The sequence below is a fragment of the Ursus americanus genome, chromosome 13 (genome assembly GCF_024610735.1).
Source record: "Ursus americanus isolate L20-20 chromosome 13, mUrsAme1.1.p, whole genome shotgun sequence".
NCBI classification, from domain to species: domain Eukaryota; kingdom Metazoa; phylum Chordata; class Mammalia; order Carnivora; family Ursidae; genus Ursus; species Ursus americanus.
In genome coordinates, this window is record NC_142139.1 from 39559558 (window position 1) to 39803350 (window position 243793).

At 39.9% G+C, this 243793-nt stretch overlaps 5 protein-coding genes, 2 non-coding genes and 2 pseudogenes across 10 annotated transcripts in view; 6 read left to right on the forward strand and 3 right to left on the reverse strand.

Annotated features, from left to right (window-relative positions):
- Window positions 1–5112, reverse strand: part of LOC148109079 (uncharacterized) — a 17575-nt pseudogene extending 12463 nt beyond the window's left edge.
- LRBA (LPS responsive beige-like anchor protein) overlaps window positions 1–53365 on the reverse strand; it is a 791030-nt gene extending 737665 nt beyond the window's left edge. The window contains exons 1-2 of the mRNA XM_087866503.1: window positions 53230–53365; window positions 52601–52699 (exon numbers count right to left, since the gene is read on the reverse strand). The gene's annotated coding sequence lies outside the window, so the exon portion shown is untranslated. The remainder of the gene's footprint in view (window positions 1–52600; window positions 52700–53229) is intronic.
- A 71-nt stretch (window positions 53366–53436) lies between these two features.
- On the forward strand, window positions 53437–57489 carry RPS3A (ribosomal protein S3A). Its single transcript, XM_045798845.2, has 6 exons — window positions 53437–53594; window positions 54246–54349; window positions 54707–54894; window positions 56229–56437; window positions 57027–57136; window positions 57315–57489. Exons 1-6 carry the CDS (start codon window positions 53533–53535, stop codon window positions 57434–57436), a joined length of 795 nt encoding a protein of 264 aa, XP_045654801.1. The 5' UTR covers window positions 53437–53532; the 3' UTR covers window positions 57437–57489.
- On the forward strand, window positions 55454–55526 carry LOC123793432 (small nucleolar RNA SNORD73). The gene has a single exon (XR_006779965.1). It is a non-coding gene; the product is annotated as a small nucleolar RNA SNORD73 (small nucleolar RNA).
- On the forward strand, window positions 56741–56809 carry LOC123793433 (small nucleolar RNA SNORD73). Its single transcript, XR_006779966.1, has one exon. It is a non-coding gene; the product is annotated as a small nucleolar RNA SNORD73 (small nucleolar RNA).
- A 14522-nt stretch (window positions 57490–72011) lies between the features above and the next one.
- On the reverse strand, window positions 72012–240505 carry SH3D19 (SH3 domain containing 19). 4 transcript variants are annotated; one of them, XM_045798842.2, is made up of 22 exons: window positions 157779–157971; window positions 155981–156020; window positions 123284–123324; window positions 118759–118799; window positions 117230–117272; window positions 115212–115350; window positions 114918–115080; window positions 113196–114197; window positions 104284–104391; window positions 100160–100272; window positions 95227–95288; window positions 93590–93854; window positions 91325–91393; window positions 90987–91127; window positions 87027–87099; window positions 84930–85060; window positions 83056–83114; window positions 81007–81209; window positions 80256–80311; window positions 77549–77735; window positions 77058–77155; window positions 72012–73949 (listed from the first exon to the last, which is right to left on the reverse strand). In XM_045798842.2, the coding sequence occupies exons 4-22, from the start codon at window positions 118772–118774 to the stop codon at window positions 73833–73835; spliced, it is 3045 nt and encodes a 1014-aa protein (XP_045654798.2). In that variant the 5' UTR covers window positions 118775–118799; window positions 123284–123324; window positions 155981–156020; window positions 157779–157971; the 3' UTR covers window positions 72012–73832. The 4 variants fall into 4 exon arrangements, with proteins under 4 accessions (XP_045654798.2, XP_045654799.2, XP_045654795.2 ...); XM_045798843.2 differs by lacking the exon at window positions 157779–157971 and adding an exon at window positions 156103–156407; XM_045798839.2 differs by lacking the exons at window positions 118759–118799; window positions 157779–157971 and adding an exon at window positions 240248–240505.
- On the forward strand, window positions 146049–146316 carry LOC123793221 (NADH dehydrogenase [ubiquinone] 1 alpha subcomplex subunit 3-like; annotated as a pseudogene).
- LOC148109080 (serine protease 27-like) lies at window positions 186105–189757 on the forward strand. Its single transcript, XM_087866506.1, has 6 exons — window positions 186105–186156; window positions 186300–186338; window positions 186503–186662; window positions 188070–188344; window positions 189152–189315; window positions 189512–189757. Exons 1-6 carry the CDS (start codon window positions 186105–186107, stop codon window positions 189755–189757), a joined length of 936 nt encoding a protein of 311 aa, XP_087722632.1.
- On the forward strand, window positions 205719–211307 carry LOC123793190 (serine protease 48). Its single transcript, XM_045798754.1, has 4 exons — window positions 205719–205906; window positions 207557–207822; window positions 208496–208665; window positions 211032–211307. The coding sequence occupies exons 1-4, from the start codon at window positions 205719–205721 to the stop codon at window positions 211305–211307; spliced, it is 900 nt and encodes a 299-aa protein (XP_045654710.1).
- Window positions 240506–243793: the final 3288 nt, after the last annotated feature.

Sequence of the window (243793 nt, forward strand, 5' to 3'; positions counted from 1 at the left end):
CATGTAAGTGAACTCATGGTATTTGTCTTACTCTAATTTATTTCACCTGGCATTATACCCTCTAGGTTCATCCATGCTGTTGTAAATGGCAGGATTTCATTCTTTTTTATGGCTGAGTAATATTCTATTGTGTGTGTATCATATCTTCTTTATCCATTCATCTGTTGATCAACACTTGAGTTACTTCCATATCTTAGTTATTGTGAATAATGCTGCAATGAACATAGGGGTTCATATATCTTTAAAAAAAAGAAATAGCTGGAAGAAATTATGTTGTATAATAAAATTAGAAGTCTTTATTCCTCTGCTAAACCCAACTTCTCTTAATCGAAGTTTGTTAGACAGTTAAACTTTGTGTTTAAGCTTTAAAAGAACAAAACATGTTTTGCTTATATCAATTTTAACCAGGTGAGAAAAATCTAATAGAGAAAGTAGCACATGGCAGTGCTGATCTAGTTCTAGTTCCATGAGTCATAGCTGTAGAAACTTAGAAGGCCAAAAAAAAAAAAAGCAGCAGCTATTCAATGAATTGAAGGTTTGGAAAAATGAGGTAAGACTAACTTAAGTGGAAACGAGTTTGGTAAGCCACCCCAGACTACAATACATATTTATTTCAGCATTTCTGTTTTGATCTTTACAGATGGATGAGAATCAAGAATAGGATATAATTTTCCTTTTTCTCAGTTCTCCCTGAACCATTGTTAACCAAGGTGGTAGTGTACAAAGTGAACAGAACAAATGAGCAATTTTTTTTTTTAGGTTCCCAAATATTTAACTGCTAGGAAACCACCAAAGTGAATGCATTTTTTGTACTATTAAATTAATTCTTAATTGTGATAATTCACACAAGCTAGGTAAATCTTAACTTTTCAGTAAAGAAAAAAAAAGAAAGAAAGAAAGAAAGAAAGAAAGAAAGAAAGAAAGAAAGAAAGACGAGAGCCACATCTTTTGATTTCTCAATTTCAAATTCAGAGATTAGTACGACTGGCTGGTGTGAAGAATGGACGATGGCCAAACAAAAATAAAAGCAAAGAGATAATTTAGGATAACAAATAGCCTAAGCAAAATGGAGCCTGAGTAGGGAAAGAAAAGGACTTAAGCTATACTTCGAAAATCGAACCAACAGGATTTGCTGAAATACTGTACGTGAAGGGGTAAAGATGAGGAAAAGGGAGCAATGAAAAATGCCGTCCAGATTTTTGACTTGAGCAATTGGTGGATATGCTATTAACTGAGGTGGAAATAACTGGTGTTGAGCTAGGGGAAGAGTTGGCAGTGACATCAAGGATTTACTTCACTCACTTGTTTATGGCTGAGCTCCTGAAGGCATTTTAATGTGTGTGTGTGTGTGTGTGTGTGTGTGTGTGTGTGTGTGTGTTTATTTTTTTTCCCCTCTGAAATGGGTGGTGAAGAGGAGACCTAAGGCCAGGTCTAGAGTTCTTTGAAATGAAGGGGAGGTGAGGAGAGGAGAAGGAACTAGCAAAGGAGATTGAAAAAGGGAAGCCAATGAGGTAGATGGAAAATAGGAGCAGGCAGTCACTGAAGCCAAGGGAGGAAAGCAATTCAAGAAGGAGGAAAATGATTAGGATATGATTGTGCTTACTCATGACCCTGGTTAATACGGTATCAGCTAATGGAAAATTATGAGATATATCTGCACTTGTGGCTGCACCTATGACAGAGCATGCACTTATGTCACAGCAACATTCAATATGTTCAGTTCTCCCCACCCTTCTTTCCCCACAAAATTTCCGTTATCTGTCATAAAACTGATGATGGTATTCCTCTTACTAATTTCTCTCTTCTACCTGAAATAACAATGAAGGGTCTTACAGATTTAAAAAGTAATGTACGTTAATTGTAGAGAGCTTGGAAAATGTAGACAAGTTCAAAAGCGAAAAAAAAAAACCCATAATTGCAACACTCAGAGATACCATCTCTAACATTTGGTGTAGGTAAGAATTCCAATTAAATAAACGTGTATTACAAAATTGATCTCACATTAAATATAGTGCTTGTAATCTGTTTTCTTTAACTTAGAAATATATTATTAACATTTTTCATGTCACCAAATAGTCTTTTAAGTACCACTTTAATAACTGTATTATTACATTATTGACTAGACCATAATTTAACCAATCTTCTATTGTTTAAATTCAAGTTTTTTCCCACTGTTTTGCTACTATAAACATCGTAAAATTGCTACTGGTTAACGGTATAGACTTTGACACCTAACACATCTGGTTTAAATTCTATTTCCATGGCTCACTAGCTGTGTGCCCTTGAGAAATTATTCAACGAATTAGTTTTCAGTTTCCTCATCTATAAAATGATTATAATAATAGTATCCATTTTAAGGATTACAGGTAAAGTACTTAACATATTACCCCCCAAAGCAATTAATGCTTAATAAATGTAAATTATTGCAATAATTATAGCATATGTTGTTAAATTACTATCTTTTAAATTTTTTGAAAAAAATTATAAAAGCTTTTCTGATCAATTTAGCTATTTACCATTCTGTTTACCAGCTAGTCTGGTTAGCATTTGGGAGATCATATAATCTTTGATTCAGTCACAGATTCCATTAATTTCTTGGACCAAAAGAGGTAACTCTTTTTTTTTAATTTTATAATTTTAATACAATTCAAATCAGTGTGCAAGGTTCCTATCAGCTCCTTCACTGCCAACCCTGGGGGCAGGGACTACTTCAGGTTTCTTGCCTTCTCTTTGTCTGCGATGACCAAGGTATAAAGGTATCTGCTGCATCGAACTTTAATCTATATTATTTTTATTTTTCTTGATCATGACGGATTTGGCTTCCTTTCCCCCGGCTGTAAGCAGAAAAACGTGATTTATTCAATTTTGAGAGGCATGGCTAGGAGGGATGCAGGGGAGCACAAAACCTGCACAGCAAGCAGGAAGAAGGGAGGACGGAAAAGCCAAAAGAGGTAACTCTTGACAATGGGTTCTTCTTTGCTCATCCAGACCATTAGGAATCCATGAAGCAAAACGATTTAATTGCTTTTTTTCAGATTCAGGAACTCAGAATCAATTCTTCCAGATCACATAAAATACCAAAAACTATCTGGGACTGAATACAAGAAACTGGTACAAACTCCTGCTCTGCCTGCTCAGCTCCCAGTGTTGCCTACTTCTTCTCCGCCACTTTTTTTTTTTAATTTATTTGAGAGAGAGAGAGAGAACGAGCAAGGGGGAGGAGCAGACTCCACGCTGAGCAGGAAGCCTGACATGGGGCTCAATCCCAGGACATTGAGATCATGACCTGAACCGAAGGCAGACGCTTACTGACTGAGCCACCCAGGCACCCCCATCTATTTGGGTTTTTTTTTAAAAAGTGAAAAAAACCTGTGGGTACACACGTATAATAAGCTTATATATATTCATAAAAGATCTATAGAAAGATTATAAGAAAGTCAGTACTACTTGATCCTCTAGGAGAGAACCAGGTAGCTGGGGGACAGACATGAAAGGAAACTTACTGTTGTATATACCCCCATTATACCTGCTGAATGTTTGTGCTCTGTGTATGTTATCACCTTTCTGAAAAAAGTCTGCCACTTTTTTTTAAAGATTTTATGTATTTATTAATTTATTTATTTGAGAGAGAGAGAGAGAGCTCAAGCAGGGGGAGGAGCAGAGGGAGAAGGACAAGCAGGCTCCACTCTGAGTGCAGGCCTGAGGCGGGGTTCGATTCCACAACCCTCGAGATTGTGACCTGAGCTGAAATCAAGAGTTGGATGCCCAACCGACTGAGCCCGCCAGGTGCCCTGACACTTTTTGGAGGTGGTGAAAGAAGAGAAGGCTAAGCAAAGGTCATGTGGTATCCAGGAACAAGTATAGAGGTATTGAATTCCATCCTGCCTACTACGACACCTCCACCATCCCGGACTGTCCTCTAGCACTCCCCCAACTGCTCGTAGACTACAAACTGCACCAGGTTTCCAACCCCACCAGATCCTTTTGCTTATGTGTCAACAAAGAATTATTTTGACTTCCTTCGTAGTGAACGGAGTTGTCACTTATGTCTTGGTCACTTTTTTATTACCGAAAATTCTTCAGGGTTCCTAACATGTGAGCTACTTGAATCAAAAGTTTTGGCCAGGTGATTATTTTTGCACAAAAGCAGGAGCAGCCACACAAAATTTCCACTCCACTCCCACCTCCCAAACCATCTCTATTTTGTGGCTTGTGGGTCGTCTACTGTGGTCTTTTTCTGCTAGGTTCCTAGTGTGTCATGGAACCTAGGGAAAGTACAGGTACTATGTTTACACAGCCTTCATTTCTATTTACAAAATCTCTTCTGTGGAGTTTGTAAAGTTTTTTTTTTTTTTCTTTTTCACTGCAGCACCTGTTGCTCCAGCTCTGACCATTAGCCAATGAGCACTAAGGTCTGAAGCCAGTTTCTGATGGGGGAAGTAGGGAGGGTACCCATCAAACTGGTTTTACTGCCTGAAGATGACTGATTACCCCAGTTTTAAAAAGACATGGAACATACAAAATAACACCAGTCCTTGGATTTCCCAATGCTGAAACTGAGTGGAGGGCTGCAAGCAACTACTAATACGCTTCTGTTTTTAACTGCCCTGTAGACCCAGCTTTAGAGAGCTGCATTGTTCTCACCAATACTGCAGACTGAATTGTACCCATTTGGATTGAAAGAGTTGTTACGTCCGCAGGCACCTAACTGATGGCAGGGTCATTCTGACAACAAAGACAATGAATGTCCTGGGTTAAATCTTGAGGCCCGTGAGTCTACTCAGTTTAAGCGCTGGCATTTAACTTCTCAACTTGTAAAAACCACTGCATTTAGTTCCCAAAAAAATTCATTTCAAATAATGAGGAAAAGAGTTTAATTCTATTTGAAGCCAGTTTCCTACATTCCTATTTAACTCGGAGCTCTGAATCTCACCTGCTTCATCTGTAAAAAAGGGCTAATGATACCTACCAAATAAGATTGTTCTAAGGATCAAGTGAGAAAGGGATTACCACTAGATATAGTAATCACCTTAAAAAGGAAGTTTTAATATTTGTAATATAATGAACCAATAATGCAGGAGGAAAAACAATTTTTCTTTAAGAATCACACAAATATATATGACTTAATTTTTTTCTTAACCAATGCAGCATTGGCAATAAATGCCCTCATACTTGCAAAGGTATGAATAATTCTCTTATTTTTTATTTTTAAAAGATTTTATTTATTTATTTATTTGTGTATTTGAGAGAGAGAGAGAGAATGCATGCATGCTTGGGGTGGGAGGGAGGTACAGAGGGGGAGGGAGAGGGAGAGAATCTCTAGGAAACTCCATGCTGAGTGCAGAGTGGAAGCAGGTTTGATCTCACAAACCTGAGATCACAACCTGAACCTAAAACCAAGAGTCAGGAGCTTAGCTGACTGAGTCACCCAAGTGCCACTAATTCTTTTTTTTTTTTTTAAGATTTTATTTTTAAGTAATCTCTACACCCAACGTGGGGCTCAAACCCGCAACCCTGAGATTGAGAGTCCCACACTCTACCAACCGAGCCAGCCAGGCACTCCAGATATGAATAATTCTTACCTTCAAGATCATTTTTAATTGCCCCTCTTTTTACATCCACAGAATGCTGCTTCTGCTTATCAACCCTTATCTTTTTCTGCTTTGAGTTTTAATTCCTTGCTTATCAATCTCTTTCCCCCACAGGATTGGACATTCCAGGGGTTTTTCCACTCTTACAATATCTGGCACGGTGGCTTGTATGCAGCATGTTTTCCATAAAAGTTTGTGTTAAAACGAAGGAAGTTGAAAGCTGAATTTGTTACAGGACCTCACTGTTTCCCATTGACAGGGGTGTCCTGATTGGAGCCCACTTTTGTTATCTGTCAACAGAAAAGGGACCAGAGAAAGGGATATAGATATTATCAGAATGAGTTACAGAGGAAGAGGTTTCAGTAGAGAAAGAAGATGAAATTGTTGAATGCCACATTTAGGTAGGGAAGGAGGAGGGTGATCAAAGTCCATTGTTTTTTCTGGCGGTTAGGGGTGACCTTCAATAGAACTGTCTCATTAAGAGATAGTAAAAGCCAGATCACTGTAAGCTTGACAGTGAGTGAGTGGTGACAAATGGCTGGAAGAGAGTATAGACCCTGTTTCTGGGAAATGAATTCCTTTAGGGTTGAGCTCCAGTTCACCACGACATGTAAGCAACCTCCACAGTTCTACACTCCAGCCATGCCGACCATATCACAGTTTCCTCTTCACACACAGTGATTTCCCATCTCCAGGATTTGTTCTTGGTTTCCCATATGATCTGAGAATCCAGTGCCAACGACTCTGAAACCCTGAGGTCTTTTCCCAGTTGCTCCTGCTTAATGTGTTCTGTTCTGCCCTAAAGCTAGTAAGATGTAAGTTTTAACTTTCTTAAGTCACTTAACACATTCAGCCTGGGATTACTGTTAGGCAAATACATGATTTCTAAACTAAAACCACTTTTTATAATAAGATACTACCTATTAAATTGGATAACTAGTAGTAATGTAGATCCAGACAAAGAATTTTAAGACAAAAAAATTAAATCAGGGGCACCTGGGTGGCTCAGTCGTTAAGCGTCTGCCTTTGGCTCAGGTCATGATCCCAGGGTCCTGGGATGGAGCCCCGCATTGGGGTCCCTGCTCAGCGGGAAGCCTGCTTCTCCCTCTCCCACTCCCCCTGCTGGTGTTCCCTCTCTTGCTGTGTCTCTCTCTCTGTTAAATAAATAAATAAAATCTTTAAAAAAAAAAAAAGAAGAAAAAGAAAAATTAAATCAAGAGACTTTAGAGTTCCATCTGGCCAAAAAACATGTATTAAATGCCTTCTATGTGCAAAACACTGTGCCCTCAAGGAATTTAAGATTGAATGCAGAGGTCAGCAAACATTTTTTATAAACAGCCAGTAAATATTTCAGGTTTTGTGAACAACACAGTCTCTGTCATATCTACTCACTTCTGCCATTGTAGCAGGAAAACGGCCATTGACACTACCTAAACTAATGAGGTGGGCTGTGTTCCAATAAAACTTCACTTATGGACACTGAAATTTCAATTTCATTTAATTTTCACATGTCATGATACATTATTTTTCTTTTGATTTTTTTCAATGATCTAGAAACATAAAAACCCATTATTTAGCTTGTGGCCCATACAAAAATAAGTGGCAGACCAGATTTGGCCCATGGGCCATAGTTTGCTGACCCCTGATCCAGCGAATGGACAGAAAGACAGTTCACTCAGAAGCACTTTGAAGTTCCAGACCTAACACCAAAATAATCCACCATGTTGCTGCCATTTTGACAAGATTTGTGATTGACTTATCATATACAACATAGATTTCACTTATTCACCAATATTTATTCAGTGCCTGCCTTATTCTGAGCACAGTGCCAAGCACTGGGGATATAGTTGTGAAGAGGTCAGAAAGATGGTTATCATTAGAAAGACCACTATTTTTCAACCACCACTGTAAAATAATTATCAAAGGATGCTAAAACCAAAGGGTGAAAGATTATTGAAGAACTAAATATTCACATATTCTTGAAATATCAAATTAACTATCAAGGGGGAAAGGTATTTTTACAATGAAGCAATCTGATAGACCCTGTCTTAATCAAGTGATTACTATGAAATCCATATCCTAGTGGGAAAGCCAGGCAATGTACCACTAAAAATATGTAATATAAAACCATTGAAAGATTGTAAATCCAGTGAAGAAATAAGTATGGTGATATGACAGAAAGTAGATGGGTAGATGGGAGGGCTATTTTGGATACTGTATTCAGGAAAAACTTCTCTGCAGAGGTGTCATTTCAGCTGAGACCCTCAAGATGAGCTAGCCATGTTAAATGCAAGTAGAAAAAGTATTCCCGGGTAAGGAAATAACAATTGCAAAAGCAAATGTGTCATGAAATAATTGGAGAGAGGCAGACAGGAGCCAGACTATACAAAGCTATAGGCCATTGTTAAGACTTAAGATTTTATTTAAAATCTAGTGAGATAGAGAACAAACTGATGGTTACCAGAAAGGAGTTGGGTGGGGGAGATGGGTGAAATCGGTGATGGGGATGAAGAAGGGCACTTGCTGTGATAAGTACCAGGTATTGTAGGAAGCGTTGAATCACTATATCGTACACCTAAATAATACACTGTATGTTAACTAACTGGAATTGATATCAACTTAAAAAAATAATAAAAACATAATAGAAAAATAAAATCCAATGAGAGATGTTTGCATAACTTTGTAAACAGTACTCATCAAAAAGAGTTTATGGGGAACCTGGGTAGCTCAGTCAGTCAAGTGTCCAACTCTTGATCTCAGGGTTGTGAGTTCAAGCCCCATGTTGGGTTCCACAGTGGGCATGGAGCCTACTTAAAAAATAAGTAAATAAATAAAATAAAAAGTGAATTTACAAAGATATGGTCAACTAATTGACAAAGCAAGAAAGAATATCCAATGGAAAAAAGACAGTCTCTTCAACAAATGGTGCTGGGAAAACTAGACAGCAACATGTAGAATAATGAAACTGGACTACTTTTTTACACCATACACAAAAATAAATTCAAAATGGGGATGCCTGGGTGGCTCAGTTGGTTAAATGTCTGCCTTTGGCTCAGGTCATGATCCCAGGGTCCTGGGATCAAGTTCCCCATCAGGTTCCCTGTTCGGTGGGAGGCTGCCTTTCCCTCAGCTGCTGATCCCCCTGCTTTGTTCTCTCTCTCTCTCTCTGACAAATAAATAAATAAAATATTAAAAAAAAATTCCAAATGGATGAAAGACCTAAATGTGAGACAAGAAATCATCAAAATCCTAGAGGAAAACACAGGCAACATCCTCTTCGACCTCAGCTGGAGCAACTTCTTACTAGAAACATTACCAGAGGCAAGGGAAACAAAAGCAAAAATGAACTATTAGGACTTTATCAACATAAAAAGCTTCTGAACAACAAAGGAAACAATCAACAAAACTAACCAGCAGCCTATGGAATGGGAGAAAATATTTGCGAATGACATATCTGATAAAGGGTTAGTATCCAAAATCTATAAAGAACTTGTCCAACTCAACACCCAAAAAACAAATAATCCAGAAATGGGCAGAAGATATGAATAGACATTTTTCCAAAGAAGACATCCAGCTGGCTAACAGGCACATGAAAAGATGCTCAACATCACTCATCATCAGGAAATACAAATCAAAACCATGATGAGATACCATTTCACACCTGTGAGAATGGCTAAAATTAACAACACAAGAAACAACAGGTGTTGGCAAGGATGAGGAGAAAGAGGAAACCTCTTGCAGTGTTGGTGGGAAAGCAAACTGGTGCAACCACTGTGAAAACAGTATGGAGGGTCCTCAAAAAGTTAAAAGTAGAACTATCCTGGGGTGCCTGGGTGGCTCAGTCAGTTGAGCATCCAACTCTTGGTTTTGGCTCAGGTCATGATCTGGAAATGGAGGCCCAGGTGGGGCTCCTCGTTCATCAGGGAGTCTGCCTCCCCTCTCTCCCTCTCTCTTTGTCCATCCCCCTCCGTCTTTCTCAAATAAATAAATAAATAAATAAATAAATAAACCTTTAAAAAAAAAATAGAACTTCCCTACAATCCATCAATTGTATCACTAGGTATTTACCCCGAGGATACAAAAATACAGATTTGAAGGGGTATATGCACCCCGATGTTTATAGCAGCATTATCAAGGATAGCCAAACTACGGTAAGAGCCCAAATGTCTATCAACCAATGACTGGATAAAGAAGATGTGGTACATATATACAATGGAATATTACTCAGCCATCAAAAAGAATGAAATCTTGCCATTTGCAATGACATGGATGGAGCTAGAGTGTATTATGCTAAGTGAAATAAGTCAGTCAGAGAAAGACAAATACCATACGATTTCACTCCTATGTGGAATTTAAGAAACAAAACAGATAAACATATGGGGGGGGAGAAAAAAGAGAGAGGGAAACAAACCATAAGGGACTCTTAAAGATAGAGAACACACTGAGGATTGATGGAGGGAGGTGGGTGGGGGATGGGCTAGATGGTGATGGATATTAAGGAGGGCACTTGTGATGAGCGCTGGGTGTTGTATGTAAGTGATGAGTCACTGAATTCTACTCCTGAAACCAATATTACACTGTATGTTAACTAACTAGAATTTAAATTAAAAATTCAAAAAGAAATAAAATAAAATAAAAAGTGAATTTATGGTATGTGAATTATATCCCAATAAACTATCTAATTAAAATAAAAATAAATTTGAGAATCCATTAAAGATTTTAAACAGGAACATGACATGACTTAATTCACCTTTAAAAAGTACACTCTGGTGAACGGCAGCTTTCTTGAGTCACGTATCCTTAGTGGGTTGTATTAAGGTTCTAAACATGTCTGATCTCCCCAATAATCTATAAGTGGTTGAGTCATGGAAGTGGTGTCCAATTTACCTTTCTATTCTGCAGAGTGTCAAGCCCAGTGTCTTACTCATGTTTTATGTTCAGAAAATATTTGCTAAATGAAATAATTAACAACCTCCTCTAGACATACACACACACACACACACACACACACATATCTCAATGATAACTACATATTCTGTATCTTTTACACAATTTTCACTTTTTGGAATCAAGAAATCAGTGCCTAAACATATATTCAATATGGTTCATCATCAATTTTAAATATCATTTTTTAAAGATTTTTTAAAAGATTTTATTTATTTATTTATTTATTTATTTATTTGACAGAGAGAGAACATGAGCGGGAGAGGCAGAGGGAGGGGGGAGAGAGAATCTTAAGCCTGGAGGCCAATGTGGGGCTCAATCTCACGACCCTGATAGAATGACCTGAGCCAAAATCAGGAGTCAGACACTTAACTGAGCCACAAGGCACCCCCAAATCCCACTGATATAAAACACCCCTAGATAGTTCCATTCAGTCATGGGATTGTTTGTGGATAACTTTAGTTTTATTTTTGAGGATTTATTTATTTATTTTAGAAAGAGAGGAGGGGGGTAGGGGCAGAAGGAGAGGGAGAGAGAATCTCAAGTGGACTCCCCAGTGAGCATGGAGCCCGATGCAGGGTTCAATCCCAGGGCACTGAGATCATGACCTGAGCTGAAATCAAGAGTCAGATACTTAACTGACTGAGCCACCAGGAGTCCCTAATTTTATTTTTGTATATTTTGCTACATTTTTCAAGTTTCCTACAAATGAACTTGTAATACTTTCATAATCAGAGCAAGTGGCTTAAGACCTTGAAATGTTTATCTCTTCTAGACTATTAAAAAATGAAAAAAAATTAAGATGGCTGATTTTAAAAACTGAGTACACATAATCCAAGAATGATTTCTGCCCAAATTTCAGCGTCTGCAGCACTCTTCCTCACCCAGGTAAGGCCACTCATTCGTTCGTTTATTTATTCATCAATAAAATACTATCAGGCCAGGGCTGATAATTCTACAGCTCTGGGGCAAGTGGGGAGGGGGCTGGGGGAACCATACATTCACTTAGAATACGGTGTGAATGGCACCCTCTGGAATTGTGTAACACTTAGGTACTTAGCAGGTACTGGTCCAGGCACTTTGTAAGCCCTAGAGGTAAAAGAGTAAACAAAGCAGTTCTCACATTGTGTTATAATTACCTGTTTAATTATCTGCCTTCCCTAGAGTGATGTAAACCCTGTGAGGCCAGGAACCACAAATATAGAAGATAAATCAGATTTCTGCAGGAGGTGATGACTAAGATTTAGGAGTTTAGCAAGCAGAGAAGGGGCAGAGTCAAGGAAGAAGATTCCTATCAGAAAAAAACAGTATGTGGGAAGGCAAGAGAAAATTGTGTTTGACAAATTACGTTTGGTTAGGAAAGAGATCAACAGTAAGGAAGTTGAGAGAGACCCACCTTGGAGGGATTTGTGAGTCACAATAAAGAATTTAGACTTAATCCTAAAGCCGAGGAGAACCCATAAAGAGTTTTAAGGAGGGAAATGGCTGGATCACATTTATGCATCCCCGAATCATATGCTGGATTAGAGACAAGATCTAACTAAAGGCAGGGTACTTTGTTTAGAAGCGAAACAGCCTAAAAAACAGGGATTCATAAATCGGAGTCTATTGTAAATTGAACTTGAATAAGAAAAAAAATACATCTTTTTTTTAAACAAGAGGGAAACAAACAGAAGTGTATTAAAATGTATATGTCAGGTATAGATGGAAGATACCAGGGGAAACTGAATAACTAAAAAAAAAAAAAATCCTTATCTTTACTGATCCCTAATTGAAATTTAGGAATTCTTCTAGTTATCAATGTAAGCACTAAACCACAGTACTATTAACAATGTCTGTGGGGCACCTGGGTGGAGCAATTGGTTAAGCATTGGACTCTTGATTTCGGCTCAGGTTGTACTCTCAAGGTCATGAGACTGATCCCCACATCAGGCTCCTTGCTCAGTGCAGAGTCTCCTTGAGACTCCCTCTCCCTCTGCCCCTCCCCACTGCTCTCTCTCTCTCTTTCGAATAAATAAATAAACCTTTAAAAAAATGTCTGTGACTTTTTGATCAATAGAAATCAGATATTTCCTTTTTTTTTTAAGATTGTATTTATCTATTTATTTAGAGAGAGTGCCCAAGAGTTGGGGGAGGGGCAGAAGGAGAGGGAAAGAGAGAAAAGCAGACCCCCAGCTGAGTGCAAAGCCCAATGTGGGGCTTAACCCCATAACCCTGAGAACATGACCTGAGCTGAAATCAAGAGTGGGAGGCAGAACTGACTGAGCCACCCAGGCGTCCTGAAATCAGATATTTTCATAATATATTCCAGTGTTTGCAGATATCTTAAAACACTGTTTATTCTCATTGCTACTGTGAAATTCTAGTTGTTATTATACCCACTCCTGGACCTTATTACTATGGATTAATAAAGAAATATATGTATTGCAGGGCACCAGGTGGCTCAGTTGGTTAAGCATCAGACTCTTGATTTCGGCTCAGGTCCTGATCTCAGGGTTGTGGGATCAAGCCCCACGATGGTCTCCGTGCTAGGTGTGGAGCCTGCTTAAGATTCTCCCTCTACCTCTTCCTGCCCTCCCTCTTTCTGAAAGAAAGAAGGAAGGAAAGAAAGAAAGAAAGAAAGAAAGAAAGAAAGAAAGAAAGAAAGAAAGAAAGAAAGAAAGAAAGAAAGAAAGAAAGAAAGAAAGAAAAGAAGAAGGAGAAGAGAAGAAATACATGTATTGCATTGATATCTTAAATATTGGGAAAACTGCACTGAAATATAATAGTTTCCAACTTTATACATTTAAAAACTTTACTCTGAGAAGGGTCCATTGCCTTTACCAAATGGGCAAAGTGGGCTGTGACACAAAAAAGGCTTAAAATCCCCGCTCAGGCTCCAGTTATACTGCAATACCTAGGACTCCTCTAAAACACCAGGCTCCCTTCTTTGGCCTCCGCCTACCTCCCCAATCTCTTCTGCTTTAAATACCAGCTCTTTTCTACATCATCAGACTAACTCCTTCAGACCTCACCTCAGGATTCCCTTTCCCACTCAGGTGTCCTTTCTGTATATCTTCATGACAACCTGTTTTTACTCCAAACATAGTACTTACCACATGGACCTGGCATCCCACAATTTAACATTTGAGGTTTTAAATATCACAAGTGGCCCTGAAACTCTCGGACATGTAGTAATTTGTCAGTGTGCTGAGGCATGAAATAGGATTGCTATTGCTGACATGGAGTCGCTGAGCAGTCAGGAGCCTGACTGCCCAGAGTCCATGCTGCTACATGATGTTATTTAATGTGCACAACAAAGGTATAAAGGAAGTCATATTATCCCCATTTTACAGATGAATAATGTGATGAAATCACAAATTAGAGTAGAATTAGTGGATCTGGAGATTTTCAAAGGTTGTCAGTTACAACTCTTAGACTACCGCTCTGTTTCTAACTTGATCATAAGGAATTGAGCAAACTAAAGGCAAGGACTATGTTTTGAATCTTGACACCCCCAGGGCACAGACTGGGCCTGGTATTAGTAGGTTTTCAGTAGAGGGTCTCCTGATTAGTAAGAGGAGGAATCCTAAGAATTCTGCCTTCTCTCACCAAAAAGAAATTTCCTGGATATCCTGGCCTTCATTTAATCCCACCTAATTCCCAGCTCCTAGAAGAGTGCCTCGCTCATAAAAACTAGAAGTATTTATTAATCGACTGCTTGTCTAACTTTAATTTGTGTTTGACACCTTCTTTTATTGAGATAATTCTATAAATGCCTTTGAACTGCAAAATATGGTACAAAAGTATAAATAAGACCAATTTTATAGGTAACTAGTAACTCCAGCTTTCAACATTTCTATTCTTTGGAATAACTTGAACATCAGTCTCCTCAGTTATTACAGGAAATTTTTACTTATAAACTATGAGGAGAGATATCTATGTTTTGCTTTGGCTATTGATCATTAGCACACATTCAACTGGTACACACAGGTTAAGTGTACTTTTATATAATCATATTTTTCCTTAGATTCAAATAAAGTAAAAATAATAATATGTAATTTCTTAGTTTTTTCAGACTAATACTTTATCTCACAGAATGAAAAAAAAATCAAGGCTAAAATAATCAGGAGAAAGACTTAATTAAAACTTTTATTATGTTAAACTGAAGAGTAAGATTTTTTTTAAGATTATTTATTTATTTAGTTATTTGACAGAGAGAGAGACAGCCAGCGAGAGAGGGAACACAAGCAGGGGGAGTGGGAGAGGAAGAAGCAGGCTCCCAGGGGAGGAGCCCGATGGGGGGCTCGATCCCAGAGCACCGGGATCATGCCCTGAGCCGAAGGCAGATGCTTAACGACTGAGCCACCCAGGCGCCCTGTAAGACTTGTTTTTGAGAGGGTTGAAATTTTATGGTAGCATTAGGTCAAAGAAAGAAGGGTACTTCTTTTTTCTGTGTCTAGAATGTATTAAGTATAAAAAGTGTCCTATCTCAAAATGCTTCCCTTCCTGACTGATCCAGAAATAGACACATAAAATCCAAATGTGAAATGTGCAAATTTCTACTTTACAGCTCCTTGCCCTTTTCTCTCATTAGCTTCATTGGAACTGAACTTGCTTAGATAGTCACTAATAACTATGTACTCCATGTACATTTAGAAGCCACCTTGCAGAGGCATTTGTCTTTGCCTCTAATGTACAGTTTAAATAAGCATTTCAGTTACTGTTTCTCACAGATCACAAAAGCCCCAGCTTTGTAAAATTAGTCACTTTCATTTTTAAAAAAATAATGAATTTTCATGCAGTAAGGGATGACAAAAGCATTTAGTACTATTTCTTTATATGTTATGCAATAAAAGTAAATTTACTAATGTTTTTTAAGTAATTTATACAAAGATAGGGATAAGCTATAAAAAGAAAAACAATTTCAGTTCTTCCTTGTGAAATCTAGGGATACATTGACAAATAGGAATGTTTCAGTGAGACTGAATATATCCTGAGCCTACACATAAATGGTGTGATATAATGGGACCAAAATCATTTCCCCATCAGTGTTCTACCACACCTAAAAAGTCAACAATGGGATTAATCATTAAAGGTTTTCTTAGCACACAAACATTTTAACTGTAAGTCACTCTGTTAGTTTTACCGTGAATTCATTACTGCTCATGTCATCTAGAGGACACTGTGGCCACAAAGAAGTGATATATATAACAGGTAATGGAGAAAAAAACTGCTAGAGAAGAAGCGTCACCTCTTAATATACATAGTAGGGACCCAGTATAGCCAGGAATTAACACTTCACCATCTTTTTTTACAAAGATGATTCCGATCAATAAAGAGTGACTTTGAGTTGGGAAATAGGTAAAGAAATTTAGCAAACAGTATCAGTTAAACCTCACACGTGTCTTGCTAAGTGATGATTCTAAAAGACAAATCTCTAAACTTCCCACACTTCCCTCTACAGCACAAAAGAGGCAAAGATTTAGTTCAAATATAAAATATACTATAATCTAGGGACACCTGGGTGGCTTAGTTGGTTAAGTGTCCAACTCTTGGTTTGGGTTCAGGTCATGATCTCAGGGTTTTGAGATTGGGCCCTGCATGGGGCTGGGCATGGAGCCTGCTTAAGAGTCTCTCTCTCTCTCTCTCTCTCTCTCTCTCCCTCTGCACCTCCTCCCCCCTCCCCAGCCACTTGCATGTTTTCTTGCTCTCTAAAATAAATAAATAAAGTATACTATAATCTTATAGCTAAATGAGATTAAGTGAATTAAGAAAACATTTTCTGGGGCACCTGCTGGCTCAGTTGGAGGAGAATGCAACTCTTGATCTTGGGGTTGTGAGTTCGAGCCCCATGAAGGGTGTAGAGATTATTAAAGAATAAATGAATAAACTTAAAAAAAAAAAAAGGAAGAAACCATTTCCTAAATTTCTGAGTTAGGATGGCAGGTCAAACAGAGGCATTCCTTCCTTCCCAAATACCACCAAAACTAAGGAAGTACAGGAAAAAAAGCAGTATCAAAATTTTGGAAGCTGAAAACATAAGAGGCCATGGTAATTGACTTAGATCCAAGCAACCTGACTCCCAAGACATCAGTAGGGAAATTGAAAACCTCAATTTATTCTACAGGATCTTCAAAAGACATGGGAAGTGGTGGCAACAGGAACTTCTGGGACTTGCAGTTAGGAAGACTAGAGTAAAAGCAGTTTGATCTCCCCTTTTCAATGAAGGAGCAATTGCTCTTTTTCAAGTGTGGGATAGATCAGACATTTATTCTCTGAAAAAAGTAAAACTTAACATCTCTAGACTATGAAAGTGCCTGGTGAAGTTGAAGGGATAGGTCTTGTACCCAAACAGATGGACTTACCAAATATTCATACTGATTGCTCATTGCAGAGAACAACGCCAACCCCTCCCTTACTTAGTGTCCAGAATGTTAGCAACGAGGCACTTACCTCCTTAGCAGGATATTGGACATAACTTTCCTGGTGAATCTAACCCAAGGGTTAACTTTGCCCACCCAAGTCACCCGATAGTAAAGTGTAGTCCCTAAGCCCCATATTCAGCACATCCAATGAGCTTTTTAGTCCCTCATGCTTAATCATGGGGTCATGTAGTGAAGGATTACCAGTCATTGAGGGAAGTTTCTAATGTGAAAGATATGGTGTACAAATACAAATGGAAAGGGGGGGCACCTGGGTGGCTCAGTCGGTTGAATATCTGACTCTTGATTTCGGCTCAGGTCATGATCTCATGGGTTGTGGAATTGAGCCCCATGTTGGGCTCCTCGCTCAGTGCAGAGTCTGCTCCAGATTCTCTCTCCCTCCCCTTCTGCCCCCTCCCCCCCCAAATAAATAAATAAAATCTTTTTAAAAAAGAAAAAAAGCAATAAGGGAGAAGCAAACTTTAAAAGGAAAAAAGTCATTAATATCTTCAGAGTTATTTTTTAAAAAGCATACAGCATCCATGAAACAAGAATAGGACAGCTCAGAGAATAAAAATGAGTCATTGGGAATTAAAAGCTTGATAGAGGGATGCCTGGATGGCTCAGTCAGTGAAGCATCTGTCTTCGGCTCAGGTTATGATCCCAGGGTCCTGGGATTGAGTCCTGCATCGGGCTCTTTGCTCAGCAAGGACTCAAGAAGCTCCTTGCTTCTCCCTCTGCCTGCTGCTCCCCCTGCTTGTGTTCTCTCTCTCCGACAAATAAATAAATTAAATCTTTAAAAAAAAAAAAAAGCTTGATAGAAAAAAACCAAAAGCACAAAAACCCTAAAAGATGGATTAAAAGATAAAGTTGAAGAAAGCACTTCTGGAAGTAGAGCAGAAAAAACAGATATGGGAAATAGGAGAAAAAGATAAGAAAACTGAAGAAAAAGAAAAAGTAGAACAAAGGAAATCATCAAAATAATTCAAGAGTTTAAAGTCTTGGTTTCCAGATTTAGAAAACCCACCAAGTGTCAAGGAAGGCAGATGTAGACAGATTCGTAACAAGTAACCCATTGTGAAATTTCAGGAAACCGGGGCAGAGAAATGATTCCACCAGCTTTCAGGAGCAAAAGTAAACAGGTTACACACAAAGGATAAAGAAACATAACAGATTTGGACTTCCCTACAATAGACTGGAAGCAAGATAATAGGCTTTCAAAAAGCAAGAGAAATACATTCAAAATCCTGAACAAAATAATCTCCAACCATAATCCTGTCCTCAGAAACTCTCAATCGAGAATGAGGATTAAACAAAAATATTTTCAGACATTCAAGTTCTCAATTTATTTCTCATGTATCTTTTCTTAAGAAGCTACTAGAGGATGTGCTTCATCAATATGAGAGAATAAACCAGAAAGAGGAAGACATGAAATACAGAGTGTACACGAGGGAGAGGGAATCTCCAATGACAACCATGCCCCACACATGGGAGTAACCAGGTCAGGTGGGGAAGTATCACTAAAGAATCAGACATGATCAACACTGTCCTCATCAAAGTCCTCTGCCATTATACCCCCTTTTAGTTTGATGATAGAGTACTTGGGTGAGCCTGACCCATGTTCTTTCCTGGGTTTGGCTTGTCTTGACCATGTGTTGATGATGTTTCTGCTCTCCTTTTCATCTGAGGACCATCATTTCACCTCAAAAGCATTTGGGCTTGACTTAGTGCTAAGACCTAGAGGGAGGCCATAGGAGTTAAAAGTAGAAACTACAGAGCAGCGCTCTCTGATCAAGCTTCAGCTGTGTGACCAGTATCTGCTCCACGCTACATCCGTATCAGATGGGTGGATCCTAATAAGTTCTGTATCCCAGGAGTCCCTGCAGAAAGAGGACATTTCTTGTAAACTCTCAGAGGAGTTGAAACCACACTATGACCCAGAGACTACATTCAGTTTATTTTCTCCTGATAGCCTTCAACAAATGATGATAATATTGCCTTTTCCTTATACAACTAGGTTTGTGATTGCTATTACAGTTTTCAAAACTAAATAGTATATTCTTTAGTGATATATATACACAGATGGTCGGACAAAGCAAAGGAATAATGGACACAAAATCAAAATAATAGTTGCCTCTGGGGAGAAAGAGGAAGATGTTATGGGAAGGAGCACACAGTAATGCCATTTCTTCATCCAGGTAGTGGGTATATGGATTCATCATGATTATTTAAAACTATGCATATGTGCATATGTGGCTTATATGTTGTTCCATTTAAATGATAATTTTACAATAAAACATCTAAAAAAACAAAAAAATTAGACATTTTATTAAAGTATTTAACTGCATTTTATGAAAAGATGCTCCTATTTTACACCAACTTTGATTTCAGATATTAACCAAATTTAAAGTGTTTATAAAACTTAGTCTCCCCTAGTACAACTGATTCAAATAAAAACATTTAGACAAAACAAAAACAAAACAAAAACCAAAAAAACCTCATATGTCCTATACTCATATAACATTCCAATCAAAAGGAAATCAAATGAGGGGCACCTGGCTGGCTCAGTTGGTTAAGTGTCTGCCTTTGGCTCAGGTCATGATCCCAGAGTCCTGGGATGGAGCCCCGCATCAGGCTCCTTGTTCCTCCAGGAGCCTGCTTCTCCCTCTGTCTGCCGCTCCCCTTCCTTGTGCTCTCTCTCTCTCTCTCTCTCAGTCTCTCTCTCTGTCCAATAAATAAAGTCTTAAGAAAAAAAAAGGAAACCATGTGATATAATACTGCTGCTATGTACAAAAAAGAAAGCAATTTCCTCTCAAATAAGCATAATGAAACATATTTTTGCATTATGTAAGTTTTCTTTTCCCCTGACTGGCAATACACTTGGTTATACTCTAAATATATACAATTAGGGACGCCTAGGTGGTGCAGTCGGTTGAGTGCCTGACTCTTGGTTTCTGGTTGGGTCATGATCCCAGGGTCTTGAGATCGAGACCCACCTTGAGCTCCATGATCAGTGGGAAGTCTGCTTGTCCTTCTCCCTCTCTCTCTGCCCCTCCCTCTGCTCATGCTCTCTCTGTCTCTCTCTCAAATAAATAAAATCTTTTAAAAAGTTTTAAATATACATATATAAATTAAAAATATTTGCTCTATATGAATATAGAATTCATAGTTCTATAAGGTATTCCATAAGCTATTCAAATAAACATCAGATATATTAGTAACATCACTTACTTAGGTAATTTATTAAAAGTATATTAAAAATCAGAAGATCTAGTGTTGTCACTAATTTACCAATCTCAAGTATTATTTACTTTCTAAAACACTGAAGTATAGTAGAGCATGCAACTTTTGATCTAGGGGTTGTGAATTCAAGCCCCGTGTTGAGTGTAGAAATTACTTAAAAATAAAATCTTAAAAAAGATAAAAATAAACACTGAAGTATAGGGGCATGCTGGCTCAGTTGGGGGAGCGTGCAGCTCTTGATTTCCAGATTGTGAAGAGGGGGACAGAGAGAGAGGGGGGAGAGAGAGCCCCTTGAGCGGTTGGATCTCACAACCCTGAGATCATGACCTGAGCTGAATCAGGAATCGGATGCTTAACTGACAGAGCTACCCAGGCGCCCCTCAATTGTAGCAGTCTTAAGTAAATCTGCTTACCTTTTACTTTGAGACTAGTTGATGAAATAGTGATTTCTTTAAAAAAGATTTATTTATTTTAAGAGAGAGAGAGCATGAGCAGGGGAAGAAGGAGAGAGAGACTACCCAAGCAGATTCCAAGCTGAGTACAGAGCCTGACTCAGGACTTGATCCCAGAACCCTGAGATCATGACCTGAGCAGAAATCAAGAGCTGGCCATTCAACTGACTGAGCCACCCAGGCACCCTGAAATACAGTAATATTTTGATGTCCTGTTTTGCATTTTGGTTTGTTTTATTTTTAATCCCTGAATCATTGCTAAGGTGAGGCAAAGCAATGTTATAAAGGTTCATAAAACACAAATATTTTTCTAGCTTGACTAAATATAAGCTATAGTTAAGAAAATTTTAATTTTCCTCTGGACACACTGCCTCAGGCAAATATGTACTTCTACCTATGCCCAGGGGTTGTCTGATTCATCACTCACTGAAACTGCAATTCACCTTATACCTGAAAAATGCTAATTATATCTACTTTTTCTAATATGTGCTGCAATTGCAAAGCAAGTGTCAATCTAAAACTAAAAATAAGTCATTTGCTCTAGTTATCAATAGCACAAGTGCTTTCTGTATAAAAGTCTTTACTATAGGGGCGCCTGGGTGGCGCAGTCGTTAAGAATCTGCCTTGGGCTCAGGTCGTGATCCTGGCGTTCCAGAATCGAGTCCCACATCAGGCTCCTCCGCTGGGAGCCTGCTTCTTCCTCTCCTACTCCCCTGCTGTGTTCCCTCTCTCGCTGGCTGTCTCTCTGTCAAATAAATAAATAAAATATTAAAAAAAAAAAAAGTCTTTACTATAAAAAGTGAAACCTTGCTAATTAACTAATTACAATTTTATTGAGTACCTGTATGTGCCAAGCACTGAAGTAACTGCTTTTGACACATCCATGTATGTATAAAACAGACAAAAATCCCTGATTTCATAGACCTTACATCCTAATGAGGGGAAAGATGATTTTAAAAATATATAGGTACATTATATAGCATGTAAAAAGGAAAGAAGAAATGTGGAGGAAAATATAGTAGGCCAGAAATGTGTATGTCATGACAGTTGTGATTTTAAATAGGGTAGTAAAGGGAGGCCTCACTGAGAAAGTGGTATGGGCGAAGAGTTAAGGCGGTAAAGACGTGAGACCTGAAGCTATCTGGGACAAGGCATTTTAGACAGAGAGAAGAGCAAGTGCAAAAGTCTTGACATGGGAGTTTGCCTGGTATGTTTGTGGAAAAATAAGGCCAATGTGACCACAGTGAAATGAATGAAGATTGTTGCAGGTGAGATCACAAAATTAAGGGGCTAGATCATGGGTGGCCTTGCAGGCCATTGTGAGGAATGCAATGGAAAGCCATCGTAGGTCTTGAGCAGAAGAGAGACATGGCTGGCGTATATTTTTAAAGAGCTGCTCTGGCTGCTGGATTGACAATAGGTTGAAGGTGGGGCAAAAGCCAAAGTGCAAAGGCCAGTTAGAAGACTCCAGACAAGGGATGGTAACAGCTTTGACCGGGAGAGTAGCAGTGTAAGTGGTAAGATGTGATCTGATTCTGGGACGCCTGGGTGGCTCTGTTGGTCGAGTGTCCTCCTTCAGCTCAGGTCATGATCCTGAGGTCCTGGGATCGAGTCCTGCATCAGGCTCCTTGCTTGGCGATGGGGAGCCTTCTGCCTGCTGTTCCCCCTGCTTGTACTCTCTCTCTGACAAATAAATAAATAAAGTCTTTAAAAAAAAGTGGTCAGATTCTGAATATATTTTGAAGATAGAGCTGATACGTTTCAGATGAGGAATATGACAAAAAGAAAGGACATGAGGATAAGTCTAAAGCAGACTATTGGAAGAATTCAGTTGCCATTAATTAGATGGGGAAGGCCACATTCTATCATGAGTATAAGACTCTGGGTTGATAAATGTTCTGAATTTATTTCTAAATAATGTTTTACTACTTATCAAAGTATTTTATGGGTGAGAGATATTTATAACTAATAAGCCAGTTGAATCAGAGTGTAACTTTTTTATTTCTGAGGATCTGATAAATGAAAAAAACATTCATGATTGTTGTTTAAAACAGCACTTCTTTTTTTTTTAAAGATTTTATTTATTTATTTGACATAGAGACAGCCAGCGAGACAGTGAACACAAGCAGGGTGAGTGGGAGAGGAAGAAGCAGGCTCCCAGCGGGGGAGCCTGATGCGAGGCTCTATCCCAGAACGCTGGGACCACGCCCTGAGCCAAAGGCAGACGCTTAACGACTGCGCTACCCAGACGCCCCTAAAACAGCACTTCTTATATAACTGTTAAGTGTAACTTACCATCCTTGTTCTAGTTGAACTGCTTAGGTCCTTTTCTTATGGTGGGTGTTCAAGTGCTGGTGACACAGGCTGGTGCTGTCTATACAGCACTTTAATTGTAGGAATTATCTCTTAGCCTACCCATCTCCTGATTTTTAATTATCTTTAGAGAAATTATACATGGAAGTTCCACAATGATTACCCACCATCCTACGCTAGTATGTCCTAAACCTGTTCATTATGATGTAAAGAGGACAAGGATATGTTCTCCGCTCCACCTCCTAAGGTATATTTCACTGTAGTGGCCCTTTCCATTTCTACAAATAATCCAAATCTAAAAAGGCATGCTTTTGTGTCTTGAAAGATAAAATTCTTTGTTTTCACAGCTTTACTCTTATTTTGGCAATGATTTCTGTGCCTGCATTTTATTCTGGTATTCTTTTTTTTCTAATTGAAATCCAGTTGACATACAATATTATATTAGTTTCAGGTATACAGCATAGTGACTTGAGAACTATATACATTATGAAATGCTCACCGCAGTAAGTGTAGTTACGATTTGTCACCATACGATGTTATGACAATATGATTGGCTATGTTCACTATGCTGTGCTTTTCATTATTCTGGTATTCGCTCATGGAAATGTATTGCTTATTTCTATGAGGTAAGTTTTGCTTTTAAGATTCTATAATTCTGTTTTTACTGCCATAGTAAATACTTGTCTGTTTATAGTCTTTTAAACCTTAAAATTAATATGGAAGCACATATTAGACTTGGTTGGAAACTTGGAAGTAATCTGATTCAACTCAATATCTAATTAAGCAGATACCCAGGTCGTTAATTTTAACCACACACAGTCTAAGGGAGCCCACTACACCACATAGCAGTCATCACATTCTTAAAGGGCTCCAGTTGCTAGAAAGGTTTTCTTCACAAAGAATTAAAGTTGGCCTTTTTATAGCTTTTATCCATAAATCCCTGAAACTACAAAAGTGCAACTGCCTTTGATTCAGACATCCAAAGTTACATTATCAGGTCAACCAGTAACTAGCCATGTGACACTGTCAGAATCATAACTACTTTGAGTCTCACCTTTTTTTTTTAATATTTATTTATTTGAGAGAGAGAGTGCAGGGGGGAGGGGCAGAGGAAGAGGGAAAGAGAATCTTAAGCAGACTCCACACTAAGCATGGAGCCCGATGCAGGGCTCAACTCGGGGCTCATCTCATCACCCCAAGAACACAACCTGAGCCAAAACCAAGAGTTGGATGCTCAACTAACTGCATCGCCCAGGCACCGTGAGTCTCACCTTTCTGATTTATAAAATGAGGGACTGGACCATTGAATATCTCTTATAGCTCTTAAGTTCCATGTTTCTAGTAGGTCTTTCATAGGATCTTCTGATGCCTGAGTGTAGCTATCATATTCCTCCCTAATGTCTTGAGTTCATTCAAGGATTCCTTTTGTGACATGGTTTCTAGCTCCTTCACAGTCCTTACTGCACTTCCCTGATACATTCCAGATTGTTAACATGCTTAAAGACAGTCCTCAGAACTGGGGGAAATAAATGTTCTAGATGTGGTCTGGGTACTGCGTTCCATGTTCTAGTCCTCCATTTTCCTTGTATTAATTATCTATACCAGTGTAACAAATTATCCCCAAATTTGACAACTTAAAACAGCAATAAACATTTTATTAACTCATAATTCTGTGAGTCAAGAATTTGGAAAGGATTTGGCAAAGTGAATCTGATTTGAATTTCTCATCAGGTTGCAGTTAGGTCATTGACCAGGGCTGTAGTCATCTCAAGACTTAACTGGGGCTGAAAGATCTCTTTTAAACTCACTCACGTGGTTGCTAGCAGGCTGAACTTTTTCATGGGCCCTTGACTTGAGGGCCTTAATTTCTCATCATACCATGTGAGTCTCTTCTGTAAGACTAGTTACATCATGGTGCATCATGACAGCTTGCTCACTCTATAGCAAGTGAGCCCAGAGAGGGAAGGAGGGAGCAAGAGAGAGAGAGAGAGAGCAAAACCAGTGTCCTTATAATATAATTTCAGAAGGAATATCCCATCACTTCTGCCAGGTCCAGCTTGCAGGGTTATACCTAGACATTGAACATCAGGAGGCAAGAGGCATTGGAGGCTATCTTAGAGGCTGCCTACTTCAGTTGTGAATATCACCTTTCTATAAATGCAGCTGAAGATTACGTAATAGTTTTATGCCAATGGTTCATGTTGAGCTTCTGGTTAATAAAAACACAAAAAGATTCTATTTGTTTTATAAAGCAATTGATTTTGCACTTAGTTCTTTGAATCTAAAGGCGAGTATTATCTCTGACATTTTATTTCATTTGTTGTTAGTGCATTTTTAAAAAAATTACCTCCTACATCTTATAATTTAAACCCCTATTGAGAGAATAGAGAGTCTGCTAAAACAGTTTCAGATGTTTACCAATTTACTTTAAGTAATTCCTGTGAGAGGAGGATTAAAGTAGCCTTATGAGTAAACACAATATCTTATTAAGCCTTCAAGATCTCTTATAAAACTTGATAAACATTCTTCATTAAATTAATTAAAGATAATTATAAATAAACTATTATATCTGTGTTGGTCTCTATCGGCCCTTTCAATCTCTGAGTACCTAACCCTTGCAGAAACTAAACAGCAGTTAATGTCTTTGTATTTCTTTGAGTTACTTAAAGTCACTGTTTTTTGTATTAAAAAAATCTTCTTTTCCTAACCTAGCTGAAATAAAATTAATATTAGATATGGTCTCTACTTGAGAGATTAATCCTCTACTTGTTTGCTTTCTTAAAAAACTTTAGTCTATAAATAGAAATTAAAATAACATAATGAATAATTTTTAGGCAAAGAGGCACAAAATCCATTATATTTTAAAAATCTACAATATAAAAAAACGTGTTTAGTGTTATAAATCTTGTCTACTTTGGTTTCTAAATAATTCTTTTTCCTTTTATGGAGAAAAGATAACAAAAATATGAACAAAATGACATCTCTAAATGTTATAGCTGTGTTAAAAATGTTGTAGCTGTGTTGTATTGTTTGCAAAATATGAAATAAATATCTTTTGAATGGCTGTTTTTAGTGGCATCATAAGTTATATACTGTAAATTAAGAAAGTGCATTCCGAGTTAAGAATCACTGATCTGACTTAGAAATCCAGTCAAATAAAACTGTATAGGTTTTTGATACTTGGGAGAAAAAGAGGTTTCAAATTGTTTTTTCTCCTGTCAACAGGAAGAACCGTTTTATTCGTTCTCAAAAGACCTGGGCTCTGTACATGGTACTGTCTGTATGGTATGATCTTAGACCAGCCTTCAATTCCTCTTTATCTTGGTTACTGGTCTGTAAAAGGATGTGGTTGGACCAAGGTTTCTTTCAGATTTCAAAGTTTCTGTTTTTATGAATTTCTTATTATTCTCACCCTCTTCCCTGAATATTTCAACCTAAAATGGAAGGAATTATAGAGAAGGGAAGCATAGGCAAAATTAAATGTGTGTCTGAGTCTTGGTTCACTGCTATACTTGGGAATTTTCGTTCATCTTTTTTTAAAAAACTTGTTTAGAGCAATTTTAGGTTTACAATACCATTCAAAGGAAGGTACAGATATTTCCCATAAACCCTCTACCCTCACACATGCACAGCCTCCCTCATTATCAACATCACTCACCAGAGCGGTACATTTCTTTTGTTTAATCAAGGATGAACGTACATTGACAGATCATAATAACCTAAAGTCCGTAGTTTACCTTTGGATTCACTCTTGGTTTTGCATTCTAAGGGTTTTGTCCAAAACTTTTGGAAGAAAGTATAATGCCATGTATTCATCATTATAATATTATATAGTGTATTTTCACTGCCCTAAAGTCACTAATCTTTAAAGATTTTATTTATTTATTTATTTATTTATTTATTTATTTATTTATTTATTTATTTATGAGAGAGAGTGCCCGTGCTTGTGCACACAGCATGCTTTAGGGTGGGGGAGGGAGGAGGCAGAGGGAGAGGGACAAGCCGACTTTGCACTAAGAAAGCCCAAAGCAGGGCTGATCTCATGACCCTGAGATCATGACCTGAGATACCTAAGCCGAAATAAAGTGTGGGATGTTTAACCGACTGAGGCACCACTAAAGTCACACTAATCTTTAAAAAAAAAAAAAGGCAAATATTATTTTTTGGATTATAAAACATATAATCTTTACCAGAAATTCAAATATTTAAAAATTATAATTTAGAAAATAAAAGTCTACCATAAGCACTCCTAGCAGTAATTTGATAGATTTTAAATGCACATTTTAACCTGCATATTAATTCTAACCTAACCTAAATATTAATGAGCACCTATTATGTACTCAGTTTATGTAAAATCATATAAATATTAATTTTGCAGAAATGCAATCACATTATTCTTCCAATACATACTATTTAAGCCACTTTCTTTTTCACTTAAAGAATAATCTTAGACTACTGCATGGTATTATGTTGCCCGATTTATGGATTATTAGGTTGTTTCCAATTTTCATTATTATGAATAAATCTGCAGTGACTATTCTTATGCTTATGTCTTCACACACTAGTAAAAATATTTCTCCAAAATAGATTCTTTGAAATGGAATCGCTGAGTCAAAGGATATACATATGTATTTAAAATTGACATTACAAATTACCATCCAAAACAATCATATCTTTATATTCTCTTATCATCAGTAGAATGGGAGTGATTATTTCAAAACACTCTCTTCCACACTGAATATTATCAATCTTTTAAATCTTTCCCAATCTGGAAGGAGTAAAATGATTTCTCATTGTATAATTCCTTAATTTTTGGTTAGTTAGGTTGAATATATTTCATAGAGTCATTTGTACTTCTACCATGATTCATCATCTATGGGATTTTCATATATACTTACTAAAGAGTGGTGACAAATTTAATAAATGGAAAATTTAATTGGAGCCTAAAGCTCCAAACTTGTCTCCCTTTTTAAAAAGAATTTTTAAAAAGAGTGTCTCCCTTCTTAAGGGGTGCCTGGCTAGCTCAGTCGGTAGAACATGCGACTCTTGATCTCGAGGTCATGAGTTTCAGCCCTGTATTGAGGGTAGAGATCACTTAAAAATATATATCATGTATCATATAACATATATACATACACATACATATATGTACAGACATATGTATGTATCTTATATATGCATATATGTATGTATATGATATGTGATATATTTTTATGTATATATGATATATGTATATCATATATAAAGTTCTACTTTAAAAAAGAGACAGAGATTGCATTCTCTGAATGATAACTTACACTTGAAATGGTTTGGAAACAAATTGGCTAGAGCAGATAAATATGAGTACTAATTTTGACTTTACCCTGAGTCAGTGGCAATAGATGGGCTATTACTTTAATTGTACCCTTTACCTCGTCAAAGACATTTTAAGAGGTCTCTAGAGGTAGTTGTTATTTCAGTGCAGAGAGTGGTACTTCAGGGGAAACAAATGTTTTTGTAAATCATGGGGAAAATATTTGACAGAGTATAATATAAATTTGGATATGACTAATCATTGTTGACTACTGATGTTTTTCTATATACTTCTTACCTTGATTCTGAATATATTTGTGAAGTTAAAGTTTTCTTATAATAATAGGACCTAAATAGGTTAAAAAATTGAATGACTTTTTTTATTGAGTTATAACTCACATATCACACAATTCACCCTTTTATAGTGTGCAATTCAGTAATTTTTAGTACATTCAGAGTAAATCACCATCACCATTATCTAATATTAGAACATTTTCATCCCCCAAAGAAACCCCATATTCATTATTCCTTTGTCTCCGTGCAGCTCCTGGCAACCATTAATCCATTTTTCAACTCTATGAATTTGCCTATCCTGGAAATTTCATATAAATAGAATCAGACAGGGCTCCTGAGTGGCTCAGTCAGTTGGGTGACTGCCTTCAGCTCAGGTCATGGTCCTAGGGTCTTGGAATGAAGCCCCGCATTGGGTTCCTTGCTCAGTCCCACATCATGGTTCCCTCTGCCGCTCCCCCTGCTTGTGCTCTCCCAAATAAATAAAATCTTTTTAAAATAAATAAATAAATAAATAAAATCATACATGTGGACTTTTGTGTCTGGCTTCTTTTCCCGAATATAATGTTTTCAAGCTTTATCCCTGTGTAGCATGCATCAGTACTTCATTACTTTTTATGATCTGCCTTAGTCAGCTTGGGGTGCTATACAAAATGCCATAGATTTGGTGACTTAAACAACAGACATTTATGTCTTATATTTCTGGAGGCTGTGAAGTCCAAGATCAAGATGTCTGCTAGATTTGATTCTTGGTGAGGGCCCTCTTCCTAGGTTGCAGTTGGCCACCTTCTCACTGTATCTTTATATGATGGAGAAAGGAAGCTCCAGTGTCTCTTCCTTTTCTTTTTTCTTTTTTTTAAGATTGTATTTATTTACTTGGGGGGGGGCAAGCGGGGGGGCAGAGGGAGAGGGACAAGCAAACTCCCCACTGAGTGTGGATCCTGATACCAGGCTTGATCCCAGGACCCCATGACCCCAGCTGAACTCACAACTCCAAGATCAAGAGCACCCCCCCCTTGAACCAGCCAACCACCCCTATTTAAAATCTTTAAAAAAATTTTTCCATATAAATTAATGGTAATTGCTTCTTTGTTTTATGATGTTTTGCCTTACTGACGATTTCATAGGAACGCTTTCCTTTCAGATAGCCTGGGAAACCTGTATATTTTCTTTGGAGAAATGTTTATTTGAATCCTTTGCCCATTTTTAATTGGGTTATTTGCCTTTTTATTATTGAGTGTACAGATTCTTTATATATTCTGGATATAAGTCCCTTATCAATATATGATTTGCAAATATTTTCTCCCATTCTTTCGGTTGTCTTTTTACTTTCTTGATACTATTCTTAGAAAAAACTTTTTTAATTTTGATGATAAATTGCTTTTTAAAAAAGCCTTTCAAGATCTAATTCCAGAATAATGTTTTCCTAACACATAATGAATAGTTTCATAGAATTTTATAGCAGGTAGGAAAGTAATTCAGGAGTGTATTACAAGAAGAACATGAGAGCCTAACTGATACTTAAAACAAAAAATATCTTGATGAGTAGGAAACCAAATTTCACACAGTAAATATATAAGAGTAGAGGGTCTGTGATATATGTAGACGTCTTTTCATATGTGCAAATGCACATAAAGCAGATTGCAAGACGTTATTTTATAAGTGCAAGCCAAAGAAAACTCTGGGCTTACCCCTAAACCTGACTAAGTGGACCTGAAGGGAAAACAGAGGTGATCACTCAGGTTAATGGACTGATGTCTATAAATGACAAGAGGCTATATTAAAGAAGTCATTAACTTTATATATTGAACTGTTACTAATGATATTTTAATAAAAGTTGCTCTTGAAGTAAACCTTTCTGGCTAATTTCTCTTCTCTCTTTGGAATCTTTGGTAGTTAAAAAAAAAAACCACTAAATTCAATACACATCTGCAACTTTTACAGCAGTTCATGTGGAGCATACAAAATTAACAGCTTATAAATTCTCCTTAACTCAAAAAAGAAAACGGGCATAAAGACACTATGAACCACTGTTGTGGTGACTCCTGTTAAAATACTTCTCCAATATACTTTGGACTACTCATTTCCTTCTTGTAAATACATTTTACCATCCTCTAAATAAACATGAAGACACCAAAAGTCAGAGAAGGAATGTAATAGGAATTTGGGAAGCAGATGAGGCTTAAATAACAAGGGAGCTCTTTCAGGTAAGCTTGGAGGAAATCTAACTTGTGTCAGTCACACAGGGGAGAAAGGCCAAATGAAGGCAGAAATCCATTCCAAGCCGTCTAGTTAGAAGAGTTCAGAACTTAAGCAGAGTTGAAGCAACAGATACAGGCAACTGCAGAAAGCAGGATTTTAACACCTTTCATATGCTTTATATTAAGGAAAGAACTTTTCTGTGCTTCCTGTTAAGGATCCTCAAACCTGGCCTGGGTGTGCAGTGGAAGTCAGTGGGGTGCCTGGCTGAAAGGAAGTGAATAGCAGCTTTTGACAGAAACGAATCCTGACAAGACATTGAGGGATGGGTGTCTGGGAGAGTTTCTAGAATTCTGGAGCCATGTATATTCTCCGGAGCATTCTCGAACTACACTGGAAAATACAGGATAAGTTGAAGAAAGCATTTTACCAGCATCTGAGGGAAAATCAATGTTACCAAGTGGCACTAACATTCAGTAGATCGGTTGAAATGCTTTGACTATAAATAATGGCTAAACCCCATTCATCCTGTGACTGATACCCAAACAATAAGGAAATGTATCATGTCAAATCACAAGGGAATTCATAGGTAGGGTCAGAGATAGATGCAGTTGCATAACAATGTTGGAAAAGACCCAGGGTTCTTCCATCTCTTTACTTCATCATCTGTCAGGTAAGAGCTTCACCTTTTAGGTATCGGCTTCATCCTCAGGCAACAGAGAGATGGTATCAGAAATTCTTGGCATCACAACCTACACATGCCAACATCCAAAGAAAAGAAGACCACTCTTAGGGGGAAGTATTTCCATGAACACTGGCACAGTCGGTCAGCTGAGAATTTGGAATGAATTCTCAGTAAGGCAATAGAATAAACTATGACTGGTGTAGACTAGTCATCTGGGGTGGATTAAGTTTCAGAGTCAATTATTTATACTATCTATTTATACAGATTTTTGCTTTTGTTGGGATTTCCTTAGTTTCTCCTTAAATTGTCTACATGTTATTATAAGTTAAAATTTTTGAATGGTATAACTAAAGAGGTATCAGTTAATCTTTTTGCTCATCTGTTTCAGTAAAGAGCTCTTTTTCTCCCCGCCGAGCCATGAAGCTATAACTGAGGTGCTACTGTCCTTTGAAAACATGTAAGGAAATGGATATTTGATTACCTGGCTTGTAAAACAACATATAAAATGATGAAAAATGTCTAGGAGATAAATAGATTCACATGAACTATGGCATACCCATAGGAAACAGTTTAGTCACATTTAATTCAGGATGATTAAGGTTCAGAATTAATGCTATAAATACATACTATTGAACTCAAGGCAGCAGGGGTATGAGAGGAGCATTGTGACCTTCTCTTGATTCCAGAAAGACAGACAGTAAAATTATACAGTGTCACTTGAGCTTATCTAGTATCACAATAAAGACTACAGGGACCAGGCAGTGAGGGGTTATGAGGAGTAGTTCATTGTCTCTGAGATTACAAATGGCAGTCTTTCAGGTGAAGAGTCACACTGTCCCGGTCCAGCAGCAGGCCTGGGTGAATCGTGCCGCAGATGCAACAGGGGAAGGCCTAAACCTTTCACTCTTAAAAGAAGTAAAGAGGTTAAAGAAGTTCAAGTCCCACCAAAGATCATGATTTCCAGGCACCTGAACTCATTTGTATCTTCATTCCTGGCACACCAAACAAAGGTGTTGACAGAGCTGGGAACTACTAAACAGTGCCTAATTCCTGAATGAAAGCACCCAGAAGAATTTTTTAAGGGGAGTATTTTTTTACATGTGTTAAAGGGAAACATCTTTGCGTGTACAAGTTCTAAAGTAAAAGAAAAATACAGTGAATTGGAAGGACCCCATTTTTACCCATTGATTAATGGATTTTGTTAGATGTATACTTGTTGCAGTGGCTTTTAACCTTTTCTGATCATAACCCACAGTGAGATCTACATTTTACATGGACACACACACACACACACACACACACACACTTCATATTTTCTAAATTGAAACAATAACACATGAAACAATAGTTAAGCCTTCCAAGTACATGATAGGTTTTTTCCATTTCATTTAAAAATAAGTGCTGATTGACACCCAGTAATTGATTTCATGACCTACTAATGGGTCCGACCTGAACTTTGAAAAACATTTTCCTAAGCTAAATGGATAAAGAATGTTCTGACTCCCTTAATACAAATCATACCTCTGCTCCTCCTTAACAGGTGGGAGAGGGAAGGAGACTATCCCATAGACAACGGTGAGAAGTGGCTAGGCTGCTTAACCCCCAACGGTGACGTCCTGAGTTTTACCTTCCCTTTGGGAGCTCACAATGCTACTACCACCAAGCTGGCCTCAAGGGGACCTACTCCTCCCTTTTAGCCTCTGGTCTAAAGGGGACAGAACTCTTAACTCCCTGCGGCCTAGTTAAATCAGGTTGAAACATTTAAATAAGACTTCACCAATGGCTGAGGGGATAACAAGAGGCGAATGCACAAAAAGAGTAACATGAAGTGAGATAATCTTCTATTAAGATAAGGCTCATTCATCTTCAGCTTTAGTGCCTAGGCTTGTCTGCCTCTGGGGTGCAGAGGTCAACTTTTTCTTTTCCTTCTAGGAGGGCCTTGAAATGAATTCTCAAGAAAACGACCGAGTGGCTCCCAGCCAAATACCTGCAGTTTCCCCTCCTGACTCTCTAGTTTTTGGTTTCCTGTTTCAGTTCCCACCTCTGCTCTGGTACTCAGCACAGTAAAAGCCCAAATCTTTGGTTGAGACCTTCACACCCAACCTCAGGAGTGTGACCTTGTGGCTCTTTATCCTCACACTGTAAGGCAATAGCTTTACATTCTTAGAAGAGATGTATATAAACTCTTTTTTTGTGAGTCCTCAAAGGACTAATAAAAAAAAAAGTTTGAACTTCCAGAAAGTGAATAAATATACCCTGATTCTTCTGAAATACGATAAACTAAGATGGAAGATGGAAGAGACATAATTAGAGCAACAAAAACACCATACTTCTCAATTTTAGCTCCCCACCCCCTGCCTTTTTCCTTCTTAAGAGCACAGACTTTGGAGTCAAGTGTGAAGTCCAAGTTTCCTTACCCTAAAGGGCAAGCTTCTTATTCTCTCTGAACCCCTATTCCCTCATCCATAAGATGGACAAAATAGTACTCACTTCCCAGGGCTGTAAAAAAGAATTAAATGAGCAAATCCACAAATATGTGTAATTCACTTAGCAAAGATCAGTAAATAATAGCTGTTGCTTATCTCGGCCCGTTGGAGACAGATGAAGAAAGCAAACATTGTCAACTCGTTGCTTAACAATAAAGTCATTTCAGACTGTCTATTTCCTGGTCTGATGTTTTCCTTGGAGAAGCTGTAGGTTTGCCTATACCTAGAAGGATATTTGTCTGGTCTGCTAACTCCTGCTACACCAGAAATTGGGTGGTAAGTGCAGTAGATACAAAAGAAGACAAAAGGGCAAAAACAGGCATTCATATGTTTCTTTCTATTCCTACCAGGCTCACCTTAGAGCCTCAAGAGTCTCTGACCATTACAACAAGTCTGTGTCTCCAGTCCATCCCCCACCAATCAACCGTGGGATGCCAGATGGATTTCCTAAAGCACAGTTCTGATTGTGTCACTTCACTGCTCAATAAATTTACTTGGCTTCCTACGAGTGACCAAAGGAACTCTGAACTGTATATTTTGGCATTTGGGTGCACTATATGAAGTAAAAGGCTCTAATTTCTTTTTGTTTAAAAAAAAATTTAAAAACCCATTTTTATTGTTGAAGTCAGTTTGCTTCTTCGTATTTGACGTTTTTTTCTTTTTTTTTTTTAAAGATTTTTATTTATGTATTCGACAGAGATAGAGACAGCCAGCGAGAGAGGGAACACAAGCAGGGGGAGTGGGAGAGAAGAAGCAGGCTCATAGCAGAGGAGCCTGATGTGGGGCTCGATCCCAGAACGCCGGGATCACGCCCTGAGCCGAAGGCAGACGCTTAACCGCTGTGCCACCCAGGCGCCCCCGTATTTGACGTTTTTCTTAAACTGGATGATAGGTATATGGGTTTTGTCTTTTTATAATTATTATTGTGGCAAGCAACTACTCCTCAGTTCCCCTACTCACCCTCGCTCTCCCCGCCCTGGGGAACCACTAATCTGTTTTCTGTCTTTAAGGATTTGGAAGTGCTGGTTATTTCAATAAATGGAATCATATAATACGTGGCTTTTTGTGTCTGAATTCCTTCACTTAGAATAATGTTTATAAGGTCCGTGTGTGTTGTAGCATGCACCATTCTTTTATATGGCTGAATAATATTCCACTGTATGGATCTACCAATGGATATACCACCTTTTGTTTATCTACTTATCTGTTGATAGACAAGTCTTTAGGTTATTTACACCTTTTGGCTATTGTGATTAGTGGGGCTATGAATACTTGTGAGCAAGCTTTTGTTTGAACCCCTGCTTTAAATGACACACCCAGGAATGGAATTGCCAGGTCATATGGAAATTCTTTATCTAACATTTTGGAAAATTGCCAATCTGTCTTGCAAAGTCATTACACCATTTTACATTCCCACCAACAGTGTATAAATGTTCTGATTTCTTAACATCTTCATCGACATTTGTGATTACCTGACTTTTTGATTATAGCCATCAGAGTGGGTGAGAGATCTTGCTTTACATTTCCCTAGTGATTACTGATGTCACTGAGTTTTACATATATTTTTTTAGCCATTTGTATATCTTTTTTAGAGAAATGTCTGCTCAGATCTTTTGCCCATTTTTAATCAGATTATTTGTCTTTTAGTATTGACTTGATTAGCATTCTTTATATATTCTAGATACAAATCCCATATCAAATATATGATTTGCAAATACTTTCTCTCATTCTGGGGATTATCTTTTAACTTTATTGATTGATAGTGTTATTTGAAGCAGAAAGGTTTTTGATTTTGAAGAAGCCAAATTTATCTTTTTTTTTTCTTTTTTTGCTTGTACTTTTGGTGTCACAGCTAAGAATCAACTGACAAATTGGAGGTCAAGAAGACTTACCTTTATTTTTTTCTAAGTGTTTTACAAGTGTTTTTCTAAGTGTTAAATTTAGGTCTTTGGTCCATTTTGAGTAGTTTTAAAAATTTTTATTTTAAGTAGGCTCCACACCCAATGTGGAGCTTGACCTCACAACCCTGAGGTCAAGAGTCGCATGCTCTTCCAACTGAGCCATCCAGGCACCCCTTTGAATTAGTTTTTATATATGGTATCATGTAGGCTCGAACTTCATTCTTTCACATGTGGCTATCCAGCTGTCCCAACGTCCTTTGTTGAAAAGACAAATGGTCTATCCAGCTAAAGTTTGTCAGGTTTTTGTCTTTTTGCTTTTTGGGTTTTTTTTTTTGTTTAGGAAAATATAGTTATTTCTATTAAAAATATATTAGCCATGGGGCACCTAGGTGGCTCAGTCAGTTAAGAGTCTGCCTTCAGCTTAAGCCCTGCATCTGGCTCCCTGCGCAGCAGGGGGTCTGCTTCTCCCTCTCCCTTTGCCCCTCCCTCTCTGAAGCTCTGTCTCTTGCTTTCTCTCTCTCAAATAAAGAAATAAAATCTTAAAAAAAATACATTAGCCACGTTAACATTCAATGGCTTTACTATTTTTCTTTCATGACGAAGTAATGAATATTTTTATTTTTCTGTTTCAGTTCTCATATGGTGAATATCAATATCAATAGATATAGCCCATATCAATTAAGACTCTTTGGGGTCTTCACTAATTTTTAAGAATATGATGAGCCTCCAGGATCAAAGAGTTTGTGAAGCACTAAGTTCTCATCAACTTAGTTTTATAGTGAAAGGTGGAACCTTTGGTCTACCTAGATCTATTCATCAATTTCAATCACAAGAAAGTCAAGATGTTGAAGGAATCTTTGAGGAATTCTGGAAAGGTTTCCACATCAGTGTGTCAGTCAAGCTCTGAGCTTAATCCCTTGACCAAAGGCTCTTCCAGGGACTCCACCAAGTATGGATAGTGGGACAAAGACAGTCTTACTAACCCTTCTCCTTTTTCTCTTTTAGTGTTGCCTGTGTTTTATTATTTTTATTTAAATTGAATTAATTAACATGTAGTGTATTATTGGTTTCAAACATAGAGTTTAGTGATTCATCAGTCTTATATAATACCCAGTGCTCATTACATCATGTGCCCTCCTTAATGTCCATCATCCAGTTATACCACCCCTCCACTTCCCCTCCCCTCCAGCAACCCTCTGTTTGTTTCCTATGATTTAAAGTCTCTTATGGTTTATCTCCCTTTCTAATTTCATCTTGTTTTATTTTTCCCTCCCTTCCCCTATGATCCTCTATTTTGTTTCTTAAATTCCACATATGAGTGAGATCATACAATAATTTTCTTTCTCTGATTGACTTATTTCACTGAGCATAATACCCCCTAGTTCTACCCATGTCGTTGCAAATGGCAAGAGTTCTTTTTTGTTTTTGGGGTTTTTTTTTTTTTGGTGGCTGAGCTGTATTCCATTATATATCTATATATACATATATATATATACATATATATATATCACATATATATATATATCACATCTTCTTTATCCATTCATCTGTTGATGGACTTCTGGACTCTTTTCATAGTTTAGCTATTGTGGACATTGCTGCTATAAACATTGGGGTGCAGGTGCCCTTTCAGATCACTACATTTGTATCTTTGGGGTATATACCTAGTAGTGCAATTGCTGGGTTGTAGGGCAGCTCCATTTTCAACTTTCTGAGGAACCCCTATACTGTTTTCCAGAGTGGCTGCACCAGCTTGCATTCCCACCAACAGTGTAAGAGGGTTCCCCTTTCTCTACATTCTCACCAACATCAGTCATTTCCTGACTTGTTAATTTTAGCCATTCTGACTGGTGTGAGGTAGTATCTCATTGTGGTTTTGATTTGTATTTCCCCGATGGCAAGTGATGTGGAGCATTTTTTCATGTGTCTGTTGGCTATTTGGATTTCTTCTTTGGAGAAATGTCTGTTCATGTCTTCTGCCCCTTTCTTGATTGGATTATTTGTTCTTTGGGTGTTGAGTTTGACAAGTTCTTTATAGATTTTGGATACTAGCTGTGAGGGTTTTTTAAAAGATGTATGTATGTATTTATTTATTTGAGAAGGGGAGGGGGTTAAGGGAGGGGGAGAAAGAAACCTCAAGCCAACTCTCCTTGAGCATAGAGCCCAATGTGGGGCTCAATCACAGGACCCTGAGATCATGACCTGAGCAGAAATCAAGATTGGGATGCTTAACTGACTGAACCACCCAGGAGCCCCAAGGTTTGTCAGTTTTTGATCTTGTTAAAGGACCAGCTTTCGTTTTGTTTTTATTTTTATTGTTTTTCTATTCTCTATTTCATTCACCTCCTCTCTAATGTTTATTACTTCCATTCATCTGCTTGCTTACTATTTAGTTTGCTCTTCTTTTGCCAATGTCTTAAGGTGGAAGCTTAAGTTACTGATTAAGATTTTTCTTCTTTAATATAGGCATTTTCAGCTATAAATTATCTTTTAAGCACTGCTTTAGCTGCATCCCATAAGTTTCATCTGTTTTCGTTTTCATTAATCTCAAAGTATTTTCTTTCCCTTTCTTTCTTTCTTTCTTTCTTTCTTTCTTTTCTTTCTTTTCTTTCTTTTCTTTCTTTTCTTTCTTTCTTTCTTTCTTAAGTAGGCTCCATGCCCAATGTGGGGCTTGAACTCACAACCCTGAGATCAAGAGTTGGATGTTCTACCCACTGAGCCAACCAGGCTCACCTCAAGTATTTTTTAATTTCCCTTTTGCTTTCTTCTTTAACCCTTTGGGTATTTAGGAGTGTGTTGTTTAATTTCAACATACTCACGAGTTTCCCCAAATTCTTTCTGTTACTGATTTCCAATTTCATTCCATTCTTGTTGGAAAACATACTTTGTATTATTTCTATCCTCTTCAATGTATTTGTTTGTTTTTATGGCTTAGCATATGGTCTATTCTGGAAAATTTCTCAGTGCACTTGAAAAGATTGCATATTCTGCTATTGTTGGGTGGAGGGCTCTATAGATGTCCATTAGACCTAACTGGTTTATAGCATTGTTCAAGTCTTCTATTTTGTGGCTGGCCTTCTATCCAATCTTTCTACCCATTTTTGAAAACAGAGTATTGAAGGCTCCATCTATTATTGTACAACTAACTCTCCTTTCATTTCTGTAAGTTTTTGCTTAATGTATTTGGTAATCTGTTGTTAGATGTATGTATGGTTACAATTGTTATAGCTGCCTGGCGTTCATTATAAAATGTTCCTCTTAGGCTACATTCTGTTTAATTCCAACTATATGACAGTCTGGGAAAGGCAAAACTATGGAAACAATAAAAAGATCAGTGATCGCCAGAGGTTAGTAGGGGGGCAGGAATGAATCAATGGAGCATAGGGGATTGTTTTTGGGCAGTGAAACTACTCTGTATGCTAATGTAATGGTGGATAAGCGTCATCATATATTTGTTCAAACCTACAGAATATACAACACTGAGAGTAAACCCTAATGTAAACTATGGACTTTGAGTTGTTATGATGTGTCAGTGTAGGTTCATCAATGATAACAAGTGTACCACTCTGGTGAGGGATAACAGGGGAGGCTATGCCTGAGTGGGGATATATGGGAAATCTCCGTACCTTCCACTCAATTTTGCTGTGAACATAACAGTTCTCTAAAAAATAAAGTCTATTTTTAAAATAAAAAGTAAAGGAAGGTCAAAAAAATAAAATAAAGTGTCCCTCTTAATCTCTAAAAACATTTTTTGTTAATAGACTTTTAAATCTCTTCTGTCTGACATTAGTAAAAATCACTCCAACTTTCTTTTGTTGTTTGCATGATATACCCTTTTTCATTCTTTTACTTTCTATTTGTATCTAAATCTAAGGTGTGTCTCCTGTTGACAGTATATGGTTGGATTTTTTTAATCCAGTCTGACAATGTCTGCCTTTTAACTGGATTGGTTATTCCATTCACATGTAATATTATTGGATTGGATTTACACTTGTCATTTTAATTTTCTTTTCTATATGCTTTGTGTGGTTTTGTTCCTCTAACTTGTTTTTTACTGTGTTTCAAAAGGGGTAACCTGAGTTGCTCCCTAGCCAGTATATCCTGGTTTTCCAATCCTATACTGAATTTAGCATTACAGATACTAGGTGATAAATACATCAGAGTGTTGCCCAGTGGTTCTTAAAACATGGACTCCAGACCAGCAGAATCAAATGCACTTGGGAATTTGTTAGAGGAAAAAAGTTAATCTGAGTGATCAAACTTGGGTTTGAATCCCAGCTCTACAACGGCTGATTTGGGGCAAGTCACTAAACCACAGAGTCGTATTTCCTCAAGTATAATCTTATCCTACAGTATTGTGAGGACTAAGAGAGGTTAGTGAGATAAAGTAAATAATTCTACTCCTAGATCAGGACTTTCCTAACATTAATTTTCTCTCCCATCACCATAATAAAAGAAAAGCATCTACTGTTTTCTCAGTATTTTCAGTATAACTACCAGGGGCTTAAATTATTTTTAAACCACTTCACATTTCAGCAAGTATTAGGAAGGAAAAATGCAGAAATAGGAATAAGAATAGAAAACATGAGGTTGTGTGGTAGTTCAACAGAGAAAAAGAGAAATCCAGCCTGAGCTCATCTTTCAAAGTGCTCAGAAAAATTAGATGGCAATTTAAATACCACCCTGCGTACTGGTATATGCTCAAGGCCTAGAATTATAGCAATTAGAAAAAATCACTGTTCTATGTATTTTTTACTTTTACTGAGAGCATGGTAATAATCCTGTGTGGTGGATAGGGCAGGCATTACTAGCTCCATTTTACAGAGACTTAAAACTCCGAGGGATTAAGTGCCTTGTCTGTGATTACATGACTAGTTGGTGGGGAAGCTGGGATTGAAGGCATGTCAATTAATTGCAAATATCGTGGTATCATAATTTTTGAGAAGGCCTCAAAATAAAGAACCTACTGAAAGGATAAAGGTCACTATGTAGCTAGAAAATACTATTGCATAAATAAATATCTGATTTACAAGTAAAAATTTTGTTGCAGTGAATACCACTGCAAACACCCTATTTAAGAGGATCTCCATGCTATTTAAGAGGAGACTCTATGCTATTTGCAATACTGATTTTGGGAGTAGAAGGTAGGAAGTGTGTATGTGGATATCCATTTTGACCAAAACTTTAAACAACATGCACAATGTTTTTGAAGGCTTTGTAATTTGACTTGACTACACATGCATTTTATGGTAATATGCACAATGCTGTTGTACTGTACCATTTGAAGGTGTCGCTGAGTAGAATACATACATAGATTAGATACTATGCAAGTATACAGGCCTACATTATTCAATCGCCATAGCATACTATGATTTTTGAGGGCAGATCCTACGTTTCTTCCCCCTGATTTCACTGTGCCTGCCACTGATGAGTGAATAAACACATAAATGAGTAAATGAATACATTTTCTTTAAAATCATCCTTTGTTTATTTCCCATTTAAGCATCCTTCTCTACTTCTGACCTTTGCAGTCACCATTCTCCCTTGTTAGTCAAAATACTTCCATCCAGGCCCAGATTCAATTCTCTCCAGAACCAAGATCCTTTCTTCCCCAGACCACTGATTTATCTCCTACCTGACAAATCGAAGTCATTGTGGTAGTAATTTGGATCCTATCTTGGGGTCCCCTGAGCTGCTCACATGAATTTGCTTATCAACATTTCCATTATTCTACTCATTTCTTATGAACCAAGCTTCTAATCAAAATCAGCACATTCAAGATGCTTTCTGGTGCTTCCCTTTACCAAGTCTGCTATTTTTGCAACAGCTTTCACACATTCATTACAGTGTTCCACATTTTATTATTATTTTATTTTTAAAAGTTTATTTTTTTTAGTTTTCTCTACACCCCAAGGTGGGGCTCAAACTCATGACCCTGAGATGAAGAGTTGAATGCTCTTTCAACTGAGCCAGGCAGGCACCCCACAGTGTTCCACATTTTAATAGAGAGCTGAACTTTGTGATTAGCCAGTTAAGAAAAAAAATGCAGTCTACACAATCTTTTAAAAAGATTTTATTTATTTATTTGAGAGACAGAGAGAGAGAGCATGCGAATGAGTGGGGGAAGGGAGAGGGAGAGGAAGAAGCAGACTCCACTCTGAGCGGGGAGCCTGACGCGGGGCTCAATCTCACGACCTGGAGATTATGATCTGAGTCGAAGGCAGATGCTGAACTGATTGAACCACCAAGGTGCCCCTATACAATTTTTCTTAAAGATTGTATTTAGGGGCGCTTGGGTAGCTCAGTCAGTTCAGCATCTGCCTTCAGCTCAGGTCATGATCCCAGGGTTCTGAGATTGAGCCCCACATCTGGCTCCCTGCTCAGCGGGGAGCCTGCTTCTCCCTCTCCTCCCCACCTGTGTTGGCTCTCGTTGTCTCTCGCTCTCAAATAAATAAAATCTTTTTAAAAAAAAAGGTTTTATTTATTTGACAGAGAGAGCACAAGCAGGAGAAGCAGCAGGCAGAGGGAGAGGGAGAAGCAGGCTCTGTGCTGAGCAAGGAGCTCAATGTGGGGCTTGACCACAGGACCCTAGGATCACGACCCGAGCCGAAGGCAGACATCTAACAACTGAGCCACCCAGGTCCCCCAATTTTTTTTTAAAGTAAGCTCTATGTCCAATGTGGGACTTGAACTAAAGACCTCAAGATCAAGAGTCACATGCTCTACTGACTGAGCCAGCCAGGCACTCCTATTCAATGCCATTTGTTGTGTTACAAATGTATTGCCAATGAATGGCTGTTGGAAATAATTTCCCTTTTTGGATAAGATGGTGAGAGGAATGAGAAAAAAAAGGAAAAACTTTCTTGAGCATCCAATTTGTATCAGGTGTGTATTTAATTTTCACAAATGCTTTACAAGCAAGGCAGACAGAAACTAGCTGTTCCTAAATATCCATTCTTCCATTCTTGAAAAGTAATAAAATTTTTGGTAGGCACGTGGCTGTACTGCTAAGGTTTCTATTTCCAAGCCTCTCTTGCAGCTACGGACAACAATGTGACAGGAACAGAATGGAGGTGTAGAACTTGTAGATGGTATTCTGCAAGGTAAGAAACGTGCACTCCTCCTTGCTTTTCCCTCTCCCTACTGGAATAAATGTTGATTTTTTTGTCTTGGGCCACATGGATGAGAGTAGCACATTATGGTCAGTATAGCAATAAGATTGATCAGACCAGTGAAATCTAAGTTCCCAACACTATGGAGCCTGGGCATCAGCCCTGGACTGTACACATTGGGACATTCTTGTAAGTAAGAAATCATTTCTACCTCGTTTACACCATTATTATTTAAGCCTTTGTTATGGTTTCTGAACCAAGTAGTTGCTTAACTCCCTGTTCAATCTCTGTGAGTGGTGCTCCCTACAGTTGTACAACACGGTGGCCTTGAACTGAACTTCCAACTAACAGAGTAAGGAGGAAACAAATTTGGAAAGATTAAAAACTTCTCTGAAGTTAAACTACTGTATGATAGAGTGAGCATGAACCCAAGTCTACATGATACCAAATAGCGACAATAATAGATTCTAGCCCTTGATTTTCACTTTGTGAAATGCTGTTGACTAGAAGGAAAGTTCTACCACTTGTACTCTTACAGTGTAAGGAAAGTGGTTTCAATTTTCACTTGAAATAGCAACAATAATGGTTGTGTGGGTATCAAAAAAAAGTGAGTATCCTCTGGCTGTGTGGCTCTTCTTAGTGGTAGCAATAGTCGTAAGGAATCTAGTTTGATTGTACCGTAATTGTAATGACATTAATATTACTGTGTACAGATTTATTTATTTTTAAAGATTTTATTTATTTGACACAGAGAGAATGAAATAGCCAGAGAGAAAGCACAAGCAGGGGGAGCAGCAGAGAAAGAGAGGGAGAAGCAGGCTCCCCACTAAGCAGCAGGCTCCATGTGGGGTTCGATCCCTGCACCCTGGGATCATGACCTGAGCTGAAGGTGAAAGCAGACGCCTTAACCAACTGAGCCACCCAGGCTTCCCCTGTGTACAGATTTAATCTGTTTTGCTTCTCAGTTCTCTTGCTCTGCTTCCTGGAGCAAGTTCCTTCCTTGTATAAGCCATCCACAACAAACCATGCAAACCACGTGAGCAGGGGAAAGGACTCTAACAAGAACACTCTTGAAATTTAACAAGGTTAACGATAGAGAGGTGTTGACAAGAGTGTGACTGGGCAGCTGATAACTTGTTTTGGAAAGAGAGAAAAGGAGAGTTCATAGTTACTGAGTGCCTCCTACACGCTAAGCCACGTGCTAGGTTTCTAATGTATACTGTGTTCCTTAAACCGTGCAGTAACCACGGGGAGGTAAGTATTATTTCCACTTGCCTGTGACAAAACAAGGACAATATAAAGTCACATGGCAGGTGACAGAGCAATGATTTGAAACCAGGTCTGAGTACAAAATCCATGTTCTTTCCACTATATCTTGCTGCCTTTAAACGTTTTAAAATCCTTTCAAAAACAATTCTCTCATTTTCAAATACATCATCCCCACTATATAACTCTGCAGATTATTTTGGGACTTTAAGAAATTTACCAGGCCTCTACTATGTTTGGTATGTCCAATAAAATATTCTATAGCATTCAGAAAATCTGCTGGTCCTTTGTTGTAGTGTAACAAAAGGTGCCAGTTGGCAGCAAGATAAGGAACTTAAGCCAGAATGCAAATCAGCATACTACTTCCTTAATAGACGAAGTTTTACTATGGAAAAAAAAACGCCAGCTGAATAGTGTGTTCAGTGACAATTGACTTCATTCTGTCAAAAACTCCTTATCTCATTGCCAACTGATAATAGTTTGTTGACTGGTAATCATTCTGATGACTGTATTTGGGGAAGCACCGGTTTAGGGGACATTTTAATAATCCCGTCTAGAATACAATGAAACCTCATTGTACAATACTTTCACTTTGTACATAGAAAAGCAAGGAAAAAGCTATTTTCTCAAAGAAAACAGGTAATCTGCTCTAATATAAAAATGTTAATCAGGATTCGTCCATTAATTGAGCCATTCATTCATTCATTCATTCATTTGTTCATTCATTCATTCAAGACTAATATACAAAGAAAGGTATTTAGGACAGAGTCTGCCTTCTGCTCAGAGGGGGTAGGACAGGTAAGCACCAATGTAAAAAAAATCATTATTATACAATGTGATTATCCTTGTTCCCTCTTTTTATTCTCACACAATTCATCAGCAAATTCTGTTGGTTCTTATCTTCAAAATATAACCAGAATTTTCAGGGCATCCCTCTACCCAGGGCTACTGCGTTTCACTACTCTAGAGGATGTCATTTGCGTGTTAATCTCCTTGAATGATGTCCTCTTTCCACCACTCTCCACCCTCTGCACTTCCTCCTCTATCTCCCTAAACCAAGCTACCATCATCTCTTTTAACTTCATAATTCTATTCTTGCTCTATTACATTGTATTTTCCACACAAGAGCTGCAGTGTCACTCCACTGCTCAAAAACCCCCAATGGCTTTTCGGTCTATACAGAAAAACATCCAGAGTCCTTGCTGTAGCCTGCAAGCTCCACATGATCTCAAGCAGGCAGCAAACTTATTTTCTAAAAATGACAGGGGCTAGGACTGAATTCGGGATGGGAAGGTCAGGGTGAGGACTGGAATGGTTAGACACTTTGAGAGGTAGGAGAAGGTGGCTGACAGGTAAAAGGACTGACAGGGACCCCAAGAACCCAGGTGAGATGTGATACAATGAATTTCTTATAGTTCCAGCCTCAAATGTGCAGTTTTCCCTAATCATGCTATGAAGGTAAGGGTAAATGTACGGTTAGAGAAAATGCATGTTATTTTGGCTGCAAAACAAATTCTCTCAACACTCCCTGACTTAAAACAACAATTATTTATTGTTTATTTCACTGTAAATGTCAGCAAGGTGGTTCTTTTGTTCCAGGCTCACTAGGTTGGACTAAATGGTCTAGGATGGACTTATTCGAATGCCTGATGATTGGCAGAATAATTGTTCTGGAGAGACCTCAACTGGGGCTACTTATTTCTACTTTAAAAGATCTCTCATTCTCTAGCCGGCTAACTCAGGCTTCTTAGTGAACTAAGAAGTGTTCTACAGAGCAGATAGCAAGCTCCATATGTGCCAGCATTTTTTTTTCCCAAAAGGGAGAGAGAGCATGAGGGAGCAGGGTAGCAGAGCAGGGTAGCGGAGCAGAGGGAGAGGAAGAGAGAGAATCTAGAATCCTAAGCAGGCTCCACACCCAGAGGGAACTCAATCTGATAACCCTGAGATCATGACCTGAGCCAAAAACAAGAGTCAGGCACTTAACTGACTGAGCCACCCAGGTGCCCCAATGCCAGCATTTTTTAAGCCACTGGCTTGAGTCATAATTGCTAATGTCCCTTGACCAAAGCAAGTCACATAATCAAGCGGTTAGTGTAGGAAGGGCTGAACGAGGTCAACACAGGGAGGAATGAAAAAACTGGGACCTATATAATTACAAAGGCAGACTGCACACTGAACTAGACTTCAGGTTTTCTGGGCAGGGTCAGACAAGGATAAGACTACAAGGAAGTATAGAGTTTTGGTGAGAAAGTTTGTTGGTCAGATGAGCAACCATGGGCTGCAGCTCAGAGGAAAAGGAAATGGGATCAGGAGGTGTTTACAGACTGGGAGAAAATGATGTTAAATGATCCTGGAACCCATAGGTGAGGTTCATTCCCACATCAACAAGCAATTCTCAAACACCGGCTGGATGTGCTACAATCCAACTCATTCTGACATTACCTACCCATAGATGGCATAGATCCCACAGGTAAAGTACTCCATCCTCTGAGACTGCCACCCCCCCCCCCCACCTCAGACACCAATCACGAGTCCAGGTTATCACCTGTTTCTGACTGGCTATGGATCTGAGGTCCCAGTAACCCCCTCCTTGGGTTAGATTGATTTGCTAGAGTGGCTCACAGAGCTCTGAGAAACATTTTACTTACTTAACTAAGTTAGTAACTTAGCTTTTAGTTTACTTACTAGTTTACTAAATTAGTAAGTTAACTTCACTTACATTTAGATTACTAATTTATTATAAAAGGACAGAACTCAGGAATATCCAGATGGAGGAGATGCATAGGGCAGGGTACGGGAAAAGGGTGCAAAACTTCCAAGTTCTCTCCAAACACACCAGCCTCCCCACATTTCCATGTGTTCACCAACCTAGAAGCTCTCTGAACCCTGCCATCTTGGGTTTTTATTTTTCTTTTTTTAAAGATTCATTTATTTATTTCAGAGAGAGAGAAAGTGCACGCAAGCGAGCAGGGGGAGGGGCAGAGGGAGAGAGAGGCAGACTCTCCATTGAACATAGAGCTCGATCCCAGGACCCTGAGATCATGACCCCAGTTGAAACCAAGAGTTTGGAGGCTTAACCAACTGAGCCACACAGGCACTCCCTTGCCATTTTGGATTTTTAAAGAGGCCTCATTACATGGGCCTTATCAACTACTGACCTGGTGATTGAATGGGTGATTGAACTCAACCTCCAGCCCAACTCCCTACAGGGAGGTCAAGGGGGGGTGGGACAGAAAATTCCAACCCTATAATCATAGGGTTGGTTCTTCTGGCAACCAGCCCCATCCTCAGGTGCATCCAAATCTATTAACATAACAAGAGACACCTTTACTGATCTCATCACTTAGGAAATTCCAAGGGTTTTTGGAGCTCTGTACCAGCAACCCAGATGAAGACGGAAATATATATATTTCTTATTATAAATCACAGTATCACAGATGTAGTAAAGAGAATGAAAGTCTCCATGAGAAAGAGGACAGCTGTGCTGGTAGCAGTGGGGAGAGAGCTGGGAGGACCAAAGACAGAATGAGATTTAATCATAAGACTACAGGATTGGCAAATTAAATATTTTAAAAAGCTCAAACACTGGGATATTTCATAAATCATATTCACTTTAGAAATTATGTTTTTAATTTTTTAACAATAGCTTTTTCAGATATAACTCTCATACCATAAAATTCCCCTTTTAAGGTACACAAGTAAATGTTTTTAGTATATTGAGAGTTGCACAACCATCACCAATGTTATTTTTATATTAATTTTCAATTATTCATTTTATACTTAATGTCACAGGAAACTTAACAAGACCGGAAGAGAAAAGGAATGCCATTCTAGTACAACTATGCTGATTTCCTCTGAGCCCCATATAGATGGGCTCACCAAATAACCTGAGAGATTTTAAATTGTTAAGTTTCTTGTACTTTTTTTTTAAGATTTTATTTATTCATCTGTCAGAGAGAGAGAGCACACAAGTAGGGGGAGCAGCAGGCAGAGGAAGAAGCAGGCTTCCTGCTGAGCAAGGAGCCAGACACAGGACTCGATCCCAGGACTCCCGGATCATGATCTCAGCCTAAGGCAGACGCTTAACTGACTGAGTCACCCAGGCACCCCCAAGTTTCTTGTATTTGATATCTTTTTTTTTCCACTGCCTTTTGCCTTTTATATAGTTATAATGAAGATGTATATAAATTTTGTATCCTGCATTGATCACTTTATCATAACCATTTTCTATTTGTCTAAACAACGTTCATACTCATGATTTATAATGGCTGCATAATGGTATACCAAATGGATGTGTCATAATTTACTTAACCATTTCTTTATTTTATTATTGTTTTTTAAATTTAAGAATCATCTTTTTGCTATTTATTTATTTCTAAGATTTATTTTTGGGGGAGAGAGAGAGAGAGAGAGTGTGTGTGTATGTGTATGTGAGTGGGGGGTTGGGTTTGGGAGAGGGAGAGGGAGAAACAGTCTTAAGCAGATTCTGGACTAAGCTTGGAGCCCAATGCAGGGCTCATCTTCTGACCCCAAGGGCATGACCTGAGAAGAAACCAAGAGTGGAGGCTCAACCGACTGCACCACCCAGGCATCCCTTCCATTTCCTTATTTTAAAGCATTTAGGTTATTTCTCATCTTCTAATTTTATGATTAAGGCTGAATAATATCTTTACACATACAGGTTTTTCCCAATTTTGATTTATTTCCTTATGATATATTTGCAGGACACTGATGGTTTTTGAATCACATGGACAAATTACTTTTCAAATGGCTTATCATTGTAAAATACTAACAAGTAGGAATGAGAGAGCACTAGTTTCACTGCAATCTGGTAGGATTTAGTAATATCTTTTAAGCATTTAAGATGATGTCATCAGTAAGAAGACACATAAATTTCCATTTATCAGGATAATGAACAGAATGCATAATTTAAAAATTTAAGATAACAAGGCAAGATTTCCTCAAATTTCTCCATTTATGGAAGAAATTTTTTTTTTTTAAGATTTTATTTATTTGTAAGTGAGAGAGAGAGTGCACAAGCACGGGGAGTAGCAGGCAGAGGGAGAGGGAGAAGCAGGTTCCCTGCTGAGCAAGGAGTCTGATGTGGGACTTGATCCCAGGACCCTGAGATCATGACCTGAGCCAAAGGTAGACACTTAACTGACTGAGCCACCCAGGCATCAGAAATGGAAGAAATTTGGAAGAAATTTCATATGGAAGAGATTTCTAAACATCAGTTAAATAAATGATCTATTGTTCCCCATGCTTCCAAACCAAAACTCTACTTAAAATGCTATTCTTGGGGCACTGTGCTGCCTCAGTCCGTAGACCATGAAACTCCTGAGCTTGGGGTTGTAAGTTCAAGCCTCACATTGGGTGTAGAGATCTTAAAAATAAAATCTTAAAAAAAAATAAAATGTATTCTTTTTAGTAAGGAATTACTTGTCCAAAACAGGAGGGGGGGAGGAATAAACAAGATAAACAAATACCAAACTACTTTTGCCCTAAGTGTATTTCTTGGTTCCAGATAATTGGAACACTGACTTGGTTAGCTACTCTAGGTGACAGGGACATAAATCCAATCCCAAGGTCCATAAGAGGTGTGAAGTCTAATAGGAGATCCTCCCCTCAGCAAACTGACCTCGAAGGGTTACACCATTAAGAGGTGAATCTAGAGTAGGACACCTACAAGGAATTATAGCTGGATTTGAACCTTCTGGGTTGCCCAGGAAGCTTAAAGCCAAAAAAGCTGGTTTAAATGCTTGCAGGACTCTGGCAGAAGGATATGCATATCATATCTGAAAGAGGGTATCTTCATCATAGGCCTCAAATTATTCCCACAAATATTAGTTTTCCCTTTAAAAAAAAAGATTTTATTTATTTGAGAGAGAGAGAAAGAGTGTGTGTGTGTGTGTGTGTGAGAGAGAGAGAGAGAGAGAGAGAGAGAGAGATAGATCATGAGCAGGGGGGAGAATAGAGGGAGAAGCAGACTCCCTGGCTGAGCAGGTAGCCTGACATGGGGTTCGATCCCAGAACTCTGGGATCATGACCTGAGACGAAGGCAGATGCTTAACTGACTGAGCCACCCAGGTGCCCCAAATATTAGTTTTCAAACGCAATGACCAGTACACAAAGATAACTAGAAACTAGACTCCACTCAGAGAGCTGGCACAAAAATAGACAATAGAAACAGACTGACAGAAAAATGCAGATACTGGAATTATCATACAGTGACTATAAAACAATTACCCTTACTGGCTTAAATCTATATGGAAAATGCCTTCAAAGAATAAGAAACTACAAAGTGACATAAATTGAAAAAGAACTAAATTAACCTTTTATAAATAAAAGACATGGTAATCAAAATTTAAAAATCACTAGATCAATTTAAGAGTTTAGTCACAGTTGAAAAGAAAATCAATAAAACAATTGGACACTTTACTAGGTTTGATGCAGTCTGACATTTGTCTGTTCCATTTTATTTGATCTGAGTTTTGAAATTCTCAGATGGTTGAGACCCAATAACCTGATTTCACATGCCCTGTGCTGTCTTTCATTCAACATAATTAAATTAAAACAGATAATTGCACCATTTAATGTAACAGTGTCAAGGAACATAATTCTTCTAAAAAAGCTTTTATTACAAAACAGAGGATTCAAATATGTACCTCTGACAAATCCCTTAGGTGCTGGTTTTGCTAGAAGAAACTAGATGCAACTGACTTCATTACTGCCTCCTCTGTGGCTTTTCTACTCTTGGGCAGAAAGAGGAATCAGACTGGGAAGAAGACAAGTTTGGTTTTTATTCTGGAATAGGTAGACTTGGGGTCTATAATATTTTCCACTGGGAAGATTTTAAACTAGTGAACTGCCGCCTATGAAGTAAACTTAGGTCAAAGTTACTATAAGTATAGAATTAATAAAGAGAGTTTATTAGACTCAATATTATATTTAGAAGGACTCACTGATTTCCACTGGTCACTAGTTTTCACCAGTCTGCAGTGAGGCAAGAAAAATAGGGTGTAAGGAGGTTTTCATAAAGTTGATTTATTTATTTACAAGGACTGACTTTTTAGAGGATATGTTCTTTATTTTTATTTTGGGGTCAAAATATAATTTAAAAATGAAGTGATGCAGATAGTAAATGGCAGTTGTCTATTGTTTTTTTATAGGTTGGTAAAACTTAAAAATTGCAGTTCTATTGGTTCCAATATTATTTGGAAAATCTGGATTGATCCACGAAGTCCAAAAGACGGGGAACACCAATGATGTCATCTATCTCTTACTTGCTAATCCAACAAATATTTTGAGGGCCTATGATGTGCTAAGAGAAGAGGGTACAAAATAAGAAAATGACTGCATGGTCACTTCTGCTCACAGTAAGAAAGGAGCAGGTTTAATCCATAGTTACGAAGAAGTTAAGCAGTTCTAGGCCTCTGGGAACAGGTCTGAGGGAAAGCCTATTTTTCTGGGTACTCGATCTCTTAATGAAAGAAGGAATGAGGCTGAGCGGTCTTGAATACGCACAGGTATTTGCTTGCTGCTGAGGGAAAAGGAATGAAAGAGAAGAGAAAACCATTTAGGGTAGGGAATTTTATTTTACTTATTAATTCTTAAGGTTTTATTTATTTGAGAGAGAGAGCACAAGGGGATGGGGCAGAAGGAGAAGCCGACTCCTCACTGAGCAGGGAGTCCCTCGATCCCAGGATCCTGGGATCATGACCCGAGCAGAAGGCAGATGTTTAACTGACTGAGCCACACAGGTACACCAAGGGCAGGGAATTTTGAACAGGAGTTGGGGGACCTGGTAAAGGACAAGATGTAGTAATGATGAAGAGATGAGGAGGGCCAGATAAAAGAGTTTTTGTTGGCTTGGCTACGGACTTTATTTTTTTTTTGTTAAAACTGTGGTAAAAAACAAACAAACGAAAAATCAAACCATGGGGTACCTGAGTGGCTCAGTCAGTTAAACGTCTGCCTTCAGCTCAGGTCATGATCTCTGGGTTCTGGGATGGAGCTCCTGCTCAGCAGGAGTCTGCTTGTTTGCCCACCCCCCATGTTTGCTTGCTCTCTCTCGCAAATAAATAAAATCTTAAAAAAAAAAAACCCAAACCATAAAATTTACCATCTTTACCATTCTTAAGTGCACAGTTCAGTAGTGTTAAGTATATTCGTACTGTTATGAAATAAGGACTTTATGCTATAAGCACCTTAGATTAATGGGGAAAGATTTCAGGATAGGACTGGAGATTTAGGAAGACTGGATAGTGGGAGTAGTAGGAGGTAGGGGATGGAGGTTAGGAGGACTGAAAGGGATTACAGGGTTAAATGTTTGTGGGGCCTTGTGAGTGGGAACTGGTTTCTGGCTTGGTCACAGGGTTTTTGCCAGAGGGGAAGTTTAGAGACCAGAACTCAACATACCTTTGGCTGAGTACCAGACCTGTATGGGCCAGCTTTCCAGGGGCTGCACCACTTGAAGCTTATGAGCCACAGCTAACCAGGATGTACTTTGTTAAACCCCTAAAATTAAAAAGATTTTTTTTTCCATCAGTTGCAAAAAGTGAAAAGTTTGGCAATCTCCAACTTTTCTTGAAAAATTAAAATATATGGGACAGTGGAATCATAAGTCCCTCAAGGAAACAATCATAATTCATATCAATGTATAATAAACCTATAGGAAAGTACACAAGTATGTAACTTGACGTTCACAAGTGAACATTCCCCACTAACCAGCAATCCTATCAACATGCAGAACATTACTAGTATCTCCAAAGTTATTTAATACTGCTTATTTAAATCCTACTAACTTATTCAATCCTACTAATTTATTTATCCTACTAACAATCTTATGAGGCAGATTATATTACTATCGCCTTTTTAAATACGAAGAAACCGAAGCATAGATAAGTCACCAGGCTAAATATTGAAACTAGCATTTGAAATTGGATCTGCTGTCTGATTCCGAATCCCATACTCTCCAGAAAAAACAGTGACTTGGTAAGTTCGCTTTTAACAACGTGGAGAGGCTGCCTCCCGCCACGGAAACTTACTTCCGGGCGTCAGAGCCACGGAAAGCACCGACCGCCAGGGGTTCGCAGCTTCTGCCTTCCGCGCCAGCGACCGCCCCTCCCGAGCGCAGCATCCAGGAGAGCCGCCCGCGGCGTGCTGCGCAGTCTCCACACACGTGAGGGCGCTGTCGCAGCTACAATCGGAGTGCCTCTTTCTGTTGTCGCGATATTCTAGAGGCCGGAAAAACGCAAGATTGAAGGTCACGTAGATGGCACGCCTCGCCCCGTACGCCTAAGTTCTCGCGTGAGTTTTACTTCCGCCCTTTTGGCTCCCTGAGCAGCGCAATGGCGGTCGGCAAGAACAAGCGCCTTACGAAAGGCGGCAAAAAGGGAGCCAAGAAGAAAGTGTAAGTGTCTCCTGTCTTGGCCCCCAGCTTTTTGAGGTCATGTTGGGCTCGGCAGGCGGGTTCTGGATGGCGGTGTGGGCCGGATGGTGAGGATATCAGTTGGATTGCGAGGGCCGTGCCGGGTTGGTAAACTGAGAACGGTGGCTTGGCGGGTACGGGTACTGCATCTCCACGGGCCGGCTTCTTTCCTTCGGCCTTCTGGGCCTTGTGGGCTCCCTGGCCTTGTAAGTTTATTCCATTCCCGTCCTCTCTTTGGGCCAGGTGGGACGCGTGGAGTTCCTAATGAGCTTGTTTGAGTCCCTGAAGAGCCAGGGTTACCAGTACGTGTCTTCATATACCAGTAGAGTTCAAGAGACGTGCGTGTTATTTGGAGGCAAGGCTCCTTGTGTAGCCGAAGAACCGATGGGTTGGGGAGCGTGTACGTTTATGGTATAATTTTACAAAGTGTCCGGTCTGTGTACAATGAAGCTGATACCTATCGTAGGGAAGAGCTAGGTTTGCACCCCTCATCTCACTGAAGGGAGTAGTTACTTAGACTCCAGTTGCTTACATGCCAGTTAGCCCTTTAAAATCATCAGAATGAGGAAAGTTTTAAAAATTCAGTAAGAATTACGTGATCTGCGATAAAACTTATGTGTTTTTAAAATACAGGGTTGATCCATTTTCTAAGAAAGATTGGTATGATGTCAAAGCACCAGCTATGTTCAACATAAGAAATATTGGGAAAACACTAGTCACAAGAACTCAAGGAACCAGTGAGTATTTTATTGTTTTGTTTTTTAAATCAAGGTTTACTGGTGGTTGTATGGTGGGAGAATTAGGGAAATAGCTCTCGGTTGCAGCTCTGGCCACGGTGGTGCTTTTTTGGTACAACATTTGTAGAAGAAAGGTGGTGCTTTGAGAATTACTAAGAAAATGTGCCTAGGTACTTCTGAGTTTCGAGTAAGCACTGGCCTTATGTCATTGGTTGCCACATGGATTTGGTTAACAAAAGTTAAGTTCTTTATACTTTACCATTAACTCTCTAAGTTCAGCTTTATGCATGAATGTTCTTTGTTGGCTTGACTTTTGTGTGGTTCCTAATGTTAGTAAGACAATTTCTTGTTTTATAGAAATTGCATCTGATGGCCTCAAGGGTCGTGTTTTTGAAGTGAGCCTGGCTGATCTGCAGAATGATGAAGTTGCATTTAGAAAATTCAAGCTAATTACTGAGGATGTTCAGGGCAAAAACTGCCTGACCAATTTCCATGGCATGGATCTTACCCGTGACAAAATGTGCTCCATGGTCAAAAAATGGCAGGTGAGAACAAAAGTTTCTTAGAGTGCGTGGTGCTTTGGCGTTCATGGCCAGGGATACCCTGTTACGAAAAGGAGCAGCAAATGTGACTGAAGTAGATTTCATTTCAAATCCTTGATGTTTTCTAGCTTTTATTGAGTGCTGACTCTGGGATTGGCACTCTTGAACTTGAATAAAGGGGTAAGCAAGCCATGATCCTCCTATTTAAGTGGAGTTCAAGATTTATTTGTTTTTTTCCAAGTTTTAAAATTGGGTTTATCAGAGTTGCTAAGAGTGGCAGAGACTGGTGTGAGGTTGGAATCTTTACTCCATTTCCCAGTTGTGTTCTCTTTGGCAAGTAACTTAAAGCTTGCTAAGCTTTGATTCCTTTATCTAAAATGGTAGGCAGGTAAGATCATCACTTCTTGGAGTTATGAAGATGAAATAAAAGAGCCATGTGAAGATGCTTTAAGGACAGAACTTGACACAGAGCATTTAGAAAGCATTGTTACTACAGGAAATAATTATATTGGTTCAGATGTGTCTGGCTAACCATTCAGTTTTGGGCTGTTTTGTATATGGGAATGAATGATGACAAAATGTTTCGGTCCCAGATGATACATATTGATTATACTGTTACATTTATTTCTGACATTCCCTGCAGATTTTATGGCTGAGTTTCTGGAAATGTTCTAAGGTCCTTTTGCCATAAGGGTATTGCTCATTTCTTCAGTATACAATTTACAAAATGCAAAGGAGGTATTTCAGTTTTTCTTGCTACCTAAGGTAGTTTTCGTTTTTTAACTGGAGGCAAAAATATGAGTAGTTAGTGGATTTTTTAATACATTTTAGCTGTGAAACTGAATATTTAATCGTCATCAGGCTTTAGTTTGGATCATGAAGGACATTTAAAAATATATGCATTTAGTGTTATAGCAGTATTTCACCTATTCAGACACATTTTCCTAAAAAGGAATAAGTGTAGACTGGAGTCTATAGAACTGGTTTTCTTATCACGCAGAGGTGTACAGTTGGTTGGTGGGAAGGGTAGGCTGTTGAAGGCTGGCATGTGAAAGATGTGGGGCGGTGCTGTGCTATTGAGATGGGGATAGAAGTGTTACCTAGGGAATAGAGCTGAGAGGACTTGGTATTTATTTAATTAGATATGAAGGATAGTAAGATTTGGAGTAACTGGGTAAGTTCACTTCAAGGAAGTTAATTCTGTAAATTAGGCATGTAGTTTCTGTTACTTTATATTGTATGAGTACTTGGTTTTTCTAGCGTTTTTATGTTAGAATTGGAGGGCTAAAAATTGGTAACATTAAGACGTACATCTGATAATATCTTTTTTTCACTAGACCATGATTGAAGCTCATGTTGATGTCAAGACTACCGATGGGTATTTGCTTCGTCTGTTTTGTGTTGGTTTTACTAAAAAACGAAATAATCAGATTCGGAAGACCTCTTATGCTCAGCACCAGCAGGTCCGCCAGATTCGGAAAAAGATGATGGAGATCATGACCCGAGAGGTGCAGACAAATGACTTGAAAGAAGTGGTCAATAAATTGTAAGTGTTTCTTTTCCTCACACCACATAACCCTGAATTTCTGCTTATCCCTCAGATGAAGGAAAGCATATGAAACAAGGTGGAGTCAGACCTGTGTTTAAATCCTGTCTGAAACTGTCTGGTTGTATCCCTTAAAATGAGAACATGTTAAGTGCTCAGTAAATGTGATTTGGTTTCTTTATCCTTATTTGAATGAAGCAGTCTCATGGCAGATACTGAGACTTGAAGCATAGGAAATGCTTTTGTCTTAATTAGAAAATACACTGTATGGGCAAAACTTCTCCACAGTCAGTAATGTATGGGAATAGATGATGACAAGATGTTTCGGTCCCAGATGATGTGCACTGATTTTGTTAACATCTTTCTGATGTTCCCGTGCAGTTGGCTAGGAGGGTGGAATAGAAAAGGCAGAAAGCTCACATGCTAACTTTCCTGCTAACTACTTGTATAATTCGAATCGTTTAACCTCCACCTGTAAAGGGGCAGTAGTAGACTGTGTCGACTGTCTTACATGAGGTTTTGAGTGGATTAAATGACGTGGGTATTAGTATGTATAAATTTATCCATTTCTGTCTTTACTGGTTTGTAGGATTCCAGACAGCATCGGAAAAGACATAGAAAAAGCTTGTCAGTCTATTTATCCACTCCATGATGTCTTCGTTAGAAAAGTAAAAATGCTGAAGAAGCCCAAGTTTGAATGTAAGTGGAAAATCATAGGATTCCTGAGAAAAATAATGTGTGGCCAGATACATTGATGTCTTGTTTTTTTTTTTAAGTCCAGATTATGGTTTTTTTTTTTTCTGTCATGCCTATGTAATATTGAAGATCATTGTTTTAAGATAATGGTGTACTATAACATTTTCTTTCTTTCTTTTAGTGGGAAAGCTCATGGAGCTTCATGGTGAAGGTAGTAGTTCTGGAAAAGCTACTGGGGACGAGACCGGTGCTAAAGTTGAACGAGCTGATGGATATGAGCCACCAGTCCAAGAATCTGTTTAAAAATCAGACATTTAATGGTGACAAATAAAAAAAATCTTATTTGTGATGTTTAATTTTCTGATGTTTCTTTTTAAATATTGTAGGCTTGGTGAATCAGATATTCTGAACTGAAGGTGATGTGAACTGTTGTATGGAGTTTATCCATTGCTCTGCATTACTGAATAGCTGCAAAAGGGTAGTGATCCACTTTAAGCTGTAGTGATCTGGATGGAAGTACTACAGAGGGTTAGTAAAAGGGAATCTTTTTTAACATGCTGTATGTTTTTAAATGCTTTTTTTTTTAAGTTTATTTGACAGAGAATACAGGCAGAGGGTGAAGCAGGCTCCCGACATGGGACTCGATCCCAGGACTCTGGGATCATGACCTGAGCCGACACTGAACCAACTGAGACACCCAGGTATCCCTTAAATGGTTCTTGAACCATCTGGAAGGCTTGTTAAAATATGGCAGGGCCCTGCCCCCAGAGTTTCATTCAGTAGTTGTAGGGTGAGCCCTGAAAACTTTTTTTTTTTAAACTTGCATTTAAACAGTTTCCAGGTTATGGTGATGGCCAGGACCACAGTTGGAGAACCACTGTGCTGGACTGATTAATGGGAAAAGCCTGTTAAATTTTTAGGGTTTTTTTTTTTTTTTAAATCCAAGTGTTCTTTTCCCTATAGCAGCAAAATGCCACACCGCACCAGTACTGTGAAGTTGAACTTGGCTAGAGAAATTGGTTATTGATCACCTGTTAATAAGTGGGTATTTGATGCCGCCCACTAGCCAGTATTTCCTCCTCTAGTCATTCACCCATTCTGTAGTCCTCCTCACCTCCAACTTTTTCATTTTTGATCAGCTGATGACCTTAAAATCATTAGAAAAGTTTAAAGTAGATGAAAGAACTTAACAAATTCCTACCCTGCCATGTATGTATATATTAGCATTTTTGCCTTCCCTCTTGCCTAATCAAATTCATGGCTCTAGCAGTTTTCACCTTTATTGATATTTATTCAACCAGTCCCTTCCACCAGCATACAAACTGAAATCTGCCCTTCCAGGTAACACCTTACTCAAACCCCTTATATTGCAAAGCTCAAAAAAGTTGACTGTGTATCTTGGACAATGAGCAGTTTTTGTTTGATGTTGAGTAAACCATTTTCTTTGTACCTAATTTTACTTTTAAATTAGAAGTTGGACACCTCCCACAAGCTGTTGTATGAAGGTTGCCAGTGACTTTGTCGCTAAGTTTAAATGGCCTGTTAATGACATTTTATTTGCCTCAAGTGACATCTGACAGTTGAATCTTAAAAAGATTTCCTCCCATGTCAATAGCCACTGTTTACTAGTTCATCTCAGACATTAGTGTTGGAGAGGCCTGGGGCTTAGTCCTTGGACGTTTATCAATTATCTCCCTAGATACTCTTATTCAGTATATTAAACCGACTTCCAGATTTTTTATTTCTAGCCTGTACCTTTCTTTGAACTATAGGTTTGTCTATCCAACTGCTTACTTAGCATCTTTACTTGGATATAAAATAGGCATTTCACCATTTGACAGGTCTAAAATGGTATTCTGGATACTAACAGTTTAACCCGCCCTTCCTGTTTTAGGCCAAAATCATCTGGTCATCCTTGACAATTCAGTTTATTCAAAATGTATCTGGAATCACCATTTCTTAACTCTGTTGCGATCACTTTTGCCTGGATTGTTACTGCCTACCTGGTCTCTGTAGGTCCACTCTTGAGGATGGTCTGTTCACTCAAGGCCCAAACTGATCTTGCCCCTCACCTCTTAACTACCTCTTAGAAATGCCCCTAACGTTTTTTAGCCAGACTGCCCTCACTATTCCTGGATGGGCTAGGTACATTTTTACCTTAGGGCTTTGGCACTTTTTCCCCCTGTGCTTGGAATAATCTCCTTAAATGCCACAGAGCTTGCTCCTTTACCTCTACGTCTCAGTAGACCCTGATGATGGGCTTGGCCTGTTAAAAATTGTGCCCTAACCTCCACAATCTCTTATTTTTTCTGTAGTTTTTACTTGTGTCTACTAGAGTATTTCATGAGGATTGCTTTTTTTGGGTCTTGTTCACCACTACATCTCCAGTGCCTAGAAGTCCAGTGTTTGTTGAATAAAGGAATAAATGACATTCCCTATTGATACCCCATAGTGAAGAAGCAAAGTTTTCAGTAAAAAACATTAGTTGTACATTTCGATCTCAAATGACAGGGGCTTCCTTTGCAGGGCAGACAAAAGTTGGGTCTAAAAAGCGGTCATTGAGGGTAGAGTCCAGGAACTGAGTTTTTATCTTGGTTTTGGACATTATCTAGTGATACAGTCAAGCTCCAATTAATTTGCTGCATCTGTATAGGGCTTGGCATAGCTCTGTTTTATCTTACAAGGGTTCATTTGAAAATGGTTCCAGGAGGAGTATGTGATTGAATTATTTAAATGATTTGGCTTGCTTGGTGACGGGTTTAAGTTATCTTCTGGCCAGCTTGAAGGTGGGTAACTTCCAACCAGTGGAAAATACTTCAAAGGGTAACTCCGTTCCCTATTTCCCATTTAAGTATCTTATATAAGCTTAAACATGCAAGAATTCAGAAAATAATGCCATGAGAACTTCCTGAGGAATTGACCAGAGAACAAGCTTCAAACAAATTAACTACAGAGCTATCAATGCAATAACACATAGATCCTAAGTATTCACATGTGGCTTTTCTCTACTTGACTCTTCATTGGAACAATTTTACTTTGGTCTTTCACTGGGAAACAACAGGGATACAGGAATCTCCAAAAACAAGCTACTGAAGACCTTTGTGTTCAGGCATGATTGGATTAGGCAGCAAAACAGTTGATCTGAAACTGGCTTTTGTTTTTGTTTTCTGTTTTTTGTTTTTCAAAGTGGCTTTTGCTTCTTGAATGTGTACAGTTGAGTGATATCCGAAAGTGTGTACAAATGGGAAGTAAAGTGCTCAGGAGAGTATCCTAGATAATATGGGTGCACGTTATGTAATTACACAGGTTTTTAACTGGAAAAATAAGGCAGAAGAGATTGGGATAATGCAGTGTGAGGATTTTGCTTGATGTTACTAGGTTTGGTGGAGGAGGAGGGCCATGGGCCAAGGGAGGTGGGTGGCCTCTAAAAGCTGGCACAAATGGGGAGAGGGGCAGAGAAGGGAAAGGGAGAATCTGAAGCAGACTCAGCACTGAGCTCACAGCTGGACACAGGGCTCAATCTCACCACCGTGAGTTCATCACCTGAGCCAGAACCAGAAGTCAAACACTTTACCTGATGGAGCCACCAAGGCGCCCTGGCCCACTACATTTTTATAGCTGTACTGTTAACATTGCTTGAGCACCCAGCCATTACTTACATTCTCCCTCTGAGGCCTTATGCAGTCTCATTGCTACAAGTCTCTACGTCCTTATGCCCACTTGCAGTCCCTGCATTGATAGCTCTGTAGTTAGATCTGTGTGGACCTTGTTCTCTGGTCAATGCCTCAGGAAGTTCTCATGGCATTATTTTCTGAATTCTTGCATGTTTAGTACAGTTTGTCAGTGTGCTTTATACGTGAAAGTCACTTTTATTGGATATAACATCCTTGGCTTTTTCTTTGTGCATCTTAAATATGCTACCACATTTTCTTCTGCCATAAAACATTGCTAATGAAGGTCTGATGATAATTTTTCTAATTTTCTTTCCCTTATTAGTCACTTTGTTTTGGTTAGAAGCCCAATTAATTTTTTTTAATCCAGTGAGTTTATAAAATATAACTTGGTAGATCTGATTGAGTAGTCTCAGGTATGCAGTATACTCTGTGAATATGGAATTTCAACTCTTTTTTTGAGGCATTGTTTTCATAAATTAAGGTTTTTAACATTTGTTCTGTTCCCTTGATTTGGTTTCCTTTACTGGGGACTTCCTTGCCTGTGATCTCCTGGCAGCTGTTGTAGTCCCTGACTATCCATGTGATGAACTCCGTGGGTTGTACTTGTAGGAGGTGCCGGCTAATTACCGTCCACGGGCTTAGTCTGGCCAGTGTCTGTTTCTGGATGGCCCACAAGCTTACAAATGGCTTTTCCGTTTTCATATGGCTGAAAAAAAATAGTTCATCACATGTGAGCTTATATGAAATTCAAATCTCAGTTTACCCAAAGTGTGACTGGAGCATAGCTACACACTCAGCTTCACGTATGCCAGTCAGTGCCTCTGGCACCGCAGCGGCAGAGCTGAGTAGCTGTGACAGACCATCTGCGGCACACGCGTCACTGCACACTAAGCGGCAGCACATGCACACTGCGGCGACACAGGAAGAATGCGATGTTTCCTATCGCCTCTCCGAAAAGACCCCTTCAGAGACACGGTACGTAAAACCTCATTACAAATCCGCATTACGGTGAACATTTGCAGTCGATGATGGAGATTGCTGACTTGAACACTAAGGGAAACGTCACCCCCAAGCCCAAAAGAGAGACTTCCATTATTTTTAAAAAATTACTCAACTGTTACAGTTTCGACTTAATAAAAATTTTGTGGAGATTTTGTTTCTGCTCATTATGCCTGCACGGTATCCTCAATTTTGCCCCTTGGGTCTTTACAGAAAAAGCTTACTGACACCTGCTATGAATAAGGAAATAAAGCATTCAAATTAACTGATAGGGTCTGGGCAACCTTGCAATGGAGAAAAAAAATTATACTTTCTGAATAAATTTGTGCTTGTGTGTGTGCCTGTGCACACACACGCCTCTGGGTCAGTCCAGTGTGCTGTTGTATATTCTGCTGCTAAGCCCGAGGCTGACGCATACAAGCTTGTGCTGTAAATGCCTGTGAAGTTTCAGACAATCTACTTTTAGAAAAGTGTTAAAAGGACAAACTCCCCCGCCATTCACCACCAGTGGTTGTGCCAGTATTTAACCCAAGGGCCTCTACCCTTTGAGGTCCAGTATTTTCACTAGATAGATGTCCTGTAGTTGGTAAGTCAGAACCCTTAATCTCATAGGCCTTGACTGGTTTTTATCACCCTTCCAACAGGGGTGTTTGATAAACTCCAATAAAATTCAGGGGCCTGCTCCCCAAGTAGTTTCTTGGGACTGTGTGGGTGGATTTAGAATATTTAATCCCTTAGTAATCAAGGCAAGTCTCTGACCTGCCACAAAAGGAGACCCAACTCCGTGGATGCTTTGGGTACCGGAGACAGCATGGTCTCAGTAAACGGGCCTTCCTGGTTAAGTAAAAACTGCAGCAGCTTTGGCATCTTCATTTTGCGTGAAGTGGTGCCAGTTACTCTTCAGAAACCATGTCTCCCACCCCATTGTCTGAAGCACAGCTGCTGGCTCATGGCGGCCCTCACTTCATAGAGAGCCCCTAAACACACGATGTGAATCACCGGTGGCTCAGCTAAGTTGAAAGCTGATGGTAGTCATTATGCTACGCAGAACTAGAGTGAGTGGTCACCGCCCAGTGAGCTGAATTCAAGGCGGTTCACATAGATCTGCTAATACCTCCCTTGATGAACAGTCCCCTTTGCTGACTCTTTGCCCATGGCCTAGCCATCTGGTCTGCCACTTGAAAGACTATATTCAGGCAGATTAAAAACATCCCTTTTTTAGAGCTGTCAATTGTGGGAACAAATTGTGGCTATTGATTGGGCCACCTGGTAAAGGCCAACTCTGACGTGACCCAGTAGAATCAAACTACCGATCAAGCCCGCACCACCGGACTGCCCCCACACATGGCAACACATTCACCATTAAGGGCTGTGCACACAGGAAAGAACTCTTTCTCACGCATGCCAGATGGGTGACTCCTGCCAAAAGTTGGCCCACGTGTCCCGAGGCGAACGACTGACTAGTGACAGTCTGACGCCGCTGGACTATGTTGCCACCACGCAGGGTAACGGCTCGTGCCTCAGCACTGCCGATACATTTTTAGGTTATGATGTTGCTGTTCCAGTCTGATCAACTGACCACACAACTGTAGCCCCTGAAACTCATATCGTTTGTGCCATGTTTAGTTTTCCAGACCACTTGCAACCTGACGTTGGGGCACTTTTTGTCACAAGGGCCACTTAGCAGAGTATCTGAAGGGTATTTCATGGCTTTCTACCACTCACAGATATCTAGAATTGCTGGGCATCGAGAACAGGTTTCTGGTTCTACGTAGCACCCTCACTTCCTCCTGTTCTACATACCTGAGTGAGGTAGTTGGGGGTCACAGAGTATGTCAATCCCCAGAAAAGAATCAGCTCTTGGCTGCCTCCTGGGTGATAATCAGGACAAAAGGTCTCGGTGAAAGTGGGATGATTGGAGAAAAGATGAAATTATAAATATCTCCCCTGGCATCGGAGAAAACAGCCCAGATCCTAGGAGGGAGGACAGGGCAGCACTTACTGTATTGTTACTTAGATCATTCTCAGTCTTGGCACTATTAATATTTTCGGCTGGATAATTCCATGTTGTGAGGGGCTGTTTTGTGCTAGCACCTTTTCCCCGGCTGTAACAAAATGGTCTGTAGACATTGCCAAATGTCTCCTGGCGACAAAAACTGCTCCCAGTTGAGACAGCTAACCTTAATCCTAAATCACGCGGCAGTTGCAGTGAAGTCTGAGCTGCGACTGCGTTTGTCATGTGTCCACGTGCTATGAAAACAAGAAAACTCATAACAGACCTGGTCGGTCTCGAACTATTCTGCTATGCCTGATGCCATCAACCGCAGCTCCTAAATGCAAATGTGTACAAACTGGCAGATCAACACAACCTGATTCAATCTGGCCGATCACATGCTTTTGATGTCTGAGCGGCTTTGGGCAATGCCAAAAACGGCAACTGGAGCTGCAACTATGTGGTGGCACTGTCCATGTGCCTTAATCAAACCAAAGTGATGGTAATCCAGATCGGGCTTCACAACAAATTCTGAAGTGACCTTTGCCCTTTTGATTGTATTTCCGGATGGGAAAAAAATGGGTCACGAGATGGCTCTCCACTGGGGACAGGAGTTGCTTTTTTGCCCATCTACTGTTCCTCTAATTATTGACAATGACATCAAAGATTAGCAGATCAGCTGCAACTCACTTGCACGGTTCATAATGAAAAATGGCCTGGCCTTAGAATACCTCATGGCTACCTCAAACAAGAGCTACTCTTAGCCTCTTGGGCTTATTCACAGTTGGCTAAGTGTGGAGAGAATGAGATCAATACCACACGTTGGCTTCATCCATCGCTTCAAGTCTTACTGATGATAGTCTGTCAAACGTGCTGTGGGATTCTAACCTTTGCAATCAGAGTGGCTGATGGAGGAGCATATTCGTGTAAAAATTCTAATTTGGGTAAGAGCGTGTCACACTGAGGAGTGAATTGTGAGAAGCAATCTGCTATAGAGCCCAAGTGTCCCTGCATGTTCTCATTGAGTATGCCAAGAATGTAATTATTTGCCTGCTCTCTACCTGGGCCATTTCTCAGGTTTGTGTTTGCATCCTTGTGAGCAATCTTGAGGGATGAGGTAATGTCTCCCCCTGGAAAAAGAGCAGGCCTGCTTCCACTTACTACACAAGTGCTAAAGCTTAGTGTTCCTCATTTGTAATGCAACCCACTACATGATGGGCCCTTTGCATTACCTCTGTAGGATTTGAGGGGCATGGGAAACTGGAACTAATGAACATGAAGCTTTGGCTATTGGTTTGCTAGGAGTAATAAAATCCTTTTATTTCTGACCCAGGAGTCTCATGTCTTTTGCCAGCATCCATGAAACTGACAGGCTAACTTTTCAGCTTTAAGCTGGGTAGAAAGTCAAACACTGCACAGTTCCTGACACTTTCTCCTCAATTATTTTGAAGCAAATTTCAGGTATTAAACATAAATATTTCCGCATGTATCTCTAAAACAATTCCTTAAAAAGAAAACAACCACAATCCTATTAACACACTTCTAAACTTCAGTAATTCCTTAATAGTATTAAATACCCAGTTACACCAGTTTAATTGATGATGTTGGATATAATACTGTGATAGGCAATGCAAGTGTGAAAGCAAGGGTAGTGAACTTCCATTTGCTAAGACCATTCATGAAGTCAAGGTTAAGAAATTGCAGGTATCATTAGCTTTAAGTCTGTTTGTGGAACTGTAATTGTTTTGTTCAAAAGAAAATACAATCCACTACAGTGGCAGAAACCGACAATACCATTAGACTGTTAAAACCAAACGCTGGGGTAGGAACACCTGGGTGGCTCAGATGGTTAAGCGTCTGCCTTTGGCCCAGGTCATGATCCTGGGGTCCTGAGATCGAGCCCTGTGTCAGGTTCCCTGCTCGGTGGGGTGTCTGCTTCTCCCTCTCCCTCTGCTCTTCCCCCCCCCCCCACTTGTGCTCTCTCTCTTGCTCTCTCAAAATAAATAAAATCTTAAAAAAAAAAAAAAAAAAAGAACACACCAAATGCTGGTAAGGAGTGGAGTAACAGGAACTCTCAAATATCACTAATGGAGTGTAAAATGGTACAACACTTTGGAAAACAGGCAGCCTTATTTTTTTTTAAAAGATTTATTTATTTTAGAGACAGCGAGCGAGTGAGCGTGAGCGGAGGGAGGGGCAGAGAATCTCAGACTCTCCCCTGAGCTGGGAGCCTAACACAGGGCTTGATCCTAGGACCCTGAGATCATGACCTGAGCTGAAATCAAGAGTGAGCCACTTAACCTTAAACTGAGCCACCCAGGTGCCCTAAAGAGACAGTTTTTTAATAAAATATTTCACTCCTTAACAATTTTACTCCTACATATTTATCCAAGAGAAATAAAATCCTATGTGCACAAAAAGACTAAGAATGTTAATACTAGTCAATGATAAAGCTGGGGGGGAATGTACATACCAGCTTTATTCATAATAGCTAAAAACTAGAAAAAAATCAATAGGATAGATAAATTGTGGTATATGCATATGATGAAATACTACTAAAAAATAAAAGGGAACAAATTATATTACAACATGGAGGACTCTCAAAATTATGTTGAGCAAAAGAAGCCAGAAGAGTAGATACTGCGTTATTTCATTTTTATGACATTCTAGAACAGGAAAAATGAATCTTTGGTGATAGAAATCAGAACGGTGATTGCCTCTGCAGGGGGAAAGGGGTAGGGGAAGAGAGCAGGATGTGATGACTGACTGGAAAGGGGCATGAGAAACTTTCTGTGGTGATGGAAATGTTCTATATATTTATTGATGGTTATGAGTGTACAGAATTGTCAAAACTCACAGAAGTGTATACTTAATATCTGCATTTTATGCAAATTATGCTCCCATTTAAAAAAAAAATGGATCTAACCAGCTAGGTCTTGGACTGGCTGCATTTTAGCGTCTGTCCCATTCTGGGATATGCTTTCCACACTATAAACTTACTCCTTCACACCTACTTAGGTCTGGAACCAAACCTAAATACACTTCGTCAAGTGCTTCTTGGCTGCCATGAGAATCAGGACCTTGGCTCCACATACGGCTCTGCATGGTAGCTTGGGGCATCACCTCCAGGCATCACGCTACATCTGGTCATAATGCTCAACATTCCAGTGGTTATGGTTATTAGTGCCATCTATGGCCTGATGGCAGTGGTCCTTAGTACCAAATCCTAAGTAAGAAAATCTTACTTTGTGCAGTTGGACACCATCTTGAGTGATTTGGCTGCTGGCTTCGTGGGGATCATCAGTATGCAGGGTCTGCTCGGCAGCCCTCTTTGTGAGTGTAATTCTGATTCTCATCTTTCCAGAAGTACTCAGTTTCTTTGGGCTCATCGTTTGCCCTTATTCTCTTTATAAAGTAGTTCTTCCTTATGTCCATTGAACAGAATGTGCTGTAGCGGCCATGCAGCCCGATCCAGCAGAACAGCCTGACACACTTGCACAGGGGCAATCACCCCACTTAGCAGTTCGTCTTCTGGATGCAGGGTGCTTTAGCGCCCTATATTCTGTTGCTCTCTGACTTTGCCCCGAACTGTCTCACTGTAGTGGACAACTAAGCCTTCCCATAGCCCAGCTAGGCCCCTCTGACCAGCAAAGATGCAGGCCTCCTTCTGCTCACCAAGATTCATCTCTCCCTCGAGTGCTCTGTACATATAAATAAATTGGATAGTTTTTTTCATCACTGTATATTTATTTTTTAATAGCTCTGACATTTCTTATGTCTAGAGAGAAGACGCCACTGTCTCTCCTTAGTACAGGCACAGCTCATTTTATTGTACTTCATTGCACTATGCAGACGCTGTGGTTTTTTGTTTTTGTTTTTTACAAATTGAAGGTCTGTGACAACCCTGCACTGGGCAAGCCTTTTGGTGCCACTGTTCCAACAGCATCTGCTCACTTTGTGTCTCTGTGCCACATTTTGGTAATTCGTGCAGTATTTCAAACTTTTTCATTATTATTACATTTATAATGCTGATCTGTGATCAGTGATCTTTGATATTACTATAATATTATTTCCTGAGACCCAGCAATGTTGAAATTAGGCCAATTAATAACCCTACAATGGCCTCTAAATGTTCAAGTGAAAGGAAGAGTTGCATGTTTCTCACTTTAAATCAAAAGCTAGAAATGATTATGTTTACTGAGGAAGGCACGTCGAAAGCTGGGATGGGCCAAAAGACAAGCTTCTTGCATGAAAGTTAGCCGAACTGTGAATTCAAAGGTAAAGTTTTCAAAGGAAATTCAAAGTGCTACTCCAGTGAACACACAAATGATAAGGGAAATAGCCTCGTTGCTGATATGGAGAAAGTCTGAGTGGTCTGAAGATCCAAACCAGCCACAACATTCCCTTAAGCCAAAGCCTAATCCAGAGTAAGGCCCCAACTCTCTTCAATTCTGTGAGGGCTGAAAGGGTGAGGAAGCTGCAGAAGAAAGGTCTGGAGCTAGCAGAAGCTGGGTCATGAGGGTTAAGGTAAGAAGCTGTCTCCGTAACATCAAAGTGCAGGGTGAAGCAGCAAGCGCTGATGGAGAAGCTGCAGCAAGTTCTCCAGAGGATCCAGCTCAGATCATTCATGAAGGCGGCCACATGAACAACGCATTTTCGACGTAGATGAAACAGCTGTATATTGAAGAAAACGCCATCCAGAACTTTCATAGCTAGAGAGGAGAAGTCAATGCCTGCCTTCAAAACTACAAAGCACGGGATGACTCCCCTGATGGGGACAAATGCAGCTGGTGACTTTAAGCTGAAGCCAAAGTTCATTTACCATTCCCCGGATCCTAGGGCCCTTATGAGTTATGGTAAATCTACTCCACCTGTGCCCTATCAGTGGAACAACAAAGCCTGGATGACAGCACATCTGTTTACAACATGGTTTACTGAATATTTGAAGCCCACTGTTGAGACCTACTGCTCAGAGGAGAAGACTCCTTTCCAAATATGACTGCTCACTGACAACGCACCTGGGCACCCAAGAGCTCTGATGGAGATGGACAACATCCATGTCATCATGCCTGCTGACACACATCCATTCTGTGGCCCACGGATCAAGGAGTAATTTCAACTTTTGAGTGTTCTCATTTAGGAAATACATTTCATAAGGTTATAGCTGCCACAGATACTACTTCCTCTAACAGATCTGGGCAAAGCAAATTGAAAACCTGAAAGGATTCAGCATTCTAGATGACATGAAGAACAGTTGTGATTCATGAGATGTCAGAATACCAGCATGAACAGAAGTTTAGAAGAAGTTGATTCCAACTCTCCTGGATGACTTTGGGGACAGAAGACTTCCGCAGAGGAAGTAACTGCAGATGTGGTGGGCATAGCGAGAGAACCATTATTAGAATGAGACCTAACTGCTGCATCTCATGATCAAACTTGAAGGGATGAGAAGTTGCTTCTTACGGCTGAGCAAAGAAACCGGTTTCTTCAGAGGAAATCTACCCCTGGTGAGGATGCTGTGAAGACTGTTGAAATGACAACAAAGGATTTAGAATATTCTGTAAATTTAGTCTGAGAGGACTGACTCCAATTTTGAAAGTTGTTCTACTGTGGGTAAAATGCTATCAAGCAGCATCACATGCTACAGAGAAACGGTTCATGAAAGGAAGAGTCAATTAAAGTGGCAAACTTCACTGTTATCCTGTTTTAAGAAATTGCCACAGCCACCCCAGCCTTCAGCAGCCACCACCCCGGTCAGTCAGCAACCATCAGCACTGCGGCCAGACCCTCCACCAGCAAAAAGATTACAACTTGCTGAGAGCTCAGACATGGCTAGCATTTTTTAGCAATACAGTATTTTTAAATTAAGGTATGTACATTGTTTTTTAAACATAATGCTAATGCACATTTAATAGACTATGGTATAGTGTAAACGTAACTTCGACATGCACTGGGAAACCAAAATATTCATTTCACTTGCTTTATTGTGATATTCACTTGATTGCAGTGGTCTGGAACTGAACCCCCAATATCACTGAGGTATGTCTGTATAGTGCAATCTTAGGTAGAGTACTGAATTGAAGGGTCAGTTACAGGCTCTGACGCTCTTTGGAAGTAACAAATCTGCTCTTCAGCTGTTGGCTACTTGGGATGGGGAGAACAATGTGGTGGGCCTCAGTGGTCCTCTGAGTCAGGGCTCTATTGAATAAACAAACTTAAATATGACTGGAGAAATAAATGTCGCTGTCCACTTTATTTTAACCGTAAAGAAGAACTAAATATGGATATTTTGGTATTAAGACTGTCAGTTCATTTCTGTTAAAAGAGGATAGACAACCAATAGGTAATTCTCCTTCCTAAATTTCCTTTCCTTTCTAAATTGTAAAGGAATCTGAGTCACTACTTCTCCTGAAAAATATTTCAATGAGTTATTGCCTAATTTATAGTATTTGAAGATACCTAAGCAATCCATGGCTTACACACAATTAAGATTCCTTAAAAAAAAAAAAGTCCAGAATGTAACCCAGACTCTGAAATATAAATTTATTAGCTTAACAGTGCCTAAGTTAATCTATTAGACTCCAAAATACTGTAACAGTTTCTGAACTACATGTATATGAAAACCTAGGTTTAGGGACTTTTGATCTTACCGAGAGCATACCCCTACAGAAACACCTTTTCATGATCTGATGTTTCAAGCATTCATAAATCCCTTAGTAAGCCAAAAAGGAATCCCCATTAATGGATCAATTGATGTTTGAGTTTTTAGATAACATCAATAATGTCTACATAAAACTGAGAAGCTAAGCAGGAATTTTTTTTCTTGAAGAGAAATAAATTTAAGACTTTATTCTCTGCAACTCATTCTAATCATACATATTATGCCTGAGAGGTTATGTTTACGAACAATAAAACAGATCAAATCTCCTTCTTTAATTGCCAAAGAGAAATGTATCATTTTAGCACAACAATGGGAATCAGTGGAGCTAGCTGGGTCTTGCTGTAGGCTCTGCCATACCTGTATGACCTTGGGCAAATCATTCAACCCCTGCAGGTTGAGCTCTGGTCTGCAGACTCTTCAGTGGTTTAACAGGATGAGCTTGCAATTAGCAGAGAGGCCCCTAGATGGTGCTGTTGTTCTGACTTAGGCTTTGTACTTTTTTCTATAATTAACAGTGAAGTAAAAAGGCATAGGTTAGAAAATGACTTCCTTTTAGTTCTGAAAAAATTCACTGTTAAGTATTCAAAATGGCTTGAATTATGAATCATATGGCCCATGTGCATCTGGCATTAATTAAAAGGAATTAACCATAAAAGGAATAAACCATTAATGATTATAACGAATATCTCCTATTACAATTAGCTCAAATATCCATTGCTATTTCTCTAGGTGTATGTATCTAAGCCTAAGAAACTGAATAAAAACCAAAAAATTATTGTTAAGAGTTGATGTATAAAAAATGCTATAGAAAAATATTTTGTTTTTTTTCAAATGCTTGTTCTAACAATAAATCCTGATAAATGCACTGATTGTTTTTCACTACGAATGCTTCAGGCTATATTTCCATGAGCACAATGTGATTCCATGAGCACAATGACAGATATATTACATTACCCCCCTGGCTATGTAAACAAGGACATCTTTTTTAAAAAATCTACTTTCTTTAAGTATTTCAAAAGGATGAGAATAATGTATTAAATGACCTCTCTACTTGCAACCCACTAAAGACAAAGGATCTGAAGATTCTAGTTTGAGTAGGCTTGGATGTATGATACCAGGTTTCCCCTAAAATTATGGAAAGGAAAAAGAATACATTCCTAGTGCCCCCCACAATAAATTCACTGAGTATAAAAATTACATTCAATGAATATAGAGAACAAGGAGGTACCTGTGAAAACCCATCCTGAGCAACATCTTGGCTTTTTGTCAGTTGAGTGGGTAATACGTGTCAAGCAAAAAAAGTGCCACGAAGGAGTGAAATGATACAAAACTGTGAATTTTGTTTCAATGAAGATTTTTGTCAACAAGTTAAAGAGGAAAGATACTGGATCTTGGTGTATCCAAGACAGTACTGCCATGTGTGAAAGCTTTCCATCCATCCAACCATCCATCCAACCAACCAACCTTTACTGAGCCCTGTATGGTGCAAAGGGCTGGGGATATAAAGCTACCATCTCCATTCTCAAAAAACTCAGTGTAGTAGGAGAAAAGGACTTTGAAAAGTTCAGTTCAGTTTATTATAGTGTCAAGTAGATTTACAACTATTGCACTTATCATTCTGCTAACACAAGGCCAAAATTTAAAGAGGGATATTTTTCTCCAATAAAGCTAGGCTTTCACAATCTTTGATATATGACGTCAAAATTACACAGGCAAAATAACATACCTCATGTCCTATTCCAGACACATCCCCCACTTCCTGCTGTTGTGCACCTTGCTGCAAATAAGAATTTAGTTGAGATAATGCTCTAAGTCACTAATTTCTCACGAAATTACTCTTAAGTGAGATTTGATAAGAGTTTTTTTATACTGTCCTCTTTAACCAAAATGTAAGAAAAACAGCTCCCATACTCCAAGATCAATTGTAACCATGTAACTGGAAGATGAAGTTCCATCAAAGACAAAGTAAACATCTCCTCCCTTACAGAACCCCACATGGTGTTCACATAATTGCTGACAACTGGCAGCCTAACTTTTGGGACAGTGGGAAACAATGACAATAGCTAAAAAGTGGCCAAGCACATGAAACTCTTCTCAAAAATGGAAGAAAACAGTGAAGGTTGTCGGGGAAGTGTTTTACATTTTCAATGAAATTCTATTCCATTGATCTGTTTGGAAGATTGTCTTCGACCTATTTGGCTTAAGCCCATAAACTGTAATTGATTCAGTCACATAAAGAACCACTTTTATCTTAAGTCTGGAATGCATAACAAATGGATAGCAGGAAAGTGGTTTTTTATTTACTCTAATAATTTGTGCAGGAATAAGCTGGGGGAAAAAACCCAAAGAAATATCAGCCTAGGGTCTTCTTAAATTATTTTTCATTCTGATTATAGTGGGAAGAAATGAGCTGCGGCGGTTTGGTGTTTTCTGACTTTATAGTTGCTCTGTATTCTGAGATATATGTGATTCATAATGTACCACTATAACAAGACACAGTTTTTATGTATTACTGGGGTAACACAAAGAAAATGAATTTTTCTTTGTGTGGCACCAGTAATTGTCAAAAGAATGATTGCTGATTCAGAAAATGTGCTTTATAATAACCCTGTTAGCATGAAGTATACATGGAAGAAAGAAGGTATGGCAGGTACGTGGAAGGGTTAGTTGTATTAGCAAGGCATTTCAGGATGGTTTTGGTTCTTTTGATAAGATACATCAAATTTTAACGCCCTTTAGATCCTTGGACAAAGGGAAAATATTTAGTAACACAAGGAGCATTTGATGAGCACGAGCTGATGCACCAAGTGCTTACAAAGGCTCCAGCTAGTTAATAAACTGCCCCACCTGAAGTAAAGATTTGCCCTGGTAATAAGGATAATGCGCTTAAATCGTTAGAATTAATCTGAATGTCAAAAATGAAATTTAGATTACCAACCATGTCCTGATAGTTACAGCACGGAGAATATCAAATGTCCTCTTTTTAAACTAAAGTAAAAAATGAAGAAGCACGGTTAATTTCCTTGCGCTGATGCAAAGATGTCCAAGTGCAACTTCTGCTGGTAAGCCTCCCCACGCTGCCACGTCACCCGACGCTTTCCCTGGGGAAGTGTGTACCTGCCTTGCTAACCCTGCCTGATGTCCTCCTTGGTAGGATACCAGGGGTGGTTCATGGGTTTCCACGTGCACGTTTCTAGCGTGAATGAAAGCGGACTACAAAACCTAGACATATTCTGCTTTCAGAAAATTCTAGTGTACCACGTACAGCATAGATATTTTTCAGTTTAAAAAAATAGTGCAAACATGTATCTGATAGTCAAAGTGATAGTTCAAGTGAGTTCTTGTGCCAAAGAACACAGTCAAGCTTCACCTTCAGCTGACTTGTAAAAACTGAACGTAGTTTTTGGGAAAAATTCCAGATTTTCCCATTAGTTCTCCACTCATCCAGTCATCATCTACAGATTCCAGCTCTGTTATGATGTCCCCAGCCTGTAAGAAGACACAAATTGGAAATAATGATTATCTTCTGTTGAGAATAAGCATGGTTACGCAGCTTCCTTGGAGAGGCATGCTTAATCTTCTCTTGATGTCACTATCTTGATTTGCCCAGTGGATTAAATGACAACGCCACACAGATGACTAGACCTTACGACACCATTTGTTTGTATGCCTCTTCTCAGAGCCCGTTCCTTCACCGTTATCACCCTCACTGCACGTTTAGTTTTCCTGCTTGCATTCTGTGCCCCCCAAATTCACTGCTCCTAATCTAAAATTCTTCTTTAAGAACAGTAAGTACTACATGTCATATATGTTATATACATTCTTTTCATGTAACAATTATTTATTGTGCACCCAATATGTGTCACACACTCTTCTGAGTATTAGGGATACAGCAAAGAATAAAGACCTCATTTTAGAGGAGGGAAGCAAGTAAATAAGCCAGCCCTGGAGGACAGAAAGTGTGGGGTTGCTATCTCATTAGCTCCAGCCAGGGAATGGCCCACTGAAGGTGATATTTAAGCAAAGACTTAAAGGTAAGAGACTCCACGTGCTTACCACACGTAGTCCTAGTCTAGGCACTCTACAGGGATTAACTCACTTAAACAACACTGCAGGCCTAGCGGTGGGTACTGTTATTTTGCCGTTTTAGAGGAGTATTTTTATAGACTTCTTTATTTTACTTTAAAGAGGAGGAGACTGAAGCTCAGAGAGATTCACAGCTTCCTTGGGGCTGCATGTCTACTTGGTGGTAGGAACAGGATTCCAATCTAGTGTGATTTCAGGGCCGGTGTTGCGAACCTTTGGGTAACACGGCCACCATGTTTTACAGTGGACTTTTTACTTAGAAAGGCTCTTACCATAACTGCCTTTTCTGAACATCCTGAGAATTTTGCACTGTACATTTATCCTTCCACATAATGGTGTCCTCCTCTACCATTTGGTTTATTCCGTGCTTCTCTGGCCTCACCATCAAACTTACATTCAGTCCTGTCTTTAGAGCTTCTCCCTGACTCAGAATATCTGATTTACCCTCATCAAGTTAGTCAAAGGGACTGTGTGTCTTATTCATGTATGAACTGTAATTCCTCAACAGATGAAGACATTTTTGAAATTATCTCCTGAAACCATTTTGTTCTTTATGGATTCTAACTATTTCTTAGAATCTGGGTTTAAGATTCTATAATGGTTCGGGATGACCCTGGCTACTTTTAAGAATATCTTTATCAGGCTAAATGGATTTTATTTATAGCACTAGTACATTGCCCTCTGGAAAAATGGTTTGATTTAAGGCCTTTCTTTATGGAAAATGGAAAGGAAAAATGCTGACTATCAAATGTCATTAATTTACTTTACTCTGCCAAAATCTGTAAAAATTCTGGCTGTTCATAGTTTCTATTATAATTAAGTTCCTTCTGGTTCCTAAATTATAACATAATAGTTAAAGGAAACTTTTTTTGGGGGGGGGGGCTCTGGTCCTTATGTACATACCATGTGAGTTTTAATGGCTAGGACAATTTCTTTTTGAAAAAAGTTCTAATATTCTGTGTATTTAATAAAATAGTAATGATTAACAATACTGATAGCAGTGCAGAATCCCTTAACTAAAAAACTGTAGAACTACCTTGTTTACGGTCAGTCATTTATAAAATGAAGACAACCTATTTTCTGGAGAATACTGTGAATTCTGTTATTATTTACACTGATATAACGTAAACAAAGGCCAAAATAACATCCAAAAAGTCTGAATCCGGATTGTTCACTTGCAGTAACACTTTATGTAAAGATTAAAAGAATGAAGTTTGAGCCACCGATTCCCATGACTGAGAAAGACTAGAACAACAGTTTCCAAACATTTGGATTTTGAGAACCAAGAAATTAAGGGTGCGGGGAGGGGGTGGGGACTGATATAAGGTTACCAAATTATAATTCTGCATAAGAAATATTTACTAACAGCATTTTCTAAGAGAAATGACATTTTACTATGAAAAGGAAGAAATTCCCAGAAGAATGGAAAACTCCTAACAAAATAGGGAAGTTAGCAACTTTATAATGATTTATCTCTGTATGCCCCTTACTCTGTGACTTCCCAATGTCACCTTCGTTTCCTTCGTTTTGTTTTAGACAGGTGGTGGGGCAACGGCTGTTTTAAGTCTCCTCTTCTCCAATCACTCCCTGATGCTTTAATTCTTTCTATGGCATTCATGCCTCTGGCTGAGTATCCGATGATGGGAGAATTTCCCAGAATCTGACGCAGGCTGTTCTGATGGCAACTGCTGCTAACCCCACCCTCCTTCCTCTTGGAACAGTCACAAAGTACTGTCCTGAGTGCCTTTCTCTGACCATGGTCCAACTGTAGGCTGGGGAAACAGGATCATGGAAATATTCTTTTTACTCTTTAAAAAACAATCAAAAAAGAAGAGGAACTTCTTCGGTAAAGTACTATTAAATTTTAGGCCGCTAAAAAAAAACAACAAACCTTTGTAGGGTCAGCTGGCTGACTCAGAAGAGCATGTGACTCTTTATCTCGGGGTCATGAGTTCAAGCCCCACGCTGGGTGTGGAGATGACATACATACATATATACATACATACATAAATAGGCCTTTGCATAGGAGCTTAACCTTTTGGGATCATTTCCCCAAAGTCCAGTCAGTATCTTTGTGGACAAGACTCCAGTGTCTTATGAAGACTGCTGCAGTGGCCAACTATAGTAGGTACCATCTGATTTCTCCACTGATTTCAAAGACATGACAGCCGCAGGCTGCAAAGGCCATGGAGAGAATTATGCTTCACTAGGGCTACCAGTGAAAACCTCAGTATTGTTGAGATCAGATGTTACAAGGTCTAGGAATAAGGAATTCATTTGGGGATTATGGGGCTATCAAGCCAGTAAGGTTTTTAAGTTCTTAAATGCCTTGCTGATAATTTAAATGTGCCCTATTCACTTTCTCTAATCCCGTCCATTAGAGTTAGGGTCCGAGAGCTGTTCATTCCTGGCTAATGACCAATACTCCACCCAAATGTTCCACTCTTCAGTGGAAGACACTTCAAAATTTATAGCTATTTAATGCAGTTACCAAAAAATACACATTCTGACCTTGAAGGAAAGCTCATCTTCATTCTCCCCATGGAAATCATATAAGGCTTTGGCCTTTTTCCCCTTCAGTGCTAAAGCAGACATACTTTTTGCCTCAGCTGTGAAGACACCAAAAATTCAAACATATTTAGAAAGACATTGGACTAAGACACAAATCAAACATTTCAAGAAGCCCCCCTTCTCATTCCTGGGACAGAATAATTTCAATTAATTTTGAATTTACTTAACTTGCAAAAAGAGGATGTTTTCTTAACAGGAAAAAAACTATACAGCATACATTTAGTAGACAAAATTAGCCACTATGAAGTGAAGGCATTTTTGTCTTTATTTTCCCCCATAACGCCGACAAAGTATATGAAGACAGTCTGCATACATTTATGAATCAACTCTTTCAAATGCAGGCAAACAAGTTACATCGAGCATGGCCAGAGGGAAGAGGAATATCTATCGCTCCCCTCCAAGAGTAGCAGTCATTTCTGCACTTGTCATACCTGGGCAGGGCCGCACAAAGACTGCTGGGAAGATCCCCTCCCTGTCACGCAGTCTGCCCTTGTACCAGTCAGAGTCCACGTGCTCAAGGATCAGGATCCGGTCTCCCCTCTTGAAGGATAAGTCATCACTAGTCTCTGCTGTAAAACTGTGAAGGGCTTCACACCATTCTCCAGAAAGACTACCATCCTGTTACAAACCAGAAGTTTGGTAAGAAATGTGAGATTTTGTTTGACATTAATTTCTACAAAGCTTAAAAAAGTAGTGTGGGGGGGAAGCTAAAGGGGTCAAAGATTTCAAAGCTTGAAGGCTTCTTTAAATCACCCAACACTTTATGTTTGCTACCAACTTTCAGAAATAAAAGGGTTTTTTTGTTTTGTTTTTTTTAAAGATTTTATTTATTTATTTGACAGAGAGAGCCAGCGAGAGAGGGAACACAAGCAGGGGGAGTGGGAGAGGAAGAAGCAGGCCCCTAGCAGAGGAGCCTGATGTGGGGCTCGATCCCAGAATGCCGGGATCACGCCCTGAGCCAAAGGCAGACACTTAACGACTGCGCCATCCAGGCGCCCCCAGAAATAAAAGTTTTCAATCACTTTTTTCTTAAAATAGAATTCCAAATGACAGGTATGATGAGATTTGTAGCTTTTCTGCTTTTAAGGTATATACAATGCTTAAGCAAAAACTTTTTTCTAATTGCGATCTTAACATCTATAACATGAGTTATATTAAAAATATTAGGTAAAACATACAGTATTTATGTATAGTATTTATGACACTATGAAAAAATTCTGGTGAAGCATATAATTTTCAGTGAAGCTCTTCTTTACCTAAATTAGGAAGGATCAGAATGGGCAATCTATTAATTTCAGGTCTTTACCTGATTCAGGGGCTATCAGATTCCACTGCATGGGACTTCATTAACTCACACTTTTAATTTTATGAGGTATAGTTAGCTCCAAGGCTGGCACGGTAATGACCCAAACGTGGTGGGCTAGTATGATGAAATGCTCCAACAGGAATGCTTTAACCACCACCCACCCCCCACACCAGAGGAAGGTTTTGCTCTGCAAAAAGGCATCTCTGCCACGCCAGGATGGGAACCCCATGTTTGAGGAGCCCAAACAGGGAAGAGAGGAAAATGTGAAGGCAAAGGCTTGGAGCCAGACAGGCCTGGGTGCTAGACTGAGCCTCAGATTCATCTTAGTGCTAAGTATTGTTGCGAGGACTGAATGAGATAATGCACGGTGCACACCTGGCAGAGCACCTAGCATATCTGAAGTTCACCACAACAGATGAGTTGCAACACAAAAACAAAAAAAATAAGCAAACAAAAACCCCTCTTGCTCCTGCACTTGAGTAACCAATCTTCAAAAATGGTACTTTCAACTCCCAAGAAATGCAGGCACTAATGTGAACATTTCCTTCTGGAGAACTGTAGTCACCTTCTTTCCTATTTGGCTTTATCAGTGGGCAGGGATCAAAGAATTTAGAGACACATAGCCCAATTACCATTGACATTTTGGTAAACATGACCCCATCAGGCTCACTCTTCTAAAACAGGTCATAAAAACAATGGAAATCATCCGCATTCCTATTCCATTTAAACACTTTTGAAGTCATGCTATACAGCGTAAAATTTTTAATCCATTTTTTTCTCTTTCCCATTATAAAAATAATACAAATGTTCCCAAACATTTGGCAAGCTGGAAAATGTATGAAGAAGTGGGGAAAAGACCCACCCCTATAGTCTTACTACATTATAAAAATAATTATAAATTTTATAAAAATAAAATTTTTATAAAAATAATACAAATGTTCCCAAACATTTGGCAAGCTGGAAAATGTATGAAGAAGTGGGGAAAAGACCCACCCCTATAGTCTTACTACATTATAAAAATAATTATAAATTTTATAAAAATAAAATTTTTATAAAAATAATACAAATGTTCCCAAACATTTGGCAAGCTGGAAAATGTATGAAGAAGTGGGGAAAAGACCCACCCCCCTACAGTCTTACTACCTAAAGACAACTGCATGTTAGCAACTTAAGTATATTCCTTCTGGTCTTTTTATGCTATATATTCAATTTCCCTATAACATATGTTTTCCTCCCATGACATTTGCCTTGTAAATCTAGTATTCATGGCCTCAGAACATTCTCCTGATAATGGTCATATTTAGGTTGCTTCCAATTTTTTCCTATTATAAAAACACCACTATGACCATCTTTGTGACTAAAATCTTTTTTTTTTTTTTTTCAGATGTGGAGGGAGCAGGCGAAGGGGCAGAGGGAGAGAACCTCCAGCAGACTCTGCTGAGCACAGAGCCCCACGTGGGGTTTGATCCTACGACCTTAAGATCACGACCTGAGCTAAAAGAAACCACGAGTTGGATGCTCAACCAACTAAGCCACCCAGGCGCCCTTTAAAAGTTTTTTTTAATATCAGTCCCTTACAGTATCTCTTTTATGAATATTCCAATCATGTCTCTTTCCTTGTTTTCTATCAGGGTTTGCAAGTCCTTCTAACGCATTTGTATGAGCTCTATTATACACAATAAAGATAGTAACCATCTAACCATTTGTTTCAAACATTTGCTCCATGAATTGAAAAATGGTTTATAACATTTTCTCTTGGTAACTATGATTTTAATATTCCTCCCAGAGTTGAAACCTGGTTTTCATTACAGTTGCCTATTCAAGCAGCCTACCTGAGAATTTGCACCAGAATCTTCTTTTTTGGTCTTGGGTGGTGGTACCTTTGTGCCTATGTTAAAGGAAAAAAAAAAAAAAAAAAGTTCAAACTTTAGATGTGAAGACCATGTACCAGTTCTGGAGAAAAACTGCAGAGAGAGAATAAAAAGTATGGGACTCTAAATCAGTCTCTTCATGTACTGGCTGACTCTGACCAGCGCCACCCTCTCTGGGCTTGTTTCCTTTACTGCAAAGTGAAGGACAATACACATTAGTTATACTAGATAGTCTGCTTCTGTTTAAAAGTCTATGATTCTTTGCCATTTCTGATATGAAGCTATTGCTAATTACCTGAACACCAAAACCAGATCTTTGAGATTACAATGGTTATCCCAGTAATGACTATTATTACCATTTATTTTTTTTAATTTTTTTAATTTTTTTTAAGATTTTATTTATTTATTCGACAGAGATAGAGACAGCCAGCGAGAGAGGGAACACAAGCAGGGGGAGTGGGAGAGGAAGAAGCAGGCTCATAGCAGAGGAGCCTGATGTGGGGCTCGATCCCATAACGCCAGTATCACACCCTGAGCCGAAGGCAGACGCTTAACCGCTGTGCCACCCAGGCGCCCCTATTATTACCATTTAAAAATAATTTCTTTCTACTTTTAAAAATATGAATTATTAAGCAGCTTAAGTATTATCCTATTATTTGGTTTAGCTGAATTAGGAAAGAACAAAATAAAAAATCATATTCTCTATACTCACTTGCAACATTTGCACCAGAGGTGGGATGACCCTCCACGAGTTCTACAAAGTTGAGGGGGAAAATCCCAGTTCTATCTCGAAGTTCTCCTCTGGCCCATTCTTCATTCACATACTCTTTAAGAATAATAATTTCTCCCTCTGAGAAGCTTAACTCATCCTTCTGGTCTCCGATATATTCAAACCGAGCGACACATCTTGGGCCTCTGAACAAAAAAGATCATGGTTATAGGTTAAACTAGAGAGTACTAACTTTTAAGATGCTTTAAAACCTTCATTCGGTCTTTCAATAAATATTTACCCTGTGTTTACTATGGAACAAGATACACTAGGTAGAATTGAAAATTTTCCATGAAAAAGAATAAGCTACATTTCTAAATGATAGTCCTTACTTTTTAGGTATGAACCTATTCGCTCAAAAAGGCTAAAGGAAAAAAAAAAAGGCTAACGTTAAGGTCACAGAGTTCATGCAGAATTCCAAACGAGTGCCTGGGTGGCCAGTCTACACTGGCCCATCTTTTGATCACCTTTACTTCACTGCATGTGTCTCTGTATGCTTGGGCCACAGAAATCCATTGCTGAACCCGACCCTCTCAACTGTTAACTGCACCGAGTTCAGGAGTGCCAACCCTGAGAATCTCAGGGCAGACACGACACTTCCATGGCAGAATGCCATGGGCATCAGCTAGAAGGGGAGATGCTCAATGTATGTTGAATCATCAGTGAGTTGTCTATATACACGGTCTTCACAACTAGAAAGTTTGAAGAAAACAGAAACTTGGCCAATTGTAACAGTCTTAAACTTAATACTGTTGTTTTAAAGATTTCTATAATCACCTTTAAAAAGGCTTCGCTTCTGAGAATGAGGACAATCCTTTAATGATCTGCAAATGTGACTGAAAATGAAAGTAGAGATAAAACTGTGTCTCCAGAAGGCATGATTTAATACCAAACCTTCACTTTAAGGCTTGAGAAAGGAAGTCTCAGAAGCAACAGTCGAAGGAGATGCAATTGCCTGAAGAGAAAAGGCTGGTCCTGGCACCAATCAAAGTCTGAATGATCAATGGCTGTGAAAGCCCGCTTTCAATTCAACCTGCTGACACAGTAAACACTGCTTAAGAATAGGAGAAGAATTGAACCTGAAATAGAATTCAACTACTGTGACATCAGAAATTTTCTTATTTGCAGTAACCTTTGCATTTATTTTCTGAAGTCCTCGGAGAGCATCTCCTTATGTCTGACCTATTCAAAGACAGGTTTACAGTCTTCAGCAGGTAGTGAATTCTACTAATTTGCTCATCTAACTGGAATATAAAGTTGCATCGTGCCACTGTTTTAAGTCACAAAGGAGTTACACTGGTGCATAAAAGGGTACATAAATTCATGGAAAGGTCTTCAGACATAAAGGAAGACCCTCCAATTTAACTTCCTTTTCTCTCTTCTCATTCCTCTTAAAAACAAAACAAGACAAAATGTCTAGCAGTTTTTGTAGGGTTCCTATTTCTATAAGGTTAAAATATTTTCTGTGACAAAAAGAGCTGAATCTTCTCAATAATCTGTCAGTAGATCAACACCAGAAGCCCAAAGAAAATGCATCGGATAACAAAACTGTCTCTGCTCCAGTTCAGGCCAGGCTGTGTGGGGGCTGCTGCAGGAGTTAGTCTGTGGCTGTCTGTATGTCCCGTATGACGTGGAGTGTTGCTCCTGCCAGCTTCTATCAGCAGGTTGCATTTCTCAGAATCTTAATTCACAAAGGCTTTTTATTTTTATCTATTCATTTATTTTTTAAAAAGATTATATTTTTAAGTAATCTTTACACTTAACATGGGGCTTGAACTTACAACCCTGATATCAGGAGTCTCATGCTCTTCTAACTGAGCCAGTCAGGCGCCCCCCACGAAGGCTTTTTAAACAAGTTTTCCTCATAATTACAAAGACACACCGAGCAGGTGAATAATGACACATCTGAGGTGTTTTAAGTTTGGTAATTCTTTATGATATAAATGCTTGCCTCCTTCGCATTTCGTGCAAAAGAACACATATAGAACTTACTTAACACAACGAGATGAAATGGATTCTCTTTTCCCATTTGCTCCTTCTGGAACATCAATCTGTAAAGACAATGTCAAAGAAACAATTTCATGTTTTCAGATTTTAGTAAGGTAAATTTAAGGCTAATTAGGAAATAATATGTGATTGAAATGAGCCAGTTTACATAGGTATTAAGCTGATGAAGCAGTATCGTAGGTGCTAAAAGGGAGGAAATCCAGAATTTGGGTTTTGGAAAAAAGGATGTAACCTGGGTAACAGCCTTTCTTGAATAGCCAATCAATCCTCTTATTTGCTGGAATAAGCACACTGATAGCGTTCTACCCTGGACTGAGTTTTCTCTCTCCCACATCCTCTAAGTTGAAAGCTTCTGATGAGGAGGACTCAAGACAGAAACCAGGCAGCAGGCACTCGTGCACCACTCCACCTATTTCAAAGCGTTGGTAGAATTTTGCAATACTTTCCTGACCCCCAAATAAAACCTTTCAATCAAACTCGTGGATTCTGTTTTCCTTACTCTGGAACCTTTTCTCTTCCTTCAGTGTGACTAGGGAAGGAAGAAAGGAATGAGTACTCAGTGAGTGTCTATGAAGTGGCAGGCACTTTATAGAATACCTTATTTACAAGGCTCAGTAGAGCTGGGTTGTCATAAAATATTTGACCATGATGCACTAAGGCTGAAAACTACTAAGGTTTTGAGGTTTATGTGAAATAAATCAGCACCCTTCCTGATAAATTCTAAAAGTCTTAAAACAATTTTTTAAACTTGTAGGCTTAGAAGTGGCATTTATACCAATAATGTGGCAGATTGGGTGTGATTGATTTCAGCGTGGTCACTGTGCTTTTGAAAGTACTGCTACATTGGGCAGAAGAAAAATGAGGAAGAATACTAAAACTTACATTATTCTTAATATTAATTTAGAGAATGCGGTTAGATTTCTCCAAAGAATCAGGGCATATATATACTGGACAATTTTTAAGACCCTCATTTTAGAATTCAAGAGACTCAAACTCATTTATATTTGAAAAATACAGGTTTTCTATTGTTTTGTTTCCTAGATTTCTGATGTAATGGAAGATCCTTGGCTTTTTCCCCTTCAAATAAGCTGTTAATGCTCAACAATTTAAGCTAGCTTTATTGATATCTTCCAGTATCAATAAGTTAAAACAGGGACTGAGTTATACTCTTCCTACTGATATAAATGTTCAAGTGGCAATCTGATTTTCTCTTGGTGTTTCACAGACACCCGGGGTTAGCACTGAGGGCCCTACAATATGGACTCACATATTGTAGACTGTGAGGGTGTAAAAAATTCTGATACTTTAATATAATTTTTTCCAATCAGAATCAAAGTTATTATGTGAAAAACCATGAATGGACCACTACCTCCAATGAAAGTACTTTAGTATTACCAAATCTTTTTTTTTTTTTCATGATGGAAATAAATGGGAATGGAAAGGATGAAAGAAACCAAAAGTGAAATGTATGTGGTACCATAACCTCAGGGAACATTCCTTTGGGACTATCTGGTACTATTTAATTGTTGTTTACTAAAGGTTTCAAAGAGTTAATATTTATTGTTTAGTGCCTACCCACACCTCCGAGTTGGTTTGCTAGGTGACCTGCAGTCATTTTCCACCTTAGGGTTTCAGACGCATTTAGGCATTAAGTTCTAATACTCCATATAATATAATAATTATTAATCATTATCTAGTTGAACAAACTTTCATTTTTTGAATTTTCCAAATACCAGATGCATCAATGGAAGAGCGTGAACTAGAATATAAGAAACTAGGCTTCTGTTTTCTTCCCGAATTGCAAGTTACACAGAACCCACAGAAAATACGACAAATTTAAACCAGCACTACCCACTTACAATTACTTTGACGTAGTTGGCAGGAAATATGCCAGTCTGGTTTCTACATTTCCCTCTATACCAATCTGGGTCTATTTTTTCCAGAAGATAAACAATTTCTCCAGAAGTGAGGTGCAAATCATCAGCTTGCTCTGTAACATAAAATTGTAATTATGTATATGATGAATTCTCTTGGTTGCTGATTTGATTAAAGCAGAGCACAAAGTAACATTTACTTCTGTCCACTGAGGCAGTATGTTCTACTGATTCTGAGAACAGATTACCCCAATCAAATTGACTTAAAAAATATATTCTTTTTGGGGGGATATTGTTATTACGAGCTTCCTCTTTAAAGACCAAATCAGATGCATTTACCATGTATTGATAGATAGGAAATGGTTAAAAAAAAATTGTGCTGGCCAATGGTTCCTACTGGGCCGATATAAACCCTTTGCTGAATACGTATTGAACAATGAAAGATTTTATAGACATGGTATAATATTCTTATTATTCTCAATCATGCTTAAAAATCATTTTAATCTCAAAATATTAACTAAGGGACTACTACAGCTCTTTAGCAAGCAAATGTACTCACACTAAAATAAAAATCAGTCTACCGAGTAGATGAAAAGAGGTATTAAATCAGGAGTTTATTTGTAGTTTTGTAATCTTGGATATAAAAGGTATTTAAAAAGAGGCAGCCCACGGAATGGGAGAATATATTTGCAAATGATACTACAGATAAAAGACTGGTATCCAAGATCTACAAAGAACTTCTCAAACTCAATACACAAGAAACAAATAAACAAATCATAAAATGGGCAGAAGATATGTCCAACGATGACATACAAATGGCTAACAGACACATGAAAAAATGTTCAAAATCATTAGCCATCAGGGAAATTCAAATCATAACCACATTGAAATACCACCTTACGCCAGTTAGAATGGCAAAAATTGACAAGGCAAGAAACAACAATTGTTGGAGAGGATGTGGAGAAAGGCGATCCCTCCTACATTGTTGGTGGGAATGCAAGTTGGTACAGCCACTCTGGAAAACAGTGTGGAGGTCCCTTAAAAAGTTAAAAATTGAGCTACCCTATGATCCAGCCATTGCACTACTGGGTATTTACCCCAACTATACAGACGTAGTGAAGAGAAGGGCCATATGCACCCCAATGTTCATAGCTGCATTGTCCACAATAGCTAAATCGTGGAAGGAGCCGAGATGCCCTGCAACAGATGACTGGATTAAGAAGTTGTGGTCCATATATACAATGGAATATTACTCAGCTATCAGAAAGAACGAGTTCTCGACATTTGCTGCAACATGGACGGCACTGGAGGAGATAATGCTAAGTGAAATAAGTCAAGCAGAGAAAGACAATTATCATATGGTTTCTCTCATCTATGGAACATAAGAACTAGGAAGATCGGTAGGAGAAGAAAGGGATAAAGAAAGGGGGGTAATCAGAAGGGGGAATGAAACATGAGAGACTATGGACTCTAAGAAACAAACTGAGGGCTTCAGGGGGGAGGGGGGTGGTGGAATGGGATAGTCTGGTGATGGGTAGTAAGGAGGGCACGTATTGCATGGTGCACTGGGTGTTACACGCAACTAATGAATCATCGAACTTTACATCAAAAAAAAATTAAAAAAATAAAAATTGATTATAAAAAATGTGTATTTTCATCTCGTAAGTAATAGCTAAGCTATGTATGCAGGTTTTGCAACTCTTAGGAGAAAATCATTTCACTTATTAAATTAGAATTAATTTCATTATTAACTGTTAATTGGTATGCACTGTTTTTAAAGAGTAAAAAGTTTACAATTGGTAGGCAATTTGCTATTTGTTCGTTGTAAGGGCTTCTCCCCCTCTCTCTGCCTCCCCTCACTCTCTCTCACAGGGAGTTTCAAAGGCAAGGGAATGCAGCTAAGCTCTCTGGAATGGTTGGGTACGATCGACCCTTCCTGAAGGCAGGGTGATAGATAAGATGACCTTTCCAATCCAGAAATCTGTTGGCACAGAAAATGAAGATGTCCTTGAGAGGTTAACTCGGGGAAGATGACTGCCTGGGGATTCTAAGGCTCTAGCACTTGATTATTTATGTGCTTACCTGCTGGAAAATCATGAAGGACAACAGCATGAGGGGCACTACTGTCAACAGGCTTCTGAACATGGTTTGGATCCTGAGGGGGAAAACAGGGCTGTGAATGAAGTGTGCAGGATGGATGCTGGATTTGCTATTCACTCTGAGACCATTTTCTTTTCTCATTAGAATCCTCTTGACACAATTACATTCTGAGTACAAGATGCAAACCACACAGTTGAGCCAAACAAGGGAATTATTATCAAGTTGAAAAGGCATGTGTCCTTGCCAAGGGAGGACAGAAATAACTACTGTAATATCCCCCAGCATTTTTTTGAAACCAAGAGAGTAAAAAATAAAAGGGAATTAACTTTTTATTTTATTTTTTAAAAAACTGGTACCATTCTACTCTGAAGTGTGGTTTTTGATCTGTGTACCTTGCCAAGGTCGCTTTTTCCTTAAATTACGGTCAGTACTAAATCTCAAGAACAGAGCCTTAAAAGTTGAGTCTTCATTAAAATGGTAAAAGAAGAAAACTCTGCAATTTATACTCTTGCCTTTCATAATGAAAAGAGCTAATGACTTCCACAAAAGTGTAATTCACAAAAAGTAAAATCTATTTCATTTATTACCACTTAACTGAATGCTTTCTCTAACTTGAAGGCCAATGACACTACCTCCCATGCCTCACCCGGATTTTCTATTAATCTAAATGGTTTATTCAACAGTAATTCTAAGTAAATTAGCAAAGAGAATTCAGTATTCTCTACCCACGTAGCCAACTTCTTAGATTGGCTAGGGGAGTGAGTAAAGTTGAAGAGCGACCTTTTCTCATTGACAAGCGGCTCTTATTCTTAGTTTAATATGAACAGTCAGGCTTATCATCATCATCATCTAATCTGACTAAATGGTATTATTTGGAGTTCTAACTTTAAACTCTTTAACACTCACAAACCTGTGAACTGAATGAAGGCAGACTGATCACCTCATCTTTTAACCAAAATGCCCCCTGGAGGGGCATGCTGTATCCTCTCAAGCTAGGTAAACAGAAATACTAATTTAGGCCAAGACGCAGTGGTCAATGGCAGCTCACTACACTAGCTTACCAAAGTAACCCTGATACTTTCTTGGAAGCTGCTCAGTGCTTTTCTCTAAATAAATGAGCATGATGGGAATTTTAGGAATTATGGAAAGGAACTGTGAGGTATTTGCAGTCTGGAGGGGCTTTAAAAAATTATTACGTGTGTATGGGTGGTTTTCTTTTTTTTTTTTTATTTATGTCTGTGGCAAAGGAATTCAGTAAATGATGTCATTCATATAATGAATTCATCATTCAGTAAATGATGTCATTCAGTAAATGATGTCAGGCTACAATGGCTATCCATTTGGAAAAAATCAAGCCAGAGGCTTATCCCACACCAAACACAAACAGAATCTTCAAAGGGCCCAACAATCTGAACATAACCAAGCCTGGGAGGGTAGAAGACGGGGGACAGTAACTTGAACCTCCCAATTAGTTTCCCTTGTCCGTCTTCAATGCAAAGACTTCCCCAGCAATGCTGCTATCAACCTGGCCTGGCAGCTGAGGGCCAAGACAAGCCGCTCCAGAGGGTCGGCCACAAGGGGTCAGTACGACTCAGACCACACCATCAGGGTGGGTGTCTGGCAGGTAAATCGAATATGTTCCAAAGCTCTAACAGGACTATAATTGCTGCTACCAATGAGTAATAAAAAATGCTAATATTCAGTATTTACTCACGATGCACCACTCACCAGGTTAAACACCTTCCTTATATGTGTTAATTAGCTCTTCTAAGTCCTTAAACATCTTTGAGATAGCATTCACAGACCATAAAATCCACCCACTTACAGTGTACCTAGTTTTTGCAAATTCACAGAATTGTGCAACTCTCACCAAATCTAAGTTTAGACCATTTTTATCACTCCCTAAAGAAACCCCTCCCCATTAGCAGTCACTCCCCCTGCTCCCTCCCCGTGGTCCCAGGCAGCCACTACACTACCTTCCAGATTTACCTCTTGTGCACTTTTATATAAATGGAATCATACAATAAATCAATTCTAAAAAAAACTCTGTGGAGTTATCGTAACTATTTCTCACATTAAAAAAAATGGAAGTTTAGAGAGGTTAAAGAACCACCTGGGGTGATGTATGGTGAACTGAAACCCAGCTCCCTGGGACATAATCTGTGCTCACAATGAGGCACTAGGTAACCATCTCCCACTCTCCCCATGATCTGAGACGTTCAGCCTCAAAGGCTAATGACCACGATGTTCTGTTTACTAAGGGAGGGGAGAGCGGAACTCATTTTTCGAAATCCTTACCCTAAACCTACGCTTACAAATAGGTAAGTTTTATTTTTCTAAAAAATGGAATGCTAACCATGAACCCAGAGTCTAAAGGGGGCTTCATTTTGGTATTACCAGTAGTTGGCCGATGGAGGCCAGGTGTCTTTAAGTCTACGGTAGAAGGGAAAGGAAGGTAATGTTTATTTTATTTTATTTTATTTTTTAAAGATTTTATTTATTTATTTGACAGAGAGAGACAGCCAGAGAGAGGGAACACAAGCAGGGGGAGTGGGAGAGGAAGCAGCAGGCTCCTAGCGGAGGAGCCCGATGTGGGTCTTGATCCCAGAACGCTGGAATCACGCCCTGAGCTGAAGGCAGACACTTAACGACTGCGCCACCCAGGCGCCCTGGAAGGTAATGTTTAAAATGGAAGAAACTGGGGCTCCTGGGTGGCTGAGTCAGTTGAGCGTGGGCTGTGATCCTAGGGTCGAGCCCCGCGTTGGGCTCCCTGCTCAACGGGGAGCCTGCTTCTCCCTCTCCCCGCCCTGCTCTTGCTCTCTCTTGCTATCTCTCTTAAATAAATCAATATTAAAAAAATAAAGTGGAAAAAACTTTGGACTGTTATAAAAGAATAACTTCTCATTTTTTTTAGCTTCTGTTTTATCAAGGAAAGTTTTTGGCAGTACGACTCGCACTATTACCCACCAGTGTGTTCTCAGAGAGGAAGGACAGCTGTGACAGATGGATACTGCTACACCAAAACTAAGAGAAAATGAGCAACAGGGGAACTTTCCCCGTGTGGACTGGACTAAAGTTGGAATTTCAGTATCCCAGGTGTGATGAGTTTAACACCTATCTTCTCTGCTCTCCAAAATACCAATTTTTACGTTTCTTAGCAAACTTCAAGAGATAAACTGCCCTCTAAGAAGAAAGAACTGGACTAGATTTTGAAAACTAGGACAAACGACAAACCAGATACTTGCCTTGCGTTAGATGACAGGTGGCCACTATTTTTCATGTGTGCCACATTAACTAACAGACAGTGAATATCTAACCGGATAACCCAAGAAGCTCTTTTACAAAGACACCTCTATAAACCATGCAGCGCTATTTCTCCTGCTGAACACACGACCTTCGACAACCACTGCCTTCTCCCAGGCTCCACAAGAGGCCTACACTTGGACTTGGGGTTGTTGGGTTACATTTCATTGCATTATCTTGAGCTATGATCAGAGAAATGAGGTTTATGCTAAGCTTAAATTTTAAAGGGAAGTGCTTCTTAATGTCAGACTCAGCATTTAAAGGGCCCCCTTAAAAATAATTATCCATTCTGGTAGAAAACTAATCTCTGGCACTTTGGTAAACATGTTTACATTATTTCAAAAATAAACAGCTCTCACGGTTGAAAATTAACGACTGAGTGCTGCGCTTGCTGCACGTCAGCATGAGACGAAGAAGGCGCAACACATGGTAGTCATTCTGTGCAGCAAAGTGATTAGCGTGGCGCTGGCAAGTCTTTCAGAAGTAATTTATCCTTAAAATGAAATAAAACGCTACCGTAATTTCTACTCTGGTTAAAATAAACGTGCTCATAAAAACCGGAGGATGAGACATAATTAATAGTTCTATGAAATGTGCTGCCACGTGTCGAAGGAGAGCTGTACACTATTAATTCCTTACGTCTGGTCTGCTTCTAAGATGCTCATCAAGTGGGGTGATAATCTTTATCTGAGACAGGTGAACTCTGCCAGTATCTTCTCCCTTCTGGCATTCCAAGTAATTACTCTCGGCCTGCTTCAGCATCACAAGTACGTCCCCACGCTGTAAGGCACAATACCACACTCTGAGGCAATTATTATTTAATAAAACATTATTACTTTTTTCGCATTTTAATCTTTGGAGCCTAAAGCATTTAATAATGTGTAAAGCAGTAATAGAGGCCAGTGGTTTTTTTTTGTTTTTTTTTTGTTTTTTTTTTTTTTTTTACATTAGTCAGTAAAGAAAGAGCTCTACTTTACCTTACAGGAGAGTTCTCCAGGGTTCTGGGAGACAATGTCTTCATTGGCAATTCCGTGAGGCACAGACAGCTTAAACACAAACCCATAAAAGGATTATTCGCAATCAAATAACCTCCTCTAAGCTGTTGATTAAATGTAGCGATTTCGCATGTATGCCTAAAGCACAACTTCCCTAGCAGTTCGACTCTGCTTGGCTTCCTCAAGCTCTCCATCTGGTGGGGCCTGCCATTTCTCATGGGTCCTCACAGTCCTTGTGAGCCCACAGGACGATGGCTTTAACCACCACACCCTGGAAGTTCTGTTCCATAGGACAAGGCCCACCAAGTCTCCTGAGCATCTGGATCAATGCTCAGCACCCGACCTCACAGTCTGTCGGGACAGGTCTTTCATACAGGGTCCTCAATGGCCGTCTTCTGAAGGTTGATGGGGCACTGGAGCCTCCTCTGTAGTGCTTCACCCACTGCTACCATTTGCCTTGAATCTCATTTTCTCCTAGTCTCTCTGGAACCAGGTGTCCAGTTAAACCTAGGTCACTGCCTGACCCCAGTCACCTCCTGGTCGACTCAGCTATCTGATCTTAGGGCAGCTCTTATGTCTGCACCCCACCCTGGCTAGAGGACTCTGTCCCCAGCCTTGGTAAATTCTGGCTGATGAGTGCAGGTCAGAGGGCCCATAAAATATAAAAAGTATACCCAGGAAATGTGAGCACACAGGCTTACTTCCATCAAGTAAAGGGAGGCTGCCTGAGCCCTTTGCTCACTCAGGAGCAAAGACTCAGAGTGCAAGGATGCGTGGCCCTGGAAGGCTGGGTTGGGTGCTACTGATTCCCAGGCTCTCAAAGTAACAAGATTCCTGACTAGCAATTTAATGAAAGGATGGCCATGGAAAAAATGATATATTTGAATAATTATTTCATAACGAGACTTACTACTCTAACAGACTATTATTTTGAATTTTTTAATTTGAGCTATCCAAAGGTTTTATTGACATTATACAGCTATGCTAAGAACCATACGCAAAATACGGCTCTTCCTGAATGAGACTTTTAGCATGGAATGTCCAAAGTAGAGACTTTACAGCTAGTAACACTACTCTTATAGTACGGCTTAATGGCTGAGAGCATGGGCTCAGAGCCAGCTGACCCATGTTCGAATCTCAGCTCTACCATTCAGGCTTTGTGACCCTGAACAAATGCCTTAACCTTCCTGTGTCTTATTTTCCTCATTTGTATAATAGAGATCATTAACAGTATTTACTTCACAGGGTTGGTGTGAGGAATAAATGAGTTATTTAATACACATAAAGCATTTTGAACAGTATCTAGCTCATAGTAAGGACTCAATACATCAGCCACTGTTCTTATTATTTTAAAGTCAAAGAACACCCCTGGGTTTTAGCAGTTAGAATTTCATCAGCTTAAATGAAAATGAAAATGGGTATACTACCTCTTTCTTACCTGTCTATACCCTTCACTTAGGAGGATTAGAAACTAAGTGACTTAAGGTGGAAACAGTTTCCCCACATAGTTATGGAAATGTAGAACATCAAATTATTAATTGCTGTCCTTGTTAAAAGCCACTGTCATATAATTGTTTAAAAAGTGCAAACAGTTCTGTTCTCCTTATTTTCATTTGTTTTGCATTTTATCAGGCTAACCTGACCAAAGTAGAGACAGCACATTAGCTCTGTTTTCAAGTATGGGAAATGGACACATGTTTAAAGTCACATGATGAAGGAAAAAAAAAATTCAAAGAGAAAAAATTAATACCTCAACGATCTTGATTATTGATTAAAAACTTCTAACTGGTGACTATTAAATGGGCCGTGGTGATTAGGTTTACAAAAGGGGAAAGTGAGGGAAAAACCATCCATTCTAATGAGGCATTCCCTTCTGCACTTTAAATTTTAGTCTGCGGGCAAGGTAGCTGTAAGATACAAACTGTATCAAGTTACGAACTATAGTATCTGTCAGAGCTCCTCCCATCAGTGTAACCCACTGGGTCAGGTTTTTCAGTTTCTGTTTGGTCAAGCCAGACAGCAGGTTACAATCCCTGTCTGCCCTACTTCCACTTCCTATACTTCTTCTAATAACGAAACCCTGCTTTAAAGACCTAGGTCTCACTCTGGCCTACTTATCCAAACCCTTCTTGGTGTCAAGGGTCAATTCCACATTTGTCTCATCATCTTTTTCTAAGGAATAACAGGTCTTTTATATACTTTAGGACAAACCGTTTGACCAGAGACATTTTTAAAAGCTCCATTTACCATGTATTTCCTGTAGAGAGGGTGTCCTGGTTTGGGTCGCGGGGGCAGCACCGGATCTTGAGTTTTAAAGACTTGACTCTTGGCTTTCGAGAGTCCAGATGCCAAGTTACTTTGCTTTTTCTGAAGATCCATGTCAGAAGAAGACCGATTAAAAGGCAGTTTTTTATTGGATGCTCTGGTTGCAGAAAGTTTGGGGGGAGGTGGTCTCTCGGGGGCTCCCTTGGGAGGAGGTTGGCGAGCTGGTGGAACTTTTCCATTTACAGGTCTGAAAGTCGACATGGTAGTTGTGAGTCTGTGTTTGATCGGTATTAGGGTCCTGTTTTATTCTTACACACACACACACACACACACACACACAGCTTTCTGCTGGTGTAACATAATTTACTAAAACATGCAGGGTATGCTATTTTTGAGCAAATGGCTGCTGCATTAAACACTATATTATTAGAGGAAATGCCATGATGCTCCAGCTTCCTCTTATCTTGCACGAGAGATTCATTGGTTTCAGACAAACAAGCATTTACTATCATGAGCTCTCTAAGGCCCCATTTACTCTGAAACACGCCATGACTACTTCAGGAGACTAAGCACTTTCTACCAAAGTCTCAGATGAGAAGCTAGTAAGAAGGTATCAGGTATATCTGATAGGGTCTTATACATAATTAGAAAAGGAACATCAGATTCCCCCAATATTCGTGTTATAGGAATTATTATTAAAACCTTAATTTAGATTAATATAAAGAAAGCTAGTTCTGAAAATGGGATAAGACAACTATTATTTTGAAAGCTGTCCCTCAATCCCTATGATAATTTCCAACATAGTATCATATTCCAATAGCATCACAGCTTTTTGTTCAAACAGCCCTGGAACTCAGGAGGGCAGGTAACCTCTGAGCTCACAAAACCTGTCTCCCTTTGGAGATACTTCCAAAATCCAGGCTGGTTTCTCGTAACAGGGAGCGTGTGTGCACGTGTGTGTGAATGTACACATTCCAGAAGTGGAGTTGCTTTAGGTTCAGAAAGGAGTCTTGTTCATTTAATTGAAGTAAAGTAATAAAGATCCATGTTTGTGTTCTGTGGGTTGTTGGACTGTGTTAAAAGGAAGAGCAGGGACTCCTACAACCTGCTGTGGGAAGCAGACTATGCTAGTTAGTGGTCTGGGTGAATTTGTGAGTTCATGCATCTCCAAAAGGTCTAAGACCAACAACGCTCAGTTCGGTTTTGTTTGTTTTTAAAGATTTTATTTATTTATTAGAGACAGAGAGAGAGAACATTGTGGGGGGAGAGGCAGAGGGAGAAGCAAGCTCCCTGCTGAGCAGTGAGCCTGACACAGGGTTCAATCCTAGGACCCCGAGATCATGACCTGAGCCAAAGGCAGACACTTAACCGAATAGCCACCCAGGCATCCCAACACTCAGTTTTGATGACAGAAAAGAGAGTCCAGTCTCTGAATCATTAGTTTTTCTCTAATTTACCCTTTTTAAAAAAAGAAAAAAAAGCTTATTTATTAATTTTTTTTAGTAATGTCTGTGGGGCTCGAACTCACGACCCCGAGATCAAAGTCACATGCTCTTCTGACTGAGGAGCCAGGCAGCCCTTTTATTTACTTTTTATAAAGTTTCCTACACTTCACTTACCTTGGTGGCAACCTTGGGGGTCCTCGCACGGAACCTCCTGTGTGACCCGTGTGGTCAGAGTCCTACAATTATCAGAGAATGCTTGAGTTAAGGTTAATCTGAAACAGGAGCTTGTCAAAAGGAATTGTGGACAGCTTTCTGGCTAGATCTCTAAGGGGAAATGTAGCCGAGTTACAGAGAGCAGCTTCGGAGTTTTTAGTCTCAATCAAGAGTAACTCATTACTTGCTCCAGTGAAAGCAGGAGACCGGGGGTCTGCTGGTGTGGACCGCAGCCCAAACGACTGTACTGCATGGTTATGCAGCCAGCAGGCTCACAAGGTACGAAGGATGCTGCTGAGATCATGATGTTTAAATCACATATGGTAGCAATTTAAGCAGACACTGTGGGGAATTAAAAAAATATATGGCCTTTATTTATCCCATGACAACACATAAGATATGCACTGCTCCTCGGTTTAAACATATAATAAGTGAGGTGGTGATTAGTTTGTTTTGCTTCGAACAGGCAGCTCTCTCATCACTGGGTGGTTTATACTTTGAGCGGTGGCTCTTGAACCAGGAGGAGGTAAAACATAAAAGAAGCTTAAGGGATGGTCTGAAAAGATGGTATGTGAAGAGGAATAGAAAAGGCCCAGGAAAGCAGAAAGGGTAAAGGGGGATAACTCGAAAAAGAAAAGACAGGCAGAGCAGGAATGTATGAGCCTAAGAGCAGAGGGGGAAAATTCGAAGTGTGGAGAACAACAGGAAGATTCCTTTAGGGGAAAGCAATCGAACTGTGCTGTTTTAACAGGTTCCTCAAGCATGGTGTAGCCCAAGGATTAGGAAATGAGTACAATACATGGGAAATGCTAGCCCTTTAAACGCACACTGCCTTTTTTTTTTTTTAAGGGAGACTGAACTGTTGCTTGGGGTTCTTTGGGCTAATTTAGACTGTTTTCCTCCTTTTCACCTTATAAATGAGTTAAAACTCACTTCCACGGTGCTTTAATTCAAACTGAATATTAACTTTTCCTTAAGTACCAAATGATTAATTGCCAATAACTGCGATCATTTAAGTATGTTTCAAAATTCCATTTTTAAAAACAAATTAAGCTTGCCCTTAAAACTTGGTTTCACTAATGAGTTCAGTTAATGTAGCGAGGCAAGTCACCAGCGCATAAACCCTGTAATATTCCACAGTCTAATTCATGCCTTATAAATACACTGCTGCCCATACTCCCCCCACTGACAAATACTGCTATGATGTTGAAAAACTCCCATCTTTGGCCATTTTTAAGATTAACAAACAAACAAAAACAATCTAGTAGATACGCAGGAACTCTTAATGGTTTTCTCAAAATTACAGTTGTTAGATAACAATGAAGGGAAGGGCAAATTAAAAAATATAGATGTAGAAATTTGACAAAGTTATAGGTGATGTAGTTTAACAACTACACACCATATAATCCTAATCTTGCATCAAATACTAGCTGTAGTTTTCTCAGTAGTGTTATTTTTATGGAGGATCTTAAGTATCTTTTTAGTTTCTCAGGTTTTCTAAATGAGAAAATTTTAAATCAGGAAAAAAAAGGCGGGGGGGACATCAGGCATGCAGTGAAGGCACTGCTGCGTCCTGCACAAGTAAATACTCAGAAGAGGGGACTGGCTCCTGCAAGGGCCACCGTCCTCATGTTTGCTTAAGTCTAGCTTTGTGTCCGGGTTCCGACAACAGTCTTTGGAAGATTACTGATTAGAGATTTCCTCCTCTTCAATATTCCACACCTAACTAGAGCCTCTCTGCATCTGCTTGTTGCAGTTTTTCTGGAGCTCCGACATCTCTGAACTTTGGCTTTGATGTGTCTGGATAAGCACTCTAGTTCCTGGCAAAGCCGCTCTTTCTGCTCGTACTGCCCCTGCAGATGCCATCTTTTTTGTTCATCTGCTTCGGAATGGCTTCTTACATTCTAACCTCAAAATGATTCCCCTGTTTGCTGCTGAATTTCTAAAGACAGGAGGTACTCTTGTCTGCTGAATTACTGAGCAGCTTTCATAGATGTTCCTTCTCTTCCTTCTCCAGGAACGGCGGCCACCTCTTCGGCCCTGGATTCACCGGCCAGTCTGCACTACCGCCTGGGTTCCTTACGCACACCAGGTGGCGTCTCCTGACTTTCCTCCTGCACTGGCTGGTGGCCTCCTTGGGGGAAGGTCTGGAAGCCCTGAGTTCCCACCGTGAGAACAGGGTACAGAGATGCATCTGTTCCTGCTCCTGGGGCTCCTAATATTCCTTACCCTAGAATCCCTTGTGAGATTTTGTAACACAGTCATCTTTTCCTAGGATGGAAAGCTCCCTGGCTCTCAGGGCAGGAGAAATAGTAGAGAGGTTTTTTTGGTCCTGTGCCTCATCAGAAGACACATTTGGCAACGACCAGGCCTCTCCTCATAGGTAATGACACTGCTGAAATAATCACTCTAGAGACCCTCCCCGACACCTGAAGGCTTTATGGTCTCTGGTCTAATATTCATTCAGTAATTGTAATTCTCAAACAAAAGGAATTTCTCAGGCATAGATTTGACTTCCTGGCCCTGGAAATCTATATGGTGACTTTAGCCAACTCGTTCCACTTGTGGTCTGTTTCTTATCTCTTCTTGCTTTCGGACCCAGTATGACAACACAGAATGCTTTGGCCCTCCTACGTAAACAGTGCAGGACAGGATTTTCCTGTTCATGTGAGGTACAATTATGATTACAGTACTTCTCCAGATGGTTTAGTTTATTCTAACTTCCTTTTGTTGTTTTTCTAAAATGTGGGAGTTGCTTTGTGATCTGCTTAACACCAAATACAATACTACCTAATACTTTAATAGAGCTTTATGGTTTACAAAAGCCCACGACATACCTCATGAAGGATATATATGCCTGCCCATCATCCCCTCACTCTCCTTTACAACCCTTTAGAGCAGAAGCCAGTAACCTTCTCAAGTAAATTTTCCTCCATGGAAATCTGGGATTTTCTATTCAACAACAGTATTGTAGGGACCCTATCATCCCCTTTTGGGCTTTCTTGGCCCAGTTTTAATAAAAATTTATTACCAAGTACTTTGAAAATGCAAATGATCACTAAATTTTAGTTCAGCCTACAGGAAAATCTCATTAACTTGATATTGGCTAATTCAATTTAATGTCTCCTTCAAAGAAATATCTTTTCACTAGATGATTAGATGGGTTTGCGTGTATAATAAGCATAGTTAATGCACAGTGTAAAACAATGATGAAATTTGAACTGAAAATTTGGTTCAAAGATATTAAGAATTTGTTCCTTAAAATTTTTTCATTTTGTTCTTTAATTTTTATTTTTTATTGAATAATTAACATATAATATTGTATTAGTTTCAGGTGTACAACATAGTGATTTGATATTTATATACATTATAAAACAGGCACTACAGTAAGTCTAGTTCCCATCTGTCACCATACAAAATTGTAACAGTATTACTGACCATATATTCCCTATGCTGCATATTACACCCCCACAAGTTATTTATTTTATAACTGGGAGACTGTACCTCCTATACCTCCTCGCCTATTTCACTCATTGCCCCCCCCCCCCCCGCCCGGGCAACCATCAGTTTGTCCTCTGTATCTATGAGTCTGTTCCTATTTTGTTGTTTTGGTTTTTAGATCCCACATATAAGTGAAGTCATGTAGTAATTGTCTTTCTCTGCCTGACTTATTTCACTTAGCTTAATACCTTCTAGGTTCATCCATGTTGTCACAAATGGAAAGATTTCATCTTTTTTTGTGGTTGAGTGATATTTCATCGTACATATATAGCACATCTTCCTTACCCATTAATCTACTGATGGACACTTAGGTTGCTTCCCTATCTTGGCTACTGGAAACAATGCTGTGCTGAACACAGGGGTGCATATGTCTTTCTGAATTAGTGTCTTCATTTTTTTTTTTTAGATAAGTACCTAGAAGTGAAATTGCTGGATCATATGGTAGTTCTGTTTTTAATTTTTTGGGGAACCTCCACACCGTTTTCCACAGTGGCTGCACAAGTTTACATTCCCAGCAATAGCACAAGAGGGTTACCTTTTCCCCACATCCTTGCCAACACTTGTTAAGAACTGGTCTCTTTTTAAACAAATCTTAAAAGATTATCTAGCATATGGGAATTACAAACAGTATGGGGAAATGGCATTGAGGTTGGAAAAAATATATATATACACATATTTAAAACTTGCTGACTACCACTGTTAACAAGTACATGGTGAAGTACTATTTATTTAAGAAATAACTTCTCCTTTAATTTCAGATTAACAAATTCTTAGGGTAATTATCTTAAAATTATGATGTCCCTAGTTGGATATTTTAAATAAAAACTGATAACTAGACTATTTCCACAAATATTAAAGATTTTTTTTAAAGGATGATTCCCAGATCCATTTTTTTTAAAAGATTTTATTTATTCATTTGACAGAGATAGAGACAGCCAGCGAGAGAGGGAACACAAGCAGGGGGAGTGGGAGAGGAAGAAGCAGGCTCCCAGGAGAGGAGCCTGATGTGGGGCTCGATCCCAGAACGCTGGGATCACGCCCTGAGCCGAAGGCAGACGCTTAACGACTGAGCCACCCAGGCGCCCCACAAATATTAAAGATTTTTAGAGATTTTCAATAACTTCCTCATCATTAGTGCCATTTAAAAGATAATGTCATTATGTTAGTATAGGACAAATTATTTTATGATGAAGTACAATGAATTGGCCTAATTCTTTTGTTCTACAGGAATTTTAAAAATATTGAACATCACATTAAGTATATGGGGCTTAAAACCAGTTTGCAACAGAAGTCTTTATGTGACCAGTAGTAAAATAATTCAGACGTCAGCTGAGTATTTAAAATTAGCTCATAGCTTGGTCTTCTAGCTAAGACAATTTTAAGGACCACTTACCAAGTTCCTAGTTCTGTCAACAATACTGAGTTTTCCAGATACCATACTGTAAGTGTTTCCAATAGGTTTTTCAGTAGGGAGAGGAGGTGGGCTTTGTGGATCCTCATGTAAACCTGGAAAAAAACAGAAGTAATTCATCAATAATTTCTGGCCTTGGGGATTCTGAAGGATGGAACGATTGCAGGTTGGTTCCTTAGGAAAATGGCTATCATAAAAGATCCGCACAAGGAACGGACAGCCAAGTAAATGAGAAAGAGCTAGGAAACCTCAGAAAACTGAGAGGTGAGTAGACGTCAGTTAGTTTTACTGAATGTTGTATAGAGTAAAAATAATACTAAATAATTATCATAGCAGCCAGCGTTTTTGAGAACCAGGCACTAAGTTAAGGCATTTTGTTGCTATACATTTCTCCAACCAAGGTCTACCTATGCGCTAGATCTGCACAGCTCACTAGCTAGTCGTCACGTGTGGTGACTTAAACTTAAATCTTACACAAAATTAAAAATTCAGTTCCTCGGCTGCACGAGCTACATTTCAAGTGCTCAGGAGCCACATATGGCTAGTGGTTACCATAATGGACAGCACCGTTACGGAACATTTCCATCTCTGCAGAAAGTCCTACTGGACAGCACTATGCTAGATAATAACTTACGCATTTTACAGATGGAGAAACCAACGCTGAGGAGAAAATACCTAAGCTATCCAAGGTCTTAATGCTAGTAACTGTCAGATCCGGGGTTTTGAACCCTGAAGCCTGTGCTCACTGTAATACGGCATGCTGCTTCCTACTAAGTCATGTATCCAGACTTCACCCACCCAAATAATTAAATGTGTTTTCTAATTCATTAGCTCCAGATTAATGGACTTAATTGCCTTCTTTTTAACAAACAATATCTTTATATCCAAACTACATCCTGAACTCAGTGATAGTATACTCCCCAACATATTTTAGATCAGATTTAATTAGTGACAGCTAATTACAATCTGTGTGCAAAAATACCTGGAGAGAGGATGGCTGTAACATACTAAAGGAGGTGAAAGCCACCTTTTACACAGATTTAGGCACTTAAAGGAGATGGGATTTTTTTTCATTCGTTCAAATGAACATTCTCTGCTCTCATCTCACATCAAACACCCATTAAACAAGAGGATGATTTGTCAGGTTCCTATTTTACCCACAGGCAGGAAAACACTCTCTAAAGGAGGAAAATACCCAGGCCAGTTACTAGGAAAACAATGATGTAGTGACAGGCAAGCATTCTTAGCAAGACGCAAGGCTTCTCTGGAAATGAAGACACACCAGAACATTTCAACTCAGTTGCCATCTTGAAGACTCTCACTCTGGTAGATTTCTTATTAAGGAAATGATGAATCACTTAGGATATTGTATTGATGTGACGAACAATTAAGGGTACAAAGTAGTAATAATATGAAAGTAGAGAGGAGATACCTTACTGGCAGGATGGGACATAGGGGTTATCAGGTATGAGTGTGTGGGGTAGGTGGAGATTTCCAATTTCAAATCATGTGGTCAGTGGAGGTCTCAATGAGAAAAATGCCATTTGAGTAAAGGCCCGAAGGAATGGTGAAGGAGGGAGCCATGCGCCTCTCTGGCAAAAGGACATCCTAGTCAGAAGAAACAAGCCCCGAGAAGAAAGAGCTGACAGGCTCACAGAAGACCAAGGAGTGTTGCACCACAAAGCTGTTCCTTTCTTCGCCTGACCATTCCAAGTTCTTCCAAAAACAAGGAACTTTTTTTCCCTCCACAGCACATATGAATTGCTTAATAACTGCAATAGTACAGTGCTGGGGAACTGGTTTTTATATAAATAGATAATGCTCTAGAAACTGGTACTTCAGTTCTTTCATAGACAGCAGTTAGAATCCAACTTTCTAACAGTTCCTGGAACTTCGTCAGAATAATAAATAAAGGTGTTTCCTCAATATATCCTTACAGGACTATTAATCCAATTTATAAGTATGCCGACAAGAATAAACATAGCAGGCCTGAGACTGCTTATCCTTAGAAAGGCCTGCTTCTAGGGTTGGTCCTGGCTGGCATCTGGGAACCCGGGACTTGGGGAAGGTTCCCACCATCCCCAGAACTGCTAAAACGAAAGAATAGGGTTTATGCTGAATACCTGCTTTCCTTCTGGGAATATGGAATTATGGAATGTGCCAAAATTCCTAGAGGTGCCTACATGACCAACCTCTAATAAAAACCCTGGGTACTGAGTGTCTAATGAGCTTCCTTGGTTGACAACATTTCACCTGTGTTGTCACAACTGGTTCCTGAGGGAGTTAAATATAGCCTTTGGGATTCCCCTGGGAGAGAACACCTAGAAGCCTGTGCCAGGTTTCCTCCAGACTTTGCCCGATGCACTGTTTCCCACTGCTGATGCTGTTTTGTATACTTTTGCTGTAATAAATCACAGCGGTGAACATAACTAAATGCTAAGTCTTGCGAGTCCTTCTAGGGATCATCAAAGCCGGGGGTTCTTAGGGACCCTGATACAACTGGAGAATAAATCTAAACGTAAAAATTGTATTACTTAAAATCTACATGAGCTTCAGGCAATATTTATTATCATCATATTTCACTATGCCTGTTAAAATCCAGAATACATTTTAACAAGGTAACAGCAAGCAGGCAACCCAATGAACTATCATCTGGGATACTTACATAGCCCACTGATTTGTGGGCTATATAATGCTGTCAAAAGAAATATACCACCAGTTCTTTAATCTACCATATAACCTCCTAAGAAGCGAGAACCCACCAGAATTTGGTACCCTTGACATTTTCTCCTCCTCATTCTTCATAGTAACTCAGTTTAATCTTCTATGTGGCTTGGAGCCATCAATTAATAACAAAACACTCAAAAGACCAAAACCAGTATGATCCTGCTGGATAGTTTTTTATAGAAAAACCAAACCCCTGAACTAAAGGGGTTTCATGGCATTCCAGGGTATGCCTGCGAAACACCCTGGCGATGCTACAGACAGGTGAAGGGCTGGGACACTTGATCTGCTACTAGGAGGACCGGAGTGGCAACATCTCCTGTTAGATAAAGGCAAGGAGGCATCTGGACTATGCAAAGGCACTGGATGAAATGAAGTGACAGCAGAAGCTGATGGCAAAGGCCGTGTCATCACTCCGAGCAATGCCACGAACTGCTCTGGAACCCACTGTACAAGCACGTGTGTGCACACGTACACACACTTTTATACCTTTTAATCATCTCCAGGGTCTAAAATAAACAGGCCTGGCCTGCTTGGCTTCTGTCTTACAGTATTATCAATTTCTTTGCAGCCCTTATAAAAAGCTCAGATGAAATTTCATTTATTGTACCGTTAAAAAAAATCAAGTAAGGAATAAATATCAAAATGGAGTGTTACACTAATTTTAAAAATTTTTATAATTATGTTTTTATAATTCTTGGTTACTGCTCTTCACATAATTCATACATATACTTAGATTATGCTCTATCCAGACACACACATACACCTTTATTTGCTATCAGTTTCAATTAGAGTTGATATCTCAACAACATGGCGGTTAGAGGTGCTGACACCCCGGCACAGCCGAAAATCCACATGTAACTTCTGACTCTCCCAAAACTTAACTATTAATACCCTACTGATACCATAAATAGTTGATGAACACAGACTTTGTACGTTATATATATTACATACCGTATTCTTACAATACCATAAGCTAAAGAAAACATTATTAAGAAAATACATTTCTAGTACCGTACTTTAAAAAATCTGCATATAAATGGACCCACACAATTCATGCCTGTGTTGTTCAAGGGTCAACTGTACTTTCCCACTATCTTTACCCGAGGCACTAACAGGAGACTACAATTGTTCTAAGTTTCAGTCTCCCTTTATTCTCTCTGCCTAGAGACAACGGTATAGACAAATGAAATCCATATTTACTGTATCAATTGTCTGAAGAACTGTGAAAAAAAAAAGAACTTGTTTTTAAATGTCCTCTGACTATAAATAATAATAAATGGCCGATTACACATAATTTCAAAAGCAGACATTGACAAATTAGTATATATTTCTCCCAGGCTCTTGGGAGAAGCAAAGAAAGAAGGCCGATTAGTGCTTACATTTTCCTGGTTTGGCTGGAATTCGAATCACAGTGGGCTTCCTGGTGGGTGCTGGTTGAACTGCTCGTTCTTTTGTTGGTTCTGTTTTTATGGGGAGCTGAAAGGGATCTAATGAAAAACACAGTTTATTTTGCATGTTTTAGTTAACACGGACTCAAACAAAAAACCTCATTCATAATTAAAGAGCCATATTTTCATGCCCCAGGGAAAACTATTCATGGATAAACAAAATCTCAGTTCACAAAGACACAAATAAAGTCGGAGCTCATGAAAGGAAATAACTTGGTGCTCTGTAAATAATTCATGTGGCTTTTCTTCCTCTCTGATGAGAGATATCCAGGACAATCTTGAATTATGTAGAAGCTATCTTTCACTGGAGTACAATCATTTCATAAGTGTCGCCTGAAAATGAGGGGCAATTGAAACGAGGAGCCAATTTCCCTCCTATTGTGAGGCCTCCCAGATCCCCTAGGAAAGAAGGTCTTTTCTCCCCTACACTCCTGTACCTGGCTCGGAAACGGACGCACAAGGTTCACTAAGGGCCCTCATCCTACCCAGCATCGTGCCTGGCACAGGGCAGGTGCCCAGCAGAGCGCCAGTCGTTTAGTAAAGCCACACTTCAGTTAACATGAAAATGCAAAGTGTTTTATCCTGGAAATAAAATAAGACATCTTCCTTCAAATATTTAATCTGGGAAAAGGGCACAGGGCTTGGCATTTCTCCATCTTAACTGATTCATTTAAAACTGACAATATATGCTCAGAGTAAGTATTTTAAACAAAGACATAATTACCCAATTTTTTTCTTTCTTTTTTTTTTTTACTGAAAGAAACAGTCTTTTTTTTTTTTCTTTAATGCAAATATTCTTTTCAGTACTTTGGGAAAATGACCATACAATTTTTTAAAGCTGAGTAATCTAAAAATAGATTAGCAAACATAAAATAAATGCTGTATAAAGGATACTCTCTGTAGTACACAGGCTCTCCTGAGACCTCCTTCACCTAATTCTACAAGAGGCAGAATGAGTATATGCTGAAATTCTGCACCTGTTGTACAGCTCTTAATTATAGGGAGATACTCCCTGTAAGAACAATGTACAGCATAGCTCCTGTGACGAACAGCACTCATATTCTGCCGATTATGAGCTGTAGTTCAATAAGCATCATGTGCTGACCGGCTATTTTTCAGGACACGCGAAGAGCTGACCTAAGGATAAGAAGGCTGTTCAGCCCTGATACCTGACCTTCCCTTCCCCCCAGCTCCCAGGCAACCCTGCCATCATACATGCCACCAAAGGCATTCTCACTCACTCACTCACGAGCCACTTGCTCTCTTATGTACGTCTACCATATGCCAGTAACAGTGGTAGGTGGGGTGATATGGTGGTAAAGTATGATCCCATTTTATTACCTACCACCTAGGAATGGCCCTCAGGTGGCGTACCAGGTAGAACAATTATTACCAGGCTATTGAGAAAACAAAATATATTAGATGACCCTTTTATGGAAACTTGTCTATTAGCTCACAAGTGAGGCAAGTCTTGTCTAAGTTCAGAAAACCAACTCAGGATTATTAAAACCAATATCAATCTTGAAGTAAAGGGTTTTGTAATAATATAGCTTTCTCCCACTGTAACCCACGTCCTCACAAAACACAGTTCCTTCTTTTAGATCTAACCAAATTTTTAAATCCTATATTTTGTTATAGCATTTTTTACTTCAAAAGTAGTATTTATTTTAAAAATGGGAAACATTAAAAAATCTATGCTGCAAAGTCTCCTGTAATCCCATCCCTCCAGTAATAATGAAAATCTGGTTTATCTGCCTATAGTTTTATAATATTACATGTATTATTATGTAGGTATTTTGATAAACAAGAAAAACAGGATTTTATATCTTGTCTTGTAATTTGCTTTTTCGCTCACTCAAAACTGACTGGCTGTCTGCTACAAATCAAAAACTACTCTAGGTACTGGGACTACTTCAGCGATCCAAGCAAAGAACACTGCTCTCACGGACTTTCACTGCAGTGGGGAGATGGAGATACTAAAAAAGTTAAGTGTAACAGGAGGTGGTTCGTGTGGTGTATCACAGGAGAAGTACTACTGGGAAAGGAAAAAGCAGCGCATAGGGAGAGAGACGTCGGGTGTGGGCAGAACGGGAGCAGGCAGCAGCATAAAACAAGAGTGCAAGGGGTGAGGTAGGGGAGCTCTCGACTTTCCAACAACTGCATTTTACATATTCTACTAGTTCTTCCAACTTGAAAAATACGCCCCTGGTCTCTGGGAAGCAGCAGTGCCAATGGATAAAAAGGGGTATGTACACTTGTATTAAAGCCCATTCCTGCAATTATTACCTGAATGTGAACTCCCTGAAGGTTCATCTATTCTGAGTGATACTAGCTAAAGTGAAAGAATTTGAAGACCCTATGTAATCCTGGTATGCATTTTATTCAAACACAGAAACAGTTATCTTTCCTTTGTGTTTATCTTTCCTTTCTATTCATCTCTCCCTCTGCTCTGCCTCCTTGGCCCTTGTTGGACTGACTTCCAAGGACCCACCTTCCTTCCCCCCAGCTGCGGTAGACAATTGACTGTCCTCCCTCCCCTGTCTTGGTTGTCACACCCCATTCTTTCGGGGCTCTGTTTTCTGTTGGGAAAAGGACCAAAAATTCAAGAAAAGGATTAAGGCTGGTGACTGTTCACTGCGTTCTACATTTCAAGTGGCATTTCTGCTTTAATAGCTGCTTCTGGTACCTATAATCTTTTGGTTATTAGTATAGGCTTTTAGTTAATGTCTTTTTGGGTGGGTGTGGAGAGGGAAGAAAATCTTGAGCATGGGATGACTTCAATTACTTCCCAACTCATATTATATTCTGAGCCAGAATACCACTTACACCCTCTCACATTCCAGGAGGGAGGGCATGAATAAGGCAGGCAGGGAAAGGAGAAAAGACACCAATCAATGTCTTGAGGGGCCAAGCACAGGGGTATCCAAATTATTCTTGGCCTCAAGACACCCACCCCAAATCCTGCACACTGTGCAGACCTCACCTATTACATGGAAGGGTCCAGTTATTATTTTTTAACCTAAAGGATTTAAATTGAAGTAGTATAGATACAATTTACATAACAAAGTTATTCAAAGTGTCCTAGTTTACCCACTCTCTCTTTCTTGGTCTTTATTTTTAATATCACTAGCTACTCTTTAATAATTGGTACTCAGATCATGTAAAATTATTCTACTACACATGTCTCTGGGAAAAAAAAATTTCTTTCTCAATACAGTGAAACAAGGAAATCTTAGTGTTCTAGGATGGCGGGCTGTTTGGCAGGAGTGGGTCTGTTTAATGACCTGCCCCAGCTGTGCTCACTGAGTCAGTGAGCTCAGCATCTGCCTCTCTGTCTGCGTGCCGTCCAGGGCTATAATCCAGACGAGGTGTGCAGATTAGTGGGGAGGCCAAATAGCATCACTTCAATAAGAAGGTGGAACCGGAGGCCTGTTTTTCATCTTGATGATGGTGTGCAAATCTCTTTAGCTACACAGTGTGAAGTTTACTTTTTATGTCTGTTCATGAGCAGGGTATTTTTTCTAAAAGAAATGTAAGTGGGCAACATATAAAACAAGAATGGCATCTCATGTTTGGGAACTCCAGGCATTGCCGAGCGGGAAACTGGATTGCTGGTATTATGAAAATGTTTAAAGTTCTAACCTTTGACCCCAGTAGTCTCACTTCTGGAAATTTGTTCTTCAGAAATAAGAGCACTAGTAGAAATGGCAATGTTTATAAGAGTGTTTCCTACAGCATTTTCTGTAGAGGAAAAAGAAATCCAAAAAATTAAAAGCAATGCCCATGGATGGGGAAATGCTGAATCAACTGTGATACACTCACACTAAGAAATATTAGGCAGGTATAAAGAAACAAGGAGTTAGACCCACTGGACGAAAAAGAAGTCCATAAATCTCACTGTTAAATTAAAAAAAAAAAAGCAAGGTACAGTATGATAAAAAATGTTTGTGAAAAGTAGGAAAAAGTACATGTATGTATGTTTGTAAGCTTCGGTTTGAAATGTCCAAAGGCACGGAGGCTACATACAGCATTGTTCACACTGGTTACTCTTGAGGATATGGATGGACTAGAGGGAGATAATTTTTTTTTTCTTTTACTAATGTTTGTATTGTTTAACTTGTTACAGCAAATATGTGTTAATTTGTAACTGAAAAAATCCAATAAAATAAATTCAATCACAAGAAAAAAGTTAGAAGATGAAGCTAAAATAACTCCCCTGCCGAACAAACCAAACCAAAAACCACTTAAAAATAAGGGGGAAAAAAGAGAAAATTCTAGTCCTTTTAGTTGCTTTTGACAGGCAATAATGGCCATAAAATTTTCCATAAGGTAACTAGAAAATTTAAAACTATTTGGAAAATTAAAACTCTTTTTTGATTCTATTTAATAGGATTTAATGCACACGTTTTTTAATGTCTCATTTACACGTATGTAGTTCAAAACAATTAGCTTTTATTTATAATCTTGAGTAACACAGCAATTTAGAAAAATCATATACTATTATTTTTAAAATTTCTACTCATCACAAGACAAAGGATCAATGTGGGAAGCAGCTCTCTCCCTGTGGCCAAGATGACAAGAGCTAACTCCCCCAGTTTTTCATCCTAATTCTGCTTATGGTCAGCTATTTGAAAACCAGGTTCCCCATCCTCTCCCGCCAACCCGGTTCCCTCATAAAGACAACCTTTGTTACCGGCTTTTTATACACCTTTCCAATGATACTACATACGTGTGTGTGTGTGTGTGTGTGTGTGTGTGTGTGTGTGTGTGTGTTAACACAAGCAATAGCTAAAACACCATGAATACTAACTATACCTTGCGTTTTTCACCTAATAATATCTTGGGGATTGGTCCATAGTAGGAAGGACTTCCTTTTTAATTAGCACACAATCCTCCATTGTGTGGATGTACCACTATTTACTTAAGCAATCCACTGGAGGTTGTTGCAAAGTTCTGTAGAAGTCCTTCATCTGGGGTCTAAGAACAGGCCCTCGAAGCTCTGGAAACTGCATACATGAGCTAAAGGGCTATTTTCAAGAGAGATAAAAGATTCACAGGACAATCAGATTCTCGTAGATTCCCAGAAGGGGTTAAGAACCACAGTGCCACGACCCTATCACAGAGTTTGCTCTTGCCTCTACAGAAAAAACACAGAGCATCTCAAAAAAACAAAACAAAAAACCAAAAACCAAAAACCAAAAAACAGAAAACAAAAAAACTCCTATCCAAATCTAAGGGAAGTCCATGGCATTTTTCTCTACCTTTATTTGCAGTAGTTCTTCTGCCCTCCTTCCAGCCCCTCACACCAAACCAATCACTCCACGCCTGCTGCCAAACAAGCAGGCCCCTTTACACCTCTACCCGCACGGTCTTCATTACTGGGCTGAGAAAAACACTGATGGTAATGCAGTTTTCTGCCCATTACCTGTCCCTCGTAATATGCTTGTCATCATAATTAGTTTCACCATCCTTGGCTTGCTCCTCTGTCATTTCTTTCCCTTGAGTTCTGTTAATAGCAGAAATTGGCTGCTAAACTATTATTCTGGTCTGTGTAATGGGGCTGACAGCAGAGGCATTCTGCTTTTTTTTTTTTTTTTCCTGACAACTGGGTATGATTTGTAAAGGTGTGAAGAGGAATTGCTAATACTTCTCAGCTCCATTACATTAACCTGGAAGGCATTCTACCCAAGAAATGAATCCAATATTAAATTGCTTATTTTATGAGTTTCCCTTTAATAATTTTTCTAATCTTTACAATGTTTTCACAGCTTCAGTATTTTCTGATCTCTATTTCCTGAGATTAATATGGCAACTTCATTTTATGAAAACCACTTTATTAGATTTTCTTTATTTTTGAGGGAAGGAAAAGGAGGAAGGACATATTTGTGAGTTCCTTCTTCTTGTGTCCCTCTCTCAGTTTCTGGCTAATGCCAGGATGATTAAGTAAGGTTTCACTAAGAGACCATGATCCTTTATTTACAAAGACAATGTTATTGATACACCATCAAAAAGTCACAAAGCCCCAAATCAAGAAGCAAACGAAAACCTCTCTTACATGCTGAGGAATTCAGAGATGATCCCAAGGGCCTCTGGAGGACGTTAAGCAGGGAAGCAACAAGGTCCAAAGTACATTCTAGAAAAATCCCTGGGTATGGGTTTGAGGCAGAAGCAGGGGCTCAATCTAGGAGGCCACTGCAGTAATCTGGCATAAAGGCCTAACGTGGGGCAGTACAGGGGGATGGAAATGAGAGGAGGACTCAAGAACTACTTCGAAGGTTAAACCAGCAGGAGTTGGTAACTAATTGGATGTGAAGGGCAAGAAGTAACAATAATTACTACTTAATGAGCACTTACCATGTTTCAGACAATGGGACAGGGCTTTCCAGCATAATCACATTTAATTCTCGCACTGCCTCCATGAGGAGTATTATTACCATGTTTTATAGATGAGGAAACCGAGGCACAGTGGGGTTAGGTAAACTGCCCAAAATCACATAGCAATTAAGTGGCAGACTCTGGCCTGACTCCAACTCCAAACAAACAGCCATGGTGTGACACGTAGGAAAACTCGAAGATGATCTCTAGGATTCTCTAAGGAAGGCTGGGTATGTGATGGCATTTATTAAGCGAGGTACAGAAAACAGGAAGAGGCGCAGATTTACAAAGATGACAAGGTAAGCCTTCAGTTTAACTCCACAGCTGAGAGCAATGGTTAAAGTCAGGTAGGGCAAGCAAATTACACATTTTGCTAAGAGACTGCCTACATAATTAAATATTGCGCAACGAAGTGGTAGAAATCCAGGAACAGAAAACGCTGAGTATGAGGCATGAGACTATATTCATGTTGAATGTATACTGTTGACCTTCTTTTGGAAGATGACTGTAATTATCTGTTTGATGACAGGGAATAAATTCTCAGCAGTTATTAACCAAGTTGCCATCCCCAAAGAATCCAGCAGTTTCTACAAAAGGCGGTATTTCTTTGGCTTGTGCTCTTGTTGGATTTACTATCCCTATCCCGCCCTGAACCTTGTAACACCAAAAAGGTTTAAATTAAAAAAATGACGTAACAAAGACTTGAAGTGTTACCCGGCTTAAGGATTCATACAAATGTTGGGCAGCAAGGTAATATAATGAAAAATACGCTAGACCTAGAATAAAAGAATGGAGTTTGACTCATGCCTTGGAAGCTGTCAGTGTTACGACACTGGGCAAGCTACCCATTGATTTCTCTCAGTCTCATTTTCTTCTTCTGAAAACTGAGGCCAACAATACCTTGCAGAAGGTTACTCTAAGAATTTTTTTTTTAAAAGATTTTATTTATTTATTTGACAGAGAGAGAGACAGCCAGCGAGAGAGGGAACACAAGCAGGGGGAGTGGGAGAGGAAGAAGCAGGCTCCTAGAGGAGGAGCCTGATGTGGGGCTCGATCCCGTAACGCCAGGATCACACCCTGAGCCAAAGGCAGACGCTTAACCGCTGTGCCACCCAGGCGCCCCAACTCTAAGTATTAAATGATGTAGGTCTGGGTATCTAGCAGAAGGTTTGGAACACTGCAGAAGCTCGGTATATTCTAAATATACTCTAGTCTATAGTATATAGGCAAGAAGCATGCTGTAGCTACTTACATGTTGTGTGCATGATAAATTTTAATAAGTATGTTTACCATTTAAAATACACCTGTGGTGTGCAGAATTTGGTTTCAAATCACAGAGCTCATAACATTTTGATGCATGTTAAACATTTATAAGATGACAGCTAACCTTTTGAAAATACTATTAAGCTTATATGTTCACAAGTGGTACCCAAATAAGTAAACAGCAGTAAAAGGAATCATCAATGACAAGTAAAGCAGCTTACTTTGACAAATCAAAGATAAGCTCTACCATCAGACCCTCCATCTGAACAGTGTGAGGAAAACATACTGAATTTCCTCTTGAGAAATTTGTCCTGATCCTGGCAGGAAATGTACAGCTGTTGTATTTTATTTACAAAACTTTGCATTCCCCAGGGAAAATGCTCTGTGCAGATTAGCGAAAAAATTTTTGCTACATATGGCTGGGTCCTCATTCCCGGTTTTGCTCTTGCCAGTGTCCTCCAGGGGCCGGCGCTTCTCCTGGCACTCCCAGTGGGGCCGGCTCAATCTGAGGAGCCCTTCTGGGGCCACCACGTGACTTAGCAGCTATGAGAAGTTTCCCCTGCGTCCCCCTAATGCTTGACTCTCCACCTGCCAGAGTAAGGAAGCCAGCCTCACACCTAGTTTAGTCTCTAGACCCAGTCTGCTTATGCTGGCTCACGTAGTAGTCATCAACTACTAGAAAATGCGACTGAGAGAAATCAATGGGTAGCTTGCCCAGTGTCGTAACACTGACAGCTTCCAAGGCATGAGTCAAACTCCATCTTTTTATTCTAGGTCTAGCGTATTTTTCATTATATTACCTTGCTGCCCAACGTTTGTATGAATCCTTAAGCCAGGTAACACTTCAAGTCTTTGTTACGTCATTTTTTTAATTTAAACCTTTTTGGTGTTACAAGGTTCAGGGCGGGATAGGGATAGTAAATCCAACAAGAGCACAAGCCAAAGAAATACCGCCTTTTGTAGAAACTGCTTTCCCTATCTCCATCTCCCCCATTCTAGATGTTCCTGTCCCTCTCTGTCTCCATCGCCTACCCAGCTCCATGTTTCTTAATCTGTGTTTCTGTCTCTGTACACACACATGCATGTGCATACACACATACACACACACCCTCCAGAAATTATGTCCTAGAAACTAAAACAGCAAGTGCCATTCAAGATGCCCTCTGATGAGCTTACACTCCCTTCCACTTCTCCTTTTTACTCACCCAGAACCATCTCTGAACCAACAGATTCTTCAACCAGGTTCCCAGCTGGGGTGGGTAAAACATCATCATCAAAACTGATGAGGTCAATGTCCCCGGTGGGCTTGCTTTGCAGAGCTGGAGCTGGGGAGTTGGCCGGGATTCCTTCTCCCAGTGACCTGAATGCTTTGGCCTGTGACGCCACTGAGAGTCGGGGAGGAACGGTGACTGGTTTCAGCAAAGCTGCAGAGTTGGGGTTTTCTAAGGAAACCGATTTCTTCGGCAACAGAGGCCGAGGAGCAGGAGTTGGGACTTTCTTCCCACCGTCAGGGCTCTCAGCCACGGGCCCTCCTCCCAGAATCTCAGGATTAACACTTCGTGTAAGGCCAGCATTTGGTTTCTTTGGCAATTCTGGTTTGGTTACTGGGATGCTCCCTACTTCTTGCAGTGGAGACTGCGGGGTGAGCCCTTCCCTAGAGGCCACCTTGAGTCTGGTTTCAGTCCAGGAGTCCCACTCTCCAGAAGCTCTGTTGGCAGCTGGCTTGGGAGCCACTGAGGGTTTCCCTGAGGGAACAGCAGGCCTGGGGGGGAATGTGCGGGGAGCAATTTCTGGTTTCGAGGGCAGTCCCGAGGTTTCTTTATTTGTCTGACCTTCAAATGCTTTGATTCTTGAAACGACACTATTTTGGCTTCGTTCTGTGTTCATAATGTTCATCACTGCCTGACTATCCAGGTCGATGGTACTGTCCAACAAAGACTGAGGCTGGCTCAGCGAGGACTCCTTCTCTGTGACCACGGGACTGGTTTTCTGGCGATTTTGCTCTTTAATATGACTGTCTCTGGCTACTGGTCTGAGGTTGGCTTTTGATCTTGGCCTTGGCACTGGACATCTTGTAGCGCTGGAGTTCTCTGGACAATTCTGTTCTTCAGAAATATCAAAGACTATTAAAGGTGCCACATTTGTTGGAAGATCACTGGCTGAGACCGCCGGGGAAGGCTGGAGAGGCTTGAGAGGTGCCTGTAGTGCTGACAAGACCAAAACCCACAGACAGAAGTTGCGACATTGTAATTTAAAAGAAAAAAAAATAGAAGATACACAGACTGTTAAAATATACATGTAGAATATCAAGAGATCTTGGTTTCCTTAATTAGTAAAAAGTAATTCCAAAATCAATGGGGAAATGTTTACTCTCAGCTTCTCACAGGAGTGTTCTTCAAGTTGTGTTTATTCATAAGAGAAATATTCATTACATAATATTTTTAAAACACCATTAAATTCTTGAGTCCCAGCAGACTTAGCACAAGAACCCTTTCCCGCTCGTCAGAATTCCAACACTGCTCGCTTTACTTTTCCAAAGTAACTTACTCTCATCTCTGTTATGTGAAAAAAATGCTTTTTTAAAAGCCTAACAGAACCACCACCTTTTACACTCTATCAAGTTTAAGTTGCTAAATATAACATCCTTCTCCATGGGAATAAAGGGGATTGGCAGTAATACAACCATGGTTAAAAGGATGATGGTTTTGCGATATGAACTGGGGTGAGCCCCAGAACGGGGGTTGCAGCTCATGAGAATGACTTATTGTAATAATCACAGCAAACCAAAATAAAGGAAGCGCACAGTGATCACACTGACTGGGAAGCTGAGCTCAATGAATTATGCACAAGTCGCAAATTATTTTAAAGGCTAGAAGCCTACTGATTACTTCCCCAGAACTAGGTCAGAATTAGGGGAGACAAATTACTTGCACCACTTTGAGGCAGATGGTTGGCTATTTCTTCTGTAAAGTCAGTCTGAGTTGCAGAAGTAATTGTGTGCCTTGGAGTGGCAGCAGCATTATTATTATTCGTAGTATTAACTTGAACTTGGTTGATTTCTTTTATGACTTGTTCATAAGATGGTGGGAGCTGCAAAATAAAGAATGAAGATTTTAGACATCTATAGACAAGAGCCGAAGTATTAACAGTCTCGCTCTTCTTACCTTTGAACTTACCTTCTAAAAATAAAATGCAAAGAGATAATATAGATATTTATTTACCTCAGCAGGAACCAGCTCACTGGGCCTCCAAGGGCCTGCTGCAGAAGATGGGGGAAATCCCAGTCCCGGGGGCGGGGCTCCTGGAAACCACGAGGAGGGCCTCAGGGGCTCAGCTGCCACGATGGTGATCTCTGGGCGCCTAGCAGACAAGACCTCAAGTGAGGGTTTGCAGGTTGGTAACAAGCTATCGTCTATCTGCAAACGTTCGAAGATTTGTGAAAACCACCACTGCCCCAAAAAAGTTACGTGAGAACTGCCCTAGTCCTAGAAATGACCTGTCTGGCCTAGGCTATCTGGGGAGCAAATGACAGTCATCTTCCAGGACTCTGGGGCTCAAAGTTAGAGATGGACCTCGAGCACACTTAAGCCCTGCCTTGGTTGATAAGGGTAAGGGCTAAGTAAGGCCCACACAATCTCTTCATTCCAGGGCTCTGCTATCCAGCCTGTACCACCACCATAAATAATACACGGTAAGGCAGAAAGTATACTAGTCAAATACAACTGTTTCGTTGTCTGCCATTATAAATGATATACTCTGACATGATACCATGTAAGAATATCCTCTTCCTCCTCACCCAACCCCCGCCCCAATTCAAAGTCATCTCTAAGTGTTTAGAGTTTGCATGTTCACTTCTAGACCCTGGTATGTGTGTCTGTGCTCCTGGTCAGTGCAGTATAGGAATTCGATAATTAACCTTTAATATAGAGGAGCCACAGTGATTCAGGCACGGCTCCTTTCATCATTTTCTTAATTTGATTCTACATTCTCATGTTTAGACTTTATATTTAACCTCATTTCCTAACAAACACCAACCGTGTGACCCTGAGCAAACAATCAGCCTCTCTGAGCCTCAGTTTTCCCATCTAACAAACAGGGATGATGACATTCACCCTGCCCTTCTCTAGCACTCTCCAGAAAATAAAAATAAAAAAGCACTGCTATTTTCAAACCTGGGCATATTCACGCATTCTCGTGCTAGCTCATGAAACAGTACAACCTGCTTATTGATTGCATCTGAATTGCATTACCTAAAAACCTCTGCTTAAAGCTTTTGTCTAAAAAGTAAGAGTTACTAGCTAATAAATATTAAGCACTATGCATGCAGTAATCCTTATGACAGCCTTGAGATAGGTATGACTGGCAACATTTTTCTTTAAAGATTTTATTTTTAGGTCATCTCTGTACCCAACATGGGGCTCAAACTTACAACCCCGAGATCAAGAGTCGCATGCTGTACCAACTGAGCCAGCCATGGCCCCCGATTAGCAACATTTTAAAGATGGGGATACAGAAGCTAAGAGAAGGTTAAGCAGCTTGCCCAAGGCCACACAGTGAGAAGGCAGTGAAGTGAAAATTTGAACTCAGGTATGTTTTGACTCTAAAATCCTCGTTCTTCATTATTCTATACTACCCTGTAAGAAATATGAAAGCAGGGACCATGTCTTATAAAAATCCATCTATCTATTTATCCACCTATCCATGATTCTATCCACTCTACCATCTGTCTGTCTGTCTACTGGTTCTTATCTATCCAGTGACTCTCCCCTCCCTCCACCGTCCTTCCCTCCAACCAGCCATCCAGCCATTTATCCATTCAGCTATCCATCCATCCCAGCTCATTTTCCTCTCCTTACTCTTCCATGCAATTTTCTTTCTTGTCATCCATTTATCTATGCAACATTTACTAAGCAGCTAGGAGGTACAAAGCATTTCTTTGAGCAATTCCTTGAAGCAGTTGCAACAATGCTTTACATATAGCAGTTGCTTCATAAACATTTAAAAAACTAACTTAAGTAAATAATTATTGCCAAAAGAACATTTTGAGGCTTGTATTGCTTCTTCTCCCTCCAAAATTTTCATCATTCAAACTTACAGATTAATTCAGGAAATGTACTGATGAGGCAGACCACTGCTTATGTAATACACTGCTTATAAAAGAGAAATATTTAACTTGGTAACTGATAGCACACTTTGGTTTCATTATTAGCAGAATATATGACCTCTGTTATAACCATACCTCCTTTCTCGATGAAGCTCGCTCTGAAAAGAAGTCCGAGAAGCTACAGGAGAAAGAATAAACTGGTATAATACAAAATCAGTACATTCAATAAAGGTTTAAATTTACAGGGTACATTATTGGAAAAAGTTAGCTTATACTTGAAATCACAGAGGATGTATGAATTTTAACATCCGTAAGTAGAAAAGCAAATCAAACTGATCTTTTTACATGGCATAAAATTAATTTTAGTTATATATTTGAATTGCATAAGAGAACATAGATTTCAAAAACTCCCCAAAGCACATTTCCATGGTTCTGAAAATAATTTGAAGAATGAAAAGAGAAAAGAAGACAACTATTAAATACAAATTGCCTGGTAAGAGCATTACAACAATGACATGAAATTACAATGGGCAGAACAAAATTAAATATCTGTTCTAATCCATATGACTGTACTTTTGCAATGTTTGTTTAGAAAGTGAAAGGGGTCCAATTTTCATCTATTTTCTAATTTTTCTGGAATTTTGCAACCTTTAAGTTCTTTTATTAAATTCAAGGATAATAAATGCAAAAACTGTTCACAACACTCTTATCAACATGTTTATAGCACATATTACTGTATATACAGCACCGACTTTTCCTTCAAGCCTCAAACTCAAGAGGCTAGATGGTTCAAACTTCTTCCAAATTTGTAGTCATATGATCTGGAAAATGTCACATATGGTGTCACATATTACATACATGTAAATGGAGAATATTATTCCTATTTTCAAGAAGCACATTCTAACAATTCCTTTAAGAGTATCTTCAAGATATGCATACAAAGGGGGCGCCTGGGTGGCACAGCGGTTAAGCGTCTGCCTTCGGCTCAGGGCGTGATCCCCGCGTTATGGGATCGAGCCCCACATCAGGCTCCTCCCTGTGAGCCTGCTTCTTCCTCTCCCACTCCCCCTGCTTGTGTTCCCTCTCTCACTGGCTGTCTCTATCTCTGTTGAATAAATAAAATCTTTAAAAAAAAAAAAAAAGATATTCATACAAAGGGGAATTTGTTTCGGATACAAACTATTTCTACCAGTCGCCTTCACCTCTCTCTAGTACTCTACTTTTTCAATCCTTCTGGCCTGAGAAGGCCGACAGTATGAATCTTTTCTTTCTTCCTACTATTAATTTCGGATTCTCTCCGAATACGGAGGCCGCCAAAGCTGGGATGCCGGCGTGGAGGCGGGAGGTGGCAATGAAACCCAGGCTGGAGCTGGAGCGGTGGGAGCTGAACCTACGCTGGGTTGGTCTACCAGGAGTCCTGTATTCATACTGTTAGCCGACTGGACTGTAACGTTTTTATCGAGAGCTAAACCAAGCTGAGGTGCATTGTGTCTCCTGGAATAAAAGAGGACAGAGAGGCTCAAGCTGTGAGTGGTGCATCTGATTCGTAAGAATGGTCTCATTAAGTCAGAGAAAGGCTACAATCACGTCACCGCCATCACAACAGCCAGAATCAGCAGACACAACACTGTTAAAAAGATATCATGTCATTGCCACAAACATACCTCTTCCACGGGGCATTTTTGCTGTGCACTATTCATGAGTGCTAAGGGAAAAAAAGAAGGGGTTATAGAAGAGGAAAGGGAGAAAAAAAAAGAGCGAACCAGCTGCCTATGTTTTAAAAGGAATTCAGGAACAAGACTGCCCTGCCATGCCGCTGTTCTTGCCCAATCTGCACACGTCGACAGAAAAGGAAAGTCGATACAGCACAGTTTCAGAGAGTAAAGAAATCAGCTGTGGCAAGGATACACCTGTACAGACCGGGACATTCACCCACGTAACCCCAGTAAAAACAAATTCAACTACAGTTTTTAACAACGTTGCAAAAAAAAAAAAAAAATCCCCCAAAACCTAAAAACTATTTTGCAAAATCACTTTGCTACTTCAATAGGGATTAATTTTGAAGTATGAATACAGTACTTAAAAGGGAATCCGGTAGTCAATATACATTCTCGTAAATCAGCAGCTTTTCACTCAATCCTGCCCCTTCACACCGGAGGTCGTTAGCAGCAGGAGCGCCTGGTCAGCAAAGGCGTACTGCCGTCCTGGAGGCAGCAAAAGAGGGGGAGAAGGTCTCCCAACCTGACTTGTGGATCTCCTCCACGTCCTTTGAGAATCACTGCTTTCCTGTCTCCTGCTTTGAATCTTTCTTCCTTCACATTTACTCATCTATGAAAAAATCTCTTCTCTCTCTTGATCCTTATAGAACGACCGGCTCTTTTTTGTCAGTGTTGAACAAGTTTAGTAGCGAGAAATACATGAGATCTTCATACAGCATCTCACACTCCTCTAATTTCTCAACTGTCCACTTCCTCTCATTCTCACTTTCCCAGATCAAACAGATTTGGTGTAGTTGTTGCCAAGACGATCGAATTTGCCACCGATACTCATACAGACCAACATGTTCCTTTTATTAACCCCCGTCACAAATTGCTAGCTAGTCTTTTGTGCATTTTGGATTAAGGCCACAGTTAGAAGTTATCCTATCATTCCACAGAATTATTTTCAAACTTGTCTAGTTCATACGGTTAAATTCTAAATACAAAATAAATTCATATTCAGCTGTTTATAAAAGACCAAGATCTGGATTTGCAATATTAGCACAAATAAAGAATCCTCCTAAATTCCAACAGGATCATAAGCACGGAAGGATGCTCGGTGATCGTCCTACTCCAACCTTACAGATGACTTGGATGGGACACAGAGACATTAAATGAATTATCCCAAGTCATACAGCCTATTTTCCTTGAAGCAGTTTAACTCCTCGTGCAGCCAAGAGAGCTGGATACTAATCCTGATTCTAAATAATTCAAAATGATTGATTAAATGATCAGATGAAATAAACACACAGAAGGATTATTATAAGCATCCTTGCTATAGTACCACTTTGCCAATGAAAATCACAATAATAAAAATAACCCACTAACATTTGCTTGAGACGGGATAGGAGTTAGATGTGTTGGACATGATAACAAGAACATCTGTGGGGTTGAAAGCACAATGACCTTGTAGTCACGCAGTCTAGATTCACATTTCAGATCTACCTTGTGAAGCCATTTCATCTTTCTGAGACTCAGTGCCCCTACCATCTGTAAAATGGGGTTAACATCTACTATGCAGAGCACTGTCTTATACCGTATGTGAGCCTTTCCTGACTCACCGTAGGCAATGAATAATAGCTAAAACTGAATTTCAGAGAATAATTTTCTCTTAAAAAGTTAATGAAAGGAAAAGCATGAAATTCCAGATATATCCAATTATAATACCGTCAAGATCTTTACCCATAATATTTAAGGCTCACAAGAATGCAAAAAGAAGGACCTCAAGGCTTGACTGGAACCAGTATCATTATGGAAGAATTTAAAATATAACCAGTAAAGGAATATTGCTTAAAAAAATGTGATGAAGTCTTTCTCCTTGACAGAGAAAGATGACTAAGTATGGGACAGTAAAACAAACATTTCACTGGGTTGGGTAGGCCAAAAATTGTTTACAACTTTTTCTTACAGAATGGGCAAAAAGCGCAAAAGAGAAGGGGAGGACACAATTATTCTTCATTCTGTAGTTACACACGGCATCACATGAGGATGTCTAGCCTTGTTGCCTAAACATCCAGGAATAATACAACTCACAAATACTTCTCTGAGTGTATGCAAAATAACTGATAAATAAAAATTAAAAGACTACTGAGTTAGTTTTTGTTTTTTTAAAAAGGATACCTCAAAGCAAGTTTTCCCGTTGTTTCATCTCCTTCCTCTCTGCTAGGGCCCTACTTCATCAAATTCCCCTTCTCATGGACCAGTCTGATCTCGCCACGAATTCCTTCCCCACTGCCTACAAATGTCTCCAAGCTTCTTCATCATGAACAGTCATGTTCCAATCTCCTCTCTGTCTGATACTTCTCAGCCCTTCCTTCTTCTGTTTACCACCAAATATCATAGAAAAGTAGCCTACCCCAGCTGTCCCGACTTCCACATACTCCATTCATTATCGAAATTGAAGTGTGGCTTCCAATGTCAATGTTCTACTGAAACTGCTCTCTCAGGTCACCGCTGGCCTCCTAAGGACCACATACGATGACTTATTTTCAGCCACTTTGGCTTGTCCTTGCTGCAGCATTAAGAGCTACTTGTGGTTCACTTATTCTTTCAAAAAACCTTCCCCCCTTAACCTCTAACGCACAGCTGTCTCCTGGTTTTTCCAGTTTTCTGATCATTATTTTTCAGCCTTTTTTGGCCCACTCCACCTTAGCTGCCTTCTCCTAAAGCCTTGCCTGGCGCAAGGGCCTCCAGGTAAAAGGAAGATCCATCCTAGAGGATCTACGGGAAGTCAGGTACAAATTACAGTCCCCAACAAAGAGGTCCTAAAACCCAAGACGTAGTCAGCCAACAGGACTCAGTCTCTCCTCCACAGGGCCGAATTCTTTGGGTCATTCACCTTTTGCCCTACGGCACCCTAAAGGCAGAGCCTGGCCTCAGACAGCAGTACTTCCCAAGATTCTGTCCTTTGTCATCTTCTCTGGCCTCCATGTTTTCTCTTTAAGAGTTTAGCTACTCACAGGTTTTGCCTATAACCATGACCACCTTGACTACCCCAAATTATACCTCCAGCAAAAAATTCTTGCCTAAATTGCAGCCCTACTTTTCTTTTTTAAATTCTGTCCCATCTTCTCCACACTCCACCCTCAAAGGGCTCTAAGGCATCGATTTTTCATTTTCATACCTGAACTCCCTTCAGCACATACTACAGCAGTCCCACATCTTTATAAACCACCACCAACAAAAATAAGATGTGGGAAATGTGGACTATCCGTCTGTATTGCCACCTTACAAAATTTCCATTGTCATGGTGCAAATGCATGCTCTTCACAATCTGTGGATATCCTAAATTTATACTAAATATTACAAACTAGGTTTCTAAAAATAGGATGTAGTCTCCTCAGGGTGGAGACCTCAGCTCAAATAATGCAAAGAACATCTAAAATCCCTCCCTTATCAGAAACCTCATTTCGAATGGAGTTGTGAGGCTGGCAGGGGGAGCTCTCATGCTCTACCACGCGTCCCCAGTTGCAAATCCAACGGGAAGAGATGGAGTTCAGCAGACACTACCTTACTATGCCTTCAGGAGGAAGAAGGGATTTCCTTCTCCCCCAGCAAAATCCCAGCCAATGAGAGACTGTCACAACTCAGCCGGTGAGAAGCCACTATATTCTGAACTCCCCTGTTTACTCCAACGGGCTTTTTGTTTGTAACAAGTCTTCCCACTCCCCCTTTTCTTTCTAAAAGAATGTTCCTCTCTTCTGTTCTGCAGACTTGCCTCTGGTTTTGGTATAGCTTGCTTGTCCCAGATTGCAATTCTCTGCTATTCTTGAACAAATTCATTTTGCTGGCTTAAAAAAAAAAATCCCCTCCTTATCTTTGTTTAAAACAGGTAATCCATGTTCTGTTTAGTTTCCCTAAAACTGAAGGGAACTTGGCAGACTTTTGTTAAAAACAATGTTAAAATTCTGCACCAAGAGCAAGTTCTCACCAAGAGGCTTGGTAAAACTTTAACCAAGAGGTAAGGCTGAAAGTATGAATGCACCATTTTCGACAGGATTCTATTATGGCACTTGTATATGGAAGTGAGCCAATCTCCACAGGTGTTTATACAGTTAAATAAAAACACGGTGGAAACAAATGAATCAAAAAGGACAGGGTTTGATATTTTTTTACACCCATCAGATGTCTCCACCTATAGAAAATGGTAAATTTATATTAGATCATAAAAATTGACCAGATAATCCACATTTTTAAAAATAGTTCTGTAACAGAAAAACATTCTGAGCAATGGGCTTATCAATAAATGAAAGTTGAAAAGAAAGCTGAAAACCTAACTACTTGTCTGAAACAGTTTATTATTCCTTAGGAGAAGAGAGAAGCTTTTGTTGGATTCTTTGTAAGATTCATCAAATACAATCACTTGCTGGAAACCTAAACCATCATTTAAAATATCACAGAGGAAATACAGAGCAGGAAAAAACAAACTTACATCTCTTGATTACCGCTCTAATGGATGACAAGGGTCCTTGGCTAGAAAAAGAAAGAAAGAAAACATTACTGTATTCATTAGTCCTTTTGAAGAAGAATCTCTCATAATGCCAGGTCATTTCTGGGACTCAATATGGCACCAAGGAGCAAGTTTGACATGTTAGTTACTGGCTTATCCTCCTCACAAACATATATTTAAAAAAGTTTTTAAATTACCTTTGATATAAAATGTTTTATGGGAAGTGAGAAGGCTGGTGAAGTGTATCTGCAGTGCAAATAAAAATCTGCCTTAAAATTGCTTTCACAGCTACCTACACACTGCATCTTCCAGTTGTTTTGGACAGAACTTGAAATCAGGCAGCAATTACATGGTAATCAAAAGAATTCTGACCCCTCTGTATCTCTTTTGTGTTTGACATGGGAACTCCTGTCTTCTTACATCAGATCAAAATAGATCATTTTTATAGTTAATTTGACCTAAGGACTAACAGCATTTCTTCCTAAGATTAGAACTTAAAACATCACCACCTAAAAATGAAAGTCTTGGTTGCTTTGAGTTTTGTTCAATGGCTGGTTGGCCCTGGGTGTCTCTTACTGTGTGAGCTTGGGCAAGTCACAGATATGCTTCTGAGCCTCTGTTCACTCACTGGTCAAACCATCTAGCTGCAAAGGTTTATAATCATTAGTTTGTAAGGCTTTTTGTTTTTTTTAATCTTTATTCAAACCAGCTGGGCTGTTTTTGGAATCATTTAGAAAAAATATACAAACCTAAAACTTTAACGGTATGTTTTTTTTTTTTAAGGAAAAAAAAGGCTTCTTGTTTATAAAATTCTTCACTTTTTTTCCTGAATGCTCTTAAAATTTAAATTATTTTTGATCTTATTAAATTTACGCTTGTGGCAATCGGTATAAATCCTCTTGCTGTTTCTTAGGTAGAGAAGATAAAACTTTGGGAAGATGTGGTAACAGATCAGTTCATTTTATGGGAGGGACACTTTAAGAATATACTATTTTGACAGACCAAACAAAAACAACACTACAGGAGGTCTCCAAGGGCATGAAACTAGGACTGTAATATAAAAATGTGTTTTCAGCAATACTGATTTTATGTTATCTTAGATTTTAAAAAATTCAAGTATGATCAACAGTTACAGTAACAGGTGTACAACATAATGATACATACTCAGTGCTCATCAGTGTACTCTACCCCTTCACCTACTTCATCCATCCTCTCACCCACCTCCCTTCTGGCAGCCACCAGTTTGTTCTCGGTATTTAAGATCTCTCTCTCTTTTTTTTTTTTATCTCTAATTTATTTGTTTTGTTTCTTCAGTTCCACATATGAGTGTAACATCAGTATTTGTCTTTTCTCTGACTTATTTCACTTAGCATTATACCCTCTAGCTCTATCCATGTTGGCTAGATAAGCAATGCTCATTTTTATTTTTATTTTAAGTTTATTTACTTTTGAGTAATCTCTACACTCAATGTGGGACTCAAACTTACAACTACGAGATCTAGAGTTGCATGCTCTGCCAACTGAGCCAGCCAGGTGCCCCAACAATGCTCTTCTTATTTTTTTTTTAAGATTTTATTTATTTATTTTAGAGAGAGAAGGAGAGACAGCACAAGTAGGAGGGGCTGAGGGAGGGAAGGAGAGAGCCTGATGCAGGGCTTTGATCACAGGACCCCGAGATCATGACCTGAGATGAAACCAAGAGTTGAACATTTAACCAACTACACCACCCAGGCACCCCTTCCCCAAGCAATGCTCATTGTTAAAAACAGTTCTTGAAGGTTTTCTGTAAACAATTACTTGGGGGGAAAAATCACTGTAAGGTCATGTAGAAGAGTAACCGTACTAAAATATAAATAGGTTGACTGAAAGTTGTAGGAGAAACTTCTGGGTGCAGAAGTGGAGAGACTCTGCATGTTAATATTGTGTCTGTTGATTCAGGTACAGTAATTAATAGAATCAAAATCACTACGTACAGGCAGGGCCAAAAAAAGCCAAAATTTCATGCATATGTCCAGGCAGAACATATGGATTGTTACTGAATGTCTATGTCATTATCTCCTTGCTTATTACCCCTGATTTGGTGGGATGTTATTATTTACAAAGCTGTGGTTGAAGGAGGAAGGTGAACTGATTGGGATAGAACATGGGGGTGTCTGAGTCAAAATGTCCCCCTCCCCAAAAAGATATGTTGAAATCCTAACCCCAGTACCTCAGAATCTGACCTTTTTTTGGAAACAGGGTCATTACAGATATAATTAGTTAAGATGAAGTCATACTGGAGTAGGGTGGTCCTAATCCAATGACTGGTGTCCTCAGAAGAAAACCATGTGAAGACAGACGCACAGAGAAAAGGCACCAGGTGACAATGAAGCAGAGACTGGAATGATGCAGCTACAACCCAAGCAACGCCAAAGACTGTCCACCAACCACCAGGAGCTAGCAAGAAGCAAGGAAGGACTCCCCTATGGATTTCAGAGAGAGAGTCCCCTATGACACCTTGCTTTCAGACTTGTAGCCTCCAGAGCTGAGAGACAATAAATTTCTGTTGTTTTAAGTCACCTAATGTGTGGCACTTTGATAGGGCAGCCCTGGGAAACACGTGTGGGGTCTTCTGGGCGCTGATTTGATGTGATAATTCATTGAGCTGTTTACTTTGTACATATATGCTACACTTCAATAGAAAGCTGGGGCAGGGGACATGAGAGGGTGGTAGAAACCTTTGCACAAAACAGAATTCTGACTGAGGTCTGCCCAGGTTCTACAATTCTCAAGATTTACAGCATCACGTTTAGGCTAGCTCTATAAACCAACCAACCAGCCCACCAACCAACCAACCAACTAATCAGTATCTTACGTCTAAAACAGCATTTTTCCAAACTCTGAAGTTCTCCTTTCTAGGTTAACAGGTTCTGTAGTAGGGAAAATAAAAAAGGAGGCAAAAAATGGCTCTTTTTTTCTCCATTTGCATGCAGAGCAAAAGCTATAGGTGAAGGTTCCACTCTATTTTTTTTTTTTAAGTAAGATTTTATTTATTTATTTATCTGAGAGAGAAAGAGACAGAGCATGAGCGGGACTGGGGGCGAGGGGAGGAGGCAGAGGGTAGAGGGAGAAGCAGACTGTCCACTGAGCAGGGAGCCTGACTTGGGGCTCGATTCCAGGACCCTGAGATCATGACCTGAGCCAATGCAGATGCTTAACCGACTGAGCCACCCAGGCGCCCCTCCATCTGTGTTAGTCTTAAGAGAAACCCTCAGGGGAGTTCTCCCTCAGCACGAGCTCAGGTTCATGTCTTAGCTGGGAACCTCCAGGAAGATGGCCACTGTGGGACAGTAGACATGGCCACAGAACCACTGATCAGAAGTGCAAGCAGCAGAGCCTGGTGGTTCAGAGAGTTGGTTCTAAAGTCCAACTGTTCATACGTACTCCTGCTGCCTCCACACGCTAGCTGGTGTGATTTCGTGCAAATTACTTAGCTTTTCTTCTCATTTCCTCATGTATAAAATCAGTAATAACTTAACTCTGTCATGAGGTTGTTGTGAAGAGTAAGAGGGAAAATCCATTAAAGCATCTTACACTGGGCCTGGAACAAAGTGTGTGTTCAGTACACACTATTGTTATTGCAGCTTTATCACTGTTGATGTCTGTAATCTTTAGAGACATCACAAAGCATCTGACAACACACACAACCCTTGACAGGTTCTCACGTTGGGGTGTGATATCACACAGCAGGCCTAACCGTTTATATTTTTAAAGATTATTTTCTTTGAGATTTACTCTGCTCTCCTCTGGTTTCTGTTGTTCTGATGGAGCCTGAGCCTAGGCCGCCAGGCAAAACAAAGGACTGCCAAAGTGCGTCTTCACTCCCTTCTACACGTATGAAGCTATGTCCTGGCCCTCGGCAGAGCTGGTCTGGAGCTTCTGCCTTCTGCTCTTCAAGTACCGCTGCCCTTTCTTCTTGGTGGGACAGATAAAACCACTCCTGCCATGTGACGAAGACCCTTGCAGGAGAGAAGTGAAGGGTCAGGGGACGCAGCTTTCAGATTCTGAGAAGAACCAAAAGCTGTGGTCAAGACAGGATAGTGTCAGGTCTAAGTCCTGATGACTTATCTTCCTCCAGGCCTCTGGGGGTGCCCCCTAGCTGTTCAGAGTCCCCTTCTATCCTTTCTTCCCACTCTTCTAAAATAAGCCCTTTTTAGGCTGTGCTGTAGGGTCACTGTCTACTACCGTGTTTGCACACAGCCTTAGTGTTATGGTGTTTTTAAGAAAGAAAATTGCATCTTAAGAGAGCTTAACCTAACGAAATGAATTTCTAGTAAGATTTCAGCAATGAAGATAATGATGAAAACTGTTTATTATTACATGTGCCAAACACACGATCTTTTTTTTACAAATGGAAAAAAAAAAAGGCGTAGAGGTTAGGTGTTCTGTCTGCAGTCACATAACTGTGGTAAGTGGCAGAACCAGATGTGAATTTACTACCATCTGACTACAGTCCAGAAGTCTATAATTCATGCTTGAGTGGATGGGGAAAAGTTTCTAAATGCTTGACAAAGTTCAAGAGGTAGGCAGGTACCCTCAAGAATAAAGTGAATCCAAAAAATTTCACATTGGAGTCGCCTCCAGACTCTGCAGATGCGGGAGAAAACAAAACAAAAGTTGCTAGGTATGACATTTTGATATTGTCAAAACCAGCAAAGCAAACCATAATGGTCACTCTTAATTTCACCTAAGAAAATTCAATTGGATCATGTTTTATTTATCATAATGAAACAGAGTCTAAAAAAATTTATTTATTCATTATTCATCCATCCATCCATCCATCCATTTATTTATTTATAAATATTTTATTTATTTGTCAGAGAGAGAGAGACAGAGCACAAGCAGGGGGAGCAGCAGGCAGAGGGAGAGGGAGAAGCAGGCTCCCGGCCAACCAAGGAGCCCGAGCGAGACTTGATCCCAGGACTCTGGGATCATGACCTGAGCCAAAGGTAGACACTCAACCGACTGAGTCACCAAGGCGTCCCCTAAAACATATTTATACAACTTTCAAAGCAACAGCTTATTTCCAAGTTTTAAATAATTTCCCCTGCCCCCTCTCTTTGATGAGGAAAACTGTTTCCACAAACCAGTACATGAAGTTGTTGGATTTGGCTAGTTTGGTACACAAATCAGAATAACACCTGCAAGTGTCCATCATGATTATCCCATCTGGTTCTGGAGCTCCTTCTCTGTGCAGAAGCAACAGAATATACAGTTAAAAATACATTCTTTGTAAAAACAGCTGAACGTGGTTTGAGCACAGCATATAAAGAAGCCATGGTACGATATAAGGGACTGGAAGTCAAATGCCGTGTCAAAGTGAGAACATGCTATAAAGGTAAGTGCTGATGCCAGGCACCACCAGCCAGGTTAAACACCAAGAATCTATGGGTCAAGGATATGACAGCAAAGTGTCTCAAAAGCAAGTAAGAATTTATCGGGGACATCTCCCCACACAAGCATTGCTGACCGCAGCTGGTCTTTATGTACCAACCATGGTATTTGTGCCATGCCTGACTTTAAAAAAGCATTTATGAATAAACCCTGGAGTGCCAGTATTCATTCATTCTTTCTCTCTCTCTCTCTCTCTTTCTTTCTTTCTTAGATTTTATGTATTTATTTGACAGAGAGAGAGAGACAGCCAGCGAAAGAGGGAACACAAGCAGGGGGACTGCGAGAGGAAGAAGCAGGCTCCCAGCGAAGGAGCCCAATGTGGAGCTCGATCCCAGGACTCTGGGATCACGCCCTGAGCCTAAGGCAGATGCTTAATGACTGAGCCACCCAAGCGCCCTGCCAGTATTCTTTCTTAAGACTGTGCGCTGATCCACATGTTTAGGAACAAAATATATTGATGATATAACTGACACTAATATTTGATGAGATAAATAATGAGTGGAGGTGGGGAAGATAGAGGTGAGCAAGAGGAGGTTTCTGGAAGTACCAGGAAGGCAATGGAGAAGTCTGGGGTGTCTTAGTTATGCATGCAATTATTCATCTATGGAGCTCTCACTGTGTACCTGGCATTATACCACAAACTGGGGACAACGAAATGAATTAGCAACTTCTGCCCTCAGGAAGAATGCAGTCATGTTGGTAAGATCAATAAATAAAAGATTAAACAAACATGAAAAAAAGGTTATACAAGGTATTGTAAGAGCTTGGAAGAGGGATGTCTAAATTTAGCTCCAGGAGAGTTGAAGAAAACAGAGCTGATGCTTGAATAGAGCTACTGCAATGTCTCATCCTTGGCGCTACTGGCATCTGTTAAGGATGAGGGGTTGTCCTAGTTATGACAGGATGATTGGCAGCATCCCTGGCCTCTACCTACTGGATACCAAAGGCGTACTTCCTCCCACTCACTGCCAGCTCTGACTATCCAAAATGTCTCCAGACATTGCCAAATGTCCTCTGGGCGGGTAGTGGGGACGGGAGAATCACTCTCACTTGAGAACCACTAAGTTAGTGGCAACAAACCAGAGTGATAGGATTAATATGGATGCAAAGGAAGCTGTCATTAATGGTTGCCAAGTTGATGGTGGCAGTAGTGGGATAAAACTGGGGCTGAATGTGAAAGAACAGGACAAAGGCAATGAGAAGGTGAGAAGAAAAAAGTAAAAGGAATTTCTAGCACCAAGAACAGTTTTAGAAGGGTGGTACTCTGGTTAAACCAGGTGAAAAAAATGAGTCTTTCTCTGACGGAACATGGAAGCACAGTCATTTTATGAAGAAAAAAAAAAAAGAAAAAGAAAAAAAAAACCCTTTCTAAGTCAGATGTTTATAAATCAAGGATTGCCTGCACTTAAAAAAAAGAAAAAAGAAAAAAGATATTTTAGGACTGCAGTAAGCAAAAGTCCTTGACTTGCTCCATTTCAAAAAACAAAACCCCAAACCCAAAATACCTTACACATATTTTTATAAACAAAGCCTTGGGACAACCCTGATTTACTTCTCAGAACAGAAAGCAATAATGTTACATCATAACAAACCCCATGTTTTCATCTTGTGTATCAAACTTTTATCATCTTATGTTACCTGCTAGGATAAGGTAATATTGTGTAATGGGAGAAGAAACTATGAGTTAGTAAATAATATTGTGCTACTGAGACAAATATAGAGCTATAATGCCATTTTAATAATGTCTAAATTAATATCATCATCATAATCTGATAAAATGGAAAAGAATAGTGTATTACTTGAAACTAATGAACACAAATTAACCTACTAGTTCTAAAACTCTGATGAACCCCCCCAGTTTGAAGACTGGGTATATAGCAAGGGGGTGAATTCCTTCTTAAGAATTAGAGAATAAAGATTAGTAAAGAAAAATAATTGAGATCCAACCAGAATGGCTTTTGCTAAAGCTAAAAACTGTAACAAAACTACAAAATATTTCTATTAATACTCTGAAAAGCTTTAGGGAAAAAGTTATAGAGTTCTGATTTCACTTTTTTATCACCACTGACAGCTCAATTATAGTAATTAAGTTCTATGATACAACACCAAGTTACACCAGGAATTTTTCTACTTAGTCTTAAGACAAGCAAATCATATGTGCAACCTTTATTTACACAGTTTCAGAACAAATAAAGCCAATACATATTAAAGTGAGCTTTCATTAACACACTTTACAGATTATAAATTTGTAAAATGAGTTTTTTGGGTTTTTTTTTTTTTTAAGATTTATTTAGGGGCGTCTGGGTGGCTCAGTCGGTTAAGTGTTTGCCTTTGGCTCAGGTCATGATCCTGGGGTCCTAGAATCGAGTCCCCATCAGGGGTCCTTGCTCAGTGGGGAGCCTACTTCTCCTCTGCCTGCCGTGCCCCCTGTTTTTTCTAAAGAAAGATTTATTTATTTGAGAGAAAGAGAGAGAAGAGGGAGCAGAGGGAGACAGACTCCCCACTAAGTGGGGAGCCCAATGCAGAGCTCGATCCCAGGACCCTAAGATCATGACCTGAGCCGAAATCAAGAGGCAGATGCTTAACCAACCGAGCCACCCAGGCACCCCTGTAAAAGGAATTCGATTAATAATCATATCTGTCAGCATAAAGAATATGGAGGCGGACAGAGAAAAAGCAAACAGGATACATGATGTACCTACTGGGGCATCATGACTGTAGTGGGAAGAATACAGAACTTGAAGCCAGCCAGAGACCTGCTTTCATATTTCCAATTTACTTATTTGCTGGAATTGTTTTATCTGTAATATGAAGATATGTCTATCTTTTGACTTGTTACTAAGATTGAATTAAAACACTGTATAAAATACACAGCACAGTGCTTGGCACGTATTACTGTCTCAAAAAATGTTACTTGTATTTCCTACCCTATTTTCCAATACACAATTTTGTCTAGTCCATAATTATATAAAGCCCAAATCTGGGGGGCTATCCTGCCAACACCAGTTGAGTTACCCTATAGTTATCATAACACTACCTTATAAATTCAAATAACTGACCATTTGCATTTCAGTTGCAATTATTATTTACTACCTACAACCCTTCTGAGATTCACAATGCATACTTCTCATAAACCTATTTCCTACCAAGCCGAAGCAGTAACAAAGCCAAGAGAACAAAACAGACAAGCTTTTATGAGCACTGTATTATCCTTACTGAAAACACAGATCTCTATTTCTTTCCCTCACCCCTTCCATGATGGTTTTCACAAAATGGACATGGTGATCAGTAAGTAGCTCTAAAGAGCTTCGTATTTCTTTAGCTCTATTAAACAAAAAAAAAAAAAATCCCACAAGTGTTCAAAGATCCTGGAAGAAGCTTTCAAGTCTACTATTAATAACTACGGTACATTTAAAATTAGAATATGTTGCCCTGTCCTTCCCAATTCTTTGTTTTCTCTGTTTTTCCCCCCTACACACAAATGTCTTGTCTTCCTAATTAGACTGCCAACTTCTCAAAGGGAGAGACTCTCTCTTACTTATTTTTATAGTGCAAGTCAGTGGAACTGTATCATGTGTTCACTAAACTCATATGAACTCAATACTACTCACAGAGAGAAATAAATATAATTTGAATAGTACAGGCAATCCCACCTACACTTTACTTAATAAGCAAATTCCAAATAATTTTGCGGCTGGTTTTGTTCTGTTGGTCTTTATCCCCAGTTACATCTTGTTGTATGCTCACTTTGCTAAGAGTGTCTGGGTCTAATATTTAACAATAGGTATTTTTCATGCAAATATCACCTTGATGAGCATCTGGTACTCACTAGATGGAAAAGTGGCCAGGTTTGCCTTAAGAAATGGTACATTAGACTCCAACATGGCACCTAATTTGGCCACAAACATTGTACTTCAAGTGTCGATTAATGGAATTTCAGGGGTCAATCTGCCTAATCACACCTTTTCATTGTACTCTTTCTTTAGAACCTGTCTCTTTATTATTTAAACTCCTGGTAATTCCCAACTAATAAGCAGCACCAAATCTTCACTGGTGTGCTAAATTTAATACCATGTATAATACACAATAACATACAGTGATATTAATCAGGAAAAACTTATCTGAGTAGGTTACCGTGTATGACGGAGAACACATACGAATTATTTCGAAAGCATATATAGGGCATGTTTACTCGGTACCGAAGAAAGGCGGTATTTACTGTAACACGCGACAACAGAATCTTTAACCTCGTCAAATGTGAACACAAAAAAAGGGTGAAAACTAATGATCTGAAGTGTGACTGTGTTCAATAAACATCTACTGAATAAACCAAGGTATTAATAACCAAAATGTATTTTTTCTAGGGTTATAGACTTCCTCCACAGCCTACCTAAAGTGATCTGTAGAGAGAGTTTAACAGAAAACCTAGAAAGACAAAAAGAGCTAAAACCTAATCCTCTCTTTTCTGGATATACAGCATAAAATTTATTTATAAATTTTATGATTAGAAGTTATTTGTTAGTAAAAGGCAAAAAGAGATAGCATAGTTTTTTTTTTTTTTAAGATTTTATTTATTTGTTACAGAGTGCACACACGCACAAGCAGGGGGAGCGGCAGGAAGAGGGAGAAGCAGGCTCCCTCCTGAGCAAGGAGACGGAGGGAGGTGGGACTTGATCCCAGAACCCCAAGATCATGACCTGAGCCAAAGGCAGACGCTTAACCGACTGAGCCACCCAGGCGTCCCGGGAGAGCATAGTTCTAAAAGGGGATCCATTATATGCCAGGAAAAAGAGAGGAGAATAAGAAAATATTACACAAATATAAGGCAGCTGCAGTTTGAAACACCCCAATAATATTCAGAGACTGATTTTTCAAATTTTGTTTCATTAGCTGGTTACTTCTGTATTTTTGGCCAAACACAGCATTCACTTAACTGTTAAGAGTAAATATTAATTTTCAGGAAATTTAATGCTTACGCTATTCCAGGTATTATGCTAAGTACCAAAGAAACAAGATCAACTAGGACATGGACCCTGCCCATAAGATGTTCATAGTCTAATCAGAAGCCTACAGACAAGAGCTTGCGATCTGCGTTTCGGTTTTTCTTAAAATCAGGACTTTCATACACTTTTTACCTTTTAGTAAGTATTCTGGTGTGTTATTTCCTCTACTAGACTATAGAGTCCTTCTTAGGCAATGCACATATTGCAATGTTGTTAAACCTTAAATTAAAAAAAAATTATGGCAAATTTTAAAAATTATAGCAATTTTTAAAGTCCTTTCGGCATGTTCAGATTCTGTGCCATATAATATTTTAGATCATATGTAAAGAACAAGTCTTCTAAAAACAACTGACTCATCCAATTATACCCTATTTAACAATGACTTTTAAAGAATGTAAAGAGACGTTCTTAAAAAAAAAAAAAAGAATAGAATAGAATAGAAAACCCACACCCTTGTCTAAAACCTGTCATCCTGGTTTCCAAAACTATATGCATCGGAGCTTCCACCTAAAAAGGTTGACACATCCCTTTGGACACTTCCTTAATGGACGTTCAAGGAAAACCTGGTATCAAGTCCTGTGACAGACATGAGACTGGCATGGGACCCTACCTGGCAAGAGAAATCAGAACATGGAAAGTCTGGCAGAAACCCAAAGGGTCACTGGTCATACTACAGAAGGAAAAATTAAAAGCAGATGCTCCCTACATTACAGTCCATATACAGAGTCCTAACACCTATGTAGTAAGAAACAAACATAAGTAAAAAAGCCCGCTGTCCAAAGATGAAAGAATACTCAAGGAGAAAAGAAAGGAAAAAGTTTCTCAAAACCTACTAGTTTATCTGTCACCCACCTGGAAACATCTGCTTTATGGTGTTTGTTTTTTACTAAATATATATAAATATTCCAATACGTTGGTTTGCATCAAAACACATAATCTACTTTTGTTTTCCCTTGGTTCTATGATGCAAAATGATAGAAGATAGTGGGATGTAGAAAGTGTAATGACACCGCCTCCCACACTTGCTGCTGTAAACTCAGAGGCATACCTGGTAACACTCTCGATGTGAGAGTTAGAGAAGAGCTCTTAATTCTTACATTTCTGGCTATAACTTTTAGTTATCTTTTTACTTCCCTAATGCATGAACAAATCTAATACTTAAAAATTACCTGAGATTAACTGTCCTTATAAGGACACTGAAAATCAAAGAAACATATAAATGGGTAAGAAAATGACAATACCTGATTAATAAATTATTTTAACTTTAGGTCATGTAAAGGATACAGGAAAGGGCAGGAAGGATGGAAAGATGAAAAGTGGAATTAGACTCCATATACAACCTGATAAATCTATTGAAGTAAAAGTGGGGGGATTAATTATTTAGTGGAGATACAATTAGTATAGACCAGTATTTCCGGGTTTTGTTTTGACATCATTCCTGACCCATTCTGAATTGTTCAGTACTGAAACCTAGAAGACATAACCGCATAGCACAGGTACCTGGTATTTCTTGATGATGCGCAATCAAAATCAGCACTAAAACTCAAAAGTTTTAGAAGCAGCTGATATTTGGACATGAGTTAGCAACAAAATATGTTAAAAACAAAGATGTGTGCATGTATATGAATATTTGGAAAGATGTCTTAACCTTAGCATTCCAATGAGACCAAATTCATCTCAATTAAAACTGAGCATCTTATGGGCAGGGTCCATGCCCCAGTATAATATTCTCTTATAAAAAATAAAACCTTACTATGTAAAAACATATGAAAAATCAGAGGGTTTAGTAGAAGGCAGCAGAGAAATAAAAAAGGTGAGACACATGATTCTGTGTTTCTACATTCTTTATGGGATTAAAATAACACTGCCTCAAGGGATGATAGTTTGCTGTTTTTCATTGCAAAAACAAATACATAATTTAAGCATCTGAAACTGATCAAAATATTAACTAAGTGATGCTTCCAACAAGTTAGAAAGAAATTAGGTCAGTTTGAAACCCTGACTTTAAAATCTAAAAATGGTATTACTTCTTCAATGTTAGCTCTATTTTTATTTACAATATTGAAGCAGATAGTTTTAAAAAGCCAGATTTAAATGTTATTAATAAAAATAATAAAAATTATTAAGGTTATAGGATGCTACAAGATTTTTCTAACACTAACAACTTTTTTCAGTATCTTTTAAAGGAGAGTGCCGTAGCCACCCATCTCTTATCTTTGTAATCTCCTGATCAAGGTATTATGTTGGCTAAGCCCTTCCTTTTGCCCTTTACAAAATGCATTACATTTCTATCTTTTCATCAAATCTTGGTAATATCTAAAGCAGAATCGACTTAATCAATGGTGGAGGAATTAACAATGAAGCAATAAACATACATAAAACAGCAAAACCTAACCAATGTAATTTCATACATTAAAGACCTTAAAGAAGGCCTTTATTTTACTAAAACAAGTAATTTTTTGAAGTTTTTATTCAAATTCCAGTTAGTTCATCTACAGTGTAGTAGTAGTTTCAAGTGTACAATATAGTGATTCAGCATTTCCATACATCACCCTGTGCTCATCACAACAAGCATACTCCTTAACCCCCATCACCTATTTCACCCATCCCCTGCTCACCTTCCCTCTGGTCACCATCAGTGTGTTCTCTGTAGTTAAGAGTCAGTTTCTTGATTTGCCTCTCTGTTTCCCTCTTTGCTAGTTTGTTTTCTTTCTTAAATTCCACATATGAATGAAATCACACGGTATTTTTGTCTTTCTCTGATGACTTACTGAACTTGGCATAATACTCTTTAGCTCCATCCATTTCATTGCAAACGGCAAGATCTCATTTTTTTATGGTTGAGTAATATTCCATTGCACGTATACACCACATCTTTTTGCTGTCTCAGATCTAGGGTTAGTATTAGGGCTTAGAGCCAAGGTTGGATTAGGGTTAGGTTTAAGAGTTAGAGGTTAGCAGGGTTCTGGTTTGTGCCTGGCATCCTGCAATCCAGAGACCTCTTCAGTGAGTAAAACCAGGCTTTGCTGGCAGCGAAGAATAGACATGGCAGAGATCTACTTAGCTGAAGCAAGGAGGGGCTTGGGGCTCTAAATACTCTTCTTTAAATAGAAGCAAATTTTTAAAAATTCATTTAACCGAGTCCTTCAAAAAGAGGCAGTTCTTAAAAGAGTTTCTGTTAAAGCCAAAGGCTTTGACCAAGAATGTAAGACAGAACACAAACAGCTGAGTTCATTCTAACAACACATGGATTTGTTCTCTGGTAATTCGAACAGAAATTTCAACAGTGAGTAGGCATGAAAACTTTTACTGCAAATATTCAATAACTTCTCCATTATATAAGGAGTGCAAGCAGTGTGCACATCAGCAAATATCTATTTTTTGCAAAGCCACTGGAAAACTTTACCACTGGATAGCAACAATATATGTGGTAGCTAAAGGACCTTAAAGTCTTTTAAAATTATGACTATACATAATTATATGAAATTCCCCAACAGGTACAGCAATAGACCGGTACAGGCTGGGGAGCAGAGGAGCAGATTTTAGGATACATATTATGTACTTGAGGATATACCTTCATTTAAGGGTACGACTGCATTAAGACTGTTGGCACTAAGTCCACCTGCCCTCAAACACGTCGTTCTATATTTACAGGATTCAAAAAGACTCACAGAGTACAGTGTGCCTCCTGTAAGCGTCAGGAGGAGGCAGAAAGGAGGGGAACAAGAAGATGACAGAAGAGGATGTAGGACAGAACCGCAGGAATGGGGTCCAGCTGAACAAAAGAGGGAGCACTGCATGTGGACGAGGGAAACAAGGCTTCCAAACACTCTCCAGATAAGGACTCTGCCTGAGGAAGGATGAAGCCCACACTGGCGCCACATTCTGAAATACACCACGTGCCACACGGGAGATTTATGCCGCCCCTGTTCTCACTCATTCTCTCCTCCTGCGCTTACACTGGAGACGAGAGGCATTTTATTGAGCTGCTCTCACCAGTCCCGCTGAAACGGCTCTGCAGTCTGTGGCAGAGACACAACTGGTATGAGAATTTACTTCTGTAAGATAGATATACAGATCCCCAAACCGAATATTTAGTATGAGCCCATTATTTTTAAAAAAGTGATTAAAAATGCCTTCTTTTAAAAATCTTTAAAAAACCTTAAATGTGTGTGTATACATACACATATATGTACACACATATACACATACAAATATGTACTCTATATATGTATTTTTTATTTTCTACTATGTAAGAAAAATGAGAACCTATCTACCCAGTGCTGTGAAGCCAGCTCATACTGGCTTATGAGAGCTGACAAATTTTCAGAAATTTTGCAGGCCAATTGTTAGACATAGCCATTATTAAAAACTGTATAAACGTACATACATTATAGGCACTTAACAATTCACGAGTCACACAAAAACAAACGTAATAAATACTCAAAACTTATTTCCTAATTATTTTACATTTTACTGTTCTCTATGCTCTTGAGGTTATTTATACCTATTACGTCTGTATGGTGGAAATACTATATAACGAGGTGCTACGGAGCAACTCTTTCTAATTCACCGTAAGTGGTGTCATATCCGTAGCTTGAAATTGTCTACGGCTGGGGTGTTTACAAACAAAAATTGGCAAACCAGCGCTTATCATTTTACTGATTGTTTAGATTTAAGAAAGTGATGGAGAAAATGTTAATGCAGATCCAACATAAAAGCATGTTTTGTTTGTAGAGGTTACATTATGAATAGCAGAAACACTGAGGAAACATTCTTCCAATATTTGAATACTATGATCTGAATCCGCAAAGAAGTTGCTCAGGTCATCAACCAAACAAGCGGAAATTCTGACATATGTTTCGGTTGTCTCACTTTCATCTTACTCATTAACATAAACAAAAGTATCAACCAACATTCATACTGGGAATTACACTCAAAGAGCTGCTTGTCAGGCATTCAGCAGCACACCACCGCATATGCCCAAAATGTTAACAACTATAGTCATTTCTCAAAGGCACAGAATTATGATTTGCTATCTACCTATTTTTCTGTATTTTCCAAGTTTTATGTAATAGACATTATTGTTTTTATAAGTTATCTTTAAAAAAAGATTTGCTGTAGCAAAAAACAAAACAAAAAGTAATAGATTCATGGGATGCCTGGCTGGCTCAGTCAGTGGAGCATACAACTCCTCATCTCGGGATTGTGGGTTTGAGCCCCACACTGGGTGTAGACACTACTTAAGAAAATTAGATTTAAAAGGTTCATGTCAAATTTATGACTTTTGAATAATTAAGCTGCATGCAAACCATCACATAATCAATCACCTTCTGGAAATAGTAGGAGGAGATGAAATCAAGACGCCATCGTCCCAGCGTCCTAGCACAAACAGTAGCATGCCTGTAACTTCAAAACAACTTACAAAAAGAAAACCATATTTCATAGATCTCTAGTGGTTCCAGCATGAAATAAAAAACTAAGGAGTTAATAATCAAATTAAGTGAACATAAACATTTAGAATTTAAAAATCACTGATCTTACTATTATTCTCTTAGTATATTCTATGTTCCAGGGATTCTCCTAGGTTCCAGGGAACTGGAGTAAAAAAGATGAGCCCCGGGTCTAGTTAAGCGGAGAAAACAGGAAAGTAAACAGGTAGTCTGTCTTTAAGTGGATAATTTTAATACAGATTAGGAAATGTGGAAACACCCAAGGATATCTGGAATCTTTAAAATACATGTCACGGATATAGAATCATGAATGTCAATTCAAATGAAATACAACTGACAGAGTAAAAATATAACCAAGTTTTTAAAAATAATAAAATAGATTCTCAGTGGCAAGACAGTGCAGATACAAATAGTAACATTTATCTCCTTGCAGCACCCAAGCCAAAGTCACTCCTCAAATCTCACAGCCTGTCCAGTGTTGGCATTTTCAGAACTGGCTTGGCATGATGGTCCAGACTTAGATCAAACTTCTAGTGGCACTCAAGATCATTCTGCTCACACCTACAACCAATGGCTGTCACCTTAAGAATGTCTGTAAGATGCCCAACAACTTGGGCAGTTGTTTCCGGGCCATGGCCCTTCCTGTTGTGAGAATTCCCAACAAACGAAATCAACTGAAATGAATGTGTATATGGGTAGATGGATGGGCAGGTAAGCAGGTTTGTCGGACAAACAGGCAGATGAATAGATGGATAAACCTTTTACTTAACAACCTTACTTTAGAAAAAGAAGATACATTATTTAGTCATTTGTACTATCTGTAGGTCCCACCTATCTAGGTAGCAAACATCCTTCCTATTTTATTAATGAAGTGGCAGGGAGAAGACAGCCTTTCCAAACACCTGAAGCTGGTGTCATAAAGTTACACACTTTGCTTCCAGACAGATACTCTGTTAAAACTGGGGCCACAATTTCCCTAGGAGACATATACAGCTGTTCTGGGCTGAGGTGAACCCAGTCAGATGATATCTGGGATTCTCTGTGGAATTTGGAAGCAAGAGAAGATGGAAACAAAAGAGGAAAGAGAAATGTAGCTGTTGGTGGTAGGCTTAGCATCTAAGACATTCTTCCAAACTCTACTTCAAATACTACCTCATTCCCACAAGCCACAACCCTGACACCAAGGGTCTCAGAAAGAATGGGTGGAATTCCCCTGAAGGGACAGTCAACAACAGCAGCAACCATTCCCCCATCACTGCCACCAGGATGTGGAACAATCCTGGGAAGGAGGGTAGGGTAGCAGAGCTACCAGATGATTTCAGCAGCCTGAGAAGACAACAGTGTGTGAAGATAACCAACACACGAATACAAATCAGAGAGGTTTTCTCTGGCTCATTTATTTATTTATTTTTGCAAGTAGCCTCAAAAAGGAATACAGTTCTTGAGCTCCTCAGATTTCTAAATGTTTCTAGTCCTCCTGTCAAATCAAGAAACATTAACTCCTCATCTGTTCTGTATCAAACCTGGAGATACAAAAATGAACATAAGCCTTCTGGTGGGGAGCCAGACTTATAAACATATAAACTATAACACAAGATGATTTTTGCACCAGCTAGAGTTATGCTGAAGTAATTAGGAAGGGATCATCAGTGTGTTCATTTTATTCCTGTGATATCAAAATGTTTCAAATAGTAACTTCGGTCCTGATTTAAAAGTTTAGCATAGGGGCGCCTGGGTGGCACAGCGGTTAAGCGTCTGCCTTTGGCTCAGGGCGTGATCCCGGCGTTATGGGATCGAGCCCCACATCGGGCTCCTCCACTGTGAGCCTGCTTCTTCCTCTCCCACTCCCCCTGCTTGTGTTGCCTCTCTCGCTGGCTGTCTCTATCTCTGTCAAATACATAAATAAAATCTTTAAAAAAAAAAGTTTAGCATAAAGATTGTACTTGTATTTCCTTTAACTCTAACATTTCAAAAGTGTTTGGTTTCAAACTAGGACTTTCTATAGGAACAGTGACCTTCACCTCACTGAAGTAATTCAGCCTCGATCAGTTCATCTTATACACCTGGTGAAGCAGAATGAAAGATGCTCACTCGGCTAATATTGAATTGCTGCAACTTATTTTGTCACAGTAATTTTGTATGTATGTTTTTGGGGGAGGATCTTTTTTAAAATTGTAAAATTTTGTAATAGTTTAAAATTTATGGAAATGTTGAGTTTCCTTATACCCCACACCTACTTTCCCCTACTGTTCACATCTTACACTAATATGTGACATCTGTCACAATTACATATGTGTTTTTAAACACTCTGATCATGTAAACTCTACTTCTCCATGTTTTATTTGTGAGAGATTATAGAAGGTACTAGAAAAGATCTCCTACAGGAATTGGTGGAGCACTGAACTATAAACACCAAATGCCAGCATTGTTCCTCAGAACAACAAAAACACTGTCAAAACCCACACAATTCTTCTCAAGGCAAAGTCATGTCCAAACTGAGGTAAGGTCAAGCAGGCCTATTGATGGGACTTGCCACTTTGACTAGTTCCACATAAAGAAAGAATACTTGGGGTGGTATTTTATAAAGAAGAGAATTTGCTAGTAAAGGAAGACAAATTCAGGAGACATGAAGACTGCTATCCTTAATAGAGTTTAAGTAAATCAGGATGGGGTGAAATTTCTGTAGACTTATTTTTTAGGGTTCCAATTCCCCAGAGTTAGTATAAACTATCTCAGTGCCTAGCAAAGTGCTTATCACACACAAATATTTGTTGAATATAAGTGAATCCCACTTTCAAGTATGTCATTGTACAGAAACCCCCGATACATCAGTTTGAGATCAAATCTGCATTCCTCTAAGACAGGACTCTTCCAACATCAGGCCTAACATAAATGCAAGTTGTGGTTTTGCCTGAGGCTTAAGAAGAGCAAATCTATGGGAGATCTGAAGGCTATATTCTCAACAATCACTATTTAAAAGTATAAAAGGTAAGTATTTCATTTAAATACTGAGATCAAGTCTCTTTTTTATGCAAGTAGAAGGCCAGGGAGAAGAGGGGAAAGGTGAAAGCATCTGTTAGGTTAAGGCTACAAGTAAATTCATGAAGAATGAAGGACTTAGGACCAAGGATCCCTTTGATAGTCGTCAGACACAGCGAGTGGACTGTGTGAGGAGTTCAGAGGCATGAGGTCTAGTCTCAGCCCTGCCACTACTCACTTGGGAGCATAATCGCATCACTTGATGCAAACTTCCTCATCTCTAATATGACATTATTGGACTGGATGATCTCTTCTACCCACTACACTAAAATTTTTTAATATCAAACTTAAAAAAACCCTCCAAGATCCCAATTTCAATTCTACTTAGTAAGAATCAATCACTTAATCCAACTGGAGTGAAGGGAGTTGGACTTGGTAACAGATCCATTCTGATAATAACAACAGCCAACCTAACCTCAGCACTGTTTTTTGTTGTTTTTTTAAAGATTTTATTTATTTATTTGACAGAGAGAAAGACAACAAGAGAGGGAACACAAGCCAGGGGAGTAGGAGAGGGAGAAGCAGGCCTCCTGCTGAGCAGGGAGCCCAATGAGGGGCCGCTCCCAGGACCCCGGGATCATGACCTGAGCCTAACGACTGAGCCACCCAGGCGCCCCAAATGAGCACTGTTCTAATACCTCATATCTTTCAACTCACTTGATTCACACATCCACCCCTAGAAGTAGGTACTTTTATATCCCAAATTTACAGGTTGGAAAAAAGGTTTTATGTAATTTAAATGACCAAGGTCTCACAACTTGTGAATGATGAAGCCAAGATCTGATTTGAACTTGGACAGTCTGGCTCCAGAGCCGGAGTTCTTAGCTACTATGCTTCACTATCTCACAAAAAGGTCACCTACAACCAAATGCTGAGGCAAAATCACACACACACATACAAACACTTATGTAAGTGAGAATTGGGGATTAGTTAGTTACCAAGAAACCTTGAGAACTTGGCCTTCTTTCACCGAGTGTCCCATGGCTGGAAGATTTAAATCAGAAGCAACAGTGGAGGAAGGGAGAAGGTGTCTTGAAACATATTAGAAAACGAATTAAGACTTTCATCACTTCTGGGATTTACTCATAATATATAACATGTCAAGGAGCATATGCAAACAAATGTCTGGAAATTCACGGATCTGGATGTATTTTGTGTTGTTTTAGGAGATCCCGTATTAGAGAGTTTTATCCTTTGTTTTTCCTTTTGCTGGTGGAAGAAGACAAAAATGGTAGAGACCTCTGTTACTCACTAAGGCACAGATAGGGTGTCAGTTTTCATAAGACAAGCAATACATTTCCCTCTTCACACAACATATTATGTGGGATTTGGTGTGTACATAAATACTTTAAAGCACTACTGTGCTCTGTTTTTTAAATATATTCATGGTACCCTAACCTATATGGAAATAAATCCTAAAATCAAGGCTATCATCTGGGATAGTCCTAAAGCCAAATGTATGCTAAGGAGGTAATTTCCGTTTCTTAGTTACAATATTGTTATTGTTATTTCTTCTAACGGTATTAGATTATCCTGTGAGATTAAAAGAAACTGAACTGCCTTTAAACTCAAATTAAATAAAAGAGGTTTTAACCATGAGGACACAAGTATCTTGGGAATTCCCACAAACAGGAAATAGAGCTGAACTTCACACAACACTAGAAACAAGGCAGTTTTCTTGCACAAGCTCTCATTTTTCCTTACTTTCTCTCTTGAGACCACACCATGTCTGCTTTACTCTTCAAATCTCCTGCTACAGTTGGACACTCACTGCTTGTTCATCAGCATACATGCCAGTATTCATCAGTATGTATGTCCCACCAAGCCCAAATCTAAGTCATTTTCAAGGTCCAGAAATCCTGGCTCTCAGCTGTGTCTTTAGTCTAAAATTTCAGGAGAAACAACTTGATTATCACAGCATATAGGTCAGAAGTCCAACAGCTATGGCCAAATAGGGTGGGGCCATGTGGAAACACGCTCACAGGTGTGTACCCCTCATCTGCGAGGCAGTGCTCAGAGGGGCCGGCGCACGCCGGTAGAACTGTAAACACACTACATTATCTACACCGCATTATCACCCCATGGTGTCAAGAGCAGATACTGTCCAGGTCAGGGTATCTATGCAGGTATCAGTTATGTTCCTGGGTAGAATCCTGCCATGACTAGACACCCCCCAGTAGAAAGAATCATAGGATCCTAAAAATGCAACTGCACAGTTACTTAGGACAAAACAGATCAAACAGATCCATCAGAAAGAAATTCTGCGTTAGAGACACTTGAAGAGCACTGATCTTGAAAAGCAGAAAGAAAAATGAAACTCCTATCCAAGTGGGTTTCTTCTGCTTAACTGAGGTCCAAAGCAACTGCGATGGCCAATTTTATGTGTCAGCTAGGCTAGGCTAGAGACCCCAATTATTCAAACATTAATTTACGTGTTGTGGTGTAGGTATTGTGGAGAATGTGGTTGCAGTTCATAATCAGTTGACTCTAAGTATGGGGAGATGATCCTAGATAATCTGAGTAGGCCTGATTCAGCTGAGCGGCCTTCAGAGCAAACTGCAGCCTTCTCTAAAGAAAAGCTCCTGCTTATGGATAGCAGCTTCAGTCTTATGCACCTAAGTTCCAGCCTGCCCTTCGAAATCTACTCTGTGGATTTCTGACTTGCCTAGCCAGCCTCCACAATCACACAAGCCAATTATCTGCAATTAATCTCTCAATACACATCTCCTACTGGTTCTGTTTCTTTGCGTAAACCCCAACTGTTATAGCAACTAAATAATCATTGTAATAACCCCAGAAAACAGGTATTATTATTAGACCCATGAAGAGATGAGGAAACTGAAGTACAGAAAAATAAGAAACTGCCCAAGGGACCTAGGTGGGGACGCTGGATTCTAATTCAGGCGAAACCTGTGAACCCAAACATGTTATCTTCTATTTCACAGCCTTTCTGAATGATTCTACCAGTATGAACAGAGCCTAAACAGCTAAAAAAGTATACTTAAAAGTTCATTTGGAGTACCCTAAAAGAGTCCCCAAACTTGAACACATTCCCAATTTCAAATGCAAGCTCAACGGATATGAACACTGATGTCTATACCTCAAATCCAGGTAACCTGAGTCTGGAATGTCCTTGGATGAGCCTCTGAAAGGCTCTGGGTAAGGGGATCTCCAGAGGCTGAGGATTAGTACAAGACTCCTTTGGAAAGTATTGTTTTGGGCCTAAAATAAAGCTTACAGAAATAGGTCATGGTTAACAAAGCTGAGTATCCTAACAGAAAAATGAGTTAAATTGAAAGAAGCAAAATTCTTATTGGTTATTTTCTTCTGATTCATATACAACAATGCAGGGCCAGAGAAGACCTTTAACTCTGGTGAGAATCAACCTTTTTCTGAGCAATTCGGTAGTACATGTGAAAAATCTTGAAATGTTTTTTGATCGATTAATTTTGATCTCTTAATTCCACTGCTAGGAACTGATCACAAGGGGTTAAGCAGTGATGGTTCACAAAAATGCAGGTTTAAGAGTCTTACCACAGCATTGTTCATAATAGTAAGAAATTAGTTAGAACCAAAATATCTCACAAAAGGAAATGCCTACCTGATGGAATACCATTAAAAATCATATCCTAGGAAAATTTTTGTAAACTATTGTTTTGTGACAATAGTATGTACAGTATTATTACATTCATATACATTTTTTTAAAAAATCACATATGCACAGAAAAAAAGACTGAACCACCAATTTACCAAGTTAGCATTCAGTGGTTGGACTATGAGTAATTTTAATTTTTTTTAAATAAACTCTCTAGCTGCCGCCGCCGCGACCAAGATGGCCGGTAGACTCGCCACCTTCCTCAAGGATGCCTGGGCCAAGGAGCCAGTGCTGGTCGCGTCCTTCACCATCGGGGGCCTCGCTGTAATTCTGCCCACCCTCAGCCCCTTCACCAAATACACCACCATGATCAACCAGGCCACGCCCTACAACTATCCAGTGCCCCTCCGAGACGATGGGAACATGCCCAACGTGCCCAGCCACCCCCAGGACCCCTAGGGCCCAAGCATGGAGTGGCTAAAGAAACTGTGAGCACCCCCGGTGACATGGAGGCGGCCCCTCCCCTGCAACCAATAAAATTCGAAAAGCGAAAATAAATAAATAAATAAATAAATAAATAAACTTTCTAAAATAAAAATGTATTACTTTGTAGTACAAGTTTTTAATCATAATTTATAAGTTTAGTGAAATGGGAAATTTTCATGATATAATGTTCATTAAAAATAATTTTATGGAACACTGTATTCATGAGCCTCTATGTTAAAATTATAGTATCTGTTTGAAAAGATACACACCAGAAAAAGTATAACAAAATGTAATAGTGATTAACTATGAGGTGGGATTATAGATGATTTTCTTCTTTTATATACTTATTTTTTCCCAAATTTTCTGTTATGAACATATTCTGCTTTATAATCAAAACAAATGAATACAATTTCATTGGGGGGGGGGGAAGAACGGTGTTAAAGACTGGAATTCACCATATGGAAAAATTCTGAAGAGTACAGTTCAGCTGATAAGGATTTTTTCTCCTTGAACTTCTAAAGAGAGTCTTTAACCAAAGAGAAACTACGGGGCAATAGAGAGGGATAAACTTTTAAGTCCTGCTTGTCATCCCTAGCTCGCAACCCTGGATAAGGCACTGTGCCAGGGACAAGATTATCTACAGGAAACCAGTTTACAATGGAGGGCATGTTAATGCTACTCTGAAGCATTCAGACAATCAGATAACCAACACTTGACTTTTATTTTTTTATTTTCTTAATTTCCAAAGGGTACTGATTCTCAACAATCCTCCTTTCCTAAAGGAGAGAGAGAGAGAGAGAGAGAGAGAGAGACACGTGTGAGTCCTTCTTGGGCACGCCTGCCTTCTTTTGGCTGCATTTCGTTAGAAGTACTGCACAAGGGTGGGCAAGCTCACTCTGCCTCTTCGCAGAGCTCCTCTACAGCTGGAACAAGATTCGAAGTGACAAAAACTTATTACCTGATTTATAATCTAGAGGAGAACGTAAACAAAAAGGAAGCCCCCAACCTTGAAATTTCATTTTCTGGACAAGGCCTGATTTCTGGTTTGAGAAGGGTTTTATGTAGAAGGACAAGAATGAATTTTGATCAACAGAAGTTAACTGTTAATGAGACAGGAGGTGACCGGGCTACTGAGTGGCTGTTGAGCAACTTTGTGTACACTAAAATTCTACCAGGAATTAACTTACTTAGTACACTTTCGTGGTTTATAGTCCTCATCAATGCTCTTGAAAAATGTGATACATGCTGTGCCACTAAGGGAAAACATTTCAATTAAAAACTGAAGTCCAACTATATGAGGATATTTATTAGCTGGGGTAAAACCATAACCTAGGAACAGACTGAGATCCACAAGGACGTATATGAAGTTCATTCAACTAAAGGCCATTTATTATAGATGTTGTAGAACTATGTAAATAACGCCTTCTAAATTACACTGCAGAAAAACAAAGAACGAATATAAAATATAACTAACCCAAGGGAAAGAGAGAAATGAATTAGGATGAAAAATTTAAAGGTTGGGCATTTCATACGCTCCTTGGAGTGCTGAGAAATGGGTGGCCACGCATGCCCATTCTGAGAAAAAGTAAATGAATACAGGACCAGCAGCTGTTCCAAAGTTAACTGCCTGCTGATAGTTTAATTTGAAACAACCTCAGAGAAGCCCCCGCACTAAGTACTATGGCAGTGGTAGGCCAGCTGATAAAACTTCTCAATTACCCAACTGATAAACCACATAAATGCTTCATTTTCATGCTCATCACACTGGGGGCAAATGCTAACGTCACATTTCTTAAAACCACAACAACATAATAAATATACATTCTCTGTAGAATGATATAAAATGTTAATAATCCTTTCAACATTTCTCATTGCAAAAGGACATTTCCCCCCACAAAACCTGCATATGCTTTGATTTTTCACCTCGTTTATAGCATTACAGATGCTACAGCAAAAGTAATGCTTCTCTTATAGCTTAGAAAACATAATGCCACAAAGTAATTACACACAAGCTATAGTTTATAGACGTACAGGAATTAAAACATATGGGCAAGGAAATGCTACAGAATTATAGTAGTTAAGCTAAGCCCAGCAGAGCGTGACATTTTAACAAACATTTCAGAAAGGAGAAGATCAAAAGCAAGTTAAATCTTTTGCTTCTAATCTATCCATAATGTGATGATGGTAAAGTGTCAAATAAAATCTTCAGCATCTTTGTAGGACCAACAGGGTACCAATGCAGAGAACCAACACTCTTTCAAATTCTTAGTAACAAAGGGGTTGCTGATTTTTAACATCATCAATTATGAATTCTGCATGTACTGACCTGTGTGCTACAAATACACTGCATGGTGAGTTTGAGTCCCTCCTTGTGTGGGGTGACATTTCCAGCCATATCATGTGGAAATGAGCCCTACTGAACCTGGAGTGACACCAAACCATCATGAAGCAATCTGAGATTAGGGAAGAAAACAGAAATGTAGGGTATGCAACATTTTAAAACTTAAGATAATTATGAAAAAGAGTTCAACAGAAACTTGAAGAAAAAAATCTACCTTAGGGCACCTGGGTGGCTCAGTCAGTTAAGCGTCTGCCTTCAGCTCAGGTAACGATCCCAGGGTCCTGGGATCCCGGCTCAGTGGGGAGCCTGCTTCTCCCTGCCCCTCCCCCCTACTCTCTCTCAAATAAATAAATAAAATCTAAAAAAAAAAGATGTTTATTACAGCAGCACTTCTGCTGTGCTATTGATAAACAACTCAAATGCTATCAATAAAGGACTGGTTAAATAAATAATAATATAATTACATCAGAAAATTCTATGTAGCAGTTTAAAAAAATAATGAAGTGGAAAGTGACATGATAAAACTTCCTAAAATATAAGCAAAAAGGGTAAGTTTGCATATATATGTATATATTTTTATATATATTCATATATATGAATATATATATTCATATATATATAGAATATATATATATATACTATACACAGACACCCCAGTTTATTCTAAATAAAATTTGAATATATACTATACATACATGCATAGAAAGCAGACTAGGATAGACATTGAACCACTAGACTCTTTAAAAAAAAAAAAAGATTTATTTATTTATTTGAGAGAGAGAGAGTGTGCGCATGCATAGTGGGGGGAGGCTTGGAATCCCACACGGAACTCAATCCCATGACCTTGAGATCATGACCTGCACCTAAATCAGGAGCCAGATGCTCCACCAAACTGTACCACCCAGGTGCCCCTGAACCACTAGACTCTTAATAATAGCTGCCTATGGAATAAAGGCAGATACCACGTTTCTCTACTACTAAAAAATGTTTTCATGTATTACTTCTAGAACTCTTAAGTAACAAAATTAGATAAAAATCCACAAAGCAATAAATGAGGCTTCAAGTAAAAGAGCTATAGGAGGATACCTGGGTGGCTCAGTTGGTTAAGCATCTGCCTTCAGCTCAGATCATGATCCCCGGGTCCTGGGATTGAGCCCCAAATCGGGATCCTCGCTTAGCAGGGAGCCTGCTTCTCCCTTTCTCTCCCTCTCCCTCTGCCCCTCCCCACTGCTCATTTAAGCTCGCACATAGTTAAATTTAACAATCTTCTTTGTGGTATTTGTTGAACCTTGTTTAAGAATTCATTCCCTAGGGGCGCCTGGGTGGCACAGCGGTTGAGCGTCTGCCTTCGGCTCAGGGCGTGATCCTGGCGTTATGGGATCGAGCCCCACATCAGGCTCCTCCGCTATGAGCCTGCTTCTTCCTCTCCCACTCCCCCTGCTTGTGTTCCCTCTCTCGCTGGCTGTCTCTATCTCTGTCAAATAAATAAATAAAATCTTTAAAAAAAAAAAAAAAAAAAGAATTCATTCCCTACCCCAAAGTCATAAAGATATTCTCATATATTTCTTTAAAATGTTTCAGTTTCAATTTTGGACTTCTACATATTAAGATTCTACCTCGTATGATAAAACAAATTCCATCTGCATTTTTAAAAATATGGACTGTCAGTTGTTGCTAGACCATTTGCGGACATGTCCACCCCGCCCCCTCACCCCCAATCTGAATGCTGCCTCTAGAAAGGTATGTATCCACCTATGTCTGTTGTGGACTCTCTTCTGTTTCCTTGACCTGTTCTTATGTTTGCTGACAAAACACTGTCTTAATTACTTGCAGGGGTCCACCTTCCCCTCTGAACTTCAAAAGTGCCTTGGTTATTCTTGGTGTTCCTTATAAATTTCAGAGTCATTTTGTTGAGTTCCAACAATTTTTTTGTGATTTTTCCTGAAATTTCATTGAATTTTATTAATAGGTTTCAAAGGGGATTGTAACAGGTGGTTTTCAGAGGCTTTAAGAAGACAAAGATTCAAGTGATAATTTTTAATAAGTAGATTTAGGGTTCTCATTTCAATACTTTTTTTTTTTTTTTTTTTTTTTTTTTTTTTGGCTGCTGTAAATTATTTCCCTGTGGTAGGTAAAACATTTAAGACAAAGTAGCGGGTTTCTCAGCCCCCATAAGTCATTGGGATCTACTATTCAGAGCTGGTAGGGTGCAAAAAGAGCTCCTAATTCTCCATTCCTGGCACTGACAGCCACAGGGCTTAACTTTCTTTATTATCTTTAGCTCCTACTTCCCTCTCAATTAGTTTCCCAAACTGTCATTTCATAGCACATTTTCCTAGATGTTATTAACAGCTGTGTGTCTGGGAAAGGAAGTTACAATTAAAAAAAATTTTTTTAAATCCTGTATAGTAAATCTCTCACTTGGAGTTTTATAATGCACTTTTGTGTATCAAAGACTCTTAATGGAATCCCAGCAAAGAAATATGTCTAATTTTGTTTTAAATCACCATTTCACAGACTTTTTTGCGCATGAGTACTTACTTCTTGTATACTGATTAACATCCTACCTAAGAATGTTCCATGGGATGTCAATTTGGTAAATGGTGTATTTAAACTAACAAGGCAAAGACAAGAATTCAGTATTTTTTGACTTCAAAAGAGCTCAATCAGCAATAAGCAAATTTTTAAATGCCAACATCAAAACAAACAACCAAAAAGCACCCAGCAAACCTCTTACAGACGCTTAAGCAATATTTTTTAGCCTGAGGTCTTAGTGTTGACCTATACCTGATAAAACTCCTCCTTTAACTTGACAAGAGTTATGCTTTCCTTCTTTAGGCATGAAATGAAAAGCATACATCCGAGATTTATTCACTTCTCACTGGGAAAGCTATAGGAGCGTCTGGCCTTATAAAAATACAAACAAAAGAAATGCATCTGTCTCATCCTTGCTGGGCGTTCAGCCCATCATTCTTGCTGCCGAGTGAGTGGCCTGAGGAGAACCAACAAAAATACCAAAATTAAGTGACTTTTGTTTATCTCCTCTTCTTTCCATTCGGTGGATGCAGCAGGTATTAATCGGCCTGACGCACTGCAGGCCTGGTGAGGTATCCCCGCTCGGCTGAGAATGGCACCGGGAGAACAGGTCACTGCCAATCTCAGCAGACACCCTGCCCAGAAAACAATGGCCTTTCCTGCAAAAACATTTCTCCTTTCTTATTAGGGCATTACTCCTTGCTATACTTAAACAGTCAATAACAGCTACAGGCTAGCTTTTGAGAGTCAGATCCCTCCCAATTTGCAAAAGAAGAACACTGGCATTTCCTTTCTCTCTTTGAACTATAACTGGCATTTATTCAACATTTAGTTATTAAGTGCTTATCATGGACCAGGCACTATACTTAGTGCTAAGGTTACCAAGACTAGTAGCACAGTCCTTGAGAATCTGATGGTATAAAATAGAGGTCAAAGATAAAATACTTTCCAAATAACCTCAAGAGTACCACAAGAATTGCCCGAAGTACAACGATGGAGACTGGGAGCCTGCCTTTACAGTAAACAGGTTCTGTGAGATTGGGAGTATCCAGACTACGGGCGCTCTATGCTCCATCCTGCTGGAGACATTTTCTTGTTTTCTATGGTACCGCAAGCCCAGATGAGGGCCTCTCCACAAACACCCATTAGCTGCTGAATGAGCAAGGGGCTGGAACCATCTAGAATAGTAATTAGCAATGTGTGAATCTTTCTATTCCCAGCACTAGCTTATCTAGCTTTTTTCTTGGCAATGCTCCGTCACAGAGTAACCCGCTCCATCTTTGACCAGCTATGTTAGGCAATCCTTCCTCACATTGTGCAGAAATACAACCCCTCAACTTCCGCCCACGGACGCACATTCCGCCCTCTGGGACTCAACGGAACACAGAACAGTCGCTTCCACGGCTACTTTTTATTTTGCAATTTCAGGTCTATAGAGGGAACAGCACAATTAACACCCATATGCTTTTCATCTATTCACCAATTATTAATATTTTCCCCTACTTGCGGCTTTACCTCTTGCTTTTTTTTCCCTCAGGAATCATTTGAGGATTATTTAGCAAACATAAGACTGCATCACCTCGGGGCGCCTGGGTGGCTCAGTAGTTAAGTGTCTGCCTTTGGCTCAGGTCATGATCCCAGGGTCCTGGGATCAGCCCCGAGTCAGGCTCCCTGCTCAGCGGGAAGCCTGCTTCTCCCTCTCCCACTTCCCCTGCCTGTGTTCCCTCTTTTGCTGTGTCTCTGCCCAATAAATAAAATCTTTTAAAAAAAAAAGAAAAAAAAAAGACTGCATCACCTCTATTACTTTTGTGTGTATCTCCTAAGAGTAAGAATATTTTCACACATAACAGCATTTCTATTACATACCTAAGAAAAGTTTTATTAATAAGATATTATCCAAAATAAAATTCATATTTAAATTTCATAATTATCCCCAAAGCACCTTTTTAAAAATCTGGATTTTAAAATTCCAGATTAAAGAAAAATTCAGTCTCTTTTATTCTAGAATTTTTTTAAGCCTTTTGGTATTTTTATTACATTATCTGTTTCTGTCGGGACTAGTACTACATAAGTGATACCTGTATGTACTGCTAATGCACTATGTGGAGACACCTGCTGTCAGGATATCTCACTAGTGATGATATATTAGTTGACCACCTGATTAAGAATGAGATCCCCAGATCTATTCACTGAAAAGTTACATTTCCCCCTTTGTAATTAAAAATAATTTTAAGGCAGTGTGAATATTTGTCCAACAACTTTTTGTAGCCACTCGATGATCCTTGCCTGAATCAACTATTATACTAAGAATTATAAAATGATGACTTTCTGATTCTATGAGCTCTTCTGCATGGATTTTTAAAACTCCCATGTGTTAGAATCGATTATCATTTGAAAATTTTTTTGATACTCAAATTGTCCCAGATTTGGCCAGTAGGAGGTTCCTGAAACTGCCTCCTAGGCCTTTTTGATACAACCCATTAGTTGAACATTTCCCATCTTTCTGTCACAGCATGAGTCCAGGCCCACGTGTATCTTCCCCTCCCCAGAGCTGCAATTAGCCATTCCTGCAGGGATCCCTGGTTTCTGGTGGTGGAGACTAGCCTTTAGGGGGAACAAGTTTGCTAATGTCTTCTACATACTAGCCTTCAGGGCCTCAAAGCCAGTTACTTCTGTCCCATATACCTCCCCAAACTTCCACACCTAGGCTAAATTCACCAAACCCCTTACATTAAGTCTTCCTGTGATTTAACTTTGATTTCCACCCTACTTTTCTCTTTCATATTCCCTGTCCCAACTCAGCTGCTGTCTTCTATTCCACTGGTTCCCAACCTGGCTATACATCGGAATCACTGAGGGACTTCTTTACTATACAGATTCCCAGGACCCACTCACCCTATACTTACTGAATAAGAATCTCTGGAGTGGAGCATGGGACTCTGTTTTTGATTTTGTTAAGTTCCTCAAGTGATATCAATATATATCAAGTGCATACTTCAATTTTTCAAGGCCTTGTGGATCCAAAATTGGATACAATATCAAAAAGTATGGTCTAGAGCTATTACTTTTCTTTTATTGGACATTCTATTTCTTTTAGTATAATTAAACTGATGCTGACATTTTGGGGGGAGGTGGAGGCAATGACACAAAATTTTTGATTTATGACAAATTTACAAAGAACTAAATCCTCAAGACTTTTTCAAACATACTGTTAAGTTACAACTCCCTTACCTCCTTATGTTCCATTGGTCTTTCAGACCTAAGTGTAAGGATTTACATTTGTTCCAATTAAAACTTATATTGCCTGATTTACCAAACCTTCAGTGTCTTATGGATACTGATTTTATCACACAAAGTGTTTTTTTACCATTCCAACTTTATGCCATTCACAGTTAAAGTCTTGTCTATTACACTGCCTTTTTTTCTATTATTATTTTTAAGTATTAAAAAATCAGTCTTACAGAGGCGCCTGGGTGGCACAGCGGTTAAGCGTCTGCCTTCGGCTCAGGGCGTGATCCCGGCGTTATGGGATCGAGCCCCACATCAGGCTCCCCCGCTATGAGCCTGCTTCTTCCTCTCCCACTCCCCCTGCTTGTGTTCCCTCTCTCGCTGGCTGTCTCTCTCTCTGTCAAATAAATAAATAAAATCTTAAAAAAAAACATCAGTCTTACAGACTTTTCTGATTGTGGTGATGGTTACATAACTATATTTGTCAACACTCATAGAAACATACACCAAGAGTGAATTTTAATGTATGTGAATTACACCCGGAAAAAAAAAATCAGCCTTACATTCCAAATATTCCACTGTATTTTTCTCCCAGATTAGGCCTCACTGACTTATTTTGATTGACAAATGGAGTTTTCATAGACTTTGTATTTTTATTCATTTGAGGTCAATGTATACTGGGTTTGATACCTTGAAAAAGCATCAGGGTTTGGTTTTCCAACCCAGTGAATGCATTATTACCATTTTATCGGTTCCCACAACACAAAATGCAAAGTAAAAGGGGTGGACTGTGAAATAAGGTGAAAATAATATTAAAGGAATTATGGTCCTTCACAGAACTAGGCAAAAAAAAAAAAAAAAAAAAATCGAACACAGGCCTATCATTCTTGCATAGGAGTAGAAGTCAGATTATTTTCCACCTGTAAGTTTGACAAGTATTTTAAAAAATATTCTTCAGTGCTGGTGAAGGTCCAGTAAAATACATGCTCAGACAGTGTGAGTGAGGGGCTTAAGTGAAACAGCCTTCCTGGCCTTTGAATCTATTTAACAAGAACTTAAAGAATTCGACTGGAATACATATATACTGAGAAAAACTAGAACAATTACATCAAACTTTAGCGGTAACCAGCCATCTCTAGCTAATGGAAGACAGGCTGTTTTGCTTTGTTTTTTAATGCTTTATATTAAAAAAATATTTAAAATATTTCTACAGTGAGCCCATGTGAGTTTTATGATTAGGAAAAAAGAAATACATATTTATAAAAATATCGGTCAAAGAAAGGGGAAGAAAACCACCAAAGGAAGGAAATAGGGATTTTCTTTTTTTTGGTAAAGATTTAGCTGTCACTGATAGGAATTCACAAGGAAGATATGTCTTTCAGGTCGTCAATAATTTCATAAAGAATTTTTGTTCAGAAAATAAACAGTATTTCCCTTGTGAAGCTTTTCTGAATGCCACAGAAGATTCAAATATACAGCAACTCTATAAGGGATATTTGCACTGCCTCCAAATATTTTCCAAATGAGAAGTGTTACACAGAATTATTAAAAACCATAAACTCATACCTTGAAGAACGATGCTCTGGTTTATTTCGTTCGTTGCGATCTGTAAAGAAAGGAGACAGCTACATGTCAAAATACTCTTCAGAAGCGCTGGAAAAGAACTTCTTAAATACCAGCTGCCATACCATAGATTTCACAAAGGACTGTTCAAAGGTTGCTGTGTCTTCCCCTGTATGAGGCTCTTCATCAGAGTTGAAAGGATTTGTCTGACAGAAGAGGTACAAAGGATATACAAAAAGACCGGCACGGAAAGTTTTTACGGTTTGTTACAATCATCTACTTGGAAAGTATATCATTACACACATTATTTCATTTTCAAAGATCTTTGCTGTTTTAAACACTATGCTAAAACCCAAACAAATTTAGCTAAGGAAAGAAGTAAGGAAACTGAAAAGCCACAGATTACTCAGCTCAAAAAAATCATTCCATGAATCATGGCTGGCAAAAGCTTCCAACAGGATAGGGAGGGGGGAAAAAATGAGCAGTCAGCTACAGCAACATCTGCAAACACCCTAAGACCCATACAGCCTCATCCTTAACTCTCTATTGCCCAGAATTTTTCAGAAGTTGGATTTCAACGTTTCACCGATAATTAGGTCTAATGTGCTACATAGAGGGAGGTGGTTCTTGACCAGGAGCAATTTTACTCCCCCTTCCCCAGGGGACACTTGACAATGCCTGGAGACATTTTTGATTGTCACAACTGGGGAAGAAGGAGCTACTGGTATCTAGTAGCTACAGAGACCAGTGATGCTGTTAAACGTCCTACAATGCAGCCTACAACAAAGAATTATGTCACTCAAAACATCAATACTGCTGACGTTGAGAAATTCTGCCATAGGGTAAGAGACAAGGGCAGGGCTGCTTGAAGTTTTCACATGTGCCTCTTTGGAGGCTGCTGTAAAATGCTGTTATCAACCTGAAGACTATTATATATAAGAGAAAGAACTACAAAGTCCCTAGGTTGTCTTTTTTTTTTCTATTCCAAATAATTTTTTCAGTACATGCTTAAGAATAAAAAAAGTGAAAAGGTCTCAATGTTACGGAAAAACTAACAACAGAAAGCAATGTGTAAGCCACAATAAAATCCTACGCAATGACTTTTTAAAAATACTATGCAGTGTTAATAAAATACAGTTTTCTAAAGTATCTTCTGAATTAATACTAATAATACAGAATTTAATGGCAAAACAAAGATTGGCCAGGAATTCTTTTTTTTTTTTTTTTGCCCCTTAATTTTATTGCTCGTGGAGCAGCATAAAGATACTAAAAACATACTATAAAACTTCTGGGGAGAATTATGGAAGAAAAGGCATAGGATTTACACAGTTAAATATTTATTATCAGTTCTTTTTGAATAGATTCATAATGAAAAATAAATGTTTTCTGAAACCAAGGAGTTAGTACACAGGAAGTATGTTTTCTGAAAGACGAAAAAGGAGGAAGATTCATAATAAAACATGTTTGTTTAGATACACTGCTCTCTGAAATGCACAATGTTAATATGCTTCTGGTTCCTGTTTCTCCCCACAGTGACCTAGTATTACTGCCCCTTTTCAAGCTTTTGTTTTAATTTAACTTCGTTTTACACTCCCTCAAATAAAACATCATGGTTTCTCACTTGTGGAGCACTAAAAGTTTAAAGTCATAGCAAGACAGCGCACATTTTAATCACTTTTTTCTAACGTTCCTCTTCAGCTTTAGGCTGCTAGTTTTGCTCATGAGAAGAAAATACCTCAAAACAAGGCTGGAAACTGGATGCAGATCAGCTATCCTCATAGAACAAAGCAACAACTCTTACCTGTGGCTAAAGATGAGCTAAAAATCTGTCCGGGATACCATTTGATGTGGCTGGGATCCTAGTTTCGTAGACTTTACTTAGGCATGTAATAGCGAATTCCCCCACAAATCTCCCTAGTGGTACAACACACAGGAGGAGGGGAGAAACAGAGTCACGATGCATGTAAACAAGACTCAGCATCTGAGGGCTTCCCTCCGGGGCCTGTTCTGATTGGCAGATGTGCTATGACCAGTCTGCACAGCTGGAATGTGTCCACTCAGGAAGTGAATGGCTCATAGCTCTCTCTCATTCTTGGTTAAAACAGGAAATTCTACAGTCATTTCATACTTTGTGCTCTAAGGAGATATAAATGCCTCCCCACGGTACTTCTCTATCGAACTAGTTGATAATCTGTTGGAAGACATTTTAAACATTCCCTCCCAAATTCCCTCAGTGTTATATTCCTATGCAAATATACACTTTGCAACACTCCTAAGACCCATATATTTGATAATCTGGGGAGAAGGGTAAATTATCCGTTACTCGCAATATCCCCCACATCCAGGCTCTTGACAATGGAAAACAAATTAAAACACATATTCTTGTCTTAATATTTTTTTCTCGAAGTGTAGAAACAACAGGGTTTCACATTTTCCCATAAGCTATCTTTTAGCTTAAATACATACATAAGTAGTACGTGTCTGTTGTGTACGTGTGTATCTGTCTACACTAATTTTTCTATACTTATTTTAAGCAAAGTAATTTTCATGACAGCCAAGACGATTGTGCAATTGTGAAGAAATAACACGAGTCGGGATGCAGAATTTCTGGCAAATTAATAAATGGTTATTATTTTGATCCAAAATCCAAGACTGAACAAAACAAAGCACTGAGGGCAGATTCGGGATCTGGATCTTGCCAACAATAATAAAACATTTGGACAGAACTCTCTTAAGAAAAATGAGAACAGATCCATAGCAAATATGGAAATTTCATCTTGACTACATATAGTGCTTTAAGCATATGGATTTTATTTATTTCAAATCAAACACTCTTTGGCATATACCCCCCATTTTTTTTCAGAGTTTCTAATTTTTAAATAATTCAGAAAGAATGTACTTGCAAAGGCTTCCTGAACTTTTACATACTTAGGAATCATACGAATAACCTACGAGACCAAAATCACACCATTTGTATGAAAAAAAGTTATTAAAAAGTAAGAATGCTCTAACTCTAAAATTTAGTTGCCAAATAGTGCATTAGCCACAACAAATGGGCAGCAACTCCAGGGGCGCCCACCATGCAGTGCATGATGGTGTCAGTCACTCAAAGATCAGCAGGACACTCTCATTGTGAAGGTCAGCATGGCTGGAGAGCTATGTAAACGTCTGCTGGTTCTGTAGGTGTATGTCTCTCATACACTCATACACACACACACACACACACACACACACACACACACACACACAGAAAGGCAGGAGAAAGAAAAAGAAAACATGCTTGCATTCCCTGTTCCTACTCATCCGTGTGTCCTGGTTAATAAAGCCAGTTGAGGAAATGGAAGAATACCCCACAAACAGAACAAAAGCAGAACATGAGGCAGAACTGGTGCCGGGGTGCTGCTGGCATGTGAGCGTAAATGTTACTGGGAGATGTAAAGGAGGAAATGGGGGAACCCAGGACACATCAAGGGGACTGAGATCAGGAGAGTGAGAGGAAGCTATCATGGGTTGGTGACTCTGTAGGAGAACTCCAGTTTACCCCAAATTTCCTGCCATGATGACTTCTGGTTCTCAGTAATCTGGACATACATGAATCCAATGTTTATGTATTTAGGTGATATTCCATTGAGGTAGAAATGGGCCCCTGTTCTGGCAGGGACAGCTTTTCGGGAATAACTAGGCAGAGTCTACTGATGTGTAACCATTCAGGGTGATTCTGAATCTAATAATACGACAAACACTTTGAAACGAAGATGACAAAAATGCAAATGTCATCCTTTGCTTTGATTAAAACTGTGAAGAATGGCCAACTTAGAACTTATTAGAATCCACGGTAAGACATTCAGGCTTTGAGGATTTGGCTTTGATCACTTAACTGGACAGAAAATCAAACCACATTGGGTAGGGAACTTAGACTACTAACTCAAGTCGGCAGTGAAAAGCCCTAAATCATTCTTTGAAATCAGTGGGAAGACTCAAGTCTACATGAATGAATACACACAGACATATGCACAATAGAGTAGGAAGTGGTATAATGGAATCTGCCTTGTACCTCATATTGGAGTATTAAAATGAGATATTATCTTTAAAATTAGTATCACCTATGAAGGGATTCTGTACCATACTTCCAAGCATTACCATCAAATTCCAGCTTGGGAGTATATAGTATATGTTACTTTTTAAAAATGGATCAATCCTACATAAATGCGTTGTGCCATTCAGTATTTTTTTAAAAGATTTTATTTATTTATTTGACAGAGAGAGCAAGAGAGCACAAGCAGGGGGAATAGTAAAGGGAAAGGGAGAAGCAGGCTCCCTGTGGGGCTCAATCCCAGGACCCTCGGATCATAACCTGAGCTGAAGGCAGACTGGGGGAGGGGGGTTGAGGAGGAAATTCATGGATCATGAATCTTACTTTGGTGACTCCTGGAACGATTGGGAAAGTAGTTCCACTCAAATAGCTCATGGATGGAATTGTACCTATATGAGATCAGAGTTTTCAGAGGCTTTATTAAAGTCTTTAAATGGTTCTTTTATTTAGGCAAAGAAAACTGCAAATATATGTCTACTTGAAAAGAAGCTAGGTTCATTCTACAAAATTACTGACACTAACACTTATTCACCTCCTCCTCCTAGCTCATTTCACCACCCTTGTTCAGATATGTCTCCAAGTCGACTTTCATTTTTGAGACACCCACAGTAAACAGTATGTTGCTCTTTCATCTTTATTTTTTTTTTAAAGATTTTATTTATTTATTTATTTATTTGAGAGACAGAGAGAGAGCTCGAGTATGAGCACAAGCCCACTGAGCCGGGAGCCCAAAACGGGGCTCTATCTACTACGACCCTGCAATCATGACCTGAGCAGAAACCAAGAGTTGGATGCCTAACCAACTGAGCCACACAGGCACCCAAGTATATTGCTCTTTCAAATGGTAGGTTGTCAATAAATATACATTTGCTGTTGCTGAACTTAAGACAGTTACTATACCACCAAGAAATTAAAGACAGTATCTGTGAGTTAGCACATCAGAAGGCATATTACAGAGTTTATGTGACTGCTACCCATGCTTCTGTGGGTAAGTGGAAAAATTTAGTCTATAGCACTGTCAATACTGACACCTGTTATTAATTCTAAAATGTCTACTCATTAAAGTGCAGCACCCTAATCACACAGGGAGGGAGAAGCTAGAGAGGGAGGAGGTTTTTTCAAAAAGGAAATTATGTTTCAACAAAGCAGATTGTCTCTGGAATCTGTTCTCTCCTTCCCATGCCTACTGTCTTTACCTGTATTTTATGTTCTGATCAGCATTTGTCAGGATTGTTGCGTCTTGACTGGATTTTCTGGTTCTAGTCTCTTATCCTCCAAACCAGCCATCCTGCCGGCCAGCCAAATCTGTGCCTCAGAAAAATTACAAATCACCTCATGCTTAGAGTCTAAGAGGACTACATGAGCTAATGACATGACATCCTCAGCACTTTGCCTGTGCAAAGTAAGCACTCAATAGATGTCAGCTGCCATCTTGTTAAAAGGCCAGCTATTTACTAGTGGTTTGTGACTGGTCCTGCCCTGTGGTGATGGCCCAAGTTACTTAGTCTCTCCAAACCTAGGTTTTCTCATCTACACATTAGGGAAGAATGCTATCCTGACAGAGCTTTTTTGAGGATGAATGAATTAAAGGTATAAAGAACTTAGCTTAGTACCTGGAACATAAATTCTGTGACCCTGGTCTGACTACTCTTAACTGTCTTTAGTGCCTGGCTCAAAAACCACCTTCTTCATGAAACTGTCCCTGACTCCTCTTTCTTTTCAGCATCCTTGTATTCAGTTTCCTCTTGCTGCTGCAACAAATTACCACAAACTCAGTGGCTTAAAACAACAAAAACTGACTCTTCTAGTTCTAGTGGCCAGCAGTCAAAACAGGTCTCATTAGGCTAAAAGTCAAACTGTCTGCAGGGCTACATTTCTTCTGGGGGCTCAAAGTGAAATCTGCTTCTCCTTGTCTTTTCTAACTTCTCAAGGTCACCTGCATTCCTTGGGTTGTGGCCCCTTCCTCCAACAATGTAGCATCTTTACGTCTTTCTCTCTCACTCTGCCTCTTCTGCGTCCCTTTTCCACTTTAAGGACCTTTAGGATTATACCGGGCCCACCAGGATCATCCAAAATTACCTGTTTATATCAAGGTCAGTTGATTAGCAACCCTAATTCCTCTTTCCATGCAATGTAACATCTTCAGAGGTTCCAGGGTTTAAGACATGGACATCTTTGAGGTGGCAACATTATTCTGCCTACCACATCCTATCTGAATTCTCATACCATCTGTATCACTCACTGGCCACTAACATACATGTCTTATTACTTAAGATTTCAGGCATGTGTCTATCCCCTTCTCTAATCAGTGTGTCTGATGAAGACAGGACTCTTTTTTTTCTTTTTAAGTGAGCTCTGTGCTCACTTGGGGGGGGGGGGGCCTTGAACTCATGTCCCCAAGATCAAGAGTAGCATGCTCTACTAACTGACCCAGCAGGACTTTAATTTAAACTCTGCTTCACAGTCAGCCCTCTGTAAATGTTTGTTGATAATGGTAATGTCCAATGCCCTTTCTGCCCTCTCATTTAGGCTATAGCTCGTTCAGTGACATCTTTACTGGTGAAAAATGTATCTTCCTAAGAATGCCCATACATTCTTTTTTACTTTTTATAAACACAGTAGTGATTCAAGAGTCACCTCTGCCCTTAATGACCCACATTTGCTCTACTCTTGTCTCAAGTAGCTCTCACCAAACCAAACCATACATAGGAGAAAAAACTACAGCACCTTTAAACTCGAAGAAGAATCACCTATTTGGCAAAGAGACTGCTACTTTTAAAATGATTTTTCTTGAAAATGGTTCAACTGAATCGCTTTGATTATTGAGTTCAACTCTCCATTGAACCAGGCTTTTTAAGTTAGTAGTTACAAAGAGATGAAAAATCAGAGCCACCATCTACACTGCCCCTCTTCACCCCAAGGTGCATTTGGTAGAAACCTTAGGAAGATGGACATTTTACCAGTGCCACTCAGGTCCTGGGAGCAAGGTGATGAGGGCAGGAGAAATGGAAGCAGGCTGAGGAACAGGGTGCCATCAACTCTCCTTGCTGTTTCCATCTCAGGCTCCCTAATGATTCTCTTTTTTTTTTTTTTTAAAGATTTTATTTATTTATTCGACAGAGATAGAGACAGCCAGCGAGAGAGGGAACACAAGCAGGGGGAGGGGGAGAGGAAGAAGCAGGCTCATAGCAGAAGAGCCTGATGTGGGGCTCGATCCCAGATCGCCGGGATCACGCCCTGAGCCGAAGGCAGACGCTTAACCGCTGTGCCACCCAGGCGCCCCCCTAATGATTCTCTTAATAATTACTCTCAGACCTTTCTTTGGTACAAAATCACAAGTTTTCAGCAAGTGAAACTTGTGATTCAAAGAGGGACAAAAAGACCTTTTAGTTAAATTTGAATCTCTATTCCCCCAACTACCAAATTAAAAATATTAGACCCATAATCAAAACATGAGGTCATTCCTAAGAGTTTTTCTAAAGGAGTCATAAATTTTACCTAGAATAAGATATGCTACAAGAAAGGTAACCTGGGAAAGTGACTCAATATCAGGCATTTCTTTCAGTGTTTCCCAAATTATAATAACCTCTTGGATAGTCACAACACATATTAGTATCTTAAAGGCTCTGAGAAATCTTGCAACTAAAAAAAAAATTTGTTTAACTTTGTTTAACACAGCATTTCCCAAACTAATTTGAGGATAAAACATTTCTTACAAAATCATATTTGGTATGTGGTATCCTGGCACACAGTGTGATCTTCTCATCACCCTCCACTCCCCTGGAAAACCAAGTCCCTTACACAGAGCTTGGTATGTGTAGCTCCGTGGCCAGACCCATGCTGGATAAGCAGGTGGTCTGTCTCTACTGAACTCAACTCCTCCCGGTATGGGCCAGGCACAGGATCCAAACGCAAAGGAGAGTAGCGTTTCCAATCCTATCAGGTCAAGCCCTGATCTTTTAAGATTATATTAAATGTCCTTTCTATATTCACCTCACTTATTTATCTTTGGTTTTGCCATTGTTTAGGTTAATTTGTGCATCTCAGAATTACGTGTTCCACAGAGATGAGTGCACTTTTAGTGGCTCCAGGTATCTACTACTGGATCATACCCCTAATGGGAAATCGATAAATATTTCAGTGTGACAACCCAGACAGAGGTTAAGTGCAAGCAGTCTAGGTCAGACAGCTTTGTTTTGAGTTCTTGCTTCGCCATTTATTACCTGAATGGCCTTATTAGCAAGATGTTTACGCACTATAAGCCTCAGTATCCACATCTGTAAAGGAGGATAACAACAATACCCATATCTCATCAAGCTGAATGAGGAGTAGGGAGTAAATGAAGAAATACATATAAAGGACATAGTATGATTGCTGACAAGGATAAATGCTCAGTAAATGTTTACTATTATGATGATAATATCAGGGAAACAGAATACTCATAGAGTTCATAATCTGTGAGTACATGATCCAAAAAGGTTAATTATTCTTTGTCCAGTATGGATTTTTTGATTCTGTGGAATTTTTTGTCTCTCACTTATTACTGGTCAAGAGGGCAGGACTGTACTAATAATTAATTTCCAAAGCTCCTCTTACCCAATCATCCAGCCTCTTACCCTTTTGAACCAAGGGTCAACTATAAAAAAATTAATAAATCTGGATTTTCACTTTTCTTCATTTTCCAACTGCAGCCTCTGACAGAAGTGATAAATAAGGTCTAAGTAAGCAGCAGAAAGGAGAAAGAGAACTCAAAGGCAGAGAGGCAGTCCCTTCAGGATGAAAACTATGCCAACCACGAATCACCCCCCCCCCATTCCTTGAAGTCTTTCCCCATCCTTAGTTCATCCTGCAGGTATTAAGCCCTCGCAGTCATTTTCTGAGACCCAAGAACTTTAAAATAAATTTCCTCAGGAGGATTAATGAGTGATATAAAGAAAAAAAACTAAATAGATAAAATATTTCTATTTATAATATATATTTATATTTATTATAATATATATTTCTATTTATAATATATGTTATAAATATATATATTTATAAAATTACTGAAATCTGCTTCTATATCTTAGGATAATATGGATTTCTTCTACAAGAATCCAAAAACCGGGGCGACTGGGTGGCTTAGTCAGTTAAGCATCTATCTTCCTTCAGCTCAGGTCATGATCCCAGGGTCCTGGGATGAGTCCTGCATCGGGCTCCCTGTTTAGCAGGGGAGTCTGCTTCTCTCATGAGCCCCTGCTCATGCCCTCTCTTGCTCACTCTCTCAAATAATTAAATCTTAAAAAAAAAATCCAGAAAACAGGACTAAAATTGTTATTTAATTGTTATTTCAGGTGTCAAAGGATAGACAACATCTCTAACCACAGGTTGCTTTTTCAGCTGTTAGTGTAAAAATAAGGATTTTTTTTTTCCTTTAAAGGGCAAAAGGCCCATTCTTACGGTCTCCTATTCCTTTAGTGTTGATTAATTCGCAGACGTTATAACAAAGTTTTACCTTTTTACACCTGTCTCTGCAAAATGAGCCACTATCAGAAACCACTCTAACCAAGAGACTCCTTCATCTGCAGGGAAGCAGGAAAAAAAAGGGAAGATCCCTTTATTCCAACTACCATACACCTCACTCTGATGTAAGATCATTAGGCTGTGCAAATCTTTCCTATACAGGTAAGGATTTTTCTGATCTGAGTCCTCAAACAGATTTTTATCCACAGTGGGGCAGTCTTGGTCTCTAATCTAGAATGATGATTTTTTTTTTTCCTTTTAATCAAGTAAAGGTAAAGCCACATCTGGCCTTGCCACATTACCTCACCTAGGGACAGAGAATGTATTCTCTGCACAACACCACATTGCATCTTGCAAATTCAAGCCCACCCATCTCCTTCCTCTCCACTTTATTAACAAACTTCCATCTGTAAAACCACCTTCAAAAGGCGACTGGGACACAAGCAAAGAGAATGCGCAATTGTCTCCATCTATTCTTCAACTGTACAGAATGCCTCCAAAGTGAGTGTTCAGTTCTGATTTTTCAGTTCTTTTTTTTTTTTTTAAGATTTTATTTATTTATTTGACAGAGAGAGAGACAGCCAGCGAGAGAGGGAACACAAGCAGGCGGAGTGGGAGAGGAAGGAGCAAGCTCCCAGCAGAGGAGCCCGATGTGGGGCTCGATCCCAGAACACCAGGATCACGCCCTGAGCCGAAGGCAGACGCTTAACGACTGAGCCACCCAGGCGCCCCATGATTTTTCACAGTTCTAAAGATACACGGGATCTCTAGGAGGAGACCTGAGACCCATCTGCCATTTCAGCTTTGAAGCCTTATTTGATTCCCCACGGGCAGAAGGAAGGCTTCCCCAACCCCCACCCCCACCCCCACACAGTGCCTAGCACCGGTCAGCAATCAGCACATGTTGGATCACCTTATAATTCTCTGTATCTAGGTCATATTGCTTCCACTTTGTAAGTTCCTTCAAGACAGGGCCTTTATATGCCTTGTAAAGGCTGGCAGAGCACCTTACACACAGTAGGAACAACCTAAGTGTCTACCGTTGAGTCTCCTGGTAGGAGTCCTCTCACCTCTGCGAACTGGGAAGCAGCCGAATGAACTACAAAAGCCTTTGTATCATCTGGTGTTCCTTTTGGGGGTGTGAGGGGGCAGTTGTTAATAATTCACGGAGAAGACAGATTACACATTACCGTGCAAAGGCTTCAAATAATTTTGATTTGGAATGAAAGCATTTTGAAGTGCGGCTTCAGAGTTGCAGAATTCACAAAACACCCTATTTGTGTAATGAAAAATGCACCGTTTAAGGGGAGGAAAAAGAAACGCAATTATTTCAAAGAAGCACAGGAAACTACACAAGGGATTCACCTTCTGTGGCTCCCAGGTCACAAAACACAGCTGAGATAAATTCAGAAATGGCGATCAGCACAGTGACAATGATGACAGCTATTATTCATTGAGTCTTCACTATGTTAGAGGCATGCTAATATAGTCTCGTTTACTCTTCATGGAATTCCCACGATGCAAGTCTTTTCCACTTTATTGATGAGAAAGCAAAGTCTCAGAGAAGCTAGTTAAATAAAAAGGGAGTATGAATTTTCAAACCTGGATCTGAAGAATCCCAAAGTCCCTGCTCTTTCCACTCTATCGAAGGCTGGAGGTCCCACCTGTTTGATGAACTACAAGGGTAAGAGTGTAGAAATGCTGTTCACCACAAGCCATACTTGTATGTCAGTATCAGATGGTGTGTTGTTTAGAGACTGAACCCAGGGCCTCAAATTCCTTCCAACTGTCTCTGAGGTTTTCTTCAGTTTCATAAAACAAGCACCCTTTCATAAATTCCTAAGAATACAAAAGATTTTGCCTTGGGTGTCTTATGACAAGATACCTGCACTGGGAGAACAGCTCCAATTCACTACCTAGTGCCATCAATAATCTTATGCTACTAACATTTAATTTATGGGTTCGACAGAGTATGGATATAGGTACATGATGATAGGGACAATCCATTATAAAATTAAACAGATTATGATACTATTGCTTGTTAATTCCTGTACCTGCAGAGTGCAATTTTTAGAAAAGAATAAAATGACCTAAAATAATTATTAAATTTTTATATGACGCCAATCTGGGTATTGGTGATTTTCTTTTCAAATACAATTAGCCGTCTTTTAACTGCAACACAAAATCCACTCTTGATAATGATAGCTAAAACATACATACAAACACTGGGCAGTGTGAGCCACATACCAGAAACTGGCTCTGGGGCAGCTATGTGTCATTTATGCAAACCAGACTTCCAGATATCTTGGGTTTGCCTGTCATCCACTATTCAAGATTTCTACACTACTCCACACCCAGACTCACTGACACATCTGAAATATGTCTGTCTGCATCATTCCTGGGTTAACCCTTGCACCCCAAGCAATTAAAAAACAGGTCTGAGAAACAGCGGACACTTTCAGTAATACGGAGATGAAGTACAGATCCAATTCTATTTTATCAGAAACCCGAGTACGGCGTTATAGGTTTTCTTCCCATGGAGCCATGGATGAAACATCTGCAGAGGCAGGTGCGTGAGATCAACCTCAGCCACTCTCTGGCTCAGCGTGCTCAGGTACAGACCTCTCTGGTCTACCCAGCTCTGGCCCAGAGAAAAAAGAATCAAAGGTAATGCTGACTGTCTTGGAGGATGAGAGACTGTAGAGTACTCCCGGAACACAACAAAAGCTACATTCAACAAACTTACAATCTACATTGAGGCACAAGAACAAACAATTTCTAATGCATACCACTGAGTACAAAAAATGCAGAAGAACCTTTGATATGTCATGAGAATTTTAAGAATCCACAAAATCTTTAACAAAAATATTTGCACAAATTCCCAGACCTCTCTCAAATAACAATTCCACCAAAATCTATGTATTTCCTGTGCACACCCGTATAGCATGAGTTAACTGCATTTTCAACTTTCACTACAGTTTAATCAACCACTTGGACTGTTGTACTTGCCTTACAGCAGGAATAAAAAATTCCAACATCAGCTGACACGAAAATTACTTGAACTTACAGGGTTTCTAGTGAATCATCAAATGGTGAATATTAAATACATAAATGCCCAGGAGCTACTAAAATATTGGACTATAAGGGAAGGTTTAGTTGTGACTAAGAAATCTTCAAGGCTCGCCAGAACAGATAGCATTTGGTTTGAGCATAACTTTAAGTTCGCAAAATTTGAAAAGTAAATATGGGAAGAAAGGCATCTAAGTTAAGGAGAACTATATACTACACAATAGTAGTGAAAGCACAAAGAAATACTACACAATAGTGGTGAAAGCACAAAGAACTGAGGGATAGTACTGAGTAATCCAGTTGTAGGTAGATCTCAGAGTGTGAGGAAAATATTCTGGGAGATGGTATTACAACATTAATTAAGGATCATTTGGAGCAATTCATGAATTTTATACGTTAGCATTTGTACTTTTCTGTAGGCAATGAAGAAAGGGTAGCCTGGTGGAATGGACTGGGGTGGAGGGCTGGAGGATAAAAGAAGAGAGACCACTAACAACAGTGTAAACCAGGTGGAAAGCTTGATGTAAGGACAGAGTAGGAGGAAATGAAAGTGGGAGGGCTGAGGGGACACAGACAGGACAGGGAATGGGCAGTATGTGTTGAGGGAGGAAGCGGGAGTAATGATATGGTGCATGGTATATGCTACCAATAACTGAGGTTAGGAACAAAGCAAGATGAGACAATGGGCAGGAATATATCATGTTTAGGATAACATCCACTACTTAGTACTATCAATAATCTTATGCTACTAACATTTATGAGTTCAACAGAGTATGGAGACAGGTTTGAGGCTAAAGTGAAAAATCATATGTAGATGTTTACTTGACTCATTCAAGATGGCTGGTTACATCCACCTCCTCTCCCTATAAATTGAAATGACAATAAAAAATTAAAACCTGAATAGGACCATAACAACACTGAAACAAAACAAGAATGAGAGTAATCAATGACTCAACATCCTAAGAAATTTGAAACCAATATCAAAGACATCAGAGGTTAAACATGAGTTCTCTCTAGCAAGCTCCTTCTGAGTCCAAGAATGAAAACTGGCCCCATGGACAGCCATGAGGGTAGTTAATTAGAGCTCTATTCAGATCACCAGATCCAGGTCCTCAGCACTGTTCAGCCTGTTCCAGAACCAATTACACCCAGAAGACAGTCAAGGCTTCCCTTTTGAGCTAAAAGCAGAAAACTGCTACCCATAAAAAGTTAGTGATCTGCCTAGGGAGAGTCCCTGTGGAGGACCAGCGACTTGAGAGGGAAAGAGAGTACAGTTTAGGGTAATTTAGGATTTCAAAATAACTTCAGACCCAGAAGTTGTTGGGAGATAGAGGAGACAGGTCCTACAGGTGAAATACAGTGAACCACTCCATTTCTAGATACATTTCACCCCTAGAATAACAACTTCCTTAACTTGGCAATTTTAAGGGTCTGAGCTTATCTTCCAACTCCCTTACAGGAAAACCCACCAACACCACTGACACAATTATGTCCTTCAGAGGAAAACATTTCTGGAGAAAAGCCAATTTAGCCTTTTATTCACAAACATGTACCTACAACTAATGCTAAGCAAACATCTAAGGAAAAATCAATGATATAAGAGGGAAAGACCAAAATGAATGATGAATTCTAGATCAAAAAGAAAGAGAATTTAGAGAATAGAAGAGAATATTTAAAATATTCTAACCGAGGAGCGCCTGGGTGGCTCAGTTGGATAAGCGTCTGACTCTTAGTTTCGGCTCAGGTCATGATCTCAGCTCAGGGAGGTGAAATCCAGCCCTGTAGCAGGCTCCGCACTCAGCAGGGAGTCTGCTTGAGATTCTCTTCCTCTGCCCCTTCCCCACCCCAAATAAATAAATCTTTAAAAAGAAAGAAAAGAGAAGAGAAGAGAGGAAGAAAAGAAAAGAAAAAATATTTCTGAATTTCATATACTGGCCTGCCAACCTGATCTATGCCAAACTGAAAAGTAATGGTAATAATCAGAGGTGCATTTCCATTCTCTGTGCCATGTGCATCCACTAACTGTCACAGCCCTGCAATTATTCCCATTTTAAAATGTGGAGCCTGAAGTTCCCCGAGGTTAAGTAACCGGCCCAGGGTCACAAGACTAACCAACAAGGGCAGATCTGGAACTACAACTCAGCTCGATCTGACTCCAATCCCACGCCCAAGATGGCTTTTCACAACAGCACATTCTTGATGTGCCTTTTTAAATAAACAGAGAAAGAAAACGAAAACATCACATCTCCATTAACAAGTCAGAATTTTGTTTGTTAAAAGGAAAAAGTGCAATGGAATATAAAGGAGAAGGTATATTTAGAAGGATAGGTTTTATATGACTTTATATGGTTTTTAATGCCCTTGGGTGACAGCTGATAGAATTTCCCTAAGACATAAAGCCTCCAGTATGAGGACTTCAATAATAAAGGGGGCTGTATTTAACTAGGACTATAAGATTCTTAATCCCTAAATACGATATGTGGGAAATAAAAAAGATAAATGATCTTCCAATAAAAAGCTGTAAGAAAGTCTCCCAGGTACAGACAGATTTGGCATTGACAGTACAACTAACAAACCTGTAGGAATCATGAGGGAAAACAAAATAAGCAGAAAGTTTCTCAACAATAATTCCAATAATTCCAATAATTGGAATATTATTCCAATAATAATAGTAACAGACACTGATAATTCTAGGAATACTGACTATTAGACAAACTATAAAAAGATTCAGAGAGAACAGAATACCCCAAACGTCTCTTCCACTTTCCCAGAAACAGACAGCATTGTAAAAAGGAAAGGACTCTCCCTGGTTATTTCTCCTTAATCTTTATGATGCTAATCAACTAAGTGCAAATAAACGTGCAATCAAGAATTTGCACACTTCCTGAGTAATTCCTGTCCAAATACTTGTAAGAAAAACCATTTTGTATCTAAATTAAGAGCATACTCTGTTATGATCAAATTTAAAAGTATAATAAATAGTAAGTAAAAAGGTGAGACTTTATACTATATAAGGAAAAAATAAACTGGAGAAAGGGAAAAGGAAAAATGAAAAAAGCAAAAAGCAATGTCTTGTTTCTATTTCCCTCCATGAATACCATTATGATGTGGGAGCCAAACTGTATGAACTGATGTCACAGACCCTCAAAACCAACATGGCGGTAAATAAAGTGATTTCTGTCTCTAGTAAGGATGTCACTGACAACAGGAAGTTCTCAACTGTTTTAGGCATTCATATTATGTTGCCTAATGGCAGAAATTAAGTCATAAAAGGACAAGAGATTAACAAACGGCAATCATTAGTGTTATTATTTTGAAAGACTGAAACAAAGCATGAGACATCAGATCTGTCCCATATGTTTCCAAAGTTATTCCCTAAGTCAACGCACGACAACTGTTGGGAGAAAAGCCGAACATTCAAAAATTCTGAAGTTGTTATTCTTTTTCTGAGCACTGACTGATGTCGTCTGAGAATGGGTGCTAAAAAGGAGACAGACGATAAACAGATTTTCTGATACTTGCTAGAGCAAGAACCAAACAGGGAGCACATCTCCAGGTATGTCCTCTTCAAGGAGTGAGAAACTCAACGGATTTTCAAGACTCGTTCTGGAACCGAATTTCCAAGGTGTTACATATACTTCTTGAAGGCAGTAGCAGGCATTGACTGGTAGGGAGGCTCAATGGGTTTTGTGGGTTAGTATTTCACTAACATTGCTATTTTATTATAATATTATTATGCTATTTTGTTATAATAGCTTTTGGCTCCTGAACTTAATAACTAGGAAACAAAAGCTGATTTGACCTTTAATGGTCTAGAGTAAACAAGACACAGACATCTTACCAAGACGCCACAGAGTCTTCACATCTCTGAAAAAAAACTGCTGAAGGGTTTTCTTTAGTTCAAAGACATGCTAACACATGAGTCTGGGGGAACTACACCTTTAGATTTTAGAAAAATCAGGGTCAAAACCTTGACAGCATGTAGAAGGAAAGCTCAACATCCAAGTTAGCCTAAGGAAAATAGAATTTGCAACAAAGTCAGGAAAGGAAGATGCGAATATCTGATTCTACATCGTTCCTTTCAATTTGAGGATCACAGGAATGGCTTTTTCTCAGAATTATCTTTAAAAAAAAAAAAGATTAAAAGTGAGATTTAAACATAAATCCAGTGCTTATTTTTAAAGGGCTTGACAGGGGCACCTGGGTGGCACAGCGGTTAAATGTCTGCCTTCGGCTCAGGGCGTGATCCCGGCGTTATGGGATCGAGCCCCACATCAGGCTCCTATGCTATGAGCCTGCTTCTTCCTCTCCCACTTCCCCTGCTTGTGTTCCCTCTCTCGCTGGCTGTCTCTATCTCTGTCAAATAAATAAATAAAATCTTTTTTAAAAATAAATAAATAAATAAAGGGCTTGACAATACCATGCTATGGTCAGAGACCGTAAGAGAGACATGTCAGGTGAAATGTACATTCTGGGAAAGCAGAAGATGCAAATGGACATCAGAACCATGGTAGCCTCTCAAGTTTTGCCATTCAATTTAAAATAATTAATTTGTACAGAAAAAGTGTCTCCAATGTTGCATTGAAATGTTAACCAAGTATCAATAGGTGTGGCTGTCTCTAAAACACAGCCATAGCAAAACTGACAGGTTAAATGGGAGCAATCTCTACTGTATAGAATTCAAATGTATATAAAAATAATTAAATTGCGGGGCACCTGGGTGGCTAGTCAGTTAGGCATCTGCCTTGGGCGCGGGTCATGATCTCAGGGTCCTGGGATCCAGCCCCAAGTAGGGCTCCCTGCTCAGTGAAGAACCTGCTTCTCCCTCTGCCTCTACCCCTCCCCCCAACTCATGCTCGGCGTGCTCTCTCACTCTCTCTCAAATAAATAAATAAAATCTTTTAAAAGGAAAAGAATAATTAAATTGCTAAGCAGTTTTATCACTACTGACCTTTCTGACTTAGTCTTCGAACTGATTAGTATATTAATATTAATTTGTTCAAGTCTTGAATAAATAGTGTAACAAGACACAGTCCCCTATTAATTTGCTTTTTAGGGGAAAAGAAAGAGGATATCGCCATTTGGTAAGATTTCAAGTGAATGCTTTAATTCAAGAAAAGGGAATCCTCCCTTAGCAGTGTCAAGTCTTCACAGGAGAACAAATCCGGGACACAGATGGGTTATTTCCACCTTCCCAGCTTTTAGTGGTGACTGCACCCAGAGCCCTTTTAGATTTTCTTGAGGCAGACATACCCATTTCCTGTAAAAGATCAAAAAAGTTCCCAGTTTGCTCTAGCTGAAAAGTCATCTAAATTCAAATTCAATTGGCTGGATTTGCACTGGCCCAACTGGGCTTATGAGTCTTTTCATTGGGACTTGACCCATTCTCACTTCCCAAAGAATTTAAAAACCGGCATGAATTTAACTGAAGAAGGAACAATAAAGAGAAAGACTGGAAAGATATACAACTTTATAACCATCTTGAAGACAGAGAAACAAAGGCTGAAAATAGTTTTTCCCTAGCGGCATTTGTTTTGGGTAGATTATTTTTTAAAAATATTTTACTTACTTGAAAGAGAGAGAGAGAGTGAGCATGAGTTGGGGGGGGGGAGTGCAGCGGCAAAGGGAAAGGGAGAAGCAGACTGGGAGCCTGAGGTGGGACTCGATCCCAGGAACCTGAGATCATGACCTGAGCCAAAGATGCTTAACCAACTGAGCCCCCCCAGTGCCCCCATAGACTGTTTTTTAACTGATGTTTTTAGGAAAATTTCTCCATCAGATTAAGTAGCTTGAAGCAAAGTTACAAGAGGAAAATATCCTAACATGATGTAAAATTTGAATGTGAAAAGCAAATCCCAACTCCAGGTATTCATCTAAGGAACACAGGCAATATTTTATTTCTCAGAGTTTCAGGTGCTTTGTGGTAACATTTTGAACTAAGTTTCTGTTCTATGCTCTCAATATCTGAAGGCTATAAAGTGCTAACATTCTATTTTTGGCTTATCAAATTACCTAAGATTTTCTTTTCGATGATGATGTTCAATACTGGTTAAGCAGTGTAGAGAGACCCTCTTACCTACCATCTGCAGGAATGGGTATGATCGTTCTGGAGAGCTATTTGGGACTTTAAAGTTTATAGCTTTTCCTCCAAAATTCTACTTCTAAAAATCTGTTTTCAGGAATAGAAAAGTGAGGGAAATACCCATATGAAGGTATTTATCGCACTATCCTTTACAATACCAAGTCCTAATAGTCCAAAATAGAGAAATGACCAAATGTTGACATATTTATAAAATTTTTTATAAAATGTGTAGTTATCCTACTCAACATTTATTGTCATGAACTTACCTAAAGTGCTTTATTCACTCAGCCTTCATATGAACTCAACGAAGGAAATTCTCTTATTTACTGACGGAGCAAGAAGGGATGGTACTGGGATTCCAAGCCAGTCTAGCTCCAGAGCCCAAACTATTCTGCTGTTGTGTGTGATAGTTCTCCAAAGTGATACTGCATTATAATTTCTCTTCCAAAGATTTTTGCTTCACTATTCACACCCAAAATTGATCTCTGGTTTTCTTTTAGGAAACATATATTTTCCTTGTTTCAATATCAATGTTATTTTCCCTTCATAAAAAGGAATTCGGAAATTTTCCTTCATTTTTTACGTTCTGAAACAGTTGAAAATAGCACTGGGGTGATCTGTTTCTTAAAGGTGTGGCTGAATTTCCTTGTAAACTTGAAGGAGAGAAAAGGGAGGGTAGCTCTTTAAGAACGTTCTCTATTTCATCAATAGTAACTGTTCTTTTAGATTTCCTATGTCTTCTGGGGTCAGCTACGGTCACGTATTTCCCATCTCATTTTTTTTTAAAAATCAATATTTTTATTGACATATTTACATGCCATAAACTTGACCTGTTTGTAGTGTACAATTCAATGATTTTTAGTAAATTTGCAGATTTGTGCAATGATCATCACAATCATTTTAAAACATTACCATCACCCTGAAAAGATGCCTTATGCCCACTTGGAATCAATCCCTGCAGCTATCTTCAGCCCCTCCAACCTATCTTAATTGTACAAGTCTGTAACCTTAATGCATATATGAACAGATGCATTCATTTTATATGGATTTAATAAAACAGAGCCAAATCTTGGATATATTGCATGTAACATGACTATATTAAATTATTTACTTTTTTTTTTTTTTTAAAGATTTTATTTATTTATGTGACAGAGAGACAGCCAGCGAGAGAGGGAACACAGCAGGGGCAGTGGGAGAGGAAGCAGCAGGCTCCCAGCGGAGGAGCCCGATGTGGGACTGGATCCTGGAACGCTGGGATCATGCCCTGAGCCGAAGGCAGACGCTTAACGACTGCGCTACCCAGGCGCCCCTAAATTATTTACTTCTAAGAAATCAATGTGGTGCTATGTAAAAGTGGTATCATTTTCTTATAGCTCATTAAAGTTACCTGGTATTTACGGAAAAAACAGACACTATGATTGTTCTTATTTTCCCGTGTTCAGTACTGAGACTGCCATAAACATGTATCCTTAAATCCCCCAAGGGCAGCCAAGAGATACTAAAGTATGATCACAATAACCACCCTACCTCCAGACATATCAGAAATTGCCATGTTTCTTTACTTCACATTTCCTAACTATAAGATAGTTTTAAATGATTTTCTTTTTCTAATTTCATTTTTTGATTTTTCCTCATGAAAGTATGGAAAAAATCTAGCTATTTCTGAACTGCACAAAGTGTTTTTCCCGTAATGTTCAGGACTTGAGTGCTGAGAATTAAGCCCAGCTGACTAGACGTCCGGCCAATATATTTTTAATTAGCACTGAAAAGAGATTTCTCTCATTAGGAAGCATTAGTGTCATCTGATTTCTGATCCTCGCTTCGAAGTTCTCCCCATATAATAGGGAACATTAAGTATAAGATTAAACTTAATTTAACAAGAAAATCTCTTTACATGTTCAAACATGCAATAATCCAGTCAGTAGCAAATCTAGATCTAAGATTAGAAAAAATTGCTCTGAGCATTGAAACTTTCTTCCAGCGATAAAGGTCAACAGAAAACAGACTCTTAAGAGAAGCAGAAATAGCACTGACTTTGGAACTATAAACATGGGTTCAAACCCATCTCCTCCTTCTTCTTCCCTTTTTCTCGCCCCCCCCCCCCACCACGCCTTACAAAAACAAAATGAAATAAAACAACAACAACAAAAACAACAACAACGAGACAAATCACAAGCTAAAGACTTCAGTGGAAACACAGTCCCAGGACTTTCTTAAAGTGAATTGTGTGTGTGTGTGTATCTTTAACTCAGGAACCAAAGTAAATTAAGTTGCTTCCCTGTCAATTTAATATCCTTGTTGGCCATCTGTTACTTTTCCATCATCTTCTCCTCAAAGACATAAAGTGAGCCTCAAAAACATTTAAGTGGGTATTGCAAGATTGTTCTGAGTTTTAAACAGATGTGTACTTACGTGAAAGCCCAACTATAAAGCACTCAAGGGTATGTAATTATTGTGCTGACAAGTACAAACTCACAGTAAAGCCATCCAAAACATACATACACTCTTGCATATTTTCAGTCTGTACATAAACTTTGTCCTAGGTATGGACTCATCATATCCATAACATTTAAAAATATTTTCTTAAATAAAAAGAATTTTACTTAGCTCTTCTAAGTTTCATACCTAAAACTTGTTTTCAAATGTTTCCCTAAAAAATTATCAGACAGTTATCAAGGTATCAATAATAAATACCTTTTAACTGGAGAAAGATCACAAATATAAAATTCTACACAGAAGAAGCATGAGAAAATGAAAAGGCAGTACTAAATCTATACTGTTACATCTTAAAAATGAACTATTACAGGTCTCTCCCTCAAAAAAGGCCAAAATTTCAAGATCTGAAAACCTGATCAAATAGAATAAATAAAACTTCATACAAAATTTCTTTCCAGTGTAATCACCATAAACTCAGAATTAAACTCAGATAAAATCTGGAATCAATGATTCATAAGAGTTTACCAGAGAACTTGAAATCTTTATAAACTTGCTGTAAAAAATATATATATGAAAACATTTTCAAGGACATCAGAGAAATCAAGTCTGCTCTTTTATTATGATGGCTTACATTACTCTACAGCCTTGCTTCTGATCACTTTCCTGTTTTTAGTTAAGGCCCTCTTTGTTTTAGCTTTATCTTAGAATTTGGAGAAGCATTAATATTCCATCCCCTACAAAGGAATAAGAATGAAATACCTTATTTTTCTTATTCCCCAATTTCAGTTATTCCCTCCAAATTAGTACAGTATTGTTTCATGAAAAATGCTTTCTCCTAATAGTCCAATCAGATGAGGTACTATGGAGGGTAAGTATGAATGAGGAGGTGGGAAAGGGGATGCTCTCTCAATCACTATAACTCGGTACCATCTTTGTGGAGGACAATTCGGCAACAGAGATCAGACTTCAAACACTAGGTCTTTTCTTTAGTAATTCCAGGTAAGAGCAATTCACATCAAAGCAAGTGCAGAAGTACCAAGAATATAGATATTCTTTAGCATATTCTACAGCATAATTTATAACAGCAAAAACCAAAAACTAAGTTTCCATCAATATGGACATGATTTTAACATTATGCTACACTTCTGTATTGTGTAATGTTATGTTGCTGTGCTAAAAACAAGTCCTCAGCTCAGTATGTGTTGGTATGGAAGGACTCCAGGGAGAAAGGTAAGCAGCGTGCAGAATACTTCCACCTTTTCTGTGATTTATTCACACACACCACACACACACACACACACACAATGTACATACAGAACCCACACAAATATACATGCATAGGCAGAAAAAGAAGGAAAAGACATCTGGAGTGATGCTCAAAAAACAACCCAAGAGGTGGTAGAAGTGAAGAGGGTGTGGAAGGAATCTTTCTATTTTACTCCGTATCTTCATTTCTCTGTTCAAATTTTTTCAGTAATTGTAAAGAAAAAAAACCACTATATATTATACCTAGCATGCAGCAGAAGAGGGAGCCAGACCTAGCAATATTTTAATAGTAACTATTCACTCTAGATTTCTTTCCATCTGCCAGCCTGGAGAAAAAGGGCATTAGGCTCTGGTCACAGGTGCACCAGACCTAACGCAAAGTCTCCCATGACGGTTTTGTGAACCAAACAGAAACCTGTGGCTGAAGAAAACAGCAGTTTAGCTGAATCGCCAGCTGAAGATGAGTCAACAAAGATGGCGACCGAGGGATGCATCCCAGCCTCGAGTTTCAGTGGCCCTCCAGCCTGGGGTCTCAGTGTTCAGATCTGTACTCCGAAAGACCCAGAGAACAGTGAAAGAAAGGAGAGCCATGGGCCTCCGCGTGCTCCTGATAAGTCTCCCCGGCATCCAGGGCCTCTCCAGCATACTCTACCATCAGGACTAAATGATCTATCACCCGACCTCACATGCTACCTCCGCGAACTTCCCTGGCCTTGTTATCACCCATAACTGCACCTTCTCCATGACCTCAACTGTAAGCATCTCACCTTCCCAGCACACTTACTAGCTTTCCTGCACTTCTTAGAGCAAGAACACCAATTCCAATCATTTTCAACTCCATCAGGATTTATAATCCGGTGATTTTTGCTTTGCTTTACCCTCTATAGTCCCCTCATTCCTTACTTCCCACCTTTCCAGCTCCAGTTCATGATTTCTCATTATAATCACTCCCTTGCCTGTCCCCCTCATCGTACCCACTTCAGAGAACCTCACCCTGGTGACAGCCACCACTCTGTACTCTCTCTATGCCTCCACCCATGTTGCTGAACACTGCCTGTGAACAACACAACTCTGCAATTTCACTTCAAATTCAAGTGAACGCTTTCTCCTGCCCAGCAGTGACACTAATATTTCTCTGCTCCATTCAGCTCCCACACTCGTACATCACTAGTTCACTCTTTCTTCTTCATACATGACTAGTTCACTCCTTCTTCTTAAGTCCTCAATACTTCCCCTCCCATCCTCACTCTCAATAGATGATTTTATTCCACTGAGGAAATGGAAACAATGAGCAGAAACTTCTACCACCACATCTCCTACCAACTGGCATCTGTAGTCACATACTTACTTTTCTTCCTGTTGTCCAAAAGACCTGTCTGTGCTCCAATCTAGGCATCCTCATGCCCCAACCAATGCCTTACGTTCAGTCCCCTCTTGTCTGCTCAAGAACACTTCAGCAATTCTCCCACTTTCTCTCCTGCCTTAATTTCTCCCTCTTCTAGATAATTCTATTAGCACACAAACATGAAATAATTTCTCCCATCCTACAACAAGAACAAAAAACTGCACCACCCAGGTTCTTCTGCCAACTGTTTCTCAAGTTCCCTCTCTTTTTTTTTTTCCAAGGATTTTATTTATTTGTCAGAGAGAGAGAGCAAGCACAAGCAGAAGGAGAAGCAGGCAGAGGGAGAAGCAAGCTCCTCGCTGAGCAAGGAGCCCGATGCAGGACTCGATCCCAGGACCCTGATGTCCCGAGCTGAAGGCAGACACTTAGCTGACTGAGCCACCTAGGCATCCCAGTTTCTCAATTTCTCTTAACAGTAAAACAACTTTTAAAGATTGCCTTATTTGTTGTCTCCAATTATTCCCCTTTCTCTCTTGAATCTCTTGGTTTGCAACCACCTTGGGAGCTTCCCAGGTGTAATTTGAAACAAAGGGTAGGGAGAGACCAAAGGAAGAAGCAGGTCACTCCAGACTGGTAGGTGGCAGGTTTAGTAAGGAAGGGAATTTACATGAGGCTTGTCCTGGGCAGCCACCAAGATAAGTAGATTCCATACCCACATGCCAAATCTTAAAACTATATGGAGGCCTTCACTGGGCTAGTCACATATACTGTCTGGATGGTCTCAACACCACATCACTATCTCGAGGATATGTCTCTGGAAAGCCTCTAGAGTATTAAAGGCAAACAGAACCCACATTCCAAGGCCAGGGGCCGGGGGCGGGGGGGGGAGGTAAGGAGCCTCTGCATGTCCAGGTCCAGCTCATGGGTCAACTGATAGTCATGTCCACTCGGTAACCTCCTTCAAAAGAATCCATTCCATGATACAAATCCAATGGCCAGTTCCTCACTGTCTGCAGCATTTGGCAGCCAATCACTTCTTCCTCCTTGAAACATTTTCTTCACTTGGCTTCCAGAAGACTACTATCAATTTTCTTTTTTTTTTTTAATAATAATATTTTTTATTATATTATGTTAGTCACCATACAGTACATCCCTGGTTTCTGATGTAAAGTTCGATGATTCGTTAGTTGCGTATAACACCCAGTGCACCATGCAATACTTGCCCTCCTTACCACCCACCACCAGTCTATCCCATTCCCCCACCCCCCTCCCCTCTGAAGCCCTCAGTTTGTTTCTCAGAGTCCATAGTCTCTCATGCTTCATTCCCCTTCTGATTACCCCCCCTTTCTTTATCCCTTTCTTCCCCTACCGATCTTCCTAGTTCTTATGTTCCATAGATGAGAGAAACCATATGATAATTGTCTTTCTCTGCCTGACTTATTTCACTTAGCATTATCTCCTCCAGTGCCATCCATGTTGCAGCCAATGTTGAGAACTCGTTCTTTCTGATAGCTGAGTAATATTCCATTGTATATATGGACCACAACTTCTTAATCCAGTCATCTGTTGAAGGGCATCTCAGTTCCTTCCACGATTTAGCTATTGTGGACAATGCTGCTATGAACATTGGGGTGCATATGGCCCTTCTCTTCACTATGTCTGTATCTTTGGGGTAGATACCCAGTAGTGCAATGGCTGGATTATAGGGTAGCTCAATTTTTAACTTAGCCATCAGGGAAATTCAAATCAAAACCACACTAAGATACCACCTTACGCCAGTTAGAATGGCAAAAATTGACAAGGCAAGAAACAACAATTGTTGGAGAGGATGTGGAGAAAGGGGATCCCTCCTACATTGTTGGTGGGAATGCAAGTTGGTACAGCCACTCTGGAAAACAGTGTGGAGGTCCCTTAAAAAGTTACTATCAGTTTTCTAACTCCTGCTATCCTCTCAAGTATCCTATTGGTTCCTGTTTATCTCATCTAAACACTGGCGTGGTCAATCCTAAAACTCACAGTGGGCTCTATTTCTACTCATTCCCCAGGTGACCTTATCTCATTTCACGGCTTTGAACACTCTGACATGCTGGTGAAACCCTAATCTAGCCCTTCGGTTTGTTGCAACCTCCTGATTCCACATTCATATACTCAACAGCCTACTAGACATTTCTAGTCTATCTACCAAGACCCACCCACCTACCAAGCATCTTAAACTTAACATGCCCATAAATGAATTTGTCTCCCCCCAAAAACCTGCTCCTCTTACAGTGTGCTCCATCTTAGTAAGTGGCTATACCATACTTCCAGGGGCCCAGGCCAAAAACATATGGGTCATTATAGATTCATCTCTTTCTCTCACACCCACATCCAATTTATCGGCAAGTCTCATTAGCTCTACCTTCAAAATGCAACCAGAATCTACCACTTTTTTTTTAAAGATTTTATTTATTAAAGATTTTATTTATTTGACAGAGCGAGAGAGAGAGAGAGAGAGAGAGATCACAAATAAGGGGGAGCAGAAGAGGGAGAAGCAGGCTCCCTGCCGAGGAGGGAGTCCGATGTGGGGCTCGATCCCAGAACCCTGGGATCACAACCTGAGCTGAAGGCAGATGCTTAAGTAACTGAGACACCCAGGGGCCCCCAGAATCTACCACTTCTTACCACTTCTGCCCTCACAGCTCTGGTCCAAAGCCATCATTACGTCCTGCGCAAATTATTCCATTTTCTAACTGGTTTCCCTGCTTCTACCCCTGACCATTCTCAACCTAGTAGTCACTGTGATCCATTTAAAACTTTAAGTCAGACCAAAATCTTCCCATTCTACCAAGAATAAAAGCCAAAGTCCTCACAGTAGCCCATGAGGACCTACATGGTCTGGCTCATTCCCTGTCTGACCTCATTTCCCATTGCTGGCACCCCTCACTCACTCTGCTCTAGCTTTAGTGTTTCTCAAATGTCCAAATACACCCATGCCTCGGGGGCTTTGCACTGCCATCATTTGTGCCTCAACCCCTCTTCCCTCAGGTAACCACTGGCTCAATGTCTCTCTTTCCTCCAATACCTACTCAGAAATTACCTCAGTGATGTCTTCCCTGACCACCATATTTAGAAGTCACGACCCACCATGGCATTCCTTTCCTGTTCTATTTTTCTCCAAAGCACCTGTCGTGACCTAAAACTAGACCAGAAGCTCCATGAGGACAGAGGCTTTTCCTATGTTGTTGCTCCTCTTATTCTAGAACAATGTCTGGCATGGGCAATGAAAAAATGATTACTGAATAAATAAACAATGTCTCGTGGACTTGGGAGGCTGCGGTAGCGTGGAGGGAAAGATTACTACACAAGGAGTCAGGAGATCTGGATCTGAATCTGATTACAGTAGTCCCCCCTTATCCGCAGTTTTGCTTTCCACAGTTTCAGTTACCCCTGGTCGACTGTGGTCCAGAAGCAGCAAGTATCATCAGAAGGTCCGTACTAGCCTCACACAGTAGGTCACAATGCCTACATCACTCACCTCACTTTACCTAATCACATAGGCATTTTATCATCTCACAGCATCATAAGAAGAAGGTGGGTATAGTACAGTAAGATATTCTGAGAAAGACAGGCCACATTCACATAACCTTTATTATAGCATAGTGTTATAACTGTTCTATTTACCATTAGGTACTGTGGGTAATCTCCTACTGTGCCTACCTTACAAACTAAACTTTATCCTAGGGATGCATGCATAGGAAAAAACAGTACATATAGGGTTTGATACTATCTGTGGTTTCAGGCCTCCACTGGGGGTCTCAGAATACATCCCCCAGGGATAAGGAAGGGGGATACTACAGTAGACTAGGAAATAGAAGCAATTCCCAGCTTTGCTAGGGTACAATAATACAACTAGTTCAATCATTTAACCACCATGGTCCTCAGTTTCCTGATCTACAAAACAGAAATGAAAACCCTCACAATCACGGTGTGGAGGAAAATGTTATGCAAATGTAAAATACTGTCAAGCTTCTGTAACTGATCACATGCTAAACTCTTCGGAAATCAATTTCATACTTCTAGACAAAAGTTTATTCTCTTTGTAAACTAGAAGGACAACCTGAATTATAACAAAGACTTTAAACTGCCCTTCTCAGGGTGCCTGGGTGGCTCAGTCGTTAAGCATCTGCCTTCGGCTCAGGTCATGATCCCAGGATCCTGGGATGGAGCCCCGCATCGGGCTCTTCACTCAGGAGGAAGCCTGCTTCTCCCTCTCCCACTCCCCCGCTTGTGTTCCCTCTCTGTCTCTCTCTGTCAAATACATAAATAAAATCCTAGAAATAAATAAACTGTCCTTCTCTCTTTAGAGTTTGTAATTTGTCTACATTACTAATTACACACATTAGTACCTTAATACTGGTATCTAACTTCTGGGCATTATGGCTAAACTAATTTTTGCTTTCTATCCATTTCACCCAGGGCCAGGCACTGAAGGACCAGACTTCAGAAGTATGTCTGGAAGACCCCAGGGGGAGCCGGGGAACTGAGGTGCCCCCTGCTGTCCAGGGAGAGGTGTCTGGGGCTTCTGGATGGGGGAGGGGCGGACTTTATCCATTCCCTTCTAACAGGGGAGATGAGAGTTCATAAGCTGAGATCTTTCCTACTTTTATTTGGTTCTGGAATTGTCCTCCCCACCTGCCTACCTGCAGCCCATAACCAAACAAAGCTGAGACAGGCTCTCATAGAGGCAGAAATACAAACTGCGTTCCTTAGTCAAGAAAATAAAATGTCGAAAAAATGTCAAGACAGTCTGAAGGGTGTCTAGAAAATACAGACCTCACCAAAGCACAGCTGGAAAAACTGGCACTTGAAAGAGGAAAGAGGCATCTTCTCTAAATTCTACTTTTGATTCAAGTTATGTAACAAGAAACATAAATACTTCATTTAAGTTAGTTTAGTTCTTCACAGAAATGCCTTAATCATGACTCAAAATGATGGCATTAGCATGTATTAAGGGAATATAAAAACCAAGGCGTGTTTCTCAGTTCTCTAGAAAACTTGTTACATTAACCCCTGCACTTTTTATAATATTATAACAAACTCACTGAATTTATTGCCAAGGGGGAAAAAGTTACCTCCTGACTCGAGTTTGCTTATGCTTATCAGTATGCTTCAGATGATGTGAGCTATGCAGCTCATCCTTTTTTTCTTTTCTGCTTTGGTCTCCAGAAAGTTTCAAGTTAAATTAATTCTTGACTTTAATAATCTCATTCTTGATTTTTAGAAGCATAATCTCCCCCCACTCCCCTTTTCTGTAGGCCTTCTAATCCCACTCATTTTTACTGCACCCATGATGTTCTCCTATGCCAAGCACCAGCTCTGGAATTAAAGAGTCTAAATAATGGTGTCATTGTCATCATCATCATCATCATCATGGTTTTAAAAATAGCAACCAACATCTGCTCAGCACTTGCCTCATGTGCCTTATCCAAGTTCCTTCAGATTTCAGAGTCCCCTACTCCCTTTTTTTAATGAACAGGAGATCAATTATTAACAAAAACCTCCTGTTATTTCCTTATTCCACTCCTCTCCAACTAGATTGCCAACACCTTGAAGGCAGGCAGCCCGCCCCTGTAATTCATGATTCTTTATAGATTCTGCCACATTTAGCACAATACCTTGCACATGATGAAGATCCAGTAAGTATTTGCTGACTTAGGAAAGCAAAGGACAAATTACAACAAGTAGAGACTAACACAAAAAGGGGAAAAGAACAAAACAGAAAATACTGGTCAGCTAACTAACCGGCTTATTTCCTCTTCTTCATTTTCTCTTATCAATTCTGCAACTGGTCAAGAGGCCAAGGACTTAGGGCACAGCCCTTTGGGATCCAAGCTAAGGGATCTGCCCCAGGTTGGTTCACCTCTGGCCAGGGGGTAATGCCATGAGAGCGACTAGGGCAAGTCCCTGAGATGTGGCAGGCTGGACAGAGGGAGGACTGTGAGCCTGGTCTTGCCCCACACCAGGATCACTGCACTGACTGAGCCCAGCTCCTTCCAGTGCCCACCCCCAATTTGCCCCTCTTCCTATTGGCAGAATCCCAGACATCCTGCACTCCGGCACAGCAGGGGGCGCCTAAAGCCCCAGCTCCTCCCCTCTGGGTCCTGAAGCTACACTTTTGAAGTCTGGTCCCTTCAGTGCCTGGCCCCTGTGAAAACCAAAGGAGAGGCGGGGTGAAGCGGACGAATCCATCCAGGAGAAGCTGGTCTTGCCCCCCTTCTCCAGCTGCTCCCCAGCTGGCCTCTTCCTGAGAGCCTGAGGCCAGAAAGAAGGAAGTGCTGATTCTGAGGAAAAAGACATGGGCCCTGCTGGTTTTATCTTCCTGCTCCCTCTTCTGCTGGGGATCTCAGGTGTGTTCCTGGGGTGAGGAGAGTCCTAGGCGGGGGTAAGGACTCCAGCCCAGGAGAAGCTGCACAGGGCATGGGCTGTGGCTCTCCTAAGGCAACAAGAATTCATCACGGGTGTCTCCCACATACTCCCTTTCTCTCCCTAGGTACCAATGAGGAGGAACCAGAGAATCTCCTAAAGTCAAGTAAGAGGCCCCAGCCAGGGCAGCATGACTGGGTGGACTGAGGGAAGGGAATTTGTGCCAAGTTGAAGACACGATACCAGTCTGGGAAAGCAGCACGGAGGGGTGGGGGCAGAGGGGTGGGTTTCTGGGCAGATCTCCCATGCCTTTCTCTTCTTTGTCGGCAGTCTGTGGGCGGCCCGCAGTCTCATCTGGCATTGCCTCAGGCAGGGAGGCCAACGTGGGCCAGTGGCCCTGGCAGGTCAGCATCCGCCAGGGCTTGCTTCACACCTGTGCAGCCACCCTCATCTCACAGCAGTGGGTGTTGACAGTGGCAAGCTGCTTCTGGTGAGTGCTGGCCCTGCTTCGGGGACACCCGCCAGGGGACTCGGGTGACTGGAGCTCCAGGGCTAAGGTCAGACAGGAGTTTACCCTGCACTGCTCCATACAGTACACTGTGCCTTAGACGTGGGTCCAAATGTTTCCTGCCCTAGTTCTCAGTTCAATGCAACTACTCTTAAGATTTCATCTTCATATTTGACAGTCACCCTGACTGAAATGAATGCCTGAAAACAGTTATTCCCTGTCCTCCCAACTCAGTCTCTACCCAAGGAGATATTCCCCGGGGAGGGACCCTCCCTTTCCAGAATGCCACATCTTCACACCACTCTGGATGCACGATCTTGGGCCCTCTTTACTTTCCCCAGGGACCTCATCCTCTCCTATGGTTTAAAAATGTCATATACTTGCTGATAACACCCACATTTACATCACTAGCCCCAAACTCTAGTCCTGCTGCATTTCCATTTGGAAGTCTCACTGGTACCTCAAAGGTCACATCAGCAAAACAGAGCTACAATTTCATACCACCATCATCCCCAAACCGACTTCTTTCTTCCCTATCTCATTCAACAACATAACCAGTTGCTCAGGCCATACTCAGAAATGTAACTCCCCCCACTCTCCCTCACCCTCCATATCTACTGCATATACTAATTCTGTCAGTTTTACTTCCAAAGTATACTTTGACTAAGCATAGCTGTCCCCAGACTACTACAGTAGTATAATAGGTTTTGCTACTTGATTCATGTACATAACAAAGTGATTTTTCAAAAAGTCAGAGGCAAGATCATGTCAGTCCCTCCTTCAAATCCTTCAGTGGCTGCACAGGCAACTTAGAATAAAACCCAGATGCTCTACTGTGACCTATAAGCTACAGATCACCAGGTATCTGCTCATTTTTCCAACCTCATCTCATTCTACTCCAGGTTTATTTCAATTCCTAGAAACTGCCAAGTTCTTTCTCACCCTCCAGGCCTCTGCACAGTCTACCCCCTCTGTCTGAAATGCTATTCCTGATACTCTTACCTTTTGGGACTCTCTTCAATGAGACCTTTCGTGACTGCCCAATCTAAAGACTCTTCCCCTATCCTTTACTAACTTAAAATCCTGTTTTCTTCATAGTATTTATCACAGTTTAAAATGCTGTAGTTAAATTGTCTGTTGTTTGTTTGCCTTCATTCCCTCCCTTCCTCACTCCCCTTTCTCTCACATACACTCGAGGTGCAGACAAGGATGTGCGTGCACGCACACAATCCTATGAGGGCCAGATCTCACGTCTAAGTCTCCTTTGTACTCTCAGAAAAATGCTGAATACTTAGTGAAGGAACAAATGCTTAAGAAGAGTCAGAGGAAAAATGCAACCTCTAGAACGACGGGCTCTGCTGTGACACCCCACTCTGCTTCTCTTCTCAGGTCTAAGGACACCAGAAAATACAGTGTGTTGGTGGGGTCACTTCAGGTCTCTGGTCGCCTGGGCTCCAAAACGACGCTAATCCCTGTGTCCAGGATTATCCCCTACCCTCACTTCCAGGGAAACACAACTAGTGCCATCGCTCTGGCAAAACTGGCCTACCCCGTCTCTTTCACCCCTGTTGTCCTGCCCATCTGCCTCCCCACATCTGCAGTCCAGCTCAAGAACTCAACCTCCTGCTGGGTGACTGGATGGAGCTATTCTGGAATACACCAACGTGAGGATAAGTAGATTTTCTGAGCCCTCTTGCCTCAACTGACATTCTCTCCCCCTACGCTCTACCCCGGCCCTAGCCCCAGATATATTGCACTCTCCAGGCAATTAATGAGATGCCGCAGACTTCAAATTCTCCTTGACCCTATTACCTCCCCTTAGCTTTCATACCTCTGCTGTAATCTCTTTTGCTTATTGGTATCTGTTTTTGCTCTTGTTCAGCAATAGCGCTAAGACCTTGAAGGTGAGAAGGACAAGACAATGAGCTTAGGGAGAAGGTAGCTCTCAGTGTGAGATGATGTAATGGAGCTCTCCCTCTGCACCTGGGTAGTGCGTGTGGTTAGATGGAGAGGTGAAGGCAGGCATGAAGATGTATTCAAAAAGGTCAGGCTGCTCAGCAAGTCTCAAGTCAGAAGAGGAGAGGAGAGTTTCATGCCTGAATCAACAGTCTTCATTTTTCAGAGTATGTGAGATCTACCTCTTCATACTCTATGGAATATAACAATATATTCCAAGGCTAAATGAGGTAATTCTGTGTCATTCATTGTTTTGGGTTTTCCTGAATCACAAGATTTTCTGTTATTTGTGGCATCTGAGTGGGAGCAAATGCCTTCAGCCCTGTTCAGACCCAGAGAACTCCACCCTTAGGCTATTTCCCCGAACTGGAAAGCAGAGTGCCGCCTGATATGGAGGCAGAATATTTAATATCAGAGCTGAAATCCCTGAAACCCAGAGGCATGAAATCTGTATCCCCAGCTGAAAGTTGCTTCCCAATTTTTAAAGACAGCTCTGATTCTTTTTGATCTCACAGATATGAAGCCATCTTATATCCTGAAGGAGCTAGAAGTGCCCCTTACTGATCTCCAGACATGCAGTGACTACTACCAGAAAGCAGACTTGCATGGAATCAAGCCCATCATCAGTGAAGCCATGATCTGCTCCAAAATCCCAGTGTGGCAGATGGATCAGTGTATAGTAAGAATCCATCCTGTAGGCACCTTCCAGAACCCTCCCCTTTCCCATGTGCTAATTCCATGTATCACAGCTTCAGAATCCCTGGGTGAATCCAGCAGTGCCTGGACAGGCCCTAACTCCACAGTTCTTCACTAAATGACTGGGAGAGTTACTGTCTTTGCCCTGTGCATGGCCTAGTCATTTCTTCTCTCCCCAGGGCAGCAGAGGAGATCCCCTGACGTGTAGAGTGGAGGATTTCTGGGTCCTGGCAGGAGTGGTCAGCTGGGAATCAAACTGCACCCGAACCAATGAGCCTGGAATATATACAAACATCAGTTTCTACAAATCTTGGATTGAGAAGTCAGCCATTTCACAGACTGACTTTTCTGCTGTCCTCAGTCTGGACTTCTCTGGGCTCCTCCCTGTAATGCTTCTACCTCTTATTTTCCTGGGGCTACCCTAACTGGCTGAGGTTAGTATGACCAGATAAGTGACAGGAATGAGAAGAAAAAGGGGAAATTCTAGAAGTTGATGGCTTTTGTTTTTGTTTTTTAAATAGGCTCCATGCTCTGTGTGGAGCCCAATGACCCTGAGTCAAGACCTGAGCTGAGATCAAGTCGGTATGCACCAGGTGCTCCTAGAAGTTGATGGTCTTGATGAGAGATTTTGAAGACTCAGCACGGCAGATGTAGTTCTGCTACTTCTGGCTAGTCAGTAAGCCTAATCTGTTTGTTGCCTTATATCCAAGTCAACCTGGAAAGCAAGAGCCCCCGGGTTAATAAAGTTTGGTTGATTCCATCTGTTATTTCTTATATTCATTCTTTTCATGAAACTGGAGACAAGAGCCTGGGGAAATCCAAAAGCACAGAACTTTAGGGCTGAAAAAGATCTGGAAATCACCTGGCCCAACCAATCCCACATTCTACAAATGAAGAAACTGGAGTCCAGAGAGGTTAGTAAGTTTGCCCTTGCTGAATTCCAGATGAAAACCATCCAATATGGGCCTAGACTGGGTTCTGAAGAAAAAGCAAGGACTCAAAAGATTAGGTGTCAGTGGAAGCACAGCAGGAAAGAGGAGCCGAGGGCAGTGTATTAGTTATTCCTGTACAACAAATCACCCCAAAACTTAACAGCCATAAAAACTCAAACACTGATAATCTCACAGCTTCTGGGGTCAGTAATCAGGGGAGGCTTAGCCAGGTAGTTCTGGCTCAGAGGTTTTCATGGGGCTGCTGCTCTATCAGCTGCAGTCATCTCAAAGTTCAACTAGAAAAGGAGCTGCTGTCAAGCTCATTCATAGGTCTGTGGCAGGCTCCAGAGGATCTGCTTCTAAGGTCACTCACACTGGCATGTCTGTAGGGCTGCCTCGTGGCAGCTGGCTTTCCCTAGAGTGAATAAGCCAGGATAAAGTAAAAGAGCACCCAAGATGGAAGCCACAGTCCTTTTATAACCCAATCTCAAAACTGACCGTATTCTAGTCTTTTTTTTTTCCCCCACACCCAACATGGAGCCCAATGCAGGGCTTGAACTCATGACCAAGACCTGAGCTGTGATCAAGAGTCTGATGCTCAACCAACTGAGCCACCCAGGCTCCCCTATTATAGTCTAGTCTGTAAAACAGTAAGTCAATAAGGTATAAGTATCAGGAAGCAAGGATCACTGGGCCTTGGATCTTACAGGCTGCCTTCTATAGGTAAAGTCAGGGAAAGGTTTGCAGTAAGGGGCTACTGGAAGCTAAAACTGACCAGCGTTTAGTAGTCAAGGATTAAATGGAGGGATAGGGAGTTTAAATAGAAATATTCAGGGGAGGGGCGCCTGGGTGGCGCAGTCGTTACTTCGGCTCAGGGCGTGATCCCGACGTTCTGGGATCGAGCCCCACATCAGGCTCCTCTGCTGGGAGCCTGCTTCTTCCTCTCCCACTCCCCCTGCCTGTGTTCCCTGTCTTGCTGGCTGTCTTTCTCTCTCAAATAAATAAATAAAATCTTTAAAAAAAAAATACATTAAAAAAAAAAAGAAATATTCAGGGGAGAATACCTTCTGAGTCTCCAGTTAACGCCACCCACTGAAAGCACTTCATGGTTGTACTCTTAGGTATACTGGGGTCAAGGGAAGGTGTTTATTAGATCTCCAACTTGCAATTTCCTGACTAAAAAGTGGTGTAAGAACACGTCTCATGTAAGAAATCTATGGCTGCTTTATCCCTGTCCTTTTCCTAGGCAGGTATACAAAGACTGGTTAAGAACATGAGATCTGAGGGGAGCCTGGGTGGCTGAAGAAATTAAGCGTCTGCCTTCGGCTCAGGTCATGATCCCAGGGTCCTGGGACTGAGTCCCGCATTAGGCTCCTTGCTCGGTGGGGAGCCTGCTTCTCCCTCTGCCTGCCGCTCCCCCTGCTTGTGCTCTCTGACAAATAAATAAATAAAATCTTTAAAAAAAAAAGAGAACATGGGATCTGACATTGGCCAATGCTGACATAATCTATGGATTTCATAAAAAGATCATTAAAATAATAACAGGATTCTCTGTATTACTAGGCAAATAATAGTAAAAAATAACTGGAAGAAGTTTTGACAACATAGTGGAATGAACAACAACAAAGTGGACATCCCTTGCTCAAATTTCATTAAATACCAATAAAATCATTGCTTTAAAAGGAAGATTTTCATTAATAACCGCAAAGATAATTACATAAAAATACATAAATTAAATCTGGGCCATTAAAAAGCTTCCCATACATATGAAAATGGTAACAACTTTGAAAAAAATTAATTCCCTAAATGAAAAAATGATACAAAGTATAAGCAGTACTCAAAGGATGATTACAATTTATTCTCAAAGACACACTATTCATGTTAATAACCTTTCCTCAGGACTTTTTTTTTAGGTGACAACACTACAGAATGGCAAGCAAGGACATATTAACATTAACAAAATTAACAAAAGATAAACTCACTAAACATGTGAGATTCTAAATAAGTAAAAAGATAACAGTGTGAGAAAAAGACAATGGATCTAGATACAAGAGCCAAGAAATCCAACAAGGAGGTAAAGGTTTTAGAATCAGGAAACAAAATAGTTGAAAGGCACCTTACAAGTTATCTGATACAACTCTCAACTCAAGGCATTAAGTCTGCTTATTTAACAGACCCAGGGGATGATCCTTACACGTCTTCACACAGCAGCACTGGAAAATCAACTAAGTGAGTAATTGCTGGGAATGGAGAATGGCAACTATTTTCACTACACAGCACTGTCCCACCCCTTTCCCACCAGGACCCTCTAAAACTGAAACCTAACAGGAAAATTTATACATAACGTCTGAGATGAAATGAGATAATTAGCTGTAAAAAGAACCCGCCAAAATTTTAGCAAATACATGCCTTCTGTGTTTTAAGAATAAGCTGACCTTGGAGATCTGGGTATAATGTCAAAGCAACAGAAGAGGCATGAAACCATAAGTGAGAAGCTTCAATCTAATCAACAGCACTAGGCACTGACTATAATCGGAAGGGGAAGGGTCAGCATGGAATCCAAGGCAGCAAAAGCTAGATAACCATACGTGTTCATCAGACCCTAGGCTGTTAAGGGGGAAAGAGACTCTGCCTGATGAATATAATTGCCGCATTTATTTAGAAAAATACGTTCTGTTATGGAGAAGTGCTCTTTCACCTAGCTTTCATAAAGAAGGGATATTCCATCCCAATAAGTGAAATGCTTTGGAGATTAACCACTTCCATTTATTCAGATCCTAAGTCTCTTCAAACCACCACCCATTTACTAATTTGTCCCTACGCATATCAAGAAGATGTGCCCTGGTTAGGAAAAATGAAAATTCCAAATAATGGAAATGAATAGCCCTCAAAGCAAATAAACATTCTGGCTCATACACAGGTCTTAAAATTTAGTGAGTCGGTCTCTTGAATTTGATGTATTCTAGGTGCTCTGACAAACCTTGAATTTCTGAGGCTAAAAAGCTAAGGCCCCAAAGCCTAAATTGAGAGGACTTGTGCAAAGTCATGTTGCCTGGGAAAGATCTGGCCAAGTGGACTCTCTGCGTGACATGACATCTTTATCTCATCTCTGTAGCAGGAACTTATATTTACTTTATGCCTCCTCTGTATTGGCTAGTACGCTGATCACTTTATTTTTTTCTGAGGACTGATTTAGAAAGAGAACACATGTGCATGCATGAGAGAGGAGCAAAGGGGAAGGGCAGAGGGAAAGGGTGATGGAAGTCTCAAGCAGACTCTCTGCTGAGCATGGAGCCCGATGCAGGGCTCGATCTCACAACCCTGAGGTCACAACCTGGGCCAAAACCAAGAGTCAGACTCTTAACTGACTGTGCCACCCAGGCACCCCCGATCACTTTAAATATTATCTTACTTAGTCCTAAAATTCAAGAAGGGATTATTTATCCTGCTTTCACAAATGAAAATACACACACAGAACGCAGCTGAGGCTCAAAGAGGTTAAGTAACTTGCCAAAGATCACACAGCTGATATTTGATTAAATAGATTTATCCAGGACTGTCTGACTCAAAAGAGCTGGCTCTTCCACTATACCAGATTACCTCTACTCACTGTGAGAAGGCTCTACTAAAGTTTCATCTTTATACTATGCTGAAATAACACCGCCCTTTGGTTCTAGTTATTTGTACTTCTTATACTCTTAGCTCCATTTGTCATTATTTGGGTGTACACAGCTTTACTTCTCCTGAATAGATAAGAACAGCCTTGACAAAATAAGCAGCTATCCTATTCATTTTCTTGACCTTCTAGCAGCATCTAATATAGAGACTTGCAAAAAACAAAGCATCAAATCTCATTTTCTGAAAAACAAAATGAGAGCTATAGACTATAGAAAACCAGTTGTCAAAACCATAGGAAGAATTCCTTTAGTATGAGTACAAGTAAACAAATTTAAAAAGGGAAATATTTTTTTCTCTTAGTGATCAAAAGAACAAGACCAACAGCTCTTGCAAAGGGGGCCTGGTTGATGGGCAGGCAGCAGGGCCCTGGGCATGTAGGATGGAGCTCAGAGCAGGAGCAGTCCCTGTGGAGAAGGTGAGAGCAGGAAAGGGAAACTACAGATTATTGGCCAAGAAGGCAAAGAGCTGGGAAGAGGAAAAGGGTGTCTCTAAAATGTTGTCCAGGGATTGGCCCTGACATAATGGATGCCAAGTATATGGACTAATTTTAGGACATACTGGTTAGTGGAACTAAAGCTGGACTAAAAATGTTTTTGTACAAGTTCAAGAACTAAGACCAGACTGGATCTTTTTAGGCCTAAGGTCTATTGCCGCAAGGTGACAGAAAAGACAAAATGCCAGAGTAATCGATTATTCTTTAAAAGATTGTTTTATAAGGGGATTTATTCATTTTTCCAATATAATACATCAATCTAATGGGCTGAATTAGAAGAGAGGCAATGGAATCCATTTGCTCTTCCCGGAAATATAGACAAAAAGCTACAAAATTTGCAAATCTGCCGCTGTCCCTGTTTTATTCTCAGGTGCTCAAGAGAAGACTACATCTCCAAAGTGGCATTCCCGCTCTACAGCAGTGGTTCCCAACTGAGGGTGATTCAGCCTCCCAGGGTACATTTGGCAATGTCTGGAGACAATTGTTTGTCACAAATGGAAGTGGTAGTACTCCTTGACATCCAGTAAAATAAAGGTCAGAGAGGCTGCTTAACATCCTACAATACACAGGACAGCACCCCACCCCACAATGAAGAATCATCTGGCCCAAAATGCCAATAGAGATATTGCTGAGAAATTCTTATCCATGGGCACCATCAACATTAATCTAAGCCATCACCAAGAAGACCGGTTGTCCAGAATTTAGTACTTAAGACGGAGATATTAGTTCAATACAAATAAAAACAGCAGCTATTTATTTTTGTATCCTTAAATAGGCCAAACCCAAGCTAAGTACTTTCACTTTTTTTTAAAAAGATTTCATTTATTTATTTATTTATTTGAGAGAGAGAGAGAGAGCACGAGCAGGGGAGAGGGGCAGAGGGAAAGGGAGAAGCAGACTCCCCGCCAAGCAGGGAGCCCAACATGGGGATCGATCCCAGGATCCTGAGATCATGACCTGAACCAAAGGCAGATGTTTAGCCGACTAAGCCACCCAGGCGCCCCCTGAGTACTTCCACTTTATCTCATTTAGTTTTTACAAGAAGACCCTAAACACCTCCTCCCATGGACACACCAAATCTATAGCTACAACATACGAATCATTTCCCTCTAAAAAAAAGATCTGAAAACTAGATGAACTGCTCTCCACAACAATGGATAAAAGGAGCACATCAAGATACGTAAGAGAAACAGAGATACAGTATCATAAAAAACCCCACCCCTGGCATGTTGGCAGACAACAGGGAGGGATCTCATCAAACAGGCACTTCTGGGCGGGGTGCCCCATACTGGGCAACCTACCCCTGGTATCCACATGGGAGACAGAAGCCTCCAAAACATCTGGCTTGGACAACCAATGAGGCTGACGTCTGGGGTTCCCAGAGTTGTTACAGGAAACAGATTCCCCTCTTAGAGGGCTCGCACATAGTCTTATCGGCCCTGAGACCCAAGGAAAAACAGGTTTGAAGTGCCTACGCTATATGTGAAGAGATTCATTTGCTAATCTGGGGGCACTGGCTGGAGGAGTGCGAGACAGCTGAGATGCTCACCAGAGAACGACTGGATGCCACTGTGGCACGCTCCACATATCCGGCTAGCACAGGCAGGCAAGTCTGGATGCAGTACCCTCCTGCTACTTTGCTGGGACAGGTCGGGGCAAGAAGTGAGGGCAAGAGCAACACTCCCTTGGTTCCCTGGCTGGGGCAGGCAAGACAACAGGTCACAGAGCTCTCCCACTCTCTAAAGTCTATGAGTACGGACAACTGCAACACTCCCCTGCCCCCTGACTGGGGCTGGTGACTGTGAACAGTCGTGGCATTTTCCCGCTGCCAGCCTAAAGCCAAAGTGTGCAAACAGAAAAGGCACTTCCACTGAACACTGAAGCCCACAGATGCACTCAGTCAAGACATTTTCCCACTGCCCTTCTACAGCCAGTGACTGTGCCCTGCCCCTACACTCTCCAACTGACTCACTAAAGCCAGCAGGTGCATGCATTCCACAGAAGTGACACCCTTTAATTGCCTCGTCCTGGTGACCAAGAGGACTGGTGTTTCAAACCTCCATGGAACTGTTAACAACTGGAAAGGCAGTTCTTGGCAGGCTCCGACCCCCAGGGCACTGCACAGACAGTAGACTGAAACACAACCCCAGTCTTCCTGTCAATAAAACCTATTCACTTAGTCTGGAGCTTCAAAGGATAGACTTCAGGTTTCCTTCACATATAGAAGCTAAGGACTGGTCCCAGGGAACATAAGCAGGGAGACATCATTCTTGTGCACCCTGCACAAGGCTTCTCTACAGTTAACGAGACTTAACAGAAAGGAGCTTATATACTCATCTGGAGCCCCAATTTTTCCAACAGTCATCCAGGGGACCCCTCCAAATTTACTGGTCTAAAGACCAGCAGGGATTACAACTGTGGCCCCATAAGACTATGTATATTTGCATACTTCAAGAAGCTGCCTGAGATCTGGATTCCAATCAGCCTAAAACTAGGTGCTTGGATTATTGACAGGTCTTGGCACACTCTCAACAATGGAAGAGTATCAAAACAACTCAGGCAGCTTAGGCAATCACAAAGGTTCCAGAAACAACTGATAGATAAAGCAAGGTAGAACGAGAAGGATCATGCCTGCATAAGGCTATTCCTTCAAGACTGAGAGGGGTAGATGCTTGCCTACTATAGAGAAACAAACACAAAGAGTCAAATAAAGTGAGGAAACAGAGAAATATGTTCCAAATGAGATAACAAGGCAACACTTCAGAAAAAGACCTTATTGATATGGAGATAAGTAATCTACCTGAGAAAGGAATTTAACATAATGGTCATAAAGATGCTTGCCTAACTCAAGAGAAGAATGGATGAACACAGTGAGAATTTTAACAAGGAAACAGAAAACAAAAAAGTAATGAACAGGGGTGTCTGGGTGGCTCAGTTGGTTGGGTATCCAACTCTTGATTTTGGTTCAGGTCAAGATCTCAGGGTCCTGGGATCAAGCCCCACATCAGGCTCCGCACTTAGGGCAGAGTCTGCTTGGGATTCTCTCTCTCCCCCTCTCCCTCTGCCCCTCCCCCCGCTTGCAATTTGTCTCTCTCAACATCCACATTATAGGGGTCCCAAAAGGAAAACAGAGAGAGAAAGGGACAGAAAACTTATCTGAAGAAAATAATTGCTGAAAATTTCCCTAGAGAAAAAAAACAGACATGCAGGTCCAGGAAGCCGAGAGTTACGAATAAGATGAACCCAAAAAGAACAAAACCAAAACACATTATAATTAAAATGTCAGAAGTTAAAGATAAAGAGAGAATATTAAAAGCAGAAAAAGAAAAACAAATTGTTACATATAGGGAAACTCCATTAGCCCATCAACAGATTTCTCAGCTGAACCTTTGCAAGTCAGAAGAGAGTGGCATGACATATTCAAAGTGCTGAAAGGAAAAAACTTCTACCCACTCTGCCTGGCAAGGTTATCTCTCAGATGTGAAGCACATAAAGAATCTTCCAGATAAGCAAAAGCTAAAGGAGTTCCCAACTACTAAAATAGCCTTACAAGAAATATTAAAAGGTCTAAGCTGAACAGACATGGCACTAATTAAAAACAAAAGAACATACAAAAGTAAAAAATCTGATCGAAAAGGTAAATATATAGTAAAGGTAGTGGATCGATCACTTACAAAGCTACTAATAAGACTGAAAGGCAAAAGTTGTAAAATCAACTAAAACTACAATAATTAAGGAATACATAAAATAAAAAGATATAAAAAGGGACATCAAAAACAAAATGATGGGGGATGGGGAGTACTTCTGGAATGTGTTCAAATTTAAGTTATCAATTTAAAATAGACTGTTACACACATAGGATTACATATGTGAACCTCAAGGTAACCACAAAGCAAAAACTTATAGTAAATGCACAAAAGAAAATGAGAAAGGAATCTAAATATAACACTAAAGAAAGTCATCAAACCACAGGGAAGATAGAAAGAGAAGATGAAAGGAACAGAGAGAAACTATAAAAACAGCCAGAAAACAATTAACAAAATGGCAGTTAAGTACATACCTATCAATCACTACTTTAAATGTAAACGGACTAAAATCTTCAGTCAAAAGACAGAGAATGGCTGATGCATTTAAAAAACAAAAACAAAAAAAACAAGACATATTCATATACTGTCTACAAGTGACTCACTTTAGAAGTTAGGACACAGACAGACTGAAAGTAGAGGTATAAAAAAAGATATTCAATGCAAATGGAAACCAAAAGAAAGCTGGTGTAGCTATACTCATCTCAGACAAAAAAGACTTTAAAACAAAGACTGTAACAAGACAAAGAGGAGCACTACATAATGACATCCAGCTAGAAGATATAACATAAATATATATATGCAAACAATACAGGAGAACCAAAATACTTTAAGCAAATTATTAAAAGACCTAAAGGGAGAAACTGTCTACTCTCACTTCATTCAACGTAGTATTGGGAGTCTTAGCCACACCGATCAGACAAGAAAAAGAAATAAAAAGCATCCAAATTAGTAAAGAAGTAAAACTGCCACTATTTGCAGATGATGTGATCCTATATACAGAAAACCCTAAAGACTCCATCAAAAATCTGCTAGAACAATAAATGAATGCAGTAAAGCTGGAGAATAAAAAATTAATATTCAAAAAGTTGTTGCTTTCTTATACTCTAATAACAAACTATCGCAAACAAATCAAGAAAACAATCCTATTTACAATCCCATTAGAAAGTACAAAATACCTAGAAATAAATTTAACCAAGTAGGTGAAAGACCTGTAAACTGAAAAACTGTAAGACACTGATGAAAGAAATTGAAGGCACAAACAAATGAAAAGATATTCTGTACTAGTGGATTGAAAAAATTGATTTTACTAAAATGTTCATACTACTCGAACCAATCTAGAGACTCAATGCAATCCCTTTCAAAATTCCAAAGCATTTCTTGCAAAAATAGGATAATTCTAAAATAGGTAAGGAACCACAAGAGACCCCCAAATAACCAAAACAATCTTGAGAAAGAAGAACAAAGCCAGAGGTATCACACTTTCTGATTTCAAACTATACTACAAAGCTAAGGTAATCAAAACAGCATGGTATTGGTATAAAACAGACACACAGATCAATGGAACAGAATAGAGAGTCCAGAAATAAGCCCATGTATATATAGTCACTTACAATAAAGGAGGACCAAATATACAATGAGGAAAGGACAGTCTCTTCAATACACACTGCTAGAAAAACTGAACGACTGCATGGAAAAGAATGAAACTGAACCACTATCTTATACCATATCCAAAAACTAACACGAAATGGATTAGAGACTTCAATGTAAGACCCAAAACCATGAAACTCCTAGAAGAAAACATAGTAAGCTTCCTGACATCAGTTTTAGCAATATTTTTTTGGATCTCAATTCGAAGGCAAGGGAAACAAAAACAAAACAAACAGGACTACACACACACACACACAAAGTTTCTCCACAAGGGAAACCATCAACAAAACAAAAAACAACCTACTGAATAGGAGGAGATATTTGCAAATCATATATCTGATAAAGGGTCAATATCCAAAATATATAAAGAACTCAAACAACTCAATAGCAACAACAACAACAACCCAAACAACACAATTTAAAAACTGGCAGAGGACCTGAACAGACATTTTTCCGAAGAAAATACACAGATAGCCAATGGGCACATGAAAACATGCTCGACATCACTCATGATCAGGGAAATGCAAATGACAACCACAATGAGCTATCACCTCATACCTGCCAGAATGACTAGTATCAAAAAGAGAAAAAAGTAACTACTGTTGGGGAGGATGTGAAAAGGGAACTCTTGTGCACTACTGGTGGGGATGTAAACTGGTGCAGCCACTATGGAAAACAGTATGGAGGTACCTCAAAAAATTAAAAACAGAGCTGTGATATGATCCAGCAATTCTGCTACTGGGTATCTTGAAGAAAACAAAAAAACACTAATTTGAAAAGACATATGCACCCTTATGTTCACTGCAGCATTATTTACAGCAGCCAAGATATGGAAACAACCTAAGTTGGTCATCAATGGATAAATGGATAAAGATGTGATATCTATCTATCTATCAATCAACCTAATGGAATACTACACAGCCATAAAAAGAATGAAATCTTATCCATGACAACATGGATAAACTTTGACGGTATTATGCTAATTGATAAGTCAAACAAAGACAAATATCACATGATTTCACTTATATGTGGAAATCTAAAAGATAAACAGAACAAAATACAGACTCAAAGATATAAAAAACTGAGAGGAGAAGGGTTTGGGTGGGGAGGGAGCAGAATGAGTAAAAAAGATTAAGAAGTATAAACTTTCAGTTATAAAATAAATAAGTCATGGGGATATAACATACAGCACAGGGAATGTAGTCAATAATACTGTGTTAACTTTATAAGGTGACAGGCAGTAACCAGACTTAACTGTGGTGACCATTCTGCAATGTGTAAAAATGTCACATCACTATGTGGTATACCTGAAACTAATGTAATAGTGTATGTCAATTATACCTCAATTTAAAAAAGTGACAACAACGAGAAAAAATGAAAAAGAGGACATTTTCACCAATAACTCAATGCCATTATCACATATATCAAGACTAGTAACAATTCCTCGATATCATCTAATAACCAGTTCATTATCAAATGTCCTTGATTGTATCAAAATGGCTTTTTAGAGTTGGTTTGTTACAAACCAAACAAGGGCCACACATACTTATGTCTCTGAAGTTTCTTTTCATCTAGAGGAACTTCCATCCCTTTTTACTCTCATACTATTCGCTTATTACAGAAACCACATCAGTTGTTTTATAAAATGTCGCTCATTCTGTACTTGACTATACACTTGTATTATAATTAAACTTACTCTCTATTCTCTGTATGTGCGATGAGTGGAAGTAGCTTTAGACTCAGGTTTCATTTTTTTTAATACAAATACTTCACTGGATATTGCTTCCTACTTTGTCACATCAGGAGACACATGTCTGCCTTTTTCTACTTTTCATGATGCTAAGATTGATCAGAGGGTTCAAACGGTAACAGGCTGAGCGAACTCTATCAGCTTCTCATCTAAAACTTTCGACTACTGATAATCATCCCCTGAATCAATGATCTCATGAAGGGCTACAAGTGGTGGTTTTCAAATTCCATCAATCCAAGCACATTTATTAACTGGGATTCTTCCCTCTCATCAACTAAGCCCATTTTTTTTTCTACTCTGAACCACCATTTGGACAGGAAAAGCAAGATAACTACTTAATACTTTCCTTTTACTTCCAGTTTTCAGAGGAAGGAGCTGGTGTCTTGCTTACTTCCAATAAAGCATACTTCTAACTAAACTGGAACCAAAATATATTTTTTTATAAAGCATTTAAACAAAAGGGAAAAGAGATCTGTAAGCAATGCAACTAATTTTAAAGAGTTAACAAGCGACTTCAGATTTATCCAGGGATATAAAAGTTCAAAGATCTAGGACAGCCACAAGACTCTCAGAGGAAAAAGAGTATCTGGTCAAATTCTTGTTCCTTTGATAAATCAACAGAAAGACCTGTCCACACCTTTGGTGTCTTTGCAAAATGACTACCTATATTCCAAACATGACTTGAAGGCAAACCTCAAGCTGAGATCTTTTTAAAAAGCTATACTTCCTGAGCTGACTAAATAGTAAAATTTCCTGTGAACACCACCAATTAACTGGAATACCCTGAGATATAGTGAATCTGCCATGGGTCCCAGCACAACAGCCCCTTCTGCTTAGTTGGCCACTATTTCTGCATCCTCATCTTCCCCACTACATGCATAAGGGCACTTACACCAAAGACAATTAGTCCATAGCCATGGAACTACGTCCTGGTAAGACAAGATAATCTGTTCAAATCCTCGGGAATTTGAACTGAAAATAAGGAAAAACTTGGGCAGTTTATAGTAGAGACAAAGAAAAGGCATGGACTGTGGCTGAGCCATACTAATGGCAGAGGACCCAAGTGAAGATCCTGAATGCTCTCCAGGAGCTCTTGAGTCATCCTGAATCCAAAGTTCCTGGGGCGCCTGGGTGGCACAGCGGTTAAGCGTCTGCCTTTGGCTCAGGGCGTGATCCCGGCGTTGTGGGATCGAGCCCCACATCAGGCTCCTCTGCTATGAGCCTGCTTCTTCCTCTCCCACTCCCCTTGCTTGTGTTCCCTCTCTCGCTGGCTGTCTCCATCTCTGTCGAATAAATAAATAAGATCTTTTAAAAAAAAAAAAAAAAAACAAATTCCCTTCCTGCTCTGGTCTCCAGGTCTGTCCTAGGATAGCTTCAGATGTCCTTGGTACTCTGTTCTCCTTATTGTTCCATAGATATCTGTATCTGTTTGCCAGGGCTGCCGTAACAAAGTACCACAGACTGGGTGGCTTAAAAACCAAATTTATTTTTCTCACAGTTCTAGAGGTGAGAAGTCTGAGATCAAGGTGTCAGCAGGGTTGGATCCTCCTAAAAGACATTCCAAGCTTCCTGGGCTTGTAGATAGCCATATTTCCCCTTTGTACATGTCTGTGTCCAAAGTTCCTCTTTGCATTAAGGACGCCAGCCATATTGGATTACGGCCTACACCTTATGACCTCATTTTACCTTAATTACTTCTTTAAAGACACTATCTCCAATGGTGAAATTCTTATGTACCAAGGGTTAGGACTTCAATGCATGAATTTTGGGGGATACACATTTCAGCCCATAACAACATCTTTAAAGTGATTCCCTCTTTACTTAAGCTAGTTTAAGTGGGTCTTGTTGGTTGTAACTGAATAAATCTTACCAAAACAGCTACATTTTGTGGTCTTCTATTATTTAATTATTCATGTGTTTCTTTCAAACCTCCCAATAGTTTGAGCTATAAGAGAGCACTAACATGCTTTAACAGTTCAGCAAATTCTGCCTCCACAGACCTAGTACCCTACAAACAATCGGTACCAGAAACATAAAGGGCACAGAGAATTCTGTAGAAGATGCTGTACCATGGCACCCAAGATCTCCTTTCAGGACTAAAGTATTCATTCTCCTAGCAACCAGGAGGGTTGGCTGCTGTTAGTTCACAGCTAAATCCTATCCCAAGAATTATCAACAGAGTCACTTCACCCAAGGTAATGCCCATTCCTTACAGACAACCTACATCCAATCATGCAGAATTCCAAAGGCCTAGACTCCTTGTCTACATTCAGGACATCTCTAAGAGCCACCCCAGCTCCTGAGCAACTTGTGGGATTGGCTGTGGCCCGTATGCAAATGAATTACACTTCAACTCTCCCTCTGCCCAATCCTGCTTCCATCCTGCTTCTGTTCTCCCGACCCAAGGTGTTGATCCTGAGACCACTCCCCAGTAACCCTCTGGCACACAATCTCTTAATCTATTTCCCAGAAAATCTGACTTGCCCTATATTCTACAGCTAACACTGTGACAAAGATGAAAACAAAAAAATTGGGAAAAATTAGGTACTAGGTTAATTCCCTCTTTTCCTTTTCTTGCTTTTGAAGAATCCTGCCCATCTTCTATTTCCCTGCTAGAGAACAGGTCCATTCCTTCCGATCCCCTCTGACCTGCCCTGTGCAGACAGCTACTGCAACCCCCCACCCCCATCCTCCAATCCACAAGCAGGAACCCCAGACCTCCTGCTTTCCTGGGACAGTAGGGGGCGCCTCAGGCCCTAGCTCCTCCCCCTGAGTCCTGCCACTGCATTTCTAAAGTCTGGGCCCTTCAGTGCCTGGCCCTGGGGTGAAAACCAAAGGAGAGGAGGGGGTGAACCAGAGGAATCCATCCAGGAGGAGAAGCTGGTCCTGTCCTCCTTCTCTGGCTGCTTCCCAGCCGGACTCCCCTTGGGAGCCTGAGTTCAGGAAACAAAGTACTGATTCTGAGGACCAAGATATGGGCCCTGCTGGCAGTGCCTTCCTACTGTCCCTTCTACTGGGTGAGCCTTTGGAGTGGGGGGTACGGGGGAGGGGGAGAGGTTTTTGGCTGAAGAAGTTATCATATAGAATAATATGACACTTCACCATGGGACATTACTATGAATACTGTGTCCTGGGGAAGTCCTGAGGCGATACTATATGTGAAACAGTAAACAAAACAAAGACCCCTGCCCTCATGGAGCTGATAATCACTGCACTTATTAAATAAATAAATTTTAAAGCAGGTGAGAAAGTCCTAAATGTTATGAAAGGAAAGGGGCAGCAGGAGGGCAGGGGCAGGAGGTGTGTTGTAATTTTAAATAGGGTAGTCAAGAAAGTTTCACTAAGGAGTCCTCTGAGCAAAGCCCTGAAGGAACTGAGTGACTTCACTACAGGCATCTAGGAAAAGAGCATTTCAAGCAGAGGGAACCAGAAGTATCAATACTCTTGAGTGATTTCAGGCATAAGCTTGTTCACTTATTTTTCTGGCCCACAATGATTTAAAAGCAGGGTTGGTTGACAGCAGCAAAAAGATAAGAGGTAGCAAAAAAGATACACAAATACTGCCAAATCCCAAATCAAATAAAGAAAACCACTCATAAACCTCAAAAGCACCTGAAGGCATCATTGTGTTTACAACCTAATATACTTGATATTTCTGATGACAACCCTGAATCTTCCAGTAAAAGTTATATTACATTCCATGTATGCTGCTAAAGAAAGCAGGTAAGTATGTAATTTTTGAATTTCCCACTAATGGATAGACGTTTATAAAAATCTGGCCTTTAATACAAATCTGAGAAATTTAAATATGTGGAAAGCTTCTCCGTTCAATGAATCTAGATATAAGATGCATTACTGTATATTAATGATATGATGTCTGTCTTAGGATTTTGCCCAAGCTCTTCCCCCAAAACAAAAGATCTGCGATCAAGTGAGTGGTCTCTACCTAGACGGCTGGGTTTGGAACTGGGATAGGATGGAGGCTGGAGGCAGGGAGGACTCAGGTCCTAGGAACAGATGGGAATTTGGGGATGATGAGAAGTTGAGGATCGGGGCCGCCTGGGTGGCTCAGCCGTTAAGCGTCTGCCTTCAGCTCAGGTCATAATCCCGGGGTCCTGGGATCAAGCCCTGCATCGGGCTCCCTGCTCGGCGGGAAGCCTGCTTCTCCCTCTCACACTCCCCTCGCTTGTGTTCCCTCTCTCGCTGTCTCTCTCTGTTAGATAAATAAATAAAATCTTTAAAAAAAAAAAAAAGAAGAAGAAGATGAGGATCAGAAGAACAGGACACTGAGAGTTCTACATGTCTGTCTTTCTCCTTTCTCTAGTGTGCGGACGACCTGCTTACTCAGGCCGTGTTGTGGGTGGCCAGGATGCTGTTCCAGGGCACTGGCCTTGGCAAGTCAGCTTGCACTTGGGCAAGAACCATGTCTGTGGAGGGTCTCTCATCAGTGACAGGTGGATATTGACAGCAGCACACTGCTTAAGAGAGTGAGTCCTACCTGGTGGCTAGCACACACATAGGTTCTCAGTAAATACTTGAATGATTTCATGAATGAACCAACAACAGACAAATGAATGTGCTAACACGGGTCAGGGCGCCTGGGTGGCTCAGTCAGTTAAACATCTGACTCTTGATTTAGGCTCAGATCATGATCATGAGATTGAGCCCCTAGTTGGGCTCCGTGCTCAGTGTGGAGTCTACTTGAGATTTTCTCTCTCTCTCTCCCTCTGTTCCTCCCCCCCACCTGCTCGCTCTCTCTCTAAAATAAATAAATAAATAGGGGCGCCTGGGTGGCACAGCAGTTAAGTGTCTGCCTTCGGCTCAGGGCGTGATCCCGGCGTTCTGGGATCGAGCCCCACATCAGGCTCCTCTGCTGTGAGCCTGCTTCTTCCTCTCTCACTCCCCCTGCTTGTGTTCCCTCTCTCGCTGGCTGTCTCTATCTCTGTCAAATAAATAAATAAAATCTTTAAAAAAAAATAAATTAAATAAAATAAAAAAATAAATAAAATCTTTAAAAAAAGAAAAAAAATAAAGTGGTAATACAGGGAGGCAGAAGGAAACCCTACATCACCTTGGACTTGGGACAGGACCCAGAAGTAGGGAAAGAAATGAGAGAGATAGGCACTGTATTAGAAACTTCTCTTACTTTGTGCCAAATCATTTCCTAAACATCAGCCAGGGAACTTTGTCTTAAGCTTTTCTGGAACACAAACATAATCTGAACGCTCTCAGAGCTACTGCTCTAAGAGGAGCAAGGTGCCATGTGGAGAGTAGTCCTAGGGAGAGGCTCATGTGAAACTAATGTCTCCAGCCAACAGCTAGTGAAGACGTGAAGCCTGCCAACATAAGGGGGTTTGGAAACAGATCTTCCCAGAGTCAAGCCTTGAGAGGACTGCAGCCCAACGTGATTGGAGCCTCTCAAGAGATGAGTCAGAGGCACCCACCTAAGTCACACCTGATTCTTGACCCACAGAAACTGTGAGATAAATGTTTGTTGTTTTAAGCCTCTAAGCTTTGTGGTAACTTGTTATGCAACAACAGATAAGTAATATATATATATATAGAAATCAAAACAGCAGAACTTCTCAATAACAATACTGAAAGCTCAAAGAAAATGGAATAAGAACTTCAAAATGCTGGGAGAAAATCCAGAATTCTACCCATAGGCAAATCAGTGATCAAGTGTGGGATAGAAACAAGACATTTTCAAATATACAAAGCAGCAAAAATATTATACCTCTCACGTACATTTTCTCAGGAAGCCATAGGAGAATGTGCTTCACTAAAAAAACGGAGAGAAAAACAAGAAAACATGGAATCGAGAAAAAAGGGGATATAACACAGATTAGGACCCCCAAGAAAATGGGAGAAAATACAGGACAAAACTCTGGCAATAAGCATATAAGAGGAGACGACAGAGATAGCAGACAACAAAAGAAGAGTGGTTAGGGAGAGAGGAAAGGAGAAAAAGCAACAAATCAACCCTAGTCCACGTTGGAAGTAGCCTGGTTCATTCCAGGTCCATTACCATCCTTTCTTGCCTAGAGACTTAGTGCTCCCCATAAGCAGCTTGTCTTCACCCAACTGCAGCACCTAAGCATGCTCCTTTTTTATTCTCTCTGTTCTATTCCCCTTAGGAGCTGGATTCCTTTGTTCTATACTGTACAGCTGGGATCAATTCATACAGACCAACCACGTCAAAGTGTGACGCATCGTGTGTTCAAAATTATCATCCATCCCCAAAGTGAAAATACAAGTGCAGACATCGCCTTGTTGAAACTGGTCTCTAGAGTCACCTTTACTCCTTTCATCCTGCCCATCTGCTTGCCCAGTGTCACAAAGCAGTTGAAAATTCCAGCCTCTTGCTGGGTGACTGGATGGGGAAAGGTTAAGGAACGTGAAGGTGAGAATGGGTACAGAAAGGGGTGGTTTTATCCATCCTCCTCCTCCTACACATTCTAGAACATGTGCATTCTAGGCATACCATTACTATGGCAAATATTTTTTAATAAACCCCAACCTATTGATATTATCTATAAGTTTTCAAATGTCTTTTTTCACAGTTAGTATGTTTATTTACTTTCCTATCCTGCCTAGAGTCTAGCTATAGCTGCAAGAGCAGATACTAACAATCTGAACACATAATTACTTCTTTGAAACAAGAGTTAACAAACCTGATCTAAAGTCCGGGAGAATCTAGTGTTTTTGAAAATGTTTTTAAAAGTGTTGTGTCAACTCCTAAGACAAGCAGAAAAATAGGAAAGGAAGAAGTTTTAGAGTACTTCAATTACTCACATCTTTACTAAATCAAACTGTATCAGAATTTCTCTTTAGAACATTAGGAATACCCCACATTGGCACATTAGAAAAACCTTAAAACAAATAGAAATAACTTTGAATTACCCACTGTTTTAGATCAAGTTTACCCAAAAAATGCTTGCATTAGCAAATATGATTGGAAAGTGATTATAGTCTGCTTTTGGATTCCCATTCAGAGATTTCTGCAAATCATGACTCAGTGTTGTCCTTACAACTTTCCAGATTGCTTTTCCTTTCATTCCTGTCTGTCTTTACAGGTAGTGATTACCCCTCCATTCTCCAGGAAGCAGAAATACCCATCTTTGACCGCCAGGCCTGTGAACAACTCTACAACCCAATCGGTTCCAAACTGCCAGAATTAGAGCCAGTCATCCAAGAGGACGAGATATGTGCTGGTGATACAGCTCAAATGAAGGATACTTGCCAGGTTAGGGTTTGCTCTTGAATTTTTTTTTAATACAAGATTAGATCCAGGTTTTCCTGTATGTAAACAACAGTAGATTGGGAATCAGGAGACAAGGGTTCTGACAATAATTCTTGTGTTATATAGAATTACCAATGAATTTAATCTCTTCAACTTTTGATCTAGAGAAACGGTAACGACTGGTTACTGGGTTTTCACAGACTGGTATATTTTTATAAATATATTAAGAGGTTGACACAGAATTACCAACTTTATTTTTTCAAGCAAGAACATTTCACTCTACACTTAAAAGATGTCATTCCACTGTCTCCTGATCATAACTGTCCTAAGAAAAATCATCCATCATTTTTGTCTTCCTCCATTGAGTGTGATGTGTTGTTTTGCTCTGGCTGCTTTCAATATAAAATTACCTTCATATTTGATTGTCAGAAGTTTCAGTGTGATGGGGCACCTGGGTGGCTCAGTAAGTTGAGCATCCAACTCTTGGTTCCAGGTCAGCTCAGCAGTGGGTCAGCTTGGGATTCTCTCTCTCCCCTCCCTTTTGCACCCCCCACATGTGCAAGCGCATGCATGCACGCTTTCTCTCTCTCTCAAATAAATAAAATAAATAAATCTGAAAAAAAAAAGAAGTTTGAATGTGATGTGCTAGGTGTGATTTTCTTTGTTTTATCCTATTTAGGATTCATTGGTTTTGTTTTTTAATCTGTTCTTTATCTTTTATCAAAACTTGAGAATTTTTTTCATTCATGACTTCTTCAAATATTCTGCCTCATTTCTCTCTCTTCCTCTTCTGGTTGAAACAGAAAATGAAGGTTACACCTTTTGATATTTTCACATAGTCTCTGATACTGTTTTATTTTTACCTTTCTCTGCTCTTCAAATTGGATACTTATAAATTAATCTATATTCAAGATCATTGCCTCTCTCCTGTCATCTACATTTTAGTGTTCAGTTCATCTAGTGAAAGTTTTCTTCACATATTTTCACATATTTTATTTTTTAGTCCTAGAATGGCCACTTGGTTTTATTTCCTTTCCCTTTCTCTCTCCCCCTTCCTCTCTTCTTCTTTCTCACACATGCGTGCGTGAGCACACACGCGTACATACAAACACACATGCTTTTCTCTATCTCTGCCTAGATGTCCTATCTGTAATATTCATTATTTGCAAATCAAAATAACAGCGGAACATGGGTTCACACCCACTAGGATGACTATTATCAAAGTAAATAATAACAAGAGTTGATGATGTGGATAAATTGGAAGCTTCATACTCCTACTCAGAATGTAAAATGGTACAGCTGCTTTGGAATTATTATTCTTCAAAAGGTTATATACACAGTTACCATATTACCGAGGAATTCCACTTTAGGTATACACCTAAGACAAATAAAAACATGTCCACAGAAAAAATTATGCATGAATATTCATAGCAGCATTATTTGTAAGGGCAAAAAAGTGAAAATAATCCAAATGCCCACCAACTGATGACCAGATAAACAAATTGTGGTCTATCCAAACAATGGAATAATATTCATCCATAAAAAGGAATGGAGCACTGATAGACACTACAAGGACGAACCTTGAAAAGAATATGCTAAGTGAAAGAAGGTAGACACAAAAGATCATATATCATATGGTTCCATTTATACAATATGTCTAGAATATGGAAATCCATAGAGGCAGAAGCAGATTACCAGCTGGCCTAGGGCTGAGAGGAAATGAGGGTGACTGTTAATGGGTATGGGGTTTCTTCTGAGGGTGATGAAAATGTGATGATGGTTGAACAACATTGTGAATATACTAAAAACCACTGAATTGTGCACTTTAAACAGGTGAATTGTGTAGTGTATGAATTATATCTCAGCAAAGCTGTTAGAAAAAGAGGTAGCAAGACTGAGAGACAAACCATCAACTACGATCACTATCATTTTACATAAGGATTACTGTCACATTAGAAAAAGGCAATATGAACCTAAGAATGGAAAAGGACAGTCCATTCAATTGAAATTTACCTTTAGGGAAAAAAGTTATCACATTAATTTCTCTTTTTTATCACAGATGAGTATTTGGGTTGGGGGAGCTTTTTTGTGTGTGTATCTTCATTGCCTTTTTTTAAATTTATTTTTTTATTACTGTTATGAGTATTTTGACACTACTGGTATATTCAGCTAAGGTCTCTGTCAATTTCAAATTCTATGATTCTAGAATTCCCAAGATCGTCCCCTAATGCAGTGAAAAGTCTAGCTCCCTCTAGAGTTCTCCAGCTCCGTGGGTTCCATTGCCCTATCCCAAGGAACTCTCCACCTTGAGACCATTTTCCTCTTCAAGGTCACTTTTCACTACACTCATGACCTTTATCTTTCCTCAGGGTGATTCTGGAGGACCTCTGTCATGTCATATTAATGGTGTCTGGACCCAGATAGGACTGGTAAGCTGGGGAACAGGCTGTGCTCAATCTCTCCCTGGAGTCTACACCAGTGTGATCTACTATCAAAAATGGATTAAGACCACTATCTCAAGAGCTGAGGTCTTGGGTGCCAATAATTTGGATTTATCTGACATCCTGTACCTTACTGTACTGCTCTCTCTGGCTCTCCTGGGACCCTTCTGTGCCTTTGGGCCTAACATTTTACCAGGACAGTAGACATAAAGCCACTGGCCAAGTATAGGGTTAGGAGGGGAATACACAGAGATTAAGGCCCAGGAGCAGAGAACTCACAGAAGAGTCACTGGGAACTCTGGATTACTTCATTAAAATAATCAGAAATGATTCTGGTTTTGAGGTTCTTTATTCTCAAAGTATGTTTTAGTGGTAGGAATGTGAATAGCTGAGAAATAAGGCTGCTGCTTCTGTGCATGACATTCTTTGTCCCTGACTATGAATCTTACAAGGCAAGAAAGTTACCTCCTATGAATAAGTTATACGGACACAAATAAAATGGCTACTAGAGAAGTGGGCAAGAAGAGAAGTATCTGTGAAGGCAAAAGGTAAAGTCCTCAAGGAAATATATTAAGAGTTTACTTTGGGGGGGCCTGGGTGGCTCAGTCAGTCAAGCGTCTTCCTTCAGCTAGGTCATGATCCCTGGGTCCTGGGATAGAGTCCTGCATTGGGCTACCTGTTCAGGGAAGTCTGCTTCTCCCCCCTCTCCCCCGCCCCGTCTGTCTGTTGCTCCCCCTGCTTGTGCGCTCTCTCTCAAAAATTTAAAGAAAAAAAAAAGTTTACTTTGGGCCCATGGTTTGCATTATGGGCTTCTTACCTTATCTCTATTCCTCACTTCCCTACTATCCCACACTTTGCCTCTGCAAGGGGTCATATAAAAAATGTGTCTATATAATTCAGCTCTGTATTTTTCTGAAATTATTGCTTTTTGAACTACCAGTGTGACCTACTACCAAAAAATGGATTAATGTCATGATCTCAAGAGCTGAGGTCTTAGGTTTCAACAATCTGGACCTGCCCGGGTTGTTTAATGTTACTCCAATAATAAAGTACTTTAAATGTTTAATAAGGACAGGATAACATTCCTTGCTTACTTAGCATGCTTCTTTTTGTTAATCCATCCCATGACCTACTATTTCCTACTTTACCTAGGCTTCCAGGAGCTCAGAGCGAAGTTATATACTCAATTTCAGTCATTATCTTTATCCTAGATTATCTAGTATAATTCCATTCACATCCCTTTTTATTTAAATCATCCTTCATTTCTCATTTGAATGAACTTAAGTTTCATTGCATCTGTGTCTTTCATGGTAAGTCAACTTACAAATAACAACTTTTTGGATAAACAAATACCTTTAACAGTAAATGAGGGTAAGTTTGGAAACTTAAAATCCTTGAGAGCCATTAATCTCTCCCCCTTCTGGACTGCCACTACAGGCATGACTGCCACTAGAGGCTACGTCCCCCCTCCCTCACTTACACCTACCTATGCTCAACTCCATTTATTCTCCACAGCATTCAGACCAGTGTTTAAACAATGAAGATTTTTTAATACATTTCTCCCCCCATTTTCCCTGCTTCGGCACTTCAAAGACATCTCCTTGCTCACAGGATCAGGACCAAAGTCCTTAAGAGGACTGACAAAGCCCTGCAGGTCCTGATTTCTGCCTGCATCCTCAGCCTCACAGCACCCTGCTCTCCATGCGTTCAATTCTTCAAATGTTCCAAACCCTTCTTGGGGGCCGGACTTCTGCATCTGCTATTCCTGCTCCCCTACTGCCTTTGCCTAGTTAATTCTTATTGTGCCTCAGATCGCAACTCACCTTTCCCTTCCTCGAGGAAGCTGTCCCCAACTCTCCCGGCCACAACAAATCCCCCAATACATATTCTCATAGCATGATGGAGCCCTCCTTCGTAGGACTCAACACAGCTGTAATAGATTATTCATCTGCGTAATTGTCTAGTTAATGTACGTCTTACCAAAATATAAGAATCTTTGTTTTTGCCAACTACTGTATCCTAGTTTCAGTAAATACTTGAACAAATGAATGAATGAATAATAATCACTCAACCTCTTTGTTTCCCCAACTAAGAACCTGGCTATTTTGTTTATGGAGGTAGCCCAGAACCTGACGCAATGTCTTACACAAAACGGACCTTCAAATATTAGTTAAATAAAATAATGAAGGAGAGAAATGTTTCAGTCTCATTCTCCTCCTCGTATCTCTCCAGCCATAACAAACAAAGGAGAGAAAAGAGCACGTGAAACAGGTAAACTGGAAGGTTTCTGGAGGCAACAATTTAATCTAGGCAACTGCTGGAATGACACAGAGGGCAAAGCAAAATGGCAACCGACAAAAAAGAACAAGAGAGAAAAAGGGGGCAAGAAAGAAAAACAGAGGAGCGAGGACAGACTAAAATCAAAACAAACAGGAAGAAAAAGAACACAAAAGTATGGGCCAGGACAACACAGCAAGAGGACATAAAGAAGCTGAGTCAAGAAAGCCACAATCCTGTTTCCTATCATTTCTCCAGACTCTCGGGAAGCACTTGTTCTGCAGCGTGGGATCTGGCAAAATTTTTCTCATGAACCAAGAGGTGAAACTTAAAACTTTTGGAGGGACCAGACCATTCAAGGGGCAAGAAAGATACACCGAAAGAAGAGGACCACATGACCTCACTGTCCTGGCCACTACTGGTTGGATGTACCAGGGATAAGCACCTGATTTAATAGCTGTCCACAGTAGTTGGGGCAGTTGGCTTAAGTTCTTACCAGACAGATGCACTCAATACTGGACAACCCAACAGATCCCTTCTCCTGGGAAGTGTAAATACACATCGTATGGTATTCAGCATGCACTCAAGAGTATTAAGTGCCCACCATGTTCTAGGCACCATTCTGGCCATTGAGGCTAATGCAGTACATTCAACACATCAAGCCTGCCTTCAAGGAGTTTACATTCCAGTGAGGGAGAGGGACCATAATCAAATGCAAAATAAATGTTTATTATAATGTCATGTATAGGAAAGTCTGATAAAAACAAAAGAGAAGTGGGCAGAGAACCAAGGTAGGGGATTCCACTTTAGACAGGGTGGTCAGGGAAATTTCTCTTAAGAAGATGACATTATATAGAGGCCCGCATAAAGAAGGGTAAAGGAAAAAAAAAAAACTGACAAAGAACATTCCAGGTAAAGTGAATACCAAGTACAAAGGTCCTGAATTGGAAATATGCTAGGTGCATGTGTGAGGAGGAACAGAAAGGTCAGTGCAATGCTAGAACACTGTGAGCAAAGGAGGAGAAGTGTATGAACTGAGACCAGAGACGGCACTGAGGGCAGGTCCTACAGAGCCTGGAAGGCCCCAGTAAGGATTCTGAATTATTCTCAGGGCAATGAGAAGGCACTGGAGAGTTAAGAGCAAGGGAATGATTAAAGAAGAGAACAGAAAATCCCATACCACAGTGCATGGGTGTATGTAGAAGCCATGAGGGGGCTAGTCAGATGGCAGCAGAGTTAGACAAGAAGCAGAGAGAGTAAGAATCTGATACCAATGTATTAATGAGCAAAACACAAGGGCTACATGAAGTATCCTGGAGCATCCGTGAGGAAGGTTTGATTCCATAAGGTTGCTGTCTACACTACTACCCATCTGCACCCTTACAGTAGGGCCCCATTAACCAAGGTGAAGAAAGGCACAAGCCCAGGTTTCTTAGCATCTACTTAAAATTCATCATTAAGACATCTACCTAACTTCCTATTTGCCTTTTTTTCCTTCTTACCCAGACCAATGTTGTTCTCATTTCCTTCATCCCACTTCTACCTCCAAGCCTTGTTTTACCTGCCGTTTATTCCTGAAACACCCTTCTCTCATAAACCTCAACCCCCTTATTTCTGTCTATTGATTAAGAGGTAGTGACTATCTAAAAAGCAGACTGAAAGGACCCTAGGAAATGGCTTTAAAAATTAACAGGAAATGGGTGAACTATATGGTGTGTGAATTGTATCTCAATAAAGCTATTTTTAAAAAACGGAAATTTTTCTCCTGCTTAAATTCAACAAAAATGATTAGTCTGTAATGTATTTAGGACTCTCTAAAGATCTTCTAAATAATCCATGTGACTATTTCAAAAAAAAAGGTTCAAACTAACTACACACATTTTCTGTTTCAACTGCTAACACACAAAATGTAAAGTTTAACCCAATATATGATACAGCAACTGGTACGCATTACCAGAGGGAAAAAAATCAATAAACATTTGTATTCACACAACTAAAATGTCAAGTACTTACTGGTAACAAATTTAGTCAATGACACCACAAATGACCAAATGGGGAAGAAATAAAGAGGGACACCTTTACACTCTATTTCGGAGGGGGGCTCAGTAGCATTTCTGCTTTAAAAATCGATTTTAATTTGTAGAATACTTTATTCCTTGGAATATCTGATTCAATATGCTACAATTTTCACTTTCACATCTTGAGAAATTTAACTAAGGTGGGATTTGCTAAGATCACATTTAACAAATAAAGCTGTACACTAAGGCTGCTGAAAATCCAATCAGCAATTTTTAATCCTAGAAGTGGGGGGGGGAAATAGCTATTTCCAGATCTTCTATTATTATTAACAAATGGACTATTTCAAGTAATCACCCATTTTTCCTTTATTTCACTAAATTGTAAAGTCACCCTCAAAATGTGGGGACATTATGGAAAAAGAATTCAAAATAATAAAATACGGAGGTTGCATTTTGATGTTACTTCAATAGTGGGTATTTTATCTTTTCAGATGCTTGACTTCATTCTGAAGCTGTACTATTCTCCTCACCACATTTGACTGTGTAGTTTATTTACATACCAGAAATCAGCTACCTGAGAATTTTATTAAACATATTCCTTCTTCAGGAAAGGGAGGAAGAGGAAGGAGTCACTCAAAATAACAGGAGGTTAGACTAATAATATTCCCTACTATCAACATTAAGAGAAAATGCTCACTGTCATAAGAATAAAAAAAGACTGAAATCTTAATAGGAAATTCGAATTGTCGTTCAGGATAATCATCCTCAACCCAAATTCTCTCCACGGCATCTTTTACCATGTAAGTGTTCACTTCCCCTCTCCATGTGGTTGGAAGAGCGTGACTGGGGTCTAGTCCTGTGGCACTTTGTGCCACTCTTATGACACCTAGCCCACACTACCTTGTACCATAATTAACTATGAACATCCAGGAGTGAAAAGAATAACATAGGATGAGAGCCTAGGGCTCCAAAATGCTGAAAGTTTCTGATTTTAGTGAAAATTAGTGAGAAGAAGATAGATTCTAGATGCAGTTGAGCAAAACTAGGATAATACTTTCAGAGATTATACTTTGACCGGATTTAGATATGATGTAATGGACTGGATATGGATGATGAGATTAGTAATTGGGATACAAGGATGGGAAAGAGAAGGACCTGAAAAGAGAAATCAAGAATGACTCCTATGTTACTGGCTTCAGAATGGTCATACTATTAAATGAAATGAGGAAGGATGGAAGAGGAACAGATGTGATGGGCTACCTAATCCAGTGGTAGGCTGAATTCCCCCAAGGATGTCAATGGTGAAATCCCCAGAACCTGTGACTATGAGACCTTATCTGGTTTAAAAAAAAAAAAAAAAAAAAAAAAGACTTCCCATACATAATTAAGTTAAACATTCTGAAATGGAGAAATTACACTGGATTATCTGAGTGAGCCCAACAGAATCACAAATTTTCTTGTAAAAGGAATGCAGGAGAGTCAGAGTCTGAGGTGTTGACCAGATTATGCAGAAGACACAGGACTAAAGCAGAAGGGAGAGAGGAGCACCTATACTGCTGGATCTGAGGACGGAGCAAGGGGCTACAAGCCAAGGAGTGTGGTCAGCCTCTAGAAGTTAAAAAAGGCAATGATGATTCTCCCTAGAGGCTGCAGACGGAATGCAGACCTAGATACCCTGGTTTTAGCACAGTGAAACGGATTTCAGACTTTTGACCTCCAGAACTGTGGACGATAGAGTCATGCTGTTGGAAGCACTAAGGTTGTACTAATCTGTTAATAGCAGCAATAGGAAGGAATACATTCATCTTAGATTTGAGAAGCCTATCAGATACCCAACTAATGATGCTGAGCAGGCAATCTGAAGCTCAGAGAGCACAAGACTCGAGAAACAGACTCACAAGACTGTTTTAATTATGGACTCTTTTCCCCACATCACTCTCACTCTGGGCCCCAAAGAAAACACTTATGTGCACATACATTCTCATGTAATTTTAAGATGCTCAAGGATTCCTTTATTTATTCATAGAACCTGAACAATATTGTAAGTACCACAAGGCAGCCTGTTCTAACCCTGAAGAGAAGACTGTTCCCTCCCTAAGGAGGAGGAAACCAAGTAACTTTTCATTTAAAAAAAAAAAAAAATCTTTAAAAATTTGTTTCCCAATACTGATTAAAAAAAAAAAAAAAAGTGTGCCTGGGTGGTTCAGCAGCTTAAGAATCTAAGTCTTGAGCTCCACTCAGGTCTTGATCTCAGGGTGGTGAGTTCAGGCACCCCATAATAGAAATGTACAGAAATATCTAACATAGAAAGTTCAAATCCCCCATGTAACCACTGTATTCATCACTACAACCTTTTACAATCCTCATGCTTAAGGATGTGGTCAAGATGCTTCCGACTCCTTTTTAACTGTTTATACAGATGTACAGTTGTGTTTTTTTAAACCTTGCTGTAAAAAAAAAAAATTAAGCCTGCTTTTTAAAATTAGCTTACAATAACACAAAGCTGTGGTTACAGCATCTGCAAAGCTTCAGAGTTGAGCGGTATCAGGTTCATTTTATTAATAATTCCATATAACTAGACTAGATAAAAAGAAAGGATAACAGTTGGTTGATCAAAGAAATTTTGTGTCAATGAATTTTTTAAATAATGAAAACATCTGGCCTTAAAAACTAAAATCACTAGATCATCTTCAAATCCAAGTATCTGGATGTCAGTAGAAATCTCCTCTCCCCCTATGAGTTCAATGAAACTATTTTTACTTCTGAAACAGAGACCTAACATGAAAGACCTCGAGGAGATAGTATTTAAAAAGTGCCCTTTTTTCCACATTCTTTTGTCCAGAAGCTGCTGAGTTGGTATCATAAGGAAAAATATGTTAGCTCACTAAAAGGGGCCAAATAAAGGACTCATTCCAAAATGGATACATTTTAAACTTCTAAAAGCAGGTCACAGAGAAAGCAAAACAATACCAATGTCAACCTACCTTTCTTTGCAGCTCATCAGGCCTAACCAAGCTCTTCCAAGAAAGAACAACCACTGAGCATCAGGACAGGAGCACCCTTGCTATTGGATCATGCTGAAAACTACACCGTCAGTGGGGCGCCTGGGTGGCTCAGTCGGTTAAGCTTCCAACTCTTGGTTTCAGCTCAAGTCATGATCTCAGGGTCCTGAGATCAAGCCCCTCGTGGGGCTCCGCTCCAGTCCGCTTGTCCCTGTCCCTTCCCCTCTGCCCTTCTCCCATTCGCACAGGGCTCTCAAACAAAATCTTTAAAAAAAAAAAAAAAAACTGCACACAGTCGGCTTTCCACAATACCTGTCATCAAGTGTTTGAATCTCTACAAATGGAAAACATCTACCAAATACTGTGTGAATTCATAAAATGGGCTCTAGAAAAATCTTTCTTGAACAAAGACTTTTTCCAGTCATGAAAAAGTTAAGTAAGCCTAACAGGGCATCTGGGAATTCCCAGGAAAGAAAGGTGCCAAGCCACATTAAGAAATCTGAGCTTTTAGGGGACGATACAATATACAAGACATTGAAAGATTTTTAATGCTGGGGAATAACATGGTCAATTTGCATTTTAGAAAAATCATTTTGATGGATGCGTAGTGAATGAATTACAGAAAAGCAAGTCTGGAGGTAGAAAAGCTAGGTATAAGGATGTTGCGAATGGTGAAAAATATCTGGACCAGGATGGCAGCAATGAGGACAGAGAGAAGAGGACAGGGTCAAGGGCTACATAGGAGTGCATGTTCAACAGAACTTGGTAAGAGATGATTAAAAAATGTAAGTAATCATGGTGAGGGAGGAAGTTAAGAACTTTACCGAGGTTTCAGGGTAAGAAACATAGGTTAAAGACATCAAGAGTCTATTAAGAAAGAAAGAAAGAAAGAAAGAAAGAAAGAAAGAAAGAAAGAAAGAAAGAAAGAAAGAAAGAAAGAAAGAAAGAAAGAAAAGAAATCCAGACACATTATATTCTTACATTAAGGATTTATTAAATAAGCAAGTTGAGAGAATCAGAATATATTCCAAAAGCTCAATGGGCCAATTTTTAGTTACTAGTTACAGAAAGTTCATGAAAAATAACACACAAAGAATCCTAAAACCCAAGTTTTTGCCATGATTCTGGTCTGCTCACACTATCGAACCTTTTAGGGAGGCTGCGGTAGATGATGATGTTCCCAGTGACTCACAGCCCTCCCTGGAGAAGGAGTATCCACCCACTGAAGGTGCCAGGTGACTTGCAGGGCCTTCTGCAGAAAGATTACACTTCCCCGTACCACTAACACTATTGGCCAAAGAAATATGAGTAGACGTAATATAAGCTACTTCTGAATAGAAGTTTTAAGAGGTGGCACATGATTTCTCCATTGTTCTTTTTCCCAGTTAGGGATTGCTCCTTCAGCCAGGATCCCAGAATGCACAAGAAAAGTGAGATACTGAGCTTTAGAAGTTGTTTATAACCACAGCATTAACAACAAAATATGACAGATTTATCACAGATACAGGTGTCTAACAAATAACAATATATGATTTGTTTCCCCTCTTCCAGTTGAGTTTTTCTGTTGATCTGCTAAGAAGCAATCCGATGGTTAAAAACAAAGGTTGGCCCAAGTATCCCAAAACTAAAAGAACTTTTGAACTGGAAGGAAACTTGATAGGCTGTTACAGCACACTTTTTCCATAAAGGGCCAGACAGCACATATTTTAGGCTCACGGGCCACATGACTCTGTCAGAACGACTCAACTCTGCAGACACACCACAAAAGCAGCCACAGACAATATATAAATGGATAAGCATGGTTGTGTTGCAATAAAACTTTATTTACAAAAACAGTGAGTCAGATTTGGCCCACAGGAATATAGTTTCCAGATCACTGGCCTAAATCTTTCACACTATCGATGATGAATTTGAGACCCAAAGAGATTAAATCAAGGTCACACAACTGGCTAGTTGCAATTTGAGCATTAGAACGCAGTCTCCTGAATCTAGTCCTCTACAAAAGGTTCTGCTGGGCCACAAGATGGAGATGAGATATACAGGAAAGTATAAGGCAGAGAATGCTAAGGGTAGGTTTTGATTATATTTAATAGCTTTCAACAGTATGGCTATAAAATGAGGATTTGCTTTTCAAGTGATTATGGCTTTCATATAAACAAGCGAACATCATAAGCTCGAATAGGTGAACAAATGATAAATTCGCCAATGCCTGAAAAATGATCTTCACAGGAAACACAATTATATACCTCCTTCCTATTACCATGTCCTCACTTTATCTATCATTTCTTTCATCAACTGGACAGCATTTGCTATGATCATTGCAATAACTCATCTTAAGGCTATTTTTTAAAGGCTATAATATGAGCAACAAATACACTAGACCAGTAGACAATTATTTCACATGGTATCTTAAATTTATTTCTTAAAGTAATACTCATTGGAGGAAACTCAAACAACACAGCAACATATAAAGTGACACACACCATGCCCTCATCAATTCCACTCCCCGGAGTGTTAACACATGACTGATTTACATCAATCACAACAGTGTCAACAGTGCAGTAAAGCTACTTTCTCTTGGGGCGCCTGGGTGACTCAGTCTGTTAAGCATCTGCTTTTGGCTCAGGTCATGATCCCAGGGTCCTGGGCTCGAGTCCTGCATCAGTCTCCTTGTTCAGCCTGCCACTCCCTCTGCTTATGCTCTGTCTCTCTCTCTCAAACAAATAAATAAAATCTTTAAAAAAAAAAAAAAAAAAGCTACTTTCTCTTTTAACAACAAGAGCAATATGGAGTTTCCCTGGCCAGATATCCCTTAGCAAGCATGTTTTTAAAAAAAGCAACAGAGATTAAGGATTGTCTATGGCCTGGAATTGAGAAAAGCATGCTGCCTATGCAGGGTTTAAATGGAGGATCTTGGGGGTGCCTGGGTGGCTCAGTCATTAAGCGTCTGCCTTCGGCTCAGGGCGTGATCCCAGGGTACTGGGATCGAGCCCCAAGTCAGGCTCCCTGCTCTGCTGGGAGCCTGCTTCTTCCTCTCCCACTCCCCCTGCTTGTGTTCCCTCTCTCTCTCTGTCTCTCTGTCAAATAAATAAATAAAAATCTTGAAAAAATAAAAAATAAAAATACAAAAAATAAATGGAGGATCTTGACCCCAGCACTGTAATCCAATGCACGAGACTCCTGAAATACTCTGATAATGCTATTGTACAATACACAAACACTCCAAAATGAGTAAGAATATCCACACCTTCTCTTTTAGTATTAACTGGGAAAACTTTGGCTAACTTGCTCATAAAAAGACTGACGATCAGATCTTCTAAAATCCATACCTGAGTAACGTCAGTGAAAATGGCAGAGTAAGGAGCTCCAAAAGTCTGTCCTCTATAAAATCAATTAAAAAAAAAAAAAAAAAAAACTGGCAGGAACTGCAGAACCAACTTTTCTGTAACACTGGAAACTAACCAAAAGCTGGCAACAACCTCTTACTACACTTAAGTCCAGCGAAACACTTAAAAATAATCTGAATTTTGGTTAAAGTAATGAGCTTTGTAACATTTTAACTTACCCTGGCTTCATCCCCCATTCTCCAGCTCAGTGGTAGCCTTGAAAATAGCTTGCCTTCCTAGTACCAGTATCAAAAGAAGGAGAAAAAAAAAAAAAAGTAGCACAGACCTCATTCACAAACTGTAATACCGTGGACCCTTGAACAATGTGGGGGCTGAGGATGCCAACCCTCCATGCAGTTGAAAATCCACACACAACTTTTGACTCCCCCAAATCTTAACTACTAAAAGCCTACCATTGACTAGAAGCCTTACTGATAACATAGTCTATTAACACATTCATTATATGTTACATGTATTATATACTGTATTCTTACAGTAAAGCTAAGAATATGTCACTGAGAAAATACATTTATAGTACTACACTGATCAAAAAAAAAAAAAAATCTGTGTATAAGTGGACCCACACAGTTCACACCTGCGTTGTTCAAAGGTCAACTGTAAAATGGGTGCCTTGAAAGACTAGCACAAAAGACTTGCCTTTATCTTGCTTAACTCAGAACTCTCCAGGTGCTAAAAAGTGGCTAGCTGGAGGAAGTTTGTTGAAAATATTTACAGGCGAATAAACACATTAGTTGTTGCTGCATGAGACAATGGGTAACAGTTGGGGGAAACAACAGACTAACCAAAGACATTGGGAGGAAAGCCTGGAGAATAAAATGCTTTGGGGAATAAGGGCTTTGAAAAGCTCCCGCATATTCCTGGGAATCTAGAAAGCCATGTGCGTGGCCAGGGCAGGCGGATCCTCAGAAAAGATCTGAGAAGGCCTAAATTCTCATTTCGGGCTGATCTTCAGGCTCTGCACAAGCAGAAAGTGAAGGCTGAACAAAGTTGTACACTGCCTGCTGGGCCTTGAAGGTGTGCTTTGATATACACACAGAGCCCACTGCAAAGACTGAGAGATTGGGTTGGGGGATACGCTAGAGATTTAAGGAAAACTATCCAATCACTAACGGATCGCTAAGGTAATGTAACTGAAACTTCAGTGTCACATGTCAAAAAGAATACATACTTTACAAAATTAGTTCAGGAAAGTCACTGAAAAACTATACCCAAAGTAAGCGGTAATAATAAAACCTGCGGTGGGAGAAGAATCTGATTTCCAGAGTTGCTACATTGTAATATTCAAAATGTCCAGTTTTCAACCAAAAATTACAAGGAATGCAAAGAAACAAGAAAGGATGGCTCACATGGCGGGGGGGGGACGACAATCAATATAAATGGTTCCTGTGGAAGAACAGACACTGGACTTACTAGACACTTTAAATCAGCTATTTTCAAGCTGTTCAAAGAGCTAAAGATACTGCGAATAGAATGAAAAAATTAGCTGCAGATTAGAACTATCTTCCAATCTTATATCCAGCAAAAGATTTGAATGTAAAATATATGAAAAACTCTTAAAAACTCCACAACAGGAAAACAACCAACCTAATTTTAAAATGTGCAAAGACAATACATGGGTATCAATCAGCCACATGAAAGATGCTCAACATCATTATCCATTAAGGAAATGCACATTAAAGCCACAATGAAATATTACTATACATCTACCAGAACAGTGAAAACAAACAAGAAAAACTGCCAATACCAAGTGCCAATGAGGATGCGGAACAAATGTAATTCTCATACATTCGGCAATAATGCAAAATGGTATAGCACCACTCCGGAAAATAGTTTGGCAGTTTCTTATAAAGTTAAACATACATTTACCATATGACCCACGAAACGGGTATCCGGGTACTTAAAACTACAGAAATAAAAACTTCTCCACAAAAAACTATGTATGAATATTTATAGCAGCTTATTCATAATCCCCCAAAACTGAAAACAACCTAAATATCCTTCATCAGGTGAGTGGATAAACAAACTGTGGTATGTTCATAGAATTCTACTCAGTAAAATGAACAAACTATTTTAACAATACGAATGAATCTCCACAACATTGTGTTGGGTGAGAGAAGCCAGTCTCAAAGGTCAGATGCATAAGGGTTCCATTTATACCCTATTATGGAAAAGGTAAAACTAAAGAGACAGAGAATAGATGAGCAGTTGCCAGAGGCTAAGGGTGTAGGGAAGGTTTGACTGTAAGGGGCAGCACAGGAATTTCAAGGTGATGAAAGCATTCTGTATCCTGACAATGGCAGTATTCACATGAATCTACTGTATCCTGACAATGGCAGTAGTCACATAAATCTATACATGTATTCAAATTCATAAAAGTATGTACCAAAAAAGAAGTCAATTTTACTATATATAAATTTTTTTAAAGATTTTATTTGAGAGAGAGCACAAGCAGGGGGAGGGGCAGAGTGAGAAGCAGACTCCCTGCTGAGCCCCAGGACCCAGGGATCAAGAGCTGTGCTGAAGGTAGACTCTTAATCGACTGACCCACCCAGGCACCTCTGTATATAAATTTTTAAATTAAAGCAGAAAAAAGACTGCAGGGGTTCAAAGCTCAGCCCCACTTAATTTTTCTGCCTCAATTTTCTCATCTGAAAAACAGAATCTGACTTTGTATTATTAGGGGGAATTACATGAGTTTTTGACATATATTAAGCACTAAACAAGTGACTGATAAAGTATTTTGTTCAAACGTGCCAAAGAGTTGATACTTTTTAAAAACCTACTACAGGACTAAGAAATCTAGTTTTCAATTAAGTGAGCAAAGAATTAAAGAATATTAGAATTAAAACCCATAATTCCTCATTATCATTGAACATTCTTTGGAAACCTATGAAGTGATTAGCACCAAATTACCTTGCAAAGTGTGAACCTGTCTAAAACCTCTGAACATGAGCCGCTTTATTTTAGAGACTAAAACGTCATCCTGTTTTTTGAAACAGTAACTACTCTGGACTATTGAACTGGGCAAAAGCACATGACTGAACACAAGACTGGTACACCTATATTCTCAAAAAATTGGACACTGCAGAAAATATTTTCTTAATAAATGGACTCAGAATACTAATTAATTGTAATGTACCCAGAAAACTAATTAATTGTAAAATGTAATTATACCTTCCAATCCATCATTTTTGGAAAACAACTTAAGTTTTCTGCTATTTCCCCAAATTGCTAATACAGACTCTTGGCTCTTACTCCTCAACGGGACACAGTCTGAATTGCTACCCGAATCTGTGCTCCCTTGAACTGCAATTCTAAGACCCCAAATAAATGCTTGTTTTATTTCAGCGCTTCCTCTCTTCTCAGTGAACGAAAGTTTCCAAAATCCTTCTGCTCAAGGAGCTGTTGAAAGGTTTGTTCCAAGAACTATGTTAAGTACTCGTCATTTTACACTAACAGCAAAATGCTCTAATTAAGACTTCCTCCTAAATGTTCAGTATCACTGCCCCTCTCCCAGAGAGGCTATGAAAAGGCAACCTCCTCTTCCCCAGTCAGGTCAAGTTGGCAGCGCTGAACTTGTTGCTCGCTTTGACGCCCTATAGCCCATCTGTCGCTGGCCCCGCTGGTCACTCCTCCCTCAGGGGCTGGGGCTTTTCAGCAGCAGCAGCTGTTAAGTAACGAGATTCCTATCTTCCCAGTGTCGCTCTCCTTACCTGAAAATTAGCCTCCTTTCTGTGGCCAAGTATCCAAAATCTGCGTCTCAACTTTAAAAGCAGGTTCAACAGGGACCCAAGATGGCGGCGCCCTGGGCGGGGACGAGCCGCTCGCCCCAAGAATCCACAACGGTCCGCAGTGGCCGGCTGAACTGCCCACGAGTGCAAGGCCCCGCGGCGCTGCTTTACTGCCCCGAGGCCAAGACGAACCGAAGGGAGACCGTTAGGAAGGACTCCCAGCCCTGGACTGGACATCCATCTGCTGCCCTTTCAGACCAAAGCCTGGCATCAGCTGTACTGATGACACCAAGTGGCAAACATCTAAAGCTCTGAAGACTTAAAAGGAAACAGAACACTGTGAAGTTCCTTGGTGTCAGAGCACATCCTTTCTTCTCAACAGGGTAATCCATGAACAAAGTAGGAATTTGCTTTCCATCATTGTGTACGTAAGGATTTGGGTAAAAATAAAACGTAATTAAATAATAAAGACCACATTAAATCATTTCTTAAAAGTTCAGTTGTATTCTATTTGGCAGATATGTATTGACCATATGTGCCAGTCACTGTTCTGAGTTATGAGGCTCTAACAATGAAGGAAAAAAAAAAGTAAGTCTCTCCCCTCATGGAACTCATTACCGGAAGTCAGAGCGTTCAGGTCATGCATGGGGTCTGCCAATTTTATCCTCCACATTCTAATAAACCTCGTAACATCCCCAAGATCCAAAGTCCTATCTGATAGAAGCAGCCGCAGGTGATTCTCAATTTTTCTATGCAGCTACCCCAGGCCCCTAGGACACTCCTCCAGGAGAAGGGATCTGAGATGGGTCCACGAAAGGTAGCTAGCTGTCTATAGTTTGTCCTGAGCCTGAGGTAAACTGGCCTGAGAACACTGCCCAAAAGGGTGCAGGACAGTAGCTGGCCAACCTACTTAGAGCCTCTTTCTTGAAGAGGCTGACTGTAAGAAAAACAAGACAGCCAATTCTCCAGTAACTTCAGTAAGTCACAAAAATGGTAGTGTCACTGACATACAAGGAACAGTTATCCCAACTTACAAAGAAATGTTCTCTGGAGTCGCTATTTGCTATGAGATTCCCAGAGCAAATCTTATTTCCAAATGACTTCTGAGGCTATACCTGCGTCTTCCAACTTACTTACCTGTGTATCCTTGTAATAAACCTCTATCAGCTGAGGTTAGCCAAACAGGCCTCTACTTCTTGCACTCTGAAAATACATTAACATCACATACACTGCTTTCCAGTTACTTCAATGATAGCGCCTTACAACATTCTTTATATGCAGCCTCCTTATTCTACAAGGTAACAGAGGGATTAAATACGTTTAACGGTTCAAATTACAAATCACACTGAAACCACTCAACATCACATTTTTTAATAGGACACTAAGCCAGTGAGTCTCACCTCTCACATGGAAGTTCAAAAATCCAGCTCCCCAGCAACTATACCAGAATTAAGCAGGAAATCTGAAGATGGGGTCAGGAGCGTATTTTTTTTTTAAAGCTCTGCACCTGGGGGCACCTGGGTGGCTCAGTTGGTTAAGCATCTGCCTTCGACGCAGGTCATGATCCCAGGGTCCTGGGATCCAGCCCCACATCAGGCTCCCTGCTGAGCAGGGAGTTGCTCCCTCTCCTGCTCCTCCTGCTTGTGCTCACTTTCTCTGTCAAATAAATAAATTAAAAATCTTTAATAAATAAATAAATAAATAAATAAATAAATAAATAAAACTCTGCACCTGATCTGATTCGGACGCCTAGCCAATGTTGAGAACTTTGGCACTGAGGTGTAAACGTAATTATAGGCATTGTGACACAAAATGTGGTCCAGGGACCAGCAGCAGTAGCATCACCTGGAGCTTGTCAGAAATGCAGAATCTAAGGCTCCACCCCAAACCTATTAAATTAGGGATCACATTTTTATAGGATCTCCAGGTGATCTGCAGGTATATTGAAGTTTGAGAAGCACTGTTTAGAGCACCCATTGCTACAGAAATGTAAAAAATACTACACGCCATGTACTAAAGTTTAATAACAAAAGAAATTTTCTAAGAAGAAAAGGAACAACAGTATAAGAAGTACAATGTTTGTGGTATTAGGCATTTCACATAACAGTAATATTCAAATGCAATCCTTATTCCAAATGAATTCTACTTAAAAACCACAGCCTCCACTGGTGAGAGTTATACCTCAACTGAGTAACACAACTGTACTTTATGATCCCAGAGCTCCAGTTATCTCCACTGAACTAGTGTGTGTAGAGGGGGGGGTCCTTCTGGGGAAATAAAGGGATCATTTACATGAGCAGCCCCATGCTGAGGGGCCTTCCAGTTTTTTGCCAACATCTCTGTACGAGTTTCAAAGGACTATTTGGAAATGATGATTTTTATTGCTAGAAAAACTAATTCCCCACATGTTATGCAAACCTTGTCTTCTGCGCCCCTTGTTCTTGGCCAGCTCTCAGAGAAAAAGCATTTAGTTATCTTCCAGTATAGTGATTCCTTGCTTAATGTATCTTCAGGAAACAATGCTCCAGTAAAATGAAGGCAGCCATATCGAACACAAATGAACTCTGAATCCTAAGCGGCAGGCCTGGCATGCATTGTAGGGCTCATCAGCAATACAATTGTTAACCTGCTCCTATGCAGCAGAGGAGGGACAAAAATCACCTCCCGTCACAGCTTCCATTTATTTGTTCCCTGAGAAATACTCTGACCTGGCAATAAGCAAAATGACAACATCAGGAAACTGTTCTCAGATCCTACAGGTTTCCTTTTCAGTACCCTTCAACTTGTCCTAGGAAGACCGTGACCCTCTTCAAGAACTATTCATCACACAACAGGAGAACTTGGAAGTTCACAAGCACCTTCCCTAGAATAAACTTATAAAGCAGAGAATGAATAATTCCCTTTCAAAAGACGCAAAGCCGGGGGGGGGGTGCTGTAAGTGAATTTTCAGTGGTCACATTATAATAAAGAACAAAACAGTAACAAGAATCTAGGTATCCTAAGGTAACCTCATGTTACCAAAATGCATTAAGCCTGGTGGTAAAGAGAGAAAGAAAGATCAAATTAGAATTTGTATCAGTCAGGAACTGCATTCAACTGGTAGCTGTACAGGCCTAAGATAACAGTGACTTAAACCAGATAGTTTATATTTTCTCAAATAAAGGAGCCAGGCAATCAAAACCTCGTACGATGACTCTGTTGTCACTAGGAACTAAGTGAGAGTCCAGCTATTTTTCTGCTCCACCATTCTCAGTGCACGGCTTCCATCCTCAAGGTAACCTCATGGCCAGGATGGCTGCTGGGAGCTACGGCTCCTTATTCCTGGTAGGAGAGGGAAGGAAGGGCAAAAGGATATTCTGTGCAGCTGAGTCCCCCCCCCTTTTTTTTTTTAAGATTTTATTTATTTATTTGAGAGAGAGAATGAGTGGGCAGAGAAGCAGAGGAAGAGGGAGAAGCAGACTCACCGCTAAGCAGGGAACCAGACACAGGGCTCGATCCCAGGACCCGGGGATCATGACCTGAGCCGAAGGCAGATGCTTAACCGACTGAGCCACCCAGGCGCCCCCACCCCTGTGTCCCCTCTTTAAAGCACTTTCCTAGAAACCCCACTCAACTTTTACTTGCATCTCATTAGTAAGCTGGTAGAAGTCATTTCATAGGTGGGCACATTGCCACATTTGGCAGCAGAGGGTTCCACTGACTAAGAAAGAAGGAGAAGAATACTAGGTAGGCAACTAGGAGAGTCTGTCACTTCCTAGCTGTGTGACCTTGAGTGGATAACTTACCCCCTCATAGGTCTCGCATTCCTCACCTGTAAACTTGAAGGGAATCGTCACACCTACCTCATAGGATTGGCATGAGGACGAAATGTAAAACAACCACAATAGTAGCTGATACCCACTGCACAATAAATATTAACTCTTTGTTATCTGATTATCCTAGTCCAGCGCTTTTCCAAATTCCTGTCGTACTCTAACTTCCTCTCCATATCCAAACTGAAACACAACTCATATTAGTCCTTTGTACCTGCTGATCCTCTAGTATGAATGAGTTTTAATCACAGGTCACCTCGATCAGACACATGTTATTTTGTGCCTTTCCTTTCTAATTATGAAATGAAATTATGTGCCTGACATCAGCACATACCAGATATTCTGGGCAGAATTAGGGTTCAGGAATTGAGCCTACATTCCCTCCAAAGGCAGGGTCCAAAGACACCCCCAATGCATATGTTTAGAGAGCCTCAAGAAATGAAGGAGACAGTAAAAAAAGAATGGTCTCCCATGCAGAGGAATTCCAAAAAAATGATGTAGATACTATGCCCTCAAGAAGTTAGAGCATAACTTCTTCCTCCTTAAGTGTGGGCTGTGCACAGTGATTTCCTCCACTTCCTACAGGATGGAAAGGGGTTTGGGGGTGGGTAGAGTAACCTTGAAGTTGAGAAACCTGACAAATACGAACTCAGCTAAACGATCAAGATCAACATCAACACCGAAAAATGATGCTCATTATGTATACTTAATATACAATAAAAATGTGGCAGGCATTCATACCTCCCAAACACCCATAGCTCCACTCTAAACATGAGAAAAACATATCAGACAAAACCCAAGACTGACATCCTACAAAATACCTGACCAGTAACCCTCAGCACTGTCACGGCCATCAAAAACAAGGAAAATCCTTGAAACTATCAGAGCCGAGGACAGCCCAAGGAGATAGAACAACTACATGTAATATGGTATTTTAGATGGGATCCTGCAAAACAAGAAGGAATGAGGTAAATGCTAAGAAAATCTGAATAAGTATGAATTTTAGTTAATATCAACATTGGTTAAGATGTAAATAACAGGGGAAACGGGATGTGAGTATATGGGAACTCTATGTACTATCTTCACAATTTTTCTATAAATCTAAAACTATTCTAAAAAACAAAGTTTAGGGACACCTGTGTGGCTCAGTCAGTTAAGTGTCTGCCTTTGGCTCAGTCATGATCCCAGGGTCCTGGGCTCAAACCCTGCATCAGGCTCCCTGCTCAGTGGGGAGTCTGCTTCTCCATCTGCCTGCCACTCCCCTGGCTTCTGCACACACACTCTCTCTCTCTCTACCCCCGACAAACAAATACATAAAATCTTTCTAAAAATTTTTAAAAAGAATAAAAAACAAAGTTTATTTAAAAAGAGGGGTGCCTGGGTGGCTCAGTCAGTTGAGACTCTTGATTTCAGCTCAGGTCATGATCTCAGGGTTGTGGGATCGAGCCCTGCATCAGACTCCATGCTCAGTGTGGAGTCTGTTTGAGATTCTCTCCCTCTCCCTCTGCCCTGCCCCCCACTTTCTCTCACTCACCCGTGTTCTCGCTCTCAAATAAATAAATCTTTAAAAAAAAAAAAAAAAGATAAGATGGTCTACAGCCTGTGCCACCCAATGCCCCCATACACCCATTCCCACCCCAAAGGCAAGCTTAGAGCTCCTGAAGATGAGGCGTACAGTTAATGCGAGACAGGAACTGATTTCTACCTCCTCGTAAACAAGAAGGCAGGCCACCTTCCTCCTTGTGTCAGGCTATATCCAGCGATCCTCTCCAACCTTAACCCCCCTTCTGTGCTCTGAAGCTACTGAACATGCATTTTTTTCATCTTGTACTTAATTGATAACATTCCCATAATACCTACCTCCTAAGAAATGCTGATGACGCAGGTTTACCTCCTCCTTCTCCACCAACTGAAACCCCATAACCTCCCCCTAATGAAGAAAAATGTGGATTCAGCTAAGTGTCAGCTATTTGAACAATAATAAAAGTATACATAAAGAATAAACACTAATAACTTTATAGGTATTCACTATGTGCCTCCTTACTATAAATTCCCTAGAACACATCTCATGTTTTCCATTTTCAAAGTGGATCATCACTTTATCAGTGGAGCTCCTGTCTGGAGCCTGCAGGACAACTTAAGGTAATGGAACTGCTCTCTCCAGGTGAGGGAGTATCTATTGAGCTTCGCACTTTTCGCTTCTCCCTCATCAACAGAGCACTTCACAAGCAGCCCAGAGAAACCTGCCCAAGATTTTATCTCACACTTTGGCAAACTTCTATAAACCAAGTCAGAAGTTTTCTTCTCATCTCCTAGAACCAAGTGTAAAGTTGGAAGCCTCATCCTTTCAATTAATAAAGCAAAAACCAAGGCCCAGACACATGCTGTAAATTGCTAGAGGCTAAAGCTAATTGATAGAGACTTGATTAAAACCCAAGTGTTCAGAGGATTAGTTTCAAAGTACCACTGAATGCAAAGCTGAAATGATCTAAGGGAAAACACAGTATGTTGCCCTCAGAATATAATGTGCCAATGAAGTTAGAAGCACCAATGAACAGCGTCAAAATTTAACAAAAAGAAGAATGAAGAGATGCACCCTGGTTAACTCTGAACGACATGAAAAGCAAGAATGAGCTTTTCATTTGTAATGATGAATAAAAGGTAAAGGTCAGTACAAGACACGTTAAAATTCTGTATGGGGCAAGGAATGTCAAATGAACAACTCCACTCAGTCTTTGGGGGTCTTGTAAAATTGATGTATTTCTAAAAGATGCATGAACTCCAAAGCAAAGCAACTACATTAGATTAAGAAATACTTGGGGTGCCTGGGATCTGGGCGTCATTAGGCGTCTCTGGGATCTAGCCCCACCTTGGGCTCCCTGCTCAGCGGGAGGCCTGCTTCTCCCTCTCCCACTCCCCCTGCTTGTATTCCCTCTCTTGCTGCCTCTCTCTGTGTCAAATAATTAAATAAAATCTTGAAAGAAAAGAAAAGAAAAGAGAAATGCTGATGATGCAGGTTTACCTCCTTCTCCACCAACTGAAACCCCATAACTTCTCCCAAATGAAGAAAAATGTGGATTCAGCTAAGTGTCAGCTATTTTAACAATAACAAAAGTATAAATAAATAAACACTAATAACTTTATAGGTATTCACTATGTGCCTAGCCATGTTCTGAGGGTATTAGCTATACTAATTCATGTAATCCTAAAATTCTATGCAATAGACTTTATTAATATTCCCATTTTACAAATTAAGGAATAGAAACACAAAGAGGTTAGGTAACACTCTCAAGGTCACACAGTTAGTAAGAAAAAATGAACCATGACAGTTTGGTTCTCTTGCTAAAGTCCCCTTGGTAATCATCGTGAACTACTTTATATTCTTATTTATCTTCATTAAAATGTATTAGCCTAGAAGACATGGATAAATTCCCAGAAACCTATAACCTCCCAAAACTGAAGCAGGAAGAAATAGAAGACTTGAACAGACTGATTACCAGCAATAAAACTGAATCAGTAATCAAAAAACGCCCAACAAACAAAAGTCCAGGACCAGCCGGCTTCCCAGGTGAATTCTACCAAACATTTAAAGAGGAGTTAATACCTATTCTCTCAAACAGTTCCAAAAAAAAAACAGAAGAGGGAGGAGAGCCTCCACGTTCATTCTATGAGGCCAGCATTACCCTGACACCAAAACCAGATCAAGACAACTGCAAAAAAAAGAACTGTAGGCCAGTACCTCTGATGAACCTAGATGCAAAAATCCTCAATAAAATATTAGCAAACGAAATCCATAATACATTAAAAAATATCATTCACTCTGATCAGGTGGGATTTATTCCTGGGATGCAAGGGGGTGGTTTGGTTCAATATTCACAAATCAATCAACATGATACATCACTTCCACAAGAGAAAGGATAAAAACCATATAATCATTTCAACAAATGCAGAAAAAGCATTTGACAAAGTACAACATCCATTCATGATAAAAACCCTCAACGAAGTTAGGTTTAGAGAGAACATACCTCAACATAATAAAGGCCATATATGAAAAACCCACAGCTAACATCATACTTAATGGGGAAAAAACAGAGCTTTTCCCCTAAGATTAGTAACAAGGCAAAGATGTCTACTCTTACCACTTTTATTCAACATAGTACTGAAGTCCTAGCCACGGCAATCATACAACAAAAAGAAATAAAAGGCATCCAAATTGGTAAGGAAGAAATAAAACTTTCACTATTTGCATATGACATGATACTCTATACAGAAAACCCTAAAGACTCCACCAAAAAATTACCGGAGCTGATAAACAAATTCAGTAAGGTAGCAGGATGTAAAATCAATATACAGGAATCTGTTGTATTTCTATACACTAATAATGAAGTAGCAGAAAGAGAAATTAAAACAATTCTATTTACAATTATACCAAAAATAATAAAATAGGTAAAAACTTAAGGGGTAAAAAACCTGTCTCTGAGAACTATAAAACACTGGTGAAAGAAATCAAAGATGACACAAACAAATGAAAAGATAGTCCATACTCATGGACTGGAAGAACAAACACTGTTAAAATGTCCCTATTAGGCGCACCTGAGTGACTCAGTCAGTTAAGCATTCGACTCTTGATTTTGGCTCAGGTCATGATCTCAGAGTTGTGCCATCCAGCCCTGCAGCAGGCTCCATGGCTCCTGATTGGGATTCTCTCTCTCCCCGCTCTGCCCCGCGCCTGGGGACTGCAGGCTCTTGCTCTCTCCCCCTCCCTCTCCCTCTCTCAAATAAATAAATCTTAAAAAAAAAAAAAGTCCATATTACCCAATGCAATCTACAGATTTAATGCGATCTCTATCAAAATACCAAGAGCATTTTTCACAACTAGAACAAATGATCCTAAAATTTGTATAGAACCACAAAAGAGCCTGAATAGCCAAAGCAAGCTTAGAAAAAGAACAAAACTGGAAGTATCACATTCCCAGATTTCAAGATATACTACCAAACCTGTAGTAATCAAAATAGTATGGTACTGGCACAAAAAAAGATACAGATCAATGGAAAAGAATAGAGAGCTCAGATATAAACCCACGATTACACGGTCAATTAATCTACAACAAAGGAGGCAAGAATATGCAGTGGGGAAAAAGTCTCTTCAACAAATGGTGCTGGGGAAACTGGACAGCTACATGCAAAAAAGTGAAACCGGACCATTTTCTTACACTATACACAAAAAATAAACTCAAAATGGATTAAAGACCTATTGTAGAAGTGAAACCATAAAAATCCTAGAAGAGAGCACAGGCAGTAATTTCTCTGACATTGGCCTTAGCAACATATCACTGTATATACCTCCGGGAGTAAGGGAAATGAAAGCAAATAAACCCACCAAAAAAAAAAAAGCACCCCCTCCCCCAAAAAAAACCAAACTACTGGGACTACATCAAAATAAAAAGTTTCTGCACAGCAAAGAAACAATCAACAAAACTAAAAGGCAACCTACTGAACGGGAGAAGATACTTGCAAATGACCTATCCAATATAGTATCCAAAATATATAAAGAACTCCTACAACTCAACACTAAAAACAGAAATAATCCAATTAAAAATGGGCAGAGACATGAATAAACATTTCTCCAAAGAAGACCTACAGATGGCCAACAGACATGAAAAGATGCTCAACATCACTAAATATCAGGGAAATGCATACCTAAATCACAATGAGATATCACCTCGCACCTGTCAGAATGGTTAAACTCAACAACACAAGATACGAGTGTTGGTAAGGATGTGGAGAAAAGGGAACTCTCTTGCACTGCTGGTGGGAATTCAAACTGGTGAAGCCACTGTGGAAAACAGTCCTAGAGGTTCCTTAAAAAATTAAAAATAGGATTACCCTATGATTCAGTCATTCCACTACTCGGTATTTACCCAAAGGATACCAGAACACTAATTCAAGGGGATGCATGCACCCTAATATTTATAGCAGCATTATTTACAATAGCCAAGACATGGAAGGAGCCCAACTGTCCACCGACAATGAATGGATAAAGAAGATATGATATATACATACAACGGAATATTATTCAGCCATCAAAAAATGAAATCTTGCCATTTGCAAGGACATGGATGAGCTCGAGAGTATACTGCTAAGTGAAGTAAGTCAAAGACAAATACCATATGATTTCACTCACGTGTGGAATTTAAGAAACAAAACAAGCGAACAAAGAAGAGAGACAAAAAAAGACTCTTAAATATAGAGAACAACAACAAAAATAGTGAACTGGGGGTTACCAGAGGGGAAGTGGGAGGGCAGATGGGTGAAATAGGTGATAGGGATTAAGGAGTGCACCTGTCGTGATGAGCACTGGGTGATGTACAGAATTGTCTATATTGTACACCTGAAACTAACATAACACTACATTAATTATACTAGAATTACTTTTAAACAAAATAAAAGTAAAGTGTATCAGCCTTACCTTCCTTAATCCTATGACATGTTCTTTTAAAGCAGGGATCCTATTTTATAAATCTTTTTATAGTCCCTGTATTTTCTATACCATTTTGCATATATCATGCTAATGAGGATAGCTAGACAGGTTTCTTAAGATTTTATTTAATTGAGAGAGAGAGCACAAGTGGCAGGGGCAGAGGGAGAGATAAAGGGATAAGCAGACTCCCCAATGAGTGGGGAGCCCCCCATGCAGGGCTTGATCCCAGGATCCTGAGATCATGAGGTGAGCAGAAGGCAGAACTTAACCACTTAACTGACTAAGCCACCCAGGCACCCCTCACAGGTCTTCTTAAAGATTTGGTGAATGCAGGATCTTTAAACAACATATAAATGTATCTATAGCTTCCACGGGACTTAAAATAAGTCTCTTCAATTTTTTAGACAACTGCAAACTGGGCCATATGACCTGGTATGTCCCATGAATCAACTCAAAAAAACTACAGTTTATGACGTCAAACACTCAGTAGAGGTAACTGAGGTCAGCTATACCTACTACTTGTATTAGACTAAGTCTTCCACCATTTCTGAGTTTCAATTTACTTGTCTTTATTTTTTTTTAAGATTTTATTTTTTTGAGATAGAGTGACAGTGAGTGAGCTAGCGAGCGAGCGCACACACTAGCAAGGAGGAGGGGAGCAGAGGGAGAGGGAAAAGCAGGCTCCCCCACTGAGCAGGGAGCCCCATGTGGGGCTCAATCCCAGGATCCTGGGATCATGACCTGAGCCGAAGGCAGATGCTTAACCAACTGAGATACCCAGGCACCCCTCAATTTACTTGTCTTTAAAATGGGAATAACAAAACATACCCGCTTCCCTCTCAGGTTATTTGTAAGAATCAAGTTAAAGGACGTTGTGAAAGCCCTTCCTCAGCAGAAAAGCATCAAATAAATGTAAAGTATCTGTAAAATATAACAAGCAACATACAGGTATAAACACGTGGAGCATTAATAGCAACTGACTTTTATTAGCAGCCAGTGGGATAGCTTGGAAAAACATGGACTTTCAGGTCAAAAAGACATGGATTCAAGCCCCCATTCTATCGTTTACTAGCTGATGTATCCTGGGCAAGTTGCTTCAATACTTCTGAGCCTGAATCTTTTCAATTATAAAATGGAGAAAATAATACTCACCTCACAAGGGATAAGAAACATCTGATTCATGGTGAACAAGAATTTTATTCTGTGCCCTCATACTGACAATATTACTTATTTTACTCAGTTATAGCAGTGCTTCCAGAGTTTACCATAAAGTCGTCAACATATGGAAAAATAAATTTATTTAGTATTTATTAAACCCTGTTAATGCCTACCACTCTTCCTGGTGATTAGGGGAGGTCCTAGAATTGTGTATTCTCTGTCCTTCGGTGAAACAATATAAAAATGTTGAAGGTGAGTCAGAAGGTCTCAGACCCTTTTGAGAGTCTGATGAAACTACGGTATCTCTCCACAAAGAAAGCTACAAAACTTTCGTGAAATAGAGGATTAGGAAAATATCTTCATGACCTTGGGGTAGGGAAAGCATTCTTAATCAAGGGGCACAGCAAGGGAAGAGGGACACTATAAAGAAAGATTCATAAATACACCTACGTTAAAATTAAGAATTTCCACTTCAAAAGAAACCATAAAGGAAATTTTAAAAATAAGCCCAAGTGGACGTTATTTACAACACATGCCACCAACAAAAGTTCAGATTCCTTTGTAAAAACGCCAACAAATCAATAAAAAATGATAGACAAAAAGGGTGATATATTTAAGCAATGAAAATAAGCTATAGCTGCATATAACAACATGGATAAATCCTACAAACAGTATTGAGTGAAAAAAGCGTAACACTAAAGAACACAGACGGGATGGTTCCACTCATATGAAGCTTTAAAATAGGTAAACTAAGTAATACTATATAGGGATGCATATGCATACAGGTAAGACTGTACAGAAAAGCAAGGAAATAATTATCACAAAAGTCAAAAAAAGTAGTTCCCTCAAGAGGAAAGAAGAGGCCATGCCACTTCTGAGAGATCAGAGTCAGCTTCTAGGGAACTGACAATATTCTATTTCCTGATTTGGATACAGGTTACAAGAGTTTCACTTTATAATTTATGGGCTTTATACACTCTTCTGAATGTATATTGCAAAAATAAACACATCTTCACAACCACACCTACATTTAGCAGGAAGAGGAGTTCACAGACTCCCTCAGTCCATAAAACCCAGATGTATGGTGTCAAGTTATGGGAGATCAAAGAAAAAGAAAACCTAGATTGTAAAATGGTGGGGGAAGAAGGAAGCAGTGAGAACCAGAGAGGCGAAAGATTAGAAAGACAGACAATAAGCAGAAGAAACACGAAGCTTCTGGGTCAGTTCACTCTCTCACTTGGACAGAGCACAACATCTAGCACAAATCCAACTAACAAATGCCCAAGCTTGGTAAGGAATGCAATGGTGTCTGAAAACATGTGAACTAATGACGGGAAAGAGGAGCACAGCCTGTAAAGAAATGTGAAGTATTAAATAATGTATCCCAAAAAAAAAAGAAGACCAATTGTTTCAAGTTTAACCCTCTGCCCACTCCATAATATTTCTGTCCCTCACCCCTTAATGGAAACAGGGCATACTACATGGTTAGAAACTGCAAACACGGGGCGCCTGGGTGGCACAGCGGTTAAGCGTCTGCCTTCAGCTCAGGGCGTGATCCCAGCGTTCTGGGATCGAGCCCCACATCAGGCTCCTCCGTTATGAGCCTGCTTCTTCCTCTCCCACTCCCCCTGCTTGTGTTCCCTCTCTCACTGGCTGTCTCTATTTCTGTCAAATAAATAAATAAAATCTTTAAAAAAAAAAAAAAGAAAGAAACTGCAAACACCAATTTCTAAGTGAAAACATATACAATGTCATGTCCAGCAAAGTATTATCACAGAACCTAGAAAAGCTTGGGATAAACACACATATTGCAACTAAATGATGAACATATATCTGGATCATATCTAGTCTGACCTCCAATACTGTTCACACTACAGTCCATTGTAAGAGAAAGTGAAGCTTTTTGCTGAAGGTAATAGGAATCCAAGGCAGCCTACACTGTTTAAATTAGCAAATCAATGGAGGTACATCTTTGTAAAGTTTTTTCATTGTATTCTTGCAAGAAATATTAATTCATATCCAGCAATTGCCCATGATTTCATTAGTCTGGATTATACTGAACAAAACTATCAATTACTTTCAAAACAACTGGTGTTCACGCAGAAAGTCAAATGCCTTATTTCGATGCAAAGTCCTAGTAATGGGCATCAAGAATTATTCTTAAGGTTCCAAGATCCTACCAACAGCAAAGTGACTATTTCCTTTATGTTCCACTAAATTCTTTCCTTTCATCCCATTTTCCATCCCTCATTGGTTCCCCACAGACCTGTTACCTTCTCTTAATTCTCCAACTTTCCCTCGGGTTAAAGGGAGCCCCATAGTAAAGCTTCTCCATGACTTGATGGAATGTTTACAACGGTCCATTTTCTAAAGAGGCTTTAATGAATCTTTCTCCTCTAAGTCTTTCTCACTTCTCTCCCTCCTGCTGTCATCTCCCTAAGTTTGTTCTTCCCTCCAGTTTGCAGATACGTAGCTAATCCAGTTGGAACCAGAGGCCAAAGAATTTCCTCTCCATCATGTTTGGTAGAAAAGCTGCCCCAGGAACAGAGAAGGGGTGTGGATCTACACTTACCCTTCCACTTAAGTTCCAAACTACTGATCCGAGCCGCCTTTGTGCACCCAAAAACACAAAACCATAAAAGTAACTACAGACCCAAAAATGAGTCTCGGTCGAAACGAACTGCCTTTTGGCATGCTATATCCTGGACTGAGGGGGCTCACAAAAGAACTCTAAAGCAAGTGCTATAGATAACTGGTGAGCTCGGGTGGTGGGGGTTGGGCAGAATCAAAGGTCCGAAGTTCAGGAGACACGCAACCAGACTTGACTCTCAGCACGCGGTTCGACCTGGTAGCGGCCGGGCAGGCAAACCCATCGGGAGGGGTCGTCCCCCGAGACTGCTAGACCCAGAGAATCCTGCACCGGCCTCTGACTCATCTGGAGATAAGTAATCACCCGGGCCACCAAGTTCAAGCCAGCAGCTCCTGGATTTAGTGCGCACGAAACCTCTGTCGTTTCGGCTCCAGGACCACTAGCTGGCAGACACCAGTTCGGATTTCCTGGGGGCTCGGCCCGAGAGTGAGGATGAGGATGGAAAAGCCACTCTCCCTGCGTCTCCCCCCGCAGAGTGGAAGATGCCGGTCCCAGCCGGACGGGTGAGGGAGCGGCCGCCGTCCCGGGCAGGAGCGGCGCGGCCCCGGGGCGCCCAGCCCTCGGTCCCCTCCTCGCCCGCACCCCCTCGCGCTCCCCACGCCCCTCACCTGCGGCCGAGTGGCCCGACAGCGCACGGCCCCGGGCGCGGCGCGGGCCCCCGAACTCGCGGCGTTCGCGCAGCTCTTCCTCCTCGTCCTCCCGCCGCCGGCCCTCAGCCATGGACGAGGCGCGGAGGCGCAGCTCCGGAACGGCGGGCGAGCCGTGGGCCCTGGCGCCGGGTCCGCAAGCACCGGGCGCTCCACGCCAGCGCCCTCGGGCCCCGGAGGGAGGCGGCGGCGGCAGCGGCAGCGGCTACCTCTGCGGACTCCACCTGCAGCCCGCGGGGGAGCGGCCTGGCTCGGGCCGGTTTCCCCGCCTCCTCGCGGCGCACCAGCGGCCTCCTTCTCCCAGCTTTCAGTCTCCCACTCGCTTCCCCCTTCCTCCTTCCCTTCCCCGCCCCGCAGAGTTGGAGCCGGGATGGGGCGGGCTGTGGCCAGGCCTCGCCTCCTCGGGGAGGGGTTACCGCCGCTGGGGCCGCCCCACAGCCACACGCTGGAACCGCCCGCCCGACCAAAACAAACGTGTACAAAATAAATAAATGGGATAGGAAGCCGGGAAAGAGGAGGTGGCTTGGCCTCTTCCTGCCCTTTCACAATATTCCGGTGTCAACAGGAAACCCATTTGCTTGACACTTGAACAAAGGAAGAGGAGGAGGGGGAGAAGCAACCTTCCCTTGGCTGGACTTGGAGAGACTTCGTCAGCTGGGAGCCCTGAACTTGGAAACAAACTTGGAGTTTGATCGAGCCTCTGGGCTGCACGCTTTTTTTCTTTTCCTCTCATATCACCCTTTTAAATGGAGTCTTGCCGGAACACAGGATTTTTAGGGCAGTGAAATGATTCTGTATGTTATAACGGGGAATACATATGAATATACATTTGTCCAAACTCATGGCATGTACAACAGCCAGTGAACCCCAATGTAAACTGTGGGCTTTGGGTGATTATGATGTGTCAGGATAGGTTCTTCAATTGTAACAAATGGATCACTCTCTCCTGGATGTTGATGGGCGGGCGGGGGGAGCTGTGCAAGGGGGTTATTTGTGAAATCTCAGTCTTCCACTCAATTTTGCTGTGAACCTAAAATATAAAGTCTAATTTTTAAAAATTGTTTTTATTCCAGCCTCGCTGGGTTCTACTTACCTTAGGGTTACGAAGTGGCCACAAGCCCTAGAAGAAATGTATTTAAGAGACTCCTACCTGATTAATTGTAGAGAAGTGATTTGGCGCCAGAGTGAAAAACTGTAATTTGGAGCCCTTAGCTATGAGACCGCCCCCTGTGAATGATTTTCAAAGGTGAAAAGAAGGTGTAAAAAAGTTATTATGTGTATCTGTATAGTACACACCTTAGGTTCTGGATTTGCACATACACACGTTCTCACGGAAAGGGGCAGATCCTGGAATCTCAGAAAAATACCGAAAGGACAGGCAGGAACATTGCCTGGACATGAACCTGTAGGAAACTCCCTGGTGGAATGAGCAGGCCTTTATCTCCAGCTTCATGCTCTATTTCTGAGAGATTGTAAGAGTTCCTGATGTCAGCGTGTGAGAGAGAAAAAGAAAGGGAGAAAAGGGTCACTGAAAATAGAATTGCCTGTGGTACCTGAGTGCAGTTTCTTTGCCTTTTCAATAGTGGTTGTTGCTGCCTGAGAAAATCTTTCTGCTTTTAGGCAGATAAGAACCACAGTTGATTTTGTGGAATTGAGGTCAAATCCACAAGTTAGAATTTTATTATTGCATACACAGTTAAATAAGTAGACATCTGGAGAACTTGAAATTAAACTAGGGGAAAAATGTCCTGGACCTGTCGGGTTGCTCTAAGTGCTTGGGTTTACTTTAAGTGAAAGCCTGTTTGTCACTTACCTTCAAGATGAGGAATCACTGGAAGGCTCCTGCTCTGACAACAACACAACTTCACTGAGCTGTGAGTCACTGCTGTGAGTCTCTGCTGTTATTCAGATTCTTGGTTTGAAAAGGCCTAGGGGTTCTGGAAATCAGAGTTTTCAGAAACCACCTCCTTCTTTTGGAATGCATGCTCAAGCCCACTTTACATTCAGCAAACATTTAGGGAAACTGTTGTGTGCCAAATACCACACTAAGTGCTGTAGGGAGACTCAAAAGACAGAAAAAATATTTACTTTCAGGCCCTGTGGTAGGTGTTTTTCAAATTGGTTTTCCCATTTTATTTTTTTATTTTTTAACATAAAATTTACCATCTTAACCATCTTAACCCCCACACCCAACGTGAACTCTTGACCCCAAGATCAAGGGTCATATGCTCCGCTAAGCCAGCCAGGTGACCTGGTTTTCTCATTTTAAATGAAAAAAACATATTCCCTATTCTCCAGTGACAGAGAAAGATTTATCCAGTTTACCACAAAACAATAGAGATATGACCTAAGCAAAGGGTGCCAAGATAGTTTAATGGAGAAGGAATTACCTTAAAACTGGATATTCATGTGCTAAAGAATGAATTTGAACCCCTACTTCTTACCATATCAAAAATTAACTTAAACAGGATCATAGATCTAAATTTAAGACATAAAACTATTAAGCTCCTCAAAGAAAACACAGGATTGAATTTCTGTGACCTTGGCTTAGGCAATCATTTGTTAGGGTGACACTGAAATGTGTAAGTGACAAAACTAAAAGTAAATTGGATCTCTCCAAAATTAAAAACGTTTGTGCTTCAAAGGACATCATTAAGAAACTAAGAAGACAGGGGCGCCTGGGTGGCGCAATTGTTAAGTGTCTGCCTTTGGCTCAGGGCGTGATCCCAGCGTTCTGGGATCAAGCCCCGCATCAGGCTCCTCCACTAGGAGCCTGCTTCTTCCTCTCCTCCCCCTGCTTGTGTTCCCTCTCTCGCTGGCTGTCTCTCTCTGTCAAATAAATAAATAAAATCTCTAAAAAAAAAAAAAAGAAAGAAAATAAGAAGACAGCCCTCAGAGTGTGAGAAAATGTTTGAAAATCATATATATGATAAGGGACTATATAAAGAACTTACAACACAACAATTTTTTCAAAAATTTAAAAATTAAAAAAAAATTTTTTTTTAATTAGCCCAACTTAAAAATGGACATTCTTGGGGCACCTGGGTGGCTCAGTCAGTTGAGCATCCAACTCTTGATCTCAGCTCAGGTCTTGATCTCAGGGTTGTGAGTTCAAGCCCTGCCTTGGGCTTCACACTGGGCATGGAGCCTAGTTAAAATAAATAAATGGACATTCTTCAAAGAAGATATACACTTGGCCAATAAGAACATGAGAGATGTTCAACATCGTTAGTCATTAAGGAAATGTAAGTCAAAACCTTAATGAAGCATCACTTCACACCTCCCAGGATGGCTAAAATAAAAATATAGACAAGAATAAGTGTTGATAAGTATGTAGAAAAATTACAACCCTCATACGGAGCTGATGGGAATGTAAAATGGTACAGCCACTTTGCAAAACAGTGTGGCAGTTCTTCAAAAAGTTAAACATAGGGTTACCATTTAATGCAGCAGTTCTACTTGTAGGTATATACCCAAAAGAAATGAAAATATGTCCACACAAAAATT

What these genes read in the sequence shown, in the direction of transcription:
- LOC123793190 (XM_045798754.1), top strand. Translation starts at nt 205,719, where the DNA reads ATGTCTGTCTTTCTCCTTTCTCTAGTGTGCGGACGACCTGCTTACTCA. An exon ending in GCAGCACACTGCTTAAGAGA is followed by an intron (nt 205,907 to 207,556) that starts GTGAGTCCTACC and finishes TATTCCCCTTAG; the next exon opens with GAGCTGGATTCCTTTGTTCT. An exon ending in AAAGGTTAAGGAACGTGAAG is followed by an intron (nt 207,823 to 208,495) that starts GTGAGAATGGGT and finishes CTGTCTTTACAG; the next exon opens with GTAGTGATTACCCCTCCATT.
- LOC148109080 (XM_087866506.1), top strand. Translation starts at nt 186,105, where the DNA reads ATGGGCCCTGCTGGTTTTATCTTCCTGCTCCCTCTTCTGCTGGGGATC. An exon ending in AGAGAATCTCCTAAAGTCAA is followed by an intron (nt 186,339 to 186,502) that starts GTAAGAGGCCCC and finishes CTTTGTCGGCAG; the next exon opens with TCTGTGGGCGGCCCGCAGTC. An exon ending in GGCAGATGGATCAGTGTATA is followed by an intron (nt 189,316 to 189,511) that starts GTAAGAATCCAT and finishes TTCTCTCCCCAG; the next exon opens with GGCAGCAGAGGAGATCCCCT.
- RPS3A (XM_045798845.2), top strand. Translation starts at nt 53,533, where the DNA reads ATGGCGGTCGGCAAGAACAAGCGCCTTACGAAAGGCGGCAAAAAGGGA. An exon ending in AAGGGAGCCAAGAAGAAAGT is followed by an intron (nt 53,595 to 54,245) that starts GTAAGTGTCTCC and finishes TTTAAAATACAG; the next exon opens with GGTTGATCCATTTTCTAAGA. An exon ending in GAAGAAGCCCAAGTTTGAAT is followed by an intron (nt 57,137 to 57,314) that starts GTAAGTGGAAAA and finishes TCTTTCTTTTAG; the next exon opens with TGGGAAAGCTCATGGAGCTT.
- SH3D19 (XM_045798839.2), bottom strand. Translation starts at nt 240,359, where the DNA reads ATGGCTGAGGGCCGGCGGCGGGAGGACGAGGAGGAAGAGCTGCGCGAA. An exon ending in GTGAGCTGGTTCCTGCTGAG is followed by an intron (nt 115,081 to 115,211) that starts GTAAATAAATAT and finishes TTTATTTTGCAG; the next exon opens with CTCCCACCATCTTATGAACA. An exon ending in CCAACTACGTCAAAGTAATT is followed by an intron (nt 83,115 to 84,929) that starts GTAAGTGGGTAG and finishes TTGTCTTTACAG; the next exon opens with ATTGATGTTCCAGAAGGAGC.